Below are 288358 nucleotides of genomic sequence, written 5' to 3' on the forward strand. Positions count from 1 at the left end.
GAACATTATTAAAATCTCCACCTAATAAAACATGTCCTTGCAAGCTTCCCAGCATCTTATTAAAGGGGGGGTGAAACACTCAGTTTCAGTCAATCTCATGTCAATCTTGAGTACCTATAGAGTAGTATTGCATCCTTCATATCTCCGAAAAGTCTTTAGTTTTATCATATTTAAAAAGAAATATAGGCTGTTCCGAGTCTCTCCGGAAAAAAACGAGCGCCTGGAGGCGTATCGTGTGGGCGGAGCTAAAGAATGATGAAGATGAGACTATTGTATGTGACTAAGTTAGACCTTAGAAGTAGCAAGCAAAACGGTTTTGCACGTCAGAGTCAGACTAGTGTAAAGTTATACAGAACAATAATGGAGTAACCGTTAGCGCATTTGAATGACGAAGCACGCTATCGTGTCGTTTACTGATGTTTACTCATGCGACGGTAGCCAATAGCAGAGACATTTTTAACAGATTTACTCACCGGCTGCTTCCAAAGCAGGACCGAACCTTTATCGCTGGGACCGCTCTGTCAAAAACACACTTCTTTGGTATGATTTGGTAAAGTCCTGACAGCAGTGGCGTGGAAATCCACTTTGAGACGCGACTGAAGCGATGCCTTGAATCTTCCCGTCATTTCTGCGTTCAAATCGGTTCAAATGCAGCGCTGCCTTCCCGGAATGCTGTGCTGAAGCGTTGAAGTCGCTCGACGTCACCCATAGGAATAAAGTGGAGCGTGGCGCGGACTATAACGACAGAAGTGTTCACGGACGACTGGATCTGCAGCTGAGAGACTGTTTTCGGCGTGCATTTCCTCTCTCTCGATCTAGTCACGCGCGCGCGCACCCTACCGGGAGAAGAGCCCGTACGGCCCATACAAGGACCTTCCGTTCTATTAACGTCAAGTAGACCCATACTCGAAAAAAACTCTCTGAAACTTGTGAGAAACCGGAAGGAGTATTTTTGACACAAAAATACTCTATCAAACGTCCAACATTAGTTTTTGAAACTTTGACTATGTTTAGGATGGGAATCCAAGTCTTTAACAGTGTAAAAAGCTCAGTATGCATGATACAGCATTTCACCCCCCCTTTAACCTTATGTATAAAATTAGGTTCATCTCTATTTGGAGCATATATGTTGCATAAAACAACCTGAACGCCATTAATAAGTGCCTGTAGGCATAAATAACGTCCATTTTCGTTCTTGAATTCTTGTAATAAAACAAAATTAAGTCTTTTGTTAATAAGTATCGCAACACCGCAGCTTTTACTTGATACTGAATTATGAAATACTTTCCCAACCCAATCCCTTTTTATCTTCAAGGCCTCATTTCCATTTTCAAAGTGTGTTTCTTGAATATATGCAACATCAGTGTTATGAGACTTAAGATAACTGAGTATTTTTTTCCTTTTGATTGGTGTGCTGCACCCATTTATGTTCCATGATACAATATTAACATCTATATTGCCCATTATTACACCATGGCGAGTTATGTATCAGCCCTGCATCTTCCAGTCTACAACCATTAAACAAATATTGACAGCTTTGTGTGAACCAAATAATAAATAAGAATACCTCACTTTGGAAACCATTACTGGAACAAACAAAAAGCAAAACTAGCACTGTCCTGAAAACAAACATAACAGTGCAGATGCCTTCCAGGCAGAATGAAAGTTATTTCTGGTCCGTGTGGGTCCCACAGACAGCGATCTCCGCTCCTCTAGCTGTCAAGGCGGTACTCCAGCGATCCCTCCCCGTCTTCTGAAAGAACTTATCGACTCTCCCCCATATGCTTAGTCAAACCTGTTGACCGTTCACTCCATCTAATCTTGAATGTTATCGCGTATAAATTTCTCTGCCTCCTCGACGTCGTCAAAGCTCTTCCGCTCATCTTTCCATGTAAATCGTAGCGTTGCTGGATGTGCAAGTGTGTGCTTCACCTGGTGCTGCCATAGCATTTTCATTACCGGGGAGAATAACTTCCTTTGCGCAGCGCGTTCAGCAGTCATGTCCTCATAAAATGACATGCGACAGTTCTCCCATATTATGCCTTTCTTCTGTTTTGCAACTGCCAGCACTTTCTGTCGCGCAGAGTAGCGAAGAAATCTCACAAGTATAATCCGAGGAGGCTGTCCAGGGTCCGGGGCGAGGTCTCAAACTACGGTGGCATCTTTCAATTTCAAAGTCGTCTCCACGCAGCCCTAGGCCCTCAGCAAGTATTTTCTTCACAAAGTCACTCATATTGCCCCCTCCTTCCATGCCTTCTTTCACACCGATAAGCCGAATATTCTTCCTGCGACTTCTATTTTCCTGATCGTTGACACGGGCCCAGAGTTGCTTGAGTTTTTTAGCACATTTGCTGTTGTCTTCTGCCATACTCTTCACCTTGTCTTCCATGTCAAAGATGTGGCCCTCGGCCTCGCTCATCCGTGTTTGGGTCGCGGTCACAGCGTTTTTTAATTCCGTCATGTCTGACTTAATAAAGGATACATCTGCTGCAACACCATTCAGGGTAGCTCTCATTTTAGTCATTTCGGCAAACAGAACGCTTATGTCCATCTTTGACGTTTCTTCTTGGTTAGCATTTGCATTGCTAACTGTTGCAGAGCTAACAGCAGGCGTCACTCACCGTAACAGTAGGCAATCGAGTTTGTACACTCTTCTTCTTGGACCCCATGGACATGCTTCGCAATAATATCAAGTTTAGTGAATTAAGAAATTACCACCGACCAAAATCGTGTTGTTTGGGAGAGATTAAGTTGTTTAAAAGCAGTATTAGTTTGACGGGGTTCGGAGCTCTGCTAAAGCGCAGCCATTTCCTGGTACCTCACCACGTGACTCTTACTTCGGAATATTGATATTTATTGCACAATGTTAGATCTAACTAACTTAAGTCATAACTGACAAAAATAAACGTCAATGTTACCCTTCCGGTTAAATATTGTGCGGTAAACATCAAAATCAGTCATAAGCTGTTCATGTTATGTCAGTTGTCAAGAGAGCTGACCTCTTGTAACCAAGTAGCTCCCTTTTAGGTACTAAATCATCATCATTGGAGGCTGACATGCTGAGCTTCGTGCTCTTCTCTTTCAGACAGGTGTTGTTGTTGTGCGTGATAGGGAAAGTAAATGCGCCATACGTCATCGTGTCGCTATATCATTGATAAGGTTATAATGCGCAACACGATTATAACAGATGGCTTTTGAGAAGCCTATAATAAGTAGGTGACTATAGCAACAGTGACGTGAGTGACTGTGTTACACCACAGCCGAAATACACCAAACAAACCCTGATTATCAAGCCCTGATTAAAACCCTGATTAATCAAGCCCTGATTATTTTTCCTTAAATATCACACTAGTCGTCACGTTAAAAGCTTCACGTTATTATTTCCCAGACGTAGTTTTGGTATTGAGGTCCAAGTCCACTTGCCTTGCATTCACAAACCTACAAACCTTTACAGCGAGTTTTCAAAATCGTGATAATCACTGACAGTTTTAATGATAATTAGATTATAAACGATATTACTAACCGTCAGTACATTTTATCGTGGTTTATCGTGAAACCGGCGCTCCAATCTTAACTCTATGAAAGCTGCCACAGTTCACACAAATGCAACGAGAAGGTGCAAGTGCATCAGCTTGATAGCACAATGACTCTTTGTACTTCTGTTCAACTTCCGACTTTTTGGCTACTTTTAGTAGCTGCATATATATAATTTGCTGCTTCTAAATATGAATGAGGATACGGTTATTGATAAATCGAATGGTTTTTGTTGTTCTTATTATCATTTAGGGGGGCTTAGGAACATTTTGAGGTAGCTTCAGCTCCTCTAAAATAGGCCTAACGACGTCCCTGGCCATTTGTGAATCTGTAATCCAGAGAATCCTCGTGTATTTGCAATTTAAATATAATGATGCTTTAAAAAGTTGGCCAAACGTGTCATCACAAAAGTTCACAATGTTACTGCAGGTGAAATATAATGTGGACAACACTGAATAAATATATTTTTGTCGGGTTAAATACTTATCAATCAAACCCCTTTATATAAACCTCTACTTAAAGGGTTAGTTCCCCCAAAAATGAAATTGATGTCATTAATGACTCACCCTAATGTCGTTCCACACCCGTAAGACCTCCGTTGACACGTGATCCAAACTGCTGAAATCACGTGACAATGGCGATCCGAATCATTGATCGATTCACTGATTCATGGCCGTTTGAATCTTTATTTGAGGTTTGAAAACAAGCGCGGAAGAGAAGACTGATGCTGAATGAAGTCGTAGCTTTTGTTATTTTTGGACCAAAATGTATTTTCGATGCTTCAAGAGATTCTAATCAACCAACTGATGTCACATATGGACTACTTTGATGATGTTTTTTTTATTCCCTTTCTGGACATGGACAGTAAAGAGTGCATAGACTGCATATGCTCTGGGACTAAAATATAAAATATCTTAAGCCCCATTCGCACAGGACTAGTATTATCTAGGGACCTCTGGTGATTTGTAATAATTGCAGAGAATGTCTGTGATCTTAATCCCGTGCGAATTGGCCATGTCTGTAATTTGTAAAGTAAAAATTCCCCCGCAAATTACCTACTATATTTCGCTGGACACCGAGGTCCTGTGATAATAGTAGTCCTGTGCGAATCGACATCACTGTGATTTGGCCAGGATTAGGCGGATCGTATATAATTTTTGCAAGTTTTTTTTTCCTGTGAGCATTTCTATCTTTATCTTTCACGAAGAATGGAGTCTGCATTCATACTAAACTGATTGAATGGTGTTTTTAATATTAACATCAATACTATTCTTAATGAAAAACAGAACAGAACAGTACAATGACAAGCTCGTTTAAATGGCCGCTTTTACATTTAGCATGTGATAAATGAAATCTGACTCCTGCCGCTGGTCTGTGCTCAGTTCATGGTGTCTGTTCTCTAACGGAACGAAATTATGTTCATTTATTTTACTATAAAATAATCAAAACGATATCGATGCCTGTTTATGATTTCATACGGCTATATCTATAACGAAGTCTTGACATCATATCCGGGAGAAGTCAGTAAACTGGAGTAAATTCACAGGCTTTGCTTATCCCGTGCGAATGCGCCACGCAAAACTCAGATGTGGGGGATTTGCGAAGGTCCCTAGATAATACTAATCCTGTGCGAATAGTGCTTTAAACTTTGTTCTGAAGATGAAAGGAGGTCTTACGGGTGTGGAACAACATTAGGGTGATTCATTTATGACATAAATTTCATTTTTGGGTGATTTTTGGGTGAACTAACCCTTTAACCGTCGGACTGGCACATCCGTTATGTTTGTAGTTTTTTAACACTTTTTTTACCCATGTTTGTAGTTCTAATTGAAATCACAAAATCAGTCAAAAGAAAACCACTTGTCCCTGACAAGCGTTATTATGTCGAGCCCTGTTAAAGGTATAGTTCACCCTAAAATGAAAATTCTGTCATCATTTACTCACTCTCAAGTTGTTCTAAACCTTTGCGTTTCTGTGTTCTGCTGAACACAAACAATATTTTGACGAATGTTTGTGAGTACAAACTTGAGGGTGAGTAAATGATGACATGATTTTTGGGTGAAACTATACCTTTAAATAAATTTTGTGCATGTAAAGTTGCGTCGTGTGACTCGTGTCAGGATTGATGTCAACTCTAGGCTATCGCACCAAGCAATTTTTCGGTTAAAAGACATCTAATAGCGTCCAAACACAGCCCTGACGTGACGTCTAGCCTATAAACCAAGGCTAAATCCATTGTAACTTTAGCCCAAGAATAGACTGGCTAGTTAGTACATGAACATGTCAAAGAAATGAAACCAAAGACCTTGTAATCGCTGTTGACTTTACTAACATGATAGTATATCATAAATCTCAAGTTATTTAGGTAAAAACGACATGTAACCCATGGCTAGAAGTGGGTTACTCATAGCCAGACTATATCAGGTCTATAGTTAACCAAAACTGGGAAATGACAGGTATTGCTTGCTGGGTATATTTGTGAAATATCCATACAATTCTTATGGACTAATTTTTATGGTTATTTTTTTTTTCGTGTTATTTCATTACATGAGATCTGAGTCAATATCATTGCCCAAAATATTTGTAGGAACTAAAGCAGCCCCCGTCAGGTGTGGAGAACGAGTCAGGTGACACAGTTGCAAGAAGCTGGAAATGGTTCGAGCTGATGGATGCAGCAATTGGTTGGAGGCTATCTTTGCCTCCTCTCTTTCTGATTTCTTCAGCATCCCCTACTTATGGTTCCACAGAGCTAATTGAAACAGATGATAGCGACCCAGAGTTTAGCCCTTTACCACCAAAAAGACATCGCAAGGATCCACTTTTAGAGTTCCTAGAGAGAGAGGCAGAGAGGACTGAGGCCAGGGAGAGGAGAGCAGAGGAAAGAGAGGAAAAGTTACTAAACCTGCTTGAGAGAATTGTTGATAAGATGTAAATGTGTAAAAAAGGAAGAAAAAAAATACTTTGACAAGGTTGTTTTCATTCTTATTATTGCAAGTAATAGAACTTACTTAATTTTTGGTTAACATTTGACTAGTTCATATAAGTTATTTTACATTATATACTTTACATAATACATTGGTGATTCTGTCATTGCATGTGTAAAATATAGATGTTTTACTTTGATACACATCTTTTGCCAGCAGGTTGCTGTCTGTTTATTCTTTGCAAATAATTGTCTTTAGTAAATTGTTATAGAGGACTGGTTTATTAGTTGATTAACAATAAAGAGTTCCCTTGAAAGCAAAAATTCTGTCATTATTTACCCATGTTCATGTTGCTCCAAAATTGTCGACTTTTGTTCTCTTTGGTGCCAAAATAAAGATATTTGATCAACTTTTTTAAGCTTCAAAATTTACATGAAGACATTTTATATGTTATCATAAAACTGGTAAAACAAGCACAAACATGCACACACCATTGAGGTTTATTTTCACATGTTAATGGAAAAGTCCAGCCAAAAATAAAAATTCTGTCACTTACTCACCCTCAAGTTGTTGTTCCAAACCTATATGAATTTCTTCCTTCTGCTGAACACAGAAGACAATATTTTGAAAAATCAAACAGTCTGTAATCAAACAGTTGATGATGGACCCTATTGACTATTTTATTTTTCTCCATACTATGGAAGTCATTGTGGCTCACTAACGGTTTGGTAACATACATACTTCAAACTATCTTCTCGCCAGAAGATGGCCCATGAATCGCCCATCCATCCATTTTCTAAATCACTGGTCCAATGTGGGTAAACTGTAATACCATACAGGTATGAATTCCTTTTTAATTGATAATTAAATTGTTTAAGGATTAAATCAAATTTTGACATGCTTTCCATGTCAGATAAAATATACTGTTATTACTTTGAGAGTTGCCAGTTTGCAAGGTTTCAAATGATTATTAAACGGCAAGCACAAACTGCAAATGCTGATTTTTCATTCACTCCTTCAAGTGAACTATTATTGGAGTAATGTAGGGAATAGTGAATGAGGGTATAGGGGGCAATTTCGAACAGCCATGGAATGTGATTATTGGCCGAAATGATCCCTAAACATCCCTATGTTAAAAAAAAATTAAAAAAAATAAATCCAGCCGCAGCTGAAGTAACATTAGGGCCAGCCAGAGTTGACTACCCCTAGCCTACTTAATTGCGTCAAATATGTCATTTTGCCTACAGCTGATAGGTTCAGTTTTGATTTGCAATCTTTTACCCAGAATAAACCTGCTCTGGAGCAAAGTTAACCATGTAGTGTGTAATTTATCATGGTAATGAACAAATAAAATCTAATCCACATTCTTGAACTTCCAGAGTTTGCTCAAACTTAACTTAAACATAGGCTACATGTAGGCTATTTTACTTAGCTTACATTTGCACATTGCTGTTTATATCTACTTTATTTACAACAGCCATGATTTGTTATTAGTTGCATATGGTGTAAAAGTTATCTTTATTTGTAACATTTTAGATTTTATGTTTATTAAAATTGTTTCAAAACGTATTGCAGAAATACAGTGAATGACAAGACTACAAATATTAAAAATGATATAACAAGGCATATAATAAAAAAGTATTTGAACATGTAAATAAACAACATTGTGTACATTTGAATCTTGAATTATATTTACAGTTTTTTTTTTCTGTTCATACTGCAGTAGCGCAACAATGGACAGTAGTCCTACACTTCAATACACTAATATATAATACACTAATATATATAATAATCTTAATTTTTATTTATTTTATTTTTTAATGTTTTAATATCCTTAGTTTTGCCTCACAGCGTGATGTTACTTTGCCAGTGTGACCTTTGATAAATATGGGCATATTCCTCCACAGTCTTCAGGGTGAAAGTGGTAGAACCGACAAAGAATGCTGGATACCCCACACCTCTAGAGACTGGATCTTGAAGCATCCCCTGCAGAGAGGTGGACTCTCAAATGTATCACAGCGCTCAGAATAGCCAGCTTTCAGATCAGCCTGGAGGTAGAGCGCATGGCCACCGTCGCCACCTACAGGGTAGACCGTAAGTAAAGGTAAAAGTCTATACACATTACACAACATTTCATCTATGTTAAGGAAGAGACTGTTTTCCCAGTAATGTTGACACAAAGGCAATGTTCCAGCACGTTTGCAAGTGAAATATACACACGGGGTATGCAAATACGAAGCTTGAGAGACAGCCACATTGTTTATGATGATAATAGGGGACAGCTGAGCCTGAAATATGCATTCTGAAACCTTTCCTTCACACTTGCTTATGAGCTCACCAATAAAAAGTGTCTCATCATCTCCTGCCATGAATTTGACAGCTGACAATGTGCAGAATGAAGAAGATTTGTATCTCTGGTCCAGAGAGGCTGCAGTGAGAGTTTGATTTTGAGAGGAATCACTTTTGTCAGGCACTCCGGAGATCTGCAGCACCGTACGCTGGTACCGTTCCATTCCTGGTCTTAGCTGAAAAGTTGATTTGCATTTCAATTATTCTATTATCTACCTCAAATCATATTCTGTTAATGCACCATCAAGCAAAATTTAAAGCTCAACAAATCAATTGAATTGGATAGCAAATGGAGACTTACTCACAGTGAAAACAAAGCACTCTCCCGTGCCAAAGAACTTAAATTCCTTTTCATCACTCTTGTGAGCCCAATCAGAAGACAAGAAAGCTCCACAAATCTACAATGACATGAATAAAATAACGTAAATATAACAAAATATTCAGATTTTAACATTTCTGTAAAATTGTGTACAGCTAACACAGCACTCTAAAACAGGCACTTTAAAGGCCACAGTAACAGTTCAATTTAGAAGCATACTGTCCTGAAGAACCATTTTAGCATAGACAGTATAGCTTCAGAACAGTATGTTTTTGTGTTAAAGTTTAGTGCTCTCTATTTCGGCCCTTTTGTTTATTTTCCGTAACAGTTCAGTAATGGTCAAAATATCCTTTCAAAACCACCTTAAGCCCCTTTCACACTGCACGTTGGACCCGCAATATTCCCGGAACATTGCCGGGTCGCCTTCTGTGTGAAAGCAACCACGTCCCGGAATTGATTACCGAATTGAACCCGGGTCGGGGACCTAGTAAAATTGCGGGATTCGACCCGGGGCGAGCGCTGTGTGAACAAAAGCCAAAACTAAAGCCGCAACGTGTACGTAGTTATCGTGCGACTCCTAGAGCTTGTGTTTTCAATAATACAACCCTGCAGTGCCAGAAGAGCTAGTCGATGTTTTAAATGCAGAGAGTGTTTGTATACAAAAGAAACTAAAATTAAACAAGAAGAAACGTGCGCAAACTGGACACAAGTCGAGACCACGGAGCTCCTTACTATCCGGGCTGAAGCTGCGATCGCTCAACATTATACGTCACATCAGGATGTCACGTGTCAACTCATTCCGGGACCGTTACGGGTTGTGTGTGAAAGCGCACATATTACGGTATTTCGCTGGCAGTGTGAATGGACCAAATCTAGCGGCCCGGGAAAAATGCGGGGTTGCATTATCCGTGTATTTGCCGGAATCGCAGTGTGAAAGGGGCTTTATTGTCTACAGGAGGAAATATCGCCAGATCAGCCTCCACCGGGCGTGACAGTTAGATTCTGCCACATTCTGTGTCTGCATTCGGAGCCGCTCACGCTCTCGTCTGTCTTCCTGTTCCACGGCTGCCGCCACAGACCTTTCTGAGTTTTTTGCGGGTATGTCGCTCTCTCAGTCTGCTTCTTCTGTCTTTAGCCTATTACGGGCCTGCCCGGCCGCGTGTGGGTCTCTTGGGCCTCAAGCACGCAGAAGAGGCAATAGAAAACCTGGAGAACTGCAGTTACTGCCTGGTACTTCCTAAGAAACTCCTTCGACGGCGCCTTAAAGTTGCCGCTACTCAGTGTGGCGAGCTCGACTTGTCGCACTCGGATATGGAACACGGTAAAGACAGCGAGCTACCGGAGACCTCCCGGGGCGCGACGGCTCTTGTTTTGGCTGACCAACCCAATCCTGAGTTTCCCGAAGAGGACATCTTCACGGGTAACCTCCCGCTCGCCGATGATCCGGCCTGGTCCGGTGATTACGACGACGCAGGCCTCCTTGAAATTTCGGAGGACGAGGAGGCCATCCGCCCTCTGTTATTCCCCAGGCTAACGCCCCCGCCACCTTGCCTCAATCCATTCTCCTGGATGTGTGTGAGCGAGCGGTCGCTTGTCTCAACATTAAATGGCCGGCTCCACAGACGTCACAGACCGGGAGAGGGATATTTATGACGGTAAAGTGTTGGGAGCACTAACAGGATGGACCGTTTTTCTGCCTCGGTGCACCAGGCCGTTTATAAATCCTCGGCCTTGGCTGTTAGGACCCTGAAAGTCTCCTCCCTCCTTAGATAGATCCTGAACTATCTGGGCCAGCTGCTAGATAAGGGATCTTCTCCGTCTCCTGCACTGTGGAAGGAGATCATCACGGTTAACAACCTCGTTCTCCGTAATGCTCGTCAGGTTGTCCAAACCTGCGGGCGCTCTATGGCGCTTTCCGTGGTAGGAGAGTGTGAGCTCTGGCTCAACCTTTCTGTTTGGAAGACGGTCCCAGGAAGATGTCCCACGCCAGGCGCCCCCTGTGCATTTGCCTAACCCCCCGGTCCTGGGACGTAATTTTAATCAGGTCAAGGAAAAGCCTCGAAATAAGCTTTCTGGGCTCTCTTCCTGCCCCAGAACCCCTGTCCAAAGGACGGAAGGTTCCTGCTGTAGGATGCCCCCCTCCCGTGTCTGCCCAGCCCATGTGTTTAGTGGACGATGTGTGTTCCCCCCTGTTCAAGGGGATTGTCGTGAGGAAAAGTTCAAAAGCAGTGTTACCCACCCAAAAAATAAAGGCTTCGGCCCCAGTGTTTCCCAGAAAACAAAACACACACAGAAACACAAAAAACACAATAAATCTAAAGAATCAAATGAATTCGTCACAGCGAGATACCCTCTCAATGCAGGGAAATACCTTTTCTCTCATAATTGTGAACCTGCACGTGTCATCCCTAGTTTCTTCACTAGAGGGCGCCATTGCATCACAAATAAGCCAGCTAGGCATGCTCGAAGCCAGCACGGTCCGGATGGGTATGCACACGAGCTTTCAGTCAGCCTGGCTTACTGCAGCACCACCCGAATGGATATTGCGCATGATATTACAGGGCTATCGTCTGCAGATTGCTATGAAACCCCCACGTTTCAGCAGCGTTCTCTTTTCTCACACAGACGAAAGCACGGCCCACATCCTGAAGGAGGAAATCTCCTCTCTTCTAAAAAAAGGTGCGATTCAGGTGGTACCCCACAATCTGATAAACCAGGGTTTCTTTTCCCGTTTTTTCCTGGTCCCACAGAAGGACGGTTCCATCGGGGGTGTTGAACAAACATTTGAGAAAATACAGATTCATAATGTTAACCCATGGTTCGCTCGCCCGTGTCATGAAACGGAACAACTGGTTCACATCGGTCGATCTGAAAGATGCTTTTTTCCACATAAGCATTTATCCACCACACCGGAAGTTTCTTTGTTTCGCCTATCAAGGCATTTGTTACGAACTCACGGTGCTTCCGTTCGGGGAAAAATTAAGTCCCCAAACTTTCTGTTTGCGTGTGGAAGCGGGCTTCACTCCCCTGAGAATGTCTGGTCTACGGATCCTGACATACATTTGCGATTGGCTCATCATAGCCGATATGAGGGAAAAGGTGTTGCAGGACACCTCCCGTGTGCTCGCGCACATCCCATCTCTGGACTTCAGGGTGAATGTGAACGAGCAATTTTACACCCAGTCAGAGGGTGATCTTCCAGGGCATGGAGCTGAACTGTCTCCATGCGAGCGTGTCTCTATCAAGAGCGCGCTCTCTCTCTTATGAACTGTCTGTCACAGTTCAGAGAGGGGGCGAGGGTGCAATATCGCACATGTCTCAGGCTACAGGGTCTTATGGCTTTAGCTATCCAGTTTTTGCCACTAGGACCCCTGAGGATGAGGACGTTCATGAAATGGGTTTTGTCACTACATTTCAGCCTGTTACACGATCTTTGCCGCTCTGTAACAGTGACGCGCACCTGCGCTGCAGCTCTGCGCCACTGGAAGAGCGCGGACTTTTACGCACAGGGTACCCATCTAGGGACTGTCATGTTGTGGGAAGTCGTGATGACGGACACGTCCCTAACAGGCTGGGGTGCCACCCAGGAGAGCAGAACTGTGAACTGTTTGAGGCCGAGCAAACTACGTTCAGAGCACATCAATTATTTAGAGCTTCTAACCAATGCTGTTTGGGGTAATTTTGTGACGAACATGGGAGTACAAATCTTAATGAACTCTGTTGACTGTTCTGTTAATTGTGCTGCTGTTCTAAGCCTGTTTGATGGTTTGGAAAACTTGTAGCCTATTTGTTAGCGATGGTTGTCAATGTTACTCCACTACAGTGTACAATAGTCATTGTCTCAATGCTTTCCATACCTAGCCTCTGTGTTATTGTTTGTATTATTTAATGGACCTTAAAGGGTTAGTTCACCCCAAAATTATTTCATTAATTACTCACCCTCATGTCATTGGACACCCGTAAGACCTTCGTTCGTCTTCGGAACACAAATGAAGATATTTTGTTGAAAGATGATGCCTGAGAAAGGCTTCAGAAAGGCCTCCATTGGCATTCAGTACATTTTCACTGACCCACTCACAAGGCCCATAAAAGGCACTAAAGACTTCATTACAAAGTCCATCTCACTACAGTGGCTGTACAATAATTTTACAATGCGACGAAAATAGTTATTGTGTACACAAAAATCAAAATAACGACTTTATCCATCAAGTTATTGACGTGAACTCGATGCATGCGCGAGAATATGATGCAGCTCTGCCGTTCAATACATGACCCGGAAGAGGAGGAGCGGCGCTATCGCGTGATTTCACGTCCGAGAGCTACACTGAAGACAATAACTTTGCGGATAAAGGAATTTGTATCGATGTGTTTAGTGCCTTTATGGGTCTTGTGAGTGGGAATGTACTGAATGCCAATGGAGGCCTTTCTGAAGCCTTTCTGAGCCATCAGCTTTCAACAAAAATATCTTCCTTTGTGTTCCGAAGATGAACGAAGGTCTTAAGGGGTGCTCCAACGACATGAGGGTGAGTAATTAATGAAATAATTTTCATTTTTGGGTGAACTAACCCTTTAAGTCAAAGCTGAGCATGATGATTTTTTATGATATTGTATTGCATACATCTTAAACCAAGGCAATGCATAGGCTCAAATATGCTTACTTTAACTATTCAGTACTTGAGGGCCATGGCGAGTTTACAAAACAGGCTGGTCAGGATCCCTGAGGTGATGAGAGATGCGTTGGTCCTAACTTGTATCTTGCATGTTCAACAGAAACTATTTAATGAAACTAAATTATGTCCAAATTATTACCAAAGAAAAGTAAGTAAAAGCACATAAAGTCACAAACAAGTGGTACCAGCTAAGGCCGGAGACACACTGCAAGCGGGGCGTTTCTGTTGCGTGTCAGCCGCGAGGCGGCTAGCTGGCGTTTTCTTCTTCTTTGCACACCAGAAGCGTGTCTAACGCGGCACTGCTGCTGGTATTGATGTACAGGGAAGCCCTATACTTCATGTTAAATATAAATATATTGCCTATTGATACAGCAAAGACAACGTCGGCAGTAGCCTTTTGACCATACATATCTATGGTATTGATGGCAAAATAGGCTATTTCAAAATCGATAATTATGCCGTTTTTTATTATTGCAATTAGGCCTATATCTGCATTTATGTTAACCTACAGACTTTCAAACATGAAAATGTCATTTAGTAATATGTATTCGTGTCAAAATGGCATATAAACATCTTTTCCTATGCTATTTTGCCTAGAAACGCTTCGAACACGCTCGCGTGTCGCGTGAAAAATAGGCGTCTCTTCTATTTGAAGCATGCATGCGTTTTCGCCGTGGCTCGGACCGCGCGTGAGCCGCGCGTGTGACGCAGGTAGTATGCAAGCTCTAACCGGTTAACATGGGAGCCGAAATAAAAACGGACACGCCACGCAGCCCAGACGCTCACGACGCGCTTGCAGTGTGTCCCCGGCCTAATGCTGCTGATCAGCAGTGATCAGTGACCACTCCCACACACACATACCATATGCGAGACGAGAGACAGTGGATTCGTGAACCGTGACAATCACAAATGAATGAAGCCGCAGTCAGCCAAGAAGAAGAGACACCACAGTATGATTCAAATATGATAGATTTTATTTATTGTGAACCTAACATTGCATAAGTGCTAGTAATAGGGCTATTTTGGATTGACTTTGTTTACTTCTGTTGTACAGCCTGCAATGGACATGAGATATATAACTAGTCGGAGGAGAGCCCTTCTAGCCAATCATGTTTTGGAGGAGGCATGGCGATTTGCAGGGAGGGTGTGATCGTATGCTTTCAATGCTAGTAGGCTAAAGTTATGTAAGGCCGCCCAAATCGTCCCAATGGAGGCTAACGATCGGCGGGTGAAGTTCGCTGCGCGTTCGTCTTTTCAGCGGGGAAAAGGGGATTTTATTCCAATTCCTCGTTATCTGACTCCATTTAATGATAATTTAGAATTTGGGTTAGAATGCCAATTGGTTATTTGGTCATTCATTTTTAATAGTTTAAGTAGGCTACACATTTAATTATTCCGTTTAACCCTTTGTTGAAATTATACCCAACCTGAATAATTCCAGAGCAAGTCAGAATCCATCAAAGTGTAACAATTTATTTAACAGTCAGGTAAATGTATTAAGCCAATTACATAGTCAATTCAAAGGTAATCCATATAAAACATCAAATACTCTGAAGTAAAGAATGAAATGTATACCTGACTTCTGAAAACTACATAATGCTGGCTATTTTGAGACATCCAGCATTACGGGCTGACCGGTTTAAAGTGTCAAGCCTTGAGCTCTTTGCAACATTTCCTTAAATACCCAGAAACAAATGCACAAACTCTTTCAAATGTAAACACGAGTGCACAATGGGAATTTGCATTGATCAAGACTTGTATTGATGTAAAGGCCAAATGGCTGAAAGCCACACCCACCAAACTAAGACAAGATATCTTTAAACTCTTAAAACATTGATTATCTTTTGGTTAACTTCTGTGGAGTTGAGATATTTGTACCAGTCGCACTGAAACATTTCAAATGATATCAAACACATATAATACTGTATCGTGTGGATTGACATTGTAATATAGAGATTTTGTGTGTATTTTCAGGTGATCTCAGCATGAGACAGGGAAGGAATTGGGGGAGACGGGGTATATAGGGAAAGATGTAGATTAGCTGATACTGAGGTGAGACTTGCGTCTCCAGTGGTGTGTGAGGGACAGTTCAGATGTTAATTTCCTTTATTTTCTCAGAGAGTCCTTGTTCTTCATTCAGACATTTCGGCATATACTAGTTTTTTCAGTCTTACAGTTCCACCTCTTGATCCCAATGGGTCAAACTCTGGTGGTCCTATGGGATCACTGTTAGACGTTGGTTAGACGTTGGTTCAATCCTTGAGATGACGAAATTGTCTTAGCAGCTGCAGAGCCCTTTGGAAGGCTCTTTGTTCACCTGCAGGACACCGTCTCACCAGGTGTGTGTAGCTTGAGTTTAAGCTGGTGGGTGAATGTGTTCAGGTGTTCTACCTGTGGTTCAGCACAGCATGTTCATAGAGTCAGTCTCGGACCTTGGTGAATGTTCAGTTAACGTGTCACTTCTTCATGGGGAAGCTTCTGCTTCTGCACCTTCCCGATAATCTGACTCTCCTTGTGTAATCCTCACACCTCCAATGGTGTGGTTCACTGGGTAGATTTCAATGGGTGGAAGGCTTCTCCGTAGTTGACACCTGAAAAGAGTCTTAATGTCCACTTAACGACTGAACACTGATGAACTTAAAACCGTAGAGAAATGCATAAGAACATATAATGCAAGAAAACATAAAAGAAAAAACAATGTGGGTTCACGTCAGCAGTGCGATTGGTACACCTTCTCTCAAGTGTTTTTTTTTTTAAGGTCATAATTGGTGGGGTGGTATTTAATCACCTAATTCTTCACTATCACTGTGATAAAGTGACAGCGGAATTTAAGTATTCTTGGTCTGGATTACCTAAGGAAATGTAGCAAAAAGTCAGTGCAGTTTATATATTTAAATAGATGATATGCATATAATAATAACATCATCAATAATATTCAATATTCAATCACAATTATGAAGATATACATATATATATATATAATCACTGTGTTTGTTCAGGAATCTTCCAATGCAATTAAGGCAGATCTAAATAAGTTTAGTCATTCAATAATGGAGATTGTGTATTCCTTGTCACAGTGTGTGTGTGTGTGTGTGAGTGTGTGAGTGTGTGTGTGTGTGAGTGTGTGTGTGTGTGAGTGTGTGTGTGTGAGTGTGTGAGTGTGTGAGTGTGAGTGTGTGAGTGCAGCAGGCAGGCTACATCAAAATCGATTACAGGATCAAATTTTAATTTTTGTAAATTGATTGAAGTGCTCACACTTCAGCTTTATCTACTTTGATAATATTTCTGTTATTAGTGGTGTTGACAAATCAGGGGCCCTCTGACTTTCCAACCACATCAATAACAATCAGAAAGTTTAAAAATTTTGAATTTCCATAGCAGGTCTGTCTTTCTGCTTTAGAATTTGCCTCATCAATTTGTGATTAGCCTTGCACATGTGTAATACAGTGTTTTCCCATGAGGATGTTGTGAATAGCGTTTGCTATGTGTGTCTTTGTGATACTGTCATCATGTGACCAACTCTACTATCCTGTGTGTGTGAAGCTATTTGGTTCTGTTGTTGTGAAAAGATGGACAATAGATCTTTAGTGAGGTAACACTTTTGGACTCTATGCCATCTTTTATGTGTAGTGTACAACCTGGATAGATTTGATCTGTTTCAGGTGATATGAGGGTATAGTGAAGGAGGTGTGTGTTCTGTGTGGAGATGGGTGGAGTCTTATCAATAACAATCTGTGTTGCAAAATTTAGTTCCAGTGCTACACAGGGAGGTATACATTTTGTGAAGTGTGAATGACCCCATTAAGTGTTTTCGCACCCATCTCCATCATTCTAGGTTGTTCTAACAATTCCATTGTTCTGGCTCTGATGGGGGTGTTAGCCCCATCCTGGTGTCCATCCTCCAAGGAATTGCAGTTGTCAACCTGAGACAGAAATAATGCAAAGAGAATCACAGTTAATTCGGACATTATCAACAGCTTCAGTCAGATGTGGACTTATTTGAATGGCACTATTATGCCTGTTGCAATTTTCATCCTGGCTGTCACATGAAACAGAGTTTCATCGGCCAGGTCTGAATTGTTGCTGTTGTTTTAGTACAGTGTGTGACACCTTAAAACTGTTCTTACAGTCGAGCCTTCACAGTCTGCTGTGAGCATTAGAAACCCCAGTTCTGCTGGAGAATTTTTCTGGATTAATCAGAGCTTTTATCGCTCATACTGTCATGAATTCCGATGGGTTGGTTCCAATGGCTTTATTTCCAGTTGCTCTCTTTACAGTCAGATCTGTGGGCAGAAATTGATTCACCTGTTTTGGTGTTGTCTGTTTTGAATTTTGTTTTACGGTGTCGCGCACACATTTGATTATTTGAGGTCTCTGTGACCTGTAAAAAAATTGAGGTACTTCTGTGGTGAAGGGTGAATTGGTTTGCTATTATCAGTGCCACACATATAGCTGTGTTCTTGTAAAGGCAAAAGATAACAGCACAACCCCTCCCTTTTGGCACTGGGAATTAACCCAATGCAACACAAGATTAAAATCCAATACATTTCTATATGCATTACCTCAATATTTCATCTGACTCCATAAACTAAAAGGTTTCCAAAGATTTTTAATAATTTATACATTTGAGTACGTGTTTGATTAATCTATTTAACTCTTTTCTCTTATTGGACTTGTTTATTCGGTTCTCGCCGTCGCTTAGGGTCCTCGCACTGGCCATTTATTATGCGGGCCCACGATCACAAACTCGCCAGTCTTAGTCATGTAGACAGAGGTAATTGACTATACTATTTAGAGGGTTGCCCACATGCTCACTCATTCTAAAAGTATTTTGTTTCGTCCCCATAGACTGTGTACACTTAAATTAAAGCAATGTTATCTCTAGTCAGAGGTCACGACCACTACTATAGCTATAAGTCGACCGATACTTTCTCTAATAGTTTTGGTATGATCGTGTCATGGTTTCCCATGTACACTTAGCTAGAGTAACTTTACTTTAAACAGAGGTAAGGCTCACCCTATTTAGGTTGGTCGAGCAACATTGTTGTCCTAAACGGAAATTCCCTTTTTAGCCTTCACAATCTAAGTACACTTGAACTAATGCTAAGCGTTAGACGGAGCTCTAAAATCTCAATTGGCGTGCCCCAATGCTCCACTCAAAAGTAGTTTTAGTCCGTTTCTAACCTGACGCAGATTTGCGGTAACGAATGGATACAACGTAATCTACTAAAGTCCATAATTTCAGATTAAATTAGAATGAAATCAAATGTAACAATCCATATATAATTTGATCTTTCTCCTAATGCCCTGCTTGGCAATTATAATACAATGTATATTATGTTTTGATTTATAATACAATTATATTATATTAAAAACAATATAAATTAAATAATATTATTTCTGGTTCCTGAAGAGTCTGTGGAACAGCTCATTTGTGTTCTTTTCTTCAAAAGGCAATCATCTGCACCATCATGTTCACCAAGTGCACAACAATGGTCAGGCTTAAAGCCAAGGGGTGACTCTGTTGTTGTTAACACAGAACGGACATGCTGAGTGCATCACCAAATCTCTGTTTGAGTTCTGAAGAAGTTTTAGATTGCATCGCGTCAATACATTTGAATATAAAAAAGACTGTGGTTCAGGCTGATGCAAGCACATTCACTCATCTTTTGAGATTACAAATGCCTATTTGCTTGATTTAGTCTATTTAAAGACTAATCTGCATGGCGGCACAATGGTAATTTTAACTGTATTCACAAAATGTGATAGATTTAGTTTGTTACTTATTGGGCGAAATGCTCCCATTGAACAGGGAGAGAAAGTCTGTTCTCCGAGTGGGCGTGGTACGCCCCGTGGGCTCGCTGAGCCACTCAGAACATTAACATGCGGTTTCTTAACAAAAATACAGTAACAACATCACTATTATTCTGTATATCAGTCTCTTAGATTTAAATTCTTACCACCTCTTAATCATTTCTAGTCACGAGTAATTTGCTGGGTAGCAATAATATTTTTAAGCCAATTCTGATCAAACAAAAAGTTCTCTTCATTTTTACATGTTGCATATGCATCAGCCTGTTTTTCCCAACTTTGCCTTCCAATTGTTTACAAACTTAGATTTTTAATTCTATTGTTTGCTCGTTCTCATCGTGCGTTGTTAGTTTGTTGCAGCTAATAAAACAACGGAGAAAGCATTTAGCTGATTTTAAAAACGCTCTAATTTACAAATGTTTATCGAGTCTCAGGAAATAGTTTGGAAGATGTTTTTCCAATTTAGGTTTAGTTGTTGTAGGTCTACGCCGACAAAGAAATATTTTAAAATCCATAACACAAGTTTTAATTCCTCTACTGCGCTGTCGCTATCATGTCCCTGGTATGTGATGTATCTAAATTCTTAAACCCCACCGGATTGCGGTTCCGGTCTAACATTGGGTATTCCGACCCATTCTATTAATGTGTCTATATGGGATGCGTCTGTTTTTCTCTAAACATTTCTAAAAAGGCAAAAAGAATTTTACTCACCAGAACAGCTGAAGAAAGAGAAGTTCAAACCTCTTGTTGATTTTAAAATCGAATACTTGAACGCTGAAAAGACGTTGCTCGTAAGAGAGTCGCAACATCACGGAGGCTGGTCACCATTTTGTAAGGCCGCCCAAATCGTCCCAATGGAGGCTAACGATCGGCGGGTGAAGTTCGCTGCGCGTTCGTCTTTTCAGCGGGGAAAAGGGGATTTTATTCCAATTCCTCGTTATCTGACTCCATTTAATGATAATTTAGAATTTGGGTTAGAATGCCAATTGGTTATTTGGTCATTCATTTTTAATAGTTTAAGTAGGCTACACATTTAATTATTCCGTTTAACCCTTTGTTGAAATTATACCCAACCTGAATAATTCCAGAGCAAGTCAGAATCCATCAAAGTGTAACAATTTATTTAACAGTCAGGTAAATGTATTAAGCCAATTACATAGTCAATTCAAAGGTAATCCATATAAAACATCAAATACTCTGAAGTAAAGAATGAAATGTATACCTGACTTCTGAAAACTACATAATGCTGGCTATTTTGAGACATCCAGCATTACGGGCTGACCGGTTTAAAGTGTCAAGCCTTGAGCTCTTTGCAACATTTCCTTAAATACCCAGAAACAAATGCACAAACTCTTTCAAATGTAAACACGAGTGCACAATGGGAATTTGCATTGATCAAGACTTGTATTGATGTAAAGGCCAAATGGCTGAAAGCCACACCCACCAAACTAAGACAAGATATCTTTAAACTCTTAAAACATTGATTATCTTTTGGTTAACTTCTGTGGAGTTGAGATATTTGTACCAGTCGCACTGAAACATTTCAAATGATATCAAACACATATAATACTGTATCGTGTGGATTGACATTGTAATATAGAGATTTTGTGTGTATTTTCAGGTGATCTCAGCATGAGACAGGGAAGGAATTGGGGGAGACGGGGTATATAGGGAAAGATGTAGATTAGCTGATACTGAGGTGAGACTTGCGTCTCCAGTGGTGTGTGAGGGACAGTTCAGATGTTAATTTCCTTTATTTTCTCAGAGAGTCCTTGTTCTTCATTCAGACATTTCGGCATATACTAGTTTTTTCAGTCTTACAGTTAGCATTTCCCAGATCACCTATTGCACCTTTAATATAGCACTTTCAAAGCATGGTGCTTTATAGAAGCTTTTAAAAAGCGTTCTACTATTGGTACAAGCTGAAGAACTCTGTCTGACACTGTTTAGAACCATTTTACTTAAAAGTGTACGGATTAATAGACATACCTCTTCATCTGTAGTTTTCAAGAGTAGAACGGTTGGATCATGCCCCTCAACATTGGAATAAAACCTAGTTTAAAAAGACATTTTGAGATTTATGCATTTGAAAAACTATATTCAATATAATTTCTTATTTATCATTGATGTATGGGACAATGGATCATGGGTTGTTGTTTTTAATGCACTGGCTAAAAACAAAAAAAACTAAGAAACATTATAACATGTAATATATTAAATCTAATAATTAATATAAGTATTTATATTATCAATAATAACAGTAATAAATTGCAGTTTAATACATTTTAAATGTATTTTAAGCATGTGTAAAAACACGTTTTCAGGTGATTAAATCATATTCTCAAATTATAAGGTTATATTCATGGGATGATTCATGTGAGTGTGCAAGTCTGTGTATAAATAACATACAAGGAGAGACTTCTGCCATGAGTATTTGTACTGAACAGCTGCACAGGACTGAATAGAGCAAATCGCTCTGGAATCCAAGCCCAGACCACCCTCATCTCTGTTTCAGTCACTACAGAGGAGCTGAAGTTCCGAAAATCCATAGCTTGGTATGAACTAGGAGATAACAATGTTGTTGCAGTTTTATTGTTAATGCAAAAATAAAGTTTTATATATAACAGGAATTCTGAAATTCTTAAAATGTATATTTTTTAATTGACCTCACAAAGTCCTCACCTCTTATTGCGTATGTCCTTATGAATTAGTGCATGCTTGTTGGCATTGAAAAGATAAGTTAGTTCTTTGCGTGTAGGCAGCTGAATTTTAAAAGCCGTCTGGAGCAGTGCGTCAATAGTGCTGTGCCGTGCCACATTCTGAACAAAACTCTTGATGTCCTGTTTGAAGTCATCGACGTGGGCCACTCGTGAGGACACGGAGACTTTGTAAAGGCTGAGTAAAGCAAGAGCTACACGGTACAAAACCTTGTAGCCCTCCAGTAGATAGACATCCAGCACTCTGATAGCATATGTAAAGGGGAGATCGGCAAAGATCCACATGATCCAGTCAGAGTAGAACTCAAACAGGTTCTGGCGAGAACTGGCTATTAGCTTCCGGATGCCCCTGCAGTATTTATTGGCAAGGTCACCAAAGGTCATGCATGAAGCGCGTGAAGTGAGGAACGTCTGGTCAATGTAACGCTTTTTAGAGTCTGTGTAGGTCACCAAAGAACAAATACCGTGGAAGCACTGGGCTTCATCTTCACTGAAGTGCAAGAGAAGAGACACCAGAGCGGACAGGATGGGACAGAAGGTGACATCAGGAAAATGCTGATTTATACAAATGAGAATTCTTTTCACTGAGTTCAGACCTGCTTTATTTAAGCAGTATCTGGGAATTTCCCCATCCTCCATAAACTTTGGGAAAGGGTGAGTGCTTGTTTGAAATTCCCCAAAGAGCTTCCCAACTAGACCATGGTAGGCGTCCGCATCAGCATTGCTGGAGTTGCTCTCGATGTTGTGGATGATGTGCTGGTAAGCCTTGGCTCTGAGAGTATGAGGCGTGGACCAGAATCCTGTACGGCCCATTGCTTTGAGCTCATAACGGCCACTTGAGAGGATCTTCCGATAACGGGTGGCCGCGTCTGGGTCGATCTTTTCCCAGTCTACATACTGACCGTATTTCATTCCAGAAGAAGAGCTTATCTCCCAGTTATCTACCTCAGAAATGGTCATCATGGGTACACCCTTTAAACTGCCTTTATTTCCTGTTTAAAGGATGAAGCATCTTTTAGAATCAGCTGCGAAAGTACTGTGATATATTAAAGCTGCAATTGCTCAGAGTTTATGAAAGCTGCACCTCTACGAATTTAATAATGTTAATATTTCAAGTGATGTTCCCAACCATATCATATGTGGGTCAAGAATGACCTCATCTGACACCACATTTCTCAGTTGGAATATCTATGAGCATGTGTACTCAGCCAGCTTATCATTTGGTTGAATATTGGGTAACACTTTATTTTGATGGTCCCTTTTGAATATTCTGTTGACTATAAGCAACTTTGCAACTACATGTCAACTCTCAGTATGAGTATTAGTAGACTGTCTGCTTAATATCTGCTAACATGTGATGGTCCTCCAAAAGACATTCCAAGTACATGTCAACTTATCCTAACATTACCAGTCTACTAATACTTGAGTTAGCATATACATATAGGGGCAACTTTACTTATTGTCAACAGAATGTGTTAAAGGGACCATCAAAATAAAGTGAAACTGGATACTGCTTTAGGTTGGGACTTTGTATTATGGGATATATATTGGTAAAATATTGGTTATCAGATTATATTATTTTAAACATCATTGCATTAATATTACATTTTCCAATGTGCAAGCTCATTTGATTGCTCATTTACTTAAAAAAAAATATATAATAATAATATTTGGGTATGTTGTTTTCAGAAAATTATCCAAAATTGGGGCGCAAGTTAAGAGGTTAAAAACGTTAAAATGTAATAATTAATTTCACAAATCCCAAAATTAAAATATCCCTGCTTTATAGTAATATACATACAGTGCGATGCATAAATTAACTCTTTGAAAAATGATTCTGATTTAGTAATAATTAATAAAAGTATATTGTTACAATAAAAAAGTGTCTTTGCACCCAGATAATTAAACCATATATATATATATGGGAAATTAAATTAAATGTACACTGATGTATACATTTCCAAGTATTCATAATTTTATCATTGCTTGCCTAGTGCTTTAAATGTAACTTTTTTTAAAAGGCAAAAAGATCTTACTTACGCACCTGCAAGATCCTTACTGGCCCATTTGTTTGAGTTTCCTTTAGTTCTTTTGATTGGAGGCTTTGCAGTGATACGTGTCTCACCAGTGTTTCTTTTCCCATCCTCACGGTGTAGTGATCTTGCTCTTGGTCTGATAGCATTGCATCTGCTAAAATGACCTGGTTCCTCATCATCTGTGTCACAAGCATAAAAAGATCTTGAGCGAGGTCTGATGTGGCTTCTGTCCTTGTCAGTCTCTCCCGTTGAGCGTTTTGCCTCGTCAGAACTGTAAAGAGATCGCGAACGTAGTCTGCCACAATTTGTCCGATCTGCAAACTGTGCATTTCTGCCGCCCTCCACATTGAGGAGATTTACATTGGTGGAACCAAAATGGGCAACATTTGAAGTAACCTGGAGCATGGCCTCACCAGTTCACATAACAAAGACTTTGAAAGTTTAGTTTACAGTAGCTTTGTTGTTCTCTTTGTGATGCCCTGAGACACCTGGGTTTTGTTCAGATGATGTGATGTCAGGTGATCTGCTCAGGTGGTTGTAATACTACTGTATACACAGTCAAAAAGTCTTTAGCAGTCAACTGTGAATACTTGAAAATACATTTGTGTAATAAAAGCTATGACATAACATAAGTGGTCTTAAAATATAAATAAATATGTACACACTATTTAATAACTTTAAAAAATACACTTGTATAGGTCTAAATGGATACAACTTTTTATGTTGGATTCTCTCTTATAAAATTATTTAACATGTTCTTCCAGTCATAATCTTTTTGTAGCTGAAGCCATAACCTCACTGTTACAGGATCAAATTCATATGGATGTATGACATAAATATGGTTGAAAATATTACATAATATTCAAAACATCTGCTTATATAAAAAAGTATTGACAATCATCAAGAAAAGAAAGTTCTCAAAGGCTGTTGTAAAGCCTCTATGTGAAACTTATTTACTCTCTAACTATTAATATTCTTATTCAATATTCTATTGAAGTGTCACAGAATGTTGATACCAGACACATTTTACCCAGTGTTTTTCCAGGAAATTCAAAAACTCAGCCCTTCTTGTTTTCAACACTGTTATTAATTCAAACATATATGTTTGGATGTGAAACAAATTGGTGAGGCTCAAAATGGGGGCTAATATCATTAAATAAGATGTTAAACCTGTTCTTTTAGTTAGAATGTTACATGTTAACACACTTGGGTTAAAGTTTATCTAATAAACATTGTGCTGCTTCATATCAAGTGTGGTTGCACAGTCAGGGTACTCAAATTAAATCAAATAAATGAAATTATTAAATAAGAGTTTCAAAATGAGTTTTAACATCAGAATTACATTTTCATAAGCTTTTCTTGAGATGATTACCAATAATTTTGCAATAAAATGGAACACAGAATAGTAAATTCAGTAAGCTAACTGTCCCACAGTAAGATGATTGATTTATAATAATGGACACTTTAATGAGGTTGACACAATTTTTTTTTTTTTTTTTTTGTAAGATAAAAATGTTAGAATGCATAAATACCCAAATGCAGTTGTCAAGATTAATCATTTCATTTAACAACTGACCGATCAGATCTAAGGACAACAATTCTTCTCTCTTTTGTCTCTGTACTGATGTTGTAACAACAGCAAGTCAAATGCTCAACAAAGAAAAAAAGAAAATTAAAAAAAAAAAACACAGGAAAAGGTCGCACACAAAGGCTCAAAAAATGCAAAAACTGTAATAGTGGACTTACTCACAGGTAATGTTTTGAGCATGCAGAATGGGGTGAGAAAAATAATCTTATTTCTGTTTGGGACGGAAACAAGAAATAAGATTTCAATCAGAAACAAGATTGTTTTTCTCACCCCATTGGCAGATAATTTAGCTTGTTTTAGGCAAAAACTCACTTCATTTTGATTTTATTTTTAACGAAAACAAGGAAATATCTCATGTCATTTTACTTATTAAATGAATCTTGATTGAAGAATTTTTAGATATTTGGACTGGAGAAAAAAAAACGAAATAAGAAGAGCATTTTTTGCAGTGTAATTCGCACTGTTCTAACTTTGCATCGTGTTAGTCATTATGGAAATGATCTGGCTCCATCTGTGTTCTTTAATTTGCACGTTGTCAGAAGATCACACATACGCATAGAACTTTCCACTTGCATCTGTGCTTTTTTGGCACTTTTTGTGCTCTCACACTAATTTGCCCTGTTTTGTAAACAAACATTAATATCAGAGCTGCATCTGAAAACTTAGGGAGCTGACTTGTTGCCTCACTGCCTTATAGGCGAAGTCTCTGCAGACTTTGAGCATGGAATTACCTCACAACTGATTTCGGACAGACAGGCAGTATAACGGTTTGTGATCTAGCAAAATAGAGCAAGCTTTAGTGAGAACTAAACAAACATTTAATTACTGCAGTAGCAATTTCTTGCTAGAAATGACACATGCAGAAGTGGAAAACATAGGCCTACTTCCAAAAACATACATTTACACACAAATTGAAAAGCAACCAACTGCACCTTTCAGATTCCATCTTTTTTTAGCTCAACTGTCACTGAATGGAACGCACAGGATTGTGGGATATCAAAGGCAGTGAAGGATGCATCTATGCAAAGATGCATCTATGTATCTAAGGAGACAGGAAGTGAAGATAACATTGAATTCGGACGTGCCTTGATGTCTTCCTGCCTTGAAATGTGTCCTCTGAAGGCAGCATTTTTAAGTTTTCAGATGTAGTCGATCACAAGCTGATAAACATAGAGTAACCTCCCCCCCAGGACCACATGATCAAGCACATAAGCAAGGCGCACACACACACAAATCCTCGCATAGACCTAGGGCTGGGCGATATGGCCAAAATTTCATATCCCGATATAGCTCATTTGATATCCCGATAACGATATACATGACGATACAGCAATTTTTCTGTTAATTCAGTTTATGAATAGTCTATACAAAATTACAATGTGGAAATGCAGTTTGAAAAAATATACAAAACAAATAAAGGTAGTATGGACTACATTTTTATTTTATTTAGAACCTTTTTTTCAAGCAAGACTGTTGGTAAAGTTAACACCTGCCTAGGGATGTTAGGTCCCTACCAACGTTAACTGATCAAAGTTGTCGGTTTAAAAAAAAAAAAAAGTGATCTCTAAATTAGGCTATTATAGACAGTGAACTAAACGCTACTACAGTTAGCAATCTCATTCCAAAATATTTTTGTGTTAAGTGAACATATCCCTCACACTCAATTTTTCATAACTCGTCTGTTTGTACTTAATAAACCAATAAAAACATTTGACGCGAGGTCACAGCGTTTGGGTTTGCGTGCTCACAAGGTTAAAACACTGCAAAAAGTAAACAGGCTAAAACACTCGAGGTTAGAACCAGGGCAGACGACAGTTATGAAGCGTGCATTTCGCTTAAAATGGGCTTACTTTTGGAAATATAGTAGGCTACATCTACATTTCAGTGGTAACACATAAGGTGTTGATCGTCTTTCTTTATTATTGTTAGCACTAAAGCGGCGTCTCTTCGGAGCTGTCATTTTCTTAAATGAGCCGCGGCAATGTTTCAAATGAGCTTCTAAGGCTAGACAAATTTCTTTATTTTCAACGCGATCACCTTGTACCCAAACCATTTCGAAACTAAGGAGCCATTGTCCTCAGATTACAAACAAGCTCCTCGGCGGCGCGTTTGCGGGACTCGTGTTTCGCGCTGTGAGGGATTTTAAAAAAGTGATGTGAGTGGAAGGGAGGCGGACGCGCTAGGACAGTGTGTGTGTGTGTGTGTGTGTGAGAGAGAGAGAGAGGGAGCGCGGCTCGCGGCTGTTATTTCAAATAGCGCAGCATATTTTAAACTAATCGGTTAACCAGTTTCAACCGGCTAATGAGGCTCGGTGGTCTGTCAAGAAAATGTTTAGTTTTCGCCATCCCTACACCTGCCATTAAAATATTTCAATATATGGCTATATGGTGTGCCACACGTAAAAGCCCGTTGCAGCGTCTGTGTCTGAAGTTTGTTTTGAGCGCTTATGCCACCACTCTGGCATAATTACTCTGAGAATTACCCTGGTCTGAACCGCGTCTACTACCGTCCTCCATGTTTGTTTATGTTTTTTAGCGTGCATGGGCATGCCGTGGCGTGAGGTGCATCTTGACGTAAAATTCTGCCGTAAACGCCTTATCGCGGCGTAAGCGATAGAGCCTAATATAAAACGATAGACATTTTCTATCGTCCAGACGATATATTTCGTCATATCGCCCAGCCCTACATAGACCCATAATAAAAATACTTTCAGTCTCTTCCTACTTGTATAACAACTTAACAAGTAGGAAATATACATAAATTGTTATCAGTTTGCACTGCATAAGTTATGAATTATATATAGATTAATACTTAATCCTTATTAAAGGTACTGAAGTTATTTAGCCAAGAGTAGAACATATTTAGTGAGCAATTACTTTAGTTCTTTACATTGTCATTATAAGTGGTTACTGTCACATCTTCCGCTGTCGCACATGATGCGTATGATGCTGAAGTCGCAGTTACAAAACTTACAAAATGCGTGACTGTCCTCCACCTGCTCCTCTTCAGAAAAATTTAATTCGCTGTCCCATTGATCACGGTATTTACATGAGGGTTTTGGTCTTAATTGGCAGGAGTGCCTTCCGTCTAACGTCCATCATCCGTCTCTGTTTTAGTTTTTTCCCCACGCACTTGTCATCTGACCTCACACACTAACCTCGCGACAACAGCCACCTACAGTATACAGGCTACTGCAGATGGCAGTTATCACCTTATCACGAGGCCAGTTACAGGGCTCAGATTGGAAATGTTTTTGTTTTTTTCCTCCGGTATTATTATTTTTTTAATAACGCAGGTTAAAATACGGGATATTTACAGGAAACATACGGGAGGACAGCGGGAAAGTATGGTAAAATATGGGACTTTTCCGGCCAAAACGGGATACTTGACAGATATGACACACGCACACACACACACACACACACACGTCGTGTTTCCATGTTTTATGGGGACTTTCCATAGGCGTAATGGATTTCATACTGTACAAACTGTACATCCTATCCCCCTGCACCGCCCCTGCCCCTAAACCTACCCATCACAGGAAACATTCTGCATTTTTACTTTCTCAAAAAAACTCCTTCTGTGTGATTTATAAGATGTTTTCCTCATGGGGACCTAAAAATGTCCCCACAAGGACAAGGATTTCGGATATTGCCATCTTTTTGGGGACATTTTGTCCCCATAACGTAGGGATTACCAGGCCACACACCCACACACACACACACACACACACACACACACACACACACACACACACACACACACACACACACACACACACAAATAAACAAATAGGCCTAATGGAATCTCTAGTATCATCACACATTTTAAAATTCTTTATTAATTTGTGAATTGGTGTTAATACAGGCATACCATCACCTTTTATGACTCACATATCTGTATTTTTGAGAATGACCTCTTTCAAATTCATAATTCTAGATTATCAAGAGTTAAAACTTTTTTAAAATAATTTGCAATGTTTTAAATGTACAACGGCACATTGTTCTGTATGTTCTACTACAGTGCCCTTAGCAGTATCAAGTAACATGTTTACAGCATTTATAATTAGATCTCCTTTCTTTTCTTTTCTCTTCTCTTCTCTGTAAATGAGCTCAGATTTGATTTACCGAATGAAGTGTGTCTAAAGGAGGCCACCGTCTGACGTCATGCCCAAACAGGAACCAACACAACGCAGTTTGTTGATGTGATTTTTGCAGTGAGTTTCTACAAAAAAAAGGCTTGTTATAACTGAAAAAAATTGCCGCAGTATGTCACAGGATTTCTGGTAAGAGTTTTATATCGTTATCGTTTTTTGACTTATAAGGTCTACGGTTCAGTGCAGCAGAGTTCAGAAAACTCAATTTGCTATTTAGGTCAGAGGATCTGTAGCAGCCACATCAATTGAGAATGAAACTATCTGTGTTGATTTCCTTTATGGCTCATTATACCCTATACGTTAGTTAATAACTGTGTGTTTATGTCAACATATGTGGGATTTATACGCGGCGAAAAAACGCGTAAGTAAGAATACTCAATGTTGCCAGGCTGGTTAGATGAGATCTGTCACATGATTGTGACAGATGACAATCTTGTGATTTAAATGACTGGCAAGTTAACACACATCTTATGATCTGTTTACTATTAGCATCATTTCATAGATGAAAAACTGTTTGACAGAACTGCCATTTTTGTTTTGTTTCCCATTGTTTAGGTTACAGAATTATGATGCAGCTTGTCGGATGGCTCAAGAAATTGCAGAAAACATCCATGAAAGAAACCGACTTCAGAGAACTGGAGGAAATCCAGCCAAGGTAAAGAAAGGGTTCCATTGTTGTTCATACAGTAAAGTTGAGCCCTCTGTGTTAGGGGTCTTTATGCTGTAACGTCTCCTTTCTTGTGTGTCTGTCCCCGTAGCTGAACATGACCCTGAGAGCATCATTACAGAAGCTCAAACAGAATATAGCACAGCTCAGGGAGACGTTAATCCGAGCTGCTGCTCAGAGGCAGATGTATCCTTTCCAGAAGAATTAGTACAAATTTTATGCACTAATCCTGAGAGTGAAATCCAAAGAATTTGAGAGGTAAGTACAGTATGTTGTTGTAATATTTCTCTCCAGAGGACGATTGTGATATCTCTGCAATATACTCAAATACATTATACACACAACCAGTCGTCATGGGTATATTTGTAGCAATAGCCAACAATACATTGCATGGGTCAAAATTATCGATTTTTCTTTTATGCCAAAAATCATTAGGATATGAAGTAAGGTCATGTTTCATGAAGATATTTTGTAAATTTCCTTCTGTAAATATATATACAAATTATTATTAGTAGTAATATGCATTGCTAAGGATATGGACAACTTTAAAGGCAATTTTTCTCAATATTTTTTGTTTAGGGTTTTTTTGCACCCTCAGATTCCATATTTTCAAAAAGTTGTATCTCGGCCAAATCTTGTCCTATCCTAAAAGAAAAATCTTATTTATTTTGCTTTCAGATGATGCATAAATAAAAAATGTACCATTATTATTGGTTTTGTGGCCTAGGATCACATATTTGGAATAATCTGTTCATTATGGTTGGTTGTGCTGGTTTTGAAGATTCTTTAAATGATTGAGTTTCGAATCCATTTTCTTTGTGGAACACAAAATATATATAGTCACTTTAATTTACCCTTGAGGACAGAGAAATCAAATGTTTAAGTCCAAAATCATGATCTTTCAGAAAAAAAAGCTTCCCTTAATGACAAGAAATATAAATATACACTTGAGGGAACAATTATTAATTATGTCACCTGTTATAATTATTTGGGTCTGACATCCTCAGCTTCTGGAAATATTGACACTGCAATGAAAGACCTAATGGCAATAAGTAGGGCTTATTATAGTATAAGAAAATCTCTGTTCAAATTTAACCCACCCATTAAAGGGATACTCCACCGCTTTTTCATATTAAACTATGTTATTCTCTTAACTAAGACGAGTTGATGCATACCTCTCTCGTCACAGTGCATGCACTTAATCGCTCTGATGCACGTTGACATTCTGATAGCACTTAGTTTAGCCCACTAAGCCCAGTTCATCCACTATGGTACCAAATAGAGATCAAGTTAGGAGCGACCAAACACCTCCACATTTTCCCTATTTAAATACAGTTACACTAATAGCTGAACGACCAAGTATGCTGACACAAAATAAAACGTGGTGCTTTTTTAGCAGGTTAAAAAGGAGAACTATAAAGTATGGCGGAATAGCACTTTTGAGAGTGCTTCAACTCGGCGGAGTAAAAGTCACGGCTGAAAACTCCTCCCTCACACCTCCCCCTCACCCCTATTGATGGATACGTGGCTGTGAAATCTGGGGCCCCAAATGTAAATTAAATTATGAATCCTGGGACAAAAACCCAGTTGAAATTTCCCACCTTGAGTTCTGCAAAAACATCTTGGGAACTCCCAGAAATGCTCCAATTCTGGGTTGCAGGGCCGTATGGTTCCCTCTCCTATCTGAAATCTAGAAGAGAGCAGTGAAGTTCTGGTTCCATCTTTCAGATGCACAGTCTCTTAAATACAGGGCAGGAAACCCAGAGAGTGACCCCATGCAATACTTAGTGGGAAAACATCAACTCATTTTGTTGCAGACATTCAAAAGTTAAAGAAATAGGAAAAATAACCCAGGAAGAATATATCCGTGATTGGCAGATCAAAGTCACACAGTCTTCTATGAATGAAAGATTATATACCCAATCTATATTAGTGCTGATGACATGAGTGTCGCACGACCCAAGTCTCTGTGTGGAAAATGGGCCACTAACAGAGCTGGAGAGCCAGAGAGCTCAGACTGTGTTCACACTGCACTGATGGAGCCGTAGAGGACGAGCTGCATTTCCTCACAGACTTCAGCAAATATAAAAACATTAGAGACACTTATTTCACAAAAATTGCTTAAATTTTACCTGAATTCTAGCAAGCGAGCTTCAAAGAAGGGCTGTCATATATTTTGGATGGTTATACTTTTTTTTTTTTTTTTTTTGCTGCTGTTGTTTTTCTTTGTGCATTAATTGTGATATATTTATATATAATATGGACATGTATGTTTTTATATCCCTTTTATTTATGTCTATTGCTTTGAAAATATTGTGCTATTTTTACACATTCCTGCCAATAAAGCCCATTTGAATTTAATTGAATTAAATATTCCAAGGGCTCTAAAGTCATGTAATAGAAGAACAGACCAAACTGAAGTTATTTGCAGTTTATCCTGCACTCCATAAGCGAACAGTTGTTCTTTTGACCCTTATCTTTTCAATGAACCAGTTGATATGGCTCTTGAAACCAATTTTTGAGTTCATCGCTTTATGATCCAGTCATAAAGGCTCTCAATCTTTTTGTTATTGTTTTAGGAGCTCATAAGCTCTAAACACAAAATCTTCAAAATGTTCCTTATGTGTTCCACCATATTAAGGATGTATGTTAATATGACATAAAGCTGAGCAAAAAAAATAAAAAATAAAAAATCTTCATATTATGGTGAACTTCCTTTTAATAAAGTGAAAAACTGTAATTTACCATGAGCACCTCTAGGTGGCAGTGTTTTATAATAAACCAATTGCAGTGTGGTCAAAAGTGCAGCTTTATGGTTGGATTTGGATTTTGGAAGTTTTGGCCCTAAACTATGAGAAATAAATGTGTTCATACGCCAGATGTTTTAATGATTCAGTGTATCTTTCTTTGAGATTAGCATAATTATGCAGTCATAAATGTGTAAATTTAAAGCCTTAACGAATAATGCTAGAATGCAGGCTGAAGCAGACAGAAGACAAAGCCTTGTTGATGATCTTGCTACCAGAGAAACAAGACTGATCGCCTCTTTCAAAGGAGACATCACAGAAGCTGAGCCATCAAGGTAAATACACATAATGTGTGAAATTTGACCAATGGATTTTAATGGATAAAAATAAACGGCTATTATACATATTATATTTACAAAATGTTTTACTTATATTAAACAAATTAAGTAAATATTGCATTGTGTTTATTTAATTTCAGCAATATTGTATACAGTATAATTTGTTGAATTATATCGGCATTTTGAACATCAACCTTTTGAAGATATTTTAAAGTAATTTTCAATATTTTAATAATTTTGTAGAATGTCAGTTATCATACCAAGAGTCAACCATCCCCCCCAATATTTTAGATATTGAAATTATTTAAATGCCAAGCTTTCTTGTCAGCATTATTTTGTTCATTAAAAATATTGTTTTCCATAAATTCATAAACACGCTGATGCAAAACATTACTGATTGATTTGTTGTTGTACAATACCATTCAAACGTGAATTTTCAGCAGCCATTACTCCAGTGTCACATGATCCCTCAGAAATCATTCTAATACTGATTTGGTGCTTAATAAGCATGTCAAATGTTGAAAACTGCATAATATTTTTGTATATATAGGGGTGTAACAATATATTTTTTCACAATATATCGCAATACAAAAATGCAAAAAATAAAAAAATATGTAACGCTAGCTCACCTAAAATGAAAATTAATTTGACATTTTGAGTTTTAGTGTTACAGGTGCTACATTAAAGCGATAGTTAACCCAAAAATGAAAATTTGATGTTTATCTGCTTACCCCCAGGGCATCCAAGATGTAGGTGTGTTTGTTTCTTCAGTAGAACACAAATTAAGATTTTAACTCCACCTGTTGCTTGTATAATGCATGTCAATAGGGGCATTATACGAGCAACGGTTGGAGTTACAAATCTTAATTTGTGTTCTACTGAAGAAACAAACACACCTACATCTTGGATGCCCTGGGGTGAGCAGATAAACATCAAATTTTCATTTTTGGGTGAACGAATATGTATAATGTGTAATATTGAATATTTGTGGGTCCTGGTAATGCCAAATGTTTTATGTTACCAGTAAAAAAGTGTTATTTTAAATATAACTAGCCAGTGACTGAGTGCAAGCATATTCGTCTAAAATAATTCTGTCACCATTTACCTGTGCATTGGGTTACCAGCACCAAGTCCAAAAGCCTATTCACTCTCACCCCAAATCTCCAAATTAGCTTTTTAATCAACAGTTTTGTTAACCTTTATTCCATGTCTTAGTGTACTGTATTGCAATAATATTGTGAGTTCAGTATCGTAATATGTATCAGACCGTGACATGAGGGTATCGTTACACCTCTAGTGCATGTTCAGGATACTATAACTTAAAGAAAGTTCAAAAGAACAGCATTTATTTAAAATAGAATAATTTAGTACACATGTCTTTACGGTCACTTTTTATTCATTATCTTACTTGAATAAATTATTATTATTTACATGATTACATAGTTTTGTTGACAAATCAACAGAAGAATGTAGTATATATATATATATATATATATATATATATATATATATATATATATATATATATATATATATATACAGGGAGTGCAGAATTATTAGGCAAGTTGTATTTTTGAGGATTCATTTTATTATTGAACTACAACCATGTTCTCAATGAACACAAAAAAACTCATTAATATCAAAGCTGAATATTTTTGGAAGTTTTAGTTTTTAATTTTTAGCTTTAGCTATTTTAGGGGGATATCGGTGTGTGCAGGTGACTATTACTGTGCATAATTATTAGGCAACTTAACAAAAAACAGTCTTGAGATATTTCTTGGCCCAGTCTTGACGTTTCAGCTTGTGTGTCTTGTTCAGTGGTGGTCGACTTTCTGCCTTTCTTACCTTGGCCATGTCTCTGAGTATTGCACACCTTGTGCTTTTGGGCACTCCAGTGATGTTGCAGCTCTGAAATATGGCCAAACTGGTGGCAAGTGGCATCTTGGCAGCTGCACTCTTGACTTTTCTCAGTTCACGGGCAGTTATTTTGCGCCTTGGTTTTTCCACACGCTTCTTGCGACCCTGTTGACTATTTTGAATGAAACGCTTGATTGTTCGATGATCACGCTTCAGAAGCTTGGCTATTTTAAGACTGCTGCATCCCTCTGCAATATATCTCACTATTTTTGACTTTTCTGAGCCTGTCATGTCCTTCTTTTGACCCATTTTGCCAAAGGAAAGGAAGTTGCCTAATAATTATGCACACCTGATATAGGGTGTTGATTTCATTAGACCACACCCCTTCTCATTACAGAGATGCACATCACCTAATATGCTTGATTGGTAGTAGGCTTTCCAGCCTATACAGCTTGGAGTAAGACAAAATGCATAACGAGGATGATGTGGTCAAAATACTCATTTGCCTAATAATTCTGCACTCCCTGTATATATATATATATATATATATATATATATATATATATATATATATATATATATATATATATATCTATATATATATATATATATATATATATATATATATATATATATATATATATATATATATATATATAATATTTTAGAAAGCCTAATGTATGGTTGCAAAGCATCAAGGATGTCACTTAAAATGTTACATTGATTAATCTTGTACAACATGGCCATGGCATTAAAGAGGAGGTGACTGATCCTAGTGACTGCATTCACTGGCCAGGTCCAGCAGACCATACTTGCTTGTTGAGGACTGCATAGGTTAATATTCACTTTAATTTAAAGTTCATGCAGCACATCAGTAGAGAAACCATGAACTCTTAGTCTACCAGACCATAGAGGCCTTTGCTTCCTATATTTCCTGCTTGCCCTTGCAGTGAGTGGTGTCCCAATGTCGAGTAATTTTATGCCAGAAATGGTGTGACCTGTGCTGAATCGGAAGTCTGTGCACACTCTCTGAGGGCTCCAGTTCAGCTTCACTGCTCTGCTGATCAGAGTTGAGCCTTGAACCTCCTCCTTCAGGACTGTTTACACTTCCCTACTCTCCACTGCGCTCACATCCTCTCTCCAAAATACACCAATCAGAGACTTAACGTGTCACCGCCAATCTCCTGTGCGCTTATGACTCTTAATCGAAATGACAGTTCAAGAGCGGAACTCTTTTAGAGAATGAGATGGCCATTATTCAGATTTGACCTTTTAGATCCAGGTTACACGAACTTGGGCAGGAAGACGGGAAAACCTGCTAATATAAGATTCCGAATTCTTTTTTGTTATTAGGAACTTAATCTCAATGCTCAGTTTAATATGTGCTCGTTTTATTTGAAACTACAAATTAAACTTTTAGAAAATGCCTTTTAACTGAAATATAGCTGAAATATAGAAAATTACAAATAACTGCAATAGTTTATAGTTGTAGTGCTAAAATGGCCAAAACTAAAATTGAATAAATTAAATCTAAATGTATAGTAAAATGACAAAAGCACATAATAAAGTTACTTAAGAGATAGTAACTTAAAGAGAGAGTTCACCCAAAAATTAAATATGTCATCATTTACTCAACCCCATACCAATTTGAACCTATATGATTCCCCTTCTTTGGAACATGATAATAAAATAATTTGAGTAATGTTTTTAAACAGTGGAAGTCAGTGGTAACCAAAACAGCTTGGTTACCAATATTCTTCAAAATATATTATGTTCCACTAAAGAAAGAAAGTCATACAGGTTTGAAAGGGCACGAGGGTGAGTAAATAATTATTTTCATTATTATTAGAACTTACCGTTTAAACATAAAATCAAAATATGAATAAATGCTATAATTGTTATATTATGATGATTAATATAGTACTACTGACACAGAAAGGCTTTGTCTTTTACAGGAAACCTGATCGGTTCTAATAGATTGGCCCTTTTGATTCAGTGGGTGGTAGAGGCTAAGAAGGGGTATTAGTTACTATCTCTGATTAATAAAATTAGGGGAATTTGAGTAATCATTTATAGGCCTGATCCTTTTTTTTCTACCCATCTTTGTGGACTTAATCCTCTAATTCCTTAACATGGGAGGGCTGAATTTTTATCTTTATAGGTCCCGTTCACGTCGCACTGCTACACTGTGCACACATTTAGCTAAATAGCACTAATAAATTACAGTCATTTGATCAAGTTTTAAATACTAAAGAATTTTTTTATGAGGGTGTAAGCCTGGCAGGATTTTTAGGGGCCTGGATTCATCTTACTGTGTGGTCTTTGTCTGCCAGGGGGGGTGTTAGTTTTGCTTCAATAAGCTGAAATAGCATTTAACTTTTTTCCATAGGGATAAGACCAGGCTTATGGCATTCGCGAAACAATACCTTTGTGGAAGATTAACCTCTAATCAAGCACAAAATGACATACCGCTCATTTGAAGATTCAGAGTTCCCGACCCGGTGCCCCAACCCTCCTCCCCCAATTTCCTCTCTTTTATATTTGATCGTAATGCACAAAGTTGTAATTAGTTAAATAGGGCCTCTAAGAGACGAGGTCTGTCTCCAGGTCTCGCTCCAGTGTGATGCCTCGTCTGATTAAGTCTGCGGGCTCTGCGGGAGGTTAATTGGATAAGCGTTAATCCTCACACCGCTGAGATGGAGCGGAGGAAGTTGAGAGGGGCTAGCGCAAGCTACGAGTTGCCAAACATGTCAGAAAGATTAGCATCCACCGCTGACCACTTGTCTCGCCGGCCAGAGGATTAATATAGGGTTGGACTTGGACTGGACCGGCTCGGTACGTTTGTAGACCAGCAAGGTGGGTGAATGGGGAAGAAAGAGGTCTTGCTCAGCAAGCGTTTGAGATGTAAACTTCCTTGTTGTAAGGAAGGATGTGAATGAGAGGAACAGATCCAGCTGAAGACTCTTCAGAGGTTAGCGACCTCTCTAAACTCAAATGAAGCTCCACTGATGCTGAACTAACTGAAAGAGAAGGGCCATTGTCAAAAACTAGCGCTAGGAAGTCATTTGGGTTTTACTCAAATACCATTTTTTGACATGGAGTTTCACCTTAACCTGCTTGAGCAACCGCATATTCCTGAAAGGAAACATTAAAAAAAAAATCCACTGTATAAAAATGGTTATAAATCCTTTATTCGTGGGTCAATTACATAAAAGAGTGTCCATGATAAGAGGAAAAATCTTTAAAGAATGTAATTCAAAACGCATGTGCCAAGTTCTTAGAAAAGTACTCTTTGCATTCATGTTGGATTCTTCTTTTTGGCAAAAGTTTATAGCATTTTCAACTTGCTTTAAGGACTATAATAAAAATATAATGTGATGTAACCATCAAGTAAAAAGTATTTATTTTATTCATCTTAATCGTTATTTTCAAAAAGTAGTTTTTTTTTTTTAGTTAATTCCTAAATATTCATCTTTTTGTGTGTGGAGTTGCACCAAATGATGATTTACCACATAAACTAACCTTGCTTTGTTATATCAAAAATGTCAAATTATTTGATATTTGAAAAGAATTATTGACCTTGAGGCAGTCATTTCAAATAATAATTAAGCAAGCAGTGAATAATAAAATATTATCCCAAACTGCTCAATATGGTTTTCTATGTTAATATTTTAAGATTTTCATTATTGTAATGAATTTTTGTTCTTTATTATGAAATCAGGACAGTTGTACTATCCGGGCATCACGTTGATTTGTAATCAATGACATGGATTGATTTGCGACAGACATTTTTACTTAATGCTACTTTCGATATAGTCTCTGAACCCAGAGGAAGCAGAACACCCGTGCAAACTAGTGACCGGCTCATAACTCTGCCCGATGCGGAGCGGTGATAGCTTTTCCAGAAGAACCTTTAAACTTCACTTCTCTCTCTGCGAGCTGTCCAGGAGCCTCGGGGGGAACAGGGTTCGTACATTAATCAAAGAAAAGTGCAAAAGCACAACGCAGTGTCTCCACAGGATAACAGGCCACTTCTCGGTTTGGCACGGCGCTTTGAAAGCTTGTATAAAAGCCAGAGGCGGTTCATATGCTTTGTGTCCTTGTAACATAGGGCATGAAAACTCACTCTCCAGGCCCAACAAAGTGGAACCCATATGAACAAATAAACAGAGGTTCTCTGATCTTACAAGGTCCAAAGTAGGGGATGTTGTTTGCTATTTTAGAGGTAAAAAATAGAAAGGTTATTTATTCTGAAGGCACATGAGTGCTACAGATGTGAGTTTGGTAGAAAGAGCCTGTGGCTCTTGAACAACTCACGGACATGCTTCGAAGTTTATTTACGTTTGTAAAGTAGATGATGTGTGTCCATTTAATGTGTGCACATAACTGTTGATTGACAGTGCATGTGGAATAACTATAATATTACACTGTGGATGTAATCTAGTAACTGTGTGTGTATGTAATGAGAAAGTTGACTTTGTGTATTACAGGGATGACTGCTGTATGCATAAATGCACACATACATTTGTCATTTGTATGTTTTATTGAATTGATAAACTAAAAGAGGCTTTGTGTTGCATTCATTTTGACCACATACAAGGACCTGTTAACTCCTGGTCACTTTATGCGTTCTTACTGATCGAATCGCTATCTGATATGTTAAAACGATTCAAATTACACTTGGCCACATAAATGTGTCTCCGCAAATCCGATCCTTAGTTCCTGCTCGATATGCAAATTTAATGGCGTTTACATCAATGAATCATCATTTTATTTATCATCATTTTATTTCCTATTGCGGTTTTAAGAACCGCAATAGGAAAGAGAACGACATCAGAACTTGTAAGATCAGTTAGTCTCCCTATTCCTTATATAGATGATTGCCTATTGAGCATCTGCGACTTTGTTTCATTTACAGTTTGAGCATTGGCTTGCTGAAGAGATGCTCAGCTACACATCTGTGACAATGTGTGTTGCAGTAGCACTGTCATATCTGGCTGTAACATGTCATTTAGCCTATAACAGGCTCTCAAACATTTATTTATTTTTTACATTTTGGGAGGAGTAAAATTTAAATATGTGGTTTCAACACCCAGACATATTTACCCTTTTCCAGTTTCATCTGGAAAGTGTTTTTCGGCGGGCATTTACACCTGTGCTGCGTCCCAAATCGCCTACTTATACTACTACCTTAACGTATGTACTCTTTTTGTGAAGTAAACGTATATACTTTTGAGTATGTAGCAGAAAAGTATGCAAGCTTCAGGACATAGTAACTTCGTTATGAGCATAACCGTTTAACTGCTCTATCGATCATCGTCAGATTCATCACAGTTCAAATCCTCCAAATTCAGTTTAATCTCCTGCCGTATCGGAGAGAAATGTAGCTGCTAGTTGATCTGCCATTTGTTGGTCTTTAATGCAGAGACTCTCCTCCTGTGTTTGCAGTTTAAATATAATGATGCATTTAAAAGTTAACGGCCAAACGTGTCATTACAAATGTTCACAATGCTGCTGCAGGTGAAATATAATGTGGACAACACTTAATAAATATACTTTTGTCAGGTGAAATATTGATAGTTGGTCACTCAAACCGCTTTATCTAAACTTCTCTACTTAACCGTCAGACTCGCACATCCGTCATGTTTGTAGTTTTTTAATGCTTTTTATCCGCGTTTGTAGTTCTAATCGAATCCTCGTCTAACTCGCAATGGGTTGTGGCCAATATCAGCCGTTAGAGTGCCCATCGATCCATACTTCGAATTCGGACCGGAAATAGTCAACCATCCGGGTATCTTTGGAATACTCTTTTCAATGTACTATGATTTGGGACATACTAATTCTATTTTCGAATACTATTTAGTATGAATAGTATGCAAATTGGGACGAAGGGCTGGTCTTTTCATGATCGGATAGTTACCTTATCAGAGAAAATGAAGTGACCAGGTGTAAACATGCCCAAAGAGCTGGTGTTAGTAAATATTATATTCTTCTGCAAAGTAATATAGTGCACTGTGTCTAAATTTTTTTTTTTTTTTTTAAATGCTTACAAACTAAAATTTTCCTGTAGCTCAACCAGTAGAGCGTGGCACTAGCAATGCCAAGTTCATGGGTTCGATTCCCAGGGAAAGTAAGAACTGACAAAAAATTTGAAATGTGTTGCTTAAAAATGCAATCTAAGTCGCTTTGGATAAAAGCGTCTGCCAAATGCATAAATGTAAATGTAAATGTAAAAGTGGTACTTGAGGCCCACTTAGCAAAACCATTCACTCACATACCTAATCTTCAGTCCTGACATGGTTTAAGCTCAGTCTGCTATTGTAAAACAAACTTTTTGCAAAATGCTAAACACGGTTCTCTACATTAGACACATTATTCAAAACTAACAGCTTGTCTCGTGTTTCATTTAGAAAACTCTCACTGCCATTTAAATGCCACAATCATTTCCCAATTACCTACACCCAACGGCTGTGTGAAAACACTTGTACATAAATTGATCACTTAGAAGTTATAACTCATTGTTTTCAGAAATAAATTAATTTTACCCTCTTGCATTTCTGTTAATAATGTATATTTACCTAAATTGATCACAATGTTTTGAGAAACATACTTTTTTGACCCTTGCATTTCTGTTTATTTTGTAATTATAGAGATTTTCTAAATGAAATGTATTAAAATATAAAACGTTCACAATATTACGGTATTTACTATATTTTGATCAAATAAATGCAGCTATTTTGAGACTTTTTAAAAAAAAAAAAACATTATAATCTTACGGACCCAAAAATTGTTGCACTGAAGTGTATTTTGTCACGTGTTGTGGCTATACAAAGCACACGAAGACAAAGAACTAAAAAATGTTTTATTTATTGCAAGAATTCATATACAGTAATGCACAGGAGAATGTCACAGTGGTTAAATCAGTTTGGTTAAATCACTTTAACCAAACAATACCAGACAGGGAATTAACTCAAACTGACAGCTTAAAGGGATAGTTCACCGCAAAATGAAAATTACCCTCTAATTTACTCACCCTAAAGCCTAGGTATAGATGACATTGTTCTTTCAGACGAATACAATTGGAGTTATATTAACAAATGTCCTGACTTCTGGCTCTTCCAATTTTTATAATTGCACTAAATGGCTGCTCAAAATTTGAAGACCAACAGAGAGCATCCATTCATTATAAAAGTAATAGCTCCAGTGGTTAATAAATGCCTTCTGAAGCGAATCAATGTTTTTTTTTTTGTGTAAGAAAAATATTTAACACATTAAAAAGTCAAATGTCTAGCTTCTAGGGGACCGATTTCCATATTCATCTTCCGGAAAAACCATAACAGGTGCAACGATGACATTGGATGCAGCACAAGTGTTTTTGAATTAGGAGAGGATTTATACTTTCTTCTTAAAGGTGCCCTAGAATGATTTGAAACAATGTTAAATTGTTCTCTAATATCTAAATAGAGGGTATGTGGCTTGTTTAAGATCACATTTTTTTCAGACACAGTTTTACAGGTCTATTTACAACCCTAGAAATTGTCCCTTGGACGTAATGCTCTGTTTTTGCCTTATTTGGAAGGGTCATGAATATTAATGTTGAGCTCTGCTCTGATTGGCTGTTGATTGGCTCAATGACAGCTAACACATCTATACCATCCGTCATGGCAATGATTTTACAATGATAGCTTCTCAACTTTGAATCACGAACTGGGTAGCGCGTAAATATCTTGTTTGTACAGTAACGTTATAGTTTGACAGTAGAGTACTCGATTTATTTAGCCAAAAAAGTAATGTAAAAGCCACAATAGTCAGTGTCATGTTTACTATTCACCCGCTGCAAAATAATCATACTTCAGTTCTCAAAAATGTATATTTATTTAACAAATTAACTAGAATTAACTTACTAGAAATTAACTATTGTTTCAACTTAGATGTTGGAGAAAGTGAGCGATCTGTAAGCAAATAAACAGTAGTAGTAAACGTAGTTAGTTTCTGTGTTAATGATGAAATATAGGCTAATTTAGATTTCAATCCGTCAAAAGGGGTTGACAATGACATGCGTATCTACTGTTGTATTTTATGACAACACTGGCAGGAAATAATATTAGCCTTTGTCATTTAACAAACTGTTATGTGAGCTACTTGGAGTTTCCAATTGTTACTTTAGCATCTTGCGTTGAATCTAGACAACACAGGGGATATTATCATAATGTTGTCTTACTAAGAAACTTTCAATTTAATCAGAAATGGGTTCGACAGTCAAGAAGTGGATAAAATCACTGCTTAATGCTTGCAGGAATACGGTTGATATCGGACCTTTCTTCAGTATCAGACGCTGAGCTAATTCTGCTATATTGCCCCAGCTTAGAGAAACTCTCCGTGGTGAAATGGGCAGAGCAAACAAACAACTTTGAATTAAATTGTTCCAGTAGCCAATTTTAAATAAACATCAACCATGACTGTTGACATTGTTTATCTGTGGGAAGGCTACGAAAAATCCTGCACAGCCTGGAACATGACATCTGTGATGATCTGCCGTTTTCGCTATCGTCACGTGACGCTTGTTTATCTGCTGCACTCCCGATGGCTGCGCACTGCACAGTTCCGCCTGAAAATGAATATGGGCTGACATGCAAATGTTGGCGCGTACATATTAAGGATCTCCGCGATTGCGTCACAGTTGGCGTTATTTTGAAAATAGCCCGTTTTTCCGTGGTGTTTTTCACAAACAAGATTTACATATGAGGGAGGAGTCAATGGTGTTTGAGACTCACTGTATGTGATGTCCATGTACTGAACTCTTGTTATTTAACTATGGCAAGGTTAATTCAATTTTTTGAATTAATTCGTTAATTCAAACACGGAGTTTGAGCTCCCTCCAAAGATTCTCAATTGGGTTTAGGTCTGAAGATTGGCTAGGCCACACCAGAACTTTGATATGCTTCTTACAGAGCTACTCCTGGTTATCCTGACTGTGTGCTTCGGGTCATTGTCATGTTGGAAGACCCAGCCTTCACCCATCTTCAATGCTCTAACTGAGGGAAGGAGTTTGTTCCCCAAAATCACGTAATACATGGCCCCGGTCATCCTCTCCTTAATACAGTGCAGTCACCCTGTCCCATGTGCATAAAAACACCCCCAAAGCATGATGCTACCACCCTCATGCTTCACAGTAGGGATGGTGTTCTTGGGATGGTACTTTTCATTCTTCTTCCTCCAAACACGTTTAGTGGAATTATGACCAAAAAGTTCTATTTTGGTCTCATCTGACCACATGACTTTCTCCCATGACTCCTCTGAATCATCCAAATGGTCATTGGCAAACTTAAAGGGGGGTGAAACACTCAGTTTCAGTCAATCTCATGTCAATCTTGAGTACCTATAGAGTAGTATTGCATCCTTCATATCTCCGATTTTTTTTTTAGTTTTATTATATTTATAAAAGAAATATAGGCTGTACCGAGTCCTTCCGGAAAAAAACGAGCGCCTGGAGGCGTATCGTGTGGGCGGAGCTAAAGAATGACGATCGCGCACAAAGCGGTGACGTCCTCAAGCGTGGAGAAACCCATGGCTATCAAACAGATTTAGCTAATACAGATAATGATCCAGAATCAGATCCGGAGGCTGAAATAAATTCAACAGGAGAAACAGCGACAGCAGGACATCCGTCTCTGTGGTATGTACTGTATTTAGTGGCCTGTCAACATTTGTGTGTGTTTACTCGCAGTTTATGAGGACATGATTCGGTTTATGGACTTAATTTATCGCTGGCACCGCTCCGTCAAAAACACACTTCTTTGGTATGATTTGGGGAAGTCCTGTGACAGCAGTGACCGTGGAAATCCACTTTGCGACGCGACTGAAGCGATGTTGTGAAGCTTCCCGTCATTTCTGCGTTCAAATCGGTTCAAATGCAGTGCTGCATTCCCGGAATGCTGTGCTGAAGCGTTGAAGTCGCTTGATGTCACCCATAGGAATAAAGTTGAGCATGGTGCGGACTATAACGACATAAGTGTTCACTGACGACTGGATCTGCAGTTGAGCGAGTGTTTATGGGCGTGCATTTCCTCTCGCTCTAGTCACGCGCGCGCACCCTACCGGGAGAAGAGCCCGTACGGCCCATACAAGGACCTTCCGCTCTATCGACGTCAAGCCGACCCATACTCGAAAAAAACTCTACGAAACTTGTAAGAAACTGGAAGGAGTATTTTTGACACAGAAATACTCCATCAAACGTCCAACATTAGTTTTTAAAACTTTGTCTATGTTTAGGATGGGAATCCAAGTATTTTACAGTATAAAAAGCTCAGTATGCATGAAACAGCATTTCACCCCCCTTAGGATCATGGAGACCCCATGAGTAGAGATCTTGCATGGAGCCCCAGTCCAAGGGAGATTGACAGTCATGTTTAGCTTGTTCCATTTTCTAATGATTGCTCCAACAGTGGATCTTTTTTCACCAAGCTGCTTGGCAATTTCCCTGTAGCCCTTTTCCAGCCTTGTGGATGTGTACAATTTTGTCTCTAGTGTCTTTGGAATGTTCTTTTGTCTTGGCCATGATAGTAGTTGGATTCTTACTGTGCGTTCACACCGCCGGCGGCGAGAGCGGCAAGCTGGCCGGAAGTCATTCATTTTCAATGGGAGCCGGGCGGCGAGCTCCGGCGAGAGCGGCGCGGCGCGTCTTGGACGATTTGGGCGTCGAGGAGAGTTGAAATCAGCTCAACTTTATGGTAATGAGCTATGACGCGGTTCGGCGGCAACAGGCGGCAACCAGTCAGAATGTAGAAGTGCTCCGCTTGAGAGAAATCCAGATAACGCAGGCCTGTAAACTTTGGTTCCGACCACATTAGTTCCCAAGCAATTTGTAGGAGAGGTTGATCATTGTTGTGCGGGTTTCTCTATCATTTATGACAAGATCATTCATAGTGATGTGTAATTTGTTAAGAAGTCACGCAACACTATATTATAGGCACTAGAACGCTCGTTGTTCAGCGGGTGTGCAATTAATTCTTACTTTCACATTTAAACGATTTCATGAAGTTAATTTATACCCTACTTGTGGTTAGTATATCCATCAACATGCTTGTTTGATTTGCGGCCTCTTTAAATACAGTTTAAAAAAAGAAAAAACATTCGATCTACGTCAGAGCGGCAGCGCGTCCACGGAGCTTTCTACAGCGTCGTTGTCAGAGCGGCAAGAGCGAATTTTGACGCTCTCGCCGGCGGCGGTGTGAACGCACGGTTACTGATTGTATGGGGTGGACAATTTCAGACCCCCCCATGATTTTTAAGTGGGGGAACTTGCAAAATAGCAGGGTGTTATACTTATTTAATATTTATTTTCCTCACTGTATGTATATGTATATGTATATGTATATGTGTATGTGTGTATATATATATATTGCAATCTTCTGCAGGTCAAGTCTAATGACAGGTAGAAATGGGTCGGGACCTGCAGTGAACCCGTGGCTGGTTAATGAGCCCGAGGAGACCAGAGGACTCGGCTTCGGAGAAATCAAACACCAACAACAGCAGATTATTGAAGGTACGCTGCATATGAGATCATTTTGCAAGTCTTTCAGTCTTATAACTGATGTGGTGCTTGACATTGCTTCTAGCTGACAATTATATGGCCACCTCTCCCTGCTGTTCAGATAATCATCTATCTTTTGATGAGATGAGGCATTTTGAGAAGCCTTTTTTGAATTTACGCCCCATCATGAGATCTGCTACTCATTTGAGAATAGCAACTGGTAGGAGTTTTTGAGAAAAAGCAGGAGCCGTTTTGTCTACCCAATTTATACTTTTAGCTTCAAGGTTACAGCTAAAGTACATTCTGGCTCACTGTGGCAGCGACCTCTAAAGTGTAAACCCTATAAAGTCTTTTGAAGGGTTAGTTCACCCAAAAAGTTAACTTTATAACTAGCTTCTGGAAGGCGATTGTCCCAGAAGCTAGATAATTTACTTTATTAAGTTTTAAATATGGATATTTTTCTTACACAAACGCATCGATTCGCTTCAGAAGGCCTTTATTAACCTCCTGGAGCCATGTGGTGCAGTTTTATGATGGATATAGATATTTTATGGACTTCAAAAACAGAGCCACAATCACTGCCATTATAAAGTTTGGATTAGCCCGGACTTTTTTTTTATATAACTCTGATTGTATTTGTCTGAAAGAAGAATTTCATATACACCTAAGATGACTTGAGGGAGAGTAAATCATGGGATAATTTTCAGTTTGGGGTGAACTAACCCTTTAATTGTCACCGATGCCAACACCCTGCTGCTAATGGTTTTCTCTCTTTATTTTTTTTTAATTAATTTATGTAATTTTCTATTGTTTTTCCAGAATTTATATTTTGATTCAACTTATGATGATCTGTATGATGATTTTTAGATAAATGTCTTTTTGTCTTTCTTTTATACAGTTCTGACTGATTATGTCCCTGTTTTCTCATGTGCATTTAGCTCAAGATGCTGGCCTGGACGCTCTGGCTACAGTCATAATTAGGCAAAAACAGATGGGTCAGGACATCGGCAATGAACTAGATGAACAAAACGGTAAGTGAAAATCGCTTTAGCCAATATGTGACAGTTCTGGCTGAACATTCAAATGTTTTTCTGTGAATAACATCTAATTTGCAGTTAGGTTGGTTTCACTTTGTCAACCCGCTCTGTTGCTACACTAAATATGATGTCACGGGCTCTAAAATTAGCAGTTTTTTGTGACTGGTGTTAAGGTGGAAAATGTAGAAAACTCTTACCTAGTCCATCACAATTTTTCATCTCCTTCCTGCTGCAATGTGACGTATTTCCTAAATATAAGCCTGTGTCCTTTGCACAGAGACATCACTTAATTGTGTGAATTATTTCAGTTTGAGTGTGAGAACCTGAAGGAATTACATAGAGCATGATGTAGTCAAAGTCACATGGAGGAGACTGACCACAGATCAGTAGTCTGTGTCCTAATCTGAAGGTCGCAGCTGCTTTTAACTTTTCCCACACTGTTCTTCGATCAGTCTGGCCTTACTGGTAAAGTGAGACAGGCTAGAGTGGGGAAAACAGATGTATAATTATCTTTTTTTTTTTTTTAGGTGAGATTTTATCCACCAAGATCATTTTGCTGAAATACAATATTTTCTCAAAATGATCAGCCACACTGACATTCACTAAAGAGTGCTACTTTAGTATGAATTGCCAGGGTAACAGCAATTTAAAAAAAAAAACACATAAACCTGAGCTGGAGTTGTTTGTTACAATCACTGATGTAGTGTTAATTCCTAAGATTCCTCTCTGTCAGAAATAAAGTCCTTCATCACCTAACGAGGTTACTCTTTTAAAAGCAAAGAGGCAGAGGTAAAAGTCGGAGACTGTCAGTTATTGAAAAGGTTTTTTTTTTTTTTCTTCTATTTTACCGTTGTGAGCGCATGTTCTGATGCGAATGAGGCAGGTGCACTTGGGTTAGTTCACCCAAAAATGAAATTTCTTTCATTAATGACTCACCCCAATGTGGTTCCACACCCGTAAGACCTCCGTTCATCCTCGGAACACAGTTTAAGATATCTTAGATTTAGTCCGAGGCCTTTCTGTTCTTTGCACACTTGCTGTCCACGTCCAGAAGGTAATGAAAACATCATCAAAGTTGTCCATATGTGACATCAGTTGGTAAGTTAGACTCTTTTGAAGCGTCGACAATACATTTTGGTCCAAACATAACAAAAACTACGACTTTATTCAGCATTGTCTTCTCTTCCGTGTTCCTCAAATAAAGATTCAAACGGTCATGAATCATGATTAGGATCGTGTGTCAAACTGGGAAACTGCTGAAATCACGTGACATTGGCGATACGAATCATGAATCAGTCTGCTGATTCACGACCGTTTGAATCTTTATTTGATGAACTAGGATCTAAAATATCTTTTATCTAAATTGTGTTCCGAGGATGAACGGAGGCCTTACGGGTGTGGAACGACATTGGGGTGAGTCATTATTGGAAAAAAAAATCATTTTTTGGGTGAACTAACCCTTTTAAGGCATATCCAAATCCACTTTTGCTAGTTTTTTGATGGAAAAAATGGTCGGCGTGGCAGACGCATGGTCCAAAAGGGTTTTACCTAGTCTCTTAATGAGTCATGGGTGTGTTTTGTGCCTAATGTGCAATAAAACCAAACAGAGTCTCATCTCCCATTCCCTTTAAAGCCAGTTGCACTTGCACCATGGCGGATTCGCTATTTACATGGCGGAATTTGCGAGCAGAAAGACTGAACGCTAGCCTGGATGCCAGCCGAATTTAGCCCGACCCACAACATTTTTAGGTCGGGCGGTTCGTTGTGGCCTCGCTCCATATAGGAGTAATTATCCCCGAACAAAAACTTCGGACCAATGAAATCATCAGGGCGGGCTTTAGACGATGACGGGCAAATGATCAACAGTAACGTAATCATGCACGTCATCAAAGGCGCTTAGATTATATTTGTTTGAATCCTAAACGAAGAGCTTGTTTGTATATGCATTCACCATCACAATTTCTCTCAGAAATGATGATCATGTTGGGTTAGGGATGGGCATTTTTGTCAATTTTTCATTACGATCATCGATAGGTCTCAAAAACGAGTAATCGATTAACCATGGGCGGGGCTTGTGCGGGGGGCGGGGCGTCTCCATCATGGAGATATGAAACTATTTTAAGACTGTTATGAAAATGTATGCGACAAAAACATGAGATGTCTATGCATATATGAACATATGACTATAAAAAAATAACTGTTACATTATTGCCGGCTAAAATTCGCGCTCATTGGTCTAATAGTCGCTTCATCCCGCGGACATAGAAAACAACCCGCGGAAAAAAACGCGGACTTGGCAACAGAGTGCAATTGAACTCTGTTGACATTTGACAATGCGTCGCTTCGTTGCTCTGATTGGTTGTTGGTCTATACAGTTGATGTATTTCCTGGTTCGGTTAAAACACGCCCCATAATCACAGCCCAATGGAGCAGTTTCAGACTCATATTCTGACTAGAACTGATTATGACCACATCAGGCTAACTGAATGCTTTTCCAGAGAGGAATCCTTTTATTTTTATTATTTAAAAATGTTTGCATACTACTGCTACTGTGTGTGTAATAAGCAGTATATTACTAACGCGCCCTTTTAATAACACAATAAATGCTGCCTTTAGACTGAAGGTCGCACACCGGACGTGAAGCTCAGCGCCGCGCCTCAGTTGTCTCACACCAGACGCGCACATTATATACTTCGCGAGCTCAATTTTGAAACGACTTCTGACAGAGGAGCTGCACGATTGGTTTATCTTTTAGCACAGGGTGAAACCTGTATGGACATTGACGTTTTGAAGGAGATATAATATAAATGTAATATAAATCCTTGAAATGGCGCTCTGTGGCGCGGCAGGATTTTAAACAACTTCCTGAGTCTACATCGAATGCCATCGCCGGTTTGCGTACACTCATTGAAAACAATGTGTTCGAATTTTAAAGACGTGGCGCGCCGCTGAGCTTCGGTGTGCGACCCCCTTTAGACCAGGTTTTGTGACCAGGTTTTTGTTGGTCAATGGCTCAGTCTTTTCAGTTGCCTCAAAATAGCAACGTGCCTACAATGTGCCCAAATACACCTCGCTTTCAGATCAGCATGCCCATAAGTGAACAGATTACTGTCACATTGCGCCATGTGTATAATAGAACCCATATTGTGCAAAAAATAATACAATTTAAGATAACTTGATTATAAATGTAATTTTAATCAAACAATCATTTTATTAGCACACTTTTTATTAATTGTAAACATGCACTTCTTTGGCCATAAACTTTTAATACGTTTTAGCGATATTGTTCCTAAATGTTATATCCTGTCTAACTGCTTTGTAGCGAGATATCAAGCATCATGTGTGAATGCCTTTTTAGGTATTACTTGGATATAGACTAAGATGCCGTGTTATCTTATTGCTTTAACAATGAGAAAAGCAGCCATAATAAACTTGAGTGTCAGGTATGTGAACAACTGATATATAATCTTACATGCAAAAATCCACATTAATCTAATGAATACAAATCTCAGCTGAAGTCAATTCTGTAACCGGACAGCTTGTGTCTAAAAAAAGAAATCCTGATGCAAGTTCACCTCCTCCCCGTTGCTTTTGTTGGCACAGTGAATGTTGCCCACAATACTTTTTTCAGGGGGCAGCATAATTACTATGGAACCCTTCCAGTGTTACTACTCTTTCCTGTGTGCTTCAACAACTGGCTCCTTGAAAACATAAGACAGATGTTTTAAAAGGTCACAATTGGTATTTATATTGAATAGAGATGAGCACATAAATTAACTAAAAGAGTGATTGAAAAAGATAATGAAATTATTATAAGTTTGTCCATAGATTAGTTATTTTACATACTCTAAAAACATCTAAGGTTGATCACTATTGTGACCTTCTGGTGGAGGCTAATGCTGAGAATTGGAGACATTTGGCTGCTTGTCACCATCTCCCGTCGCAGTCTATGTAGGGCTCCGTGTGTTTGATTTAGTCTGCTTCTCGTCTTCCCCAACTAAATACAGGAGTGAGAATGAATTATTTGAACAGGACCTCAATTTTTCTCCCCTTTTTTGCTAAAGCATGCAGTGTCAGTGTTTCCTACAACAAGAGGTTTAAGAGCATTCACTGAAATAGCATTTGAGAGCTGATAGAGTTATGGTGCTGTTCTATTGTACGGTCCAACAAACCTCTCCTGCAGATTTCATCTGCAACAGTCTTTTTCTTGCAGATATAACGCCTCTCCCATGTGCGTATTAAAGTCCTGCTTTCCTCTGGAAATCAGCCATGAACAGCTGTCACAGAAGGTCTTGAGCAGATTTCTATATTTCAAGGCACAGAAAGAGACTTTGCAGAAAGGGCTTCTTCCAAAATACTGTAACTTTGTGCTCCTGATGCACTTTATATAAAATAGTTTTCACAGCAAATGTACAGTGTCTTCAGAAAGTATTTATGCTGTTAATTTGATTTTTCAAACATATTTTTGCCCTTCAGGAACACAATAAATGCAACACATTCATTATTAATTTCTGTGATTAATTCATCTGATTAATACAATTAAAGGGATAGTTTAAAATTTCTGTGAATTACTCATCCTTATGTCGATCCAAACCTGTATGACTCACCCCCAGTAGGTGTAACACAAAAAAAAGATATTTTGAAGAATGTTGGTTACCAAATTCCCAAACAAGTGCCAATTACTTCTGTGCTATTTTTCTGACCATACAATCAAATTCAATGGGAACTGTTTCTAACTGTTTTATATGGAGTTGTTCCCCCTAACTAAATAAAAGCAAATGGTAACAATTTATTTGAATGTGTCCTTGTTACACTTTACATGCATTTACTAATAACAATAAATTAGGCATAAATATATGTAACTAATTCTAATCCCAACCCTAATCCATTCCTACCCTAAGCCAATAGAAGGTACATTTAGTAGTCAATTACTATTACTCAGTAATTTAATTGAATATATTACACTGTAACAGGGACGCATTGAAATAAAGTGTAACCAAGCAAACCATAATATGATATAATTTTACCTTCAACAACAACAACAACAACAACAACAAACAAACAAACAAATTTGAGGGTTAAATTAATCTTCTTGATGACTACATTTGGAAATGATTAATCACAGAAAACTTTGCATGTTAAGTAGTTCATTTTCAAAATAATTCTAATTAGAAATAGTATAAATGAATAAACTCTGGGCAATGATTAAAGTCAAGACTTCATGTTTTTTCTGTGTTCAAGAACACGGTAAGTTTTCAGTGTTTCTATGAGTTTTGTCTATTGGATTTTAAACCTATACCAAATTAGCATTTGCACCATGTACTTTCCTGGTCATGCGGTAGTTTGGATTCAGCCGGGTCATTCCAGAACTACTACCTTGTTTTTTCCAAGCTATCCCTTTATAGTTTAGCTGCATGCTTTTGATTATAGTTGCACTGGAAAATGAATCTTTAACCTTAATGCAGATTTCTGACTGACACAAACAGCTTCTCTCCAAGTAGTCTTGATACCAACAAGGTTTCCAGTTGTTTCTGTTGAAAAGCAATCTCGGAGCATGATGCTGCCATTCTTGATGTTGGGTTGGTTTGTGCCAAACATTCTTCTATGCTTTAGGTGAATTGACCTTGGACTAATCAGACCACAAAATTCTTCCAGAAGGTTTGGAGTGGCTTTAAAGTTTTGTCACATGGCCTCTAGCAAACTTTAGCCATGATGTAATGCCAGTCTTTTTTCGAAATTGGCGTCCTTATAGCCATTCTCGTGAAGAGAGGCAGAATCGTTGAAGTGTTGAAGGAATTGTTGATGTCCACATAGTTTCCCCCATTTCATCCAAAGAACTCTGCAGCTCTTTCAGCATTGTAGCTGGCCTCTGATCATTTCTCTGGCAATTGACCTTCTGGCCTTGATTATTCGATCTGGTAGATGGCCTAAACTTAGTAATGTTTGGATTCTGCCATGCTTTTTCCATTTGGTTATAGAGAATGTCCCAGTGTTCCTTGGCAATCATGTGACCTTTCTAATATTTTTATAACTTTGCGAGGACATTTATACCTACAGATTTATTTTTATTTTTATCTAAGGTTCTACAGGTAGTTCCATGGTCTACATCAGACTTCAGGATTGATCTGATCTGTTTCATAATAAAACTAACTTGGTTTATATCTGAGGTTATTCAGAGTTGGTTTCAACTATACTTTTAATCTTGATACAGTGCCTTAAAGGGGTCCTATTATGTCCCTTTATGAAGTCTTGTTTATTTGGGGTATACTAGAATATGCTTTCATGCTTGATTGTTCAAAAAACTTTGCACATATTATATATTATTATTTACTCATATTTTACTTTATTACAGCACCTCTCTTCACATTCTGGCTTGAACATGCCATGTATTTCCTGTTTCGAGGACACCCCTCCTTTTGAAATACGAAATGTGCTGTAGTTGATTAGCTGGGCCAGTGTGTTGTGATTGGCAGCAGAGCTAAACAGCTTTGCATTTTGTTTACATCATAGAAACAACATTAAATGTATTATTTAAACGGTTAATAGAAAATGCATCTAAAAATATAAGACATGCTTACAAGTTTTAATCCACAAACAACAGATTGTCCTGACAAAGTGGGAACTACTCTATTTCAGGAGAAGCTTTTGTACATAGCCTGCATTTTACTCTCGTGGAAGCTGTTCTCAGTAAAATGTGCAGCACACAAATAAACCTTGGGGTTATAATGTTCAAGAACAGTGTTTAAAATAAATTTTAACCCCTCTATGTTCATTTTTCAAAGGAGTTTTGGAAACGGTGTTGAAATTGACATGGCAACAACAATGTCTTCTCTAATGCAGCTGAACCAGGCCTTGTCCCTTTTTTGAAATGTTTAAAAAGTGGAAAAGCATAATAGGACCCCTTTAAAACCACAGCGCTCATGTTGTGAGATGCAACAAGCAAAAACATCTGCACTCTAAAAATGGCTGGGTTAAAAACAACCCAATTGGCAACCCAGCGCTGGGTAAATATTGGACAGAACTCATGCTGGGTTAAATTAACCCAGTGGCATTTTAACCCAGCAGGCTGGGCTGTTGAGAACACCCAAAATGTTGTCAATTTTTTACCGTTAATGGACTTGCTATTCTGGGTTATTCTTGCTGGGTTGTTCTTAAGATTTCTCCTGTGCATTAGCTGTAAAACTAGACAATCATGAAAGAACAAATGAAGAATGCATGTTTACTGTTAAAACAATAATTTTTATTGCTTGACAAATGGTACAATACACAAATGTGTTAAAATGTGCAACAATGACAACTACAAAGCTAATATATTCTGTCAATTTATTAACATTTAAATCAAACTTTTATTTTGACGGGTTGCCGTGAACTTTGAGTCTCTGTGTTCATGATGTGACACGCGACCCCGTCATTCACACAGAGACACAAAACATGGAAGAGTAATATTTAAATAGCATTTTATATACACAGACACTCGCATATATTCGGCTACAGTCTGGAGCCCTGCGTGACGCGACTGAACGCAGCTGCGTGACCGAATATAGTCTACTTGTGAGTCGATGCTATACAGATACTATTGTCACATTTTTAACATTTCAGTATGTACTTGGTACTGAAGTACCGGTACTTGTGTCATCCCTACATAAAACCATGTTTAATTTTCGAAAGGGGATCATGGTTCTGTGTAATCACAAACTGTATTAATCTATCGTCTCACATGCCGACCTAAACTAACACGAGTCAGTACATTGCATCGGATTCTGAGGTAAAACTTTCGTCATGTAAGCTTAAGAATTGTTGCCGCGAAGCAGAAAAAAACTATAATTATGCTAATTAAAATGATTATCAATGAAAATATATGAACTTATCTTAAAACATCTGCAACCAGTGGCTTTGCCTTTTGCATTGTCCTTTCAAAATGACAGTTTAGGAGCGAATTTAAACGAATCAAGGCGGGAAGCACGTGAAACAACCAAGCGCTGGGTAGAATCAACCAAGCATTGCGACCCAGCAGGTTTAACAAAAACGACTGAAAATTTGAAACTACCCAATGGTGTTTAAAATGTGATCAAATAAACCAACAAAAATTACCCAACAGTCTTAACCCAGCATTTTGGGTTAAAAAATAACCCAGCATTATTTAGAGTGTGTCATGTGGGTGTAGACCAAAAATTAAAAAATTGTGTTGCTGCATGTTATGTGAACACTGTGAAGTCTGCCTTGATAGATTGACAAACGTGATTGAAAAACGTATTATGAAAGCACTAAATCATAGAAGTTGTGAACTAATAAATTGACTTTGTAACAGCACAGAATGTGAGATTTTAGGTTTTCAGACTGGGGTCTGGGGACTCCTATGCTTCTGCAAGAGGCTGCTCCATTGAACATTTGCAATGAATAAAATAAAGTATATGAAATTGTATAAAATATGAAATTCTATATTTATATTAATTTTAACTGACTAATATTACTATATTGTATGGGGAGGAATACTATGGGCCCATCAACTGTTTGGTTACCGAAGTTCTTCAAAATATCGTCTTTAGTGTTCAGCAGAAGAAAGAAATTCATACAGGATTGTAAACACTTGAGGGTGAGTAAATGAAGACAGAATTTTCATTTTTGGGCGAACTATCCCTTTAAGTTAATTGTGAAACTGTAAAGTGTCTTTATAGTAACCCACCATTTTCACACAATATAAATGGGGCGAATTCAATTCGCATTTATTTGTATAGCGCTTTTCACAATACATACCGTTTTTGCTAGAAATGTACAATTCTAAGATAATACAAATCATGGAGTTATCGAACATCATGTATTCATTTTAGGCACAAACAATGAGCTCATTAAAACATTGAAAAGACCAGATATTAGCATGCCAAAAAGATTTGAGAGAGTTTATTTTTAATTTTTTAATTTTATTTATTTTTTTAAAGAAATTTGGGGAGCAACAACCAATAAGAAGACTCCTCTCCTTTTCTTGTCCTTGCTGTCAGACATTTTATTTGACATGACTAAGAAAAATGTGTGGTTAAGAAGGAAAAAAAAACAGCAGTTGTGAGGATCATGGCATTTAAATAATTGAACAGCCTGTAAAATTAACTATTAAATATTTTGAAAATATGTTACTTGAATGAAAGCAAAGACATACACGCAAATCATTAGATGTAGTGAATACATACTTGAATAAAATATTAATTGTAAAGACATATGTATATGTATGCCAATCAACAGTAAATATGCCCTCTAGTGACTTCACTGTATAATGACAACATACCCTGCAGCCACTGTGTGTGGCTTTACGCCTCATTAAATATACACTACTGATGACATATTTTGGCTCTTACTTTTACACACACTTAAACATGCTGCCTTCATGTGACTTGCAGTCAAGACCTCAGATACCACAAACAATGACAAGTCAGGTGACTGTAGTGAAGAGGTCAGTGTTTGCCAGTTGGAACTTGGAAGCTCCAAATGAGTTCAAAAGGTGAGCTGATCACTAATGGTGCTGTCTAGCAATAGAGGAACAACCCAAGGTCTTCATCAGAGAATTTAATCGCATTGGCTTGGCTTGTGATTATTTCTCCAGTTTCCCCAGATCACAAATTCTGAAGCTTTTTCACTGCCGTTTTTTCCTATGTAAGTTGGCACCTATATAAAATCAAAATATCTAATAAAACTTAAAAATAATATTTTCTATAGAAAGATGATATGGTTTTTTGGTGTGCATTATTTGAAAGAGATCGTCTGATTATTAATAAACATCCAGAACAAGGCATCGCTGTTCCGACAGTGTTTTAGCTGCTCTATTACACTCTTGTATTATATGACATAATCGACAATGTAAAAAGTAATAAGATAGTTTAATGCCCTAAAAGAGACAGCAGTAAATGGATCGCTTTTACAAAAAAAGGACAAGAAAAAAAAGCCTTCTTCCTGTTGCCGTATGACCTTCTCCTCTCGCATGTTCTTTTTCTTTGAATGACACCTTTTATCCCTGCCAAAAACACTCCAGTTCCGTAATAGTGTTTTACTGTAAATAGATTAAACATTTAATGTAGGAAGTGAGAGGCAGATGATATCCTTTTAAGGCCATGGCTATGAAGAGTGGTCAGTAGTTAACATGACTCTGAAGCTTCCTGCTGTCTCTTGAGTACTGTCAACATACTAGCAAAACTGGCCTGGATCAGACATCCAGATATCCTCGTGCTGACCATTTAACCAGAGCCAGAAAAGAAAAAGGGAGTGTGTATGGCCTGTTCATATAAAGGATTACTTTGGTACTTAAAAAGGGTAAGTTCACAAACAAAGAAAAAATCTGTAGCACTTTATTTTACAGTGTCCTTATTACATATGTTACATGTAATTAACATATTAATAAAAGTAAATTATGCATAATTACATACAACTACCTCAACCTAACACTAATCCTACCCTAACCCTATAGTACTCAATATTACTCAATACTTAAATATTTATTGCTACACTGTGTGATATTTTCCCCCATCTAGCGGTGTAAAGGTATATGACAATCCAGTGAATATCAGTTTCTGTTCCTCTTAATTCCGAATTTCGTTTTAACTCCTATGGTGGCCGATTTAGTCCAAGATTAACATCGCTTCCAGTTCGACCTCGTCCATGAGTGCCATAACGCGAAAGGCGAAGCTTGAATTTACGGGTATGTCCCTCTTTGGCTAACGTACTTTCAAGATGGAGGGGCAACTTGGCGACCGGCATTCGAACCCCCCACCCGTATGTATTTTCAATGGCATATTATAAATTACGAGAATACTTTATTACTTGAAAGAAGTAAATATACATTAATGAGCACATGTATTTTTGAAAGAACAAAGTGTTTTTAGGTAAGAATAAACTAAAAAAGTTACACAGTGTAGCTTTAATTAAACTGAAGCAATGACACCTTAAAATAAGGTCTCATTAGTTAACATTAGTTAATATATTAACAAACATAAACTAACAATGAGTAATTAATTTGTTACAGTGTTTATTAATTAATTTGTTAAAGGGTTACTTCAGCGATTAGCATTAAGCTTTGTATCAGTAAATCTAATAGTATATTCGAACGATCGTTCATTCGAATGATTAAATAAATAAAATCGAAGAGATTTCTGTATGTCCATTGAAAGTCTATCAAAACTTTCACATCCAAAAGGTCACAAATGCTGCATAAAAGTCCATTAGTAATAAATATCTTCAGTTCTGCATAGCCCTCTGATCTGCTTTCAGGAGAAAATCGAGCCTGTTCAGCTGAGATTATTAAATATTTCTCAGTTTGTGCAAGGCATCCCTCTTCTCACTCTAAATAAAAGTTCTGTGAATTTTACTGTAAAAAATGTACCGTAAAGCAAATACTATAGGGTTTACAGATGTCTCTTAAAAAAACATGAAAAAATGAAAAATACATTTCATAAACTAATATAATATCTGTTTTGTACCTTTCTATTAAACTGACAACCACCAACAACAGGTGTTGATGAGAGAATCGCAGGATGAATCAAAGATCATCACAAGCAACTTTTCCAGGAGCTGAGAAGTAAATAATAGTAAATAGAATGTGCTCAGTGTTATTCACACAAATACAAATGCAATAAACATTCATTTAACAACATTAGATGTAACGTCTTACCCCAATGTGCATAACTGATTAGAAAAAACTAATAAGAAATACATCAAATGTAAAGTGCCACGCAGGAAATTCTGAGACTGCCAATTTATGTTTTTTCCACTGTAAATTTTATAATGACTTGTTCTTTTTCACTTCCAAGAAAGAACATTTGAAAGATTATCAAATCATGCTGGATAACACGAATTTCCACGTTTGGCTCAAACTTGTGTGGTTGCAGCTCAGTTAAGCAAAGGATGGATGTACTGTATCAAAAAAAAAAAAAAAAGATTATGCATCATTTTAAATGAAACAAATATTAAATATAAGCATTTAGTAGTCTCAGACTCGTTCAATTCACATGATATCACCAAAAATGAATAAACCAAAACCTCTATATATGTGTGCTACATAGTCTATCTGCAAAAAAAACAAAACAAATAAAAACTTAATTTGGCTTCCAAATATAACATGGCAGCAATTATCCCACTGTGTATTACAAAAAAAAAGTCCTATATCAACATAGTGTTATTTTTTTGTGTTGAAAGTCAACATCGTTTGAGTTTATTGGTGTGGATGTTTCTCAGATATTTGGGCTGGAATTATGACATCAGCGTGTGTCGTTGGCGGCTGAATTATTGTGGTTATTTGTGATGACTGTGCACTGCAAAAGAACGTTTTTTTTCTTTCTTAGAGGGCAAATGAAGTTGAAGTTAGCTGGGTCAGAACAAGGTGCCTCGTGTTACTGGCAATACAAGGGTCATGGTGGCACGCCAAAACGTTTCTGTTATTTGCTATTTAAACATTCATTGGCCTTTGGGGAAGCAGTTTGTTCTGCATATTTGCCTGGGATGGTTATTTTCAACCTTGACCGTGAAACGGCTAAGTTCATTTATATTCTACACTCCTTTTAGTGTTGTTTAATCAACATTATCTCTATATGGAGATTCCTTTCATAAAGGGGTCTCTATAATGTGTCTTTCTATAAGCCTCTAGGAAGAATTAGTCACTGTTTGGTTTGTTACCCACCTTAACCTTTCCTAATATAACCAGTCTGAAGAAAATGCAGTCATGTACTGAATATTTTTTTAAAAGTCCTCATGCTCTTTGCCTTTCTCTCATTTAGCTAATAACCCTCATCCCAGTGTTACATCTGAACGGACACTATTTTGCCAGTATTAGTACTAAAGTAAGGCAATTTTTGAAATTCTCAAAAACTGACATGTTGCAGTGATCCACTCTAAAGACTGCGATGAGTCCTTCAGTATGGAACCATCATGAACATTGTTTGTGTTGAGAAACTGATTTCTACATTATTTACAAGCTGAGGTTATGAAGGGCTTTTCCTGTGTATTTCACTTATAACAACTAGTCTTTGCGCTGATAAATATGTCACATTTATACCCTAGTCGTGAAGTCCTTAGAGGAAGCAGAGAGGCTCTGTACATGGCAGATCTACTGCGGAAAGAGAGGATGCCAAAAGTTATAAAACAGTCATATATATATAAAAAAAAACTGCACTGGAGGTCCCAGAGCAGAGTGAGTCTAGAACATCCCATTGGTTTGTTTAATATGTCATTTTGTATATATAAATATGAAATGGCTATCATTGTTTCAGCATTTAGAAAGCAATGGAAATGACTGCTTTGCTCAAGTGCACTTGCTGTTGATTTTAAATGAGTAGTTCACCCAAGAAGGAAAAATCTGTCATCGTTTACTCATTATGTTGTAACCCCATATGAGGTTTTTTCCCCCTTGGAATACAAAAGATGAATTTCCGAAGGACACAAAACGTTTTTTTTTTTTTTTTTTAAAGAGATGTCTCTTATGCTCAGCAAGCCTGCTTTTGCTTATGAAATATAATACAATTTAAAATACATTTTATGGCAAAGTTGAATTTTCAGCAACCATTACTCCCAGTGTCACATGATCCTTTAGAAATCATTTGAATATGCTGATTTGGTAGCCAATAAATTATCAATGTTGAAAAACTTCTTTATATTTTTGTTATAAAGGATTCTTTGATAGATAAAAAGTTCAACAGAATTTATTAGAATTTCTTTGTTTCTTTCTCACTTTTAATCAGTTGAATGCAATATTACAAATATCTTTTAATTGTATTAATATCATTTGAATATGCTGATTGAACAAGCCTGCTTTTATTTCGTGACACTCGTTGTCGTTTTACTATATGAGGACATGAACACATAACACTCTGAGTCACTTCATGAGCATTTACCGTTTTGAGAAAACGTACTCGGTTACTTTCGTAACCTCGGTTCCCTGAGAGAGAGGAACGAGTATTACGTATGGGGAAAACTCCTTTTCTCGAGAATATGAAGCAAAACTTTATTAATAAAGGTATCCATGTAAAGCGTAGTGCCGCTGTACGGCCATAGCCCAGCGCGAGGAGCGCTTTGATTGGCCGGGCCGCGGCAACTGCAGGAACCTATGGTGAGGCGGCTGAGAGGAACGAACCAATGGGGGGCGTTCCAGAAAGCCCGCCGTAAAAGGTGCTTATATTTGCATACAGGAGGCTATATAAGACCCTAATTCGCCATAGGTGTCAGGTTTTAAGATCGACTGAAGCGATACCTGAGAAGCATAAACACGGCACGGAACGTAATACTCGTTCCTCTCTCTCAGGGAACCGAGGTTACGAAAGTAACCGAGTACGTTCCCTTTCGAGAGAGGTTCCTCGTATTACGTATGGGGAACACAATGTAAAGCGCCGTGTGTGCTGACTGACCCAGTATACCCAAAGCACATGTCAATAAAACCCCCGAGAGACCGACAGAGGCGGCTTATAAGGGGAATGAAGAACCGGAAGAGTCGGTTCGTTTGAACAGCTGATCGGACATAGTCGGATCTTATGATGAATGAATGAGTGCTTATAAGGACTAATGTGTACAGGCCAAAACGTAAGGCAATCTGTTTGCCAGGGTCAAGATAGAGCCTAGATGGAGAGAAGCCCTGCTTGTAGAGCTGGAACCTCCAATTTGTAGAATCTGATAAAAGTGGACGGAGAGGCCCAGCCTGCCGCCGCACAGATATCTTCCAAAGAAATGCCACACGACCAAGCCCAAGATGAGGCCATGCCTCTAGTGGAGTGGGCTTTAACGCCTATAGGGCAAGTCAGGTTTTTAGACTCATATGCCAGCGAGATCGCGTCCACTATCCAGTGTGAGAGTCTTTGCTTCGTGACAGCACAACCTTTAGTGCGGCCGCCGAAGCAGACAAACAGCTGGTCCGACTGCCTGAAGGGGGAGGAGCGCTCCAGATACAGTCTCAAAGCTCTGACCGGGCAGAGTAGGTTCGCGTCCTGTTCACCCTGAGACGCGGGTAATGGAAGCAGAGTAATAACCTGTGCTCTAAAAGGGGTAGAAAGCACTTTGGGTATAAAACCATGTCTCGGTTTGAGAACAACTTTGGAGTTGTTGGGCCCGAACTCGAGACAGGACGGGCTCACTGAGAGTGCGTGTAAGTCACTCACACGTTTAACCGAGGCCAGAGCCAGCAGAAACGCGGTTTTGAGTGATTAAAGCTTTATGGTCGCAGTCTGGAGTGGCTCGAAGGGGGGACCCTTCATAGCGTCTAAAACCACCGCGAGGTCCCAAATAGGGACCGAGGGGGGTTCAATCTCCTAGCCACTTTAAGAAAACGTACAATGAGCTCACTTTTCCCTAGTGAATGTCCCGCGATCTGAGCGTGGTTAGCTGCTTATGGCGGCGACATAAACTTTGAGCGTGGAGGGGGAACGACCCGCGTCCAGTAGCTCTTGGAGAAAAGCGAGCACTTCTGCTGTTTCGCATGAGCGTGCGTCGATATTTCGGACGGCACACCAGTTAGAAAACACCGACCACTTCAGAGTATAGAGCCGCCTAGTCGCGGGGGCTCTAGCTTCCGCAATAGTGTTCATAACTCTGTCAGAGAGGTTTCCCGATACCAGTTGATGGGCCATATGTGGAGGGACCATAGTTCGCGACTGGGATGCCAGATCTTCCCCTTCGCCTGCGTGAGGAGGTCTTTCCTCAGCGGAATGGGCCATGGGGCTGTGTCTGACAGCTGGATCAGATCGGAGAACCACGTTCGGTTCCTCCAGAGCGGGGCCATTAAAAGCACCGTGGATGCTGTCTCCCTGATTTTCTTGATGGTTTGCGGCAGCATCGCGATCGGGGGGAAAGCATATAGTGGGAGACTGGGCCAGACATGGGCCAGGGAGTCCCTACGTTTGGAGAAAAATATTAGGCAGTGAGTGTTGTCTTCTGAGGCGAAGAGATCCACCTTCGCTCTGCCGAAGGTGTTCCCAATTAAGAGAACCGTTTGCGGGTGAAGAGACCATTCCCCTGGGGGAATGGGTCCCCTGGATAACATATCCGGACCCAGATTCAGAATACCTGGCACGTGAGCCGCCCTCAGGGAGCTCAGGTTGTGCTCTGCCCATAAAAGGAGATGCTTCGCCATGTGGTGAAGAGAATGTGATCTCAGGCCGCCCTGGCGATTTATATACGCTACCACCGACATGTTGTCTGTACGAACCAAGACGTGGTGATTTTTTATATGTGGAAGGAAAGCTCTCAGCGATAAGCCGACCGCTTTCATCTCTAGACAGTTTATGTGCAGCCGTTTCTCTGTCTCTGTCCACAGGCCAGAGATCGGCTTGCCCTCGTGTAGGGCTCCCCACCCTCGAGTGGAGGCATCTGTCGAAACCACTTTCAACCTCGTAACCGTGCCCATAAACACGCCCCTCCGATACCACTCTGTCCCCGTCCAAGGAGCCAAAGCTTTGACAACGCTGTGGTTCACTTTGACGGGAAGACGGCCCCATTTCCATGCGTAAGGAGGGACACGGGCGTGTAGCCAACGCTGGAGGGGACGCATGTGTAACAGTCCCAGCCTGAGCACTGACGATGCCGAGGCCATAAGGCCGAGCATCCTCTGAAAATGTTTCAAGGGAACACGAGTCCCGGCTTTGAATGAAGCCGCCATGTTCTGGACGGATAGCGCGCGCTGTGTCGTTAGCCGCGCGTTCATGAGTCTCGAGTCTAGAATTATGCCCAGAAAAGATATCTTTTGAGTGGGGGACAGCGAGCTCTTGGCGATATTGATCCTGAGACCCAAACAGTCTAAATGGTTGAGGAGCCAGGATCTGTGTGTTAGTAGTTGTGCTCGAGACTGGGCTATCACTAGCCAGTCGTCGAGGTAGTTGAGCACCCGCATCCCTTTCAGCCTGAGCGGAGCTAATGCCGCGTCCATACATTTCGTAAACGTGCGGGGCGCCAGGGATAACCCAAATGGCAGGACCGTGTACTGATAAGCCTGCCCCTCGAAGGCGAATCTTAAGAATGGCCTGTGGTGGAGGGCTACCTGAACGTGAAAGTATGCATCTTTCAGATCTATCGTGAAAAACCAGTCTCCGGGGCGAATGTGCGCGAGGATCTGTTTCACCGTCAGCATTTTGAAAGAGCGAGACATTAGCTTTGTTCAAATGCCTTAGATCTAGGATTGGCCTGAGCCCTCCGTCCTTCTTCGGCACGAGAAAGTATCGGCTGTAGAAGCCCGACTCGCTTCGGAATGGGGGAACGGGCTCCACCGCTCCCTTCTCTAACAGTTTCGAAATCTCGGTGCGAAGCACGTGACTGACGCTGCTTTTCACCGAGTTTTCGACCACGGCGCGAAAACGCGGGGGCCTGCGAGCGAACTGTAGCGAGTAGCCCTTTTTTTACTATGTTCACAACCCAATTTGATACACCGGGCATGGCTTGCCAGGCCTGAACCCGACGCGATAGTGGCTGGAGCTGGCGCGGATAAGGGTCGCCTACTAGAGGGAACTCGGTAGCGCTGCCATTTTGTGCTTGTGACATAGAGGGGGTAATGCTTATGTTTGGCGGCGTGAACTGTGGGGTGGGTGCGCCGGGACATTTATAGCATGGGTGGGAGGGGTATATGAGTGTAGGAGTGCAGACTGATATGTGGGCACATTTACTACAGAGAAAAAGCTCTTTTTGAGATTTATTTGGGTCGCCGTGAAAACGGCGTTTGTGTGCAGGCGAGTGCGTTTGACAACGGGCTCGTTGGCTGCGAAACTGAGGTCGGCAGTCACCTGGGTGCAGGGAACTGGGAGACCGGGAGGGAGAGATGGGGGTCCGGCCGAGGCGAGACCTGACCATCTCCTCTTTCTCCTTGCGGCTAGGACGGCTTCGGAGGCTCGGGGTTGAACTCTAGCTTGGGTCGAGGTCCCCGGCGTTCAGGCTGCCTGCTGCGGTTCGTGGAGTGGGAGCGTTGGCACGTTCCAGAAGAGGAGCGAGGCCGAGAAGGTGGCGCAGCCGGCTTAGCGGGTTGAGGGTGGCGGTCTACCTTGAGGGCGTCCCCAGCCTGAAGAAGAGCTGGAGCGCTTGGGTAGGAAGTGCCTCATAGCCTGAGAAGCCTTTTGCGCTTCGGTGAAACGCTCCGCAAAGCCCACGACTGACGGACCGAAGAGACCAGTAGTAGAGATAGGGGCGTCCAAGAAGGAGGCTTTATCCGCGTCCTTCAACTCGGTCAAATTCAGCCAAAGGTGCCTCTCTAAGACCGTCAGGTTAGCCATATTCTTTCCAATGGCTTGCGCGGTGGCTTTAGTAGCACGAAGGGCCAAGTCCATCGCGCTGCGAAGGTCCTTCAAAACTTCGGAGTCGGGGACAGACTCGTCCAAGAGCGGAGAAGTCTGGCCTGGAACACCTGAAGGACAGCCATGGTGTGAAGGGCCGCGGAAGCCTGGCCAGCGGAGGCATACGCTCGGCCAGCGAGAGCAGAGGTGGTGCGGCAGGGCTTGGAAGGGTGCTGCGCCCTGGCCTGCCATCCTCTGGAGGAGGGCGGGCAGAGGAGGGCGGGCAGAGGTGCGCGGCGACAGCCTCTTCGAGGGGGGGGGGGGGGGGACTCGTAGCCTTTTTCCTTGGAGCCGTCCTTGGAGCGCTGAGGAAAAGGCGGATCTTGCGCGAGCAGAGTAGGCGACTCCCAGACTTAGTAAGCTCATCGTGTGCCTCAGGGAAGAAAGGCGCGGGCTTCTGAGGAGAAGAGAGGCGGCGGCTTTCTAGGTACCACTCGTCCAGTCTGCTGCGCGTTGGCTCTTCGGGCTGGGACCACTCGAGTCCGAGGTCTTCCACGGCCTTAAAGAGCGCGCGGATAAGCTCCGCGTCAGCATTGGTTTTGGACCTCTTTGCGGTCTGCGTCGAAGCGGGGGGCTCCGAGACAGAAAATGACCACTAGCTACCCGAAGCGGCAGTGGAGAGGCTGTCCTCATCTTCCTCTGGCGACGGGCCACCGAAGGAAACCGAACAGGCCGCTGCATGAGAGGGGCGCTGTTCCTCCTGTGCTGCGCGTGGTCCCGTCCGATGCATGTCACACAGATGATGTGACGGTCGTCGCCGAGGAGAGGGGCTCTGCACGAGCCGCAGGAAATGCGAGGCATTTGCAACAACGCCTCGTGCTCTAGAGAATAAAAGGATACTGGCGCCGGATGGCGTAGCTGGAACGGCAGAGAAGGCGGAGACCGGGGGAATCCGTCGTCCTCAGCTGCAGGTCCCGCTGGTGCTTGTTCGACGGCGGTGCTTCTTCCGGAGGTCAGCGAAGGTGTCGCTGAAGGAGATAAAATCTGACACCTATGGCGAATTAGGGTCTTATATAGCCTCCTGTATGCAAATATAAGCACCTTTTACGGCGGGCTTTCTGGAACGCCCCCCATTGGTTCGTTCCTCTCAGCCGCCTCACCAAAGGTTCCTGCAGTTGCCGCGGCCCGGCCAATCAGAGCGCTCCTCGCGCTGGGCTATGGCCGTACAGCGGCACTACGCTTTACATGGATACCTTTATTAATAAAGTTTTGCTTCATATTCTCGAGAAAAGGAGTTTTCCCCATACGTAATACGAGGAACCTCTCTCGAAAGGGAACTGTTATATCATGAACAGTGGCACTCAAAGGTCTCCATGGCAACACGTCAAAATAAAAGTTTGTTTTAAAGGGATAGTTCACCCAAAATTAAAATTCTGGGTATTGTTCCAAACCTGTATGAGTTTCTTTGTTCTGCTGAACAAAAAAAAAAAAAGATATTTAGAAGAATGTTTGTAACCATCTAGAGCAACCATTGCACAACAATTTTTTTCCCTACTATGGTAGTCAATGGTTGCTCAATTTGATTACAAACAAAAAGCAGGTGATGCGTAATATAATTGCACTGCTCCACCATTGGTACAGCAGCAAAGTTCCGTGATTATTGCGCAGGAATGAGAGAATAGTTCCTAGCCATATCTGTGTAGAAAATTGCAACTTTTCATTTTCTGTAGGTCTTAGTACACAGTGTAACTATATTTATCGCAACATGTAAATAGGATAATGTCGGTGTTATTTGGTCACTTATTGAGCAGTAGGCTAGATGGAGCATTTACCTCCAGACAGAGTTATGGGATGCACGGAGATGAGAATGGTATGTATGAATTTATCTAACTCTGGGGGATACGTTGAATAAGCTAAAGTCCCAAAAATTGGTGTGTTCATTTAAATTAATAATTTGATACAGTGCTCTTGTGTACATATATGTTTTTACAATGTACTTACATTTAAAAAAAATACCTTTATTACATCTGTAATTCATTTCTATATTTAAATGTATAATTACACTATTGACACTTTCCTTACACATTACCCTACCATTGAACTTACTCATACCACCACACCTGTCCCTAACTCTACCCGTATCCCACCTCAATATCAGCAAAAAACACAATAAGTACATTGTACTTATATTTTGATGCAAGTACATAGTAATTAAGGCCACCTTATATAAAGTGGGACCAAACTTTTTTCATAATAATACCAAAATAATAAACAAAATCTTAATAAACATCATTTTTGGTTGCATAAAAAGTAATACATCTTTTTATACTTGGAATCCAACTACAGCATATCATCGACAGTAATGCTCTTCTCTTGACATTAAGACTTGACAAAAGCCAAACAAATACAAGCATGACAAATATGCATCAAAATGGGAAGATATCCATATATCTATGGGTGTTTCATTTAAATGGATGCAACATCTCACACAGCTGTGATGCGCGTGCACATGGGAAACGGCCTCAGCTACATTCCTGGCATCAGGAGACATTTAGTAGTTTGATATCCTTAATACATCACAGATACTGTCTTCAGTTTTGCGAAAGACTGTAACGTTTATATAAAGGCAGGATGCAGTAACTAACCAGTCTTGAATTTTGTAACTTGGTAACAGTAAAACTGCATGATTTTGCAGCTGTATTTTATTTATTTTAGGCTTTTGAATTCCTGATTTTATATTTAAATGTTTAAATGCTTCACATCATTTCCATGTTCTGTTTTACTACCCCTCTATTTTTCCCTATCCCTATTAAAGACATATCACTTTTTCCAGCTCTGACAGATCCAACATCTGCACAAAGGGCAATGTATCAGACTGTGAGTTTCAGAGCCGAGGAACTGTAAAAAGTTAAAAGATGTTGTCCTTGCTTGCTTCTGTTACCATTCTGACTTGATGGAGTGATAAAGAAACCGAGACAAGACAGTGGGAAGGTTTCTCCATCTGCATCTGCGGGGCAGGCCTCTATCCATCATGTCTCATCTCATTCTCTCTTCATCTAGACTTTCTCACTCCTCTACTTGGCCTCAGTGTCGGCCTGTACAGAGTGGCTTACAATAAGATTAGGCCTCCCAGCAGAGACCCATGAATAGAGCATGTTTGGGACCTCTGACAACTTTTTAAAGGTAGCATCATCAATCACAGCCCTTTTTGCTCTCCATAGTTTGATTCATTCATCAAGTTCTCTTTTTTTCACAGCTATCCCACGTGAAACAATACTGCAAAAAGGGTTTTGTCGAGGAAACAACCTACAAGCGTAATCGCGTGTATTTAAGATGAACATGAGTTGTGGTTTGTCATTTTGTCATCCTGACAGAGATATGAGAAAAACAGAATAAGATAACGATGACTCAGTCATCCTGGAAGCACAAACTGGCCGCAAACCTGAATTTCACATGAAATAGAGCCCTAGATTTATTTTGATCGTCTATGCTTGTGGATCTGAAAATGTTTGTCAGGATTGTGTCTTCAAACCACAAGACATGTCATTTCATGAGATGCTGCGGGGTTAGGACTCGTGGATGCTGCCGGTTGTGGTTATATGGTGAAGCCGTATACCAAAATGACTTGTAAAACTTTTCCTTATGTGGATGAACTTGATTTTGGCCATTTGGCCTATGTAAGGTTTTTTAGTTTTTAGGCAGATTTTGGTGTTTGTTGCGCATTATCTCTTTTCCAAAACCTAGTGAGTTGCCTCCTTAAGGCCCTTTGACACTGGATGCTATTTTGACGCACAAATACTTTTTATGCTGTAAGATCAGCTGTTTGTGTAATGAGTGCTTCCACACCGAACGTGTTTTTTTTTTTTTCGTTTCAATGTCAATTTTTTTGTTTACTCTAGCGGCGACAGAAATGGCTTTAACCAATCACATACAAGGGAACAAAGATGACCAAATGTCTAGTTGATGTCACTAGCTATTCAATCAACATTAACCTTTGCCAGGTATGGCATTTCTCACAAGATTACAGCTGTAGTTCTAGTTAAAGCTGTACCGCTGCAGCTGTGTTTACAGACAGCAATAACTTAACCTTTTATACAATTTTTTTTTTTTTTTTTTTTTTTTTTAAGGTTCCCTAGAATGAAAATGTTGCCATAGTTAAATAACAAGAATTCAGTACATGGACATCACATACAGTGAGTCTCAAACACCATTGACTCCTCCTTCATATGTAAATCTTGTTTGTGAAAAACACCACGGAAAAACAGGCTATTTTGAACATAACGCCAACTGTGACGCAATCGCCGAGATCCTTAATATGTACGCCCCAACATTTGCATGTCAGCCCATATTCATTTTCAGGCGGAACTGTGCAGTGCGCAGCCGTCGGGAGTGCAGCAGAAAAACAAGCATCATGTGAAGATAGCGAAAACAGCAGCTCTCATGGACACAAATGCCATGTTCCAGGCTGTCCAGGGGATGTGAGGACTTTTCGTAGCCTTCCCACGGATAAACAGTGTCAACAGTCAATGTGGATGTTTATTTACAATTGGATATTGCAACAAAGTAATTCAAAGTTGTTTGTTTGCTCGGCCCATTTCACCACGGAGAGTTTCTCTAAGCTGGGGCAATATAGCAGAATTCGCTCAGCGTCGGATATTGAAGAAAAGGCCGATATCAACCGTATTTCTGCAAGCATTAAGCAGTGATTTTATCCACTTCTTGACTGTCGAACCCATTTCTGATTAAATTTTTCAAGTTTCTTAGTAAGACAACATTATGATAATATCCCCTGTGTTGTCTAGATTCAACGCAAGATGCTAAAGTAACAATTGGAAACTCCAAGTAGCTGACATAACAGTTTGTTAAATGACAAAGGTTAATATAATATGCTGCAAGTGTTGTCATAAAACAGTAGATATGTATATTGATCCCTTTTGACGGATTGAAATCTAAATTAGCCTATATTTCATCATTAACACAGAAACGAACTACGTTTACTACTACTGTTTAGTTGCTTACAGATCGCTCACTCAATCCTTGTAGCTAACGTCACCTTCTTCACCATCTAAGTTGAAATGATAGTCATTTGACAAGGCTTCTAGTCAATTTGTTAAATAAATATACATTCTTGAGAACTGAAGTATGATTATTTTGCAGTGGATGAGTAGTAAACATGACACTGACTGTTTTGAGTGGCTTTTACATTACTTTGTTTGGCTAAATAAATTGACTTTTAAATCAGTACTCTACTGTCAAACTGTAACGTTACTGTACAAACAAGATATTTACGCGCTACCCAGTTCGTGATTCAAAGTTGAGAAGTTATCATTGTAAAATCATTGCCATGACGGATGGTATAGATGTGTTAGCTGTCATTGAGCAGCAGTGCAGTGAAACAGCCAATCAGAGCAGAACTCTGCATTAATGTTCACAACCCTTCCAAATAAGGCAAAAACAGAGCATTGCATTAAATCTTAGGGACAATTTCTAGTGTTGTAAATGGACATGTAAAACTGTATCTGGACAATGTTTGACCTTAAATAAGCCACATACCCTCTATTTAGATATCAAAGAACAATTTAACATATTGTTTCAAATCATTCTAGGGCACCTTTTATGTAATAATCCGCGATTATGGAAAGTGAACATGTTGCCATTAGTATGTTTACATTGTGACTGAACTGGAAACATCTGCTCCGGATCGATTGATTCCCTGAAGTGTGTGGTTTGTCTCGTCATATGCGCTGCTGTCTCTGGATGAGCTCCTCAAATTGTCCCACAGACTTTCGAAAGTAAGTGCAGAACCAGCCATGATAAAGTTTTAGCTCCTGTACAATATTAGCATACTCCCCTTCAGTGCTGCTGGGGTAGACTTGACCAATGAGATTGTTGGGATTTCCAAGCGGGAAATTCCTCTGGAGCTTTTATGGCTCTTTGTTTCAAGCTTCAATCAATGGGTCTCTGCCCATTCAGACTCTAATTAATGCAACAAACACACTGCATTCTCTGAATAAGTGACATACATGGAAGTGTAAGTCGTGAAGTGAGCATTAATTTGATAGGAGACATGACATATATGAGGTTACCTGAACTAGTAAGTTGTTAAGACAAAGACAAAAAGATGCAAAATACCATACAGAAGAAACATTTTACAAGACAGTTATGTGTTTACATACAATGTCCTGGGGTGCATGTTCATTTATAGATGGTTTGTCTATAATTTGAGCCAAAAGCGTGTGTTTTACAAGCTTTGTGTCTTTAACTGGACATTTCATGTGGCCAAATTCTTTTGGGCCGTAAAACGTCTTATCAGATGGTTTCCAGGGTAACGGAGAATCTTTCTCTGTTGTGTTGGGGGAAGGTCTGTTACTGAGTACAAAGCATTCAAAACATATTTGTTAAATGTAACTGCCGATTGTGTGTTTGATTCGCCTGAGTGAGGCGACATTAAAGTAGTTAAATAGTTTTTATTTGTAGAAAAATCTAAATGACAGTGGAGGCGTAATGTAAACGAGTCACACCCCTATTAAATATAGATTAATCCTTATTAAATCTACAATTTTCTCTGTTACCTTTGTTCTTTGATCAATTCATCAATGACAGAATCGCAGCAACTGGTTTATTAGGCTGCTGTCACTTTAAGATCTGCCGCTGCCAAACATGACACGTGCATCTAATTTTCTCACAACTCTAATGTTATTTAACTCATTTAATACTTGTCTTATGAGAATACTGACAAACAGGCATTTCGGCATAACTGTGTGTTATTGTTTGTTCAAGTGTGAAAGAGAATTCGATTCTGTGCACATGGTACATGTCTTTTTTCACATTGTGTGTGTGTGTCAGGACATTTGCAGACAGCACGTTTTCTTTTGTCTGGTCGCGCTTGGTTTAAAAACATTTGCATGAATAAGAAAGTGATCATATAATGTAACACTAGCCAAAGGATGATAGAGAAACGGATGCAGCCCTAATTGCGTTAAATATTTTATAGCATGTGTTAACAGGCTCATTTTAACAGCACTATACTGTATATGGAAATACACAGTAGTATATAGCTGTCTTTTATATTTTCTAAAGATTGCCCCTTCCAAGGGGATCATAACATTTTAGTGGTTCTTTGACATCAAAAAGCTAGAAAAACCCCTGACTTAAAAGATTCCATTTCAGGTAGGATGCTGGCGGGGCGGAAGAGAAACTGTGAGCCCAGGTCAGTCAACCCAACTGAATCTTACTCCTCCACAACTTCACAAATTCTTAGTTCTTTATCACTCAACACATTATGCATGTGTTCCCCCACTGTAAAACCTCCATCTTGGACAGCATGCAGAGAGCTGATCTCACTTTCATGGACCAGGCATAGCAAATATTTTCTTTGAGCAGAGGAACCCTCAGAGTTACCTTCGAAAATGAAGCCACAAGATCGCAGTGGAAGCCGAAAGACCTTTTTAAGAAGGCTGAGAGTGCTGTTTTCAGATTTCAGATTTCTTTCTTTTGTTTTTTTATAGATGCCATAAAGCATCTAATCTCTATTCCCGCCGCCCAGGCCGCAGCACTGCTTAGTGGATCTTGGCTTTGATATGGCGTGGTACATCTGGAATGAATGTGTGCTTGTGACAGTCGTTAGCTTCATGGCCCCACATTAAACATCGGTGGCAGGAATTCCCAGACGACAGGAAGAAGTGATCTAGGGCTCTGCATACTGTGTGACCAAGATGAGCGGTGAACGCTTTACACCTCTCGTTGCTTTCTAGATACTTTTCGCATGTCAAGACACAAGACAGATTTGTTTTGAGAGAAATATGCTTTGGGTCTGAACAAATGTCTTTGTTTTGAAAAGGAAGGAAGTTGCATTTACAGACGTGAATTGATGTCAGTGCACTCATGTGTTATGAATGATGGCAAGATGCAGAACTCAATAATTTTCCACAGAGTATCAAAGGAGACGACAGATTGAGCACATGGTGTTTTCACAACACGGAGGAATTTAGCGCATTAAAAATGAGATGCGATGTAATGAAACTTTAATGGTGGTCCAGAGCGCTCAAAAAACACATTATCTATCAGTAAGGTCTCATTAGCTGGAAGAGAACGTACAATCATCCTACAAGTGAAACTGTAATTGATTTGTTTGGCTTTTTTTGTGAAGAGTTTAAACTTTGTAACTTTATACTTGGAACAATTTGAATCCCCTTCTTGTGCTCTTTTCTTTGTTTAATTTCAGCCACTGTATATAGATCCAAGGTCAGATTTCTTCCTCGTGTTTCTCTGTCACTTGATTTTGTGACAGTAAACTGAGAGATGCTTATAATAGGCACAGTAAAACAAATAGGACATGTTTGTTGACTGCAGATACTCACACGTCCTTACCCTGGGTAATTGTCTTTTAAGCCCACCTTTAGCTCTGCATTAAGCAAAACTTCCTTGCTTGGGCACTTTCCTATTGATAATGGGCAAATAATTTCTATCTGGATACTTTAGATCGGTCATGGGCCCTGTCTCACCTGGTTTCTCGTTGACGACAGCATTTTTAAAAAAAGGTTTTTAACCCATGGTTATAAATCCAGTTGCAGCGCTATGAGAATGTCACAGCAAATTGTTTAACAACTGACAACCAATCATAAAATAAACAGTTCATACCTCATTAAATATTCATGTTTTTTGTACAGTCCCTGAAACTTTCACATGCAATGTTTAGTTTTAACATCTGTGCAAAAATAAAAATGTCAAACAGTGATGGCGAATGCAAAACTTGAGTGAAGAAGAGACGGCACTATTTGTTTTTTTGCTTGCATGCTGACATTTTCACAGATGGAAAAGCTGTTATTGAAACAAGTATTTGTTCAATCAAAGTTGTTTACCTCTTAAATATGCAAATAGGAACTTAACAGATGTCCGGTGTGAAATCCTGAAACTTGAAAAGCATGGTCACATTTACTGTCCAGTCATTTAATAGGAAAACATGCAATCTTCATGAAGGCAATTTCATGTGAGGGTGAAACATTTCTCTCTGGCCATGTAAATCAACAGAAAGCTGCTCGGTTTGAAAGTGACTTCTGTGTGAGGATTTACGTCAATGGTCCTAATTTTGGGAATACACCTTACTCCTTAGTAAAGGTAGCCTGGTTAAAACCAGACCATTCTCAGTAGTAACTGAGTTATGGTCTGGTTAAGCTTCATAGACAAATCATTTCCAAAGGGGCGTCACCAACGGACGATGACGTATGCAGAGCGATGGAGAAACATCTGAGAGCGCAATTTTGTTTTTGATTTCGAGGAAGATGTTGCAATGGCTTCTGACAACTTTTGCCGTTGTTGTAAAAGAAATATGATAATAGCTGGTGTCCACTGCCACTGGTTAAGCTGGCTAAAACCTAATAGTCTATCAGACCGACTGAAACATCTCGGATTGACGGATGAACAGAACACATTAAGCTCGGATTGCATTTGCCCCCGTTGTAAGGCATTTGTAATGCGATTAGAACGCGATTTGATAATAAAATAATATTGATGAGTCTTTGGAAAATTGTATCTCACAAACTTAATTCAAATTCAGTCATTTCAGATGTGTTAGAACGTTTTCAGACTTGAACATAGTTACGCTTGTTATCTATTTACAATTATTTCCATGATTACCAGATCTAGTGTGAGAAAATGAGTGCAGAAAGGCCAGATACAGAGCTGCTGTGTGGTGTTAGCACATGATCACACTCCTCATCAAGTAGCCGGTGTAATACACATCTGGTAGTGTTGTTCTTTGCTTGGTTTTTAATGAAAAGGAAAAGTTTAAATCGCTTAAAACAGACATAGCTGATTCGAACGAGTGATGTTCCACGAACGGCATCCATCTTTGTTATGTACAAAATCTGCTTCACCGTCGCTGCGCTGTCGTCATCGTGTAAAGCCCGCCCCAACGTTTCTGATTGGTGTCACGATTTCGACGGATTAGAAATGGGCTTGAATGGGCTCTTTGCCAGACTACTTGCAGAGCAAATTTTAATTTGCCGGATGTTGTCTGGGTTTTCCCAGGCTATAGTAAAGGTATAAACAGTGTGAAATGTGACATTTGCTCAGGGTTATAATGGCTCTTGGTTAACAATAGTGTGAAAATCACAATAGTGGAAATGAAAGTAGTGAAATGTAATCATCTGCCTTACTGCCTTACCTTTCCTGTGGATTAGATGCTATCAGGTTATGGGAGTCCCCCCTCGTAACTTCAGATCGTATCCAGATGTTCACACTGATTCCATTCTGATGGAGAGCCTGTGCTCAAACAATGACATCCAGATTGTCTGGCATTGCCAGGTTCAGTTGCTTACTCTCAGTTGTAGATTTTGGCAAGGGAAAAATGCAAACTAAAAACGCAAACTAATGAGATATTTCATTAAATAATGGAATATGTAAGATGAAAGAAATAGCAGATTGAGTTTTTTATTAGTAATATCGGTGTACGAAACAAATCAAACCATATGGAATGTGCAGATGTGGACCATTTTGCTAGTATCAGGCTTGTCCTTGAATCTATGGAGCGATTAAACTCCTTACAGTCAATAGGGTCTATATGGAGAATCTAATTTAGAGTGACCCTTTTAGGTGATTATTCAATGGTGGAGCTTACTCTCACTTGCCAGGGATGTGTTGACCCACCTGCCATGTTTTTATGGCTTTTAATGCTAGAGCTCTTAAAAGGGTGAAAATATAATTCCTTCACACACACATTCTCAACCCCTTAGTATTACTTTTAAAGCGGTGTTGCCTAAGCCTGCAGGAATGTGTATGGTCTGCCTGTAAACTTCTCTTAACGTCTTCATGCAGGCAGTAATATTTCCCTGGAGCTCTCTCCACATTATGGGGAAACTGAGTTTGCCATGTGGTGAGGAGGCTGCAATTTCAGCTGGCAGTTCCCTTTGTAACTCCCCACCCTAACCTGTTTTTTAAGGGTGAAAGGATTCCCTCCTATCGTATTTTACCTCCGCAAACACCGTTCTGGCATGACTGTCATTGTGAGTGACAGCAAGAGCAAATCGGAGCTCTGTTAGTGCTGGGCTAATTGCTAACTTATTAACCACATGGGTTTGGAATATGTAGCTGGACTGAGGGAGGGAAGGTTAACTTATGCCTCAGGGCAGTCCAGTGAGTGAGTAGGTAACAACCGTACTGTGCTGCAGCATGTGGTTCCCATTCTGAGCCAGAGGAAGCTTAGAGATTTAGAAGATCTTTAGTCCATCCACACTTTAAACGCACACACTGATTTCAGGCTCTTGATATAGTAGTGCTTAGCCATGTCTAGGGAATCTTTTGGTAAAGGTTTTATGAGATGTTACACCTCAGGTTAAAGCAAAACAGGGCTTTCCTTCCTTTCTTGTTAAAAATATCGATGTACTCTAGGGTCTGTATTTGGGGTCAGATAACTTAACTATGTAAAGATCAAGATGGAGCAAAAGTTGTATACAGTTTTGCAGAAGAGAAATAGTAAGGGGGTCAATGACAATGAAAAATAAGCAAATAAATGAATAAAAATAGTAGAAAATGTTATCTCATGGCCTTGAAAAACTAACCTGAACTAACCTTGCCCTGTCATAAAAAAGACAAAATAATCTGATATTTTAATATACTTGACCTTGACGCACAGTTAGTGTCTGCAGTGTCTCTTTATGATATAATTAGCTTTTTTTCCTACTTATTAGTTATACCACATTACTTTTAATTTCCCTTGTTTATATAAATAATAATACAATAATAAAAACGGTTTTAAATGTTTGTATTCTGTGTTTATTTCTTGATTAGGATATGAGGATTTTAATATTCTTTGAGTGGATTTAATAGAACCAGACCCAAATAAAAGACCATCATCTCATTGATCCATTCTTATAATGGAGTAGTAATAAGTTATAGTGTAAGAGTAATGGAGTTATTTTAAATATATGTAGACCTCCATAAAACTCTAAAGCAAAGAACAGTTTTTAATTGCTAGTTCTTGCAAACACTGAAACGCTCTGCAGTCTAGTCTCACTGCAGTCTGCACTCTTCAACAGAAATTGAATCTTTTGGTAATGATTGAGTAGGTGACTTGCTGGCAGATTGTTAGACACGCTCTGTTGAGGTTTTGGTGGTCTGTCTGAAGATGATCTTTTTTCCACTGTTTCCATGCAGAAAGCCGATTGAAAGAATTATGTATGAAACCAATAGGAGAGAGGGTTTGTGGTAGGGCTAGACATAGATAGATTTGTAGCTTGTAGAAGTAGCAGGTAGTCATTACTGAACCTTTATTAATTCTGTTTTAACAGTCTTTGAAATGGAAAGTTGGTATGGTGTAGGCTGTATCTGAAATTAAGCTCCAACCATTCCCCACTTTGGGGATTCACAATTCACCATTCCCTACAAAACATTTAGCTAACTCGGACAACAAGTGCGCCAGAAGTGCATCTCATGTATAACTTGTACATTGGTTGTACACTACTTATTGAGACGCATTATGGGATTAAACGAGTGCACTCGGTTATATGGTTTTGGACACCTCTAAAAATCGCTGTCAAATAGTGCACTATAGGATATAGGGGCCAATTTTGCATACAGCCATAGTGTCTGCAGCCCAGATCTAGTAACCAGAAGGTTGCTAATTTGAGCCCAGTAAGGTACTGCAAATGTACTCTTAGGCAGGGCGCTTATCTTCAGATTACTTTTGGGAGATTGTCCTATGGGGGGTGTGGAGTGATTTGAGGAGGTCAGATAGAAAGTAACTAGAAGAGTCGCCAAAATGCGTCGTTTTATTAAAATAAAACAAATTATTTTAAACTTCATGCCATTTAACCCCACAAGAACATGGGAGAACCATTTTTGGTTTAAGTCTGGCTGCGTTTATGCTATAAGATCTAATCTTGGCTACATTTCAAATATTTTGACCATATATGTTTTTTTGTTTTGGTAGGTAATATTATAATAATATCCCCTTCCTAACATAACATTAAAGGGGGGGATATTATAATAATATCCCCTTCCTAACATAACATTAAAGGGGGGGGTGAAACACTCAGTTTCAGTCAGTGTCATGTCAATCTTGAGTACCTATAGAGTAGCATTGCATCCTGCATATCTCCGAAAAGTCTTTTTTTTAAAATAATTATATAAGAAAGATGCGCTGTTCCGAGTCTTTCCGAAAAAAGCCGAGCGGGTGGGGGCGTGTCGTGTGAGCGGAGCTAAATAATGACGTGTGCAGCAGCGCGCTGTGTGTTGAGTCGAGTGCGTCATCCCTAACAGCGGGAAAAAAACTTTATTCAAAATAAAAATATGGCTTTTAATCAGATACAGCCATACATCTATGATCCGGAATCAGACCCAGAGGCTGCAGTTGAACAGGAGCAGCAGCAAAAAGACTAGAGCAGGACGTCTGTATGTGGTACAAGTTATACACTAACTATATAATATGCTTAGCGGCTTGTGTTATTTACATATTTATACTTGAATTATATCGTCGTATTTTTGTCTTTGAAGGTGTACATGTGGGAAGTGCAGTTGTGCACGTGTGTTTGTGTGTTTACGCGTGGTTTGTGTAGACAGTAAGCAGACTAAAAAAAACACAGACATTTGAAGCAGTCTCACTCACCCTTCTAACGTTGGGACTGCTCCATCCTTCAGCATTAGGCGATTGGGAAAATCCGGCGTCGAGCTGGGCCTTGTTTATGAAACAGTCGGCACCGAAATGCAGCAAAAGATATAAACATTCGCGCAACTCAGTTGCTGATCCGGAAAAGCAAATTACATCCACTGTTGCCTTAACGCGGGGTTTTGGAGAATCTGTGCAGGACTGTCTTGGTCTGGCAACCAAAAACGCACTTTTTTGGTGACATTGTTATGTGCTATGTGTAATTGTCACCTGTCCAGCATCCTACAAGCCAGCGCTTTGATGGGCGTAGGCTGTTGCTTTCGCTCTCTCCCTCTCTCTCTCACGCGCTTCCGGTAGAATTGTCCGTAAGGCCCATACAAGGAAATTCCGCCCCCATTAACGTCAAAGGGGACGCATGATCTCAAAAAACTTGCCGAAACTTATGACTAACCGGAAGTAGTATTTTTGACAAAGAAATACTCCCATCAAACGTCCACCTTAACTTTTGAAACTTTGTCTATGTTTAGTATGGGATTCCAAGTCTTTAACAGTGTAAAAAGATCAGTATGCATGAAACAGCATTTCACCCCCCCTTTAAGAAAAGTTATCTTTGTTGGTGAATGTGTTCCTTCGCCTTGGTGACTTGGAATTCCAACAGGAATGTGATGTATGTGTTTAGATGTACAGGTCCTTCTCAAATAATTAGCATATTGTGATAAAGTTCATTATTTTCCATAATGTAATGATAAAAATTAAACTTTCATATATTTTAGATTCATTGCACACCAACTGAAGTATTTCAGGTCTTTTATTGTTTTAATACTGATGATTTTGGCATACAGCTCAGGAAAACCCAAAATTCCCCAAAATTTGATTTTCATCTCAAAAGATTTGCATATTTCATCCGACAAATAAAAGAAAAGTGTTTTTAATACAAAAAAAGTAGACCTAATTAATTTCAGTTATGCACTCAATACTTGGTCAGGTCCTTTTTGCAGAAATGACTGCTTCAATGTGGCGTGGCATGGAGGCAATCAGCCTGTGGCACTGCTGAGGTGTTATGGAGGCCCAGGATGCTTCGATAGCGGCCTTAAGCTCATCCAGAGTGTTGGGCCTTGCGTCTCTCAACTTTCTCTTCACAATATCCCACAGATTCTCTATGGGGTTCAGGTCAGGAGAGTTGGCAGGCCAATTGAGCACAGTAATACCATGGTCAGTAAACCATTTACCAGTGGTTTTGGCAGTGTGAGCAGGTGCCAGGTCGTGCTGAAAAACCAAATCTTCATCTCCATAAAGCTTTTCAGCAGATGGAAGCATGAAGTGCTCCAAAATCTCCTGATAGCTATCTGCATTGACCCTGCCCTTGATAAAACACAGTGGACCAACACCAGCAGCTGACATGGCACCCCAGACCATCACTGACTGTGGGTACTTGACACTGGACTTCAGGCATTTTGGCATTTCCTTCTCCCCAGTCTTCCTCCAGACTCTGGCACCTTGATTTCCGAATGACATGCAAAATTTGCTTTCATCTGAAAAAAGTACTTTGGACCACTGAGCAACAGTCCAGTGCTGCTTCTCTGTAGCCAAAAGTGGCTTGACCTGGGGAATGCGGCACCTGTAGCCCATTTCCTGCACACGCCTGTGCACGGTGGCTCTGGATGTTTCTACTCCAGACTCAGTCCACTGCTTTCGCAGGTCCTCCAAGTTCTGGAATCGGTCCTTCTCCACAAACTTCCTCAGGGTCCGGTCACCTCTTCTCGTTGTGCAGTGTTTTTTGCCACACTTTTTTCTTCCCACAGACTTCCCACTGAGGTGCCTTGATACAGCACTCTGGGAACAGCCTATTCGTTCAGAAATTTCTTTCTGTCTCTTACTCTCTCGCTTGAGGGTGTCAATTATGGCCTTCTGGACAGCAGTCAGGTCGGCAGTTAGATCTTGTGCAAAAAAAATTAGATCTTGTGCAAATTTTTGTTAACGTGTGCAACAATATCTGTCAGATGTAAATTAAAAATAAAGATTTGTGCCTGTGTAATTTAGTCTTCCACACCATATTTGACACAAATGAAATTTAAAAGATGTAGTGGAGGATAATTTTCAGAAAGTAAAGACATGATATCAGTCTATTCCTGATACCAATATGGCTTCAAAGCACTTGGAATGTAGTGCACCAGTCATAAGTACTGCTTTTATGATACTGCTTTTATGATACCTTTACTTTCATTGCATGTTAAAGAGCATCATGACCATTCTTCTAAGCTTCTCCTTTTGTGTTCCACAGAAGAAAGTACAGTTTGAATTGGGTAAATGACAAATTCTTTTTACTAGGTGAACTAATCCTGGGGCCTATACCATGAGCCTGGTTAAGCTGGCTAACTAGATATGTGTACGCTTAGTTTGCACCAATCCTGGGTTTTAGGTACCATTAAAGTGCACTGTCAAAAAAACAAAACAAAAAACATGCATTGCTGTCACTGCTGATATTCTACATGAGTGATAAACTACATGAGTTTAAATGTTCAATTCTCTCTATATACCAACTAAACTAACTTCATAACTGCTGTTTCTCTCGTAATAAATGAATCACATTTTTACTGTTCCACAGCATCATGGGACCAACAAAGCCTGAATTGATTAGTTTGGTTTTGTCAACTCGAAATTAATCCTGCAACCCTGAGTTTGTTAAACTACCATCATGGTACAGGCCCCTGCAGTCATTGAGACAGTTGCTGCTAGCATCGGATAAGAGGCATACAACCAGTCTGTTTTACCACAAACCGTTTTGTATCACATCGTTTTTAATCTTGACACATGCTTACATTTGTCAACGGTTTTACTGTTTTTGTGCCGAGGCGGAGAATGGTGAAACATGGGTATTTTGATCTGTGCTGAAAGTCTGAGAGTAGTATAATTAACAAATCTGCAACTCGCTCTGGTGGATTTGAATTAAGGGATACTTGAAGTGAGCTAGTAGCTGTGCAGCGTGTAATCAATCCTGTCTCCATGCCTGACTCTTACGTTCTTTCCCAAAACCAACCACAGTTTATGACTACCACTCTTATATTTTCACCATGTAACACACAAGCCCTGTCAATTTAGATGATGTCCAAGGTGCAGATGATACCGCCAATGTTACCTCAGAAATGGTCATATCTCTGTCTCTAGTTTCATTCCATGGTCCTTATCCCTACAAAGCATCTAGCTTGTGGACAGTTTGCAACAAATGCTACATTGGCTCTTTGTGGGATAGTCCCACCTCACTGATTATACAGGTGGAAGAATTGATTTTACACTTTATGATGTCAGCACAAAGAAGCCGATGTTGTCTTTCATCCTCCTTTTATAGTACCCCCATCTTCTGCTAACATTGCGTTCTGTTAGTACAGCTGTTCAAACTGGCCTCCCTTGCCAACAGCAACGCTGTAACCCACCTGATACTGTCATCGCCAAGGGTAGCCGCAGAGGGCCCTCATAACCGTAGCCCTCCTTTGAGAGTGCGTGGTTTGCTCGCTATCACATCTTGCGTGGTTTCCATAGGGCTGCTTCTGAAGTGATTCAGAAAGGAGAGCTTTTGTCTGTGAGATCTGTTTGATGTTTTATCTATGTGTCCATAGTTTCTGAAATCTGCAAGGCAAACAGATCAGGCTGATGAGATTCAGTGGCACCGATAACAAGTGAGAGCTTCATGTTTTACCTGTGCTTTACTAATGACGTCTTCGTCATTAGCATGTGAAACACAGGAACGCTGAAACAGAAAGGAGTACCCTCAGATTCAAATGCTCCGTTTGATCAGCATTCCAAACCACACAGAGGCTTAACATTATTGCCTTTGAGCTAGGGCTGGGCGATATGGCCAAAATTTCATATCCCGATATAGCTCATTTTATATCCCGATAACGATATACATAACGATATAGCAATTTTTCTGTTATTTCAGTTTATGAATAGTCTATACAAAATTGCAATGTGGAAATGCAGTTTGAAATGATATACAAAACAAATAAAGGTAGTATGGACTACATTTTTATTTTATTTAGAACCTTTTTTTCAAGCAAGGCAGTTGGTAAAGTTAACACCTGCCTAGGGATGTTAACCGATGACTGTTTGACCGATGGTTGACCCGATCAAAGTTGTCGGTTAAAAAAAAAAAAAAGTGATCTCTAAATTAGGCTATTATAGACAGTGGACTAAACGCTACTACAATTAGCCATCTCATTCCAAAATCTTTTTGTGTGATGTGAACATATCCCTCGCACTCAATTTTTCATAACTCGCTTGTTTGTACTTAATAAACCAATAAAAATATTTGACGCGAGGTCACAGCGTTTGGGTTTGCGCGTGCGTGCGTGCGTGCGTGCGTGCGTGCGTGTGTGTGTGTGAGAGAGAGAGAGAGAGAGAGAGAGAGAGAGCGTCTGTTTAACCGGTTTCAACCGGCTAATGAGGCTCGGTGGTCGGTCAAGAAAATGTTTAGTTTTCGCCATCCCTACACCTGCCATTAAAATATTTCAATATATGGCTATATGGTGTATTTTTACTCATAATTATATGCATAATTACTCTGAGAATTACCCTGGTCTGAACCACGTCTACTACCGTCTTCCTCCAGGTACATCTTGACGTAAAATTCTGCCGTAAACGCCTTATCGTGGAGTAAGCGATAGAGCCTAATATAAAACGATAGACATTTTCTATCGTCCAGACGATATATTTCGTCATATCGCCCAGCCCTACTTTGAGCCTTGTGTTGTGATTCTTTCCCAGTTAGCTTTGTGCCATTTTGTAATCTTACAGTTTTCTACTTTTGATACACAGCAGCTCTGTACAGTAGAGACGGCTAGTTTGAGCAGATACAATATATATATATACTGAGAGATGAAAATGGATGGTATTTAATCAAATCAAATATTATTTGTAAAAAAAGTAAGGCTATCGATCTTTTAAAAAATGAAAAGACATTACATAACTGTGGCAAATTAATAAATCATTGACATTTAGAAAAGGGCTTTAGAATTGGTTGTTTGTTTTTCTTACTTATCATTTAAGAGTGCATAACACACAGTTTCTGCCAATCTCATGTTAATCGTGTTTACCTATAGAGAAGTTTTGCATCCTTGCATCTCCGAAGAGTCTTTAGTTTTATAATATTTATGTAAAAAACAGATACTCTGTGCCGATTCTTTCCGAAAATAGCTGAAATTGTGGAGCCATGCAGTGGGTGGAGCTAAAGAATCCCGAGCGCGCGAGCACACTTACACACACACACACACACACACACACACACACACACACACACACACACACACACACACACAATACATCATGGCATTATCCCTGGATAACTTTCGATTCATTAGACGTCTGTGTTGTTTACATTTATATGTACTTACTTGATTGCCAACAAAGCTAAGAAATCTGATACAGGTTTGATATTTCCCGAAACTTGTTTGAATCCTGGAGTAGTGTATTTGGCACAGAAATGCTTCCAACTCATTTTTTGTATTTTTTTATTTGGCCATGTTTTTTAGAATGAGAATCCAACTCTTTAACAGTGTAAGTAAATCAGAATGCATGAAATTCATGCCTGAAATTCAGATGCGGTCACATGCAATTTATGAAAAGCTTCAAGGTTTATTGTCTGTTGTCAATAGTTACGTAATGTAAGAAACAGAGCTCACACAGAAGTCCCTTTCATGCTGTTTTCTGTTGGTCAATTCAACAAATCTGTGTGACCAACTTGAACCTGTTGCACAATCTGTGTGAGGAAAACTTTGGCCCTCAATCGCTATTGAAATTGGATTGGCACCTTTACTTTGTGTAAAGTTGATCAGTTGATCACATTTTCAGATACAATTTTACCACAAATAACTCTTTATCAGTGAGATTGGAGTTCACTTTCAGACTGAGCTCTACTGCTGAATGGGATCCTCTTTTCATCTGCCTTGCAGTGGAGTTTGGATCAATGCAGACTCTCATCATAGCTAATGAAAAAAACAAGCGCCGTGAAGAAACCCTTGGGCAAGATTCATCTGCCTTTTTGCATGACTCATTGCATTTGGAAAATTTGTATGGTATGGACCCCATAGGTTCTCTGTAAACTCCATGCTAGCCTGACTAGCATTTAAGAGAGTGGCATGCAGGGTCTACACAGAGAAAGTGTGAAGACCATAACCACCAGTGGGCAGTAGAGTGGACCACTAAAGAACTACCTCAGATGTTGGTGCTTGGGAGTGAAGCCAATTTGATTAGTCAGTGTTGCTCAAACGTGCAAAATGCTATTGTACTGCATACATTGAATGCAGTCATACAAGGGCATACGTGCTTGTGTTTCTTTGGTCACTTTGAATGAAGAGGCCTGCAGCTGCCCAAAAAAAAAAAAAATTGGATGTGCACCTGCAAAAGCAAAAAGGAAAGAAGGAATCTTTTACAGATATAAACTGTGTTTTCCCTATTGGAGCAGCATATAAAAGAAGTGTTCAATTGATGTAGTCTTGAAGTCAGCATTTCTGTTGGCGAGCCAGCTCTCAAAACTGTGGTTCACCTGGTCTCACATATACGCTAATTAAAATCCTGTGGTCATCTTTATAAAACGCTTTCACTTAGACCACAGGTGCGGGGGAAGCATTAAATAACACAGAGGTATGCCGAGGTGTCAGTCATTTAACCTGCAAATTGCTGGAGTTGACATGAAAATATGTCAGAACATAAGATCCTTTTTTGCATTAAGCCTGTTGGGATGTCAACACTCGTCATTGGTTGCCAGATCCTGTCATGGTGTGCTGAAATTCATCTATGTCCCTGTTTTGCACTGCTGGTACCCTCATTCTAATTATGCTGTCATTGTTTGGTGTTACCTAGCGTTGAGGCTTTGAGTTGAAACTGGCAACCACTACATCCTGCTGTGGTAAAAACGAGAGCTGTTTAGTATGATATGTCTGTGCATGTGGAGGAAACTCTGGCTTCTCCTGCCTTGGTACCTCAGGCTCTGGGGTCAGCAATCCCTCTCTCATTTTCCAGGAAACGTTTTGAAAAGATTTTTGAAAGAGAGATTGTTTTCTTCCTATGTTTTATGAGTTTGTGAGTCATGGATTTATTGCATCACAAAATACTGATCATGTCCAACTGCGTTGCCAGTACCTCCCTTCAATTGAGTTGAACAAAAATCTGGAACACATGCTTTTGAAGTTCAGACATCAAACCTCAGCACATTTGAGGAATGCCTTTGTGTATTTTATGACGTTTTGTTGAGCTTTAATTAGCATCAACCATCACCGTTTTCTTTGGCGAACCACTGATTGGTTGTTCAACTCTAACTGATGGATTTGTTTCCTTGAGTTCTGACCTTTGTTTCAGTAAATCTACACTAACCTATTCAGTTTTCTGCTCATTCGACAGCTAAAATGCCCTGTCTTCACACGACAGCACGGTTTCCTTTTGGGATCTGACTTTGAAGTCCCACCTTTAAAAGAGAGCTCTTCCTTTAAGAATCTCTAAATCACTGGCCAACCGACTGCTCTGGTGCCCATAGAACAATGAATCTTCAGGAGGAATGGTGAAGAGTGCAAACCTCGCCAGATTTAGAGGGCTCAAGTGAACCCCATCCAATGGCGAGACTAATTCCTGCACATGTGCCATGTGTCTGTGTCTCACTTTTTCTCTTTCTTTTCTCCTTTTCGTGCCAGTACACGGCAGCATTTAAGCGCACACACAAAAAACTGCTGAAGACCACTACCTCTTTGTCAAGCTCATTGACTAAAGGCTCTATCAATCCCCAGACAGTGCTTTGACCAGCTTTAAGGTTGTTTAGGTCACATATATTTTCCGCACAGATATTTTTTCTCTGACAGAAAATCCACAAAGCTCTCATCAAAAAGACCTCAGCAGGTTGGTCCAGATGCCGTGTTGAAAGACGGGCCCCTCCCAGGCTGTTTATCCAGATCTGGTCTCTTCCTTTAACACTTTAATTTCAGTTTTAACGTGAATGCTTCATTGTGTTCAATTCCTGCTCTTGAGGTGGCATTTCCCACACTTCTCCCCTGAATAGGATGCTGGACTAGTGTTTTTGTTGTGATTCACACATCCTTCACAACTTTGATCACATAATGTATGAAAATGGTCTTCTTGACACTTATTAATACCATCTGCAATGAGTAAAGCACATTTGGAACAACAGTGTCAGTGTTTCTGTATTGTCGCTAGACCTGGCTGAGCGCACTTGTACTTCACTACACATTGGCAAAAAGGGTTTCAATGTAAAATGAAAATTAAAACAGCATTTAAATTTAAAAGAAAAAAGAAACTAAGAAAAAAACATATCAAAAGGACCCCTGAAGACCCTCATTAATGTGTCAATGTCATTAAGTTTCTTAAAATATCGGGTCATTTGAGCTTTTTATGACATGGCAAGGTTAGTTCAGGTTGTAAAATGTCATGCGGTGGACTCAATGATATTTATAAATGATTAATTCATGATTGAATACAAATCCTTTCTATTAATGTTACTCATGTACAGTGCATTTTTATAGGTTTTTCCTCTGCAAACTCTTATTTGTCTTTGTACAAAGAGGTTAGATGTTGATGTTTTGGATTATGGCTATAAATTACCATATAGATTGTACATAGATAGACATAAAGCTTATTTGATTGTTTTATGACCCTTCAGAGGAGCTCTCAATGTGTTTGTTATCATTTCATTGCATGTGTCAAAATCACACAAACATCTTTTCTTAGTTCCTTCAAGCTAAACCCAAGTGTGTATTTTCTTACTGGCCGAAACTCAGCAAGCCTTTTTCGGCTTAGTGTCCGTTTATAAACTTGTAAACTCTCAACATGAAGTACAGTCCAACTAATCCTAACTCTGAAAGAGTGTTTACACCAAGGATAAAACAGTGAGGAAACGGGATGTGAGGCATTCCACGATGAAGCACAATTTCTTGTAAATATTGTAATTGCCTGCATTATATCATCAAATGGAGAGTGTGGTCCATGTGGGAAGAGTGAGATGCCAATATTGTATGTTGTTGTTGGCAAAGACGGGCCCCTAAACTCTGTTCTGCTTTAGGGCCAAGTGGTAACAGTTGTGAAGAATTGTGGCGGCGGCAAACGCTCACTGTCACACCCCAGGAGAAGAAATTACCCCAGTTAGTTGCAGAGAATTAACACTCTGCCCCAGTAGTGATTGAACCAGCAAGGAAAAACAAGCAGAACTTGAAACAGTGCCGTAGGAAGGACTCCTTCTCTAACACACATATGCAGGAATACACACACATGCAAACATATATTCTTCACAGTACAGCACACTTGAGTATATTCACAAAATAAGAGCACACACATTTCTTATTGAAGAGGTGCCTGTTCTAAAACCCTTAATCTTACCCTAGCCGCTGACACAGGTAACACCTTTTTAGTGGATGTCAATGGTAGAAAGAGACCACAAGTCCTCCTTACCGCATCAGCTTTTATGCATTTACACAAAGTATTTGAACACCCTGCTATTTTGCAAGTTCTCCCACTTAGAAATCATAGAGGGGTCTGAAATTGTCATCGTATGTGCATGTCCACTGTGAGAGACATAATCTTTTTTTTTTTTAAATCCAGAAATCACAATGTATGATTTTTTAAAACTATTTATTTGAATGATACAGCTGCAAATAAGTATTTGAACACCTGAGAAAATCATTGTTAATATTTGGTACAGTAGCCTTTGTTTGCATTTACAGAGGTCAAACGTTTCCTGTAGTTTTTCACCAGGTTTGCACACACTGCAGAAGGGATTTTGGCCCACTCCTCCACACAGATCTTCTCTAGATCAGTCAGGTTTCTGGCCTGTCGCTGAGAAACATGGAGTTTGAGCTCCCTCCAAAGATTCTCAATTGGGTTTAGGTCTGGAGACTGGCTAGGCCACGCCACGCCAAAATCTTGACATGCTTCTTACAGAGCCACTCCTAAGTTATCCTGACTGCATGCTTCGGGTCATTGTCATGTTGGAAGACCCAGCCTCGACCCATCTTCAATGCTCTAACTGAGGGAAGGTTTAACTGGGGGTTTTTGTTCCCCAAAATCTTGCAATACATGGCCCCGGTATTCCTCTCCTTAATACAGTGCAGTCGCCCTGTCCCATGTGCAGAAAAATACCCCCAAAGCATGACTCTACCACCACCATGCTTCACAGTAGGGATGGCATTCTTGGGATGGTACTCATTCTCACACATTAACACGTTAAGTGGAATTATGACCAAAAAGTTCTCTTTTGGTCTCATCTGACCACATGACTTTCTCCCATGACTCCTCTGGATCATCCAAATGGTCATTGGCAAACTTAAGATGGGCCTGGACATGTGCTGGTTTAAGCAGGGGAACCTTCCACGCCATGCATGATTTTAAACCATGACGTCTTATTGTATTACCAACAGTAACCTTGGAAACGGTGGTCCCAGCTCTTTTTAGGTCATTGACCAGCTCCTCCTGTGTAATTCTGGGCTGATTTCTCACCTTTCTTCGGATCATTGAGACCCCAGGAGGGAAGGTCTTGCATGGAGCCCCAGTCCGAGGGAGATTGACAGTCATGTTTAGCTTCTTCCATTTTCTAATGATTGCTCCAACAGTGGACCTTTTTTCACCAAGCTGCTTGGCAATTTCCCCATAGCCCTTTCCAGCCTTGTGGTGGTGTACGATTTTCTCTCTAGTGTCTTTGGACAGCTCTTTGGTCTTGGCCATGTTAGTAGTTGGATTCTTACTGATTGTATGGGGTGGACAGGTGTCTTTATGCAGTTAACGACCTCAAACAGGGGCATCTAATTTAGGATAATAAATGGAGTCGAGGTGGACATTTTAAAGGCAGTCTAACAGATCTTTGAGGGTCATAATTCTAGATGATAGACATGTGTTCAAATACTTATTTGCAGTTGTATAATACAAATAATTAGTTTAAAAAAAATTTTTTAGATTATGTGTCTCACAGTGGACATGCACCTACGATGACAATTTCAGACCCCTCCATGATTTCCAAGTGGGAGAACTCGCAAAATAGCAGGGTGTTCAAATACTTATGTATGTATGTATGTATGTATGTATGTATATACAAATACATATATATATATATATATATATATATATATATATATATATATATATATATATATAAGCAGCTCCCTTTAACAAGATACCATATTCACACCGTGAGCATAAGTACACTATAAAGATATTTTCATCACAATTGTTTGCATCTGAACTTTATGCAGAAATAAGGAGTGAACTACACTTAAAGATAGATAGATAGATAGATAGATAGATAGATAGATAGATAGATAGATAGATAGATAGATAGATAGATAGATAGATAGATAGATAGATAGATAGATAGATAGATAGATAGATAGATAGATAGATAGATAGATAGATAGATAGATAGATAGATAGATAGATAGATAGATAGATAGATAGATAGATAGATAGATAGAATTTATGTAATATACCCTTACTCAATTACACATTTATCATTTTAGTTAATCAATCATTAATAGGCACTTTGTTAAAATTAATATAAATAGCCTACATAAAGTCATACAAATATGATTAAAATCAATAAATAAAGCTATTTAAAAAAAAAGTTTACTGAGCTTATATGTTCAATTTTCTTTATCAACTAAACAAACTTCATAACTTTTACTTGCATTGACATAATATTGTTTCTTTAGTTGTCCTCTTTCATAGACAGCTCTTTTCTTCTTGCTTTGTAAATTTTTTTTTAATGTAAATTTTTGTGTTTAATGACCATTGAGATTAACAATTGATATTTGTGCGCCATCCTTCGCATTGGTACATATCAATTGGTTGTCTGGATCTCTTTACTGCTGACACCATGTGAGCCTCCACAGCCGTGCAACCCAGCGGACTCTTCTACTGCAGCAGCGGTTTTTCAAGCTAAGGGGGGTACGGGTTTCTCAGGGTGACATATTTTTCGTGACAGGCTCCCTGGCAGAGTTGCATGGCTGCAGGCCAAGTCAGACTTCCTGTGGGGCATATGGGGAAAGAGGGGTACATTTCTCCCAAAGAGCTGTGATAGATCCCAGCACCTTAGAAATGTAGTGTTCCCAGACACTGCTCACAGTAGTGGAGGGGATTCCTTTCAGTGATTTGAATCTTTTGAATCCATTCACGAATAGGATTCATTCCATCGATGTTTCTGCAGCTTGTTCTGCAGTTGTTGAATCATTCTTTGAACCAATTCTTGAGTCAAGAGTCAGTCAGTGCATGAATGATTCTGAAAGAATCACAGATCACTCATGAACATACTAGCTCACAGCCTCTCCCATGAATTTACCACTGTGAAGATGGACTTTTAAAGGTGTCATGAACTGGCTTTAAAAAAAAAAGTATAGTTGTCAGAGGTCAACTTATGACGTTTGTGTGGTTTTTACATTCAAAAACATCATAACTATTAAGTAATAGGCTATTTTCCTCACTGGTTTTGAGGCTCTCTCCTGAATGCTGGGTTTTGGTGGGCGTGCCGCACTGGAGACTTGGAAGTAAACGGCCACGATTTGCACAATTAAGGGGCTTCTGCTCCCCTGTCAGTTGACGTGTGATTGTTTTGAAAGCGGCAACCGCAATGATTCTCTCGCAGGACTCGCAAAACGTCTTTATCAAACAGACATAATAATTTATCTTTCAACCACCTGCGATTGATTGTTTTTTTTATTACTCCACCCGATCAGTGGTTATAAGTGCAAACCGCATGCACGCCCTTGAAATATCAAGTCAAGAGAGTAAACAATGTAGATCAAGAAAGGAATTATTTCACTATTTAAGATTCACCGGCCTGCTGACAGGCTTATGTTTTGGTAGCCTGTCTGGAAAACGTTGGGCTTTGCGGGCCCTAGCCCATAAATGTCCGAGTCTGATCCCGAATCGCAATGAACCAACAAATAAAGAATTCTCCATCCTGTGACAGCGTGCTATGGTATGTTCTGTTAGACACGTAAACATAATCAAAACGATCTGTAAGTATGCAATACTATCACATATTAAAAACATGTTTTACTCACATAAGTGGGCTGCACCATTCCTTTTGGATCCAATATAGAAGGCACAGAATTGTGTTTTAAACGTCCAACGCATGTGAGCTGGAACTTATTAAAAATAAAGTTCAACCACTTATTCCTAATTAAATCTGAAGGAAGCTTATGCAGGGACTGTGTTCTTCCGGAACCAGGCAAAGCCCAATATCTTGCTCTCTCTGACTTATTTATTATTTATTGCTTGGTAGTGTGATCCTTCCACAAGTTGGTGGGCAGGGCTATAGAATCAGGCTTACATATTTATATGTTGAGCCGGCGTTTTAGCATTTGATGACGTCAATGGTCGACATATTCTGGGATCTCTCGTTTGCTGGGCTTGGTGTCAATGAAAGCTTTTCTTTGACCAACAAGGACATTTTCAGCTCAAAAACTTACAGGATATTTTTATATCATGATTAACTTTTATATATCAAAGGCTCAAGGGAAAGTTGATTTCTCAATTCATCACCCCTTTAATAAAACTGTGCAGCCTGTAAACAAGAAAAACAATTTGTGACTAGATACATGACTTGAAGAAAACAGAGAAAATGGCTGTTGCATTCCCTTTTGCAAAACAAATTCAACACCAATTCAACTGATTTTGGCACCGCCCTTTTGTCAGTCAAACTCCCTATGGGCAGGAATAGAAAAATTCGTACTTTTAACAAAAGCTTTAGAGCTGTCAAAACTGCTGGATTATGCAAAATGGTGCATCATCCAGCAGACTTTTGCTGACAAATAAACAGGAATATCTGGGTGCAGGTAATATATAGAAAGCTAATAAATAGAAAGCAGAAACATTGTTAATTTATATATAATTTTGAAATTGTAGCAATAGAAAACTGGTTATAAGACTGCAGTTGTATTAAAGTGCATAAAGTCTAATGTAAATGATATGGTAATACAAGTGATAAACCAAACAAACAACATTTGCATGTTCTTAGGTAATAAATTATAGTAAAGTCATAGTAAAGTTCTTCTGCAACAGGCTGCCTTCACATTCTGTGCACAAAACAGACACTGATGCAGTGTCTAAACTGCAACTGTTAAAATTAGCTGCATTGGCCTGAACTGGTGTATTTTGTGTCTGCATTAAGTAATAGACATATACTTTTAGGAATTATTAAATGTAACAATTCACTTCACCTTCCTGGGATTTTTGAAGCAACATCTGTAAGATGATAGCAACCAAAAGCTGGCCTTTATAATAGGAAACTCATTAACGGCTCAAATACTTTCTCCCTGTAAGCGAGGCACAAGAGCAGCCCATAGCGTGAGACATATTCTGATAACAGAGGCTAATTTATAGGAAACAGATTTGTATGCTGAGGAATCTCTCCAATGAGTCACTGCTGGAAGACTCTGTTTTGGGAATAGAGCGGGAACTCTGGAATTGCTTGAGCTGAGAGAGACAGACAAGAGTGGGAGAGAGCTGGCAGAGAGGACAGGACAGGACACGGATTGTCAACATCCACCCTTCCTTTGCATACGCCTCTAGGAAGGATTTGCAGTGACTTTTTCAAACGATTGGCAGTTAGCGCCTGGAAAGGCGGCTCAGGTCCAAGAGCAAATCACTCCCCTCTATTATTCCTGGATTCGGAAGTGTCCCCTTCCACATTACAAACAGGTACGGAAATGGACCTGTTAACTGCTTTGGATTGTCCTTATGAAAAAGCATCTGGCGGTGAATGAAAGCTAATCACGACCGGTTGTTTAGAGAAAGACGGTTGCTCTAATGGGTCTGAAGGTGGGGCGGCCCAAAGTGTTTGAGATGACGGCAGGATGGTGAGAAAGAAAATGCATACATGAGCTCATATGAGAGAACATCTGTGTCTGATTGGTGTCTCTCTCTGAGGGCTCACGTTTTTACAGCATCACGTGCAGTTTGGACATTAGAATATCCTTAAATATTTATTGGTGTTTCTCTGCCAAATTTCACACTTCTGTCCCTTATGTATGCCTAAGAGTCATGAATGTACATATATTTGAGTAAATGTTGTTTTAGGTCTAGCATTGAACATACTCGCCTCTTTATATCAGACCATCCATCCATCTAAATTTTTTTGTAAATTTGGTGGTGTCATTTATTTATTTGTTTTAATTAATATTATTTTAATTAATTATTTATTGTTTGTTTTGCTGTTTGTTTTGTTTTTTGATTGTACTGGTAATTGTGTTTTTTTATGTTTTTGTAACTATGTTTTGATTGGTGTATGCTAGGACCCCCTCGAAAACGAGATGGTACATCTCAAGGGGTTATAAATTCAATAAAAAAATCAATCATCCATCCATCCATCACTCATGTGGTGCAACCTACATACAGAAACATGTAGAAATATAATAGGAAATAATATTATTGAAAAGAAGTCCACAGTTATTCATGAATGTGTGATAAGGTCAGTAAATCTCTTATAATATCAGCTAATTTTTTTTTACTTCAAAATAACGATTAAGATGTATACACTCACATCAATTCACGATATAAGAAAAATACGTTGGCAAAAAAGTATTAAGGTCAACCACCAATTGTGCAAGTTCTCCCACTTAAAAAGATGAGAAAGGCCTGTAATTTTCATCATAGGTACACTTCAATTATGAGAGACAGAAACAAATCACATTGTCTGAGAGAAAATCACATTCTGATTTTTAAAGAATTTATTTGCAAATTATGGTGAAAAAAAATATTTGGTCACCTATAAAAAAGCAAGACTTTTGGCTCTCACAGACCTGTAACTTCTTCTTTAAGAGGCTCCTCTGTCCACACCTGTCCACAACCTCAAACAGTCCAAACTCCACTATGGCCAAGACCAAAAAGCTGTCAAAGGACACCAGAAGCAAAATTGTAGACCTGCACCAGGCTGGGAAGACAGCTTGATTTGAAGAAATCAACGTTGGGAGCAATTATTAGAAAATGGAAGACATACAAGACCACTGATAATCTCCCTCGATCTGGGGCTTCATGCAAGATCTCACCTCGTGGGGTCAAAATGATCACAAGAACAGTGAGCAAAAATCCCAGAACCACACAGGGGTACCTGGTGAATGAGCTGAAGAGAGCTGGGACCAAATTCGCAAAGGCTACCATCAGTCACACACTACGCCGGCCAGGGCCCCCCCGCTTAAGCCAGTACCTGTCCGGGCCCATCTGAAGTTTGCTAGAGAGCATTTGGATTATCCAGAAGAGGATTGGGAGAATGGCATTTGGTAAGATGAAACCAAAGTATAACATTTTGGTAAAAAATTCAACTTGTTGTGTTTAGAGAAGAAAGAATGCTGAGTTTCATCCAAAGAACACCATAACACTACTGTTAAGCATGGAGGTGAAAACATCATGCTTTGGGGGTGTTTTTCTCCAAAGGGACTAGGAAAACTGATCCGTGTAAAGGAAAGAATTAATGGGGCCATGTATTGTGAGATTTTGAGTAAAAACCTCCTTCCATTAGCAGAGGCATTGAAGATGAAACGTGGCTGGGTCTTTCAGGATGACAGTGATCCCAAACACCCCACCAGGGCAACGAAGGAGTGGCTTCATAAGAAGCATTTTTAGGTCCTGGAGTGGCTTAGCCAGTCTCCAGATCTCAACTCCATAGAAAATCTTTGTTGCGCTGGGATCCATGTTGCCCAGCAACAGCCCCAAAACATCACTGCTCTAGAGGAGATCTGCATGGAGGAATGGGCTAAACTACCAGCAACAGTGTGTAAAAACCTTGTGGCAACTTGCAGAAAATGTGTGACCTCTGTCATTGTCCACAAAGGGTATATAACAAAGTATTGAGATTAACTTTTGTTATTGACCAAATACTTATTTTCCACAATAATTTGCTAATAAATTCTTTAAAAATCAGACATGATCAGATGTGATTTGCTGGATTTTTTTTCTCATTCTGTCTCTCATAGTTAAAGTATTCCTGTGATGAAAACTACAGGCCTCTCTCGTCTTTTTAAGTGGGAAAACTTTCACAATAGGTGGCTGACTAAATACTTTTTTGCCCCACTGTATGTAACTTGATGATTACATAATATGACTATAATTCAATTTCATTTTCTTGAAAATAGCATACATTTATTGTTACTTGAATTCATTGTTCATTTCTAAGAACTTGGCACTTTACATATTTTGCATACTCTGTGCGAGTATGTGTGTGTGTGTGTGAATACACATTGTCTGTGCTCCACAATATGGGTCTAGAGGTTTATTCAGTATAATAGCATTTTAAATAAACAGCCCTTTCTTGTAACAGGCTCCGCTTTGTTATGTGGCTGATAGTTGCAGCCCGAGCCAGAGAAGGCAGCTGTCATATCTGTGCAAACATCGAGTTCGGAAATGGAGAATTATGTCACTGGAATGGCAAGCTTGTGTGAGGGGAACCGGCAGGCAGGCAGGCAGGCCTGTTTTCCCATGAGTCCACTTCTGCCAGTAGAGAGTTACTGAGCTGTTATGAGAGACTGAAGCTAAATCTTACCTTATGTTTAGGGCACTTGCTTCTGTCTGTTATGTCTGTTTTTCTTTGACACTCTTGAATACTTTCTCTCATTATGTGTCTCATCTCCTCCATTAATCTTCTGTATGTCCTTTCCACATGATGCTTTTCAATATTGACATGATTTCCATGCCTTTGTCCACATTCATGGTCTCCAGACCCCCTGGTGGACACGCTAATTTTCTTCTACCACACGCACAGGCTCAAGTTAAGCCATATGTGACACAGTTCTTTACTTCTGGGGTTTTATGCCTGAAGGAACCTGAATTTGCAGCTTTTCACAGTCTCAGCTCAAGGAAATAATGTCCCTATCAACACCTGGTATTAAGTGTTTTGGTCTGATCGGATCATCAGAAGTAGACAAGGGACACGCATACCTGTTTACACCTGGTGTTTTAATCCATCTCTTTAGTCCATTTTCGATCAGTTCTGTACTGTTTCTTCGAGGGGTGGGTATAAGTATGGCTTTTTTCAGATCTTTCAATTTAATGGACAAAATAGGCTTGCACAGTTTACGTATGAACCCGGCCGAAGATGACGGAAAAACATACAGAGAGCAGCAGCTTTCGTTTTTACTCTGATAGCCGCAAAACCACGCTGAACTCTGTGTATGCATGTTAGAAATCTGGAATAGAGAGAGAACATTGTGCTTGGTACATTTTTCTTCTTCAAACCAAACTTGGGTCCTCGTCTGACAAAGTTTAAATCCCATATGGCTAGCGCACTTCCCATAATGTTTACTCATTAGGTCAATAAACAGAGAGAAGGCAGTGCTTTGTGGCTGTTCGAGTGCGTTTTCTCTGGAAGTGGACAAGCTCAAAAAGTGTTAGACCATGTTTACACCTTTATTTTGGACACCCAATGTTTTCAGCTGGCAAAAACACTAGGTGCTCTGCCGAACGCACCTTGCTTTAAGCGTTTTGGTACATCTTTTTTTTTTTTTTAAACCTGATTTCACGGCAATGAGGTGGCTTTACGAGGTGGCTAAGTCTCTCGTACGAATTCCTACAATTTTTGCTAAATCTTACGTATTTTACGAGTTGCCTAACTTGTATGAATTTGTATGAATGACCTAAAAATTAATTTTTAGTTGAGACTCTTGGACAGCTCCAACACTGATGCAACATACTGAAAGTGCAAAAAACTAGCCGTATCATAAGAAAGTCACATACATCTGGAGTGGCATGAACATGATGTAATGATGTGAGTGTTTTTTGTGTTTGATGTTTTTTTAGTTAGTTTGGATAGAAGTGTCTGGTAAATGCATAAATGTAAATGACTTCTGAATTAATATTTTGAGTCTGATCTTTTCAGGGTAAGTTGATCCGGTTCCATCACACTAGTTTCATTTTAGCAGCATATGCGTTTTATTTTTATTTTTTTTATTATGCTTCTGTTTAACGAACTATATTTTCTATACTTGTTATAGAAAGTATAGGGTGTCTTGCTCAAGGACACCTCAACACTTGGTCAGGTGGAACCGGGGATCGAATCACCAACCTTTCGGTTTGTAGACAGTCTACATGAACCACTGAGCCACTGCCGCCCTGCTATAGACCAAGAACAGGTTCATGAGTATTATTTGGCAGCTCTAGGAAGACATTTGAACACATTTCAGAAGGCCAAAAGCCAGTTTGGCAGAAGAGTTTTAGATTACGGTCAATCTGGCTGCTGATCAAATTTTTGTATTATTTCATTCTTAATCACATTCTTTATTCCAGTCGGCTCATGGTATTACGAAAATATTCGTGCATCAGGTAAGATGACGTAAAATTAGAACAGACTTCTGTCTGTGCAACTGTAACTACTTTACAGCCGGCCGACACTGATTCTACATGTTTAATCAACCCCAAAGAAACAGAACACACCGAAAAAACGAAGTCGGCTGACACTCAAAAATGGCACTGCGTTGCCCACATAGCTTATGTCCCTGGCATTAAAGCTGCTTTTGCCACATAGTAGCTGGTTTTCTGATTTTTTTTTTTTACAGACATCACAACCCCACAAAGATAAATTACTCCAAACTGATTTTTATACGCTTACTGTTGCAAATCAGTGTAAGGTACAGGGTGAATTTTGAACATTGATGTTTTTGTTTTCTTTTTTAACCATAAAAAATTATATACTGCAGCTTTAACTGAAATTGGAGCATTCTTTTAATAATACTGAAGTATGTGTTTGTAATGGGGATATTCTAAAGAAGAAAAATGAAAAAACATTCACTTTTTGACCTCCGACTGCATCTGTCATTTTTGACCGTAATCTAAAACTCTGCTGCCAAACTGGCTTTCAGCCTTCTGAAATGTGTTCAAATGTCTTCCTAGAGCTGCCAAATTAATACTCATGAACCTGTTCTTGGTCTATAGCGCAGCCAGGAAACCTGCACCTCCATCCAACCGCATGCCTCTGGCCAGACCTCCGCGGTCATGTGTTCTCCCTATCCTTGTGGAAATACTCCAAAGCTAGATTTAATTAACTTTGTTATATATATTTAACAAAAAAAAATATATTAAAATATATAAATTGAAAAGTAAATGTAATATACAATCATTGTATTTTTTAATCTATATTTTATTATATATATCTCCTTCCACACCAAATTCATATTTTGTGCATGGATACAAGCTATATGGTGTATTTTCACTATACAAATGTACAGGTCAGAGTTTATAAAATTACATTTGTTACAACGCAAAAGAGGTAAATTCTACACATATGCTTGTGTTTCCACTGTCCTTATTCGCATGGGTTTTCTGGAAATGAATAGAAGTCTGCTTTGACCGCACATTCACCCGTGGTAAAATCACCGTAATGCGTTTCAAAATATGCCTTGATCTGCGGTTCTTAGTGGTGTTGCGTTTCCATTGGTGTTTTTTGGCTTCATTTTGGTTCTTGATTTATATCTTTTTGTACCTATCAGCTGACACGACACATTATATACATAACCTTTGGTCCTTCCACTCTTTCCACCAATAACAGTAATGCTGTGAGTGACGGCTGTTTTGGCTTCTGTATCAGAGTCTGAAATGTGTTGGAGATTCTTCTTCATCAAGATTCATCAAAACAGCTTGTTGCACAGTGGAGCAGGGCTTATTTGAGTTGGCAGGCTGATGGCAGCAAGCAGAAGAAAAAACGTGCAACTTCCCGTTTCTTCTGAATTACATCCAGCTCGCTGCTTCTAGGTATTGAAATTCTATCAGTAAGCTGCTCGTTTTTACAGTCATGGTTTCTGTTCGAGTGTGTGTTCTGCTCTACCGCAAAGTCCATATACAGGTCAACCTGTGCACTCTTGCTCTTTTCCCCTTGTTCTTTCTTTTTGTTTGAGCTATTTTGTCATTAATCTCCCTTTTCTTTCTCTTTCATTATTTCCTTTTATTTCTCACTCTGTTTTATTTCTTTCACTCGTTCACTTTCTACTCTGGAAAGTGCCTTTCAGCAAGGTTAGTGTTTTTAAAGGGAAAGCCACACAGCTAGATCTACACCAAAGCCAAACGGACAATTAACTTTTTTAATTAATCATAAATAATACTCTGTTGGACATATTCGTCATGATCCGTGGTATTTTGTGCTTAAGTTCTTATTATTATTTGTTGGTCTTTCCATTTTGTCAGATGCTGCATTTTTATTTTTTGCTCTGAAGTTCACATTCTGCTCATTTCAGCTGCTTAAGAAAATGATAATGTACTGTTCAGATGGTGGTTCGACGGTATTTCTCAAGCGTGTGATACAAAGTTAATGTACCAATGCGCATAATAGATTTAGACTTAAAAATGGGGTTGGAAAGTCTCAATGGATTCTCAGAGAACTCAAAGCTCTAAACTCAGCACACTGCACCATGCACATGTATGTTTTTTAAAGGGAATTTTACAAGTTGTGCCTATCTTATGCGTGAACACTTTACATAAACAAAGAAGAGCTATGGCACATGCAAGGAAAGTTTTGTATTCCATCCATGTTGCATGTAATTGATAGTGAAATAACATTAAGGCTAAATCTCGTTTGATTGGTTGTGGATAAAATCTCCAGTTACATTTAGCTTTATGCAATGATAGAAGAAAAGTCTGGCAACAGCATTTCATCCACATATTAAGTGCAATATCATCTTGAGTGACAATGTCCATGTTCAGTAATATAATTGGTGTTGTACAGTGAGTTGCCCTTTTGGAAATTGGCTGATGGCTACACCACACTGTCCTGGGAAATTCTCAATGGCACACTGCCCAATGATGTTCAGTCCCTACTGTCTTATATTTTCTAGGATAAATCTGACCTCATAAAAATGAATTTATTGTGGATTAGTTCCAGGACTCCAGAACAAACAGACAAACACAACAAATCATAATACAGATGGTTAGTTATTTAAGTACAGTATAGTACATAGTGATGGGTAGTATTACTGTATGAAATGCAGAACATTTTATTTGTATATATTAATTTAGTTTATTACAGGTATTTTTCATTGCAGGTCCAAGAGCTAATATGTTAAATACAGTATGTCATATTTGTGACGCACTGTGTCCTGATCCCGCTCTCTCAACTCTCCTGTCTCTTTCTACCACCTTATGAATACAATTCTAAAAAGCACAGAACGGAATTGTGAAATTCATCAGAAGGAGTGATAAGGTGTCTGTATCCCTCCAGATTTCCCCAGTGGATTGTAAACTTTAGTACTTCAGCCTACTCTTTCCAGGAAATCTAAAACGGTTTCATTATTTTTTATTAATTTAATTTAAGTACTAGTTAGGGGTCCAAGAACCAAAGCTACTGGAATCATCTGTGTCTGTTCTGATGTTCTTCTTCTTCCTCCTCTTTATGTATTTATTTATTTTTATTTGGATGTCAGTCCATAAATCCCAAATATCCAAAACTCACTATCTCACTAATATCCTCTGGACAATATAAGCAGCAAATGTAACACTTTTGCAATAACTCCAATAGCACTTGGACAAAACCCCTCCTTTCAATAAATTATATATCTATTTTAAAAATATCCACCTATAAAAATGCAAAAATCTTTTTTCTGTTTTCTAAGACATTTGATGTGTATCATCAGGGGTTTTCAAACTGTATAATGCCAAGGACCCCCAAATATGACACCTTTCATAAGGGGTCCCCTTCCTAAAATCAATCTATATAGTTTTATGTATGAAAAAAAAAAACATTTAAACTGTTAGATAAATAGTAAGTGTGACATTATAAATACAAAATGTTGTTTCCAAACTTAAATTGGCTATAATTTATGTTGGATGTATAAACCTGAAGAACAACATTTTTCAATGAAAATAATTTATCTAAGCAACTTTCACATTAAATGTAAGCAGCTCAAGTACTGCGTTAAGAATAAAGCCTTACAAACCTCAGTGAGCGAGATAAGGTGGACTATAGTGAAAGAAACTCGCTAGATACAAAGCAAACAAATTGCAAAGTATGTATACAGCAAGAAAGGAGAGAAACATTTAGAAATGAAATGTTTGGTAGACTTTATCCATTTTAGTCTTGTCTTTCTGTTCCCTGAAAATTTCTGGGGACTCCTTAGAACCTTCTGGAGGACCCCAGACCCCAGTTTGGAAACCCCTGATCTAGAGATGGTGATAAAATTTGAAATTAGAAAATGTATTTTAAAAAAAGTTTGACAATTTGATTTATAAAGTTGTTTAATAGAAACAAGCCCTTTTTTATTTTATGTGACTGTTAATAACTCAGTGGACCTGTATCCTGAAATTATATGAAACTTCTTACATTTAGACATCAGAGGATGCAAGAGTTTGATCAGGAAAGTTTGAAACGGATCTTGTGAGTGCTATCTTAAAAGCATACATGGCACATTTCTCCAACTTTATGGAACTAGGGGGCGCTATAACTTAAGGAAATCCTCAAAACTGTGCAACTGTGATCAAAGAACTTAATCCACAACGATTGCATACACACGTTTTTTTTTTTCTCCAATTTTGTAATTGTAGTTTGGACACAAGTTGTTGCCACTTGTGGCTATATATCTGTGGTAATCATACAGAAGATGGCAAACATTGTTCTACTAATACAATCGTTAAGGCCTCAGATGGTGTGCGGTTTAAGCCCCAGCTACCAGCACACACACAAACCACACATTTCTGGCCACTATAAATCCCACATGCATACCACTAAACGACGGCAGGAGATTACTTTCACATATCGCCTGCTGCTCTTTTTCTGTGTATCAATCTTTCTCTCTCTAGGATCATGCACTAAGACTGTTGTTTTCTTGCATTTGAAAGTCTTGGAAGTAATTACAAATAAAGCTCTTTTGTACTGACTTGGCTTGTTGTGTATTTCAGAGATCATCGATGACCTTGCTCAACTCGTGGACAAGACGGACGGCCGCATCAAAAACGAGACGCACAGAGTCAAGCTGTTGGATGCCAAGTCCACTACTTGTGGTGAGTTTCTGCCACCGTAGCCCTGGTTTTATGTACTCGGCATCAAAAGCCCAGCAACAATAAGCCTGTCCATCGTTCAGATTTACGGCCATCTCTCTCTCCGTCCCTTTTCTCCTACCTGCTGCATCTAGAGCAGTCTTCAGAACTCACAGGATTAAAGCCCGCTGCCTGTAAATGGCAAAGTCAGATCTGCACATTGTGGTCTGTCTCAGTGCTGTGAGCTCTTACTGGGCCATCTGCATGTGATCTGTGAGTTTGTTATTGGAGCGGCAGTAGAGGTGAGATCAGGCTGAGACATTTAGAGAGGTCATTTACACAGATTTCTGGAAAGTTCTGCAAGACATTATTTTACATCTGTATACTTCAGAGTGCTTTGGTCTAATTTGGTCTGTTTGTGTGTTAGAGACTATTCCAAAGATTACAATTTCTATCATTGTTTACTCTCCCTCTTGTTGTTTCAAACTTCTATGACTAATAAGTGCTCTTTTCAGTATAATGGAAGTGTATGAGGACTAGGGCTGTCCAACTCCAAAATGACATTAAAGCGCCATCACTTAATTTCCATATGATAGCTGTAAAGTCAGCATGAAATGTAAATTTACCCTCCCTTTTTTTCTAAATGCATGTTATTGCTAGCCTGGATGCCAGCCGAACTTAGCTCCACCCAAAATGTGTGTTATTTTAAATGTGTGTTATTTTACCCCAAAAAATGGTGTTTGGGGGTAAATTGTGTGTTATTTTGGCAAGATTGCCTGCTAAAATTCGCACTCATGGGTCTATATATCACATAAAAGTCGCTTCAACCCTTGGACATATAAAACAACCGCGGAAAAAAACGCGGACTTGGCAACACAGTAGTTGAGCTCTGTCTGTTGACATTTGATAATGCGTCGCTTCGTTGCTCTGATTGGTTGTAGGTCTATCCAATTGATGTCTTTCCTGGTTCGGTTGAAACACGCCTCATAATCACAGCCCAATGGAGCAGTTTCAGACTCATATTCTGACTAGAATTGAGTATGACCACGTCAGGCTATGTTATTGCTCTTACTGTGAACAATTCATCCTTGCACATTTCATTGGTATCAAAATGTCATAACTTGATCTTCCAGTGAAAAACTTTTCCAATCATTTTGCCTGCAAAATCAACCAAAGAATAGAACCAAGACTCCACCCCCACATTTTCTTCTTTTCAATAATCCATTTAAATGTTTTAATTTAGCAGAAGCTTTTAATCCAAAGCGACTTATAAATGAGGAATACAAGCGATTTATCATAAAGAAGCAATAAACACAAGAAGTGTTTTAGACATTGGTTAGAGTTAGCCTGACAAGGCAGACCCACATCAAGATGTTTGGTCTGGAAACTCACCATAGACAGGGCTCAATCCGAGGGGCGGGATAAACGGTTGTCTTTCAAACTCCCTCTGCACGCGATAGGATAGCGCTACAACCAACCAGAGCAACGAAGGTGAAGCGAACTTATTGATAGATTAAACTTTCGCTGTATCCGGTCGGCAAAACTCCGAACACATCTTCCCTTCTTAAGAATGACTTCAGTGCCGTTCTTTGTTCTTTTCGCAGAGAAAAGCTTAACTCCAAGTCTTCAGAGTCGCGGTCAAAGCTGATTCAAAAGACCGCCGTTTACCAGTTTCTGTGTTTACAAGTAGCACGCAAGCGCAACTCTGCCGTCATTATGTTAAGCTCCACCCACCGACTCTATACCTTTTCACACTTGACAAAAAACATTTTTGGGTGAGCTGTTGCTTAAAGAGAGCTGACTTGCCAGTAGAGCTACTATTTATGAGGCTTTTCGCTGTCTCAAGTTACATCAGTACATTAATTATTAAATAAGCTCCTCGTAGACATGGAATTGATCGTGAATTCCTTTTCATTATAACCATGATCATGTGCAGCGTGTGAATAGTAAAACTGATCATTTTTCTTTAGTGAGAGCCAGTTTGACTACATCACTTCTGCTTGCCCTATAAAGATCCGTCTTGAATTTCTCTGGGAAATAAATGCATCGCTGCGCTTTGTCCTGCTTCTCTAATGTGACACATAATTCCATTTGTTTGTCCAGAGGACTCTACGGACTAAAGTTTGTTTGCAGATCCCAGAGCTGGAGGCCAGAGTCGCAGACTTTTGCATTGATTCTCTTTCTCGCTCCTTTATTTCTCCATCCCTCTTCTTCTTGTCCCGCGTCTGCTTTTAACACCTAACCATATTCATGTATTCCGTGAAGGGGGGTGAAGAGGGGTTGATGAATGGAAAAATTCCTCACTGCCTTGTCGCCCGTACCCCACTTCTGTTTTTGTCTTTTCTTTCAACTTCTGTTCCCTGACTCACTTCACTCCTCACGTTTCCCAACTTTGTTTGACACTTGTCTTTGTCCCGTAGAAAGAAATTGCTGAAAATATAACATGCCACAACACTTTCAAGGTCTCTCTATCTGTCTAATCTCTCACTCCTGTGGACACACAAGGTTTATTCAGTATGTATCTCCTGTGTCATTCTTATTTTTGTATGGGTGTTCACAATATAGTGTAGAAGAGGATATTTTTGCATACAATATATGTTGTGAGTCAATAAATTATTAAATATAAACATTTTCTGTCCTTTTGACACTCACAGTATTATAATAGTTTATTTTGTGTTTTATTATTATTTTTTATTTATTATTTATGTACAATTAATCATCCAGCTAGTTGAAACTCCCTTTAGTTCTGGTTGTGTCGTCAACCTGAAAGCCTAAGGGAAAAACACATAGCATTGTTTCACATGGCAACAAAATCTCTTGTTCTCGCCAAGGCTGCATTTATTTTTTCAAAAATACAGTAAAAACAGTAATGTTGTAAAATAATTCATACAATTTAATATAGCTGTTTATATTTTAAAATGTATTTTATTCATGTGATTGGAGAGCTGAATTTTCTGCATTACTCCAGTCACACGATCCTTCAGGAATCATTGTAATATGTGTCATATATATAATTGTATATCATGTATCATAAATAATTATTAAATATCCTAACTTAATTTTTTTGTTAACACCGTAATATGTTGTTTTTCAGGATTCCTTGGTGAATAGAAATTTAAAAAGGCATTTATGCGAAATAGAAATCTTTTGTAACATAGATGTATTTGCTGTCCCTTTTGATCGATTAAATGCATCCTTGATGAACAAAAGTATTTATTTCTTTAAAAAAAAATGTAATTCTAAACTTTTGACTGATAGTGAATAGATAGAAATAGACCATGATTTGATTGCAGTTTAGAATACAACCATCTTTACGTCAAAAATGCAAACTTTAGTGCGGCTAAATTTAAAGCCAAATATGTCATCATTTTGGAATGTATGAAGTCTGATGTTATTCCATTCGTGTAATTCGTTTTTAATTTGTTTACATTCTACAACCAAATACTTTACATCCATCCTCTTTGAAAAGATGAAAGAGGAAAAAGGGACTATTAGAAAACAACATTGACAGGCAGATCAAAATCATCTGTTCAGAAAATGATACATTTCAGGTCCATCTTTTTTTTCCGTTTTGTTCGGAATCTTTTAGCCCCTGACTATGACAAGTTGAAGTTTAGAGTTTTGCAGGTCTCTTTCTCCCTCGACTTTGATTTTAAATAAATAAAGGACACTTGGGAAGAATGCGTGTCCTTTGTTCTGCCCCTGGGTGGCCTCACAGGTCTTCTGCCCTCTGTGCACACTAATCTATTTGTCTAGCAAATATTATTGTTGTCTTTGGGGCAGCGTGATTGGGTTACAGAGCTTATTTGATTGCTTATAGGACTGTGACAGTTTCTCAGAGGTGAAAAAGAGGAGCAAACAGATGAGCCTGGGTGTGAAGCTCACTTTAAGGCATAGAAATCTCACAGTGTGAATGAGGGTTTGTTTTACACGCTTCTCTTTACACTGATTTAAATGTGAATGACATCTCGGTATTTGCCGTTTTATAAAGAAAAGATAATGTTCACTTGGAGATGTTTTTTTTTTGTTCATCATGTTAAATGATTTTCTACCGGTTTGCCAGTTCATTGGAGGCTATATTTTCACTTAGCTTTGTTTTCTGTTAAATAAATCTCTCATTTTTCAGTGGGATAGGGAACAAAATATTGTTGGTTTAACTTAAAAAAGTAAGTGACCTGGTTGCCTTAATTTTGAGTTTATTGATATAAAAAAACTTGAGTTGATACAATGAAGGAAATTGGTTTAATAAATAGAAACTCAAAATAGTATTGTATATGACCCACATAAAACGTGATAAATCATGAAGATAGCACAATTTGGCATGTTTCACTGCGTCATCACAAATAAAACACACAACTACCCAATATGCTTACAAAAATCTTATATTTGATATATAAAATAATATTTGAATAAGGGTTGTTTATTCTCAAAAATGTTCATTGTATTAACTCACATTTTTAATTTCAATGAAATTTTAAGGCAACCAGGTAACTTATTTTTTTTTTATTTTATGTTTTTACAGTGTAGTCACAGTAAAAAAAAATAAAAAAACTGCCGGCTTTGTGACGTTATTTCCTAACTCATGCCCTGCCCGCAGCCGGCTTTGGTATTTCATAATACCAGCGTTAGTTAGTTCAGCACAGCTTCCTTTTACCCTGTGCTTCAGTGCCGGCCAGCTGGCGCTCTGATCTCCAGTGGGAACGCACAGCCACCGAGCCAAACTATGAGAGAAATGTAAACTAAAGGACTGAATCAGGCTGCAAATACAGTACCAGCCAGTGTCCACGACGAACAGCGCATTTGTCAAAAATCCTGTCTGATTAGCCGAGATAAGCATGTTTTGAAATTACGTGACAGATGATGGCATGTCCACTATGTTATATAGAGTTTGCACAAACAAAGGAAGCTCTGAAGTTAGACACGCTTGAGACACACAGTCGGATGTGTATGTTAAAAAAGCAATCTGGGACATGTTTCTATGATGATTGTAGAGAGAGAGAAAAAAAGGATAGTTTTAGTTTTAAAGTATATAAAGGATATATTTTATTAACTGCAATTGTTTTATTGTATATCTTCTTTTTTTAATCTAAGATATTAAAATTAAACAATTAAAAACATATATAGGAAAGGATCATTTTATTTTATTTAATACATTGCATTAATTCTTATACAATTTTAAGTGTTAAAAGACTTGCTGTCCCTAATAATTGTCATTTCTGTCACTACCATCATGCCAAATATTTTTATTATATTAATTGGAAGTTTGAAGATCAGAAATGTAATGGAAGAAATGAATTAATTTCAAGATTTTTCATTAGAATCTTGGACGTAACTTATGTGTTTTAGGAGTAAATATTTGTACATTTTAATTCAGAAATAATGTCATTTTATTTTTGTAAATTCAAACATAAATAACCGACTGGGCAGATTTGGATCTAATTCTAATAGGACCTAGTTTGTGTAATCCAATAGGATATTAAATATCCAATATCCAACAAAAAAGTGAGAAATCTTTACCATCACAGACAATATCTAATTCCACAACAATGTATACAAAATCCACTTGAAGGAAAGATTTTAAGACACAATAAATATTTTAACATAGATAGAAAAATAGTTTTTTAAAGATTTTAAAAAGTTCTGCCTTAGATCGAAGAATCGCCCTTAAAGGGTTAGTTCACCCAAAAATGAAATTGATGTCATTAATGACTCACCCTAATGTCGTTCCACACCGTAAGACCTCTGATCATCCTCGGAACACAGTTTAAGATATTTTATATTTAGTCTGAAAGGGTATGCAAGTGTATGCACACTATACTGTCCATGTCCAGAAAGGGAATAAAAACATCATCAAAGTAGTTCATATGTGACATCAGTTAGTTAATTAGAATCTCTTGAAGCATCGAAAATACATTTTGGTCCAAAAATAACACAAACTGCAGACTTTATTCAGCATTGTCTTCTCGTCATGCTTGTTTTCAATCCTCAAATAAAGATTCAAACGGTTATGAATCAGCGTATTGATTCATGATTCGGAACGCCAATGTCACGTGATTTCAGCAGTTTGACACGCGATCCGAATCATGAATCAATCCTCTGATTCACAACCATTTGAATCTTTATTTGAGGATTGAAAACTAAACCAGAAAAGACAATGGTGAATAAAGTCTGCAGTTTGTGTTATTTTTGGACCAAAATGTATTTTCGATGCTTCAAGAGATTCTAATCAACCAACTGATGTCACATTTGGACTACTTTGATGATGTTTTTATTACCTATCTGGACATGGACAGTATAGTGTGCATACACTACCATATGTTCTCAGACTAAATATAAAATATCTTAAACTGTGTTCTGAAGATGAACGGAGGTCCTACGGGTGTGGAACAACATTAGGGTGAGTCATTAATAACATAAATTTCATTTTTGGGTGAACTAACCCTTTAAATATAATGACAGTTAACCAGTTAACCGTTAAGCCTTTAATAAGTTAACCTCTGTATAGAAAGGCCTGGTAATAAAAATTTATTAAATCAAAGCGCTAGTAGAACATACATTCAATATATAATTGAATACATTAAAATTAATCATTGTAAAACTTCAAAACTTTGATTAATCCACTAAGTAGTTCAAGCCTAACTTGATGTCACAGTCACAGTTGAGGATTCCACAACTTCAAACATGGCTCATTTAATCAGAAAGAGTCCGAACTATCCGTTTTGTAATAGCTGATTTACAACACATGTAAGAATGTTCTGGTTGATGTAAGTGAGTCACAGGAGATGAGACATCCTCTCCAACACCTTCCTGGAATTCCTCTAGTGACACAAAGTATATGAGAAATTTGACTATCAGAAGGATTAATGAAAGGCAGATGCGTCGCTGAAAGTTGCACCACACTTTGTTTGTCATTCTCGCCCTCAGTTAGTGTTGATCGTGGGTTTGATTTATACACAGGGATAAGATCCCCATCTAGGAGTCATCACTGTGTTTATTTTAAATGAGTAATACATGGAAAAAAAATGAATACACCATTAAAATTTTCAGGACATTAAAAACAAATACATGTAGTCGTAGAGGATCATAACAGATTTATTTTTGCCGTGCTGCTGGTACAGACGCACGTGCTAAAGATCAGTCATGTTTTTGCGCTTGGCAAATGATGAATTTAAATGTGCATTACTCAAAAAGTGTTGGTTCATTCTGATGTTTTTGTGTGTTTTTGAATCAGGGATGTGGGCGGTGATTGTTTTTCTCCTCATCGCCATCATTGTCGTGGCCACTTGGCAATAATAATGAAGAGGACGTTTCTGAAGACAAGACAACGCAGATATGGAACACAGAGACTGTAAAAAAAAAAAAAAAAGTGTTTGTGGGTTAACGAGGGATACGCGCAGCTTCCGGGCAGGCTGTATATGTAAACGCATCCCTCCAGACCCCTCTCCTGTCCCCTTCTGCTTTTATGAAAGTAATGGAACCCATGACTGGGTTAAAGCCAAGGAACGGACCACTATGAAGAACTGAAATTCTTAGCTCCTCAGATAGTGATCAAAGTAGGATTCGGAATGGAAAGAAAAATAGAAAAGAGCTTTGAAAGGTTTTGAATATTATTATGAATATAACCATGAGCTTGAGATGCTCCAAGGGGGGAAAACCTATTTAAATTCTTTGTTTGGCAGTGAAGAAAATGATCCGTATCCTTCATGTAAACAAGGTCTGCGAGTCGCAATGCAATACAGAATCTTGGGTTTAGATATACAAGCTCTGAACTTCTCTCTTATTATCCATTCAAATACAGTACAGTACAGATTCTATTTTGTAAGTAAAAAATAAAATAGATTTTGCTCAACACTTTTTGTTTTTAGTTTTTCCTGGAAAATGTGATTGTTAGAAATTCTAATAAATATTGTTAACGCAACCTGGTCTCAACTGTTTCATTGGTAAAATTGTAATTGTTGCAAATATGTATACCACCAGTCAAAAGTTTTTGGATGGTTATATATATATATATATATATATATATATATATATATATATATATATATATATATATATATATATATATATATATATATATACACACACACACACACACAGACAGAAAAATAGGGTGTCAAAATTGTACCTTAAGCTTGTCGCTTAAAAGGACATCTTTGTATCTTTTTTACTCCTAAAAGGTGCATATTAGTACCTTTGAGTACAAATGCGTACCTTAAGGTACTACTATCAACCTTTTTGTGGTAAAAATGGTACAACGTTGTTTCTTTTAAGGGTACTGCCCCAGCGCCAAGCTGTTGTACCCCTAAAGGTACAATTTTGACACCCTATTTTTCTGTGTGTATATAGTGAAATATTAATCAAATATAAAATGTTTTCTATTTGAATATATTTTAAAATGTACTTTATCTCTGTAATGCAAAGGTGAGTTTTCAGCATCATTACTCTAGTCTTCAGTGTGACATGATCCTTTGATGATGATTTGCTGCTCAAGAAACATTTATGATTATTATCAATGTTGAAAAAAATATATAAAAATGATAAATAGAAAGTTCAAAAGAACAGTATTTATCTGAAATAGAAAGCTTTTGCAACATTGGTCAGTAAGGGTTTTTTTGGTAAATAACTTAAAGCAATGAATACATTTATTCAGCAAGGATGCATTAAATTGATGAAGTGACAGTACAGACATTTATAATGTTGCAAAATCTTTATATTCCAGATAAATGCTGTTCTTTTGAACTTTCTATTCATCAAAGAATCCTGAAAAAAAATGCACAGCAGTTTTCAACATTGATAATAATGCAATTCTAGAGCAGCAAATTGACATATTAGAATGATTTCTGAACAGTCTTTTGATTAGTTATAGAAATTTGTAAAAAAAAAAAAAAATAAATAAAATAAAAAATAAACAACATTACTGTTTTTGCTGTATTTTGGCTCAAAGAAATGAAGTTTTAGTGAGCAGAAGAAACTACTTTCAAAAACATTTAAAAATCTTACCGTCCAAAAACATTTGAGCGGTAGTGTATATATTTATTAATGTTATTTAATATGTATCATGTTCAGTTCTTATTTCCTTAATTCTTTACTGTGATATATAAATGAATAAATAAATAAATGCTAATGTATTTCTTTTTTCAATCAAATGTATAAGCAGGTAAAAAATGAGAATGCAGACTAGTAATGTTTTGATATTTTATTCCAAATGAATGCTGAATGTAGTTCTACCAGTTGGTGTTCAGTAGTTATTTTTTTCCTCTGGGTTTAAATCACAACCATCTAAACGACCACAAACTGTAAAAACAAAACAAAAAAACAAACAAACAAACAAAAAAAAGGTACAAATATGTCAAAAAAAATCCACAATGTCTTGTGTCATTAAATATTTTCTTATATAAACCATAATATATTAGTATGCATTGTAAAACAATATTGCAGACGTCTTGTATTTGTCACAGCTAAATTTACAATTCATAATATGAACAAGAAGCAATGTATGTAAGGTCTGCCGGTAATGTCAAATACATGAGCCGTCTTTCCACTGCTGCCAAAAATAAAAACTGAACATAAATTTACATCGTTGTAATACTTAAAATAAAAATGAGTGTGCACTAAGATACTGAGTGCCAAACAAAATACATTTACATGTGGTATTACGAATATTGTTTGTAACCGGTAAATACATCATATGTATAAATATCTGTATGTCATACATTGTGTACATTTACAAGAAGTAATCATTGAGTTAAGAGGATAATTACTGCACACGTAAACCGTTCGTCAAATCCGTCTTTTTCTTTTTGGTATTTGATACTGAAATGATCAGTTCTTGCGGTTTATTTTCTTAATGATCTGTGAAGGACTGACCATACCATCAAACGTTAAGTGACCCCTCAAAGATCAGTGAAAAAGCTGTACTTTAGAGAGCTCCATCTCGTCGGTAACAGAATAAGCGCACGTGTGTGTGTGTGTGTGTGTGTGTGTATGAGCAGCGTTTCTCACAGTGAAGAGAATTCTCTGTTGTAGTGAAACATTACTGTACATGCATTCCTACATTCACAGACCCTAAATGGACATGGAAATGTTAAAGGAGAGATGCTGTCGCTTTACAAAACTAAATACTAGTTCATGAATACTAGTTAAAGGTAATCCGTACACTTCTAAATACTGTTTTACGCACAAGGTAAAATACTAACTATACACACCATCCTACCAACACTTAGGACGTACGAAAAGGCCTGTTTATACAGCGGACTCATCGCACTGAAGTTCTGTTTTAATAAACGAACGTCATCGTCCATGTCTGGACTATAAACAATTGAATCAGAGCAAGAAATGATTTCATCTACCTCAATCATCATGTCTCATACAAAAATATACATGGTGGTTTTATTCCAAGTTCAAAAATAATTGTAAATGCATGCTGATCATTTTAGGGTTTTTACAAGCATGCCATTACATTTTTATAGATCATAAATCAGTTTTCAACAATTATGAGTACAATTTTTTTTCTTGTGAAGAAGTGTGGCAAGTTCTACGCTCACCGACATGGCTTAAAGAAATCCTCAATTCTACCGAATGTAGCCTATATTAGATTAGATTCATTTATTTGTAAGGGGACAATGCAATTTCATAAAAACACACGAACAAACATGAGTAAAAAAGCCAGAGTTAGCCAAGAGGCTATTTTTCATCTGTATTAGTAGAGACTGTTGAAGAAAATAGGTGCTGCTTTAATTATTATTATTTTTTTACAGAGCTTCTTGTCAGCAATTGTTAAGATGATTCTTTAACCTTGAAATCGTAAACTGCAGGCCACCTACAATGAAAAGGCAATCAGAAACATACTTTGAACAGAAACCGTTGATTTGCGTTTGTCGTGCATTTGCTGGGACAGTTTCAGAGTCTGGGCAAACCCAGCAGCACCAGTCTTCAAAAATTAGTAGTGTTATGTTACACTGCACATGAGCTTTCCTGTATAGCCTTTTTTTTTTTTTTTTGCAACTGAATTCAATGATGTTAAACCATGCAACTTCATGAAAAGTGCAACAACTAATAATGCTGAGTTAATTATTAAAAATAAAAATTAAATATGCACAAATATAGGCATAACAGTTTTTCATGCAGTGTTGTTACAAAGTGATACTTTTCAGACCTTGAAAAAAAGAACCGTTTAAATTGGCTAAAGACGAACAAAGTTGTTTTGATGTCTGTCAGATAAAAAATTCCTACCGAAAAACTGATTTTTGAAATGTTTTCCAATTTCTCAAAAGTTGGCATCTCAGATGCCATTATGCATTATGCATAAGTAAGAGCATATGAATTTTTAAACGCTAAAGCTCTCTCATGAAAATGTTTTATTTATTTATATTTTGTATTGAAGAGGACTATTCCATTAAGTATTGTTTATTTATTTTTTTTTACCTTAAAAATTGTTTTAGAATATGAAATACAGCTTAATCTGATTCTCAAAACCATCCCAAATGGATCTGAAAAATGAAGCTATTTAACATCAAATACCTTTTTTTATATATATATAATGGACACAGGTGCAAAATTGGCAAACAGCAAACAAATCTTGAAGGAAACAAATAAGAAATGAAAACTGCATCGTGAACTCCTTCACACATGTTCCTATTTTAAAAACAAAATGTTAATATTGTCTTCATGCCTTTATTCAAAGCAGCGATGTTCAGTTCCTCTTTTTTTCTCTTCCTTTCCCTTATTATCTTTTCATCCACCACACGTTTGTTGTTTCTCTGTCCAGCTCTCTTTCCTTTCCCCCTCACTATGCTTTCTTGCATTTTCCTTTCTTCTCCCGCTGCTGAAACTTCCGGAGTCTTCGAGCCCAAGTGTCCCTCCACTGAATGACCAGACTGCCCTTGTCTGCCACCACTCCGCTTTGTCCAGGGGAATCCTCGTCGTTGCCCAGAAGCAGGTACTTCTTGCCGGGCTTGATCTTCGGGCACTTGCAGGCCACGTCCTTTGCCCTGACCCACAAAAACTGGTCTCCCCTGCGGATTCGGCTTTCACCCTGTTTGTAGACAGAGATGATGTTGACGGTGAACTTCCACCACTCACTAGCTTTTTCTGCCTTTAGGATGTGGACCTGAACAGCTGTAGAATGACACAAAATAAAACGGAATTATGTTTCCACTATTAAAACATTTTTCCTTCATCTCCTGTGTTGTTTAAATTCTTTATTTATTTCATTTCAATTTAAGCAGTTTATTTAAAACCATTTTAAATGACATTAAAAGAAAACATGCATTTGTTTTGTACTTTTTAAATTCATGTTATTCACAAAATATACCTGTGAATGAAAAATATGTTCTCTTACACACAATGAGGTCCACAAAAAAAGGAGACCACTATTGAAAATGTTTCTATTTACTAATTTAATACAAATAGTTTATTGCAAAAAAATATATACATATATAATAATAATGCAGCCCTCTATGCACAACTTGGCAATATAATCGCCAATTAGAATGATATCAAATCCGATTAACTGCATTCAAAATAAACGTGTGTTTACATTATATATATATGTATATATATATATTTTTTTTATATATATATATATATATATATATATATATATAATGTCAGAAATGTAAGATACAAAGATGCAATTACCTTTTTTTTTATTTTTATGTAGTGTTTACAAGCTTCCATTGTATGTCTTCATTAGTGAATAAGTGAATAATTCATGAATCAAATTCAATTTCTAATCATTTTCCCGGTTTAATTCAGATTTTAAATAGCATATTTTGAGTGTGGACTGTTGGTCTCCACTGCATATGTAAATTTGATATACATAAATATATACACACTGAGCCAATATTATTTACACCCGTAAGTGCAATGATTCTGCCGCAGATTCAGCGGGTTATTGGCTCTGATTCTGATTAAGTTGTTTGTATCGTCTCAGTTTCTGAAGCAATGCGGGTCAACCTTCAGTTTAAAGTGCTTCAAATAAAGCTTGTAACTCAAACCTCAGCGCAGTTTGAGAATCCTTGCAAGTGTGAATCCTCAAAATCTGCTTAAACTGCCTGTAGACTCATGCTGTTCCCCTTTCATTATTAATAGCCTTCAAGGTGCTTTGTAAGGTGACTTTGACAAAAAAGGACCAGCAAAACAGGCATATTTAATTTCGTCTGCGTAATGCTTTGCAGGTTGAGACAGTATCATGCAGGCTAATGGTTGGTAAGTATCTGTCCATTTAGAGTCTTTACACATTTACTCACTGTCTGCATGTTATTTTAAGGCTAGATGGAAAAGCGGCTTATATGTTCTGTATCATTCTGCATCTTGTTAGGAAACTCAAAGGCTCATACATTTATGAACTGAAAACGAGCACTGTTTTATTAATTCCAAAAACAGCGCAAAACTATGTTGGGTAAATTTGTTTACATTTGTTAAACATTTCTGTTAGATATAGCCTACACACTTTAATGCTGTTCATACTGGGTATGATGACGTATGATGACTTGTAATGGTGTAGTAGTGGTGTACCATTTCTTAGGGGGATATTTTATTCCCCTATGCCTTGCCACTTTTAAGGGACAAAGGGAACAGGTAGGGGAAGGCGAAGGGGTATAAAAAAAGAATTGGAATCGGGCCTTAATAAATTGAATTAGAAGAAACCAAATGCTTAAGATTTGTTTTGATAAGTTTAATAAGTTAAACTGCAATATACAGTAATATACAGCATGGTTCTACGAAGAACCTTTAATATGCAAATAACCTTTCCATTGCATAAAAGATTTCTTCTATGGCATCACTGTGAAAACCCCTTTTTGGTTCTTCCTGGCACCATTATTTTATTTACGCACTAAACGGTCTATGAGTAGCTGTCAAATGATCATACAGCAGGGGTCTCAAACTCCCGGCCCGCGGGCCACTTGCGGCCCGCAGGATGATATTTTGTGGCCCTCTACTTGACATCAAAGTTTAATGTTAGTGTGGCCCGCGCGTTGCTCTGAAAACCATTTTTGGCGTAGTCGTTGCGTGTGCCGCGCTTTATGCCTCACTTTGTGTGTGTGTGTGTGTTTGAGAGAGTTAGCTCGGCCCTCTCTCATGCAGTACAATTGGTGGACACCGCGTGATTGACATGTTCAGACAGTCGAAATGAATGTGGTTTAACGGCGCTCAAATGGCCAATCAAATCAAAGTAGAGATTTACATTCTCTTTTCGCTCGCGCACATGCTCCCGCAGTCTTCACACACAGAGTCTACCTCTAGCGGCCCCCAGGTAATTTGAGTTTGAGACCCCTGCCATACAGTAAGATGGATTCAATACAGGTATGATAAATCTGCAGCATGACACTCTGAGCAACTTAATGCTTGTTTAATGAAATTCGGTTTCAGTTGTAAATACATTGAAATCAATTGTAATTATGTTTAAAGAAAAATTAACATTCTTTTATTTACTCACCTTCATATTGTTCCAAACCTGTATGACTTTGTTTCTTCTGTGGAACACAGAAAGTGAATTTTTGAAGAATATCCTGGCTGTTCTTTTCCATATAATCAAAAGGAATCAGTGAATTAAAGTATTTCATATGATTTGTTAATAATATTCCAGATCTTCTGATGCAATTTGATAGATTTGTGTGAGTAACACTGAAAGGCTCTTGCTAAAATACTGTTGCTATTCACAAAAAAATATTGATGTCTAGCTCACAGCTTGTTCATGAGAGGTGTAGATATTTACTATTCATAAACAACTCTTTCTTTTCAATGAAATGCTTAATGCAGTTCACATAACTGGTCTGAATGTTTTGTTCTGGAATTGCACTGATCTGACTCTCAACTCACTTCCTCGCTGATTCAGTCGTAGGACCAGTTAACAGCAGTCGAGGGGAAGTTTTAAGGAATAATCACTAATTTTGGCCTACACAAAACCATTGTACGACTTCAGAAGATTTACAATATTAACACGTTTAGTTATTTTTGCTGCTTAACTGATGTTAACTGCCTTAGTTCTTATCAGGATATTCTTCAATATTTTGTGTTCAACAGAAAAGCTCACACACACACACAAAACAAACATTTTGGAACAACATATGGGTGAAAAAAAAATCGGAGTATTTTTTATTATAGGTAAGTACACTGGAATATCTTCACAGGTGAAATCCAAAAAACCTCTAACTTAATGGAAAACTCTCACTGTCACCATTTGGAAAGGTGGAAGTCATTTATGCAATGCTAACAACATGTCTGCGGAAGCCCAGCTGTGGTCAGGATTCCTGTGGTGTTTTATGGGTAATGTGCCAGTGAGGCATGAGGCTGTAAATATCATGCCACAGAAGGCCTGATTCCCCTCATAAGTCTTTAGATGACTCCATCTTCAAGTTCAATATCATTTCCAGCCATTTCCCCCTGTGCTGCTGTATAAAGCCCCCCTGATGCTTGAGAAGGCAGAAGGAAAGTGGATTAGGTTTAATGCTCAGAATGTGGGAGTTTATCCTAGATTGTTCACTTTGGAGTAAAGGGGGAGCTGGCCAGCCCTCCATAACTGAGGGCAACTGTAAATTGAAGTCAGCGGGGGACCATATTATCTGGATAAATTCTTAAACGAGTAATGGCAGTGTAGAAAGGAGAACATGCAAAGCCGGTCTGCGGGAGGTGATTGCATTGAGGATTCATCATGTAAGATACAACTACCAATGTGTGCCGAACCTCCTCTCTACACTGCAGGGATTCCCTGTATACACCCCCCCCCCCCCCCCCCCCCCAAAGATCTGTTTCCCTGGTTTTACTATTTATAGGTATGTGTTTGGGTAAGCTTAATATTTTAGTTTCATTCTATAAACTACTGACAACATTTTTCCCAAATTCCAAATAAAAATATTGTAATTTAGAGCATTTATTTGCCGAAAGCAACAACTGGTCAAAATAACAAAAAAGATGTATATATGCAGTGATGGTCAAAATGGTTTGGTACCCCTGGTAAATATGATCAAATATGGCTGTAAAAAATAAATCTGCATTGATTATACTTTTGATTTTTTATTTAAAAATTCACAAAAATCTATCCTTTCATTAAAGTAAAAAAAAAACTGAAAATGAGGGGTAAATCACATTATAAAATAAATGCTTTTCTCCAAAACACGTTGGCCACAATTGTTGGTACCCTTTTATTAAATACTTTTTGAAACTTCCTTTTCCCAAGATAGCAGCTCTGAGTCTTCTTCTATAATGCCTGATGAGTTTGAAGAACACCTGAATAGAGATCAGAGACCATTCCTCCATACTGAACCTTTCCAGATCCTTCAGATTCACAGATCCATGCTGGTGCTTCTTCTCTTCAGTTCAGCCACACATCTTCTATAGGGTTCAGGTCAGGAAACTGGGATGGTTATGGCAGAAGCTTCATTTTGTCCTCAGTGACACATTTGTGTTGATTTTGATGTTTGTTTTGGATCGTTGTCCTGATTAGAGATACAACCACGGCCCACGGATTTTTTATCTTTTGGTATTTGCTAGAATTGCTAGAAAGAAGATGTCCAGGACCTCCAGCATGTGGTACTTTTTATCCTTGTTTGCACTAAACCCATCTGGTAGATGTGCTGCCAAAAACTATTTTATAGTTTCCTCTGACCACAGAACCAGGTCCCTTTTTACTTTCCAGTCGTGTCTGACAACTGAATATGCTCAAGTTTGTTTCTAGATGAGCAAGGAGGATTTTTCTTGAAACCCTCCTATACAACATGTGGTGATGTAGGGGTTGTTTGAGTTTTTATTTTTAGCTTTCTGACCCCAAGACTCAACTAATCTCTGCGATTCTCCATCTGTGAACCTGGGAGAGTCTTTATGCACTCAAACGTTTCTCCTCGCTGTGCATTAGGACAATATACTCACACGTCCTCTTTCAAGCAGATTTGTAACATCTTTAGTTAAATGGAGCTTCTTAATTATTGCCCTGATGGTGGAAATGATATTTTCAATACTTTAGATATTTTCCTACAGCCTCTTTCTATGTTGTGAAGATCAACAGTCTTTTGCTGCACATCAGAACTACAGTCTTGTTCAAAATAATAGCAGTACAATGTGACTAACCAGAATAATCAAGGTTTTTAGTATATTTTTTATTGCTACGTGGCAAACAAGTTACCAGTAGGTTCAGTAGATTGTCAGAAAACAAACAAGACCCAGCATTCATGATATGCACGCTCTTAAGGCTGTGCAATTGGGCAATTAGTTGAAAGAGGTGTGTTCAAAAAAATAGCAGTGTCTACCTTTGACTGTACAAACTCAAAACTATTTTGTACAAACATTTTTAGCAATCCTGTGAATCACTAAACTAATATTTAGTTGTATGACCACAGTTTTTTAAAACTGCTTGACATCTGTGTGGCATGGAGTCAACCAACTTGTGGCACCTCTCAGCTGTTATTCCACTCCATGATTCTTTAACAACATTCCACAATTCATTCACATTTCTTGGTTTTGCTTCAGAAACAGCATTTTTGATATCACCCCACAAGTTCTCAATTGGATTAAGGTCTGGAGATTGGGCTGGCCACTCCATAACATTAATTTTGTTGGTTTGGAACCAAGACTTTGCCCGTTTACTAGTGTGTTTTGGGTCATTGTCTTGTTGAAACAACCATTTCAAGGGCATGTCCTCTTCAGCATAGGGCAACATGACCTCTTCAAGTATTTTAACATATGCAAACTGATCCATGATCCCTGGTATGCGATAAATAGGCCCAACACCATAGTAGGAGAAACATTCCCATATCATGATGCTTGCACCTCCATGCTTCACTGTCTTCACTGTGTACTGTGGCTTGAATTCAGAGTTTGGGGGTCGTCTCACAAACTGCCTGTGGCCCTTGGACCCAAAAAGAACAATTTTACTCTCATCAGTCCACAAAATGTTCCTCCATTTCTCTTTAGGCCAGTTGATGTGTTCTTTGGCAAATTGTAACCTCTTCTGCACATGCCTTTTTTTTTAACAGAGGGACTTTGCGGGGGATTCTTGAAAATAGATTAGCTTCACACAGACGTCTTCTAACTGTCACAGTACTTACAGGTAACTCCAGACTGTCTTTGATCATCCTGGAGGTGATCATTGGCTGAGCCTTTGCCATTCTGGTTATTCTTCTATCCATTTTGATGGTTGTCTTCCGTTTTCTTCCACGTCTCTCTGGTTTTGCTCTCCATTTTAAGGCATTGGAGATCATTTTAGCTGAACAGCCTATCATTTTTTGCACCTCTTTATAGGTTTTCCCCTCTCTAATCAACTTTTTAATCAAAGTACGCTGTTCTTCTGAACAATGTCTTGAACGACCCATTTTCCTCAGCTTTCAAATGCATGTTCAACAAGTGTTGGCTTCATCCTTAAATAGGGGCCACCTGATTCACACCTGTTTCTTCACAAAATTGATGACCTCAGTGATTGAATGCCACACTGCTATTTTTTTGAACACACCCCTTTCAACTAATTCAAATAACTGCCCAATTGCACAGCCTTAAGAGCGTGCATATCATGAATGCTGGGTCTCATTTGTTTTCTGAGAATCTACTGAACCTACTGGTAACTTGTTTGCCACGTAGCAATAAAAAATATACTAAAAACCTTGATTATTCTGGTTAGTCACATTGTACTGCTATTATTTTGAACAAGACTGTATATTCTTTAGTTTCACTCATTGTGATGAATGATTAAGGGGATTATGCTTTTATGCCTCCTTATATTTTTACTCCTGTGAAACAAGACATCATAGCTGGCCATTTTCATGTTCCTTGTCACCCTGGTGTGCTAAAAAATGTAAATATTAGTGTAAATATACTTCAGAGATATTTTACTCTACAATTGTGGCCAACGCATTTTAGAGAAAATAATTTATATCATAATGTGATCTACCCCACATTTTCAATTATTTTACTTAAATGAAAGGTTGGATTTTTGTGATTTAAAAAAAAAAGAAGATAAAAAGGATAAACAATGCAGAATATTTTTTTACAGCCATATTTGATCATATTTACCAAGGGTACCAACAATTTTGACCACAACTGTATATATATATACATACACCTTCAATATTTTCTCACATTATCACCGTTTATTCACTATAGTAATAAAATATGACAAGAACTCAATGTCAAATCAAATCAAATTCATCTCGATAATGCCAGGTAACGTTGATAGAAGGGAATGTAATGGATGAACCAATCAGCTGCCAAATTTAAGTACATAATTAGATAATACCAATTATGGCAACCATTTGCCAAGTAATGCTTCATTTTGTTTAGTCTGTAGTGCAAAAGGTTGCATTAGCCATTGAAAAAAAAAAAAAACACTTAAGCAAAATGTGGTCAGGTCAAAGTGTCTGAATCAATTTGGTCCCAACTTTTTGTTTTACTGGTAGCTCAGTGTATGAAAAACGTTTAGGTATAATATGTCACATTTACTTTATTTTGCTATCCTCACTTACATAAATTAATTATAACTAAAATATATATCTGGTGTCTGAATAGTTTTCGGCTTTACTGTAACAAATTAAGTTGCAAGCGTTTTTTTCCGATCGTTATTATATTTATCACATACCATCTTTCAAGTACACAGCATGGCCATCATAAAAATAAAACTATAAAAAATACTTTATGTAGCGTAAATTTAATGGCTGTCTGGCTAAATTATATGGCATATTTAATTTAGGGCTGTGCAATATATCGATGCTATCGAAATATCCTAAATGTACATATCGCAATATGTATATCGCAACGGCACGCAATATCTGAATATTTTTAATTGGCTACTATAACATTGTGAAAAGTGTATGTTTTAGGTCGGCATTATAGCAGAGAAAAGACTGGGCACATGACTTTTACTTATGTGACTTGCTTGATGTTAAAAAGAGTAAAAACAACTCCCTTCAGTCTCGTGCTGTCTGACACACAGTCACACCGAAACATGCGCACAAGTCGCCGCTCTGAAAGCATGTGATCCCTTCAGTTCTGTTTTGTTTCTTGTTACACACTTAAAACTGTCAACACAGTTAAGCCAAATTTATTTTAAAATGTCTGTCTTATTGAGTATTCATGCTAACTCAGTTGGTTATGCTTTAAGTGAACGATATCAGTCGGGGAAATAAGCTGAATGCATATTAATTGGATCTGTGCATTAGCTCTTAAAGTGACAGGCTGCTAATACAGAAAACCTGCTGCTGTCTGTCAAACAACTGAAGAACAAGAGAAAATCACTCAGTGCTCTTGCCTGAATAACCTTTGTGGCTTTAGCATGTATCAATGTATATTTTATTCATGCGAGGACTACTGTTTTTAGTTCATATTTTTAATAACAAAGATAAATTAAAATAATAAAAATAAATGTTCACCCCTAGTTCAAGTCTCTTTGTTTACCTGAATGTTCTTGATGTTCAGTTTTAGATTGATAAAACTATATATTACCAAGTCAAGCAAAGCGCTTTTGGTATTTAAATATTTGCATTATAATTTTGTTTGTTTACATTGATGTTAAAATTACATTATCAGATTTATGACATACATTTCTGCTAAAACAATGCTGGTCACTTTTAGAAGTTGCAGCGATGCTTTCTTGTCCCAGAAAGAATGTGAAACATAAATAATATCATTCTCAGTTTTTAAGTACTTTAAAAAAATATATAATTTAAATAGATTTTACACTCTAATAGCAATATTGCATCGCATATTGCATTATTAAACAAGATATCTTATTCTTCAATATCGCACAGCCCTAATTTAATCGACATATGGGTCAATGACCACTATTTTTTATGTTCTTTTTTACATATTCAAACATTCATTCAAAATTATGAATACATACAGTGAATATAATAAACATTTTATATGATGAGCATTTTCTAAAATAAAATTTATTTTGACATTTTGGGGGCATAGAGTAAAAGGTAGCATAGTGATACAACTTTCCTGATATTATGATGAAGATAAATGTAAAAATGTATTAACAGATTTTTTTTTTTTTTAAGAAAATGAGAAAACCTTATTAAGGTATACATTTTTATTATTATTTAAAATAAATATATAAATTACTATAATGCTTATTACTATTATTATTTGAAAAATAAAGGCATGCGGTGCCACCAACAAGCAGAACAATACAGGAGGTCAAAATGAAATAACCATCATAGAGAGAACCCCTGCAGACCCTCATGACTGTGTCAAAGTCAAGTAAGTCTCTTAAAATATCGCAGACAATAGTAAGGCAAGTTTAGTTCAGTTCGTAAAAGTGTTATGTGGTGCGATTTAACAACGTAATGTTATTTATAAATTCATTATTCACAAAAAACAACACATATTTCCTACACTGAAAAAGGTATTTAAAAAAGCTTCAATGATTAATGTGTGTCCACGGTGTGTGAGGAAAATACGTAAATGCTTTATGTATTGCATTGAATACTTCTTTGTGACGAGTAATTATTTACATTTTCAAAACCACATGAATCCAACATTCCTTGTCACAATTAAATATTTATAAATAATTAATGGACAAACTAGTTTGTCATTGACCCATAAAATAATATAATAAAATTCCCATATAGCAATTTTTAAAAAAAATATTACATTTATACTTATACCAAATAATCTTTACTGTGTTTTATTCAAAATCAATGTTTTAAATAAGTGAAATCAATACATTTCACAAAAGAAATAAATCTACACTCATTTATTTGGAGTGTATGCTGAAGAGCTGTTAAAATGCTCTGGCTGTTATTAAATCTGCTAAGCTCTTTAAGGTCCACGGGGTCTCGCTTGACTGATGAAACAACCCCACCTCTGTAGGGCTGCACATCTGCTCCTTTTCATGGACAAGAGAAGGCCTGCTGCCCCCAGGAATGCAGGACAGGGACATGCGCTTCCCTTAATGAGGATATCTGTGAGCACTCCGGTCCCTTCTGCCCGTCACACTGCCATGGTTTGATCCGCTTTGGGCTGAAATACCTGCTGGGCTGTCCATCAACGCAGCCTCCCCTAAACCCCTAACTGATGGCCTTTCCTCCTGTTTGATCCTTTGACTTTCTTCTTGAAAGCCCTAAGTAAGCCATCACTACAATATACCAACACAGAGGGGGCTCGAGGGAATTCGGCTTTGGATGAAGAATAAAGATGTTGTAGAGGGCAAGGATTTGAGCCACCTGCATAAATGAGTGTTGGGTGCACGTTTCTCACTCACCGTAGTCTTTCTTGCAGTACTTCTTCATATTGATCTTCAGCTTGCCTTTGGATGCCTTGCAGTAGGATTCACAGTCTAAGTTTGGAGGTTAAAAGAAGAAAGGAAGGGGGAGATGACCAAAAAAAGAAGAAGAACACAATTAAAGAATGTAAAAGAGCACTGAACATTGTCAAAAAGAGAGCCACTTCTGCAAACTACACATCTATCCTAAAGCCTTGGCCTGTTGTGACACCCATCTGCCCAGTTTAATTGTGAGGCTGTAATAGGGCTTGTGAGGCATTCAGCAAAGTGTCCTTTGCTCCTTAGAAAAGCGGGAGACAAAAGGTCCCTCTCGTTCTGCTCTCTGGATGTCTGGACCCTCCCCTGCTCTGATGGGAGCCCTCTGAGGCCAAGCGTATTGTGCCACCCAGCGATTTTTTTTTTCCAGTTCCATGCTAATTTCTCACCCTTGTCTCCTCTGTCAGTGCCATGATGGGGCTGATTAGGGCTTTTTAAATCACGACACCTCCCTCCCGGTGCTGTCAACTCAGCCTGTACGTCTGTCCTAATGCCCCCTCCCCCACCGCAACCCCTAAAGACCGTTTCAACCTTTGGCATTTATTGGTTCGGCACTCAGGGAGGTTGCGGTGAAGGGGGAGCGAGGGTTGTCCAAGCACAAAGGGAGGTCAGGGGGAAAATTAGCAGCACATAAAGTGTTTAAAAAGCTTGTTGTGTGTAAAAATAAAGAAGAAACATGGTGTTTTGGCAAAAAAAAAAAAAAAAAAAAAGCGCAAGGGATTCAATTCCAATTGGGCCTCTCCTACAGTTCTTCGCAGATAAAACGAGTTACGCCTTCCACTCAGATGCTGTGCGAGGACACGGACACGATTAATTCATTAAAAACACTTCTTTCGAGCATGCAGATGTTTAAATGGAGAAGTTTTCTTTCGCCGTTCCCCTTACATTGTCATGGCCTTCTTTTAGTGGATGGATGGAATGAGGAGACGGAGGAGGGGGAGCAAAAAACCTTTCAGCTCGCCTGCATATGAACAAACTTCATTGTTTCGGCCGACCCTCGCTCCATGCCTGCCTTTTACTTTCTTTTGGACTCTCTATTCTCTCCTTGTGAATGAGGTTGCCTGGGAAACCCAGGAAACAGAAAAAAATGCCCGTGAATGCAGTCGCGCCGAAGTGGTTGCGCGAGGGAGTCCAAGGTGGGGTTGGGCGAGTCAAACCGTGCACACTGTAGATTGGAAATGGCAGAGAAACTGTAATTAAATGAAATTGAGAGTCCATACTGTGGCAGCTTCATTTCCATTTAAATGAAGACTGCAGAGCAACTGCTTTGTTTTCCTATAACCCTATTTAATGCCATCACGATACTTCCCTTTGATAGCCATCATTTCTCATTAGCTCCCTTTTAAAGAGGTGATGAGCACCCTGAGATTCCTTTTCGAACATCTAGTCCCCCGCAGGAAAGAAAAATGTACTCATTGTGCCCCCTCTTGAGTTAGGGGAAGTAGGGTTAGCTTGCCGTCCCGTCATGATGCTCCCACAGAGCCCGGTGTCACCTTAATGGATGTTTTTCCTGCTGTCTTTTCAAGCGAAAGCTGTGTACGAGAGATTTTGGCACCGCGTCCAGCGGCGCTGCTAGCGGTGCCAGTGAGTTAAAGAAAGCTGCGTGTAAGTTTGAATGTGAGGCTTGTTTGACACTGAAGAATGAGTGGAGGGCACCGGTTACACGCTGACTGTGGGGACCCCTGTGGGGAAACATTTGTGGATGAATTCTCTCCGTCGCTAGACATTGAGGGAAGTTGTTGGTCTGGAGATTCGGCGAAGGACAGCTAATGAGTCTGCGCTATTCAGCCTCACTCAGCACTTTTGAAAAGCCTTGACATCTAACACTGACAATCTAACCTGCTGGGTCTCTTAATGCTTGAAGACGGCAGACACTGTACTCTGTTGTTAGCAAAAAAAGAGCCTGAAGCTGACCTGGGGTCTGTTTCCAGTTGGACCTCAGATGGAACAGACAATGCTATTCATGCGCACGTCGCAGATCTCGGAACTGTAACAATGAGGTGTGAATGAGTGCACAGGGGGAAGGCTTTCTCTGCACGGAATGAGACTGATTGAGAAACAAATTGCTGCAAATAAAGCATGTAATTAGATTATAGCCAGAGCCCCAAGCTCCCACTGGGGCAGGGACTCAATGGGCAAGCTGGTTCGATTCCAAAGGGAACAGCTTTTTTTTTTTGTTCCTACTCTCAACCTCTCAAAATATCCTTCTCGTTTTCTGTCATTCTTTCATTCCGCTCTAGAGTTTAAAAAAGAGCTGTCTCCTGAATTCTGACATCGGTTTAACGAAAACAGACCAGAAAAGCGTGTGCAGTTTTGGTCACGGTGGCATCAGTCTAACGGGCTGAGAAGTTGAAATGAACTTCATTACTGTAAATGAAGCCCAGAGGGAACATCGCCAACCCTCGAAATCTGTCAATGTGAAATAGGAGAGAGGAGAGGCCAGTTTTAAATTAGACGAGAGCTTTGCATTCATGATGAGACACTAATTCAACACTATTCACTCTCTTTCTGTTTCTCACTCTCTAATTCTCACTTTCCCTCCCTCTGTCCCTCTGTTTTATTTGTTCCTCTTATAATCACTAGGAGACTTGCAGAGTTCTATGGGATCATTTGGTCTTACAAGGGCGACAGTGGTAAAGGGAAAGTTCACCCAAATTTAAATTCTGTCATTATTTACTCATCACGTTGTCCCAAACCGGCATGACTTTCTTTCTTGTCAGAAAAAAAGGTATGGTTGGCGTCTGTCATCACGAGTACAACAACCGTCTCATTGTTACATTTTAAGGCATACCCTTTAGATGTGTATAAGGTACAAAACCAAGTACTTAAAGGTACTGGCAAACTGTTGTACCCCAATAGCTACTTTTTTGTTGCATATTTTACTTTTTCTGACAATGTTCGGTGGAATACAAAAAGGTACATTTTTGAAGAATATATTTCTTACCTACTTTATTATGTCTTTTCAAGTCATGCAGTAGTTGCATAAGGAACATATGGAAATTAAAGTCATAATTCATTGATATCTTAAATAAATTTTAGTCAATAAAATTCAGTTTCAGTGAAACAATTCAGTTGGTTTCTCACACAAATCTAATTACAAACACACGTATTACATTACACATAGTCAAATGGATGACTTTTGATATCTGTATGATAGTTTTATGATAGTGCTTTTCGTCATGTTGGAGCTTGACAGCTCCAGTCCCTATTCACTTTCACTATATGGAAAAGAGCAGCAACAATATTCTTAAAAAATACTTTACTGATACAATCATACAGGTTTGAAATAACATGAGGGTGAGTAAATACTAAACTATCCCTTGAATTATGTAAGTATATTTTATTTGAGCATTCCCATCCAAACATACAGCCTGCATAAAACACAGAAAAAGGTGTCGGAATTATACCTTTAGGGGTACAACAGCTTGTCACTATGGCAGTACCCTTAAAACGACATTGTACCTTTTTAATTCCTAAAAGGTGCATATTATTACCCTAAAGTCTAAATACGTACCTTAAGGTAGAACTATGAACATTTTTGTGGTAAAAAGGTACTGCTCCAGGGAAGGGTTCTGTCCTTTTAAGGTTACTGCTCCAGTGACAAGTTGTTGTACCCCTAAAGGTATACAATTCTGACACGCTTTTTCTCTGTGTGAACAACAGGACATCTCTACAAAATCCATGCCAACAATAACCACCATGTCAGGTTTGGTGACTGTAAAAACAACAGGCCCTGATCTCCTAGTGCAGGTTTGTAGAGACATCTCTGTCAGTCATAGATGAGTGTGCGTCTGAGGGATTAAACAGGGGTCTTGGGAGTGGTGACTCACACCATGCATGACCTCGCCACACAATACGTGTTTTGTCTGAGCCGAGCAATCAGAGGTTTTCGCAATGGCCTCCTCCCCATGTGGCAGAGCTGAAGACATATTAATATCCTCCTTTCTCCTCTCCTCCCTCGACTTCCCTCTGTCCTCCTGCCGTTGCCCTGTTTCATTCTCATAGACACCTGCTACACAGCTGCCTGCCCCACCCTTCTGTACAAGAACGTACAGGTTCTCTCTCAATCTCGGTCTTTCTGTGTCTAAGAGGGCAACTGCTAAAGAGCAAGGGTGGAGGTGCCCTGATAAGAGCATCTGTTTGCAATCATCTATTGGATGAGGTCATATTTTTCTGCCGTATTGCGCTATCCTGAGGTGAGCTTTGGGCCCGGAGTTAAGGCATAATGTATGCAGTCCCGTAGCAGGATTTGTGGGTGGTCCGTAGCGTACATTTTGATGGGGGCACTCAAATATGTCTGTCCTGTGCTCCACCTCTCCATCAGCTTGATTTGGAATGCTGCAGTTTCCATGGAGGGCTGCTCTCAAAACCAGATGGGTCAAACATTTAAAGGGCTCAAAATCAGCGGTGCCCCCATTGCCTGGATTAAAGGTCACACGATCTTTGCAAATAAATTATGATTTTTAAAATAGAGCTTGCCAAACAGATTCCATTAAGTGTTTAGAAAGGTTCTATTTTAGACATTTTCTGACCTTAGAATTAAAATAATTTCACTTTTTGTTTTGTTTGAAATAAGCTTTTTCTAATTTAGTATTTCTATATTGTGCCTGTCTTAGTATTAGCGAAAAAACAACAACAAGAAAAAAAAAACAGTGGTGACAAATAAAATAATTATTTTTATATTACTATAATGTATAGACAAATGATATACAGAGAATTTGTATTTATTACAATTTGTGCAGCACTGTTTTTAACTAAAAAAAAAAATTAAAATGCTGGCACAATGCAGATATCTTGCATTGTAGTCATTTAAAAAAGCATACTAGCGGCATTGCTCTTTGTTTCTGTAGAAAATAAACCACTAAAACAGTGGTGACAATAAACAAACAAACAAATAAATATAATGAATAAATTAATAATTATACATAGAGAAAATGTATTCATTTATATTTGTTTAGCACTGTTTTAACTCTTTTCTACAAAAATACTAAGACAAGCACAATTCAGCTATCCTGCATTTCTACATTTTACACATGTGCTGCCATATGCTTTAGGGTCAGGCCATGACAAATGGAAACACATTGTGGTAAATGGGTTAACCTTTTCCCTCCGCTTTGCCTATTTGTTTATTTTGCATGGGTCATAACACCCTCTATCTCAAATCATTGATAGTCCATTAAGGAAAGACAGTTTTCACAATGAAGTTCTGACATTTGGCAATAGCCAAACTACCAGTCATGAAACAGAGAATTGGTTTCAGATGGGCTAGAGAGGGAGTGAGTGGGTATTTTAGGACAAAAGAGGGAGAAATGCAGAGAATAAAAGAGACGGTAAAAGAAAAATGTGGGGGCAGAGAAAAATATCCCAGAGAAGAATGAAATGAGGTCCACGAGAGAGAGAGAGAATACCAGCAGCTCTGCTGTCAATCTTATCTGTCAGTAAAGCATTAGAGGTCTGCGACGATCAACCAACAGCTGCAAAGATTTTTTTGCACGCTAGAATTCCTCTGTCCGTGAGAATGACGAATATTTCTTCAACAAATACTTTTTCCATACGGGCAACCTAAAGCATGTTCACTCACTATGTTGAAAATACAGAGAGAAAGAGAGAGAGAGAAAAAGAGAGCTGACGGCTCTAGGAAGAAAAGCTGACGGCTCTAGGAAGAAAACTTGGGAAATTAAACATCTGATCAGGAGACACTTAGTCTATAATTGCAAGAAATTTAAGGGAAGTGTTTGTATATTTGCAGACAGTGTTTTACTGTCTGACGCTGAATGAAATCATTTGGCAGACGTTGCAGTTCAGTCTGGCGTTCTGCTTACTTTAGACATATTTATAAAACATCTGTGGCAAGAGCGAACGTGTCAAGGGATGCAATTGTAAAACTAGATCCCCCTAATAATTTCAGCAGTTCCATAATGGGTTGGGGTAAATCAAATCCCACTTTACGCTCAAAATCAGCAAATCGGTAAGAATGAGCCCCCAAACAGCGCTCCATCAGCTCCTCTTTCCTTAGTACGAGACACTTACATCTGGCCTTACTTTTTAATAGATAAGATCTCATATGGTTAATGGCATTAAACTCACTAAAACAATACTCTACAATTCTCATTTAAGGCTTAAGTCAGCAGAACTAACCTGAAGGTTCCTCTGTGCTGCTTGCAGTGGTGGTTGGTGGAGCAATGGGAATTTCTGTTCCGAAAAAAGAAAGCACAATTAGCAAAATACATTTAATTAATTAAATAAATAAATATTCTCAATCAATGTAACAAATGATAAATATTACATTCAAATTAAATAAGGATTATCATTTAAGATCAGTATAATAATAACATATTAGCTTCAATTCAGACAATTTCTTGCTGCTTATTAGAAACTCCATAAGATGTTGTTACAGGTTTCACATAATGAATTCATCCGAAGAGTAAACTGAACAGATTTACAAAACATTGATTCACAGAATGGCACACAATTTGCTGAACTGCTCCATCTGTATCCCTCTTTTGTTGTCAGGAAAAACAGCAAAAAGCTTGTCCAAGACTTGATTCTTTCATTCCTCCTTCCATTGGCCTTTGATAAACGGAGGGAAGTTTACACTCAGTAAAGGCATGCGTGAGGAAAGACCTTTTCATCGAAGTGATTGCATTCATAAAAGTGGTAAAAAAGAAAAAAAGAAAAGAAAAGAAAAAAGAACAGTCTTGCTTTATCGGAACATAAATATACAAGAAGAAAAGGCAGTTAATGCCATGAGGACAAAACAAGAGGATGACTGAACAGCTCAAGCGTACTAAGAGAAATATGAAGAAGAGTGCTCATGTGCTCTGTGGAGCTGGCGCACAAGCATGCAAAAAAGAGTTTTTTTAAGAAAGAAAGAATCAAGTCTTCTGATTAAAAAAAAAATCATCATGAACGATTTTCATCATCTGCTGAGGTCCAAAAAAAATTTTTATGCTCATGCTGAAGTATGTTTCTGTTGCGAATATGCTTGGTGCTTTTGGGCAGTAAACAAGGGTTAATAATAATATGTGACCTTGGACCACAAAACCAGTCATATGAGTACATTTTTTTAAGTTGAAATGTATACACCACCTGAAAGCGGAATAAATAAGCTTTCCACTGATGTATGGTTTGATAGGACAATATTTGGCTGAGATACAACTATACGAATAATCTGGAATCTGAGGGTGCAAAAAAGTATTGAGAAAATCACCTTTAAAGTTGTCAAAATAAACTCCTTATCAATACATATTACTGCTAATAATATATATATATATACATATATATATATATATATATATATATATATATATATATATATATATATATATATATATATATATATATATATATATATATATATATATATATATATATATATTAGGGATTATAGGTAAAGATAGAGCCCCATGATGATATTTTGTCAATTTCCTTTACAGAAGGAAATTGACAAAATATCATTATGGGGCTCCATCTTTACTTGTAATCCTAATGTTTTTTGAATAAAGAAAAATCGATAATTTTGACCCATACAATCTTTGTTAACTATTCCCACAAATATACTTGTGCAACTTATGACTGGTTTTGAGGTCCAGGATCACATTCAGGATGACATGGCAAATTGTAAAGTCATCCAAAACAGTATTTTAATCAATAACGCTTTAGACTGAGCCTGGTTTCTCCCAAGTGTATTTCCTCCTTTCTGGCCCTGAAGGAGTTTTGGTTTCTTGCCACTGTTGCCTTTGGCTTTTGGCTTGCTCAGTTGGGGACACTTAAATTTCAACTATATTAGCGATCTGCTCGCATTGATAATTGAAATAAGCTGATAACATCACTGTTCTCTCCAGATCGGCTGACAAGATGAATCAAATTCTGGTGCATTATTTTCCTGTTAACACTGTGAAGCATTGTAAAAAATTGTAAAATGCGCTATATAAATAAAGTTGAATAAAAAACATACCATATTGAGTGATTTTAAGTAATAAATCTCAATAAAGAACTAGTACCAAGGAAAGTCAATTTTGCTGTTGGCATTTTGGCAAGACTAATTTGTTACTTCCTACATCAGCTCTTACTTCCTATATCAGCTCTAAACATCTTTGGAAACATGTGAATGAGTTTAATACCAGATTAAATTACAGTACAAGCCTGTTACAAATATTTAAATCCTATTGATTTTTGGTTTTTAAAATGGAAGGACAGAATGGTATGTGTAGCCAAGACTTCCATGTGTTAAACTGAGCTTGGCATGGATTGAGATACTTCTTAAATTTATATGGGCTATTAAATATATAAATAATAAAAAAAAAAAACATTATTTCACAATTATGAAAGGAACTAGATATTTTCAATTCAATTACCGGAGTGTCTATCTTTCACAAAATCATGCTTGCGACTTTCCGAAGATATATGATTCCAAAAATGTAAAGGTTGAATTCATTCCTCTAAGCTCCCTGCCAAAAATGTATCCTGAGCGTTTCTTGCCTTGCTTAATATCCAAGCATTGTTTCATTGATAAAAGCACCTATTTAATTATTTCAAATGCATACACCAGTGATGAATAATATGTTATTGATTTTTTATTCCTTCCCATGCGGTGAGGACATTTGTCATCTTTAAACAACGATTTTAAGAAATATAAAAAATGTCAGTCTCGCTGACTTGGGCCATTAAGTAAAGAAAACTGAATTTAAAGAACGGCAGGTGGTAATCCTGTGGAATGACAGGAGTTAACAAGACATGGTTCCACATTTTTTCCACTGTGAAATGCAGATTTTCTTGTTCCTCCAAAAGAAATGGATCCTACAGTCGTTTCTTCTAATTTTTCAATGCATATTATCGCTCATTGGGGATTGAAGTTGAAAAAAAAAAAATCTTGACATTGAGTGATCCACATACTTATGCAGGGGGCAATGGGTGATCGGCTCTGCTGGTAGCCTTTAGCACAACGGTTGCATGTGATACCCGTCACACCGTCTTTACAGGGGCATTGGCCTGTGGTTTGGTTACAGGTTTTGCCAGCGGCCCCCACAGGATGGCAATCACAGGCTGCGAGGAACAGAAGAAAAGAGATAAAAGAACACACGTGTGGGGAAACGCACATACAAACAGTACATACATACAAAAAGCACAGATAAACAATAAAAGTTGCTTTAAGTGCCCAAGTTTGGGGAAACAGATGGTGAAGATTGGTGAAGCATTTGAAAAAAGACTGTGTGTGAAAGTGGTGACCGGTCTCTGGTGACAAGAGCATGCACACACACAAATTCAACACAAAACATCTGTATGATAGTCAGTAACTTTACATGAGGAGTGGCTTGAGAAAGTCTTTTTTTGCTCAGTATGCATTAAACAATAAACACATTGAGGCATAACACTTCTATCTATCTATCTATCTATCTATCTATCTATCTATCTATCTATCTATCTATCTATCTATCTATCTATCTATCTATCTATCTATCTATCTATCTATCTATCTATCTATCTATCTATCTATCTATCTATCTATCTATCTATCTATCTATCTATCTATCTATCTATCTATCTATCTATCTATCTATCTATCTATCTCTGTCTGTCTGTCTGTCTATCTTCTGCCTTCTAAAGAAAATAGCCAATCGGTGATTGGTAAAGTCATTACATCACTACAGCTGCTGTTAGATGCTTCGGTTCCTATAGAAACAGTTAGTGTTCTTAGACGCACGCTTAAAACTGCGCAAGCTCATTAAATTGGTCCAGCCTGAAAAAAAATGCATTTTTTTGGTCAAGATTCGAACATTTAGAAACAATTATTTCATGTAGATATATGAGACAGTTTTCATTGGTGATTTCAAATATGAAATTTAATCGCAAGCTTGGCAAACAGTTTTGGAGAATCGGATGTTTCCCCATTCAAAGAGATAGGAGCTGCACAGAAATGCCCAAGAGCCATTTCAAAGATGGCTGCAGAGTGAAATGGCTTAAAGGGACTTTGATTAAACACAGTACACGTGATTCATCATGAAAAATACCCTTCACTGAAACAGTTTGGCCAAAGAACAGCAGGCCGGTTTCCCAGAAGCGACACTTGTCTTTATTGAGCTGCAAGCCAACAGCTTCTAATCATTGTGAGACCACTTGAGTTCTTTGTCATGCATAGACATGTCATGTATATGGATGATAATGTCATCCAGGTCATTTTCAACCCCTGACAAGCTTGTTAGGATGATGGTCATCATCTTCTGAAATGCTGCAGGCGCTGAAGCCAATCCATAAGGAACATGGCAACAGTCCGTTGTGAGTTATAAAGGCTGTGAGGCCACGACGCATGCAGTGCCACTTGCTAGAAAGCATTAGTCAAAGCAATGGCAGAGAAAACAGTAGAAACTTTTAGAGCATAGATAGAGGATAAATAAAGAAGACCTTCTGAAGTGAATCGATGGGTTTGTGTAAGAAAATGATCCATATTAAAAACTTTCTAAAGTAAAATATCTAGCTCCCGCCAGACCATCTTCCATATTCACAAGTCTAACGCCTTTCGCAGTTCAATAAAAAAAGTCTTCACTATAAATGGCACTTTGTTATATAATACAAAATATATAGGCCGGTATTTTTACATGTACAATATTTCCAAACACATTTTTGGGACCACGCAATAAATATTAAAATTGGCTAAATATCTTATAATAAAAGCATTTTCTTCAAATATGTTTCTACAACATGTGGTTTCTTTTTTTCATCAGAACATGAAAAATGAAACACATGCTTATGCCAATAATGTCTGTCAGATTCCCCTCCTCTTGGGAGGTCTCTCTCTAACATATGGCTCAGCGTCTCTCTCCACTTCTTAAACCATGTGAACTGATTGTATTGCCTTTGTGTCAAAACTCTTTCAAGTCCATTTTCTTAAATTCCCACCATGGGTAGTTACATTAAAGTTATTCTGAAACAAATCCCATTTACTCAGTATTCCCCCCACCAGCACTGTAGAAGTGATACTCTGTCAAATGTTTTGCACATTAAAATGAGTAAATTGGCTCATATATTTTATGAGAAATGAAGCACAGAGAGTTGAGCTTAAAATGTATTTCTTTTAAGCCTGTGCTAAGAGCAGTGAAGTCCAAGGCTGGAACTGCACACTGAGGCAACCACTCCCTGCATGACTGTCTCTTGTCACTTGTCACTCTCTCATCATCAAAGCCAAGTTTATGTCTCGTCCTTTGGAGTTGTCATTATGTGGAAAGTAGCCATGCTTAGTCTCTCGTGACAAATGTACAATAAAACACCTTAAAGACTCAATAAACAGCTCAGCTGACTAATCCTTGCTAAATGAAACAGCTCCACAGCCTCAAACGTGAAGTCATTTTCAAAATGTAATTTCTTTCTTTGGGGAAATTAATGACTTAAAATGGGAGCTCTTAATTATCAATTCAAGAGGGGAATTTGGTTTCTGCTGCAGTATTTGAGGCATTGTGAACGGATCAATTGAGGGGATTTACTCATAGCTCATTGATCGTGATGCACCAATTCTCAAGCAATATTCTTAGTTCAGTAAAAGTTCAGTTTTTATTGAAAGTGGGGTTTTATTGATTACTATAAAGATTTGCTCAATTTCTTAAAGAAAAAAAAGTTACACTGAGGCATTTACAGTATAATGAATGAGTACAATCTTTAAACATTAGTAGTATAAGCACAAGATGCAATCAATATGTAAAAAGGAGTTTAATTTTAATACGACAAAAAATGCTTATTAACCCTTTTTGTATGCCATGATAATGCAATGCCATAAAACCTAAAACCCTAAAGAGACTGTAAAAATATAATACACAAATATAAAAAAATAATATACAAATATTAACAAAAATAATAACTTTTATAAAAATGATGTGCTTCACATTTCTGCTTTAAATCCTTAAAAAATTGGCAGCGTTCACTTCCATCACAATTACCTCAACATACCTCAAGAAAACGAGGGATGACGAGTGATCTATTTTATCTATAAGGATGTAATTTTTTAGTGCTGTCAAATCGATTCATCGCAATTAATCGTATTCAACATAAAAGTTTGTTTACATAGTATAGGTGTTTACTGTGTATAATTATTATGTATATATAAATGCACATGCACATGCATGTATATATTTAGGAAACATGTATATTTATATATATATAATATAAATTATATATATATCCAGTATATACATGCAAAATGTCTTAAATATATACATTAATGAATGTGTATTTATATATAATAATTATACACAATATATATATAGATATTTTATACACACAAACTCAAAAATCATGATTAATCGATTTGACAGCACTAAATGTTATGTGATAATCAACATTATACCATGAATGTTGTCGAGTGAACTTTACTCAGAATATTGCTTTAACAGCTCAGTGAATGGGGAAATTATCAGTGAGTGTTAAATAATGCCATGTATTCTCATTGCGTGGAAAAGACCTGCATGACGATTCTTCAAAATATAATTGTTTTCCATCCACAGAACAAAGAAGGTCATACAGGTTTGGATTTACGTGAGAGTGAGTAAATGTCTGAGCATATGAATTTATGTATATCTTCGTCAGTTTAAACTTTAAACCAATGGTACTTCAGAAAGAAAAATTCAGTCAGAGAACATCTGTCTAAATCAGATAACCAGTAAATCAACGTAAAACACATGGGGTGCAGGTGTATTTCTCTTTTTAACATTTTAGCTTCTGCTGCCTGATAACAACCTGTCTGGAGAGTGTTCAAGTGGTTGTCCACTTAGAGTGAAGTGGTGGTGTTACACCAGATTCCTGAAGTAGATATGGGTCTACTTGTTCCTCTCCTCATCCACTCACTCTCACTACTGCCATGTCCCTGGTTCAGAAGTACCAAGCTGAGAGTTTATTGATATACAATTTTCCTTTACAAAAACCACCCTCACGTCATTCCAAACATGTATGACTTGCTTTCTTCTGTGGAAAACAAAAGGAGATTTTTTTTACTTTCACCTTTCCACTTTTCCGAACCTATTACATGGCTTCAGAAGACAAAGAATATCATAGTTCTTATCAAATATCAAATATAATTTCTGTATTCCACTGATGAAAACAACTCAAGAGTAAAGGCCAAAAAATGAGTGCTTGATAAGAGCATTTAATCCATTTGAAAGAGATTCGCACGCGGCAGCTTTACTAGAGCAGATTGCACAATGTGAGAAGTTTAGATCCCTGCCAATAGTTAATAAAGCTGCTGTTTGAAGTCTGAGCTCCTCTCCTCCATTAAAAACATCATGTTGAGAGTCGGTGGGGTAATTTGTGTGTTTTTGGAGGTGGGCCAGCTCAGCCCAGGCTCAGTATTGTAGTGATTATAGTTTCTGCTGGCCCACATTAAAAAAAAAAATGTCTGAAGCTAATAAAAGGAAGAGAAAATGAGAGCCATTTCACTCTAAGCACCATTGTTGATATCTTTTGAGTGTCTGTTGCTGCTTTAGTTTGTTTAGAGTGTTTTTGCATTAGGATAATTTGATTAAATTATGGATGTCACTCCAAGCACTACAAATGCATTTTGTCAACAAAGTTTTTGCCAGACTTGACAATCTTATGCACAACATTCTCTTCTAACTGAATCCAGCCACAAAATAAGTATTTTCTTTTTAATCTAATACGAAAAGTGAGGTCATGTGAAACAATATTTTCAAATCCCCGACAGAAGAGGTTATTTGTGGTTAATGAATGCAGTTTTGTGACACTACACGACACATGTCGAAATGGAAGGCGTAATAGTGTGACCACAAGTACCACACAGCTCTCGCTGCAAACATAATCTCTACTAGCGTGCTCTATACTAACCTTTCTTAGCTTTTCCCAGAACCCTGATGGAGGATGGTGGGGAAATTAGTCTTTTATTTAGTCTATTTGTATAAAACCCATGGCAACCACACATTGAAGGCACAATTAGATTGACTGGCCAACGTCTTTCTGCTTGGGATCCCATCAGACGCTGATGTCATCTGTAGCTTGCTTGTTCTAAGAGTTAGCAATCCTTATAAACTCAAACATTTCATATAATACTGAACCGAGATTCCAAGCTAACCAAAAATGGATGAAATATTTAACAGCCCACCCATTGGGGTTACAATAGTCCAGCGTGGATGACAGTTCGCAGAGCAGCACGCACTTATATGATCTAAGTGTGGTTTACTGTATTAAAACAAAATGGCTCATTTAACAAATCAAATCTAGTTCAAAAGAGTCACTCACTCCTGTGGGCAGGAGAAACGATGAAGCAAATGTTTCCTAAGCGGAGCAAGGGAAATTATGGCGCAAACAACTCGAAGAGAAGAACAAGATGCACCTTGCAAAGCAAAGCTGCCTTCACTTTGTGTGTTTACAGTGTGGTTTATGAAGGATGAAGCCACAAATCAGAGGGCTGAAGCCTCATTAGAAGTTTAACCTAATACAGACTCTCTGCGTCTTTCATTATGAATTTTAAAGGGTATGGTTCCAGTTGCCCAGTGTATTTCGATGAATCGCGTAACAGAAAGTATAAAATAAATGTGATGCTTTCATTGAGTTTAGTTTACCTAGGGTGATGTTTCTGGGTTTAAAACACACAATGCGACTTTAACAATATTGTTATGATCATGTTTTTATCATTTTATGTTATGTCTTTTTTTATTACAATTGAAGTCAGTGGTCACCAATATTCTTAAAAATATCTTACTTTGTGTTCCACTGAAGAAATAAAGACATAAAGAGTGAATAAATAATGAGAGAATTTACATTTGGGAGTATCCCTTTAATGCATATTATTTATAACCATCACAAAATGTATGAATTCTGAATACTCATTTCAAGTATTCAAGTATTATTTAAATGTATAATTATATATTACACATAAATACCTATTCTTATAAGTGACCTTGAACCACAAAACCAGCCATAAGGGTAATTTTTGCTGAATAAATAAGCTTTCCATTAATGTATGGTTTGTACCCAAAAAAAAGAGACTAAAAAACGAGATAAAATAATAAATAAAACTATAAATCTAAAAAAAAAAAAAAAAAAATCTATTTAAAGCTATTTTTTTTAAAAATCGAGATATTGAAAAATTGCCTTTAAAGTTGCCCAGATAAAGTCCTTAGCAAGTCATATTACTGCTAATAATATATTTTTTATATATTTACGGTAGGAAATATATCTTCATGAAACATGATATTCACTTAATATCCTAATGATTTTTGGCATAAAAGAAAAACTATAATTTTGACCCATGCAATGCATTTTTGGCTATTGCCACAAATATACTCATGTGATTAATGACTGGTTTTGTGGTCTAGGGTCACATATTTTACCTTTGGACTATATATACTGTATGTTTGTTTATATTTATTTATAGAAACATACCCAATATCTCCGTGACTCAAATGTCTATATTTAAAGATGCTGCAAGGGTAACCTTATGCTAACCCTAACCCAAAATTACAAATGAAGATTTCTTTGATTTTTTTTTAAAGTTAGAAATGTGTTGGGTATGAGCCATTGAACACTAAGCCAGGAATTGAATTGAATTGAATTGAATTAGAGCACAGTAAAAGAGCAGCACATACCGTAAGTGTTTTTCTTGAAGTAGATTGTTATAGTATCGTTGCCACTATTTCACTGCTCTGATTAAGAATGTGGTGACTTGTCAAAAGAAAAGAGAAAATATGTGGTGAACACATTAAATTAATGAGTGTGAGGGGACTGAGACGCTTCATATTACAACATACTTACACCTATTTTCATTAACTTGCAATACATCGTTTATTTAGCTTGTGAAAATGTTTTCTTTGGCGGGAATGAAATATTATGCATCATATCATTTGTCACCTTTCTGTAATTACCACTCATGCTTTTTTTTGTACATCTGTTTTGATGTAACTTAATACAGCTGTATAACTTGGACAGTGTTTGATTGTAATTATATTAGGAGCTCTAACTCTGGCGAATTTCAGGATTAAAACGAACAAACTGCCTTGTTTAAGTTACAGATTTTGTAAATCATGATGAAATGCGTTTTCAAGACTATTTAAAATGAAGCAACATTCGATTTGAGGTAGTCAGCTCAGATTAACAGGAGGTCTCTTTCTCAGATGAAAAGTGCCAGTGTTTTCCTGTGTTTAAGACCTCAAGAGTGCGTAATGTAGGAGACCTGGAGGGAACTGACATAAGTATCCAAACAAGTAAAACAACTGAAATATACAATGTGAGGGGGAAAAAAGAAATGTATTGAGCGTGTGCCTATAGAGTGGTGTAGGTATGATGTCAAAACCCAGAAGACTAATTCGCATATGGTTCCCTAGAGATTTTCCTATGGGGTTTTATAATGTGGTTTTTCAATATATGAGTGAAATAAGGTCTGTGGTAAACTTGACGATACTTATATATGTTTTGTCCTATAACGTAAAACTGCACATACAACAAACCGTTCTAATCTAATTACTTATTAGGAGCATACATTAGGAACATAAATTTTTTAACTCTTCCCTTAAATAATCATTTTTGAACAAAAGTAGACTGTTTTATTCTAGCTTCATGCATTCTTTTATTTTATCAACACTTTAATGTGGGTAAGTTTCATACAAACAAACTAAATAAAAAAAAAAAAACGTTTTGAGCAAAAAACTATTTATAACGCTTTTGTCAAAGGCTACATACAGATCAGATTCAGAACGATAATCAAAACATAGATCGAGTCCATCAGCACCCCAAAAAATTCACAGTCCTATACCTTATCCTGGATCGACATTTCGTTTGGTAATGTTCGGCAGTTTTGATTTATATGCTATTTAATGTTGACAATCGTGTTATTTTACATATGCTATCACTTGTTTCTGCTTCTTATTAACCTGTATTTTGATCAGGAGATTCAGTACCAGTGGCGTAGGCAGAATTTTAATTCTGGTCGGGCCTAGGCAAAAGTGAGCGGGCACTTTTATTTGTATAATAAACTGAGGGGGCCTAGTCATCATAGTGAGCGGGCCTGTGCCCGTCAGGCCCGTCTGCAGGCTAGGCCCCTGTTCAGTACTCTTTCAGAAGATGTGTAATAGCACCCCTACCATGACATTTTTTTGTCAATGGCAGCGAAAGCAACCACTTCAAAATTAGCGTTTTCGATATGGCTGTGTGTAATTTACAGTGTAGAGCAAAAAGTTCAAGTATTGTCAAGGTGTGTTTACCACAGACCTTGTACTGGAAAAAACAAACAGTTGAGAGAACCCGTCTATGTTACGAATTGGTCTTCTGGGTTTTACGTCATCCCTGCAGCACATATGGTAGTGGGGCTGATAAATGTCCCTAACACAAAATATCTCTAAAGTCTGAGGCAGTTGAACCTGAAGATTAATGACTTTAAACAGAACAAATGTGGATGAGAGTTGCGAAAGAACAAAAGCGAACGCATGCAAGCAGACAGCAAACATTCAGGTGAATAAAGCACTGGGAACTTTCCCTTTTCAATAAAATCAAAAAGTGCAGAAGATTCGCCATCTTCATCAAATCATCCCTTACAATGAAGTATCTGCATTAGGAAAACTTCTATGGCTGTGGGTCACAATGATGCATTTTTTAATCCAGAATTGATTTCCCCCAATTTTTCCATCCAGCAATACATCTTTCATAGTAGTACATGAATATTTGAAACTATTATTAATAATTCTGTAACAATCTAAAGTGTATCGCAGCTATTTTTAGCACGTTATTTTTTTAATAGTTTTCCTTGAACCATTAGTGAATTCCATTTGGTTTGTTGACCCTAATTCCAAGTGCCTGGGAAATCCTCCATGGCCTCTGTCTCAAATCTCAGGGAAACAGAAGAGTTCATTAAACTTTCCAAGCAAAGCAGATCATTTTAATAAAACTTTAGAAAAAAGGGACCAGGGTCATCAGAGACCTGCAGGATTTTTCACCCTTGATTTTAATTACGGAAGCCTTGCGAAAGTGGAAAAAATGAAATGGCAGAAACGAAATGATCTAACGGCAGCTTGACTGAATCACTTCCTGTGATGGAGTTTCTATCACAAAACTTTAAAACAACATTGCAAACCTTTGGCCTTTTTCAGACTCATCTTTTCCATTCGCACACTATTAGGGAAGTGTGTATAAAATTCTGCAATTAAATGCATCATTTGACCAGCCAACATATCCCAACAAAGCAAACATCACCAATGAGAGTAATGGGATGCTGAAAGAATCAAGTCTTGTCCACAAGAGAAAGGAAGTGAAAACAAAAAGAAGTTCTCTTCCCTCAATAAGACACATAGCATGGGGGTTAGCGAAACACACAGTCGGATGATGAATGTCTGTTTGCATTCCAAGTCGACAGGAGAATCAAACGAGAGCCCAGAGAGGGGTAAATGTCAGTCTGGAGTATGGTAGAATGGATATGTTGGTTAGGTTATGCATTTTTGTAATGCCTTTCCATGCAGAGAATATTATTATATGCTCATTAATCTTTTTCATATTCATCAGGTGTAATGTGAGTCTGAGAACTAAAAACAACAAGCATTCACTTTTACATTAATTCACTTTGTCTTTTCTTTTTTTCATGAAAACTGTGCCTTAATCATTCAGGTTTAATTTTATAATCAGAATTGTTTTTAAATATTTTTAAATATTGTTTTTAAATACTATAAAGATATAAAATACACCACAAAAACAATTGGTTAAATTATTTAATTGCAAAATTAAAAATAATTGTAAATATAACATGCCATTGAAATGTCACTTCTATGTTTAATATTAATAATAACTTCTTTACATCCTCAACTGCCTGCATATGAACAAATATGCCGCAAAAAAATTATTTAGTTATATTTACAAGATTCAAATCAAACTATGCCATAAAAATATATAAAAATATCATGTATAAAATTCAAATGTAAAAAATATGACAAAATAAATTCTATTCAAAGTTAAAAATTCAAATATACAAAATAAAAATTAATTTTAGTTTAATGCTACATAAAACAATTGCATTTGCCTATGACAGCAGGATTCAGGCTAATTGCTTTGTTGTGTGGATGTTGTAAATGAGGACTCATGCCGATGGTATTGCGGGAAAACAAACACCTTCTGTTCAGCTCTCAAGTATAACATTCTCGCATGATGCAAAAACATTCCCCACCGTCTTGATTGTCAGATTGATGGATGCTTTTATTTATTTACCTATTTATCTGTTTGGGAAAACAGAGTCTTTAACTTTCAGCACATTTTACCTAGAGCTAAAGCTTGAAGTAAATGATCCTAAGCCGTCACGGACAGCAGCAGAATGGACCTTGTTATGAGGAGATGCTAAGGGGTGACGGGAGGCTTGTTTGCACAAAGCTTTTGCTCCTGTCATCTTGCCCCGCGGCAAAAGCTTAGGCAAAATACCCTGCCTTTTTGTCTCTTTTCTTCTGGACAGCTCCCAGGTAAGCGTGCTGTCGCCATCCAGATGCACACCTGTGGAAAGTTGCGTTTCGTTCTCTTCTTGTCCATCCTCCCCTAACCTCAGTTCCTCTCACTCATCTGACCTATAACAAGGATCAGTTCACACCTCTGCTCTGTTTGTTTGGCTTGTCCTGTCAAACCATCCCCCAAATGAATCCCAATAACTCTATGTCAGAAAGATGTAACCTTCCTCCTCCACCCCTCCCCCACCCACATCCCTGTCCTTGGGCTGCATGCTGACAGAGTCTCATGGGGGTGGAGGAGCACAGGAATGTGCAAATTCTTCCTTTGGACCTGCTGACTCCCTCATTTGAGGGGTAACACATTAAGAATAGTCACCAGCTCATCTAATTGGTTTCTTTGTGGTACTACATGATTTTTTTGTGTGTGGAAAATAGCCAGCTAATCACTTAGCGTCAGCGCTTTCTGCCTTCCAAGCATCAAGTGATAAGTTGCAGACTTTGGGCCCTTAAGACCAAACCCAGTCGCCCTTTGCACCCATGGAGAGTAGATTCAGTACCCTTCATACCTTTGCAGGCCTTTCTGTGAGAGATGGGCTTAGACATGTCTCTGTAGTAGCCCTCTTTGCAGTAGTGGCAGTGGCGACCTGCCGTATTGTGCCGGCAGTTCAGGCAGACTCCTCCGCTTTTCCTCCCAGAGAGTTTGTAAAGCTCCATGTTAAAACGACAGCGCCTTGCATGGAGGTTACAATTGCAGGCTGTGGAGAAAGAAGAAGTTTTTAAAGTTAAAACAGCACATCCTCTATTACAGCCAAGTGCAATCAAATCAGAAAATGCAAATACAGACACAAAATCTTTCTGTTGGGTATGAGTGCAAATTTAAGGACTTTTAGGACTTTTTTTAATTTAAGCAAAACACCATAATGCTTAAAAAAAGAAAAAAAGAAGAAAAGAAAAAACATGGTGCTACATGACGACCATCGTCCCTTCACTGGCTCTTTTGGAAATATTTCTAAAAAGGCTAATATAACAGAATATATAAAAGATTAATACAATATGTTTTTTTTTTATTTTTTTTAATTTTTTTTAAGAAATCTCTTAAGCTTAGCAAGGCCTTAGCAAAAATACAATAAAAACTCTAATGTTGTGAAATGATTCAAGTTTAAAATACATGTTTTCTATTTAAATATTGTTTAAAATATAATCTATTCATTTGTTGGCAAAGCTGCATTTTCAGCATCATTACTGTAGTTCAATGTAAAAAATTAATCCGTAAAATAACAGAAAACATACTGCAAAGCGAACATTACCCAGTAATTTTACAAACATTCCTGTGAACCCTAAAACGGAAGAGTTTTCTGTTTCAAAATACATGTAAAACATCATACATCAAACATCATTATTAAAAAATAATTACGGAAAATTCTGTCAAATTAATGCAGTACATTGTGCCCTGTTTTTTTTCCCAGAAATCATGCTGATTTGGGGCTCAAGTTGCATTTCTTATTGTTAATAACGTTAAAAACACATGTGCTACTTAATATTTGCAGTAGCTCCCTATTAAACATCATATAAATGTTAAAATCTTGCTTATTACTTACAAAGCACTAAATGGTTTAGCTCCCCAGTACTTAAGCGAGCTCTTAACATATAATACTCCATCACGTCTTGTGTGGTCTCAAAACTCTGGCCAGTTGATAATCCAAAATATAAAAATCAACTGCAGGCGGTCGATCCTTTTCCTATTTAAAACCTAAACTCTGGAACAGACTTCCTAACGTTTGGGAAGCAGACTCTGCCAGTTTAAATCTAGACTAAAAACGCATCTCTTTACTATGGCATACACATAGAACATTATCAATTTCTGTAATTCAAATCAATTAAATGATTGTTAGGCTGAATTCACTAGATCAGCCGGAACCGGGAAAACTTCCCATAACACCTGATGTACTCGTTACATCATTAGAAGAATGGCATCTATGCTAATATTAGTCTCTCTATTTACCCCGAGGTTTACTGCATTCAGCCGAATCCGGGCCGTATTCAGATCAGATGGTGGACCTGCGCCTGGATATTACCAACGAATCCCTGAAATGTCTAAAGAGAGCGTGTCATTTCAACTCCCCCTGTAAATGCCGCATCGACATGACATCCTCGATAAACCAGTCTCCAGCATGCCGACTTCAATCTTTCGAATAATCTTACGATTATCTATTTACCTAATATGACTTAAGACCTGCAATGTTGCCAGAATTATAATCATAATCTGTTTGCTCTGCGGCCGGAGGAGAACCGGCACCCTGACTGAGCCTGGTTCCTCCCAAGGTTTTTTTTCTCCATTCTGACCCTAAAGGAGTTTTGGATTCTTGCCACCGTCACCTTTGGCTTTTGGCTTGCTCATTTGGGGACACCTAAATTTAAACGATATTACTCATCTGCCTGCATTGACACTATATGATAATTGAAATTAGCTGGATAACATCACCGTTTTCTCCAGAGTACAGCCAAATCAATTTCTGTTGCATTATTTTCCTGTTAACACTGTAAAGCTGCTTTAAAACAATGGGACTTGTAAAAAACGCTATAAATAAAGTTCATTTGATTATTTGAAGAATAGAAGTTTCAAAAGAACAGTTTATTTGAAATTGAAATCTTTTGTAACATTCTTAATGTCTTTATTGCCAAATTTAATGCATACATTTATTTCATATTTATTTAATTTTACAGCATCAACTGAAACACATCTTCAGGTTGATATTATTTCCAACGTAAACTATAAAGATTTAAGCACACAAAGCTATATTAACCTTGAGACATACACATTAAAAATGAACTGATTTTATTTTAAATCTTTTAGTTATTTTTCAGAGTTCTGTTGAGTAGCACCTGTAGGCACTCTACATGCTTAAAAGTCATTAGATAGTCAAAATCAGGAATGAACTAACGTTTTCTAATCATCATATAGTAGAGATACAGGCCTCAGTTGGACAGCTGTGTCTTTACCCACTGCAGCTAATGAAGTGCCAGGGAATTAACTTCTGGTAATGAGGTCAGTTTCTGAGCTTTTTCTCTGACCAGGACTGCTCTTTCCCAATGATGCCAAACGATATCAGACAGGGCCTCCAATTACCATTCCATTCCCAATTCTCACCATGCACAGGAAGCTGTGCTCCTGCTTGTTTACTAATGAATAAAGTTGCTGCCACCAAGTTTAATTACTGTCTGATGTTTATTCATGACTGATTTGTGTGCAGACATGTTCTCTTTCATTAAGTCTGGGTGAGACATTGGTGTGGCTCCTCCTCATGTATTATTCAACAATAAATCCCAGCCCTCCTACCAAAATGCTATTGGGCTGTTCAAGCGCAGGCAACTGTTGGCAAGTCATAGCTGATGCACATTCTCCGAGCAACTTCAACAGAGTGTTTATTTGGTCTGATGCTAGGAGACTTCAAGACAAAATAAGCATTTTGATGAGAGGGCATAACAGCTTACAAAACCAAATTCAGTATACAACAACACTGGAAAAATGGCTTTAAAGTTTTATTTTATAATTATCCGCTTGTTATGTCGTGATATAAGGAACGCCGTTTCTGGGTCCAAGCCTCAACTCGTTTCACTTGAAAATGCCATCGACACCCGTTTATGAGCGCCCGCTATTTATTCATATTAAACATCAAACTTTTAAAAAGTTTAACATTTTAAATACTTACAGTCTACACAACAGTCTCTGTGCTCACAGCGTCACATACATTAATAATTTAACGATTTAAAAAAGATGAATCACTGTCTGGCCATTGGGAATTTTGGTATGGAGAAAAAGGTTATGATTATAGCTTTTTTTGTAGTATCACACCACATTGTGTGTGTATATTAGCACCGTTTGTAGATTTTCTTGTGTAAGATAGAGCATTTGGACCCGGAAGCGCTGCCGTGTGACGTCAGCCTTAACAATTGGATAGTTGAATACTTTTTGATGCCAAGAACCCCAAATATGGACCCCTTTCTAAAATAAAGGCAGCTTCATATTTACCATGCATAAAAGCCAACATTTTAATTATGAAATTATTATTTGAGAATTATTTACTTTATATTGGTAGCAAAAACTTTATTCCCACTATTGAGTTATGTATATTAGAGGAGCATTGGTAGCATATTATTTTACATTGCTGTTTTGCATCTAGGAACTATATATAACTATATAAATGCACATACTGAAAAAAAATAGGGTGCAAATTGAACATGTTTTAATAAAACTTTTGGGTTACACTTTATTTTATTTTATAGGTGTTATTGTTACAGTGCAATATTACCAGAATATTTAAGAGCTGAGTAATATTAATTAACATGTACTTACAAAAGGGTTATGGTAGGATTAGGGTTTGGCTGAGGGTTAGTTGCATGTAATTATGCATAAATTACTGTTATTACTATGGTAGTTAACATATAACATATGTAACAAGGATACTGTAAAATGGTGTTACCAAATGTTGTACTGTATTAGTCTTTTTCATAACAGGTCTTTTGTTCCAAATAGAGAGACACACACACTATTCACTGAAGCTATTGGATTATAACAAACTACATGCACGTTTGTTTTTATTACAAGAAATTCAAGCTATGAACAGAATAAAATAATCACAATATAGGGCCAGATTTACTAAACAGGGCGAATAAGCGTGAGAGCCTAGTTCCCAAAATACACAAAAAAGGGAAATGCTCTCAGCGTGATCTGATGATGCACAAATGAAAGAACACAGATGCAGTCGATTAATTTCCATAATGACCAACACAATCTACCAAGAGCAGTGCAAATTAGCGTCTGGTTTAAGACATGTTTTTTTGGGGGCAAGAGCAAATGCCAGGAAATAGCACAAACCTTAGTAAATCACCTTGTATGATTCATTTAAGTACTCTCTTCCCAGATTTTCGGTATAAAAGGAAACCTCGTAAAATTGCATAAGCTATCCGATCAGCCGCAAAAATAAATACCTTTTCATCACTAATTTTTTACTGTCTTTAGTAAATCATGACAATAGCAACAACATATGGTTTGTGCAAGCTGTTTTTTAATTTGGCCCTAAATCTCATAATTTCGGTATTTAGACAAAGGGGAAATGTTGAGTTCTTAATTTTAACTATATGTGCAGTTACTACATTTTGCCTTTCAGGGTATTATATTTCCTTGCAGTTTTGGTTTTAGTCAGCATGAAATGGAGGTTGCGATTGTCCTATTTTCCCTTTTGTGATGTACATCTCTGAAAAAAATTAAGAGATCACTTAAAATGGATTCCTCAATGTTAAGTGGTCTCTTCATTTTTTCCAGAGTTGTATATCCGAGTGAAACGCCTTCTGAAATGAGACAAAATGTTGGGCAGGGCTTGATTTCATCCTTCGGGAATTTAATGGATTGTTGGAAGTTGGGCGTTGCAAACAAAATAGAGACAGAAACGAGACAGAGTGCGATAGCCCCGCCCTCGCGCCAGAGCACATGACAGGAAGAGAATGTTTCAACGGGGGAGTAAAGGTTAACGTTTTTGATTAAAGATTATGAGGGAACATGAGTAAAAAAAGAAAAGAATGAAGTGCATGAGGTGCAATAAATCCTTCATAATAAACACTGCAATATTACATAAAAAATAAGAACGGTCATGACGACTTTAAGGAACAATCAGATTTTCATTCTGATTTTGACACTTAGTCTTTTGCCTGTTTAACGGAGTACAATTATATGTATTTAGTAGAGCGACTTAACTTTCTTTTAGAAAAACTCCACTCAATGTCTCCTAAAAAAATACTCTTGGCTCATCGCCACAGATATTCTACTTGCTGCCAAAAAATATTAATTCTTGGAATAGGTTTTGAGATGCCTGCAGGACATAAAGAATGATAATTTGACCTGTCCTAGAAGTGTCTCCTCTTCAAACTTACTCCATGCACGGCTTGTTTGCTTTCAAATAGGCATACTGTTGGTATTAATTCTGCCTGCTTGTTTGGATCCCAGTGGAAACTGATCCTTCCTACCCTCCAGCTATGGATTATTCACTTTTGCTAACAAGGCAAATGCAATCCACTAATGCGGCCTCTGGCTTTTTAAAATTTCGACAGACTTTCTGAACATATTGATAAACAGAAAATCCAAGTAGTTTTCTCCGAAAATCTAAATTGTACCACGTTTTATTACTTTTTGAAGGCACACAAATTCCTTATATTGCTATTGGAGAGACATAAAACTGAGAAAACTAATCACAAAAGCATGTTTTACCAAAGTAATGAGAAAAATATGTTATTACAATGACATCACCACAAAACCTTTTAGTTGTATTCTTTCTTTCTTTCTTCATAACATGATTTAAAACAATCTGTGGTAAAAGAAGTGATGTTTTATTTGGATTGGACAGCGTGCGCTGTCTTAGATCGTAATTTGTTGCAGTTGCTACAGTCAACATGCATGCTGCAAAAGGAATAAGCAAAAATGTGGTTTAATTTCTTATTAATAATTTTTTTTATGAGCATAGCAGTGCACATAGAAGAGCATAACACGTTGTAGCATCACCATGAACCATGCACCTACAGAATTTATTTTATGAAAGGAAATTGCCCTGTCAACATGTGAGGCTATTGGTAGTATTTGGCTCATGCTGTTTCCTCTTGCCCTCAGTGATGAAAAAACAACTTCAACACACATAGGACAGCTGGGGAAAGCTGTTTTGGTGCTCTACCACATCTGGTTTCCTCATTATAAAGATTGTGATTGTTGTGATACGACCCTGTCTTTATGAAAACATGAAGCATACTCTCTGCTCGCACCTGCTCTTTTACAGGCATGCAGGATTCAGGGTGGCTGCCTCTCAATGGGAGCGAATACAAAGCGGCTGTACATTATGTCGTCCACCCACAATCAACTCACTGTCAGATGCATTTTGTTTCCCTTCACTCTCAAAAAAAAAAAAAAAAATAGAGTACAAAATTGTACCTTTTAAAAGTGCAAGTGGCCATCACCGGGGTGATACTTTTAAGGGAACATTTTTGGACCTCTAAGTCAGGGGTAGGCAAGTTCTGCTCCAAAGCCACCACTGTATAAAACTCATGGCTTCCATCATGCATTGCAGCATTAAGTATGTCACCATTGTTGAGATTCTTATGCTGATTCTTGATATCTGTGTGCGTCTAAGCTTTTTTCCCCCCTAGAATTTATTTAAAAATCTAAATTCAGAATGTCTAATCTACGGTTGGTGTATTGTTGGTGATTATTATTTATTAACAATTTTAGTCAGTGATGAGTTTAGTCAAACACATTTCTTCATGAAATTTTTTTGTTTATGGCTTTTTTGATTTGAACAGATTATGTTTTGTTAACACTGTAACAAAAACCACAAACTTACATTATAAAAGGCAAGAGTCAAACTGGCCAAATAAAGGAAACGCTGATCACCATAATGGTGATCAAACCTTTTCAATAAAACATCAACATCTAAACCTGTTAATTCCCAATAAGAGATGTCTTTCAGGGTTAGAGCCAAACTCTGCAGGACACCGACTCACTAGAACCGAACTTGCTGCTCTAAGTAGAGGAATAATTGTACCCTAAGGACCAATTGTGTACCTTTAACTCTTTCTCTGCCAAACACTGAATTTTCCGTTATTTGTGAGAAAACATCCAGGCCAAAAACAGAATTTTCCGTGTTTCCTTGTTTTTACTGTCGGACGCTAGGGGGCGCTATTATGCATCTCCTGAATGAGTACTGAATCTCCTGATCATAACACATGCGTATGTAATCATATGCATATGAAAAATAACGTGATCATCAACATTAAGCATCATACAAATCAAAAGTGTCTAATATTAGTGAATGAAATGTGGACCCCAGGTTGAGCTACAGGGCTGTGCAAGTATTAGGGGTGTTGATGGACTCGATCTCCTCCATCTGTGTTTGATCATCATCGTTCTGAATCTGATCTGGAAACAGTATTTCACAAAAACTTGATTTTCTCAGCTTTTTGTTCAAAATGTTGCTTTTTTTATGAAACTTACTCATATTTAAGTGTTGATAAAAAAGGAATGCCAGAAGCTAGAATAAAATGTTTTGTTGTTGTTGTTGTTGTTGTTGTTGTTGTTGTTGTTGTTGTTGAAAAGAAGAGGGTCAGCTCTTTCTTTTGATATATTGCATACTCAGATATTCATAAAACAAAATATTCTATGGGATGTTAAATATTTGGTGAAAATGGTCAAAAACCCTGGCAGTGAAAAAAAATGTTTTAAACGCTGGCAGGGAAAGAGTTAAAGGTACAGTTATACACTTTGTTCCCCAAGAAACAAAATATTACCTCCACTGTACCTTTTTTTCTGAGAGTTTACTTTTGCTTCAGGTTTGCTCATTTTGCCCTTCTTTCATTTACATTTTGCATCTCTGACCCCCACTCTCACACCTTGTTCGGCCTGCATGCGTTCCCGTACCTTTGAAGTGCTTTCAGACTCAGTAATCTAGTCCTGTCATCTGCCTTGAAAGCATGATCATAATTTAAATGTTGCCCTGTGTGACGGAAGAAGATTATGGAAGCTTTTGGAAGTGGGAGGAAAAGCTCAACCCTATGGTGGTACTTCTTAACCACAGAATGGAACAGCATCTGTCTTAAAAGAATGAAATATTACTTAGACAGCCAACCAGGCTGGTGAAGCGGAATACTTGCAATGGATGAAAACCCTCATCAGTGAAGCCGACAAAACAAGCTATTCTCACTTGTCGCTACACATCCACTTAGCCGATAAACCCCAGGCAGAGATAAGGGCTTGAGATGACTCTTCTGATTGACTGGGTTGAGGAGAAAGCCCAACCAGATGCGTTTCGTCTCTTTCCCCTCTTTAGTTTGGCTTAGCTCTCAGAGAGGTTGATAAACATGTACAGCCGTGAGGAAAGAGTGTAAGGCGATAGCTTTCGAGCGGAGCTAATTGGTTTTGTTACTGCGTTAAGAATGTTCTTCGATTTTTCTTTGCTTGATGTTATTTGTTAGCGTCTTTTTTCCACTTTTTTTTGTATTTTGTTAGACATTCTCACAATTGTCAAAATCAGAATGATAATGATGATTAATTCACTAACCTAAATTTTGTGTGTAATAAAACACATTAATGAATATACAGTATATACAGTACCGGTCAAAAGTTTGGAACATTACCATTTTTTATGTTTTTGAAAGAAGCCTCCATTTATTTGGTTAAAAAAAATACAGAATATTATAACAATTTTAAATACATTTTCTGTTTTAATATACTTTAAAATATAATTTATTTCTGTGATGCAAAGAAAAATTTTCATCAGCCATTACTCCACTTACTTCAGTGTCACATGATCCTTCAGAAATCATTCTGATATGATATTCAGTTATTATCATTTTATCAACTGGAAACAGTTGTTCTGCTTAATATTTACATAAGCAGTACAGCTGTTTCCTACACTGATAATAAATATTCATATCAGAAGGATTTGGAAGACTGGAGTAATGGCTGAAGGAAATTCAGGTTTGCATCACAGAAATAAATTATATTTTAAAGTCTATGAAAACAGAAAACCATTATTTAAAATTGTAATAATATTTTAGATTATTGTTGTTTTTTATGTATGTCCGATCAAATAAATCCAGGTTTGATGAACATAACATTTCAAATTAAAGCATAACACTAAAATTATGATCTAAGTTATTCAACTAAATATACAAATAATATTTATTAATTAGTTCTGTCTTAATTCTATAAAACTATTATACTGATCTGCCAACATTGTCGTTCTATGATAAATTAAAATAATAATAATAATAATAATAATAATAATAATAATAATAATAATAATAATAATAATAATAATAATAATAATAATAATAATAATAATTCATTACATTTATATAGCGCTTTTCTAGACACCCAAAGCGCTTTACATATAGAAGGGGGAATCTCCTCAGCCACCACCAATGTGCAGCATCCACCTGGATGATGCGACGGCAGCCATTTTGCGCCAGAACGCTCACCACACACACCAGCTGATTGGTGGAGAGGAGACCGAGTGATTAAGCCAATCAGGATATGGGGATTATTAGGAGGCCATGATGGACAGAGGCCAATGGGCAAATTTGGCCAGGATGCCGGGGTTACACCCCTACTCTTTATCGAAGGACATCCTGGGATTTTTAACGACCACCTCGGTTTAACGTCTCATCCGAAGGACGGTGCTCTTTGACAGTATAGTGTCCCCATCAGTATACTGGGGCATTAGGACCCACACAGAGCAGGGTGAGCAAAATAAGCTGATAACATCACTGTTTTCTCCAGAACGACTGTACAGCCAAATCAAATTTTGTTGCAATATTTGTTGCAATTTTATTGCAACAGTGTCCGGTTTAACACTGTGAAGCTGCTTTTAAACAATCGTCACTGTAAAAGAGCTATATAAATCAGGTTGATTGATTGATTGATTGATTAAAAATACTAATGTTTCCAAACTTTTGACCAATACTGTATATGTTCTGTATGTTTCCTCTATTTTGCTAGCTCCATGTCACTAATAGTCTTTTCTTCTCACATAATCACATTATTTCAACTCCAATCAATACTTAATGTCCATTCATATATTTGTTTTGTAATGTAGGACTCTTTGACAGTGTTTATTTGGTAACAATGACTGCCTCTCTGTACAAATTACAATTTAAAGATCCAGCAGAGTCATCTCCGCTAGCAACCACTCACTTCCTTCCTTTGCAAAAAATGGGGGAGTGAGGATTTCCTCAAACACTCTTGAATTAGTTGGCATAGATTAATATATATATATATTTTTCATGCAGCTGCATTTGGTTGAAGTTTGCATATCACCCCGTTTATTAGGTATGAGTGTATTTAGGATAAGATTTTTGTTAACCTGACCTTCAACAAACGTTTATGTGTTAAACTCACACACTTTATCAGAAGTAGTTTGGGCAATCTTCTCTGGTCTTCCTGAATAGGCCGAACCAATAAGCAAGGGGAGATTAATGCTCGCTCTTTTACACTCTTTGTAAAAGTGCGCTGTATAAACAATGTCAAACTAGAGGCAATTGGTAATTCTCCTCAGTTATCAGGGATATTAGTCCAGCACTCAACACTTTTGGCTTTTTTTTCACTGAGCCTGTCAGACAGAGGGAAGATAAAAAACTACGTCACCCCTTACACATAATTTGGAGATTACAGCTGTTGATTCAACAAATTGAATGAGGGGTGTAGAAAGTATCAGATTGCGATGATTTTTACCTCATATTGTGATAAATATGATTTTAAAACTGATGTAATTTTAAACCTAGGCATAAAAAATAGGGATTAAAAAGCCAGCAGAACACGAGGTGATTACACTATTCTTTCTTTTTCATCAATGAAACAACACGCTTGGTGAAGCGTTACCAAAATGGTGGTGCACTACATCAAATGGGGGTAAAAACAAACCCGCATTCCGTGACTTAGAGCTAAAGAATTTACTCACATCCTTCAGAAACAGAAACATTTCAGGCATGTGATGTCTGTCTGTTCTGACACCATCTCAGGTGTGAGGCTTGACCTTCAGTGTCAGAAATCACCAGTCATATGTCATGAACTCCAGGGCGTGAGATATTTTCTGTACCGGGGGTCAGTACCAGCAGCCCGAACTAGACTCCATACCAACACCTAACACCGGCCCATCAGAGAAGGAGTTATGCCGAGGGGTGCTATCCTTGCTGGACTTTTAAACAAACATTGAAGAGGACCCATCCATAGCTAGTTTAGTTTTAATCTGTGTGTGCCCTTTTAAGTAATGTGATTAGCCCCTGAGCCGCGTAAGACTTAATGAAAAAATATTGGATATCACCACATCAGCCTTGTTTTGGTTTGGTCTTCTTTCAGCGAAGTTAGCATGGAGAGTGTGCTTGGGTGGTTGAGTGTGTGTGTATGTGTGTGTGTGTGTGTGTGTGTGTGTGTGTGTGTGTGTGTGTGTGTGTGTGTGTGTGTGTGTGTGTGTGTGTGTGTGTGTGTGTGTGTGTGTGTGTGTGTGTGTGTGTGTGCGTGCGTGCGTGTGTGTGTGTGTGTGTGTGTGTGTCCCAAATGTCCCCACAGTGTAATATAAACCTGAGATCAAATTGTGGGTACCAGTCAGCGGTCCACACAATGTAAATGATTCATAAACATACTAAAAGATGTTTTTTTTTTATTTTTATTTTTTTATGTAGAAATGCAGAAGCTTTCATGTGATAGGTTTAGGGGCAGGGGCAGTGAAGGGGAATAGAATGTACAGTTTGGACAGTATAAAAACCATTACGCCTATGGAGAGTCCCTGTAAACCACATAGACCAACATGTGTGTGTGTGTGTGTGTGTGTGTGTGTGTGTGTGTGTGTGTGTGTGTGTGTGTGTGTGTGTGTGTGTGTGTGTGTGTGTGTGTGTGGAATGTAAGAGTACATGTGTGTGCCTGCACATGCGTTTTTGCGGATGTTGCGTCAGTTCAAGGCTTTTGCTCTGGGCATTAAATCAATACTGGCTAAAAAGTTTCCCCACAGAATATATGCAATTTCTTCATCACTGAGACAATGATGAATGTTAGCATGGTGGTTCAGTGGTCAGCCAAAGATATTCAGTGGTTTGGTTGCAGAGACTGAGAGTAATAAATTCAATAAAATCGAAGCTTGTTAACTTCATGCAATATATTTTTTCTGACAGTGTCAAACTTTTTTCCTTTTTTTTTTATCCGTCATTATTTACTCACCCTTATGTTGTTCCGAACCTGTACGACTTTCTTTTTGAAAATGAAACAAAAAAGGATGCATTTTTGAAAACTCTACTGATCACTTCTTTTCATGCCATTAAAATTAATTAAAAAAATGTTTTTGTCTTTTTTGTAGTGTTTTAGATGTTTTAATTATGCAAAAATATTAAGATTAAGATTTTTTAGCTATATATATATATATGTATACACTCACCTAAAGGATTATTAGGAACACCGGTTCAATTTCTCATTAATGTAATTATCTAATCAAACAATGGCAGTTGCTTCAATGCATTTAGGGGTGTGGTCCTGGTCAAGACAATCTCCTGAACTCCAAACTGAATGTCAAAATGGGAAAGAAAGGGGATTTAAACTATTTTTAGAGTGGCATGGTTGTTGGTGCCAGACGGGCCATTCTGATTATTTCACAATCTGCTCAGTTACTGGGATTTTCACACACAACCATTTCTAGGGTTTACAAAGAATGGTGTGAAAAGGGAAAAACATGCAGCATGCGGCAGTCCTGTGGGCGAAAATGCCTTGTTGATGCTAGAGGTCAGAGGAGAATGGGCCGATTATTCAAGCTGATAGAAGAGCAACTTTGACTGAAATAACCACTCGTTATAACCGAGGTATGCAGCAAAGCATTTGTGAAGCCACAACACACACAATCTTGAGGCGGATGGGCTACAGCAGCAGAAGACCCACCGGTTACCACTCATCTCCACTACAAATAGAAAAAAAAAGGCTACAATTTGCACAAGCTCTGATGGTAGAGTCAGAATTTTGCGTAATCAGAATGAGAACATGGATCCATCATGCCTTGTTACCACTGTGCAGGCTGCTGGTGGTGGTGTAATGGTGTGGGGGATGTTTTCTTGGCACACTTTAGGCCCCTTAGTGCCAATTGGGCATTGTTTAAATGCCACAGCCTACCTGAGCAGTGTTTCTGACCATGTCCATCCCTTTATGACCACCATGTACCCATCCTCTGATGGCTACTTCCAGCAGGATAATGCACCATGTCACAAAGCTCGAATAATTTCAAATTGGTTTCTTGAACATGACAATAAATTCACTGTACTAAAATGGCCCCCACAGTCACCAGATCTCAACCCAATGGAGCATCTTTGGGATGTGGTGGAACAGGAGCTTCGTGCCCTGGATGTGCATCCCACAAATCTCCATCAACTGCAAGATGCTATCCTATCAATATGGGCCAACATTTCTAAAGAATACTTTCAGCACCTTGTTGAATAAACACCACATAGAATTAAGGCAGTTCTAAAGGAGAAAGGGGGTCAAACAGTATTAGTATGGTGTTCCTAATAATCCTTTAGGTGAGTGTGTGTGTATATATATATATATATATATATATATATATATATATATATATATATATATATATATATATATATATTGCGAAAGCACCATAAAACTGTTGTATATTTACCTTGTGGGCTATATTCCATTTATAAAAATTATAATAAAGTGGGTTTGCTTGAGAAACAGAGTGAAATTGTATTAATTCCTCAGTGAAAGTCTTGACGATAGTCTCACCAAAAGCAATAATATGATTTAATTTGATATTATATGATGAGACTTGGGATATAGTTGTTATAGCCCTACAAGTTGCATCAAAGACTTAGAAATGTTCTCCTTTTGAGTAATATGATTTGGGAACAACATGATGGTGAGTAAATGGTGACAGAATTTACATTTTTTGAAGAGTGCATAAAAATGCTGATGAACATTTGATGACTTTGCAATATAATTTTATCTATAATTGTTCAGAACAGACTATTGCTGTGGGTATTACTAATACCTAGCACATGGATCAATAATGTTTCAGATGTCTCTCCTTTTCTGTACTACTTGTTCCTGTCTTTGGAGGCTCTCTGGCTGACTGCCATATGAATGTGATGTTGACAGACCGCTTGGTGATGGTTAAGCGCTTGGTTTGTGTCGGTTTCATTTGCTGCTCTCGTTTTGAAAATATAAGGACCACACTGGATCCAATAATCTTATTCACACTCTCTGGAATTCTCGTTTATATGGAAATTATCACTTCACTCACATTGCTGTTTTTCTCAAACAAATGAATGTTTTACTTTTATGGTTTTTAATAATGGAAAACATTTGTTCATTATTATTGGAGAACACAACAATGAAAGATACACTGTGCTTGTTGTGCTCTCCTGTCAAATTTGATTTACTATTCCAGATTTCATATCACAGATTGTAACTGCATGCTACTCTTGCTGTTTGCTTCAGTTAAAGCGGCTTTTGGAGCTCAGCTTATCTGCTCAAAATAGAAAAAAAGTATGAAGAAGTCATAAAACACTGCTCGAATATGCTTCAGATATGTAGTGGCCTACACATAAAATTGTTTATTTAATTTATCCAATATCTAAATTAAATTATATTGAGTCATATGAGTCATACATTATTATATACAATTTTGGTGCAGTCAAAATTAGCGTTAACGCATGATATTCATTTTTTCAGTTTAGCAGGTTACTAATATTTATTGGAATTAAGGCAGCATCCATTTTTTTCTATTCAAGCTATTGAAACTATTCAAGCAACAATACAAAAGAGAACGAAACTGTCTGTGATTGTCCTGTCTATGTGACACACACACGACGCACATACAGAATGATGTCTTCTGTGCACAGAAAGCCAGCCGGTATCGAGTTCTCTTTCACGCTTGAACAAACAATAACACACATAATTATGCTAAAATGTCCGTTTTGTAGAGTATTCTCATAAGAGCAATCTTAAATTAGTTAAATGTCTTAAATTAACTTAAAGGGGTACTTCAGCACTGGGAAGATGAATCTGTATTTAAACAGGGTCATTAAAGCGTTACTTCAGCGATTAGCATATAGCATATGCCCCCCCTCTCATCATGAGAGCTCATCAGCTCATTTATGACGTTAAATGTAATCTGACTCCTAATCTGAGTTAGTGCTGTGAGACTCAGCCGGCAACTCGATCGTTATATTGAACAGACACGTTCAGTATTTAATGTCTGTTCTCTAACTCAAACTCAGTCACTGTAATCTAGTAGTGGTGGCTTTGGGAACGGCCTCACAGGGCAGCAAAGAATTCTGGGAATTGTAGTCTTTCATCCCCATGAGACAAAAATACATTTTCTGTCTTTTCTCACTCTAGAAGGCACCAAATTCAAAAATAATTTCACATTTCTACTACATTAATGACCCAGTTTAAATACAGATTCATCTTTCCAGCGCTGAAGTACCCCTTTAATCTAGTAGAAATGTGAAATATTTTTGAATTTGGTGCTTTCTAGACTGAGAAAAGACAGAACATTTATTTTTGTCTAATGGGGATGAAAGACAACAATTCCCAGAATGCTTCGCTGCCCTACGAGGGCACTCCCAAAGCCACCGCTACCAGATTACTGAATCACTTTCACTTTCCCACCGCGACCGCGCTCATTTTCATAAAATCAGAACAGTTAGAGAACAGACACTACAATTAAAAACTGAACGCATCTGTTCAATATAATGTGATTTAGCCGCCGAGCGAGTGTCACAGCACAAACGCTGCAGGAGTCAGATTACATTCTTCGTAATGCATGAGCTGAATAGCTCTCGTGATGAGAGCTGAGGTCCATGGTCACGACATATATATTCACAGCGCGTGTTCAGTCGGGCCCGTTTTCAGTTCATACCTTTGGAAGCTTAACTTTTAATAGGAATTAATTTGAGAAGTTGAAACACTTACTTTGCTCCGCTGGCCGCTCCGTTTACATGAATGCCTGCAGCTGTGAGCTGAGCTGTGTGTGATCTCCCACCCCCAATGTGCGGGTTAAAAACATGTGGAAATAGCTCCCTCAGCTGGCTGTAGTCTTTACCCTCTGGCCAAAAATAGTAGTAGTAGTACTTTATTGTTCAGCCTAAGCTGAAAATTGATCTTTGGTCTCGCCACACAATCACAGAACAATTTACGGTACACAACATACAATAAATACATCTAACAATACAATACATCTACAATGACAAAATTAAAATATTCACATTTTGCTCCGATTGCTCCGATAACGCAAATTGACGGTATTTGCGACATCTGAGTAATTTTTCCCAGAAATAAAATGCATAAATCTCTCGTCTCAGGGGGATATGAGGGAGTACTGATAGAAAACCTTATGCTAATCGCTGAAGTAACCCTTTAAAGAGTTGTGAGAAAATGAGATGCGCGTGACAGTGCAGCAGATTCGGCTGTGGCATATATTAAGGTGACAGCAACCTAAAAAAACAGTTTCTGTGATGTCTGTTATTAATGTTAATCAAAGAACAAAGGTTACAGAGAAATCAGGGAACAGATAAATTTTAGCTTTAATCAGGATTAATCTATTAAATGTATTATGCATGTAAAGTATTGGATAACATTTTGTTTCTGTATATTGATTATATATGAAGGCCACAGGTAATATGATATTATGATGGGTTTATGTGAAACTTCTTAAATTGAAAGTTGAAACTGACAGCTTTCAATTATACTGTAATGTTGAATGCCTATGATTAATGTTTTAAAAAATATAATTCATAGAGACATCAGTACCAGTATTAGTAGTTATTAGTGCTACTGGCCTTCATTCATAAAGCAAATATTTACATTACATTACAACAAATACAAACCCGATTCCAAAAAAGTTGGAACACTGTACAAATTGTGAATAATAACAATGCAATTATGTGGAATTTTCAGCTTTCAATATTTTATGCAGAATACAACATAGCGGACATATTAAATGTTTAAACTGAAAAGAAAATGTATAATTGTAAGGGGAAAATAAGTTGATTTTAAATTATATGGCATCAACACATCTCAAAGTTGGGACAAGGCCATGTTTACCACTGCATGGCATCCCCTCTTTTTTTTTATAACAGTCTGCAAACGTCTGGGTACTGAGGAGACAAGTTGCTCAAGTTTAGGGATAGGAATGTTGGCCCATTCTTGTCTAATACAGGCTTCTAGTTGCTCAACTGTCGTAGGTCTTCTTTGTCACATCTTCCTCTTTATGATGCGCCAAATGTTTTCTATGGTTGAACGATCTGGAATGCAGGCTGGCCATTTCAGTACCGGGATCCTTCTTCTATGCAGCCATGATGTTGTAATTTATGCAGTATATGGTCTAGCATTGTCATGTTGGAAAATGCAAGGTCTTCCCTGAAAGAGACGACTCCTGGATGGGAGCATATGTTGTTCTAGAACTAGGATATACCTTTCAGCATTGATGGTGCCTTTTCAGATGTGTAAGCTGCCCATGCCACAACCCCAGACCCAGAGATGCAGGCTTCTGAACGGAGCGCTGATAACAACTTGGGTTGTCCTTGTCCTCTTTAGTCCGGATGACATGACGTCCCAGTTTTCCAAAAAGAACTTCAAATTTTGATTCGTCTGACCACAGAAAAGTTTTCCACTTTAAATGAGCCTTGGCCCAGAGAAAATGCCTGTGCTTCTGGATCATGTTTAGATATGGCTTCTTTTTTGACCTATAGAGTTTTAGCTGGCACAGTAGATTATGTTCACCGACAGTGTTTTCTGGACGTATTCCTGAGCTCATGTAGTGATTTCCATTACAGCAGCATTTCCATTGTGATGCAGTGTCGTCTAAGGGTCTGAAGATCACTGGCATCCAGTATGGTTTTCCTGCCTTGACCCTTACACACAGAGATTGTTCCAGATTCCCTGGATCTTTGGATGATATTATGCACTGTAAATGATGATAACTACAAACTCCTTGCAACTTTTCTTTGAGAAACTCCTTTCTGATATCGCTCCACTATTTTTTGCCACAGCATTGGGGGAATTGGTGATATTCTGCCCATCATGATTTCTGAGAGACACTGCAACTCTGAGAGGCTCTTTTTATACCCAATCATGTTGTCAATTGACCTAATAAGTTGCAAATTCCAGCTGTTCCTTATATGTACATTTAACTTTTCCGGCCTCTTATTGCTACCTGTCCCAACTTTTTTGTAATGTGTAGCTCTCATGAAATTCAAAATGAGCAAATATTTGGCATGACAATTCAAAAAATGTCTCACTTTCAACAATTGATATGTTATCTATATTCTATTGTGAATAAAATATAAGTTTATGAGGTTTGTGAAATATTGCATTCCTTTTTTTATTCACAATTTGTTCAGTGTCCCAAATTTTTTGGAATCAGGTTTGTATTTAAAATATACTGTCCTTAAATAAGTTTCTTCATTAATTTGGAATAGGATGAATGGAATTATATATACACACAATATAAAAAACTTGTGATTAATTACAAAAAAGTGTAATTAATTAGTTATTTATCCGCACTATAAATATAAAAAAGTGCAAAAAAATATGTTTTCAAAATACTTTAACTTTTTTTAAAAAGCAATATTGGATTTTCCCCAAGACCCTGCCATTTTTTGTCAGTCACGCTATCATTTTTTCGACTAGAAACATACCTGTCCAAGATTATTTATTCTTTATGTAGACAGCTGTCTGCACCTTTGTGAAGGAAAATGTAAACATTAAAAATTCCTCTTAAAAATATAAACAGCTATTAGCCAAATCATGACTCAAAAATGGAATGCTTTTAATGAGTCCTGAAAAAAAAAAAAAAAAAAAAAAAAAGATTTACAAATCACATGTTTAGAGAGTGAGGTACCACCTCTCCTCTCCTCCAATCCCGGAGTGAACGAGTGTTAGATTTCCAAACTATCACCTTGGCATGAAATAAACAAATAAAAGATTAGAGGAGTTGAGGCAGCCAGGAAAAGAACATATTACCATCTGAGTCTTTGATCAGACGAACTGGTGTGGACACACTGGAGAATAACAGCGGGGGGGATCACGTCCCACACGTCAACAGTATACTTCTAACAGGACACACATTTCAGGCAGTGCCTCTCTTCTCCACCCAGCATGCTGAGAGAACTGAAGAGCGTTGAAGCTTTTGTTTCCACCTGTATGTGAACCCCAGAGTCAAACGGATCTCACTCAAGCCTTTTAAATCCTAATTCAACACAAATGCGAGCGCTGTCAAACAGGGAATCACTCCACAAGACAAAAACTCAAAACCACGCATGACAACCCAGCTTGGCTTTGTAAGAACACCCTTCATTTTGAGGGGAAAAAAATATTTCGGTGTTTGCTGTGTGTTAAATTATGGCATGAACTTTAAAAGCTCTAATTGGGTTCAGCCTACATGCTTATCAACATAAACTCCCAGATGAGTAACACACTGACATTTAAATGAATGAACTGCAAATGTGTACGTTTTTTAATGACAACCTAACAGCATAACCTTTTAATTTGATTCCAACTCCTGGGATGATATCTGCTGCATTATTCATCACTGGCTGCAGAATGCCGGGATTATGACTTATGTACCTCCGGTTCTTCATAATTATAAATTCATTCACATGGGAGCCCAAGAGCACTGCTGAGCCTGACTGCTGTTAGTTAGTAATAAAACATGCTCAGTTTTGGCAATGAATTTAAGAATATGTGAATTTTGGAGGTTTTGGAGTGGCTCCCTCTTTCAAACCACGGTGCATACAAAAACATATGCTTTAATACACTTCCAGCCGCTGGCTTAACATATCATATCAACACACACATTTCATCCTAAAATATTTCCTTCTCAAAATCTTCCAACCTCCAAAAGATGAGGTGAGCTGAAATGAGAGAGTCCCCTGTCTAGGTTTGTAAAAATATTTTATCTTATACTTATCAATAGTACAATAAGTAAGAAATCATTTATATTATTTTGTTAACATAATACTGAATAATGTTAACCTAAAACATGCTTCATGTGGCAATGTCTAAATTTTCTTATGGTATTCAAGTTAAAAGTACTATTAAACCTCACTGTCACAGTAAAATCAATGGCAAGGAGAAGAGGATCTATAGTTGCAGCAGTAGAACTTTAATAAAAAAAAGCAAAATACTCAGGATAACAGGAAAATGATGCAAAACAGAAACCATCCATTAACGCAATCAGAACAGACAAAACAGAACAACTGAAACTGAGGACTATATACACACAGGTCTATATATATACAGGGAGTGCAGAATTATTAGGCAAATTAGTATTTTGACCACATCATCCTCTTTATGCATGTTGTCTTACTCCAAGCTGTATAGGCTGGAAAGCCTACTACCAATTAAGCATATTAGGTGATGTGCATCTCTGTAATGAGAAGGGGTGTGGTCTAATGACATCAACACCCTATATCAGGTGTGCATAATTATTAGGCAACTTCCTTTCCTTTGGCAAAATGGGTCAAAAGAAGGACTTGACAGGCTCAGAAAAGTCAAAAATAGTGAGATATATTGCAGAGGGATGCAGCAGTCTTAAAATAGCCAAGCTTCTGAAGCGTGATCATCAAACGATCAAGCGTTTCATTCAAAATAGTCAACAGGGTCGCAAGAAGCGTGTGGAAAAACCAAGGCGCAAAATAACTGCCCGTGAACTGAGAAAAGTCAAGCGTGCAGCTGCCAAGATGCCACTTGCCACCAGTTTGGCCATATTTCAGAGCTGCAACATCACTGGAGTGCCCAAAAGCACAAGGTGTGCAATACTCAGAGACATGGCCAAGGTAAGAAAGGCAGAAAGTCGACCACCACTGAACAAGACACACAAGCTGAAACGTCAAGACTGGTTTTTCTAAGGTTTTATGGACTGATGAAATGAGAGTGAGTCTTGATGGGCCAGATGGATGGGCCCGTGGCTGGATTGGTAAAGGGCAGAGAGCTCCAGTCCGACTCAGACGCCAGCAAGGTGGAGGTGGAGTACTGGTTTGGGCTGGTATCATCAAAGATGAGCTTGTGGGGCCTTTTCGGGTTGAGGATGGAGTCAAGCTCAACTCCCAGTCCTTTTTATAATAAAAGTTATAAAATGTAAAGACCTCTTCACACCAAAATTGAAATAATAAGGCCAGGCCAAAGGTAAAAATGCAAATTCACGCATGTTCAGTAGAGGAGGGCGCAGCTCAAATAAATCTCAAACAAATGGCACTGCCATTATGGATAATGGATAATGGATAATGGACTTCACCAAAAAAAAAAAAACATTTTTAAAGTCTAACTTAAATTCTAAGATGTTGGTCAATGAAGGTAGATTAAATGCAACCATATATTTAATATTTATTTATTGGAGGTTTGCATAGTAGGCTATTGGGATTTTGCATTTGACGGATTTTATTCATTTTGAAGAGAACTGAATCTTTATTGTGCAAGTGAGAAGAATAAATGCTCACATTTAGTCTAAAACTACAATAACATGTTGACACAATGTCTTTGCACTCTTTATTTTTCTCCACATCGGGCCTGGAGAGCTGTCAGTCAAATAAATGTGAAAAAGTTTTCACATTTTAACTTTTTTTTTTTTTTAATTTTTTTTTAAAAATTTAAGTAATGTGTTACTTTACTAGTTACTTGAAAATGTAATCTGATTATGTAACTCAAGTTACTTGTAACGTGTTACCCCAACACTACAAATTTAACAGAGTTCACGCCAAAGAAAGCAAAAGATATGAGCTGCATTATACATATCATCAGCTTATTTGAAGAAAGAGTGGCATCTGCTCTGGTAAGATCATGAATTATTTGCACATAGGCGTGGTCAAGAGGTCACGGTAGCACTGTCATATCTGGCTATAGCATGTCATATAACACACTCTCACGTTTCTTTTTAGAATTTTGGAAGGAGTAAAATTTACTGCAAATTTAGTTATATACTTTGTAATTAGTCTTTACAATTCTACCAGTGTGGCACATTCATGTTCATTTGCGGCACAGCTGTGAAAGGATAAACAATTGCAGTGATGTTGAGGCACTCCTTCTCTCATGCAAGCCTTTGCCTGTATTTTGGTGATTATTTTTTTTTTCACATTCATGCTGTGGAGCAAAAAGACAGCTTTTTTCTGAAATTTGCTGATGTCACAGTGTTGAGTCCCATTTATATTAGATGTGTTTAACTACTAATATAATAAGTTTAACTACTAATAAACTAGTTTAAGACACCTAATACACAGTGTGACCCATTGTTGCTTTTGGAAACTGAGTGGTTTGCAGATTTTACTTAGTAATTTCATTTTCAGTTCCTGTGTAGGACACCATTTGTCGGTTTCTGCTGTACTGTAAGTGTCAGAGGTCCTTTGTTCTTTATGCATAATGGTCTCTCTATCTTTATCTTACTTTTTTCTCTTTTTTTGGGTCTGTTCTTTTGTTATGAAGATGTTAAGTAGGGCCAGTGTGATAAGAAGGATGGCTCTGAATGCTTGGAAACTAGTAAGGGTTTCAGGTCAAGAGGCTCCTAAGGGTTTTATAACCACAACAAAAAAGACTTAATGGCCTCCACTTTCCAGTATTAGCACCCATTTAATGGCCTGCTTGCCCCCTCGTTAGGGGTGATCAGCTGTTCCAAGAAATGCTCCACCCCTTGCATCAGAAGAGATACTCTAACTGCATGCTGTGATGTAGGAATCAATAGTGTGTCAAAAGGTTGTGTGTCAAAGTCCTGATTTCCTGGCTAAGAGAGCCATTTTGTGTGACTTTTGCATCCATAAGTGTGTGTGTGTGTGTGTGGGGGGGGGGGGGGGGGGCATGTTTTTGTTACATATGAGGACACAATGTGTATAATGACATGGACATTACAAGGAGAGAATGAAATATGAGGACATTGGCCATGTCCCCACTTTTCAAAACGCTTATAAATCATACAGGATGAGTTTTTTTAGAAAGTAAAAATGCAGAAGGTTTCCTGTGATGGGTAGGTTTAGGGGTAGGGGCAGTGTAAGGGGATAGAAAATATGTTTTTTACAGTATAAAAACCATTACGCCTATGGAATGTCCCTATATGTCACAAAAACAAACGTGTGTGTGTGTGTGTGTGTGTGTGTGTGTGTGTGTGTGTGTGTGTGTGTGTGTGTGTGTGTGTGTGTGTGTGTGTGTGTGTGTGTGTGTGTGTGTGTGTGTGTGTGTGTGTGTGTGTGTGTGTGTGTGTGTGTGTGTGTGTGTGTGTGTGTGTGTGTGTGTGTGTGTGTGTGTGTGTGGAGGAATAGCAAGAAAGAAGACAATGTCAAGGAGAGATATAATTATGCAAGGGCATAAACAAAAGAGATAAATACAAGAGAATGTTTCATTTTGTTTCTTTGCCTTGAATGAACTTTTGAGGATGTCTGTTTTGGGTGATTCACATTGTGAGAATTATACAGAAGCAGACTAAAGCGGCTACCTCTATTCATCCCAGCTTGGTGAAAGCCTTCTGGGATTTATGTAGATTCCCCAGACTGAGCAAATCCAGACACATAAAGATGAGAAAAGAGCCAGATTTCGGGCTATGACAGAATAGAACGCAGAGTTTATACAACACAATACTGCCATTTCACTGCACATGCGCCCCACATTTGGCAACCAAGCTATTTCCTGGGATGTTCCTCTAAAAATCTATGTGCTAAATAGAATTGGAGTATATGAATCATTATTTGCCATGAAAGCAGTTAGCAAATTATGGAAACAATTTCGATATATTTCATTAGATAGTTTGGATACTAATTGATGATGTGTGCCACTGAAAATGATTCCACCGTCCAAGGCAGATGTTAAAAGGAAATTGACTTTATTACCTTGTCTGTCTTGGTTCATTGCTTTAAACATTGTAAAATTCTTCTTGAGCTACGTTCATGAGCAACAAGACTGAAGGCCATTCACCACAAGATCTGAGGCATTAAACAAATCAACTTAGCAGCAGTCCTGTTATATTGCCAACAACAATAATATATTTATGTTTCTCTCTGAAATGGTTCTTGTTTAACCTTAATGGTACCATAGTTTATTGAGTAAAACCTGCCGACTGAGGACCTGGAAACACTGTGAGCCAAAATGGAGTGGCGTCAAAAGGCACCCGCCGTTAAGCCTCAGTGTCTTTTTGAGCTTAGTTCTGTGAAACTAAGTGATTGCTCAACTCCTTGTCACAGATATCACATTCATTTGGAATGTTGGAAATCCGAGCCATAGCATTTAGCCATACGTTGCTACCTTGGCACTCAGAGAAAAGAAAAACTCTTTTTTAAAGACATTATCTTGTCAAATTAGTCACTGAAGTCATTGATAATGTTGCAGAGCTTTTGCTGTGGCAGTTTTATGAGAAAATTACCATGTTAGAAAATTACAGTGTTAATTCGTCCCTTCAGGCCAGGGAAAGTCGTATTATCAGTTCCTTATTAATACTGTACGCCAAATCAGCAGTCTAAATGTGATTCCATTTATTTGGAATTGTTTTGGTATGTCTCATAAAATAAAGTAAAAAAATAAATAAATGTGCATAAAATATATAAAACACATACGTATGTGCATATGTATTGTTAAATATACATAGCTCTTATCGCTTCTTCTTACCCCCTCTTATGGCTTTCCTGTAGCTCAACCAGTAGAGCGTGGTGGCGCTAGCAACGCCAAGGTCATGGGTTCGATTCCCAGGGAAAGCAAGAACTGACAATATTGTAAAATGTGTACCTTGAATGCAATGTAAGTTGCTTTGGATAAAAGTGTCTGCCAAATGCATAAATGTAAGCTCTTTTATGTATAACTGCAGGAAATCTCTTTCAGTATATATATATATATATATATATATATATATATATATATATATATATATATATATATATATATATATATATGTAGTTAAAAAGACATCCACATTAATTATGATGGAACCTCGTTTACATATGTAACCTTGAGACGTTCGCTTCGAGGGAATATAGCTGCTGCATAATTGCATTGATGCTATGGGAACATAATACCCACGCCACCATACTGAGAGGATGCCTCCACCAAAGTTTGTGAAAAGGATACACAAACACAAAACTGTAGTTACAGGAAGAATCAACCTGGATTAGATCATGGTGTTGCATTCATATCCGCACTATAAAATAAGCACAAACATCTTACAAAGGCCTAAGGAGCAGTACACTAGTGTCTTTTGCTTGATGCCTTGATGTGCTGGTACCCTACAGGAGCTAGACTCAGAGCTTCCAAATCTCTAGTAGAGTGTGGAGAATGGACCGAAAGAGAGCCTTCTTATGTCCGAGAACTAGATTTGGGACGGCCAGAACAGACCCACAAATAACAGGTGAACTCTGTCCTGACTAACCCTCACTAGAAGTAGAAAGGGACTAGAAAGGCATACAGATGCAGCCTCGACCATTTCTGTACCATGGCATCCAGCCCAAATTAAGCTGGAGGTGTGAGGGCGAAGCAGAGGGTATAGTGGGTCAACTCTGCCGAGGCCCTGAGGAACTTCTGCCAAATTGACTCCACAGCATGTTCAAAATGTTGTGGAATATAGACTGAGCCCAAGAAAGAGCATTATGTTCCTGGTCCAGAGCAGGATTTTCACCAATCTAAACAGGAAGGCACGCACACAGACTGCCCTGGAGACTACTAATGTGTTGTCCAACCAGACCATCACATGGTAGTCCCTCAGATATGGGAGAAATCTAGAAATACAGGGCTTGTCTTCCAGACAATTAAATGCCAAATGAGATGAAAGCCCTCCCAGTGAAGATGAGCTGGATAACCATTCAAGACTGCTCCCCAGCCTGTGAAGGAGGCATCCGTCGTGACAATCCTGTGAGAACAACCTGCCCCAAAAGTGGGGTTTTCTTTTTTCCACAGAGCATCCATGTGTGAATCTGTGTGTAACCCTTGTGATTTGCAGAGCCTCTTGAATGATGCTCTTAAATCACCAACAAATGGCTGCATATATCATGGCCTAACCTGGTGCTACCATAAAAGCAAGGATTGATTCACACGTACAGAAACTAACATGACTGCGTTGTAATCGAATCCTCATAATACCCCCAGAAAAGTAATACTCTCAAACCTAAACACCATAGAGTGAGAACAGCAACTTGATTGAACAGAATTGCAAGCTGATTGAAGGTGCGAGGTGACAAGGTCAGGCTGAGATGGTGACTCCATACTGGTGTGCTTTCCCCCCAAAGCGATCCTGCTGAAGTGAGTCCTATCATCTCATTCCACAGAGATGCAACTGGTAGAAGTTACCATGCTTCCAAGCATTCTCCAGAGGAGGAAATGTCCATTAAGTGCCCCGAAACAGCCTGCTGGCAGGTAACAATTGAACATTTTGACTAGAGGGACTAGTTGCGAAGGGAGCGCCCACCACTGTATAAGAAGGCTGACTGCCCTAAACACCTAAAATGTTTAAATACCCTATGGGGTGGGGAAATGTGAAAACACCTGCTGGAGGCTGCTCCCTGAAATACCAAAGTGGCAGGGTTGGTGAAGCAATCTTCTGAAGGCATCCGAAGGGAATTGGCACATGACTTGTCGTGATGTTCCCACTCGAGGGGGTGCACCCTCAACACCCTGAGCCCACAGGTGTCAAGGCTCTTCCAAACAACGTTAAGAGGTTAACCACAGAAACCTCCCACAGTTAACATATCAACATAGAGGGGCTAATAACACAGGCCATCATGGTGGCACAGAGGGCAAGTTCTGTGGCCTGGCAGAATTATTCCTTTAAACCTCTCATAGTTAAATCTCCTCTTTCAAAAGATCAACTTGGTATGCCTGCAAAACAACCATGTGTGCAATAGGGCTGTCAACGAATATTCTAAATTCGAATATATATATTCGAATAGTTTAAAAAAATTAATTTTGAAGGTGAAAATTAATATTCAAATAATAATACATCTTTTTTTTTGGTGGAAAAACACGCCGGCGGTAGGCGGTAGGATGCGTGGCGGTCTGCTTTGCGAGTGGGGGTGCTAGTGCTGAGGGTTCAGGGACAGGTGAGGTCACAGTAGTCGCACTGTCAGGCACAACTGAAAGTTTTCTTGCATGGATGGCAGAAAGTTCAGAGCCCAAATCGCCCACAGCAGAGAAAGCGATTTTAACCCCCCAAAATATAAAAAGCAGTGTCTGGAAGTACTTTGGATTTTGGTCGGTAGGAGGTAAAATTGTTGAGCCGCGAGAGTTGTATGCAAACTGCAGTTAGCATACCATTCGACCACTAGCAACATGAGGTAATTCTTTGGAATTGTGTGCCTCGTTTTATTTAACATTTAACAGAAACATTATTAAAGTGTAGGCTACTGTACTGACTGAATGGATATTGCGTGAATAAAGGATAAATGCACTTCTTCCACTGGTCTGATTATTTAATTTTGAATGTCAAGGAAAAGTTCCATGTTTACCACAGCTCGCTCGGAGTTTAATATGCTGTAAAACAATAATATTTGTTTCCATGATTAAGCTTGCTATATTTGGGACACGAGTCGTAACCTTAAATTGCTTGCACAATACTCTTGATCAGCACTCAAAATGTGTTTGTTCATTTAAACCGTTATGCGCAGAAAGTGTGAAGAGGGTAACACACCGGAGGCGAAGCTCTGTGCCACGTCTCAGGTATCTCAAAAGCTCAATTTTAAATCGACTTCTGGCAGAAGAGCTGCATGATGGGTGTATCATGTAGCACAGGGTGAAATCAGTATGTACATTGACGATTTGAGGGAAGATACACCCATCGTGCAACTTTTCTGTCAGAAATCATTTTAAAATTGAGCTTGTGCGTATATAATGTTGCGCCCGGTGTGAGCGACCCTCTTGAGGGGGAGGGCGAGAGAGAATGAGGTCTTTGGTCTTGGCCATTAGTTGATTTACTTGTTACCGAGACAGAATAAAAATAACTATCGTTCTAAAATGTTTAATAACTTTTAAACCGCTAATCCAATCTGTATACTGTAAACTGCACCGTAAAGAAGAGAATCTCCGTTTTCGTTCTCATTGATCATTCAGAGGCTCCGTAGTCAGCGTGGATGCGTCATAAAAATATGCAGCATTGATTTGACATTGAAACACACGTGGGTTGATCCCCTGAGCCAAACAAAAATGATTTTTTTTATCATTAGTCCCACCCCCCGTGCCCAGATTCGTTGAAACTGTCATCAACTCAACCAATAAACAGTGTTTGGTCTTTTGAACGACCAATCATGTTTCTCTGAAAACTGAACGTGAAAGTGGGTGTGAATTTGCATGCATGAAATAAAACAGAAATGAACGCGTGAAGAGCGCTCTCTCACATAGCACAGCACACAAAAGTCAGTATATTTCTCTATTTGTATGTAGTTTGTGTTTTACACTGTTTTCACTCAGTATATTTTCCTCAATTCGTGTTTGAGAAGATTATGTGTGGAGAGGTAGAAATGTCAATTTATGAAAATAGCCACCCACATGTTTGTTTCAGTGTTGTTATTATATAACAATCTTTCTATATACTTTACTACTTGAACTTTTTAGGATGCATTGTCAGTAAATAAAATAATTATATATTATATAACCTGTTCTCACTCAAAAACCTAGAAACGCCTAGAATAATATTATAATAAATGGCTATAACTTGCTGAGGGATTGTTACATGTAGACAAAATTTCATCTGGAAGTGTAAAACAACCCAGTCTAACTTTCTAAAGGAAAAAATCCAAACTTCATGAAGTTCTGTTTGAGTTCACAGTAAAAAATATCACATTTTTGCTGCCATTTTTCTTGAAGTTATATTAATTTAATCCATTCTCAGAATAAATAAATGTAAACTTGGGACATCAATTGAGCTAGATGGAAACTTAAGGTTCTCCTGTTTAAAATGATAAATAGCACTTGATGCTAACTGTTAGAATGGGTGAGAAAAACAAATAAAAGTAGAGGCAGGTCAGGCTCCCCAAAAATGTTCTAGTTCTTTAAGGGTTAAACTTAAATAGACTACATATACAAGTAGTTATGTCTCTTTGTATTAATTTGTCCTGTTATTGACTTAATGCGCGTCATTGACTAAAGATGTTCAAATAGTTTGAATATTCATGTTTTTTTAGAATATTCAAACGTCATTTTTGAGCAATTTTGACAGCCCTAGTGTGCAAGAACGTGCCAGATATATCTAAAGCCCCTTTCACACTGCACGTCGGACCCGCAATATTCCCGGAACATTGCCAGGTCGCCTTCTGTGTGAAAGCAACCACGTCCCGGAATTGATTACCGAATTGAACCCGGGTCGGGGACCTAGTAACATTGCAGTATTCAACCCGGGGCGAGCGCTGTGTGAACAAAAGCCAAAACTAATGCCGCAACGTGTACGTAGTTATCGTGCGACTCCTAGAGCTAGTTTTTTCAATAATACAACCCTGCAGTGCCAGAAGAGCTAGTCGGTGTTTTAAACGCAGAGAGTGTTCGTATACAAAAGAAACTAAAAATTAAACAAGCAGAAACGTGCGCAAACCGGACACAAGTTCGAGACCACGGAGACCACGAGACCACTATCGTGCGACTCCTAGAGCTTGTTTTCAATAATACAACCCTGCAGTGCCAGAAGAGCTAGTCGGTGTTTTAAACGCAGAGAGTGCTCGTATACAAAAGAAACTAAAATTAAACAAGCAGAAACGTGCACAAACTGGACACAAGTCGAGACCACGGAGCTCCTTACTATCCGCGCTGAACCTGAGATCGCTCACCATTATACGTCACATCCGGATGTCATGTGTCAACTCGATCCGGGACCGTTACGGGTTGTGTGTGAAAGCGCACATATTACGGTATTTCGCTGGCAGTGTGAATGGACCAAATCTAGCGGCCCGGGAACAAATGCCGGGTCGCATTATCCGTGTATTTGCCGGAATAACAGTGTGAAAGGAGCTTTAGAGAGTGAGCATTTTATCACAAAGGATGGAACCAACTGTATTTTACATACTGAACTTTTCAGGTGCTTATTAAAACATTAACTCCTCAGAGCTAATGTAGACATTAAATCAACAAGACAGGTATAACAAGGTCTGGATGATAGACTGAACATGCTACATTAACATAATGGATCTAACTCCTCAAAACCAGATACCTATTCACCATTTCAAATTCAACTTCGGGGCATGGCATCACACACTTTAGACCTGACATTACAGACTAACTCCTGGCCTGGTATACATTAGGGCTGTCAACAAATATTCTAAATTCGAATATATTTTCGAATAGTTTTAAAAAAACGCATTTCGAAGGTGAAAATTATTATTCAAATTAAAAAAAAATAGTTAAAAAAAGCGGAAAAAACCCTGATGAGGTAGTAGCTGTCTACTTTGCGAGTGAGCGCGCATGGGAGTAGGTCATAGGAGTCGGACTGTCACTGCTGGAAGTTGACACTTCTTAAGATGGCAGAAAGTGCAGAGCACAACTCGACCGCAGCAGAGAAAGCGATTTTAACTCCAAAATCTAAAAAGTCATGTCTGGAAGTATGTTGGATTTTGGTCGGTTGGAGGTAAAATTCTTGAGCCGTGAGATAAAGTTATATGCAAGCTATGTAAGATACAGTTAACATGCCATGCCTAATTTTATTTAACATTAAACAGAAACACTAAAGTGTAAGCTACTGTTCTGACTTAAGAAATATTGCATGTATAAAGGATAAATGCACTGCTTTCACTGGTGTGATTAGCACAGCACTGTCAAGGAGAAGTTTCATGTTTAGCAGAGCAGAGCTTGCTCAGAGCGTTCAATATGCTGTAAAACTTCAATTAATATTAATAGTATTTGTTTCAATCACTGAATGAAGCCTGCTATATTTGAGGGTGAGGGCGAGGGCGAGGGCGAGGGCGAGAGTGGCCTGTCCTCTGCGGTCTTGGCCATTAGTTAATTTACTTGTTTTGTGTAAGTAATACGTTGTCAAATATGTATAAACTTAAATAGACAACCTATACAAGTAGTTATGACTCTTTGTATTAATTTGTCCTGTTATTGACATAATGCGTGTCATTGACAAAATGCGCACCCAGATGTTCAAATAGTTCGAATATTCGTGTTTGTTTTAGAGGGAATATTCGAATGTCATTTTTGAGCAACTTTGACAGCCTTAGTATAAATATTTATTACACACACACAATGCATTTTTCTTTGTTTTATTTTTTACAAAGACACACTCAACCGTCATGTGGCTTCTGAAGACAAAGAAGCTGGGGATTCTGTGATGTAGGTGCCCTTTTATGGTCTTAATTGACTACGCTTTGTCACCTGACCTCTGTTGTCCAATAAGATTGTAATTTCATGCTGAAGACGTTCCCATAGCATCAAGGCAATGACGCAGCGTCAATGTTCCATCGAAAAGGAAAGTGACTTAAATAATAAAATATCATTAGACATCCAAATGATGCCTGATGCTCTGGACATTCTGAAATGACAGTACCAAAATCTATCATTAAAATATCACCAACAGACATGTGGCATCTGCCACCAATAACTTGCAAATATGAAGTTTGTCAGAGTGTTTGTGTTTGTATGTTAAACCAAAATTTCTTACATTTGATAAAAGCAGTACCCCAGTGAATACAATTTCCATTTAGATTTTTTTCTGTTTTCCCTGGAAGTGCCTAATCTGCTTTCTTTGACGCATGGTATTCAGACTTTTTCACATACATACATTTGCAACTTGAATGGAACAGAGCTACTGACACATAATGTATGCTTTATTCACACACGAAACAAACTTCCTTTTCCCCCCAAACTGTTATGCCACAGTGGCACTTTGAGACAGAAGCTCTTACACTACAGTAAGGAAAGTCCATCCCTAAAAACAGTGACTCAATCCAAAGGCTGTGGAGGAGGAATCGGATCGGTTGTGTTTCCACACCCTCCGGATTCAAGGATGATTCGCAAAGTTTTTAAGACAGATGACGCCCAAGAAATGAAAGCCCACGTATAAGAAGTCGGCTGTTGTCTTGGGCAGCAACTCTACTCCACAGTCTACATCCAGTTTACCACCTGCTGTGGTATTTGCATAGCAGTGCTAGTTCCCTAAAACTCAAATAACCGTTTTCTGTAAATGGCTTTCGGGAAATGGCTTCTGGGATACCACGTTTGTTATTGGCTTTTTAGGTGTCTTTACGGCCAGGAAATCACACATGAATGTGTTTAGCACAAAAAGTGATGGTTTTTATTGATAATGCCTGGATCAAAATCCGATCATTAAAATGGTTTTAGAAATGTAAAAACCTCAAAGTCATTGTGAAACCACAATTGACAATTTCTATTGTATATCAAACATTGCAGGATTATTCATCCATGCACATTATTTTGGATTTTTTTTTTTTTTCTGGTTTGAGAAGCCATATATATATAATAAAGAATGTTAGGCTGGAAATATTGCTTATGGCTCTATGGACTCTTTTCACAGACAGTGATAATGTGTTCCCGCAGTTATCTTAAATTGGGTGTTCATTTTTTTTAAATAAAAAAAAAGTAAATATATTATACTATACTTTGTGTTTTATAACCTTGGCATTACAGAATTACAAAAACTTGTAAACATTGCTGCGTGAGTGTTTCTAATGCATCTATCAATATTTTACACCCCTTTTGAAAGTCATAAACCCTATTCGGACGGGATTAGATTAGCATCGGGAGGCGACGGTAAAGTAATTTTAACTCAGGACGTCTGTAATTTTAATATATATATTACACATTTATGCATTTTACCAGATATATATATATATATATATATATATATATATATATATATATATATATATATATATATATGTGTGTGTGTGTGTGTGTGTGTGTGTGTGTGTGTGTGTGTGTGTGTGTGTGTGTGTGTGTGTGTGTGTGTGTGTGTGTGTGTGTGTGTGTGTGTGTGTGTGTGTGTGTGTGTGTGTGTGTGTGTGTGTTTTCTAAAACAGTAAGATCCAGTCTAACGATTCTGATTGGATTGTGTTGGTAATAGACACTTTTTTTCCTAGAGCTAAAATAAGTGTCTTTTAAAATTTTGCCTCTAATAAGTGCTTTTGGTCTTCTATTTGCTTTAAATATTATGCTGAAAATACTGCTAATATACTAAATAGGTTTACCACAGAGTTGTCTCACCATCTACAACACAACAGAATGCTTCAAGCGCCTCCATGCTCGCAAAACACTTTTTTAAAAACTTTTAAACAGGAAATGTCGGAATTTTACCATACATTTTTACAGCGGGTCTATTCGAACGGGATTAGTATTACCCAAGGTCATTTTTCCGGACCTTTTTACAGAAGGTAAAAGTCCCAGTAATCTTTACTGACATTGTCCGTAATGATAACCAAGATGGCACATTTTAACGGGACTAAAATCAAAGAGAAACTCTTGTAATAATTACTTTACCCCCACGTCCCCATGTTAAACCAATCCCGTCCGAATAGGGCTAGAAACACAATCACGGAGGAAAAAAAATATAATCTTGTAATTTATGTTCTCTACTATAGAAGTTTACCCATCTATGACAACTCCCACTTCAGACCCCCGGACCCCTGGAAATGTGAAAATGTTCTATTCTGTGTGATTAGCTTTCACATGACTGACTATCTGTCCTTTTCTCTTTCTATTAGCCTCATTAGCAGCAGTTTGGCCATCACATCAGGTGTGAGGACTTTAAGCCCCTCTTTTTCATTTACCCCCCACACACATGCATTCTCAAAGTTCATTCACACCAATGTGGTGGGAAGGTCTCGGGGAGATCAGACCTTCTGGAGCAGATGTCATTAGCGCGTGTCACCTCTCCGATTTACCGTCCTCGCTCAACGTTAACAAGCGTTCACGCTGTTTTATTGGAACACAACTCCACTGCGCCAGATTTTTCAATAAAATTTATAGAGCATGAAAATGACTTCAGTTGGGCAATGAGGGACTGCAGTGGAACAGTGGAAAGGAAGGGTATGAGGGGCTGGAAAGACCATGGGAAGTCTGTTGGCCGATCGGAACAGATTGCCTGGAAATGACCCCGGCGTCCATCAGCCAGTGAGAGGGGGAGCACTTCAAACATTTTTCAAGGCTCAGTCCTCTCAGTGCATTGACCTGTGTGAGTGTTTTAACAGGCTGCTAATTAGTAGTAGGAGTCTCATGGGAGATTTTACCCCAAACCGACAGGCAAAATACAAATATTGCTATGTAAACTCTGCACTGTAGCCAGCCTTGTTAAGGAGTGTAGCCGTATGTATGAAAATCTGATTTTTTTCTAAACATGCTTATAAAGTTTTCATTCATCAGTGTTAATTGGGAAATATTTGATTTGTATGGTCCGCCTCAATCTGATTTATGAAAATTAAGGTAAAATTTCCATCTAAAGATGACAAATGAACACATAGACCACACATACACACACCCGCTGAGGTATCAGTGCAATGCCCAGGACAGTAGACACATATCACAGCCAGAATACGAATATAATGAGACTAACTTGTCTTCCATCCATTTCCATTGTTCTCAGACGTGCTACTAAACCTGCGAGTGGGCAGTTGTCCAAACCTTCATCAACAGCGGGTTGTGTTTTTTCTCCTCCCTGCCACATGTTCAGCACACTGTCTCTCCCAGTGTGAGCAGGGAGCAGACAGGAAGCCCCTAAAACTGTAAATCTAAAGCCCAGGTTGCCGATTCATCCTGCTATGACATGTTTATTGTTCTTTTTCTAACCGTTGTCCTCACTCCTCCGCCATTTTTGGATGACGCCATTCTCTCCCTACGACTCCAGAATCACTTAGCGGCCTTCTTGAAAAGCTCATTGTGGTGTAATCAGCGTTTTTCACCATGTTAAAGTCATCAGACGCTCAGCATGAGCCTTCAGAGCGGCTAATTGCGTGTGAAGAAAGCACCTCTGTGGCCACCGGCCACGCGTTCCCTCAAGAGATCTTCCACAAGACAGATGGTCAAACCAAATCACATAGCTATTAAATCATTTTTATCACATATTTTCTAAGCCTAACAAGGGTAATTTTCAATGGTAATTTTCAGTAAATGATAAACAATGTGCCCCATATCCTGCTTTAACCCTTATCGGCGCTGCATCACAGTGACATACCACAATTAAACATCATTATCTGAAGGTTCCAAGTGTATTTAACTGGGGAGAATTGGGAGCCAGGCAAATGCCACTGTGATCGTAATTACTTTCTTTTGGGGAAATTAATTTATCCAACAATAACAATCGCGAAAGTCAGAAATTGAAGCATATTTCATCAGCTGGTTTGTTCCACTTAAATGACTTCAGACAATGATTGAATTTAGTTATTGTTTCTGTAAAGGTTCCATAACCATAATTGCCACAATAAAATGCTCATTATACTGTCCCAGTTCCAACTGGCATTGCAGAATATATGCTGGAAAACCACTTGCTGTTACCTTGAGATACTTATAAAGAGCAAAGAAGGGGGGGAAAAACTTTCCACCTGTTGTCAAACTTAGAAATACAAGACACATTCTGTCCAGATATCCACCTGCTGAGAGCCATTAGCAAAGCCAAACTGTGAACTGCAGAGGCAGGTGCAGGTTTTTATTGTCTGGCAAAGGATTGGGTAAATGCAGAGGCCTCTCGCTGATAATGGCAGAAGGTGCAGGCAGTGACACTGTAACTGTCATTAAATAATAATTACTGCGCCACAAGGCTTAATGAGATTTTAATGTCTCTTGAACAGACACCACTGGGGGAAAAGGTAGCCTTAAGCAATTTGAGCTACCTAAAATAAAGCCATGTTCAGGACCACAGAATCTGTTGACTTCACAAAAACATAAATGGTTTCAGTTGTGTTTCTTGATTCGGTTTCGAGCATCTATTACTTCATTAGCCCAGACACAAATGAGGTCAAAGGTAAGCTCTGCTATCTCTGTAGGTAAGCTCTGTTAGTCTCCTGTGCCGTAGATAAGCGCGAGAGAGAGATGAGATAACGTCACTTCAGATATACAGCACGATTTGTACGATTGCACGATTTGTACGATTGCACGATTTGATGCTCACAGTTAATGCCACACGTGTTTTACATCAGAGGTCTAATTTAGAGATTTTGTTTCACTTCAGTGTAGTTCATCATGCAAAAATCATATATTCAGCATTAACACACAAGAACTTCAAGAAGTTAAACTGACTAAATTCCCTTACCACTCTCTTGTGCATCATAGCTCCACTTGTAAAAAAAAAAGTATGCTTAATTGTATACATCGTGCACTTGTAGTGTACTTCTATGAACTTGATAATATATTAATGAAATGAAAAGGCCACTTACATGTGTACTTAATGAGAGCACACTTTTTGGCTATGTTTTTTCACACACTTAAAGGGATAGTTCACCCAAAAAAATATAAGGGTTTGGAACAACCTGAGGGTGAGTAAGAGTAAATAAAGTTTTAGTTTAAGGTTAAATAATTATGTGTATATACACACGCACACGCACACACACACACACACACACACACACACACACACACACACACACACACACACACACACACACACACACACACACACACACACACACACACACACACACACTAATATATTAGGGATGCATCAAAATCAATATTCTTTGGCCGAACCCGAAAACCGAAAAAGAGGAAACCAAGGCTGAAAACCGAAACACTGAAAGAAATGATGCCCATTATTAGTAATTGTAATCGTTGTAACCAATAGCAACCATTGCATTTATGGCAATGATTGTTTAACTTTACTAAAAATCAATGCATTACAATTGCATAAATCAAATAAAGTTTCAAATAATAAATCAATTACAAAATTATGCAAATAATTATTTAGCACATTGCAACAACGCAGAGTTATAAAATAAAATTCAAACTAAATGTTTAACTTGACCTCACTCGTGTGTACATTAAAGGGTTACTTCAGCGATTAGCATAAGGCTTTGTATCAGTAGAAACCCTGGAGTATATTCAAATGATTGTGCTTTCTCCCCTCATATCCCCCTGAGACAAGAGATTTATGCATTTTATTTCTGGAAAAATTCCTCCTATGACGCAAATTGACGATATTTGCATCATCGGAGGAATGTTTGGCCAAAGGCTAAAGACTACCGCCAGCAGAGGGAGCCATTTCCGCATGTTTTGAACCCGCGCATGGGGGATGGGAGATCACACTCAGAGCTCAGCTCGCAGCTACAGGCACGCATTTAAACTGAGCTATGGTAAGCAATGTAAGTCTTTTAACTTCTCAAATTAATTTCTATGAAAGTTAAGCTTGCAAAGGCATGAACTGAAAACGTGCCAGACTGAACTCGCGTTGTGAATGTATGCCGCGAGTGTAGTCACGATTACCTCAGCTCTCATCAGGAGAGCTCATTTATCTCACTCCTGCAGTTAGTGCTCAGTGCTGTGATACTCGCGCGGTGACTCATTATATTGAACAGACACGTTCAGTTTTTGTACATTATAAATGGCTTTGTACATTATCAGCTTGCTGAGTATTAATAAATGCACTATTGTTGAAATATTTCTTTCCGGAGTCTTTCCGGTAGAACTCAATATGTTTGTGCTGTGAGACGTGTGCGTCTCTTCTCACAGCGCGGGCGAGTTCTTTGGAAACACGATTTTTTTTTTTTTTTTTTTTTTTACAGTGTATATATATACACTCACCTAAAGGATTATTAGGAACACCTGTTTAATTTCTCATTAATGTAATTATCTAATCAACCAATCACATGGCAGTTGCTTTAATGCATTTAGGGGTGTAGTCCTGGTCAAGACAATCTCCTGAACTCCAAACTGAATGTCAGAATGGGAAAGAAAGGGGATTTAAGCAAGTTTGAGAGTGGCATGGTTGTTGGTGCCAGACGGACCGCTCTGATTATTTCACAATCTGCTCAGTTACTGGGATTTTCACACACAACCATTTCTAGGGTTTACAAAGAAAGGTGTGAAAAGGGAAAAACATCCAGTATGCAGCAGTCCTGTGGGCGAAAATGCCTTGTTGATACTAGAGGTCAGAGGAGAATGGGCCGACTGATTCAAGCTGATAGAAGAGCAACTTTGACTGAAATAACAGTTTCAGTATGCAGCAAAGCATTTGTGAAGCCACAACATGCATAACCTTGAGGCGGATGGGCTACAACAGCAGAAGACCCCACCGGGTACCACTCATCTCCACTTCAAATTTATTCTTATCAAGTAAAGTTGTGGAACTGCAATGTCATTTACATTTGGTAAATCTTAAAGGACAACTCCGGTGAGAAATGAACCTAGGGGTAATTAACAGATGGTTACCGATTAGATCATTCTCTGGGATGCGTTTTAATGAAAATCGAATGTAAAGAGTTTTATCTTTAAAAACAGATTAGCTTATAGCGCTTGTCTATGGGGCACAGGGTCGACACAGGGTGGTAAAATTAAATCGCTAGTTAATGCCACTAACAAGGCTCAAAATAGCCTCACACTAACACGGTAGCACAATGAGGGTCCCTACATGCAAACCGAAGCATTGAGAACTTTGTAAGTGTACAAACAGATTAATACGAAGATAATTTATAAACATAGTGCCTTACGCGTTCACGGACAGGCACCATCTTGGAAAACAGTCTCGACTAATCGATCCTCGAGCGCTGTTCTAAGTGAGCTGGTCGATAGGAATTAAGTTTGTGAAATGTAATAACATGGACATTTTTATTTTTATTTATTTATTTTCTCTGTTGTGTTCAGTGTTTTCTTCCGGAAACAACGGACCATATGAGATTCCAAGTCACAGTTCATCACTTAGCAGAGCGCTCGTGGCTCGATGAGTCGAGACTGTTTTCCAAGATGGCGCCTGTCCGTGAACGCGTAATGTACTATGTTTATAAAGTGTCTTCTTATTAAACTGTTTGTACTCTTACAAAGTTCTCAATGCTTCGGTTTGCATGTAGGGACCCTCATTATGCTACTGTGTTAGTGTGGGGCTATTTTGAGCCTTGTTAGTGGTATTAACTAGCGATTTAATTTCACTACTGTGTGCCCCATAGACTAGTGTTATAAGCTAATCTGTTTTTAAAGATAAAACTCTTTACATTCGATTTTCATGAAAACGCATCCCAGAGAACGATCTACTCGGTAACCATCTGTTAATTACCCCTAGGTTCATTTCTCACCGGAGTTGTCCTTTAACAGAATTGTGTCCTTTTTCTTTTATTTTTTTGTCAGATCAAACATTTGATTTTGTTTTGTTTTTAACTTTAGTTTTATTTACTGAAACAGAAAGGGTCACCTCAAGTGTACATTTCATACTCTTATAATACTAAAACATACATAACAGAAACAAACAAAAAAGATGTCAATGAAAGGAATCCGGTCCAATGAGCAGAACAGATGTAAGCATTGATGATGCACTAGTATGATAAGAATCTCTGTAGGCATAATACAACTTCGTAAGTGTGACATATCAATATGTGTGTCTAGTTAGGGTGACAAAGAAAAATAAAGTTGAAGTGCAATTTCCGACCAGCTCTCTACAGCAGGCCCATCAAAACCTGCAAACACGGTTGCTGTTACCATCCTCCTTAAAAAACTCCACTCTTCTTTTTAGTCCCCGCTCTGTTTGTTTTGAGGCTCAGCGATCTCTCTGTTTCCCACCCATCACTATAGAAACCAGATACTGTATCTCAGCCAGGGCTATCCTGTGGAAACAGAGCTCACTTTCTCAGATAAATAAACGGTTACCGTGAGGCCGCGGGAGGAGTGCGAGGAAAGGGAGATCAGGGAGAAGGCTGCGCGTCAGGGCCAGGGAGCTGTGAAAAGCGTCAGATGCCATGATCCTTATCACACTCTCAAAATGCATCTGTGCCCTGGGAAGTTAACATATCTACTGATCTTGACCACAATGAAAAGAGATTAACTGGGACCACCAGCTACTTTAGAGGTCATTTCCTAAAGAGTTGCTGTTTTTTTATCTAATTGGTTTATTTGATTGATTGAACTTGGTACATTTGCATCATGGACAAGGTACACTTGGATTATCACCTGAGAACTAGTTGATTGACGCAGTAGCTAGCTATAATGACTATACAAGATTATGTCAGCACTGTGTTAAAGGTATATTCCGTGTTCAAAACAGGTTAATGGTCCCAACATAACCTAATTTTAATTACTACAATCTTTTTTAAAATATCCCTTTAAAATGTTACAGTGCTATTAAGCAGTTTTATTTCATTTTATTATTATTATTCATATTTTGAATGAGCTTTTACTTTAATATTTTCAATTTTCTTTTTTCTTTTAAATATTTTATATTATAAATTATATTTTAGTATAATATAATAAATTATATTTTACATGATATATTTTAACAACTTAAACTTATTTTACTTCGCTTATTTTTCAGGGCAACATTTTTTTGCTCAAATATTTATATTTAATTTCAGCTTTCTTTCAATTAATAAAAAACAATTGATAGTTTTAGTTAACAATAACAAGAAAAGGGCTTAAAATTATATAAGCAGTTACAACAAGTTATCTGTTAACAGTTGTGTAGGCTTTTATTTAAACTAAAATGTCTTGCGTTTTTAGTCATTTTAGGATTCTAATTAAAGGGATAGTTCACCCAAAAATGAACATTTGATGTTTATCTGCTTAACCCCAGGACATCTAAGATGTAGGCATGTTTGTTTTTTTCAGTAGAACACTAATGAAGATTTTTCACTATAACCGTTGCTCATATAATGTAAATGGGGTGTTTTTTGGGACAGTCACTATGAGAGTAAAAAACACATAGACATACAAATCCATATTAAACCCTACGGCTCATGGTGACAAATTGATGTCTTAAGAAACAAAAAGATCAAATTCTGTGAGAAACCAAACAGTATTTATGGTAATTTTTTTACCTCATATCAGACGAATCTCATCCAGTATTCCCAATGCCATTAAGGAGGTCAAACTAATGGCATGATCATAGATATGTGCACATAGATTCCTCCTTCCAGGGGCATAGCTAGCAATTTTGGGCCCTATGAAAGAATATGAGCTTGGGCCCCCTATCGTACCAAACATACAGGTCAACCTATAGCGATCCAAAATTGTTTTCATCCATATATACACTACTCAAACAAAAGTTTGACAACGGTTTGATTTTTAAAAATGTTTTTAAAGAAGTCTCTTCTGCTTACCAATGTTGCATTTATGTGATTAAAATACAAAAAAAAGCTGTAATATTGTGAAATATTATTCAAATGTAAAATAACTTCTCTATGTGAATATATAGTAAAGTGTAATTTATTCCTGTGATCAAAGCTGAATTTATCATCATTACTCGTCTTCAGTTTCACATGAACCTTCACTAATCACTCTCATATGAGAATCACTGCTCAAGAAGCATTAATGATTATTATCAATTGTGAAAGCAGTTGTGTAAAACATTTTTTTTAGGATTATTTGATGAATAGAAAGTTGCTGTTTTTTAAATCTTGTTGAGAAAGAACTTAAAGTAATACATAATTTATTCAGCAAGGATACAGTGTGTATAATGTTCCAGAAGCTTTATATTTCAGATAAATGCTGTTCTTTTGAACTTTCTATTCATTAAATTATCCTGAGAAAACTCTTTTCAACACTGATAATAATCATAAATGTTTGTTGATCATCAAATCCTCATATTAGAATGATTTCTGAAGGATTATGTGACTCTTGAGACTGGAGTAATGAGGATAAAGTCAGCTATGATTACAGGAATAATATACTGTATATTTTAAATGTATTTAATAATAATAATTGTAAAAAATAATAATAATTAAAAAATTATATATTTATTATGTGTGTGTGTGTGTGTGTGTGTGTGTGTGTGTGTGTGTGTGTGTGTGTGTGTGTGTGTGTGTGTGTGTGTGTGTGTGTGTGTGTGTGTGTGTGTGTGTGTGTGTGTGTGTGTGTGTGTATTACATTGTAATACACATATATATTTATATATGTGTGAAAATATTACACAATAATACTGTTTTGCTTTATTTTGGATCAAATAAATGTAGCCTTGGTAAGCAGAAGATACTTCTTACAAAAACATTTTAAAAATCTTAAACCGTTCTCAAACTTTCATATGGGTAATTCACAAACGCTTTTACTTGATCTTAACTTCTCCTGAACCTTAAATATTTATTTAAGTACTGCTCTCTCTTTGGATTTACCACTCAAATTTACGTGCAAAACAAACAAACCAAACTCATTTAAGCAGACTCAGGTCAAAGTCACCGTAAGACATATCCACATCCCCGTCTATAGAGGTTAAAAATCATTATGTTGCAGTGTGTTGTAGTAACCTACCCGTTACACACATCAAACTATCGTATAAAAATTTGGAGGAATGCTTGAAGCAGTCTCGCAGAGCTTACGGGTAGACACTCTCTCATGCTGCTGGACTCCCTCCAGCCCTAACACACAGGAGGAAATAAATAAAGAGGGCCATCGGATTGATCATCCAAAACATGTCTTTTATCCCAAGCCAGAGCCCTGTCCACTGGACAGCATAACATATGGAGCCAGTGAAAAGATCTGGAAAAGAAGCACCGACACATCCTAAGATGAACTGAACTGGGTGCCCAGAGGTATCTGCTGTGATTGGCAGCTGCCTATGTCAGGAGGAGCCCCACAGTCTAGTAGGAAAAGCACAACTGCTCTGGCCTTTTCTAACCACTGTCCTATTTTTTTACTGAGAGCAATACATGGTGGTCTTTAAAAACAAAACAATAATCAGCAGTTGAGAATGACCTCTTTGCAACTTCATTTCCAGCCAGAAATAGTACCTTGGAGTATCATGTCATAACACAAACAGATTAAAGTGATTTAAACCTCAATTTCCTTATCAGCAAAAAATGACTGGTTTGCTTTTCCACATTTTAATGAAGAACAATAATATACCTAACCTAAGTAAAAATGAGTTTATCATCCCACAGCAGATTCCTTCTCACGTTTCTTCATTTCGTCAAACAGTATGTTGTATATTTAGAATGGTGTTGGGAAAGTTGGGAAAGGAACTATGGCTCAAGCTAGAAGCTACTCATAATTTAATTTAAGCTGAAATAGCTGTTATTTTCATTTCATTTTACTAACTAAAGCTATTTGATATATATATATATATATATATATATATATATATATATATATATATATATATATATATATATATATATATATATATATATATATATATATATATATATATATATATATATATATAATTTAGAAAAATATCATATATAGTAATGTTATATTTTGCTGAAATATTTAAAAGTGTTTCGGTAAACTGTGTAATTAACCTTGAACTAACCCAGTATTAATAAATGTTTATGACACAAAAATAAAATTCGTATGAGTCATAACATGTTTGTATTTTGATATGCGGCAAAGGCACCTTATAAAAACTCTGTGCATATCTGCACGAGATAACAGCCAGTTGCAATGCCAAGCACAGATTTTTTGAGCAAGGAGAAAAGAGAATTCTTCACAATCCTTTATTCTTTTATAAATCAAGAGATGCCAATAGTAATAGTCCATAAGAGTAGTCCATCATGGAAATTACTAAAATATAGAAAAATATGCAGAGTAAGCACAATAGCTGAATGATTTTTTTTTCTGTTATCAGAATATCATTAGAAATATTCCAATCATTTCCATTCCAATCGTAACTGCTATAGGTCAGGGCATGAAAACCTCTTTCAGGAATTAAAATTGAAATAGAATCTTAATCAATGAAGTAAATGTGCTTAGCAAAATGAATCTATTATTGATTATGAAAATACATCTTGGCTTAATGAGTTTATGAGCATACGGTTGGAAACCTGGAAATATTAAGGTGCCTATGGCTGCACTGCACTTACTTTTTATAGGACCTTGCCAACCTATCAATGGCATGGACATTCATTATGAATGAACTTGAGCATTTGATTTAACTGCATTTTGTCTCCACTTTTAATTATGTTTTTGTACATTATTTTGAGTAGGTCCATCCAAGTCCACGGCACGCACTCATTTATTTGCAATTTATTGAATTATAGCATTTTTCCAGGAAAATATTCTTATTTTAGGATCATTATGCACACGTCTTTAAAAGCAAAGCCCCATATCTGCACCATCACCATGTTTCTGCATGTACTGTACATGGCAAACTCATTACCACATCCCTGGATTCCCCCCATCACTTTCTCACAGCCTGGTGTTCAGGAGGTCAGGGGGCAGGTGCACTTTCTGACCACAGCTCGGCCTTTTTCACAGACTTTAAGAATCCTGGATTAAGTAGGATCAAGTCTGGTTAATTTAGATGACCTGGCGAACCTTCCCTTTTTATCTGGCAATTTGGATATATCATTATTAAATTGTGCTCATTAACATTCCAAAAAAAAAAAACATGAGCTGGCATTCATAAAAATGCATAATACTGAACACCTACATTTTTATTTGCTTAATTATATTGTTTAAAGTTTCCAGCTAAAACCACTGCTAGTCGCATAAAACAACAACACATTATGATTATAGAAGGCAGATTATTGATTCATAAATAATTATTTTCAAAAATGTGTTCAAAACTTTTTTCCCATACCTTTTCCTATTTGTATCACATAAGCTCCATATGTATGTATTTTCTGGTGTAGTAAACTTGCTCAATAGTTCATCTGGTAAAGCATTGTTCAATTCAAGCTAAAATAGCAGTTTTTTAATCTCACATTTGTTTTTGTCACTGTTATAAAGTATCTAACCGTTATACTCAAATAAAAGCATAAACAGAGTTTCACTTTATTTGCAATAAAATAATTAAAGGATTGAAGGGAATAAATAAGTTCTAGGTCTAATTGAAATTATAAAGTAATCAATTGAAACTATTTGCAAATAATATTTTATTTTAAAATGTGCAAACATTCACCCTTATTTGTATACCTAACATGTCGAAAATGCAATTGTTTCTTGTCTTATCATAGCCTGACAAGCTAGCCTGACAAGCCAGACCCACATCAAGATGTTTGGTCTGGAAACTCACCATAGACAGGGCTCAATCCGAGGGGCGGGATAAACGGTTGTCTTTCAAACTCTATCTCCACGCGATAGGATAGCGCTACACCAACCGGAGCAACGACGGTGAAGGGGGAGCTCGCTGACTGATTAAACATTCGCCGTATCCGTTCGGCTAAACTCCGAACACATCTTCCCTTTTTAAGAATGACTTCAGTGCCGCTCTTTGTTCTTTTCTCAGAGGAAAGCTTAACTCCAAGTCTTCCGGAGGCGCAGGCAGAGCTGATTCGAAAGACCGCCGCCGTTCGCCAGTTTCTGTGTTTACTAGAAAACTGTGTAACTAGAAGCACGCAAACGCAACTCGGCCGTCGTCATTATGGCCCCGCCCGCCGACTCTATAACCTACACGATGTGATTGGGCCGTCCAGATTTTGAGGAATACAGCTCAGATAGGAATTGAGAGTTGCTAGACCACACTTGCGGGCAAATTAAATTTGCTGCCGCTAGGGTGCGTCTAGATTTCTAGGCTACTGACAAGCCAGACCCACATCAAGATGTTTGGTCTGGAAACTCACCATTGACAGGGCTCAATCCGAGGGGCGGGATAAACGGTTGTCTTTCAAACTCCCTCTGCACGCGATAGGATAGCGCTACAACCAACGACAGCAACGAAGGTGAAGCGGAGCTCATTGACAGATTAAACATTCGCCGTATCCGGTCAGCAAAAACTCTGAAAACATCTTCCCTTTTTAAGAATGACTTCAGTGCCGTTCTTTGTTCTTTTCTCAGAGGAAAGCTTAACTCCAAGTCTTCCAGAGTCGCAGTCAAAGCTGATTCGAAAGACCTCCGTTTGCCAGTTTCTGTGTTTACTAGAAGCATGCAAAGATTGGCCCGACAAGAGTTTGGCATTTACAGCTCAGAAGGGTATTGAGAGTTGCTAGACGACACTCGCAGGCAGATTAGATTTGCTGCCACTAGGGTGCGTCTAGATTTCTAGGCTAGTCTTATCACATTCATTTATGAATTACATCATGATCACATATTTTCAATTCAAAACGGTGAAATTTCATTAAAAGTTGAGTAGTTTGCTTTACTAGATATTATATTACTGTTGTTCGCTAAACAATTCTATCGAAAATAATTGTCCAAAACTTACATCCACTTACATATTTCCACAAACTCCCATTGCATCGTGACAGTAAGACAGTAAGCCCCGCCTTTTTAATTTGATTGGCCATCTCAATCATTTTGACGAGCGCTGCTAGACTGCTGAAGCAGAAACTTTTAAAAGTTTGTCATCCTAATAACAAACAGTTTTACTCTACACTAAAATTATCAAATAAAACAAATAAAATGAGAAAATATGAATTATATTATTTATTCTTTTTTTTAATTATTATTCATAGCTCAGACAAAATCATTGGCACTGGCCCCTCCAAACTCCGCCTAGTAAAGTACAAATACCATCATGAAAATTGACCTGAGTAAAAGTTGCTTATAAGAAAAAGTATTTAAGGGAAGTTGTTGCCTAATTGTTAGAGAGTCAGGCTTTTAACGGAAGTTGTGGGTTCGAGTTTTGGAGTGAATTAAAAGCAAACTCTTCAACCTTCATTACCCAACTGAGGTGCTCTTAAGCAAAGCACCCCCATCAACTGCCCCCCCCAAAAATTGGCTGCCGACTGCTCCGTGTGTGTTCACTTGGATGCAGAGCACAAATACTTGGCTAAACATCACGTCACTTTTATAATAAGTAACTGATCAAAATTACTTAAGTATTAAAAGTACAGGTAAATTCTATAAATAATGGGACAGGTGAGGTAAAGATAGTAACATAACTGAGATTCTGTGTTAGGGTATGTAAGAGTTAATAAAGGGATTGTCCACACACACACATGAAATTCTATCATCATTTACAGACCCTCATGCTGTTCCAAACCTGTATGAATTTCTTCTTCTGCAGAACACTAAAGAAAATATTTTGGAAAAAACACATTCTTTCTATTAGGCATGCACCGATCCGATACTGTTTTTGTAAAAATAGGCTAACGATTGCGTCATAACCAACGCGACTCTGTCGCACAGTAGAGAAATTACCGTATAGACAGGAGGAGATGCTCGCATGCAATATTTTACTGTCTATGAGACAGTCGGGGAGACGTGGAGACAAAGTCCGATAAAGTCAAGGAAAAAAATTGGGGAGAAGCCCAGAGTGAGCCAAAAGCAACGGGGCAAAACATTTAAACAGTGTGATTCAGATTTCACTTTCCACAACTACTAGAAGACCTACAACTGTCAGACAGGAGGCTCACGTCACATCTACATCGTCAAGCTCAGTCTGAGCCTGCGCAGTACGCTCAACCATCAGGAAGTGAGTGCTTCTAATTGACTTCACTTTTCGCCATTTAAGTCTATGGGGTCGCTGTGTTCATTTCTTTTACTGTCTATGTTTATTGCTGCTGGCTAGTGATCAGATGAGTTGGTGGGCAGGCCTACTGAATTACGCGTGCTTATTATTCTGTATTCATTAGATGACGTCAGGATGAAGCACACAATCGTTCCCTTTCGAAAGGGAACTCGCGCTGCGTCAGCTGACGCTACGGGGAACGCCTTCAGCGTGACAGGTGTCTGAAATCGCTATCAAATCACAATCCTACTGACCGTCGGCAGCTGGTGATGTCATCACCGTGCGACCAGGAAGTATAAAAAGGCACCGTGCCAACATGACAACATCCTTTCGTCTTCAGGGACTGTTTTGTCTGGTTCGCTGGAAAGTCAGAATGAAGTGCACACGCAAAGTGAAGGGAGCGTACAGGAAATGCGCTGATCCGTGTCCCAGGTTAATTACGCCTGAGGACACACACACCCTTTGTGTGCTCTGCCTGGGGGAAGAGCACGCGCGGGAGGTTCTCGAGGGGGCCTCCTGCGCGAACTGCGAGCGTTTTCCGTTGATGACGCTCCGCTCTCGCCTGGCCTTCTTCTCGAGGGAAGAAGAGCCAGCATCTGGGAGCGGTCCCGCTCAAGCTGAGGCTGAGCGGCACCGTCTGTCCTGGGGCTCCCAGATGGACCTGGCTCATCGTCTGGAGAGTACAGTTCTCGCGGATGATCAGCCAGGTCGCGAGAGCAGGCTGACGGAGGAGGAGTCGGATGGAGACTCCTCCTCGTCGTCAGCCCACGCTCTTCCGGTCGATCAGAGGATGGCTGTGGAGGGGGAAAATGAAGCTGAGGCTGAATCCTCCCAGCCATCCTGCCCCGTGTATGGGGAGCTGTACGATGTGATGGGGCGCGCGGCGCTGAGACTTCAGCTGCCGTGGCAGAGAGCCAGGGGAGAGGCCGCCCGCCCTGACAGATTGGGCGATCGGTTTCTCCCCGACCATAGCCGCCCAGCTCCCGGGAGCCTTCCATTCCTCCCCGACCTTCACGAGCAGGTCGTGGGGGCATGGAAGAAACCCTACTCGGCGCGAATCCATCGGCATCAGCGGTTTAACTTCGCTGATGTCGAGGGATTGGCCGAGGCAGGGTATGTGTCGATGCCGCCCATCGATGAGACGTTCGCGAACTATCTCGCGTCCGGGCGGCCATCGACACTAAGAGCTCCAGCCCTGCCGTCTAAACCATTAAAGACGACCTCGCGTCTTAACGGCAGGGCATACACGTCGGCGGGTCAGGCGGCAGCGGCCTTGCACACAATGGCAGTGTTGCAGGCCTATCAGGCCGATCTGCTGAGGGACCTCGATCAGGGGGAGGGCCTACCCCCTGATGCGATGGCTGAGTTGCGCCGCACCACGGATCTCTCTCTCCGGGCGGCCAAACACACAGCAGTCGCCATCGGACGGTCGATGGCGGCTATGGTCGCCACGGAGAGGCATCTGTGGCTGAACCTGGCGGACATCGGGGGGAAAGAAAAGGCTTTTCTCCTTGATGCCCCGGTCTCGCCCTCTGAGCTTTTCGGCACCTCCGTCGAGGCGGTGGTGGGAAAGTTCAGAGAGGCGAGGGCGCGCTCAGCGGCATATAGAACGTGTATTCCGCTGAGGTCCGGGGCGGCGCCCAGGCAGGAGGGTGTCCCTGGCCCTTCGAGGTCCGAGGATCATCGATTGGGCCAACGCAGCAGCGTAGCCTCTCGGGCGCCCCCTCCGTGGAGGAGTAGGACGCAGAAGAGGCGGGACACCCGCAACAGGAGGAGGGACATCGGGGAGAAGAGCCGCTTCCAGCGCCGGAAGCGGGATGGTGAGTCTCCGCCCCCGAGGGCGCGGAAGTGATGTAAATGTGTCCCCTCCTTTGTTTTTCTGTTATGTTCTTTTCTCTCACCGGGCGCGCTTCACACCAGGCCGCGCGGGCCGATGATGAGCGGATGTGAGACTCTGACGGCCTGCCAGGCCGGTGTGTGCTCTGCCCGCACACAGTGCATTGTCTCTGGGAATAGCGGGATTTCGCGGCCGCCTCCAAAATCGGCCTTGTTTGAGAATGAAGCGCCCCACCCTCAGGTTAGTGCGCCGAAGCATGCATGTTACATGAAGCGATGAGGCACTGAAGACAGCGGGTGAGTCCCCTTTTAGGGCAAACATTCTTCTTTTTAATGCCGTATGTTTGGACTCTATGCTTCCCTGAGGGATATTTTGTCTACAAAAGATGAAGAAAAGTGTAACAGTGGGCCTGTAGTTCCCCGGTAAAGGTGGCTAGAACGATGTTTGGTATAAACACAGTGTGTTTATGTAGGCTGTATGTTTGCTAGTGTAGCAACAGTAGTTTATAAGGCTGTTTCTCTTCTGGATATGTGTAATATGAGCAGTTGAGGCCACCGCACAGGCCGCGGGCATGTAGCGGCGATATAAACTGACGTATGTTCTCCTGGCGAACGTTTTTAGCTGTAGCCACCTCTGGGTAGCGTTGGCACCTCTGCTAGTGAAATATCTAGATGAATTTGTGAGGTTAGGCTAGAGCATGAACTACAGTAAGGTCTGTCCCAGCCCTGTTTAGGGCCGTTGTGTGTGGGATTATCAGACCGATGCTAGTGCATCAAGTTGGCCTAGGCTGTTGATGGGATGACGGTGGCGTCTCGCGGTGGCATATCGCCCTGGCAGTTGCCCCGGGCTCCTGTCGGTAGTCCCGCAGGAGCTTTATATCCCTACCCGGCCTCCCCGCAGTAGGGTCGTCCGGCCAATGCCCACCCCCCTTCTGCATTTGGGGGTTATTATTAATGCATAAAGGTGTGTAGCAGAATGAATCGCGACTCAGCCAGTGGTCGTGGGGACGGGGTAGGCGTCTCTTCGCGGTGCGCAGTTAGACTGGTTTTGCTAGCCCCGCCCCCCAGAGCTAGTGCGGCCGCCACTTCTGGGCGGCCCCCCGGCTTGGTTCAGGAAATGGCCGGTTATGTGTGTGTGTTCAATATCTTTCACTTTTTGCTCTGTGTCTTCTGCTTCACCTTTTAGGCTCGGGTCGAGCTGTACTTCGCAACCATCTGAAAGCATCGGTTGGTAGGATGCTCCCCTGGAGTCGAAACACTGTCACGGCTGATGCCCTTGCGCGGACGGCGGACCGCTGGCCGACCAGACGGCCGCCCTGGAGGCAGGTGGCGTAAGTTGTACTCCCCTCGCTTTAGAGGGTTCAAGGCGCTTTATGCTGAGTGCACTGCTGTGGGCATTGTGTTTTAGGTCCACGCTGGTAGGCGCTGCCTGAGAGACTGCGCCGTCGCAGAAGGCTGCTATGGGCCGCTGGGGCGGACCGACTATAGAAGGCTGGCTGGCGGGGGACGCCAGCCGAGGCAGTCCGGGCAGTTAACTCTGGGTCAGGTGGTAGGCCTCAGTAGGCCTCCCTGCGGGTGAGTTCCGACGTCGTGGCCCATGTGAGCGGGGAGGGTTCTCCCCAACGATGTCGGTTGCAGTAGAAACCTCGTCATAAGTAGGCCCCTAACGGCCTCCCTGGGGATGAGTCCCCAGGTAGTGACTGGATACCCAGTCCTCATCAGCCAGCAGACAGCCACTGTCAGCCCGACTTTAAGGGCTCGCTGAGTTTCAGCACGCCTCACATGGCGTCCCCTGAGGGGGTGACCTAGGGTTCCGACCATTGGTTGACAGGATCTAGGCCGCTTGAGGCCGCCTGTAGGGTGAGCCCCGGTTCCCAGGTCTTGCAACATTGTGCGCGGGTGCTAGCCAGGTGGCTAGCATAGTCTGCTATCAGGGACGGGCCGCTTCAGGCCGTCCTATGGTCGTTTCCCGGCCCTGCGGGGTTTCCGGTGGGATTTGCCATCGGATAAGCACCGTATGTCACCAATCTAATAGGGAACTGCCATTCGGCAATAGGCCTCTCCGGGCCGCCCTAAAAAGACCGGACTGTACGTAGGCATCAAACAGGCCTCCCTGGAGGCGAGCCCCGGGAACACAACAGCTCCCAACAGTTTGCACGTTGGCTGACAGGAAGTAGGCCGCTCTAGGCCGCCTGAGGGTGAGCCCCCGAGCTGGGACGCTCGGTAGGCCAGTGTATTATGCGGTCAGGCCTCTTTTGGCCTTTTTGGGAGGGATTCCCGGGCCAGGTCTCGGTGACAAGCTAGCTATTAGCATGGGTGGCTTCTGGCGCTATAGCCTCATGAGCCCCCTGAGGAACCAGTAAAGCCACCTGCCTGCAGGCCGCCTGAGGGTGAGCCCCGAGCTGGGACGCTCGTTAAGCCAGTGTATTATGCTGTCAGGCCTCTTTGGGCCTTTTTGGGAGAGGATTCCTGGACCAAGGTCTCGGTGACACGCTAGCCATTAGCGTGGGTGGCTTCTGGCGTTATAGCCTCATGAGCCCCCTGAGGAACCAGTAAAGCCACCTTCCTGCGGCTTTTAACAGCAAACAGCTAACACTAACGGTGCTGGGTGGAGGCGCCTCATGGCCTCCCTGGAGGGGAAACGGTTCCTTGGAACAGGAACGTATAACTGGCTTTGGGCTGACAGCTAGCGGCTGCCCGCCGGTGGGTCCCGGCCTGCGCCGGTATAACTCAAGGGCGGGCTTATGCCCTAGCACAACGAGACTCCGTTTCTGCTGCGCAGTCCCTTCAGGACAGGGACTGGCTAGCCTACAGCATGGGTTACCTACCAAGCTGGCTTAAGAGCTCCCCTCATTGAGGGTCGTCTGCGAGCTTACGGCCGCTTGAGTCTGATCAGACGGGCAGGCCCCCCTCGGGGCCTCCCGGGTAGATCAGTCCATAGGCCTTTTTTAGGCCTCCTGAGCACCCCTGTAATAAATGTGCTCAGTAGATCCTAGGATCGAGCAGAAGAGATTCCCCTCGATGGCAAGGGTAAGAAGCGCTAAGCTGAGTACTGCTCTCCAGGATTCCCGTCTCCGAGTTCCGGTCTGAGGAGGACACTGCCACTTTGCAGTCCCTCAGTCTGGATGCTCATAAGTAGAGCGATGTCCGGAGGCTCTGTTTTGACAGACAGGGTTGGCCAAGCTGGGGTGTCCCACAGAAGTGATGCCAGGTGAGGCCTCCCTGGTGGCATTCGGTGAAGGGTTTCCCGAATTAGTGACGGCTGGTGGCGCCCTCGGGTCCCCTAGCCACATTCCCTTAAGGGACTCCTTCCTTCGAAAGTAGTAGGTCCCAGGCCCTCGAGCAAGCCGAGAGTAGGAAACCTCAGTTAAAACTTGTTTAGGTTCTCTCTTAGGCATATAGCTTGGGCTATGACCGTAGGGAATGATGTCACTGGCAGCCTGTGTGGCTAGAGGGGGAGTGGTTCAGACTTTCCGCGAACACTCGTCCAGGCAGTTCTCACTGCCAGTAAGGGGCGTGCACTCCCCTCAGCATGGCGGCGTGGGTATATCGTTCCCCGTAGCGTCAGCTGACGCAGCGCGAGTTCCCTTTCGAAAGGGAACGTCCCCGGTTACGTATGTAACCTTAGTTCCCTGAGAACAGGGAACGAGACGCTGCGTCACATGGCCATGCTTCAAGGTGTGCCTGCCCACAGTCCCTTCAGACGAAGCGGATGTTGTCATGTTGGCACGGTGCCTTTTTATACTTCCTGGTCGCACGGTGATGACATCACCAGCTGCCGACGGTCAGTAGGATTGTGATTTGATAGCGATTTCAGACACCTGTCACGCTGAAGGCGTTCCCCGTAGCGTCAGCTGACGCAGCGTCTCGTTCCCTGTTCTCAGGGAACTAAGGTTACATACGTAACCGGGGACGTTTTCTGGACCTGGTGTCTATAAAAGTTTTTCTTTGACTAAAAAGGAAGTTTTCAGCTCTGAAACTTACAGGATAATATAATATTACCATGACCTTAAAAGCTCAAGGGAAAGTTGGATTTCTTAATTCATCACCCCTTTAACTCAAGAACTGGACGATTTCGAACAAATGAGTGTCCTACTAAGAATGTGAACCACAACACAACAAAATAGAGCAATCTAGAGATGAAAGTAAGATGAATTTGTCCAGACAACACATTTTTGGTGTTTTCAAAATACGAAATGCAGAACAGTAAAAATAAGGAGGCGTAATTTATTTCAGCCTCCGGATCTGATTCTGGATCATGTATTAGCTGAGATCCATAGCCATGGGTTTCTCCACGCTTGAGGATGTCACCGTTTTGTGCGCTCATCCTTTGATATCCATAATAAAGGCTAGATGTCTCGTGCGCGCTGTTGGCCAATGGAGGTCGCCGTCCGCAACTTGCGGCCATCTTGTCACAGGCAGCTCGCTCACTCGTAACAGTGTGTTTTAATGGTGCATGTACTTTTAAATAGCCATAACTTGCTCAATTTTCAACCGATTTCCAAACTGTTTAGTTTGTTATAAACGTCAGAGATGTAGTTATGACACTACATATTTATGAATTATTATAACCATGGACTTCAATATGAAAGTAACATTGAACAGAACAGACAGATGCAATAAAATAGGTATTTATGTTAAATCAATATATAGGCTACTAAAACTGTGTACCGAATTGCACATGATAAATTAATTATTATATATATATATATATATATATATATATATATATATATATATATATATATATATATATATATATATATATATATATATATATACTTTTATAATAAAAATATCACTATTATAATAAAATAATTCATATTTTAAAAAAAATTAACAAAAAAAAAACCATGCAAACTAAGTTTCATTATTGAAACTTATATTATTATTCATAAAATCATTATTGGTGTCAATAAAACCTATATAATTGAACAGCTCGATTGTGGTCTCAGCCTTGATAACGTGCACGTAAGTTATAGCCGTGATACACAAGCTGCACGATTAAGTCGTTTATCTAAACGAAAAGCTGCAATTTCAACGTGTTAAAGCACCCAGATTTGTAGCCATGTTAATAACGTTTGTAAGAAACCAAACCATTTGTAAATCCATCAAGATTTCAGCAAGAGACAAGTATTTATGTTCGTACAGATCACTCATCTTACATCAGGTTCCACAGAGCCCGACAGAAAGCTTGCCTGTGACAAGATGGCCGCCGGTGATGACGATGCTGACTCCGCCGTAAGACATCTAGCCTTTCATCTCGCACCAGGTGTGTTCGACATCGGCTGCGGCTGGATGGATGCGATCGGCGAGAGTAGCCGAGTGCAGGCGGGGAGGAGCTGCAAACAGAGACGTGAAGCCGGACACTTTCTGCTTCCCGTGGTGACGCTTGCACTGCATTTGCAAACTTTATCACAGCTGAAGTTAAATAAATACAATATTTCTCAAATACACAGATGTTTCAAATGACATTTTCATTCAATACTTTATGTACTGTTTAATAAAGCGTCTATTTGGACAAGATTAATGTTCAACATATAAACATACACTATCAATGAAGTGTTGTCAACGGTTTTTATCAGTTTTAGTTTGATAAACATGATGATATAACATCACAGCTACGTGAAAAGAGGTTTTACTGTTATAAATAAATGATTTTTGAGCATTAGCATAACGTAAGGTTTTAGAATAAACACGAAACGCACGTGTTCGCTGTCATGCGGTGAATCGGCCAATCATGGATCAGCTGTGTCGTCATCAGAGCTCTTGCATCCACCTGCAGTCCTCCTTGAGAATCTGCAGCGGCTGCATCAGCCGGCTGCTCTCGAATCGCTCTCGCGGTACTTTGTTGACATACGTCACAGTCACGTGATGTCGGCGCTGTCTCAAGTCGGACAACATTTCTAACCGGCATGCACTGCTTCAAGTCAGCCGCCGGTCGGTCTGCGCATCGCTAGGTGAAGTCGAACAAGCCTTTTATTATGGATATCTATGCGCTCGTCATTCTTTAGCTCCGCCCACACGATAAAGCCTCCAGGCGCTCGGTTTTTTCCAGAAAGACTCGGTACAGCCTATATTTCTTTTATGAATATAATAAAACTAAAGACTTTTCGGAGATATGAAGGATGCAATACTACTCTATAGGTACTCAAGATTGACATGAGATTGACTGAAACTGAGTGTCCCCCCCCCCCCCCCCCCAACAAAAAAAAAATTACTCCGCACCAGTGGTGGGCGCAAGTGGGAATGTCTATACTTATAATTACTTTTGTTTTATACAAACTATTCAATCAACTATCACAAACTATGCATCACTTGAAAGCTAAAGCACTAAAGATTTATGTTCTGAACTCGTTTTTGCAATAAATACACCAGAGAGGAAAGGGTTAAAGGGAATTCTGAAGCAGGAGCTATTTAAACATTAGCATAATAAACAAGGTAACGTTAACTTACTCATCTTTCATCTCCTATTGTGCAGATCAGATCGGATGAATCCACGAAACAACAGCATACATGTCTGTGTAAGTTAAGAGTCCACTCTTTAAAATGCATCCCACTTTTTAAAACAACGAAAAAATAAGGATGAAAACAAAAAAAAATCCTCCGTTGTTTGCTTGAGCGGTTTGAGTTAGAGTAATCAATTGTGTCCATTTTCAATGAAATATCGATTCAAATCATTATTCTGACGATCTTCCCTGTAGCCTACGTTGGACTGTTCCTGTCATATTTAACCCTCCCGGGTCACTCTCCTTCAATCACAGGCTCTCTGATGACACATGATATGAAGGGAGCGTGTTACTGGCTGTTAAAGCTGTCAGTCAACAGCATGGTTTTCGTTGAATAAAGCAAGTCAATAGGCTTGTTTGAGATGCGCCTTGCCTCGCCTGAAAAAAAGGCGAGACTAGGCGGCTGCAGTGAGGGGAGGAGTGAAAAAAGTGCAGGCAAGCCGGACAGTTCTCTCTTCTCGTAGTGGATCAGACACCTGCGAGATCAGTTGCGGATATTGCGGGATTCACACTCGTGCGCTCTGTTGCTGATAAACTGGATGTAATTTAAGTTCTGTTGCTTTTATATGAAAATAAATATTATGAACAAGACACCCAAAGTTTTTGTTATTTATTTCCATTCGAAAGGCCTGTTTATCAAGCATTTTTACTTTAATTACACACGTTTTATATTTTTATTAATATGACAACAATCACATAACCAACAGAGAGATCGCACTCTCCGAGAGTTTGAGAATATTCACACATAATTTATACACATAAAAACATGATATCAGAGTTTTAAAATCAAATATTTTAAAAAAAAGAACCATACATCACGGTTGTTTAAACCAATCCGGTTGTTAAGGCTGACGTCACGCGGCAGCGCTTCCGGGTCCAAACGCTCTATCTTATACCACAAGAAAAACTACAAACGGTGCTAATATTCACACACAATGTGGTGTGATACTACAAAAAAAGCTATAATCATAACCTTTTTCTCCATACCAAAATTCTAGATGGCCAGACAGTGATTCATCTTTTTTAAATCGTTAAAATATTAATGTATGTGACGCTGTGAGCACAGAGACTGTTGTGTAGACTGTAAGTATTTAAAATGTTAAACTTTTTTAAACGTTTGATGTTTAATATGAATAAATCGCACTCATAAACGGGCGTCAATGGCATTCTCAAGTGAAACGAGTTGAGGCTTGGACCCAGAAATGGCGTTCCTTACGTCACGACTTAACAAGCGGATAAGCATTAAGCTGTGTCGTCAGCAAGTCGTTTCCCATCATGCTTTTGCTCAGCGCAGTCGGTGGCGAGCAAGGGGGTAATCTAGCGCTCGGAAAGTGTTCCACCCCTAGGGGCTGCCATTGCTAACCAAGCCATCACCTGCTGTTAGCATCCCATTGACTCCCATTCATTTTTGAGTCACTTTGACAGTTAATAACTTTACATCTGAGATGTTTAAAGACTCCATTTGTCCATTGTTTATTTCTAAAGAAACACGACAATGCATAAAAGGCTCCGTTACCTTATATCTTACACTATCGCCCCGCAGAAGCTGTTTTTGTAAAAATAGGCTAACGATTGCGTCATTACCAACGCGACTCTGTCGCACAGTTGAGAAATTACCGTATAGACCTGAGGAGACGCTCGCAGGCAATCTTTTACTGTCTATGAGACAGTCGGGGGCACGTGGAGACATAAAGTCTGATAAAGTCAAGGGGGAAGAATGGGGAGAAGCCCATAGTGAGCCAAAAGCAACGGGAGAAAATATTTAAACAACGTGATTCAGCTTTCACTTTCCACAACTACTAGAAGACCTACAGCTGTCAGACAGGAGGCTCACGTCACATCTACGTCCTCAAGCTCAGTCTGAACCTGCGCAGTTCGCTCAGCCATCAGGAAGTGAGTGCCCCTAGGTTGACTTCATTATTTCGCCGTAGACGTCAATGGGGTCGCTGTGTCCATTTCTTTTACTGTCTATGGTGGCGAGCAACTGCTCTCGACTGCAGAATCCGACACGTCCGCCTCGCCATCGCGAGAGATTTTTGACATACGTCAGCATGACATTAGAGCAAGGCGGACCGCCCTCCGACACATTTCTAACCGGCATGCATCTCGCGCTGATCACCGGTGATCGATTCTGCGCAGATTTTGCTCATCTCAAACAAGCCGAATATAGGCCTACTTCATGCTTACCGTCTCCATGGCACCAGCTCTGCCAGTTTTAGTGCACACGACCAGACTCTATGACAGACTGTTTTTATTAATTCAATTTTTTTTTTTTACACTTTTAAATTCTGTAAATAGTTGCTTTAGTTCTTCAGAGACTGTAAAGGCATTATAATTTGCAGTTTATTGCAGATTTACTTGAATAAAAAAATACTTACAGAAGCTACATTTTTTGAGAGAATCATCCTCAAATTTGAGTCAAAACATGATCAGACATTCAGCTTTATATTTAGATTATTTTCAGGATCTCAACATTAAAATCTCATAGACCTACATTTTTCCCTAAGAAAAAAAAAGAGTCACTTACATGCATATTTCCTCTTGTTTTACTCTGTTCCTATACTATTTTTTAGTTATTATTACTCTTAGGTAACAATATATAACTGCCATGTACCACAACCAACATAATAAAATATGTTCACGGATAAAACTGAACAAGCTTTTAGTCCCACTCATTATACATTTACTTTGAAAGTGTCACAGAACATGCAAAAAGCAATGTAATAATATCATTTTTCAAAAATGTGGCCGCCGGCAGGTTTTTCCAATGAGCCTGTGTTGGTATTTTGTGTAGTATTGGACTGAATACTAAGCTTTGTCCAAAAAAAAAGATTCTTTCTGTTTGCTGGGATTTTCTTAAGTCTTATCTAAACTTACCCATCAGCCTTGTTTTAGCATTCTTATGCCAGTACATACATTCATAGTGTCGAGTATTAATCTAAGTCAATAGCCTAAAGCCATGGCTCTGTGTATAGTTGAATCTTGAACAAGCCTCTGCAGTTCCAAACCACGAACAGTTACAAATCAAAACATGGTCATGTTCAAGTACCACAGTTAGGGTAAATAAAGACAAATTCGCTTTAGATGAGGCAAGAAGAGCTCGGTTTACCTCAAACCAAGACTCACCATCTCACAAAACAGAGTCAGCAGGCTTTTGGCTCCTTCCTTCCGTATGAATGCAAATAGAGTTATCTAATTTATCAAACATGTATAGCGCCGACATCTTCCAGTCTCCCCTGCGCTATCTCAATATTTGCCAGAGCACCTTATAAAACCTGTCATTAGTTAGTGTTCACCTTAAATCCTGTAGTATATTTACACTACTCCATCCTTCAGAACATGCTTCATAACTGTCCTCTGAGGTAGGGCAAACGCTCTGTCGGGGTGGGTGAGGGGGTCCGGGACAAAGCTTATAGTTAAACACACGTAATTTCATACAGCCATTAATCACAGAAAGGCGGTTGCCGGGGGAACTGCTGCCTCAGGGACGATGCGCTCATGCTCACCGCTGGTGGTCCTGTCGACAGACCTACCGGACACATCAAACCTCAAGTGCCAGGGGTCGCACCTCAGGTGGTAACCCAGAAACAAGGAGCGAGAGAGATGCAGATCTGTTTTTCATTGATGTTGTTTCTGGACTGAGAGAAAGAAGTCTGCGGGCATGCTGTATGCTGCCAGCTCTTTGCGGTTCTATTACTACAACTACTACTAAATTGAATTTAATCTATACATATGAATATCAAATGCAGTCAGTCTTAGTTTGATTGGATATGCAAAGTTCAAAAAGTGCTGAAATTTCAGTTTTTGGAGCTAGCCATATTTCATGCTCAATATTCACTTACAAGAAGTATGGTAAGTATATATATATATATGGTAACACTTTAGTATGGGGGACACATAAACACATATTTATTAACTATGATTTTGCCTCAGTAAACTCCTAATTACTGCTTATTAATAGTTAGTATGGTAGTTGTGGCTAGGTAAGGGATGTAGAATATGATCATGCACAATAAGGCATTCATGTTCTTTATAAGTGTTAATAAACAGCTATAAACCCTATATGAAAATACATAAATACATATAAAAATACATAAACACTAACGCTTATGTAAAAATACATAAACACTATATATGTACACCTTTTCGGTTGTTTACGGTTTGTTTTATTTCATTTTTTTTTTAAATTTGCATGATTTTTCAAGATTGCCCTTAAAAGCAACATCAAAGAATAACAATAACTTTTCTAAAACAGAACATCTGCTTAAAGCTTCAGTACATAAAGTGGCAATAAAAATCTGCGTACTGTTGACTTGATCAAAGAAAAATATTATAAGAATTTGCAAAGAAAACATTAAGCCAAAAGTACTATTATTTTTAATAATGTTTTTACTAAATAATAGCACTGTATCGGGGACTCGAGACCTCAGACATTAAACATATAATAATTAAATAAGTAAACTGAATTTCAACTAAGCTTAATTGTATCATGGTTGGATTGTAAACTGTGCCAGCATATGATTTTTTTTTTTACATCACACTAGAACTACACCACATTTGAACAATCCTTTCTCTCTCTATCTTTCTCTGCTCATTTCCTTTTTGTCTTCACTGTATGTTTGGTTTGGCTAAGAACCCAGCCCAAACACTTGCCCTCCACACAGGAACCACCCTAAGCTGAGGTCATCAATTCAGAACCTATACCCTGGCAACAGTGTTTAAGTCAGGAAAGAGAATACATGTCAAGAGAAACGGTCGTGCCGAGCAGTGCACATGGAATGTGTCAGTGTTTCTACACTGTTTACAGCTCTGTTTATGATCTGTGTTAACAGTGTACTGACACTTTAACTGGCTTCAAAACAGCCGCCAGCACGAGGGCCATGAATCTAGAGCGGCAGCAGACCTGCGTTTCACCTCATAAGGAAAGAGTAGGAAATACCTCCTTCCAGACGCTGTCATCTATGCAGTTGTTTGTGTTTACAAAAATATTTGTATTTCTGATTTCTATTATGTGCTCTCATGCCTGTTCTGTTTTGTTTTTATGGTTGATGTTGGCTAAGAGATCTCACTTGTAAAAGAGTAAAATAATAATAGCACTAGTGACCCTGGAGCACATAATCAGTCGCACGGGTATATTTGTGGCAATATATAGTATGTTAAGATCATGTTCCATGAAGATAATAAGATAATAAGTAAATTTCCTACCGTAAATGTGTAAAAATATATTATTAGTAGTAAAATGTATTGACAAGGATTTAATTTGGACAACTTTAATGGAACTGTATGTAAGAAATGTATTTCAATTAATCATAAAATGGCCCTGATATATTACTAGACATTAAGAAATTATGTTAATTTCAAATACTTATATCACTGACAACAGTAGTCCAGGCAGGATATTATCATTTAAAAGTTGTTGTTGCAGCCCTCAACTGATGTTGATGTTGACATGTTGTGTTTTGGCCTGAAGCTCCGCCCTCCACCTATCTACCAATCACAAAGTCAGTAGTGTTTCGGCATCCGGGTTGCCAGATCTGCACTAGTTACCACAGCTGCAGATCTACAAACGTTCCTGCTGATCCTGCAGCATATCTGGCAACCTCGAGTCAGGGGGGAGGGGGAGAGGGGAACACATGCAGTACCAGTTTTGGCCACAATCTTACATACACTTCTTTTAAAGACTTCTTGTGACTTAGACCCTTATGACTGGATTTGTGTTCCAGGATCATGTTACCAAATTGTGTTATTTTCTCATCTTTATTCTTAAGTGCATCAAACCTAAACCTAGAAAAGTTCATAGAGGACAGTTAAAATGTGTTTGAGGATTTTCTCTCTCCTTCTCTCTCTCTCAAGAAATTAAAATTCAGCAAGGACTGATGTAATTGATTAGTGACTATTAGTAATTACATAATCACAGTTGTCCACAAAACACTTAGACAGCACAACAGGTTTCAATATTGATAATAATAAAAACGTTACTTAAGCAAAATATTAGAAATATTTCTGAAAGATCATGTAACTTTGAAGACTGGAGTAATAATAATGAAAATTCAGCTTTTCCTGACACAGCAAATAAATTACATTTGAATTTTTATTCAAATTACATTTATTCAAATTACATCTGAATAAATGACTATACGTTTACATTATACTAAATTATAATATTATTTTACAATATTACTGTATTACTAATACTACTACAATATTTCTGCTGTATATTTTTTTTTTTTATCAGTAAAGCACATTGCCTTTGCTAGATTTACAGTACACAAGAATTTGGTTTTAGACAGAAGTACAGATGTTTGTCATAAGCTTTTCACTCTTACTCTATTCAACTGTTTCATCCCCAACTGTAATCTTAGCAGTACATTCTCTTGGCAGACTAATCGGAAAATATCCGGCTGATGTTTATTTTGGCAGAGTGTGGTGATAGAGCTGAGAAACTCTTTCTTGTGCGTACATGTAACCTGTTAGGATCTGTCATTGATTTTGTTCTACAGTGTGACAGGTCTATAGTGACAGAGTGTGAAGTACATATATGAAATAAATGACATAATAAAACCTAAATAAGTATATATATATATATATATATATATATATATATATATATATATATATATATATATATATATATTCCCAATAACCATAAAAGACAAAATTTTACAGTCTCCATCTGTAAAAAAGTAAAACAAGTATTGCTTCGTGCCAAAAAGAAAAATTGCTAAATTGCTCACAATCATCTGTCTCACTGAATCTTCATAACATCCCTCATTTATTCCTGTGTTTTGCCAAACCACAGCTGAGAGAGGTTGACACAAGCTTTCACCATGGAATAAAAGGCTCAATTAATTCATTTAGTCGTTTCTTCGCCTCGAGGCCCAGACATCAATAGGCGAGCAGACAATCCTCTTCTGTGCCTACTATAAACAATGCCGGCTGGCGCTGACTGAGGAAACAGGTATCAACAAGGGTGAGTCTAAACAGCACTGCAGCACTGTGATTTAAGAGAGGTGTTAATGCCATCAAGAGTGAAGTCAACTGTGTCTTACCCTAAAGGCTCACGCAGAAACAGCCAATAAATTACACAATTGTATGATATATGAGAGAGCTATTCTTATAGTGCTGAAATTCACAGCCAATGAGTGAGTCTGTGAACTTGTAACAATAAGCTAGAAATTAATAAGACACTCCTAAGACAAAACAAAATGCCATGGTTGCAATTATCTTATTAAATCAATACTGTAAAAAGGTGGTTATGTTGAGGTGTAATCTAGCGGTTAGTACATCTGTTCCCACATGTGATGCTTAAGCAGGCACTGCAAGGTATATTCTCCATCCTATTCCTCCCTCTTCTCCTCACCCAAAAATATAGATTTGGCAAAAGTAATATAAAAATAATTGTTGAGGTCATCAATGCTCAAATTTGACCTGAACCCATGAAACGTGTCACCATAAAATGACTTAAAAATTCTCATTTTTTAATGGAATATTTCTGCATTTATTATAAATGACTGATGCACATCAATATTTTTCAAAATTTTATTGATTGTTCATTTAAATTTATTGATTGTGCCCTCATAATCGTTAAAGGGGACCTTAGTATATCCATAAACAGTCCTGTATTGGGGACCATCTAGAATATTTGTTGGTTAACTTCTTCAAGCTAGATTCAGAAATGTCACAGCCCTTACCATGACAGCAAGTTTCAACACACTACTAACACAACTCAACCAGACCTCACGGCCTTTTTTGCGAATGTTTTATGTGGAAATTATTTAAATGCATCACTGTGAACGTAGCGTGTTGCCAGATTCTAATTGTCTGATGATGACGCTCAGCCATGGCTGGGGTGTGACAGCCTGATGCTGCGTCTTGTTCCCCTTTCAGGGAACTGGGTTATATGACGCTATGGGAATTTATGCTGCCTTCATGTTATTGGAATTATTGTAAATACTAGTTTCCTAGTTAAAAAGTTGGACATGAATGCCTTTTCAAGTCAAAATTTGAATGCGATGAGCTCGTAATCCAGACTTCAGATGAGGGAATTAGGAAATTTACAATAGCACGTGAAGGCCGCACTAATATCAACGTCACCACTGGACAATGCCTGCCCCATGAGGGTATGTTTTTGCATAGACAGTTGATGAGCGGATCAGCCCTGAAGTGCAGACTATAAAACCTGATGAATGTGTGTGGAGAGGACCATCCTGCCACAGCACAAACATCTTTCAAGGGTGCACCCCTAGCGAATAGATGATGCAACACTCCTAGTCAAGTGAGCCCCAACCCCTAAAGGTGAACCCTCTCCGGCCTTCTCATAGGAGAGGGAGATTGTGTCAGTGATCCAATGTGAGAAACTGAGGTGCTCTCTATGCAGAACAACACATGATAGCCCCTTCAGGTGTGGGAGGAAATGTTTCAGAGCTAAAAACACTGCTCTCATTTCTAGGCAATTTATGTGCCAATGAAGATGGACGTTCGCCCAAAGGCAAATGGCTCTCGATGGCAACATGCCCCAAGAGCCTGGCCTTTGTTTAGGAACCGTTGGCCCCTCCAAAGTCGTATAGAGCATGTAGCTCACAGCACGCGACTCTTACGACCCTGGAAGGATGGCTCAGAGGATGGAATCCCCCAGATCTTGAGCCAAAACTGGCATGGTCTCATGTGCAGTAGGCCTAGCGGAAAGATGTTGGCAGCTGCCACTAAGAGACCTAACTACCTATGAACTTATAAGACTGAGAGCTCTTGACCTAGCTTGATATCTTTAATATCACTTCAATTCTACACATGCAGGAGATGGATGTCCCTACACTGAATCGACTCGAATTGAGTCGAATCCCAAAAAGGTTCTCTGAGCTGGAGAAAGTGCACTCTTTTTGGAGTTCAATCTCAACACCTCCTTCTTCATGTAGGCTGGGGTTTTTAATTGATTTGTTGCATCTTGTAGTCGCGTCGCGTATGGTGTGGACAGACAAGTTGCTTTTCGCTGGAATCTTATCGCGTCGCGTGTAGTTAGGACACGGTGTTATGGAGATAGAACTTGTCGCAATGTGTTCTGTCAGCCCCCTCGAGGACTGACCCCGCATATTTCACACCCGTGCAGATTACACACACGTCGTGTGAGTCATCATGGTAAATGGACTGCATTTATATAGCGCTTTTATCCAAAGCGCTTTACAAATTCTCCTCACATTCACCCATTCACAGACGGCGATGTCAGCCATGTAAGGCGCCATCCAGCTCGTCGGGAGCAGCTGGGGTTAGGTGTCTTGCTCATGGACACTTCGACACTTGGTCAGGTGGAACCGGGGATTGAACCACCAACCTTCTGGTTTGTAGACAACCTACATGAACCACTGAGCACTGCCACCCATCATCATCCGAGATGTATTGTGGGCACGGCATCACACATCTGTACTTTTTTCCTGACATGGTGGAATCTAACTCCTATCTTTGCCAAGCACACACACAAAGCAGCAAACACATGCTCACATATGCGGCTTATGAAGACAAACATGATGGCGACATGCTGATATGACATCTATTTTTGTTTTCAGTGATACTACACTACAACTACATTGTTGTGTTGTGCTTCAGACACTGGCTTACCGTAATGTGCCCATAGCAACAAGCCATCACGCAGCGTTGAGTTCCACTCGAAAGGAAAAGTGCTTACTATAGGAAATTACTCCATTTGAAATGGAGTGGACTTAGTGCTGTAAATTTGAAAACCTTTTTTATGTTCAAACAGCGACATGTAAAAATCATAATAGGACCTTTAAATAAACCTCAAAATGACTACCCCAATCTCCTAAGCAAACTGTTACTCACATGAGATCAAAGCCATTGCAAATCACAATAGTCCAATGATCCAATATTTTCTTGATAGACAAAATCCTATTCCAAACTATATATTTTTTCTAATTTGAGAAGCCGTTTCATTTGACACAATAGGAAAGAAAAGACTATCGCAGATTCTGCTTTTTTTCTTTCTTCTTTTTTATAATTTTAATTAATAAAATGTATAAATATTTTAATAATATTATTATAACTTTTTTTTTTTTTAAACTGACTTAGTATAATTTACCCATATGTGAACGCTATCAGACTTCTAGGCAGGAGTCACTATGTTTGTGTTGTGAGAGTCAGCCAATTTATCCTCAGCTGGTTCCCGTCAGTGATGTGGAGACTGCTTTATTTCTGTATCACACTAACAATGCAGACAATGAGGGATGACATTCCCCATGTTCCTAAGAAACAGCTTTGAATCTGTGAAGTGATAACATGAACCTGCCTGAAATTATAAAATGTAGTCATAATAAGTCATGATAAGTTGTGGAGTGTGTAGGAGAAGCAGTTTGGAGCAGAAGCAACTCAGCTTTCACCAAAAAGAACAAGAGCTCGAAAGAACTCGTCTCCATCTTGAAACTTTCACATTCTCCTTCTTTCAGAAACGAGCTCAAGGTTTCCTCTTCATGGGCTTGTAAAGGGAATCTGTGTTCCATTATGTATCAGACAAGTAATATCAACCAAAAGCCTCAAAAATGAACACTTTGCCTTAGGGAGGCAAAGAAAATCCACTGAGATGCCAATATAAAGTCTTAACCATGCCATTTTGTCTTGTATATAAGTGTGTTCTATATGCAGTGATAATTTTGAAAATGTCCATATGTTTGTGAGATGGCAATATCGTTCCACAAACAAAAGAGAAAAAAGTTGTTTGGTTATTTTTGCGTGACTCTGAATCTCTGAATGACCTTGATTTTATCTACTTCCAACATTTAGCAAAATACAAAAGTCACATTTTGGTATTTACAAATTTAAGGCTTATTTATAATTTCCCAATCTTTGATTCTCAGAAATACAAACCCAGCTGTATTCAACATACTTTAGATAAAATTGGATAGTGGGAAGTGAAATAAAATCAAAAAATAAAACGTTTAAATTCAGTAAGACATCAACGTAGCCATGGATATAATCAGCAAGTTCAAGCATTCTAAATCTTGTGTTAATATTTTTTTTGTCCATGCAGGGATATTTTGCTTCAGATATTTAATCATGTTATGACTAAAATGAGATGCATATCCCCTCAGATTTTCTCATTTTAATGTCCTTTCTAATGTGTTTATCCAATTTTTATTAGGGAAAGTAAAACAAAACTTCTTAAGTGTGTCGGATCGGTGCTCATGACCTTATACACTATCTGTCAGTATTATCAGGTGTTCATAATTAACCAATCAATAAAGTCCAACTCAACTCCATCATAAAATAAAAACAACAGAAAAAATAACACATTGCTCGTCAGAGTTGGAATTGAGTCATGAAAAAAAAATCCTTTAAATGCCAGTCCCAGCAGGCTTCAGCTATTGAAACATGCATGGCTTAATATTCTCTATTCATGAGCCATCGTTCTGCCTGAGATACTTCTATCCTGTCGATATGCACTTTTCATTGGCCTGCAGCTGTCAATGTGTCCTTGCATAACGAGCCAGAACATTGTATTAAACATTTTTGTTCAAGTGCTCTGACCACAGATGTACTTGTGGTAAGATGGGAAGACAGACATTTGGACATTGTTAAACATTGTCAAACTGATGAATAAATAGTTTTGACTCCCATATATAATCAGATGGTGTCCAGTTCCCTCAAAACTTGACAATTACCAGCAATCTAAAGTTAAATCCTACAAAATGACATCAGATATACTTAATAGTATTCTCTCACAAACCGGGCACATGCATTCAATTCAAATGGCGTCACCCTTGAGTTCACTCTAATTTAAAATTAAAACTATCCATGAGTACAAAGAGCAGTAGCATTATCATATTCTTACACATACCATCCCGTGTGCGCGCAATATGTGTGCTAACCCTCATGTTTCCGAGCCTGTGTGTGTGTGTGTGTGTGTGTGTATGGTGGCGTCTAGTTAAACGAGATGCAGATGGCTGGTTTGGGCCTTGTGCGCTGCTGCCTGGCAGGCATCAGGGTGAGTTTGCTGCAGAGTATTCGGCTCTAGAGCCAGGCTCTCCTCTGGAAACATACTTACCCCCCTACAGCAGAGCCTCAGCGTGGGCTTTCCGCCAGCACTGATCTCGCCAGGAGGTCTGGGCCTTCTCAAAAACACACAGCCTGCCCCACAGCCAGCTCAATGCACCCTTATATCTCTGGTTCTCCTGAAGAGGCTGGGCTTGTGCATCATAGTCTTGAGTCCAAATTCTCAAGCATTGTTTTTGATCACCGTTCCTGTCAAAAAAGCTGGCAGCCGCTATGGAGTAACATGAAAGAGCTAATGAGCTCGCTCACTTGCTAGTGGAAAACATTCATGTTGTACAATCACAAACAGGTGGTTGAGAACTTCTAGGTGTTTGTGTCTACAGCATTTGCTATAATTGTTTGATGCATCCGCAAAGGATGAAGACACATTTCAGAGTTCCTCCACAAGAATCACGTGCGTATGAGAAGGTTTGGTTCGCCTGCGCTGTACTAAATAAGCTGAACACCAGTAAACATTGATAAGCGTTCTGGGAAATGCAGTCACCGGTTGGAAAAATGAACTGCTGCATGTCTATTATGGTAATTCATCCCCTTTGAACAGTAGTGAGGTACAATAGTGATGCAGCAGAGCAAAGTGCAAAAGCTCTGTCAGGTTTCTCATCTCACGTCTCACCTTATTTTGCTTGATAGGTGAGACTATTTGATCCATCGGCAGCTTTGAAGATTAGAGAGACGTTGATTTATAAAAGCCATGTGGCAGCTAAAACATTAACTAGAGCCTTTTACTTTTACTGGCATGGACAAATACACAAACACAGAGATTACTGATGGCTGACTGTCTAAGAAATCTGACAAAACATATTTAACACTCTGCTGTATTACTGAATTAAAGGAATTATATATTTTTAAAAAATGTTTAAGCTGTTTATTGAATACAAGAGCTTTAATTTTAATGTTAAGCTTTTCATTGAAAAGGAAAATTCTGGAATCATTTACATTACATTTCTCATTACAAACTTTCAGTTGTTTGTCCATACAATGAAAGTCAATGGGGTCCAAAACTTTCAAGCGACAACGCTCCAGCGATTTAATTCAAGTCTGAGCCCAAACCAAATATGGTAAAGTGTCAATATCAATAAACATCACTTGCATGTCACCTGACTTATTGTAATCATACAAGCACCAATGAGGTTTGTTGCCATATTTGATCTGGTCATGAGTATACATTAGTTGATCAATGATTTAATTTGATTTGAGTTAAGAGTACATCACTACTTAAAGTGATAGTTCACCCAGAAATTCTCATCATTTACTCAACCTCATGTCATTCCAAACCAATAAGATTTTATTCATTTTCAAAACACACGTTTGACCTTACATTTACAATATTTAATTTGCTCTGTGTGTGTCAGTCAATTTTTATATGTTAAATTCAAAGTTAAATTAAATCTTTTCATCATATAAAGTGACCATGTCTCGTCAGAGGACTTGGATTAAACTGCTAACTACATATGGATTTGGTTTATAATCTCTTTATGAACTTTTTGAAACATCAAAGTTTTGGTGGAACTGACATAAGTGAAGGGACAGAAATCTCTTATGTTCATTAAATAGGTTTCATTTGTGAAGATGAAGAAAAGCCTGATGGGTTTTGAATGACATGAGGGTTAGTATAAATGATGTTAGTATAAACAATTTTCATTTTTTGTTTCTGTCTTTTCAACATACAATGTATATAACCACTGGGGTTGTATGGATTACTTTTATGCTACCTTTACGTCCCTTTTGGAACTAAAAACTTTGAACACCCTAATTGTATGGACAAAAACAACCAGAACCATTCTTCAAATATCTTCTTTAGTGTTCCGCAGAAGAAAGCAAATCATACGAGTTTGAAACAACATGTGGACGAGTAAATGATGACAGAAATTAAATTTCTGAGTGAACTATTCCTTTCAATTTAAGACCAAATTGCCAGTACTTTATTTCCTCTAAAACGTGAATAAAATGTCCTTGGAGATTAGCCTGATGGGTCCACTTATTCATGCCTTCAGCATATCAACCTGCACTGTCAGTCAAGAATTTCAGAATCAGGCCCAAGAGAGCTTTAAAACACTTCCAAGTGTGTAGTTAATGTTCAAGGAGATCCTGCGGTAACTATGTGAGACAATCTGTTCGAACTGGCAGAGTCATGTTGTGGTTTGGCATGTGGGAGAGATGTTAGGGACTTAAACTTAACTTTGTGACAGAGAAACAAGCGCATGCGGGAAAGACAAGAGAAACGATTTGGATTCTGACAGCGATATGCTTAACTTCCAACAATAGAGGACAGAGAAACATCCCTGACTCATCCGAAACCACAGTCTGAGATTAAACACGAGCCCTTCTGTCATCAAGATTACATTCCTCTTAAACATTTCCTTCTCTTTACTAAAACATGCACTTTTTTGCTGGTCCGCTCTACGGAGCGAAGCTTAAAAGAAAATCCTCTTCTAAATCTATGCTTTGTCTGACTAAAAAGTCCATAAAACCCAGGAATCCAGCAAGCGCTTTATAGCTTGAATTGAATTCATTTCAATGTGATCAAAACTTTAAATTTTCATAATAGATCAATTTTACAACATGAACACTGTTATTTTCATGTTTACTGTGAAGGTGCTTCAAAACAGTCTGTATAACCTGTATACATAAGATGACTTGATTTAAAAAATATTTGTATTTGTATAATATAACACTAATTTGAATGTTTCCCCCAAGTATGCATGCAGTGACATTCCTTTTTCATATAGTGTGGCCTTTTTCTCCTTATTGTGTATTCCTGACAGGCTTCAGACTTCGGCTCAATGCATTAGAGAATTATACTTCTCAATGGCATTAGCTGATCAATACCCTAAGGCCACATTAACGGGGCACTCAGGGGTTTATACGGTTCCTTTTTCACTGGAGGATCCAATCAGTTAAGTGCAGTTTAAGTGAAACCGAGGTCTCTTTGCAGTCCTAGCTATTGATCGCTATCTATTAAACACTCTCTCTCAACACTATTCAGTGTTTCACTCACTTTAAAACCTCCCTCATTACCTCAAATCGTTCTATACAATATCTATATTCTTAAGATATTTCATAAATGGAATTTCATGGCATCCTTTTGTGAATTTTTCTTTCAGTAAGAGTTCAAGCTAGTACATGATATTAGTTACAAAGACAGTTAGACTGAAATACTTTGCAGAATGCTGGAATTTACAGTAGTGATGAAAGAGGACCAAACCCTCAGTCAGATCATTTACAACATACATTTCAATATTGAAGCTTGGGTAATGAACGGGAGGTGTTTTTTTTATAGGTGTTTGATTGCATTTTGCCCTCACACGCAAAAAGGTTTCCCCTTGGGCTCTGCCCTCGCTCAGAGGTGTCACACGGCTCTTTCTTCTTCCTGTTTAAGCTCTGTTTGCTTTATGGTCGCCCACCCCTTCACTCCTCTCTTTTCACTTCTTCACTCCTTTTCATTCTCTTGCACTCTCTTTTCATTTCGGCACTGGATCTGATGGCACTGCGCTTAGGAAAAACACAGCCGAGGAATGTTCTGCAAAAGCGTCAGCTTGCTGACAGCAAGATGGATGCTGTGAGTGACGATCTTTTGTGCCCCACGCAAGACACACACATGCAGGCCCGGTAAAAATAAAGTGTCAAGGATACAGGGGAGCAATTGTGCGACTAAACGGGTTTGTTTACATTTCTAAAGCGTGGATACATATAGGGCTAACATAGAGAAAGATGAGTCAAAACAGTCATTGAAAACTGGGCAGGTGCACATTTTGCTTCAGAAATGCATGATGGATAATAGATTCCATTATAGGGATGATTCAGATTTGTTTATGCAGGACCATACATTATTTGCATGCATTAAAGTACATCCTTGATCCATACAGACTGCTTAAGTCATTCAGCTATTGAACTGAATTTTTAAGTTTTCACACTGACAGAAAATCAGCACCATATGAAAATGAAGGCTACTAAAGATATAGATTCATTAAACATGTTTACGTAATTTATTAAAATACTATAAATCTTCATGCTTTAAGATGCAGACCGTTTTAACCTAACAGCTTTTTTTCCCCTTTCTGATATATTATTTAACAGTGCAAGCAAAGTGAAATCACAGAAATACAAAAAGGGCATTGTCAATATAAATTGAATTATAAAGGGTGTTTTAAGCTACAGGTGTTATATGCATCTGCTATACCTATAAGTACTTTTTTAATAACCCAGAGAGTAATCTTATCTTTCAGGCTGCTGATAAAGAGACTGCTTTAACAGTGCTTCAGCTTGGTGTAGGCTTAAGAGACAAATCAGTGCAAGTTATGACTGAATTTTGTTCGAAAATTGAAATTGAAATCGAAAATATAAACAAATGTGTTTATAAATTAGTTTCTACATTCATTAAATTAAGCATTATGGTTTTAAGTCTAATTTTTGGCATAAGTAGGCAAAATATTCATGTTCCTTCAGCTAGTTTATCATACACTGATAACCTGTATTACAAATATATATGCATACAAAACATATTTTTACAAATGCTTTGTAAAATATTAATAACAACACTCAGAAATAAATGGTACCCTGTCTACTGTCCCTGTAGTTATTAATATATATGTACACACATTTATTAATATGTGCACCTTTTGCACCAATAATGTTGGTACAAACAAATGTACCTTTGAGGTAGATATGCACTTTTTAGGTACAAAGGTATAACTGTTGAAAGGGTACCGACTCAGTGACAGCTTTTGTACCTTTTAATCTGAGAGTGAATAATTATATGTAAATAAATATTTGGGAATCTAACCAGCACTGCTGATATTTAGGTTATAACTGATAGTTTACACTAACTATATTCGATAGTGTATAGTAATCTGTAAATTAGCCTAGTAAATTAACTAATGTAAATATGTAAATACATCTGTATTTTGTTTGTGATATAACTCGGAATAATTTAAACCTAGTAAAGAAGGTAATATTCCTTAGGCTACTGAAAATGTATTTTAATGACAGTGATAAAAGTGAGTGCACGGGCCAAAACACGAGGCGGGATCATTGGCAGACTTTTATTGCTCTTTAGACAACAAAATGCTGTGTTTGTTTTCTCGCCTTAGTCTCTAAAGACACCTGTTCACTCTTTTATTTTATTTTTATTTTTTATCATTTAATAATATGCGTGCTGATGCGGGTATGCAGATTTCAGATTTTTCTCCTAAGCTAATAGCCTAATAATCACTATAATTATTTAAACATGATTATTATTAGTTTTTATTATATTATTTTCAAAATATATTTATATATTTATTTTTATATACATTTTCGATCGATCCGTATAAGAAACATGAGCCGAACTTATGTTTCTAAAATTCGCTTTAGTGTAAACTTTTATTCAACAGTGCATAAATAAAAAACTATTAAATACAAAAGTTTTGTATAAATCAACTGCAAAAGCCGACCTTAAATTCATTAAACATTCAATAATTATTTTCCTACATTTATTCAAACCTCAAGACATTCGATGCCGAGATTGATAAACATTGGCCATATAAGATCATAATAGACTGCAATCATTTCTATTCGTTTCTATTTATTCCTACAAACCATTAATATTTCAAGTCTTAAAAAATAGAGATTGTTTTTATCTTCATCTGAATCATTGCGCTTTCTCCATAAATCTGTCTCCTATATTGTTATACTGTAATGGTCCCGAAAGTTCCTTTTACTATGCGAAATGTTAGAATTTAAAAAGAAAGCACCCGCATTTTTCACTTGGCAGTCTGGTTTCGAACTCATCTCAAACTAATTGTCGGTGCGTGCGACGAGAGATCAATGTACGATACGCTTTTGGAGAAATAAAAGTTGGACCTACCGACACATTCGTTGGCTTCTCTCGCGGTTGCGCGCTGCCAGGGTCGGTCATAGTGAAACGGTTTGCATCTGTCACACTCCGGTCCGGCTGTATTATGCTTGCACTCGCACACTAGGTTTCCATCCCGGTCTTTGACGCACCGTGACGCGTGTCCATTACACTTACATCTGCCTCCGACCTGCAGGTCTGACACGGCGTAAAAATAGGAATCTCTAGCCAGCTCCGAATCATCCTCATTTTCATCTCCAAAAGTGTGCAGTCGACTGAAAGTCACCTTAATGTCAGTGGCAGTCACCCAGTCCTGAAGTACTGGTGAATTGTCAAAGTCGTGCGCGGAGGGTCGCCCGTCCAGGGTGCTGAACGCGATCAACCCGCCAGAGAGTGGGTGCATGTCGGTGTGAGAATCTGTACAGATGGCCTCTTGCTCGTTTTGCTTAGTGATCGTTGCCTTGCTGGGCTTGTTGTACATCTTTCTACACTGGGTCGAGTAATACTGGAAAGGTACCCAGGACTTGCCGTAGTCCATTGATTTAAAGATAGCCATAGACTCTGGTCGGGGTGAGTAGAACTGCAAACTCACGTAGGTCACTTCGAATTTCTTGCTCAGGGATAATGTTAAAGTGACGTTTTGAGGATACTGGATGTAATTGTCCGACTGCCAGAAGGTGAGATTATGAGGATTGTTCAGGTCGGTTAGGTAAGCAGGTGGGTGATATTTCTTTGGGTCCGACGCGTCGCACGTGTGGCAGTTTCTGTGCTTTTCGTCCCCTTTCTCAGTTACCACACAGTACCGGCTCGGTGTTTTGCCGCAGGTGCTAGACGCGCGCACTTCCTTCCCGAACGCCGCGTTCACGAAATCGGGGATGCATCTTCTGGGGTGACCGTTCTCGTCGTAACACGGATCCGGTGGGGAGGTCTGAGCGGCGAACATGCTCATGCCGTATCCTCCGACAGTCCCGTTGACCACACAGTAAAGAGTCACCAAAGTGACCAAAGCATCTGAGACCCTCAACATCATCACGCGCCTTCCTCAGTCTCTCCTGAGCTGAAACACAGCCGTGTCCTAATGAGAAGATGCGCTCACTGCTTACAGGTATAACAGCCGAAAATCAGTTGACAGTCTGAGCGAGATCAATCCACAGCCGCAAACTAACGTGGATCTGAATCTGACTCCAACACATGGGCAAACTCCTGGATACCTGATCTAAATCACTGCGGAATTTCTCACAGTATTTAGGCAACACTTTCGCAATGAAAGAAAATCGCTGAAGTAATCTCCACACGTTCTCTGTACTGTTCAGCAAAAGCAGAAAAGTCACAAAGCAAACTCAGTTCATGCTGGCTCTCTCTTTTTTCCTTGAGTAATGGACACGCGCTTTCACTTGTCTGGTTCTTGAATCTGTTCTCATGTAGAGGATATAAGAAGATCCCGTTAGTTCTCTCTCTCTCTCTCTCTCTCTCTCTCTCTCTCTCTCTCTCTCTCTCTCTCTCTCTCTCTCTCTCTCTCTCTCTCTCTCTCTGCTCTATGGAGAAAGAGCAGGACGCGTCTTTTACGCAGAGCTTCGAGCTCATTCATCTCCAGCGGTGATCACTCGAGAGAACAACGACATCCACTGGTAGATTATCAATAAAACCAGAACGGACGTTTAATTTGTAATTTAGTTAATACAAATGTTGTAGACATGCACAAAATATACATTTATAAAACATAATTGCACTTTTATTTTTGACATTTTATTGTATATATTATAGAAGTTTGTCTTGTTCGTTTGAATGCTGTTCTGATTGTCCAGCTTAAAATGAGGACTTCGCATTTTTAATAATTTTTATATCAGGTTTGAGATTGATGAAATCCTCTATCACACACACACACACACACACACACACACACACACACACACACACACACACACACACACACACACACACACACACACACACACACACACACACACACACACACACACACACACACACACACACACACAAAAAAAAAAACAATTATTATCTTTATATCTATATTACATAATAATAATATAATAATAATAATAATAATAATAATAATAATAATAATTATGATGCAACAAAGGTACGTTTAGCCTAACTCTGGTTTTACAAGGATATTATTTTTTGACAGGCTACATTTATATATATATATATATATATATATATATATATATATATATATATATATATATATATATATATATATATATATATATATATATATATATTACATTTATAAGATAATTTTTTTTGACAGGCTACAGCCTATAGGCTACTCATCCCGAAAGGATAGGCTCATCCGCAAAGCGGTCTACCGTTGCTATAGTAACCTCAAAAGGAGAAAGATATTCTATCACGAACGTCTATGGCGTCATAGAGGAAACTCCGCGCTCTGGCATAATTGAAATCCACCTCGCATGGTTTTATTTTTATTTTATATATATTAAATAAGCTGGGAATTATTATTATTATTATTTTTTTATGGGACTAGGCCTGTATTGACTGAAACGTAGGTTTTGGAATAGCTCTACTGAGTAATAAACTTGCACTAGTCTTTTTTATATGGTGGGTTCAATAGATCCCTCCGAGCCACTTTCTAATTTTCACCCATAATAAAATTGTATTATTTATTTTCAATAAAGGTTGCCGCAACTTGGCTTAGAAAGGACACAAGTATGATCCAATAGCAGAATAACAATGTTCAGCTCTCTATTATAAAAGAAATCAAACGGTCATTCAAATTCACTGGTTATCTTGTATTAGCGACGTCAGTCAAGCTTCGCCTGAATTTGAATGATTCGAGTTAGAGCGAGATGGGAACAGAACAGGGCAGCAATGTTTCTACTATAGGCTTACGATGCTTTTGGGAAACGCGTGCTAAGATGTTGGAGGACGCGTCAGGATGCGTTTTAATTTAAGTCTGAAAATTCATATCGAGTATTCAAATCCAGAGATCATATTAGGAAGTTAAAAGTTTAAAGGGTTTTCTATTATTAAACAGCTGACTTGAACATTAATTTCTACAAATAGGCCTTTGTTGATTTAATAGCCTACAAATGAATACATAATATCTGGTTTTGATGATTTACCAAGTTGTACCAAACTAATTTATTTTCTTTAGTTAACGTAATTCATAGGCAACAACATCCACTGGAATCTACAAACGCCTTTAAAGGGATAGTTCACCCAAAAATTAATATTCTAATTTTAATTAGACCTCATTGACATGTATTAGGCTGTACGAGCCTACAATTAAAAATCTTAATTTATGTTCTACTGAAGAATCAAACAAACCTATATAATGGATACCCCGGGATAAGCAGATAAACATCAAATTTTCATTTTTGGGTGAACTATCCCTTTATGACTATTTTCTCTGTTTATTGATCTGCTAAGCGGTTGGACCACTAGATGGCAGTATTTAATTTCCACCAAGTCAAACTCATCCAAACCAATTAGGCGGCTGCATAGGCTTTATGGAAGAAAAAAAACCTAACCCTAACCAAATTCTAACAGGTTTCTCGGCTGTTTTTGTGGTATTAGGTGTCCTTAATAACATACTAAAAATTGTGAATAAACAACTTCCTGTTCCCATTCCTGCTTACTGTTATGATTCTTCTGACTGGAATGGTTATCAGATAAGTTCCTTCTTTAGAATAGCCACACATTTTTTCAATGAGCTCCACTCATTTGCAATTCATCTGATTAATGTGTGTGATTTTTGAGAAGGGAAGAGACATAGAGTGAGATCGACAGACGCAAATGGACATTTTGCCCCCAGGAGAAGTAGGATTTGATCTTAGGCTACTCTGAGTTCAGAGGCTGATTTGGTAGTTAGACTTTAGAGAAAAGTCTGATAAAATGTTAATTTGTTCAAATTATGTTATTCGGACAAATTAAAATGAGTAAAAAATATACATTTTTGATGATGTCGGTAGGCCTTATCTTTTGTTTAAGAACATTTAAAATATATATACACACACCAGTTTGAAATTATTGTTCAGTATTTGTCATTTCTAAGACCAGCTTACTATTTATTGCAAATTGCCAGCCATGGCATTAATAGAACTAAGGCAAAGAACAAAGCCATGTGTGTGTAAGTTAAACACCTCCCATTCGTGAACACATGTAGCCCATGTCTTCCTCTTTTGAGTTCTTGCACCTTCTCTCTCTGAGTTCCTGTTTAGTGGCAGTACAGCGCCACAGACGTAGGCTTCCGAAGACTTCTCCTGTTGTCTCTGCTGTTGTTTTAGCGTCTACATAGGCTGATGCTGAAGGATGTGGTTACATTTCCATCTCTTTACATCTTAATTGCTGGATTACTCTTCGAGGACACCGGTTCCATCTCACCCTGCACACTGATAAGAGGCAAAAAAATCATGTGACGAGGCTACCAACTCCAGGTAAGATTCCTGTGCTGCATTCCCGCATCATGATTGTTATAGCCTAGGAATATAATAAAACTCAGGACAAGTTCAAGTCAGTGGCTATGATGTTCAGGTGAATTCAAGCTCGCTCATGAATTATTTAAACCAGCATCAGAAGAGAAACACTTTGTATGTGTTCCAGCTCAGGTGTTCACAAGTGAAGACCCCCAATGATCCAAGACCCTTCAAATGGAGTTTTAAGACAGAGGATTATCATAGCTAAGGATGTCAGATGGAAACTTTACTATTCACTGATTATGTGCAGTGAGGCATGCAGGACAGCTTTTCTGAACCGTATTCAGTTGAATGATGTTCATCTGCCTGCAATAATCTATAATATAGGTAAATTAAAGTGTTGCTGTCCTGTTGTGTTATTTTACATGATTCTATTACTCAAACAAGACAGAAAGTGCTTAAAGAAACCTTTTAAAAGATGACTGAGAGACATGCTAATGGCAAGACATGGGGAAAGAACTAGCTTCTTTTTGACTTCCACTGTGGTGAATGGTCAGATGTAAAAACAGCAGCAAAGTCTGAGATCTTATCACATTCAAGCAGCAGACTAACAGCAGTCGTTCTAGTTCTCAAAGAAGATTGATTACGATGGGGGAGATGTATATGACATTGAAAGACAGAACACTTGAAAATGTCCTGAACCAGTATATACATATATATTAAACATAATGAAGTCTGCAGATTTTAAGTGATAGGGTTTGGTTGCAAGATGTAGTCAAACCCACAAGTACAGCTGAAGTTTCAGCTCTGTAAATTCATGTGATTTGGATTTTGTTTGAGACCGAAGCACTGATGACATCATTTGATTTATTAATGTGATGCAACACACATTTTTCCAAATAATTCTGTAGTAGAAGCCTCAAAGTTCAAGGATCTTATATTTATACATGCAACTGAAAAAGGGACATTTTCTCATGAGATCATTTTATTTGCAAATTAGTTTTCTGTTTAATACTGTCTATAATATTCAAATTATATATTTATTTTCATTACCATAGCACCCTGAACGAAAGAAAAGAGAGTTGGCCTTAAGTGTTTTGCTTGACTACAGCTTTAAAAAGCAGTGAGGTACTTCTCCTTTTCATGCATACACAGTATCTGACAGAAACTCTAATAATAATACATAGGCCTACATAAGGAAGTTTTTTTTTGTTCATCAGCAACTTAAGAGACTTGAATGTCAAAATATGTTACTGTTTAGTTTAAACTAAGAGAAGGTGGGTTTGGATAATTTCAGCTAAAAGATTTAGCATATTTTGTTAACGTTTTAGTACAGTGCAATATAATGTACTAAAGTAAAACAAATAAATAAGCAATGTCACACATGCAATCGATGCAACTGTAAGTTGTAATTGCTTGGTTCCTCACTTAATAACAGATCGTTGACCAATCTTAAGGGATTCCAGTTAAAGGGTTTGTTCTTCCAATAATGATAATTTTGTCATCATTTACTCACCATCAAGTTGATCAGAACATTTATGAATTTCTGGCTTCTGCTGAACACAAGAGAAGATATTTTGAAGAATTATGGGTAACCAAACAGTTAATGAGCCCCATGGACAAAATACTATGGAAGTCAATGGAACCCATCAACTGTTTGTTTACATTCTTTAAAATATCTTCTTTTTTGTTCTGCAGCACCAGACAGAAATTCATAAAGGTTTGGTACAACTTGAGGGCAAGTAAATTATGACAGAATTTTCATCTTTGGGTGAACTATCCCTTTAATTTAAAGTCTGCTGGGCCAAAGATTGGGCAACTGGACTGTGGAAATGAAACTGGAGGAAGGTTTCGGTGGTGACGATCATCAGTGTGTTGTGTGTATCATTGCTTTTGAACATTGTGATCAGCTACAATTTGCACAAGCTCACCAAAATTGGACAGTTGAAGACTGGAAAAATGTTGCCCGATCTGATGAGTCTCGATGTCTGTTGAGACATTCAGATGGTAGAGTCAGAATTTGGCGTAAACAGAATGAGAACATGGATCCATCATCCCTTGTTACCACTGTGCAGGCTGGTGGTGGTGGTGTAATGTTCTGGGGATGTTTTCTTGGCACACTTTAGGCCCCTTAGTGCCAATTGGGCATCGTTTAAATGCCACGGCCTACCTGAGCAGTGTTTCTGACCAAGTCCATCCCTTTATGACCACCATGTACCAATCCTCTGATGGCTACTTCCAGCAGGATAATGCACCATGTCACAAAGCTTGAATCATTTCAAATCATTTTTTTGAACATGACAATGAGTTCACTGTACTAAAATGGCCCCCACAGTCATCAGGTGTCAACCCAATAGAGCATCTTTGGGATGTGGTGGAGCGGGAGCTACGTGCCTGGATGTGCATCCCACAAATCTCCATCAACTGCAAGATGCTATCCTATCAAATTTTGGCCAACATTTCAAAAGAATGCTTTCAGCACCTTGTTGAATCAATGCCACGTAGACTTAAAGCAGTTCTGAAGGCGAAAAGTAGTCAAACACATTATTAGTATGGTGTCCCTAATAATTCTTTAGGATGTATGTATGTATACGTGCATTTTTTACTTCACACGTGTGTCTGTTTAAATGGTTGTCATAATACATTTTTCTGTCAGCCGGCTCATCTATGTTCAGAATTCGTTAGGTTGAGTCATAATTTGAAGTGAAAGTAGCTCCTTTGTAATCAGACAAAGGCGTTGGTTATGTCTGACATGAAAGACACACTAAAGTTGTTTTGTGTTAAACCTCTTCCTGTTTGTATGACAGCAAGGTTCATATATTTTCTATCAATTTTATATTCCTCACTGTTTTTAACCTGCAAACTTATACAAATGTGACCAAATGTGATCCTTTCCAAAAATAGAATGTGTTTCATTTATTCTACAAATTTATATTCCACTGACAAACTTATATATCACTCAAATACTCAATATGCTAATAACTGAATCATAGATATTCATGATAAAGGGAACTCAGGACATATACATTCTGTTCAAATAGACTGGATTCAGATGTGCGTGCATTCGAAATATGTACACTACAGTATTACATCTGTACACGGACTCTTGTAAATTTCACAATATAGGGATATCCATACTTTTACTTGATCATCCAAATAGAACAAATAGAACAACGTCCTTAGGAATGGATCTTACTAATGTTGTTTTTCACCATCTTCCTGTATTAAAGGGGTGAGGAATTGAGAAATAAATTTTCCCTTGAGCTTTTGATATATAAAAGGTCATCGTGATATAAGAATATCCTCTAAGTTTCAGAGCTGTAGACTTCCTTGTTAGTCAAAGAAAAGCTTTTATAGACACCAGGCCCAGTCTTGTGCTTTATACTTACGTCATTGCCCAACAAAACACACACCTTTACAGCACATGTAATCCAGTAGCCTCGCCCACCGATTCATGGAGGGCTCGTGCTAGATAACCAACAACAATAAGCATGCAGCGGAAGATAGCAAGATATTGCGCTGTTCCTGGTTGTGGAAGAACACAGTCGCTGCATAAGCTTCCTTCGGATCCTAATATTAGGAATGAGTGGTTGAACTTTATTTTTAATGAAGTTCCAGCTCATGTGGGGAAGACATGTCACTTCATTTCACAACGGAATCATTTGTAAACAAATCTCCGGTCGATGCTGGATTTGGATCCGACAGGAATGGTGCAACACACTTATGTGAGCAAAACTTATATACTTGCATTGCTATAGATCGCTTTGCTTATGTGTACGTGTCTACAGAAACATACCTTTAGCACACTGGACTCAGACACGTATGGGCCATGCTCGCAAAGCCCGGCAGGCCGATGAATATCATAATAATTCTAATAATTTTCCCTCATCTCTCCTCTCCCTCGTGGACTGACAGGGGAGCTGAAGCTCATTTAATGTGCAGATCTTATCCAATCCTAGCTGTGGGCGTTTACTTCAAAGTCTCAAGTTCAGCACGCTCAAGTTCAAATCCAGCGTTTTGGAGAGAGCCTCAAAACCAGTGTAGAAAATAGACTATTACTTATTAGTTATGATGTTTTTGAATGTAAAAACCACACGAACATCATTAGTTGACCTCAGACAACAGAATAAAAACATAAAAAAGCCAGTTCATGACACCTTTAAATATATAATATAAAATATTATTATTATTATTATTTTATATATATTATAAAAAAAAAAATATATATATATATATATATATATATATATATATATATATATATATATATATATATTATATATATATATATGTATATATATATATATATATATATATATATATATATATATATATATATATATATATATATATATATATATATATATATATATATATATATATATATATATTTTTTATAATATATATAAAATAATAATAATAATAATATTTTATATTATATATTTAAAGGTGTCATGAACTGGCTTTTTTCATGTTTTTATACTGTTGTCTGAGGTCAACTAATGATGTTCGTAAACATACAGTAGTGACCAAAATTGATGTCTGGCCTAGGAAAATGTCTTGGTTATGTATGTAATCCTTGTTCCCTGAAGGAGGCAACAGAGACATTACGTCAACATCACCAAAGTATTGAGATTCCACGTGACCGACTGAACAGGAACTGATATCTTTAACCTTTATTTAAATTATTTTAAAGATTTTGTTAAAGATTTTGTATTGCGTCGTTTTGCTTGGAGTCATTTTTCATTTTACATGTGATAAAGCAATAAAACACGCCTAATTATGCAGACATATTTTTTTGCTAGGCTGTCATACAAAGAAATTATGAGCACATGCAAAAACAAGAGAACCGACAAAATATTAATAATATTAATATATTATATAATAATATTAATAACTGATTTGGTTTTATTCAAGGTATTTTTTTTCTTTTTTTCTCTCTGCATTTTTAGAAAAATAAACTGAAGCTGTAAATTAGACCCCCCCCCCCTTTTCTTTTCTTTTTGCAAAATATTTTTTCAGATAAATACTTTAACCAAGTGTATTGTTTTATTCTTCCCTTATATTTAAAATAGTTTCTCATATTTTGATGGTTTCATCCAATTTTTAGGATCATTTAAAACAGATCCCCAAACCAATCCCCTCTTTATAACCTTTGGCCACTATACAAAATGTGTAAAAATATTCAAAAGGTTGCATATGCAAAGCAGCAAAACCTAAACAATGTACAGATATTCAACCACTTCAGCTCTGCGCCCCACATTTTGGTCCAAATTTGCATACGTCATAATTTTTCAAAATATGTTTATATTATTATGTTAATATAGAAATAAATGATTAATATAAGTGGTTAATGCTGAACAAATTTATACTTACAAATGTAGACTACCAATTAACAAATCATTCAAAATAAATTATTCTGGATTTATTTATTTATATATTTAGTTAGTTAGCACACCCTTCAGTTCACTGTCCAATACAGCATGCTCTCAAACTGTTGAGTGTAAAAGTTCCCACAGGTACCAATAGAGGCTAAAAAGGAAAGAATAGTGTTCCTCATTTCCGCCTAGACAGGAGAAAATCAGCATCCTGGTTCTGGTAAATATTGCTCTGCGATAGATCCCTTGCATCCTACTGTACCTGCTTAACTGGGCCACTGTGTCTGTAGCAGCATATAAAAAGGAAGCACTTACCGTTGAATTTTGTCACCATTGTTCGACTGCTGTTATTTCCTAAAACGATCACGGCAGGGGGAGTTTGGCCTTATTGTTGTGGGAGGGAGGGATGTGGATGAGAAGACTGGGCTCAGAGGAGAAGGCGCATGGGGGATATTGGTCCCCATCAATCAGAGACTCCACACAATGAGCGTCGACCCCCTCGCGGTGTGGGAGTCTATCACAGCGGCCGATCGCACCACAACAATGGAGCAACACCTGTTTCCTCGGCAAAGCTCGGGAGCAACCTTCCTGTACAGGACTGTTGGAAATATGATCAGGAGAAGGAGCCGAGATGAACCTTAATGCTGGGTCACAGTGGGAACGTGGACCAGCTGAGATAAAGAGAGCATCTCATCAGACATGCGGTTTGAAATGTGAGGTTATCTTATATATGGAATTTAGTGTCCAGCTGTCCCAGTTTCATAATGCTCATCTTTCTAAAAGTCTTGAAAAGTTGACATGGCATTGTGTTGTTTTGTTCGTTCAAATAATGCTGGGTAAAATGGCTAAAATGGAATTTTGATGCTTGGTTTTAGGATAAAAAGTGGCATCCAAGTTTTGAATGCACCATTTGCTGTACTTCAAGCGAAAGCCCTGGTTGCATTTCACTCATTCTGTTCATAGCCGGTGCACCTCAAATGCCTCTTTGCTTCACATAGGAAGTTTGCTGGGATTGTGTTTATGTTGCCCAGATGAAATCATTCTCTCACATAAGAGGATGTGAACACATCCTTTTACGTGTCAACAAGGTCACTTCCACATTTTCAGAGGTTGCAAAATGAACAAAGGGCTACAGGCATCTGACTGACTGACGGCCGCTGGTCACTTGTTTGTATCAGTTTGATCCTTTATTATGCCACGTTCAGACCAATGACGTGAAAATGATCTAGAACAGGGCTTCTCAACCAGAAGCCCCCAGGAAAAGGGGCTGCATGATGACCTAATATACATTCATAATATATTATTAATATATTAAATAATATAACAAATCATAAATAATAACTAATATAATCTGAATTAAAATGCTAAAAACTGATCAAATCAAGATGTAAACTGAAATCATGTTTTTTTCTTTCTACGTAATCATTTATTTTTAGCGAAAACAGTTCTTGAAACTTTTCTTTTGTGTTTCAATAGAACAATTACTCATACAAGTTTGGAAAAGCTTGAGGGTCAATAAATGAGGACATCATTTTTATTTTTGGGTGAACTATCCCTTGCCAAGTCAGTCTAAAAGGCAATGGAGACCGTCTGCTTGAGTGCAACTTTGTTGAGTCTTAGTCGAGTAAAATGTAACAATCAAGAGCTCTTTTTTAAAAAAAAAAATTAAACTTGAGACCAGACTTGAATCAAAGACTGAATTTCAGCAGGTGTGACCAGGAATGTTTCAACGGGTGAGTTAATTGTCTTAGAAATTAGAAATTAGATACAGAAATTAGTATCATACATGACAAACACTATATGTCTCTGAGCACATATAAAAAATAAAGGTACAACTTTTTGTTAAATTAGTCAATGAAATATCAATGAAAGTTTTGTTGCAACTCAACCAGTGTTTTGTTCACCGTTATAATGGAAAAGGCAATCATAAGTTCAGTGATGAATTAGTTCCTTCCAGGCAATCTGGTAAGGCTATAATAGAGCTCCATAAGGTCATTAAAGCTATATCAAACGGTCTGCTTGCAGACCTTTTGTGCTTGAGAACAAGTTATTTTACAAGTGACTTGTAACATTACGCATTAAACAACCTTAAATCTGTGAACAGGTACCAGTTAACTGCTTTGTGTTTCATTTTTCATCCTGGTAACTTGCTGTGCTTGAGTTTGAGTTCTCTAAGGTTTTCTCAAGTTGCTTGATGACTGACAAGCAACATGTGGGTTTTGTATAAACTCTTGATTTCTCCTGAACTATCCCCAGCAAATTCCCCTAGTGACCACAATTAAATCAAAATATAATAGCTTATATATATTTAGAATGTTGTGTAATGGATTAATTTTTATCAGCTATGTGGACAAACATAACTTCCTGTGTTTTATTAGATCAGAAAAAGCCCCTGACATCAGGAAATCAGCTTAATCTTTTTTTTTTTTTTTTTTTTTAGCTTAATCTATTTTCAACATTGTTCTGCTTTTCTTAAATTGACATAATGTCCATATGTGATTGTTTGACCTGCAGAAGTTGTAACAAGGTGCATATGGAGTTGCCTAAATTAAAATGTAGCCCGATTAGCTATTGTATTTGAAAAAAATAATGATTATATATATATATATATATATATATATATATATATATATATATATATATATATATATATATATATATATATACCTTTTAAATATTTTAAATGTAGAATTTTACCATTTCGAAAAACTTTTAAATCACCAATACATAAAACATAGGCCTATTATCCATCGTTCATTCATCGTTCAACTTGATTTAAATCCATAATTTTGGTATCATGACGCCTTATCTAAATTATTTGTTGTATCTGTAATCTTATTTGTTTCATAATGTAATTTATTTTACACTTATAGATTCCCTTATAAAATAGTTTCTATCACAAGCAACTTTTGCACACAGTTCGTATAATGTGCGGTGAGTTTCTCAGTTTATGCAAATTCACTTTATGACGCATGACGCTCAATGGGCCGCGCGCTCAGCGTGTTAATGCAACGTGAATGATGTTTGGTGAGTGATGAGTTTAGTGGATGCGTTAGACAAGTGTTTACAAGCAGCTAAGTCAAGCAAAAAGCTTTACTCTAGTTTATAATCTATAATATTGGTGGTTTGAACTTTGAGTTTAATGACTCAGTGTTAATATCTCTTTGAATGTTTGCTCATGGTTTTGGGTTTTTTTGTTTTGACATTGGGAAAGTACTCTGAAGTAAAAACACAGCAGGTGTCTTAAATGAGCCACAATTACATTAGCCTACATTTAGGTTGATGTACTAATATAATGACCCAAAACTCTTAATTTGTATATAAAAAACATCCTCAGAACCGTAGGCCGTTATGTTAACATATAAATAAAATGGAAAAGCAGCACAGTGGATGGAACGCCGACATGCGTTCTCTGTATGAACAGCCCCTAAAAGTGGCTTAAATTTGTACTGATTCTATCTAAATCTCTGTCACAGACAGCTGCTCTTTAAAATTGCCAATGTCAGCCAAAGTTTAAACATTTAGCTGAACTCGTCAATTTTTTGCGTATTTCAAACTGACTCACTGGGAGAGGGGGGAAAAACACCATATGCTGTTATTTGCATTTAGGGAAATTAGTCAGGTGAAAGACGGATATTTTGTCATGTTTTAATGTGAGTATTAAGCACTATTGGATAATTATAGCCTATATCTACACATTTATGACCCATGTATGTATATCCTGTGACCGGTTGCAAATACTGCACATTTTTGGTCATCATTTTTATGGCATTACGTAAAAAGTTATCTTGGTCTCTTTTGAATCTGAAAAGAGCCCTAACTATTGCCAGTTGGTCAACAAGAGAACTATCATAGTTAGGAATTATTACAGGGATTGCCTACTGTTTTTTTTTTCCGTCTGATAACATTTAAAGTTCCTGACATTTGCTTTTAGAAGCATGGAACCTGCCATCTAGCAATAAACAACATTACGTAGCCAGACAGCATGCTACATAATGTTGTTTATTGCTAGATGGCAGGTGCCATATTCTAACAGCTAATGTTAGGAACTTTAAATGTTATCAGGAAGAAAAACAAACAGTAGGCAATCCCCTTAATAATCCCTAAATATGATAGTTCTCTTGAAATTCTCCGACACTGGGTAGAACATTTTCCTAAACCTCAATACCATTTACAGACATGCAAAGGATGCTGTGTGTTTACTTCCCTGAAAAAAGGCACAAGCAGGTGTGCGTGTGTTTGTCTATGTAGATATCATTATCTGGAATGAAAGACATTTTATTACACATGCTGCTATTTCTTTTAGGTTACACAAGCTGTGTTATTGGATATAGAGGCTGACTGAAACCTCTAACATGAAAGCATAACATTTTTATTTGACCGATCTCCCATTTAAATATAAGGAAGCTGTTCAACTCTATTATGTAATACTTTCTTGGTATTATATTTACAGATCAGATGAAGGAGGCAATGCGTACGGTGTCCTTTTGTTTCTCTATTTCAAAAACAGGTAGAGTTTACAGCTTCCTTTATATGACTTTAGTTCTTATGTTTTTTTATAGTAAAGAGAGTCAAGATGCAGCACACCTCGTGCACAGAGGACCGGATCCAGCACGCGCTGGAGAGATGCCTGGATGGACTCCGGTCATCAGAAAGCCTGGCACAATCTTGGAATGGTAAGGCCACCCCACTTACCCTCTGCTGCTGGATTGCTTCTGTTTTTTCATTTCTTTGTTTTGTAGTTTATTTGTGTTCTTTCTTTCTAATTTTACTTTTTGGGTTTCAATTGAGTTTATGTCGCTGACAGGGATATAGGCAGGATTTGGGTTGGCCTGTTAGCTGATTGCAAATTGGGTTCTCGGTGTTAATTCATGCAAATATTTCAGTGACAACATTTTTTGGATTAATCATTTACTAAAAAGTACATATATGCAATACATGCGCATTGTGATTTAAAATACACCTCTTCTATCATGGGCATGTTTTTTAATGAAATTGTTTTAATTCTTTTTTCAGTGAGAATAGGGTATAAAAAATTGACTTTTTAACACTTATCCTGTTATTATAATGAAAGATAAAAGTCTCATAAAAAAGAATAGAATTCTTGAAAATAAAACCTTACTAAGCAGGTGGGAAAAGTATATATATATATATATATATATATATATATATATATATATATATTAAAGAAAACATTAAATATAGAAAATAATAACTGCTTCATTGCTTGTTCATATTTTTGGTGATGCAATCAACAAGTCATGCGATGCTGCCAACATTAGAGAAAGATAACTAAACAGGAAATGTTTTTAAAAACATCACATAAATTGACCTTTTTATGATAAGGCAAAGAACATATGATATTACGTTTTACTTGATGGTTAAAACATGTCATTTTTTGATTCGTTCAAATAAAAATTTTCTTCAAAAAATAAATATAAGTTGTTCAAAACCATATGAAACCAGTATAAATACAAGTACATAGGAATTTGGCACGTTTTAAAAGATTTTCTTTAATCGTGAAGACTCTTATTTGTCATTGACCCATATAATCCTGTGACTGGGTGGGTGTAAATGCCACCTGAGTGGGCATGTGTCTACATCCGCCCACCTGCACCTGACTGTAGCAATGATTTGTGTGAACATGACAAAATACTACTGTTTCACTATAAAAGCAGTTTTTAACCCTATCGCCTCAAAGTTGGCATGATTAGCTGTTATAGGCTATCACAATGGGACATTTCAATTAGGCCTGATTTCTTTTTCTTTTTCTTTTTTGCAAAGGCCATGAATAGAATATTTATTATTTGTACATTTGCGTTGGTTGGTGTTTTTATGAACCAGGAAACAGTTTTTTTGTGTTAAGTCGAACAAAAGCTCACACCCGTCATATTTACTGATAAACAGTTATGGCACTGGTAATAGATTCAGAGAAAAGATGTTTTTTCACAGAGACAGTTATAAAGGAAATTTATTATTTGACACCTTCAGTTGTGCAGGAAGCTCAAATGTATTTTGTCTTACGAAGAAAGTAGAATTGGTATTGGTATTGGCATCTGCCAATGCAGGAAAGCTTTAAGTAGGCAGCTCATGTTCTAAATTGTTCTGTGGTTGCGCAAGTTTTGTCACTAAACCAGGATCATTTGTTATAGCACTGCTGCTCTCAATTTGTACACCACAGTGCGTATGTTCTTCTCAGAATTCTAACCAAAACTGCACATCACCGTTTAGAGCAGGGAACCCATGACCCTAAACAGATTAGATGTCTGATGCGTGTGTTCTGATTGATCTGCTTCAATGTGTGCTTGACTCAATTGATGTTATTCAGGTTGTGCAGTGGCTACATGCTTACTTTGAGGGACTTGTTTATTAATATCATCTTCATCTCATCTGAGGCATAAGTCACACACATTTGTGCCAGTTTCACAACTAGGTTTTTATGTGTGTCTATCTATGCATGTTTGTGCAGCTGGTTGGTGTATGAACCGCTGGAGTCTAGAAGAGCTGGTAAAGAGAGACCCGGACAATTTTCTCATTCTGCTGCATCAAATTCTCAGAAAAGCCAGAGAGGTGAGTACGCATGTAAACACACTGCTAACTAAAAAGAGTACTACATCCGCATAGAGGTGATACTTTCTGTCACTTTTGTGTACTGTCTATGCCCTCTGGGTTGAGATCTCTATGCCCCCTTGTGGGCTCTGCAGGCTGTGACAGATAAGATCTAATCTATGCAAAGAAATTGGTGTTGTTCATAATAAGTTAAAGGTACAGAATATTTTGTTCAAACTTAACACAATTTAAATAACAAGTCAGTACATCATCAGTCCTTATTCCAAAATGTATTTCGTCTTACCCTGATCCACTGTGCTATGGTTATAAGTGTGTATATTTTAGACCTGTCGATTTTGTTACAGGAAATTGCGTACATATGTCACTCACCTGCACATATCTCGACATATCTATTAAAGCACCCCTAGTGAATTATTTTATCCCTTAAAGTTCATCTTTGATAACCATATTGACATTTAAACATTGTTTCCTGTAAAAAAAAAAGCCTTCATACCTTAAAAAATTAGCTTTAATGTAACTACACTCTAGTATACGCATGCATATGCAAATTAGCCACGTCTCCTCTCTCTCACCACCTCAGAGATCCACCCGGTCAACTTTTACTGAAGTTACTGTAGTAAACGCTGCACAAAATTATCGCTCTCTACAAACGTCGAACACAGTAATAAATATGATTAGCCTTTTGCTTGTCTACATTATCAAACAGCTAATAATGTGTTGCTAATGTTAAACAAACCATGTTCCCATTCGCCTTCTCAGAATCAGTCTTCGAAATATCAGCATTCTTAGAAACACTTTGATCAACTTAGAACGTCAGTGGAGAAAGGGATGTAGTTTGTCATAACATCATATAATACATCATATACTTAATTCACCGAAATTTCAATTTCATTGAAACTTATTTCAACTGTATTATAACTTAATTCATTTAAAAGTTGTAAAAACTCGGAGATGGCCTTTTTATTACCCAACATAACCAAGGTATTTATTTCGAACAGATGAAACGCCATATGTTGCTATCTAATGGAGTTCATTGTAAAGCATTATCTACAGTAAATTGTGAAGGGTCATATTCAACCACACAGTTATGCAGAGCAGAAGCACAACCTGAACAATGTTCTTCCGCAAAACTTTTTTTATTTACCAGAGGGCCAAAAGTTGCATAGTGTACCTTTTTCGGTTTATCAAAAATGTATTTATTTACATTTATTTTGGATGAGATGAAGAATTCAATGTAAGTTTGTCTGTAGGTGGTATGTAAAGGTGATGCTGTATATCTTTCCCTGCTGTTTTAGGTTCAACAGGAGTGTCATTACGAGCTTGTGGCCCCCTTGGCTCTCATGTTTGAGTCCACACTCCTGCAGGTAAAGCGGCCTGGACACTGGCTTTATAATTCTAGAACAAATTTACCAATTCCATGTAATCAGAAACCAGGAATTACTAATGGAATTTTTACTTCTGTTTTGTAGAATTAGTCTTTGTTCTTTGTAATTTTCTCACTGGGTCTCAGTTGCGCTTATGTCCCTGACAGGGATATAGACGGGATTTGCTTTTTGGCTGGGCCTAGACTTCTCAGTGTTAATTTACAGAAACTCAACATTCATCTTTTTTCTGCAAAAATAAAAAATGTAAAAAGATAAAAAGCAATTCATACATTCAGTGATTTGTGATATGTAATTAAATGGCTTGAACATTTATAAAAAAAAAAAAAAATCTAATTTGTAAAAAAAAGTCTTATTAAAATAATATTAAGTAATTTGCCATAAGCTGTTATTATTATATTTTATGCATCTCTGCTCTTCAGTCAGTCAACTAAAATGTGTCTAATTAAAAAAATAAATAGTGATATTAAATGATGTGAAATTAACTTGATTTTATGTATTAACCTTGTAAAACCTAGTTTGAAACATATAAAATAAAGAAACCTCAATGCATCGCTAATCAAATAATATGAAATTCATATATGAATTTCATTTTTCTGCTAATAATGGGGTCTGTAGTGCAACGTTTACTATTAAATTAGACAAATGAAAAGCAGCAGCATTATTCTTCTCAGGTTGAAGCTGATGCCAGTGAAGTCACATATGTCTGTTTTTTTTTCTTTGCAGATGCCTCTTTGTCCACCTAATGGAGAGATTCTAACAGAAGCTTGTGAAGTGTTTCATGGCTTCCTTGCATGGCCTGAACCCTACTGCAGTGTGTGTCGTAACCTGCTCTCCACCTTACATCAAGAGCTTAGAGCTCCAGGTAGCACATTGACATCAATACACGCAAGATAAACTTTTATCAGTTATCATCCAGATTGGGACAAGGTTAACTAGCTGGTCCTTAATAAGGCACCTTGTCCCAATTTGCTAATTCCAGAAAAGTGCAGTGACATACTGCCCCTCAGTGGTTTCAAGAAGCATTGCAATTATTTTCAAAATATCTTGTTTATCTGTTTTAAGAGCACTAGTAGTACCTTGGAGATTACTTAACACACACTCTAACGTCAGTACTTTCACTAAGATTTTGTTTGTTACATAATGTTCAAATCTGATGAAATAATGTGTTCTTGTGTGCCTTTGCTTGTATCAGGAATTTCGTACCACAGGCTGGTGAGAGAGGAACAAGGCCTTGCCGTCTCAAGTCATCGTTCTAAGATCATGTGAGTGTGTTTCCACAGAAGCAGGAGGAAATCCTGTTGTGTCAGTTATTGCTCAGCCCTTTGTGGTTGCAGTCTTCACCTCTCGCTTCCTGTGTCAGTTCTTGGATATCCAAAATTGATTTGTCTTATTCCAACACAATACTTAATACAAGTAATACAATGATAAGAAGATAAGATGAGAAATTTGTGCATTCATTTGAGTCCTTAAACATGACCATTTGAGAAACGCTATAATATACCACTAATTCAAAAGTTGTTTTTTTCTTCTTCGCAAACACGTTGTCACCATTGATAAATTAAGAAATGTTTTTAAGCACCAAATTTCTTTTACTCTTTTTGTATACAGACGAAAATGTTATCAAAAGGATCCCTGTTCACATGGGTATGCGAAAACTGCTAAAAATGCTGTACTATGCATGCCAGACCAGTAGTTGAAACACTATGCGCCCATAGAATGAACACATAACACGCATGACGTCACTGTTTTTTGTAGTTTACAGAGACAATAACGGTATGATCTTCAAAAACTTGCAAAAGTTGGTGTTTTCAGGCCCCCAAAATGCTATTGTTGTATAAATGAATGGCCAAAATGCTTAAAAATCCCCATAGAAAATAATATTCATCAGAACTTTTGAACGGTATTTGTAGCTAGGGCAAGTGTCTAGCTAAGTTTAGCTCAAACCCTTACGCAACATGACGACCAAGCTAGTTAAGGTGATCATAATTACAGGTTGGGCTTGGATTAAAGTCTGCCTGACAGTTGCATTATTGTCCTGCTAACACTGTGAAGCTCCTTTGAAACAATCTGCATTGTAAAAATCGCTATATAAATAAAGGTGACTTGACTGACCCTCAAGGATTGGACTTGAAGATCCCTGGTATAAAAAATACCATGGAATCACCATGGTAGTTTTTTTTAATATAAAGGCTGGCCTGGGATCTTTTCTGGATAAACAACTGTCCTATAATAAGATTATGCCACAATGTCTTTATGTCATACAAAATGGCATTTCTATGAGTTATTTAAACATGGTTGTTGTTATTTCCAAATAAAATATGTTAGAAAATAACACACATAAAGCCTTTCCTGTGGACACGGCAGATGTGTTTTCTCAGTGTTTCTGCTTCACTACAGTGATGTTTTCTGATGTTTTCTCCGTTGCAGTACGGTGTTGTTGATGAACCCGGCTGAGGTGCCTGCTGAGTTCCTGTCTGTGGCGGAGCAGCTCAGTGGAGCGGAGGTCTCACAGAGAGAGAGTAGCGTTACACTCATTAAACACAGCTTCCAGGCAGTGCTTGGAACTAAATACCCACTACAGACCATCAACGGTGCTCTACAGGTACACCTCACATGACAAGATGTTTTAATGGTCTCCAAAAGACTGGAGTTGATACAAAATGAATATGTGCATCAGATTATGATTGAGGGGTTGTGAAGTGTGGGCTTGTCACTTAGTGGGAGTCAGGAAGTGTGTGTGTGAAGGGGGGAGTTGATAACTGGATGTGTTAACAAATGACTCATGTCGGTTCGTGGGTGGCTAATGTAGATGAAATAGATGGATTGAGTGGGAGTAATGGGTAAAGATTGTTATAATAGTATTGCTTACAAAAGGTGAAATTCACTTTTTGAGATTAGCTTGAGGTTTGAATCAGGAGTAACTTAATTTGAAACACAGTTAAACAATCATCAGATTCTGACTCAGGGGTAACTTAATTTGAAACACAGTTAAACATGCATCAAATTATGACTTAGAATGACTTAACAACATAAGCGGATATATGACTAAGTTGGTTCCTTTTCAGTGCCTTGGTGACGATGAGTTGGCACAGGCCCTGTCCTCAGTGAGTGACCTTCTGGAGTCTGCAGCGGCCATGACGGATATAGCTAAAGCTCGAGAACATGTGGAGGTTGGCCTGGAGGCGCTGCGAGAAAAACTTGACATTCCATCCTCCAATGGCATGATGTCAGATGGTACAGTCTCACTTTTTACTTCCAGCCCACCTCACAAACCCTAAAGAGACAGAGGAGTGTGCTTTGGATTGTCACCAGACTTGAGTCTAAACTAATATGAAGAGTATTATGAAATCTTGATATTTTTTTACAATTCCATTTCTCTTTCTAAATCAGCGGTTCTCAACCGGGGAACAGGACCCACTAGGGTACCTTAGCAAACTTCCATGGGACCCCAATATGCTGCATCATAGACTGTCTGGCCAAAGTGTGTGGACACCTTCTATTTAAAGCATGTGGCTATTTCAGCCAACATCTCAACAAACCTTTTAGCATAATAGGGCCTTTTTTGTTGCAGAAAGACAGTGTGCTTGTTCACAGAGCAAGGTCCATAATGAAACAATTTAACAGAGTATGATAGGGCAGAACTTGACAGGCTTTCACTAAGACCAAACCCACTGACCACCTGTGAGATGAATTGGAATCTCAGCTGCAAACCAGGCTCCATTACCCATAACCTTACATTTTGTGTGAATGGGATCAAATCACTGTAGCCATGTTTCCCAGAAGAATGGAAACTGTTATAGTAAACTCCCTATTAAAGCCAATGACTTTGAAATATTTGGGTGTCCACATACTTTTGGCAGTTTGAATTTGCCATAGAATGGTCTACATCCTATAGAGTTTCCTGGTTGTTGCTTGGTGACATACTACACTATTTGTCTAGGCAGCAGTAGCACATTTTACCTGGCACCGACTCTTAGAAACTTAACCAAGATGGATGGCTAACATGAAGCAATAAAGCTGATGGCATGGTTTTTTGGCTTGGGAAACAGTGGTGTGTTGGGTTTGGAGTGGGCTGGTGATTAATGAGAGGCTTTGTTGTGTTTGTGTCACTAGGGGTTCTTCAGACGCTCAGCCTTCCAGCAGCCAAGTGCTACACCTTCCATTGGGACAAGGATAATTTTGGTAGGACACTGAATTCAAGCCATTTTTTTATTCAAACATTGTTTGGCTGTTTTGGAATTATAAACATTAGAAGATTGATTTGCAGTCGTTTTGATTTAGTTTAAAATATCATTAAGGGGTTTCATGAGTTGGAAGTTAATCTTCCAGCTAATAATGACCCTCTGAGTCATGATTTTCCATCTTGTTTTTTGCTAGATGTTCTAAACGACCTTCTAGAGATAGAGTCTGAATTGACCTTATCTCAAACATCTGAGGGCATGGAGGAGGATGATGTAGACAATGTCGATGTGGAAGATGATGAATATGATGACTTGGAGGAAGGGTTTGTATCAAACGGCTGCATTGACAATCGGGCATCAACCTTTTCCACTGTCTCCTCCCTTTCCACTGCTTCCAAAGACTCCATGTTCTCCACACTGTCGGTCACTTCCTCCGAATACTCTCCACGCTCCACGCTTTCATACTCATCTCAAGCTTCGGGCACAGACAGTGACTTCTGTGAGGACGTTGAGGAGGACAGTCTAAGCACAGCATCTGTGGCCAAGACCAAAACCACCGCACGACTTTCCAAGCGCATCTCACGACTCTTCAAACCTCGCAGCAGCAACTCTCTCTGTCGAGCCAAGAGCCTGGGCAGCCCTGAGGCTAAAGAATTAGTGGTGGTCGTCCGCTCTAAGAGATCCAATTCTCTGCCACAGCATGTACGGCTGCGGGGCTCTGATTTAGGGTTCCCAGTTCCCCCCCTCTCACAGTTGCAGTACGTTTGCTACAGGAGAAGACCCATTCTGAGTAGCGATGATGAGGAAGGGCCAGCAGGGACCACTATGATCAGAGTGGTGGTGTTTGGGGCAGATCATGTGGCAGGGAGGGTTGCCCGTGCCTATAGCAGTCTAAGGAAAAGAGAAAGAGACTGTCCGCACCTCACCAAAGCTTTCAAAATGAAGTTTTTCTTCGTGCCTGTAAGGAGGGATACAACCCCAGCCAACTCTTCTTTGAGAAACCCTGGTTCTTCTCCGCAGCTCTCAGCAAGTCCACTGAAACTATCCGTCTCGAGCATTGTAAGTGAAATTACAACACTGATGCTCAAAGTATACTTTGTTTTTAGGTATGCCGGTGTAAAATAATGTTGTCATTAGCATAATACGTGTAGCCTGATATTTCATATTTTCATATTTCAATTCACTGAGAGAGAAGTACGTGTCTTGACTCTTTTATACATTTTGTCACAAAGTGTTGATCATCAACGTAGCTCTCACCAGCCCTGCAGTAAATGCAACTATTAAATTCCCTATGATCAAAAGCAGCAAACATCAAACTTTTTTAACTGTTGGCATTCGTGTTTCTTGCTTAGAAGCCGCAACCCATTGCTATAATTGCCACTGCGTCAGTCATTACAGTTTCAGATGTGGTTCCTCTATTCCATACACACTTGAATTAGCTACACTTGAATCACAAATTTAGGAGATTTACTCCCGCATTTAAATGTGGTTATCACCCTCAGAACTTTCGGTGTGTATCGGCCACATTGCTTAATTGGATATCAAACCACATCTCTGATGGTGTTAATCTGCTCTAGCTGATTCCCAGTGTGGCTAATATATTATGGTCTATCTTGATAGTTTTAGTGGGAATTATTTTTTTGGTCACGCTAGGACCAGCTTAGCCAGGTTTGGAGACAGCTAGACAACAACAACAACAACAACAACAACACAAACAGCTTAAACTACCCTAAAGTTTCAGCAGGAATATGGATGTAGAAAATCCTACATTACTTACACTTATATCAGTATACACTTTGAAGTCAAAACAAAGATAATTTTGTTTTCATTCATTGTTAGTCCAGACATTCATATGTAATATTTTGATACAGAAACATTGGTATTAATTTATCGACAGGATCTCAGTGCGAATGGGACGGAGGACAGCACTAATGACATAGCTAATCTGCTGGGAATGCTGGATCCCTGGTATGAGCGTAACACTCTGAGCCTGATGGACATGCCCGTTAATGTGATGTGCCAGGTGATACTCCCACGTCTACACAAACCCATTCACATGAACAGAGAATGCATTCATTAAATAGCAAACAGTTTTTTGCAGGGTCACACGCACACAAAAAAACCCACATCCCTTTAAACCATTCACATGAGGAACTTGTGTGTGTGTGAAAGTGTTTTGAATTGTTTTGATTATCACCATGGCCAAAATGCTGATCAATGACTGATGAATAATATATTCACATCAAATGTTCTTGCCTTCGCAGCAAACATCAAAGATTGAGTCAGACTTGTCCGAGGGCGTTGCTGAGGAGCATTTACCGATATTTGCTGACCTGGTGCTCTATTACTGCCGCCATGCCGCTCGCCCGGCCCTCATTCAGCTCTATCAAGCAGAGGTGAATAAAAGCATGCAATTTCCTCATTCTGTGGCAGTTTCAGTCATAGACTTTTAAAGTTGTACCATAAAAGTAGCATGGGCTTTTTAGTTATAAATCTATTATAGCCTGTCAGTCAATATGGGGAGCATCTTTCTCCAATGGGTTCTGTGTTAAAAATATTTTTTAGTATACATTCATTCAAATTTGTTAGTTTCACTGCAGAAATTAAGACACGCTCTGACATCCTCATACATTTTTATATGTTTCTTGGTTTTAACTATTGACAGCTACAGTATTTAATCTCTTCTGGACTATTTTGTAACTTGTCTTGCATTTTATACAACCATGATGCAATCCAATGGTTTCACAAAAGTTGAATTCTTATTCTTGACTATAGTTGACACTAGCTGGAGGAGAGAGACGGACTGAAGTGTTTATTCATTCTTTGGAGCTGGGCCACACAGCTGGTACAAGAGCCATCAAAGCTATGGGTGAGTGTGAACACACATCAAGATATCAGTTCAGATCTTTGTAGATCTCTGAATGGCCAATTTCACATCATTTGATAATGTTTGCGTGTTGGTTTACTTATCGGTAAGATTGGATTGAACGTGGATTGAGCTTGTTGGTCCAGCACATCCCTCAGATACTCATTTGGATTGAGATTTGGGAAATTTGGAGGCCATAGCAGCACATTGAACACACTTTGAAGGGGTGTACCTGGTCTGCAACAATGTTTAGATAGGTGGAATGTGTCCCTCCACCGGCTTGTCCTCATCCCACTGTGCATCCTGGTGCCAACACTTCCCCAGGTAAACGGTGCACATTTACACGTCTGTCCATGTGATGTAAAAAAACAAAAACAGAACTCATTGGACCAGACAACCTTCTTCCACTGCTCCAAGGTCCAGTTCTGCAGCTGATTGGCCTCATACGCAGAAGAGCACTTTGTGTTGTGACACATTCCTCCCATAACCGTCAATAACATTTTGTGTGACTTGTGCCACAATAGACGTATCCCACCAGATGGGATAGCCTGTGTTGCCCTCGTTTCTTCGATGAGCATTGTGTGGGCGCCCAACTCTCTGTCGCCTGTTCGTGGTTTGTCCCTCCTCGGACCACTGTTGGAAAATTCTCACCACTATTGACCAGGAGCAAGACACAAACCTGATTCAGTCGCTTCACTCCCCTTATCAGGGTCGCTCAGATCTTTATTCCTGCCCATTTTCCCTACATCAAACAGACTGATAACGAGAATTAATGTATTTTCTTACCATCTGATCCACCCAGTCCTTAATATGTGATCTTGCTAGGAGATATTTGCATCACCTGTGTTTTTGCTCATCATTGTACATGCTCCACTGTTTACACTGTTTACTCCTGTTTGTTTGCCTATCTAGCAACCTTGTAAAATCACCCTTCTATAATTCTGTCTGCATATGGAGCTCAAAGCGGCTCATGACTGTGTTGAATCGCTGACAAAAGTCCTGCAAAAGGGCTTTGAGTGTGTGCATTGCTCTTCACACGTTATCATTGTGCATCTTGCTGTTGTCTGCATAATTAACTGAAGTAATTTTGGTAGTAGCAGATCTTCACTTCTCTGAAGATATTTTAGAGCAACAGAAGCAGCTTTAAATTAGACTCATCCAAAATGTTTATATGTCATAAAGAAAAAAGGAAGAAGAACTTTTCAGATCCTGTTATAATAGCAGGATTTTTTTTTTTTTTTTTTTTTTTTTGTTGCTGTAGTTACTGTGACTAACTTGACTTCTTTTCTAAAGAATCGAATTGTTTTATTATTTTTCAGGTGCTGCCAGTAAGAGATTTGGCATTGATGGAGACCGTGAGGCTGTTCCCTTGTCATTGGAAGTTACCTACAACAGAGTAAGATTGAGCATTCCAGAGATTTTAATGACGATCAATTTGAATTTTAATGCAAGTAATCAAATTTTCATTCAACCTCCCTTTTTTAATCTTTACTTTCAGATACATGTCAGTGGCAGAAGTCAGAAGACGATGTCAGAGAAGTCCTGCACCTCCATAAACCTGCTAAAAGCCTGCAGGAATCCTGAAGAACTAGGTAGAATATAACATTGATCTCATTATAGACAGAACTTTTTAAAACATATTTTAATTTGTGTAACAATGTTAATTGTTTCATTTTAAATGTAACGAAATGATGAATGAAATGAATCGATATGCTTCTGAACTGTAAACTGCAATATTGTGTATATAGAGGAAAAATCCATTTCATTTTCTGCCTAGGGGAATACATTTTTAATGATTACTTATAAACCTTTAAAGACAGACTTACTGTGAGCGACGAGGTTGTTAATCAATCAATCAGCCATCAGTTATTTTAACTTATTTTTTTAATAATCGCTAAACAGCACACACGTGTTGACAATAGTTTTAGATGTATTGTTAATTTTTTATTGCGATTTGCAGTGCTTCATGGGATTGTTGTTCTTCTTCACAAATTATCTCATATATACATATTTGCTTGTACTGCACTCAAATGCAGCCAAGATGTTTTTTGTGCAATTTTGATTGTTGGTGCTTGTAAATCCGAATCAACCAAGTCACAACTGCTTCATTTATTTATTTTTCTTTAGATTCTAAAATGGAGTGCCTTCATTTGACAATGACAGAAGTGCTAAAGAGACAAAACTCTAAATCAAAGAAAGGCTACAATCAGGTGAGCAGGAAGGAAGTATGGGAGAAAACTGAGCTGTGGTTTAAACAGCCAGAAACAAACTTAGCGCAAACACCTACAGTTACTCTCATGTGGTTTCTGCAGCAATGTGTAGCAGTCGACAAACAACAACATTTTTTCACCAAGAGCAAACAATTTGGTTTTTTATTAACCTGTGTCTGTACTAGTTTGCACGATATGGCTCTTGTTTTTACATGTTGTGTTTTTGGTGTCAGTCGTACTTTCATTTTTACAGTGCCAGTGGTTACTCTTTGGTTCACTTACACCACACACTGACTGTACTTCACCTTGTTTATTTATCATTTGATTTTTTTTTTTTACTGTTTGTTACAAATGTTTAAAATAAATCTCGTATTTTCTTTTGCAAGACCAATTTAACACCAGTAACAATGCTCTTTTATACTCGCATAAACTAAGCTCAAATGTTTTTGAATGTGAAAGTTATTTGGGAGATTCAAGCTACAATATTTTAAAGTTTTATTCAGATAACATTGTTTGTATTCCAGCAACTGACCACCACACAAGTAAAAGTGGACAAGGTTCAGGTTAGCGGAATTTGCAACACCACCTTTGCAGTTTGTCTGGACCAAGATGAGAAGAAAATTTTACAGAGTGTGACCAGGTACAGCTTGTTTCTGTTGTTTTTTTATGCTAAAGTTTGGCTAAAAAGAAAAAAAAATGTTTTAGGGCTGTCAAATAAATGAATAAATCAATAAATCACGATAAATCAAATCTAACATAAAAGTTTATGTCAACAAGACTATTTTTACACCTGTTCTATGTGAATTAAATTCATGACTTTGAGAAAAAACTTTTCAGAAAAAAAACTGTAATATTGTGAAATATTACTACATTTTAAAATAATGGTTTTCTATTTTAACATACCGGTACTTTAAAATATTCAGCCATTACTCTAGTCTTTAGTGTTAAATGATCCTTTAGAAATTACATATATATATATATATATATATATATATATATATATATATATATATATATATATATATATATATATATATATATATATATATATATATATAACATTTTATTTAAAGTGTTTTCGAACAATATAAATCTTGACTATCACTTTTGATCAATTCAACACACCCTTGCTGAATAGAAGTGTTAATTTCTTTCCCAAAAATATTATATTATATTTATAATATATATATATATATATATATATATATATATATATATATATATATACACACGTTGGGATCAGTGTATGTATATATGATATATTGTTACAAACAATATATATATTGTTTTTGTTTTTTTACTCATTTTTCCCCCCCAAATAAATGCTTGTCCTTTGAAAATAATCAAATCAATGAATCATGCTAAATGTATCACAGTTTACACAAAAAAATATTAAGCAGCACAACCATCTTCAATATTTATAATAAGAAATGTTTCTTGAGCATTAAATGTTAGAATCATTTTTGTAGGGTCATGTGATATTGAAAAATTTAGTAAAAGCTGCTGAATATTCAGCTTTGCCATCTTAAATTGTTTAAAAATATATTAATATAGTGAACTATTTTTTTTTGTTTTTAATTGTAATAATATTTTGCAATATACATATTTCATTCTTAATTTTGTTTCGATATTATTTGCATTATTTGTATTTAAAAATAATAATAATTTAATTTGAGGAACAAAATTACGAAATGTTGTCACGTTTTACTGAGCCTAGACAGAAACTAGCATACGTCAATGAAAGTGAGTAGGTGACCATCACTTTGTCACAAAGAAAGAAAAAAACAGTTTAATAATTACATTGCCATAGAGACACTAAAAATATTTGTAGTAAAAATAGTTTTGTGGCCAACAACCGGTAAACTTTTTCAATATACCCGCCATCGGCAGTAAGTTTATATTAGTATTTAAATGTAAACTCAATTGTGCACTTATAAATGATTTCTTTCTTTGCAGGTGTGATGTGTCCGTTTGTTATAAGCCAGATAGTTCGACTGATTGGACGAAAGGAAGGGTTTTCACATCTCAGACCCAGCCTCTGCAGCCAACCTTTTGCTCTCTTCTTTGCCTGCCTATAGCCACTTTCAGTGGACCTCAGCCTTAAACCCAGAGATCAGACTTTAGCCCAAAACTCCAGCCTTACAAGACTTAAATCTGGTTAAAACATTCATTCCAGTTATCCACTTTCAACTACAGCCTTTGCATATCAACTCTCAAGACAAAAGCTAAGATACACATTTGGGTAAAAGTGTTCTTTTATTACATTATAGGAGGGTCATGTACATGTGGGGTTGTTTGTTTCAAACTTCTGATTTAGAACTGGGCCTGTCATGCTTTTATACAACCAGAATGGATTTCTAACTACAAGAATAGTCTTGTTAATGTACATATTAACCCGCATCAAAATAAGCACTGTGGACAATTTAATGTTGTTGTATATATGCCAAAATTATTTTTATGTAGCTATAATACAAAATTCTCAGGAAATGGATATATAAAAAGGAAATATTGTAATGGAATATATATATATTATTTTACAATGTTTCCTATTTTAATTGTGTGTATGAACCCCTTTTGGTCGGGACAGAGAATTGAGACATTGGTGCCTCAGATTTTAGTCCTTTAAAATCCTTATGTATTCAGTGATTGTTTCTGTATATATTTGTATATCTGCTGTTTTATTTTTGGTGTTAAAACGATTTGAAACCTGTCTGGTTTAAACACCCCTTCTTGCAGTTTGATCAGTTGGCCAACAGAGGTCCTTATAAACCAATCGTTGACTTCTACCCTGTGGCCGTACTGGTGAATAAAAACCAAGACTGTTCAGTCAAGTATGCTGTGTTATACGGCACAGTTTAAAAATGAAACAAACTGAAATTTCTTTCTTTCTTTCTTTCAGAGCATGTGCATATTTGTAATCTAAAATAATCAGTATAACTGTCAAAACAATCGTTTTCTCTGATTATTTTATAAACACTTAAAACTTGTATATATTTTAACAATATAATCAAGCAGGGATATATAATGTACATATGTATGTGTTTTTTGTGCAAATTGAGGGATTTTACTCACTCTCAGGTCAGACCATTTTTAAATAATATCCATCTGTCATTATTTTTATTAAAATTTGCAGATGCATTCCATTTGTATCATACTACATTTCATCTTGCAGTGACAATATGTTGGAAAAAGTGTGGGTACAGACTAATAGCCAGTGCTACTGAAATGTACACAGTTATGCAAAATGTCTTTTTTTAAATTATTTTGTGATCCTAGCATCCCCAGAGAAATAAAGCGGTACTTTCCATGGATGTATATTCATAAGGTGCATTCAATGTTTTTATATTTGTCCACTGTAACATGTCAAAATAAAATGTTGAATAAAACACCTTTAAAATTAAATTACTACTCACAAGTGTGTATACATAATGACTAACAATGATATTATTGGCTATTAACAGTATCACATAGACTTTAAATGCTTGCTTTTGCCCTGCAGGTTGTAGAGGCATTTGTATGATCAAATGACACCCCTGTCTGCTAAAACAACAATCAAAGTCTTTATGTTCTTTGAGAAGGCCAGCTTTGTTCAGGGTGCTTATGAACTATTAGCCTGTTCAAGATGTTATTAAAGATTCTAAAAAATGTCACAAGATGGCCAGCCATTGAGCAAAAACTTAAATGTGCACATACAATTGGATTAGTTTTGCAGTTTTGTCTTTTATTTTGAAATTCTCATGGTCCTATAGTTCCTGTTTATCATGTGATACCTTGCCCTCATGTGATCATCCCAATGTGCATCATATACTATCCACCCTAAATAGTATTGAATATTACTAATGTTACATACTATTTAGGGTGGATAGTGTGCACATTAAGATGCAGGCAATGTCTTGTGCTTCCCCTCTTACTCTCAGGTTTGTCTAGTCATTAGTGTAAATAGCCCAAATGTTCAATTAGTCTCTTGTCTAGTTTTGTTTGTATAACTGCTGTTGTTGGTATGCTCATGCTCACGCTCAAGCCAGGTCTTTGTTTATTTTTTAAAATAAACGGCACATGGGTTCAACTTGCCTTCAGTGGACTTTAGTTGCAGAAAGTTAGACCCGAATATGAACCCAGCAGTTTGCCTGATTTCGCCTTAATCAGGGTAACCAGACAATTGGGTTCTGTGTTGATGAGAGGCTGTTCTCGGATTTGTCATGGCCAGGAAGACTTCCCATGTCTTTGTTCCACAATGTTACCTTTTCATGACAATTAAAGGGTTAATTCAACCAAAAATTAAATTGATGTCATGACTTAATCTAATGTCGTTCCACACCCGTAACACCTCCATCTTCAGAACACAGTTTAAGATATTTTATATTTAGTCCAAGAGCTTTTCTGTTCCTTCATGAAAGTGAATGCACACTATACTGTCCATGTCCAGAAAGGTAATTAAAACATCATCAAAATAGTCCATATGTGACATCAGTTGGTTAAAGGACAACTCCGGTGAGAAATGAACCTAGGGGTAATTAACAGATGGTTACCGAGTAGATCGTTCTCTGGGATGCGTTTTCATGAAAATCGAATGTAAAGCATTTTATCTCTAAAAACAGATTAGCTTATAGCGCTTGTCTATGGGGCACAGGGTAGACACAGGGTAGTAAAATTAAATCGCTAGTTAATACCACTAACAAGGCTCAAAATAGCCTCACACTAACACTGTAGCATAATGAGGGTCCCTACATGCAAACCGAAGCATTGAGAACGTTGTAAGCCACAAGCACTGTTCTAAGTGAGCTGGTCGATAGGAATTAAGTTTGTGTAAGAGTCGAGACTGTTTTCCAAGATGGCGCCTGTCCGTGAACGCGTAATGCGCTGTGTTTATGAAGTATCTTCTTATTAAACTGTTTGTACTCTTACAAAGTTCTCAATGCTTTGGTTTGCATGTAGGGACCCTCATTATGCTACAGTGTTAGTGTGAGGCTATTTTTAGCCTTTTAAGTGGTATTAACTAGCGATTTAATTTCACTACCCGGTGCCCCATAGACTAGTGTTATAAACTAATCTGTTTTTAGAGATAAAACTCTTTACATTCGATTTCCATGAAAACGCATCGCATTGAACGATCTAGTCTGTAACCATCTGTTAATTACCCCTAGGTTAATTTCTCAATGGAGTTTCCTTTTATTTAGAATCTCTTGAAGCATTGAAAATACATTTTTGTCCAAAAATCACAAAAACTACGACTTCATTCAGCATTGTCTTCTCTTTCTGGTTTGTTTTCAATCCTCAAATAAAGATTTGAACGGTTATGAATCAGTGGATTGATTCAGGATTCGGATCGCCAATGTCTCGTGATTTCAGTAGTTTGGCAGTTTGACACACGATCCGAATCATGAATCAATCCGCTGATTCATAACCGCTTAAATCTTTATTTGAGGATTAAAAACAAACACTGAAGAGAAGACAATGCTGAATAAAGTCATAGTTTTTGTGATTTTTGAACCAAAATGTATTTCTGATGCTTCAAGAGATTCTAATTAACCAACTGATGTCACATATGGACTACTTCGATGATGTTTTTATTCCCTTTCTGGACATGGACAGTATAGTGTGCATACACTTGCATACGCTCTGGGACTAAATATAAAATATTTTAAACTGTTCTGAAGCTGAACAGAGGTCTTACGGTGTGGAACGACATTAGAGTGAGTCATTAATGACATCAATTTCATTTTTGGGGGAACTAACCCTTAGACAATGTCCCCTCAAGTTCTCAATACCTTAATGTAAAAAAGTGACATTTTCAATAAATGCATTGTGTGGTAGCCTAGTGAGTGACGAACAGCTTCTGAAATGTGACTAAGATGGTCTGGAAATTTTCATTGCGTTTTCTATGTGTAGATATCTATGGCATGGACTATGGATTACAAAAAAAATCTGACGTGATTAGTTTGACACACAAGTCTCCTGGTCCAAATTGGTTGTTCTTTTGTCATGTGACTGTTCTTTTGCCATAGGCTTTACACAGAATCTAAAAAAAAATAGCTTTTAGAGCTTCTACAAAAGATAATTTTATCAGTGAATGCTTATTGTTACATCACTGGCAATATGTTACTATAGTCATTTCAAGGCATATAGAATTGCAAAACCTTAAAGAGGATCTATTATGCCCCTTTACAAAATCTTTATTTTGTGTTTGGGGTCTAGTAGGTTTTTAATAGGTTGTCAAGTGGTTTCAAGTTTTCAACCTCTCTTCCCAGTAACATTCTGTTTAACTCCTGTTTCTATGAAGACCCTCCTTCTGAAAAGAGCAATGTGCTCTGATTGGTCAAATGTCACACCTCTTACTATAACCATGTCATATCCAGGGTGAAAAAAAAAACGTGGGCCTTTCCCAGTCAACCACATTTTTAGCCTTTGCACTTGACTGCTTGTCAACTTACATTACGTATTTCCTGTATCTGGCCCAAGTGGGTGCAAAGACCACAAGTGAGTCTAACATTTGATTACCCGATGCTGACACTTAATGTTTTATTATTATTAAATGTACATTTTGATTTGATTTACAATATAAAATAAATGTTAAAATGTCTGTTCATTCCCTATCTTACAAACAGAGTTTAATCTTAGTTTTACTAATTACACTGTAAAAGAAATTTGTTGGTTTACCTTAAAATGACCAAATATGCTTACAAAATCTTTTAATAATATTTGAATAAAGGTTGCCGAGTCTCAAAAATGTACATTAACTGACATTTTTAATTTCAATGAACACAAAATTAAGGCAACCAGGTAACTTATTTTTATATTTAAAATATATACTTTTGTAACAAGGACTCAGGCAGATTGGGATCCATGTGCAGTTTATTAAAATAATACAAACTCACAGTACAAGCAGGCGTGGGTCGGTAAACCAGGGCAAACAGGAATATCAGAGACAGGGCATCAATCGTGGTCATAACAGGCAAGTGGTCAGGGCAGGCAGCAAACAGGCAAGAATCAGAGTCCAGGCAAACAAAGATCAAGGGCAGGCAGAACAGGGTCGTAAACAGTAATCCAAAGCAGAGTCAAACACAGGCAGGAATAAACACAGGGAATAACGCTCAGAAATGTAGCCGGGGCAAACAAGACTTCGCAATGAATGTGTGTGTGAGCAGAGTTTATGTAGGCATGATAATTAAGAACAGGTGTGCAGTAATCAGTCCAGAGAGAGGGTGTATGGGAGATGAAGTCCGATATGAGGTTAGTACTCTGGGGAGTTCGACCTCTGGTGGCCGACGGTGGAATCTTCACCGGCGTTTGTGACAGAGCCCCCCCCTGCGAGCGGCTCCTGACGCGAGAGCACATCCGACGCCGGGGCCTTCCACGCGGTCGCGGGGCCGGTTTTTCCGGGTGAGTCCTATGGAATTCATTGATCAAGATGGGGTCCAGAATGTCCTCTGAGTTGACCCAGGACCTCTCCTCCGGACCGTACCCCTCCCAGTCGACCAGGTATTGGAGTTGGCGCCCCCGGCGTCTGGAATCTAGCAAATCCCGCACAGCAAATGCCTCCTCGCCTTCCACGATCATGGGTGGGGGGCCTGCCTCGCCGGGCTCCTGCTCCACCCTCGGACCACCGGCCGGTTTCAACAGTGACACATGGAAAGTGGGGGAGATGCGGTAAGTGGCAGGTAATTCCAGACGGTATGCAACTGGGTTAATCTGTTTGATAATTTTGAATGGTCCCACATACCTGGGGCTGAGCTTTTTGCATGGGAGTCGTAGACGTAGGTCCCGGGTGGATAGCCATACCCATTGTCCTTGTGTGTAGTTTGGATGGGGACGACGATGTCGATCAGCCTGTTGCTTGACCCTGTTTATGGCTCGTTGAAGGTGTACGCGAGTCTGGTTCCAGATAGTTTCGCTGCGCTGGAACCAATCGTTTACAGCGGGAACTTCAGATGGTTCTCCTGACCAGGGAAACAGTGGCGGCTGGAATCCTAGGATGCACTGGAAAGGCGTGAGTTTAGTGGAAGGTTTAAGGATTGAGTTTTGTGCATATTCTGCCCAGGGAAGGAAGCGAATCCAATCTGTCTGATTTTGCTGGCAGTACATGCAAAGGAACTTGGAGACTTCTTGATTTAGTCGCTCGGTTTGTCCGTTGGACTGTGGGTGATAGCCAGAGGTGAGACTTATATTCACATTTAGTAATCGAAAGAAAGCGGACCATACCCTTGACGTGAATTGGGATCCTCGATCTGACACAATGTCCTCCGGAAGTCCATAGTAACGGAACACGTAGTGGAGCAGGTGTTCAGCGGTTTCAAAGGCTGTGGGAAGCTTCGGCAGGGGAATCAGTCGGCATCCTTTAGAAAAACGGTCAACAACAGTTAATATGGTGGTGTTACCTTGTGATATTGGTAGGTCTGTGACGAAGTCGATGGCAATGTGTGACCAAGGGCGTTGGGGAATGGGTAATGGTTGCAGTAGTCCAGCTGGAAGTTGTCTCGGGGTCTTGGCTGTGGCACATGTGTGGCAAGAGTTGATGAATCCAGTGACGTCATTCTGTAGTGTTTCCCACCAGAATCGATTTCTTATCAGTCGTGTTGTTGTTGTAATCCCTGGGTGACCGGAGCTTGTGGCCGAGTGAACCCAGCGCATGACCTTTTCCCTGAGTTCTGGTGGAACGAATGTTCGATCGTTAGGGCATTCTGCAGGAGGTGGATTCTGTGCATGTGCTTGCGTGATCTCAGACATAATATCCCACTGAACAGGGCCTAGGACTAAGGTGGGAGAGATGATGGTCTCTTGTTGAGTGTTTTGAGGGGAGTGATCAAATTGTCGGGATAGGGCGTCTGCCTTGGTGTTCTTTGAACCTGGGATATATGTAATAGTAAAATTGAAACGAGTGAAGAAAAGTGCCCATCTGGCTTGCCTGGGATTCAATCGTTTAGCTGAACGTAGATACTCCAGATTCCGGTGATCGGTTAGTACTAGGAACGGATGTCTTGCTCCTTCCAGCCAATGTCGCCACTCCTCAAACGCAGCCTTCATAGCCAGTAGCTCACGGTTTCCCACGTCATAATTCTGTTCAGCGGTTGAGAGTTTTCTGGAGAAGTAAGCACATGGAAACATCTTAGGTGGGTTACCTTGTCGTTGGGAGAGAATGGCACCGATTCCGGTGTTGGAGGCATCTACTTCTACCACAAACGGCAAGTGTGGGTCAGGATGGTGTAGAATGGGAGCGGTAGTGAAACGACTCTTTAATGTGTTGAATGCCTGGAGAGCATCTGTTGACCACCGTAATTTGGTGTTTCCCCCTCTGGTCATGGCTGTGAGCGGTGCAGCGACTGAACTGAAATTCCTGATGAATCTCCTGTAGAAGTTGGCGAACCCCAGGAACCTTTGAAGCTCCTTCAGTGTAGCAGGTTGAGGCCAACCCAGGACTGCCTGAACCTTCTTCTCGTCCATCGCCACTCCTTCCGGACTGATGATGTACCCAAGAAACGACACCGATGACTGATGGAACTCACATTTCTCGGCCTTGGCATAGAGCTGATGCTTAATCAGACGCTGCAGAAGCGTGCGGACCTGTTGAACATGTTCCTCCATGGTGTCTGAGTAGATCAGTATGTCATCGATGTACACCACCAAGCACTGATTGAGCATGTCTCTGAAGATGTCGTTGATGAAGGATTGGAACACTGAAGGACTATTGGACAGCCCGAAGGGCATGACGAGGTACTCATAGTGCCCGTTGCTTGTGGAGAAGGCTGTCTTCCACTCGTCCCCCTCCCGGATACGAATGAGATTGTAGGTGGAGCGGAGATCAAGCTTGGTGAAGAATCGGGCAGTTCTCAACTGTTCTAGAGCCGCTGGGACCAGAGGTAGCGGGTATCTGAATTTAACTGTAATATCATTAAGGCCACGATAGTCAATGCAAGGTCTCAGACCTCCATCTTTCTTTCCCACGAAGAAGAAGCCGGCTGCAGCCGGTGACGTGGATGGTCGAATGAAACCCTTTGCTAGCTCTTCCTTGATGTAGTCTTTCATGGCTTGATCCTCAGGCTCAGAAAGAGGAAATATGCGTCCTCTAGGTGGCATGGTTCCTGGTAGGAGATCTATGGCACAGTCATTGTTGCGATGCGGTGGGAGTTGTGATGCTTTGGACTTACTGAAAGCCTCGATGAGATCGGCATACTCCAGTGGGACTCCTGGAATGGTGTTTACGGTGTTAATCAGGGCCGTGGCTTTGCTGGGTTGTGGCTGCGTTGAGCGTAGACATTTGGCATGGCAGGTGACGCTCCAACGGGTGATCTGTTTTTCTTGCCAGGATATCTGCGGGTCGTGTTCTTGAAGCCATGGGAAGCCCAGAATGACCGGGTTGTGTGGAGAATGAATGACGTAGAGACGGATGAGTTCGGAGTGAAGAACGCCCACTTGGAGCTTGAGTTTGACAGTGGTGTATTGCACATGACCAGACCCCAGAGGGCGCCCATCTAGCGCTGCCACTGCCAAGGGAGAGTTACAGGGGGTTAGAGGAATGCCATATTGCCGTGCCAGCTCTTCATCAATGAAATTGCCTGCGGCCCCAGAATCGACTAACGCTTTGGTGTGTATCATCTTAGTCTCATATGTCAAGGTAATGGGTAGATCAAAACAGTTGTTCTGAGAGATGGCAGAAATAAGTAAACTCACCCTTCGGGCTTGTGTCTGTGGAGGTCGGCTCGGGCAGTCAGCTTTAAAGTGTCCAGCGAGACCACAATACAGACAGGGGTGATTATTGACGCGGTGATCCCGCTCCTCCGTGGATAGGTGAGAGTTTCTGACCTGCATGGGTTCCTCGTTATTGGTTGATGGACCATTAAATCGGGAGTTTCCTGGACATCGCCATGAACGAATGAGATTGTCGATGCGGATAGCCAGCTCGATGAACTGATCTAGGGTTTTATCTTCGTCTCTACAAGCGAGTTCTGACTGTAGTTCATAGTTAAGACCCTGGCGAAACAAAGTTTTCAATGTGTCATCCACCCATATGGTTTGCGCTGCCAGTGTGCGGAAGTTGAGAGCGAATTCCACAGCTGTACTGTTCCCTTGATGTAATGCAAGCAATTGCTCCCCCGCGCTCCATCCTCCTTCAGAATGCTCGAACACAGTGCGTAAGCGTTGAATGAAGTGAGAGTACGTGACTTGTTCTAAGGCTTGATTATCCCAGACCGCCGTTGCCCACTCGAGTGCTTTGCCCGTGAGAAGTGAACACATCAAGGAAATCTTGCCTGCATCAGTAGAGTAAAGAGAGGGCTGTTGGGCTAAAAACATTGAACATTGCATGTGAAAGCCCTTACATTTAGATGGAGTGCCATCAAACTTCTCAGGAAACGCCAGGTGAGGGTTGCTTATTATCGTGTTCACAGGTGTTGGTGGTACTACCTGATTTGGCTGCAGCATTGAGGTGTTGGAGACCGCTGGGGTTTGATGAAGTTTCTGGACTGCCTTTACCAGTTCCTCCACAGTGTTGGTCAAACAACGAAGTTGCTGTTGGTGGATCATGAGTTGATTCGCTTGTACTGTTGGTTCATGGGAAAAGTGCATAAGAACTGCTGGATCTTTAGGAGGCGAAGTCTTCTGTAACAAGGACTCAGGCAGATTGTGATCCATGTGCAGTTTATTAAAATAATACAAACTCACAGTACAAGCAGGCGTGGGTCGGTAAACCAGGGAAAACAGGAATATCAGAGACAGGGCATCAATCGTGGTCATAACAGGCAAGTGGTCAGGGCAGGCAGCAAACAGGCAAGAATCAGAGTCCAGGCAAACAAAGATCAAGGGCAGGCAGAACAGGGTCGTAAACAGTAATCCAAAGCAGAGTCAAACACAGGCAGGAATAAACACAGGGAATAACGCTCAGAAATGTAGCCGGGGCAAACAAGACTTCGCAATGAATGTGTGTGTGAGCAGAGTTTATGTAGGCATGATAATTAAGAACAGGTGTGCAGTAATCAGTCCAGAGAGAGGGTGTATGGGAGATGAAGTCCGATATGAGGTTAGTACTCTGGGGAGTTCGACCCCTGGTGGCCGACGGTGGAATCTTCACTGGCGTTTGTGACAACTTTATACTTTAAATATTTTTTCCTACAGTGTAGGTGATAAAAAAAAGCTGTTGTAAGCATTTGACATATACACACTCATCTTTGCATAAATATATTTTATTGATGCAAAGATGAGTGTGTAGGCTATTATGTCAACCAATGACAATAGTTGTTTTACTACCAAGTTCACCCTTTTCACATTTATTTGTATAGTACATTTCACAAAATATAGTTTAAAAGAAATAGTTTCAACTTTACTGAAAATGCATGTCTACATTACAATAATAATTTGTTAGGTGACTGTATCCAAGTAATGAAAATATGTCAGAAATGTACAGTTGTAAGATGATACAAATATTGCAGTTTGCTAACATTATTAATTCATTTCGGAAGTAACAATGATCTCATCATAGGGGACCTTATATGCAAAAATCACTTTCTTTTTAACACAGATGTGTGTTGGCGGTGTGTACACAACCATCATATAATGGTAAAAATCAACTAAATCCCTTTTTTGCATCCCTATAAATCATAGTGTCTCAGAATAAGTTGTTTGCAGTTTCTATGCAATGTGATGTGACATTACACAGGCCCGCCCACTACTGCTAACAGACACTGCCCTATTAGCATAGACCCGCCCTCTTAGTGAGCTGTACAAAGTCTGCCATGTTTATCTTCTCCAGAACATTTAACAGCAGCATTTAAGTAAGAAATGGATTGTTATTAAAACTACTAAAGTTATTCAATCAAGAGCAGTGAGTGATTTTCTGTTTTGCTTTTGTTCTTTAATTTATATTAACAGCATAGCAGTAGCTATATTACTCTGCTTCTACTTTAATACACATATCTAATATGTGCATGCACTTTCTTTACTTGCGATCACAGACATAACTGACATACTATACATTTTGTTGATATTGTACAATCAGCCAACCACAAATAGGCCACAGTTAAGCCATTTTGAGAACTTTGCAAGCATTGAGGCAGGGGGGGAGAGAGAGAGAGAGAGAGAGAGAGAGAGAGAGAGAGAGAGAGAGAGAGAGAGAGAGAGAGAGAGAGAGAGAGAGAGAAGAGCTAGCCTAGAAATCTAGACGCACCCTAGCGGCAGCAAATTTAATCTGCCCGCAAGTGAACAAACATCTTGATGTGGGTCTGGCTTGTCAGGCTATCAAAGAGCTATACACAGAACAATATTCAGAAAAATATTTCAGATGATATTAGAGCAACTTTGGTTGTTGATGTGGTAAGTCATGGCCTGACAGTGAGGAAAGCTGGGCAGAGAGTCCACCCACATCTAAGCCAGTTCACAGTTGCATCCATCATAAGGACATTCAGATTGGAAAACAGCAACTCTCCATTCCAGACTGTATCTATCTACATACTGTACCGTATCACATTACTGTATTGCAAGTTGGCTAGTGCTTTTTAGTTTTGTGTAACATACAGTACAGTACATAGCACTGTACCATCGAGATTGTACTGTAGTGTGAAGTATAGTATTATGTCATTTGTAACATTTCAGTATACTTTCATTTTTGGTTGTTGTAAAAACCTTTGTTGAAAAAAAAAAAAAACTAAAAGTGTTGCATTGCTTCACATAAAGCTGTGGAGTACTGCAGTACGAAGTACTGACAATATAATGTAAAAATGTGTACATTGAATGCAATGTAAGTCGCTTTGGATAAAAGCGTCTGCCAAATGCATAAATGTAAATGTAAATTCTAACTGATGAACTGAATAAAAACAGGGAAAATTAAAGACTAAATTGTTTTATATAAAGTAGAATAGTGTGTTCCCCCTGATCTGAAAGTGTATTCATATGATGCAAGTGTGTATCATTTTGTCATCAGAGTTACATTTTGACAAAGGAATGCTAGGTTTTGGTAGCAAAGTTTAGGCTTTGATAGTAGAGTTTCAATTTGACACAGATGTGAATTGTATATTTCCCAGTGTTGTGTCATGTTTATTTGTGTGTAGAGTTTTGGCAAAGTGAGCGAAGTTTTGCAAAATGTGTTCAAGCAATGGGCAAAAACTGTAAGACACATCTTTTCTAACTGCACCTGACCAATAAAGACTAGCACTTAACTATCCAATTAAATGTTCTGTTTGTTTGTCAAAGAAAAGAAAAAAATGTTTACTGTGCTCAATTAACTGAGATTTCTTACAGCCCTTGCAGGTTGTTGCCCTTGTTTGTTTTCGCTGCTTCTATTGCTTTCCTCTTTCGTAAGTCGCTTTGGATAAAAGTGTCTGCTAAATGATTAAATGTAAATGTATTTTTTCTTGACCTGGTAAAAACTCTAGAAGCTGCATTTCAGACTAACTGTAGCGTATTGGTAATGCAGTACAACCTAGTAATATTTTACAGTAATTAGTATAGTCTAGAGGTCATGAACAGGGCCGGTGCTAGCCATTTGGGTGCCCTAAGCACAAATGCTTGGCGGTTTTTTCACTACCATCAGTTGTCAGAGGCCCTACAGAGGCACACGTCTACATTTCCTAGCTGCAAAATCAGCTATCAGGTCATCATATGACAGTTTCTGAGCCACGTCCCCATTGATAACCACAAGACAAAATATTCAGGGATTCTACTGAAAACCAGAGGGAGTCTGGCACAGAGATTCACCTTTTTCTCGGCTAATTTGGTCTAGGCCTATGTTTTGAAGTACTTAAATTGTCTGGTTGTAATTGGTTGCAATCACTATGGCACATCCAGTTAGAATGCAATAAGGACTCTGATGTTTCTTCTGTAACATTTATTCTCCACCATAAGTCGGGGCAAGTTTGTGGTTCTGAAAATATACATACAAATTGGTAAATAACAATATACAAAAGGATGCCAATAGCAGTACACATAAATTATGTGTAATTATGATAACAATGGACAAATAACAGTACAAAGTACTAAACTGTTACACAAGAAATGAAATCCGCACTTACTAGCCTAAAAATTGTCATGTAGGCTTATTTTATCATCATGTAAGAATCCTGTTCTGAGCGGGGCTCGAACCCCCGGCCGTAACGTCATTAGCGCCATTCCGGCTGCCTTTATGTAAACAACACAACGGTGCATTTACGGCATACACATTTAGCTCGCGAATGTACAACAAAGAATATAGCACTCATGGTAAATAAATGTAAACATGTCTTATAATAATTATAGTACAGAGGAATACTCGTTCTCCATCAGAATTGTCTATGCACGATTGCGATAGATAAGGATCTATGCTACTAATACTTTCAGTTCGCGGTAAACTATGATTTTAAACAATCATAGTACATTATTATGTACACATGACAGTCCTTCATAACAGCCTATATTACTTTTGTATTGCATTTGTATATTAACATGCTTTTAGAAATATTTTATGTGTTATTTATACTAGTAGGCTAGCCTATTGTGATGATTTTTTCACGACCCAGATTTTTTGGTGCCCCCCCCAAGCACTTGGTGCCCTACGCGCAGTGCGTGATGTGCGTGTGCGGAGCGCCGGCCCTGGTCATGAATGCATGAACTTTTCTGCATCAGAAACAGATAACATGTTCCATAGCGTATATCTTCTGTGGCAATGTTTCTGAAGTGGAAGAAGGCTGTTTTTGTAACATATAAAATATAATTTACCTGGGGAACACATGGCACCAGGATGCACTGTGGGAAGAAGGCAAGCCGGCAGAGATATTGTGATGCTGGAAAACCTTGGATCCTGCCATCCATGTGGATGTTACTTTGACATGTACCACTTCATGGAAACAGTATTCCCTGGTGGCTGTGGCCTCTTACAGCAGGATAATGTGTCCTGCCACAAAGCAAAAATGGCACGGTTTAGGAATGGTTTGAGGAATACAACAATGAATTTGGGGTGTTGAATTGGCCTCCAAATTCCCCAGATCTCAATCCAATTGAGCATCTGTGGGATGTGATGAACAGACAAGTGCAATCCATTGAGGCTACACTTCACAACGTACAGAACTTAAAGGATCTGCTGCTAAAATATTGGTGCCAAATAACACAGCACAACTGCAGGGCCCAGGGCTGTTTTGACAGCAAAAGAGGTGACCAGCACAATATTTGGAATACAATATTGGTCATAATGTTATGCCTGATCTGTGAATATTGAAAAGAGTATAGGGCCTAACATAGCCCTTGCGGCACTTCATAATGTACTGACATTAATTTGGATAATTAAATAAACAAAATTAAAGTTATATGTAATATCTAATAAATGTAACTTATACATTTATGCTTATACTTGAAAGTTTTCCAAGACATTTCGCAAAATCAGGGAAAGTACTTTTCTGAATGTGATGAATGATGGGATACGCTTAGCCTCAAATACCGCTCTGATTCTGTACTAGAAATAGTGTGGATTTAGTGTGCATTAAGTTTACTGTGCTGGGACAGTATTGAGAACTTACTTCCAGTCGTGTGAACGCTCTCTCAAGTGGCCAAGAACTCCAAGTGTTGGTATTGGGACAGGTCCAACGTCTCATGCTGACAGTACACTACCAGGCCTTGCAACCTTAATTTTTGTGTATACTGTACCCTGGGGATATTGTTAAATGTACATTCCTGAAAGAAAACTTAACTTCAGTGACTTCAAAACAGTGCTACTAATATGGAGAATAAATCCCAATGGAGTGGAATTAGTGGTTTGCAACTGTGCAGACCTTTTTCATGCCCAAACAGCAATATAAACACAAAAGTATGTTGAAACTGTAAAAAAGCATAATAGGTCCTCATTAAAAATGTATCCTAAGACAAAGATTGTTTGAATGCATTCATTTTTGTCTGTTAAAACAGTGTTGTTTTAATATTAATGTAGAGCAATTAGGCTCTTTCATGAATGCATTTGACTGGAATGTGGAAATTTTCTTGCTGGGTGACACACATCCCTCTTCAGGAAGAAACAATATTTACGTGCATTTTTTTCTGTGAGGTCAAATAATAACAATAACATTGATGCTAAAATAAGATCCTGTAGTCTCCTCCCATGTTTTCAGACAGTGTTTCAGGCCTCTATTACTGTGGACTGTGGAAGGTGGTAAAGCCTGCATTTTGTAAGATGACTCCTTGTATCACTGGGGCCCAGGCCAGGAAGCAGACAAACTGGCTAAACCAACCATCTGTTAGCTGTCTCATGTCACCAGAGTCAGCTAAATCCCAGCACATAGAGACTCTTTCACCTAGATATTATCACATAGAGACTGTGTCTGTTCCCTGAATTAGTAAATACAAAAAGACATCAAAACCATTCAACAGTAAAAATGTAATTGATGTCCAACAAATAAACAACAGACATAATACAGATGAAAAATGTATAAGCTGGGGTTGCTGAATATACGATCCCTTTCACCAAAAGCGCTTTATTGTAAATTATATGATTATAGATCATAACCTAGATGTGCTGTGTTTGACAGAAACCTGGCTAAAACCTGACGACTACATTAAACACGAGCGACGTCTGAAAGGTAAAGGGGGAGGTGTTGCTGTAATAAAAATATCTTCAGCATTACTCAGAAATCTAGCTTAAAGTCCTTTGAAGTTTTGGTGCTTTATGTAATGTTGTGTAGTGTAAATAATAAATCGCATTTGACATTTGTGTTAGCTGCATGCTGTATACAGACCACCAGGGCACAATAGAGACTTTATCAAAGAATTTGCTGGTTTTCTATCAGAGTTAGTATTGGCTGCAGATAAAGTACAAATTGTTGGTGATTTTAATATCCATGAAAAAGTAGACAATGAAAAAGACGCATTGGGATTGGCATTTAGAGACATTCCTAACTATTGGAGTTAGACAACACGTATCAGGAACCACTCATCGCCATAATCATACTTTAGATCTAATAATGTCACATGGAATAAATGTTGATACCTTTGAAATTCTGCAGCAGAGCGATGACATCTCAGATCATTACCTAATATCATGAATACTTAATTTAGCTAAGGCAGCAAAGCCATCCCCTCACTTCAAATACGGCAGGACTATAACCACTGCAACAAAAGATTGCTTTGTACATAATCTTCCTCATCAGTTCCATCTCATCAGCATTTCAGATAGCCAAGAGGAACTTGATGTTGCAACCGAAACTATTGACTCTCTCTTTACTAGCACTTTAGACCTAGTTGCACCCCGGCGCTTAAATAAGATTAAAGAAAATGATCCAACGCCGTGGTACAACGAGCACACTCGGGCCCTTAAAACAGCAGCCAGAAAAATGGAGCGCAGCTGGAAGAAAACAAAACTGGAGGTTTTTCCCAATATGTGGAAAGAGAGCATGATGTCATATAGAAAGACTATAAAAACTGCTAGATCTGCTTATTTCTCATCTCTTTTAGAAGAAAACAAACAACCCTATTTACAGGTCCTTCTCACAAAATTAGCATATTGTGATAAAGTTTATTATTTTCCATAATGTAATGATTTAACTTTCATATATTTTAGATTCATTGCACACCAACTGAAATATTTCAGGTCTTTTATTGTTTTAATACTGATGATTTTGGCATACAGCTCATGAAAACACAAAATTCCTGTCTCAAAAAATTAGCATATTATGAAAAGATTCTCGCTTTAAAATGATCAAAATTATCAAAATTATTAGACCGTATCATAGTACTGAGACTGCTCTCATCAGAGTTACAAATGATTAACTCTTATCGTCTGATCGTGGTTTCTCTATTAGTATTACTCGATCTTAGCGCTGCATTTATTGATCCCAATATTCTTTTGAATAGACTCGAAAATTATGTTGGCATTAGTGGAATTGCATTGGCATGGTTTAAATCGTACTTATCTGACCGTTATCAGTTTGTAGCAGTAAATGAAGAGATGTCACACCAATCACAAGTTCAGTATGGAGTACCGCAAGGCTCATTGTTAGGACCGTTGCTTTTCACCCTGTATACGCTACCACTGGGAGATATCATTAGGAAACATGGCGTTAGTTTTCATTGTTATGCTGACGATACTCAGCTCTATATTTCTTCACACCCTGATGAAACTTACCAATTCACAAGATTAATGGAATTCATAGCTGATATAAAAAATTGGATGAGTAGTAATTTCCTGCAACTTAATTCAGATAAAACTGAATTTTTAATTATTGGACAGAAAAGCTCCACAAGTAGTAACCGAGAATACTGTCTAACACTCGATGACTGCTCTGTCAAGCCCTCATCGTCAGTGAGAAACCTGGGTGTGCTCTTTGAGATCAATCTTTCATTTGAAAGCCATGTTTCTAGCATCTGTAAAACTGCATTCTACCATCTTAAAAATATATCTAAACTACGGCACATGCTTTCGATGCAAAATGCTGAACAGTTAGTACATGCGTTCATGAGCTCAAGGCTAGATTATTATGCTCTACTGGGTGGTTGCCCTGCTCGTTTATTAAGCAAACACCAACTGGTCCAAAATGCAGCAGCTCGAGTTCTTACTAGAACCAGGAAGTATGATAATTTTAGCCCAGTTCTGTCAACACTGCACTGGCTCCCTATCAAACAGTGCATACATTTTAAAATCTTGCTTATTACTTACAAAGCACTAAATGGTTTAGCTCCCCAGTACTTAAGTGAGCTCTTAACACATACGCCATCACGTCTAATTGCGGTCTCAAAAATCTGGCCAATTGATAATACCTGGAATATCTAAATCATATCTTATCTTAAATGTAATATCTTAAATCAACTGCAGGTGGTTGATCCTTTTTTAGCACCGAAACTCTGGAACAGTCTTCCTAGCATTGTTTGGGAGGCAGACGCACTCTGTCAGTTTAAATCTAGACTAAAAACGCATCTCTTTACTATGGCATAGAACATTTTGTGTTTATTAACATTGTTAGGCTGCATTGTAGGTCAGCCGGAACCGGGAACACTTCCCATAAAACCTGATGTACTCGATGTACCTGATGTACTAAAAAGAGTGGCATCCACACTAATGGTAGTCTCTCTGTTTATTCCGAGGTTTTCTGCAGTCGGCCGGATCTGGGCCGTGTCTGGATTGGATGGTGGACCTGTGTCTGTACATGACCAACACGTCCTGGAGTGTCTGCTGAGACCATGTCAATTGGTGTCTCTTCTGAATTTTCCTCACCGGCACGTCATCCTCAATAAACCGTCTCCAACGCAATAACTCCGATCTTTCAAGTATTCATACTCTAGTGTAATCAACGTGCCATCCTAAATAAACCCGTCTCTTGCGTGATACCCAGAAATTTTGAATTTTCCGATCTATTATGATTTCTGACCTGTAAGGTTGCCAGAATAATAATCATATGCAGTTTGATAATAGGCCAGAGGAGAACTGGCACCCTGACTGAGTCTGGATTCTCCCAAGGTTTATTTTTCTTCATCACACCCTGATGGAGTTTTAGTTCCTCGCCACTGTCGCCTTTGGCTTGGCTTGCTCAGTTGGGGACACAAAAATGATGATCCAAATTATTCACCTAAATATACAAATAAAATTATGAATTAGGTCTTATTTAATTCTATAAACTATAATACTGATCTGCCAACATCGTCACTCTATGATAAATTAAAATAAGCTGATAACATCACTGTTTTCTCCAGAACGACTGTACAGCCAAATCAAATTTTGTTGCAATATTGTCCTGTTTAACACTGTGAAGCTGCTTTGACACAATCGTCATTGTAAAATCGCTATATAAAAAAAGTTGATTGAATGATTGATTGATTGATAACCTAAGCAGGTTCGGTGCAGGGCAAGTGCGTTAAATGCATTAAAAAATGTAATGCGTTATTTTTCCCCAGTAACTAATTAAGCTAATTAACGCGTTAACTCGACAGCTAGTTTTTTTTTAAATGCATATGTTAATTAATTTATTTTTTTGTTGTAAACTGCAAATGCAAATGGACTTCTTGGTGCTATCACAGGATATAGACTATGTGAGTGAACATGTATAACCACATATATTTGTTAATTTTGTTTCAAATAATTGTTTTAATTGCTTTAAAGAAAAGTCCATTCCACTGTATTCATATTCATCCATAAAAATGAATAAAATAATTAACCTTTCCACAGATTCTGCAAGCGGTTCACATACTTTTTCTCGCAACTGTATAAATCTATTTATATAGTCCTTCTCTCTGCTGATTGAATAAATTATTGTTCCTCCCTAACTTTGTTAATAAAACATCATGTTGAGACGTGTCTTTTTGTAGGCTACTTATTGATGCGTGAAAGTTTGGGTTGTGTGAACTGTCAATGAAATTAAGGTTAGTGAATAATGAAAGAAATTTAGAGTAAATTGTTAACTGCATCAGGCTTTAAGCATCCAGAAGTATTACTAACAGTATTACTGACATGGTGATACACATTTTTGCCAAACATGATTTATTCTATAACTGTTGCCGCAACAATTTGCGTCCTCTCCTATATGATCTCAGACAATAGGTGACTTTAATATTGGGCGACTGACCCACTTCACACTTCCTTCAGCAGATTTGCCTGTAGCCTTTTGGCAGGTTGACTAAATGTTCATATCAGTACATAAATCTGCGTTTGGCTCCATTGCATTTGGCCAAGATTGCCCTCCCTTTCCTTACACAAACATATTTCCCAAGCCCAGAGAAGTAGACCGCTGATGTTTGGCAGTAGGCACTAATGATTACTGTCCACCGCTTCCTTATATTGTCTAGCTGTGAATACAGGATATCGAAGTAATTAAAAGCTCCATAAACGTAAAACAACTTTGTGAGGGCCTGTTTATTTTAATATAAAATGTTGCTTTGTTTGGCATTAGATACTAATAAATATTTATTTTTAAAATATATACTTCAGATTGTCTCAATTATATTCTGTTTAGCCGTTTCTGTCATGTCCGTATGAGTTCTCGTTAGTTGATTTCTGATTCTGTCCAGCTGTTCCTGTTCAGTCCCCTCATTTACTCCCTGTTATGTTCAGTCCTTTGTCGGTTATTGTTTCGTGTTTGTGGAGTTCTTCTTGTGAGTCCCCAGTAAAGTCTGATTTTAGGTGTTATGTCTTTATCTTCTTCATTCCTCAACTAAACCTTATAGTTCACCTAAAAATGTTCACCCTCATGTCATTCCAAACTTATAGCCTATAGCATTAAGGTTCCATATGTTAACAGTGAACTAACTGCATTAGATAACATGAACTAACAATGAAAATACTTCTAAAGCATAATCTTAGTTAATGTAAAAGGGTTAGTTCACCCAAAAATGAAAATTCTGTCATTAATTACAAACCCTCATGTTTTTTGACACCCGCAAGACATTTGTTCATCTTCGGAACACAAATGAAGATATCTTTGTTGAAATCCAATGAGTCAGAAATGCCTTCATTGACACCAATGTCATTTCCTCTCTCAAGATATTGCAAAGTCCATCTCTCTACAGTGGCTCTACAATAATTTTATGAAGCGATGAGAATAGTTTTTGTGCGCAAAAAGAACTAAATAACAACTTATATAGTGAGCACTGATTTGAAAACAAAGCTTTGAACCGTTATGAATCAGTGTATCGATTAATGTTTCGGCGATCCGAACCGCTGATTCGATAAACTGCTTCATAACTGTTCAAAGCTTTGTTTTGAAATCGGACATCACTATATGTCGTTATTTAGTTTTTTTTTGCGCATAAAATCTATTCTCGTTGCTTCGTAAAATTATTGTACATAGTAGACATTGGTGTCAATCAAGGCCTTTCTGAACCATCGGATTTCAACAAAAATATCTTCATTTGTGTTCTTGGACCAAACTTGTAAGGTCCAAGAGACATTGCGAACCTGCTCCATCTCAGATAGGGGTACCCGAATTTAGAATCAGGCAGATAGGGATCTATTTATCACCATTTTATCTTTATTTTTATTTTTTTATTCTTTTTACAACTGTTTCTATTTTTATTTTTACACATGGTATTTTTTTCTTATGCATGTTATCACTATTTTAATTAATTTCTATGTAAAGCACTTTGAATTGCTATTGTATGAAATGTGCTATATAAATAAACTTGCCTTACCTTGCCTTCAGAAGATGAACGGATGTCACGTCACAAACAAGGGAAAAGGGTGCGAGGACTCAAGTGCAGAAAATGATAATTTATTATAAAATAAAACAAACTCAAAACAAAACCCACGAGGGGGAAAAAACACATAATAGAATAATATAAATACAAACTTAAACAAACCAACAGAATCACGGGGAGGACGGAAGACGCAGACATTACACAAGGATCCAACCCAGACTGACAAACACAAGGAGCTTATAAAGGGAAGAAATCAAGAGGGAACAGGTGGGAGAAATCAACACTAATCAGATAACAAGGGGGAGGGATCAGACAATGACAGGAGCACATGCAAGACATGACAAAACCCACATGTGCACACAAGACAGGACAGGCATGTGACAACGGAGGTCTTATGGGTGTCAAACGACATAAGAGTGAGTAATTTATGACAGAATTTTCATTTTTGGGTGAACTAACACTTTAATTTCAACATTTACTAATACATTATCAAAACAAACGTATGTTATGGGATCTTATTGTAAAGTGTTAGCCCTTTAATTGTTGTTTTATAGAGAACGAAAGAAGATATTTTGTATAAGGTAAAGGGTCCAAACTACATTTTTAATAATAATTAAAAAAAAGATTTTATTGACATATAGATATAAAAACCATAATAGTGCAGTAATTGACAATCGAGTAATTACATAATCCTAGAAGTTAAATAAATGTATAGGTGTGTGTGGGTGAGTGTAGGTGTGAGTGTGTCTGTGTGTGTGTGTGTGTGTGTGTGTGTGTGTGTGTGTGTGTGTGTGTGTGTGTGTGTGTGTGTGTGTGTGTAATTATGAGCAAAATTACCCATTTACTATTTATTATATTATCACTACCATCACTTCTTCTCACCATCATACCACCATCTTTCACCAGTTCTTGCTGTCCTGCAAGAAAGATCATTGTCCACTTAGGCACGTACAGACTGGAAGGGATCTTCATCTATGTGAGAGTAAAGTGTATATGGGGAGTTACTGCTGCTGTCTTTTTGTGGGGATTTCCTCAGCTCTGCAAGCTGTCTTCCCATCTGAAGGTGTTTTTCAGAGAGATATCCTGTTTTGTGAGACGTTTGTAGTGGATACACGGAACAGAAGTCCCTGTTTGTTTTTGTTTTTTAAGTACATCCAGGCCTACAGTAAAATGTTCTATTCATGTCTTCTGTTTAGACTTTATTTGTACTTTACTGTAAAATATGATATTATCCTTTTACACTTACACTAAGAGACATTACATTTTTGGTTTTAACATATAATTTAAACTTGGAAATAAACTGGAAGCTTTAGTATTTAAAAAAAGATACTGCGCTGTATAGGTCACAGATAAAAAACAAAACAAAAACACACAAAAAACACATTTGTGATGATGATCATATTCTTTTGTTAAAAGGCACATCGGATTTCCTTGTTTTCATTGAAATGTGGAAGTCTTTGGAAAAATGTCAAATCATGATGGATAACATGATTATCAGGTTTTACACAAATGGTGTTCATGTTAGTTCAAGTGCTTCTGTGATTAAAGAGGACATGACAATTACTAAAACATTCTGATATTAATGGTAAAACTCCTTTCAGTCATATTATTTTGCTGACTATATGAAGCAATTGTATTAAATTAGAAAAATGCAGAATCAAAGCATTTTCACTGGTCGTCTGCAGCAGTTATCTGAGGTAGAACAGTTCAAATGTGTCTCAGAGGAAATGCAAACTCATGCACCAGATCATCTACTGGTCTTTAAGTTCTTTAGTTTTAGCTTTTTACCTGCTATTGACAGAATAGTTTTATTATTTGGCCAGATTCTGAACATGACACAAAATAAAAATAATAGAGACTTTTAAAATGTGTTGTAGGGAAATGTAAACCAATATATATATATTTTTTTACTTTGCTCAACGTTACACTACTTAGTCTAGGACTACACAGCTGGGCACATCAGCTAAAAATAGCACGCAGCGGAAGTGGTTGTTGTTCCTGTTACAGAACTTAGAACTCAGTGTGTCTAGCCCAGATTAGCTCACTCTTTGAACAGGACGGTCTACATTTCCTAGCTTCTAAATTTGAGTGTTACAGACACTTGCTAAAATATGCTATTCTGCAGGGCTGTGAGTTCTGTCAGATTTCCTCCCATGAGACACTGGAAATTCTGCAGCGCCGAAGTTTGAATGGCAGTAATATAGGTAGGTAATCATGCACACACAACATATATTCGAACAGTCTTGCATAAGCCTGTTATCCATTCTTTCGCTATCTCACAAATATTGCATACACGACACGCACACAAATTAAGCCACTGTTTCCTCCCACATTTTTTGCTTATCTTAATTTTTCGTATTGTAGTCAATAGTCATCTTGTTATTTACTAGTTTTTTTTTCTTTTCAAATGCGTTTACATGCTGTTTATTACTGTTTACAAGTATTTGTTTGCATGAATTTGTGCTTTTTCTTTGCTGTATTTTAAGAATGTTGGCTAGTTTTTATATGGATAACGTGGGTCATTGATATAACATTCATTTTTGTCGACATTTAGCCACAAATAAATTAACAATGAAAATCGTATGGACTTGAATACAGCTTTTGAAAATGTTTTTAATGTCTGAATTGATATACACTTTAATATTTGGAATATTCAGTCAAAAATGTTAAACTGTTCTGATATCACAATGAAGAAAAAGCCTGATTAAAATGTAATTCTTGAAAAGAAAACCTTAATTTATGTAAATTACTGTGCAAGTCTTAGGCACGTCATATTTTCACACACACAAAATGGTTTTAAGACAGGTTTTTATATCGTTGTTGTGTCAGTAGAAAATATCAGTTTACATTTCCAAAGATTTCTTTTGCCATAATTGAAATAATCCAGTGAGATTTTAGACAACAGTGGGTATGCTCCACACTGAAATCTGATCTCACCATCGAGTTGGTCTGTGATTACATAAAGAAATAACAAAAACTAAACAAACTAAACCTAACAACCAAACAAAAACTAAAAAACTGAGACAGACTTAATCCAGAAGAACTGCGACAACAAAGACAATTTAAGAAACCTACCTGCAAAACTGCCTGAAAGGTTTAAATGCAAAAGGTGGTCACACCAAATATTGGTTTGATTTACTTACTTGATTGGATAGTTCACCCAAAAATGAAAATGTTATGTTTATCTGCTTACGTCCAGGGCATCCAAGATGTAAGGGTGTTTGTTTCTTCAGTAGAACACAAAATAAGATTTTTAACTCCAACCTTTGCTCTTATAATGCATGTCAGTGGGGTCTAATAAGAATCAATGTTCATTTTTTGGGTGAACTATCCCTTTAATGCTAGTTAAATGATAAATAAAATCTATGTATGAAAATATTTTTGAAAGCATCCTCATTTTACAGCATTTTTAGTGCCTAAAACTTTTCACAGTACTGTAGCCTTTTCTGGATTGAAGTCTCAGTTTTTTCTGTTTTCATGTAATCCTAGATGGGCTCGATGATGGTGAGATCAGATCTTCATGCGGAGTACACTGGCTGTTGTCAGACTCCTTGTGCATACAAAAATTTCACTGGATTATTACAGTTAATGCAAAATGAATTTTTGGAAATGTAAACTCATATTTTCTACTGACAAACCACATCCAAATATAATAATATAACTTACTTAAAACCAAATTGTTTTTTTGTTTTTTTTTTACTGACGTGCCTAAGACTTAATCTAGATTTAAACTAGGAGAGTGTGTCTGTGCCCTAAACATTATCAGGATAGCTATTCCAGAGTTTAGGAGCCAATGTGAAAATGCTCTCTCTCCTTTAGTGGACTTATATGTACCACCAAAAGTTCAGAGTTTTGTGATCTTAAAGAAAGTGCATGTAAGATTGTGGCCAAAACTGGTACTGCAATGACTTTCAAATTACTCTGGAGCGGTGTATCCCTTCTCTCTCTCCCCCCTGACTGGAGTTTGCCAGATCGACTGCAGGATCAGCAGGAACGTTTGTAGCTGCAACTGTGGTGACTAGAGCAGAGACTACTGTTGTCAGTGATATAAGTATTAAGTATTTGAAATTAACATGATTTATTAATGTCTAGTGACATATCAGGGCCATTTTATAATTAATTGAAATACATTTCTTACATACAGTTCCTTTAAAGAGCATGACTGATTGCAGCATGATCAATTCACAGATAGGGCCTTATAAGTAAGTAGCAATATGTTGTTATTGATACAGGGTGTAATAGTATGTAGTGTAAGCAGTGTAGAGATAATAACATTGGGGTGATGTTATCATATTTTCTTGAACTGGTAAGAACTCTAGCAGCTGGAGCTAGTTTACTTAGGATGCAGGACAACAACCTAGTAATTCTGTACATAATAAAACTTTTTGTGGCAGAAAACATGGAAATAATAGGTTGTTTTTATCCTATTGTTTAGTATTATTTGCTTGGATTAGTAGTATGTCCAGGGAATTTTTGACCATTTTTATAGAAGCGCATTTGTGAGGTCAGGCACTGATTTTGGATGAGAAGGCCTGGCTCGCAGTCTCTGCGCTAATTTTTCCCAGAAGGTGTTCTATCGGGCTGAGGTCAGGACTCTGCTTGCTAGTCAAGTTCCTCCGCACCAAACCCGCTCATCCATGTCTTTATGGACCTTGCTTTTTTTCCCAAGTGTTTATTTTATTGTGCAAACAGCAGAACATACAGAACAGCTCAACAACAGAACCTAAATTCACACTAGAGCCCTGCATGTATGCCCGAGCCCGGCGGGACCCGACTTTTTTACTCCCCAAGGGCCGGGCTTTGGGCCAATTTTCAAGTCATACCTAAACCCGGGCCGGGCTTCGAACCTTTTTTAGGATTCTCCTTTGTTTTATATTTATTTTATTAATTAAAGGAAAGAATGAGATGTGCTGCGCTGGTGGAAACAACATGAGACCATAATAGCTTATACGACTGTCACAAGACATGACTCACAGGGTTAAAGAGTCAAGCAGCAGCGTGCGTTTCTTCAGCGCAGCTGCTAGAATTATGGCCTTTTTACAACTTGTTCCTTCATTCGTTTTCTGTAAATGCATCTGGTTGTTTAAACCACGTGTACATTTTACTCCTGGCAAATGGTTAAAAAATAAACATGTGTGAGAGCGTGTTATGGCCTATATGTGGTGCTGCAATACGCATCCAGGCAAATGAGTAAAGCAAGCCAACACAAATGGCCATAAATTAAACTTAAATTAAGTCTTAGATGCTCAAGAACACAATCATCTTCAATAAAAATTAATAAATGATCTTACCAGTTCTTAGGTCGCTCTCTTATACTGCGGTCTTTGAATTTGAAATGAGCTGCTGAAAATCTTGAATCTTTTGCTTCCGTTGCTGTTAACTCCGTTAAATATAGGCTATACTGCGGGAATTGAAGATCTGATTCATAGGTTATTCATTTTGTGGAGGTGTAAGGTATTAGACAAATTAGACTGTATGTTCTTTTTTTATTTTATTTGTTTAAATCGTTTAGCTCGTTTCGTTTGAGCCCTGTTGCGAGCAGCATCAGCCTGCCTCAGCTCGTCAAAAATGCCTTATTACTGTGGAGATAATATTACAGCAGGCTAAATTAACTAACATTGTGATGCTTGAAGTGTTATATATGGATTTTATTATAGGCTTATTTTGCACGTAACTTCGTCACCCTTTCTGTCTAAATGGTCCCACACAGTATGCTTCTTTTCCATTGCTTCATTTTGCAAAATATGTCGGTGTCGGCACGTGTGGTTCGTTGCATGTTTCGACGCTCCCTGTGAGTAAAAAAACAAACAAAAAAACTTTAAACCATTTAACTGATAGTGTTAATTGGTCCAAATTCTTACTATCGGTTAAAGGTTAAACGTTCAATATGAGCATCCCTACATGTGGTGTGATGTGATGGAAACCCATTCCATGAAGCTCTCTACACACTGTTCTTGAGCTAATCTGAAAGCCACACAAAGTTTGGAGGTCTGTAACTATTGACTCTGGAGAAAGTTGGAGGGTCTGAGCACAGTGTGCCTCAGCATACACAGAATCCCACTCTGTGATTTTACGTGGCCCACCACTTTGTGGCTGAGTTGCTGTTTTTTCCAATTTTTTCCACTTTGTTATAACAAAACTAACAGTTGACCGTGGAATATTTAGTATACAAAGTATATATTGTATGATTTGGAGGGGTGTCCAAATACTTTTGGCAATACAGTGGAAAAGTATAAAAGTATATATTGGTATAACTTAGTAGTATAGTATAACTTGACACTATAGTACTATAGTATAACTAGATCCCTTTTCCTTATTGTGTACAACTTTTATTTGTCATTGACCATCATCTCCACACCTTATCGTTGTTCTTATCTGTGTATTTAAGTAAGACTGAAACTAAAGCGAGAAAGTAAAAGTTACTAAGTGTAAAATTTTCTTTTTCTTGGCTAGTACTAAAAATATCTTAGTCGTGTGTGTCATCCGCCCCCACATTTATGGGGGCAGGATGTGTGTCAGGTCCTGTCATCTACTCTCTCTCAGAGAATGAGGGCCAAGTGAGCGACAGGAAGTCTGTGGTTCAGCGAGCTGCTTTCTGTGCTGATACAGCGATCTTGACCCTGTTTCTCTTCACTTGTTCAATGCCTTTTTTGTGCAGGATCAGGGGCTTAATCTTTGCACGCTGGTTTTTATCGTTCTGCAGCACTAGCCTTATGCAGAACGCACATGCATATGCATCACGTTGTTTGGCTGGATATAAGAAAGTTCCGTCTGAACTTGTCCAAAATCAGGTTCAGGGTGTTGTTTGTAATATGAATAAGTTAAGCAAATATTCAAAGGACTTTCCCTTCAGTGTGTCCACACACCCACTCTACACCCTTCTTTCACACATTTCTCTCCTAATCTACCTTCATAACTTTCCTCTGCCTTGCCTGTTAACACACACTCTCTCTCTCTTTTTCTCTTTCTCGTCCCGCCCTCGTGTTCTCTCAGTTTTGAGTCAGAGTTGCATTTGTCCTCAGTGAAAGCCGCAGCAGTTAGAGGAAGTGTTACATAGAGTGCTGCTCTCACTCTGACTGTCTGTCCAGCACAAGTTTTAATACATGTGCCATATGATGTAGTCCATTAATATTCTCACAAGCATGAAAGGTAAGTCAATGGACTTATTTTCTTGTAATTTAACATTTTATTGCTATAACAGAGAGTTGCGGCTTAGCCTGTGAAATTTGATTCTGAGTTCAGCGCTGAGAAAGCAAGCTATCGGAAGGTTGCATAATTACAAGCTGTGTCGGTCACTGAAAAAGGCCCCTTTGTTTAGTTCCAGTTATTTGGTTTACGTGCTTTTTTCTGTTCTATTTCTGTTCAGCTCTGACTTTCTGGACATCGTAGTACTGTTTTTGTTCACTGCTTTTCTATTTCCTCACACTTTTTTTTTGGAAGTAGATTCTGCTGTGACTTAAAAGTGTTTCAGCTGTGAAGTAGTTGCATTCCGTTGCTGGTCAGTTATAAAAAAAACATGTCTGAGAGGGTGAAATGAAGGGGAACTTTTCTTGTGTAATCAGTAGTGGGTAAAAACGCACCTGAGGCTGCTAGCCATGGCTGTGTGTATGTGTGTGTGTGTGTGTGTGTGTGTGTGTGTGTGTGTGTGTGTGTGTGTGTGTGTGTGTGTGTGTGTGTGTGTGTGTGTGTGTGTGTGTGTGTGTGTGTGTGTGTGTGTGTGTGTGTGTGTGTGTGTGTGTGTTTTGGAAAACAGCGTTAACTATCAACTAACAGTTCACTGTTAACACAGAATGCAAATAATCATGCTCAGGATCACTTGATATTACCTACTGTGTTTTATAAGCTCAAAAATATGCAATTAAAGTGAGAGAACTCTTCAGCATCATAAAGTGGAAAATAGAAGAATGAGTCACATTGATGTGACCAGCACATTCAGTCATGTTATTCCAAACCAGCATATATTCCTTTTGTCTGTGGAACACAAAAAAATATCTATTTTGGAAAATGTCATACAATGAAAGTTTGTCGGGACCAATGTTTTTTGTTCAAAATGTGTTCTGTGTTCCACAGAAGAAAGAAATATAACAACGTGAGAGTGAGTAAATTATTATTTTTAAATGCTTGCATGTCTTTAGGACAGTGTAAATGTTAATTGTTCTCATTTTGTTTTGATTTTATGCAGTAATGTTCTGTATAATTTGTGCTTGTCTTTGTGTCAGCAGTGGTGATTATCACAGTGGTGATTATTTCCTTTTACCTCATTATGTAAGGACCAAGCTGCATTATGGCATCCTGGAGAAATTCTAGCAGTATTAATATTATGGACTCGGCAGGTGAGACTTACGCCTTTTGGAGAAACGCATATTTTATTATAAATCAGAACAGATGATTTTTGGCAAATAACTATGTTAATGTTAAATTATCCATTTGTAAATCTTCAAATGTATACACTACCATTCAAAAGTTCAGGGTCATTAAGATTTTTTATATTGGCTTCTCTTTAAACAGCTGAATATGCTGCAATTGAATCCGAAGTCTACCGTAGCCTGCTAACCATTATGAGAGAAATGGACACTGTGCAACCAGTTGTCAACAAAGGTAGGATTTAACATATCACACTCACTAAAAGGAAACACATACACCTCAAGACCAAAACTGACCCACTAGATTTCCAGTAGCTTTTGTGATTGGTTTAGAAGCATGAAAAAACACAAATTATCTTCAGCCAGAAAAGGTTACAGCCGTCTCAACAGTATATTTTTATTTGCTTGTTTATTTCTATGCACTTTTTTAAAGTCACTTGTAATGTTTTACACTCTTCTGTGAAACCACAGTTGTCTTTTATATAATTGTATGTGTGTGGCTATAGGCTAGTTAGTTGTTGGCCACACCTGCCATATAAAAAAAAAAGAAAAAAGCCAAAAACAATCTATGCTAATGATTAGCACATGGCTACTGTGTGAGATTTAAATCCACACTAGGCCCCACTTTATCTTAGGTGGCCTTAAGTACTATGTACTCACATCAAAAAATAAGTACAATGTACTTACTGTGTTCAAATTGTATTGTAAAACACCTTTGCTGATATTGAGGTGGAAACAGGTAAAGCTAGGGACAGGGGTGGTGATATGGGTCAGTTTAAGGGTAGGGTTAGGTGTAAGGGAAGTGCCAACTGTGTAATTATAAATGTAACTACAGAAATTAATTACAGATGTAATTACATTTTTTAAATGTAAGTACAATGTAAAAACATGATAAGTGCATTGTATCAACTGATTAATTACAATGTTAGTGCATAGTAGTTAAGGCCACCTAATATAAAGTGGGTCCAAACACTACATATGGGCTTATAATGAAATGGTTTCTTTAAGGTTCATAATCTACGATATATTCATAGTGTTATCTGTTCATGTGTAAATTCCATGTCAACAAGTCACTAAGCTTTTTAGATAGCTACCATTGAGCAACTCGGTTTCGAGTGACAGTATCAAAACACAAAATCTGACAGATGCACGAAAAAGTATGTGAACCGCTTGCAGAATCTGTGATAATGTGAATAATTTTAACAAAATGAAAGAGATCATACAAAATGTGTTTTTTTTTTATTAGTGCTGTCCTGAATAAGATATTTAACCTTTTATTTTTATTTTTACATATAGTACACAAGACAAAAAAAGTTTCAAAAGTTTATGAACCATTGATTCTCAATGCTAAGTGCCGTTACCTGGACGATCCACGGCTATATTAGGAATTGTTCATTTTGCAGGAATGCTGAGATGGACATTACATAAGAAAGTGCAGACCAGTCCTCTCAGGAGTCTGGCACTGGTGAGGGTGGCCATTAAGGAACTAGAAAGAGTGAGTCACCAGTTTCTATGACATAATGCTTGTTAAAATGCTGCAGTACAATTATAATTTTAGTTATTGACACAACAGTTTAAGCATGTCCAGTGAGTATTAATTAAATGCTATTTCTTAAAAGAAGTGACCATAGTGTTTGTTATAAGAACATTGGTTACTTGTAAATACCTGCCTGGGTCGCCCAACATGATTATCTGTTGCTGCTGAAAAAAAGATTTGATTCATTATAATAACAGTTAACGATTATTATTAGTAATTAAGTTAACTACCACATAATTAATGATGATTTCAACCGGCAAAGGAGGATTTATAGAAGTTTGTGAACGATCAGATGAAAAGATGGTAAACATGATTTTCTGAAAACTTTTTGTATGTAGGCTGAAAGAATTGACTGCAAGAAACATCTCATTCCTCTGCTTAATACACTCATCTATGCTGTGATGCAGGTAAGAAAAAAGTTTAATTTGTATTATTACTATGTTATAGCACTAAAACTTTTGAGGCATGGTTTTTGGTGCCTACAACAATAGACACAGATCAGACATAACATTATGACACTGAATAACACTGATTATCTCTTCATTAAGGCACCTTTTAGTAGGTGGGATATATTAGGCAGCAAGTGAACATTTTGTCCTTAAATTTGATGTGTTAGAAGCAGGACAAATCTGTAAGCATAAAGGATTTGAGTGAGTTTGAAAAGGGCCAAATTGTGATGGCTAGACGTCTTGGTCAGAGCATCTCCAAAACTGCAGTTATTGTGGGGCGTTCCTGGTCTGCAGTTGTCAGTATTTATAAAAAGTGGTCCAGGGAAGGAATAGGGTTGAACCGGCAAAAGGGTCATGATGCACGTGGGGAGCGTAGGCTGGCCCATGTGGCCAAATCAAATAGACGAGCTACTGTAGCTCAAATTTCTCATGAAGCTATTGCTGGTTCTGATAGAAAGGTCTCAGAATACATAGTGCATCACAGTTTGTTGTGGCCAGTATAATATCAACAGTGGGCGTGGGAGCATCAGAACTGGACCACAGAGCAATGGAAGAAGGTGGCCTGGTCTGATGAATCACATTTTCTTTTACATCTCTCAATCCAGTCGAGCATCTGTGGGCTGATGTGCTGAATAAACTAATCCCATGGCCAATCTGCTGCTAACATCTTGGTGCCAAACCACACCACACTTTCAGGGGTCTAGTTGAGTCCATGCCTTGATGGGTCAGGGCTGTTTTGGCAGCTAAGGGTGGATCAAAACAATATTTGGTCATAATGTTATGCCTGATCAGTGGTCTGTATGTGTTCTCTATCAAATGCAAGCCATTGTAAACTATGGATTATATGGTTAATTCTATTTAACTAACTAATTTTCTATATTGCATTTAGCAAACATCAGAACAGGCTAACCAGTCTAACTAAATCACCCATTCAGTTCAAGTCAAGTCACCTTCATTTATATAGTGCTTTTTACAATATAGATTGTTTCAAAACAGCTTTACAATAATAAAAGGAAATTCACGAGTTCACACTTACATCAGTAAAATAGAGTAAAAATTATGCATATTTGCCGTGCTGTTCGGGGAGGGCTCCGGGCTCGGAAATTTTTGATCATTAGTTATTTACTTTGGGGTCACATCATAATTTTTAACCTAAAGAGAAAAGTCTGTTTTTGTCTACATTTGGTCAGTTCGTGAAGCTGCTAGAAGACTAACACCCTGCATGGCTGCCCTGTGTTTCTTTGCAGACAGTATACATTCCTGACGACCTCTATCAAAGAGTTTATGACTTCTGCAAGAGGTTGTTGACTCTGCCTCAGCCGTACTGCACTGTGGGCCTCAGTTATGCAGGGCAGATGAAAGCAGAACAACTTGCTCCAGGTAAGTCACCTCTTTAATTCTTCCAACAAAATATGACAAGCATTCTCATCTCTCTTGATTTTGGTTTTCCTCTTGGCTTGCAGCCCAAAAAACAAAAAAGACAAATTCAAGTTTACAAAAAAAAAGTTGCAAACAATAAAACATGATCCCAATAAGTCTGAAGTACAGTCTTCTTGCTTTTTCTCATAGGCCTTTTGTATCAGAAAAGGATAATTGCCGAACAAAATCTTAAAAATGAACACTATCCTCAGCAGGAGAGGTGAGTCTCTTTCATAGTACCTTAGCAAATATTTCATCTGTGAACAGTTGCTATGCGTATTCATTGCCTTTCCTTATCTGCAACCTTTTCCATGAGGGCTTTATCATCATCATTATCACACAACTACTAATATAGTTCATTAACCTATAGTGACCTCAAAAAGTATTAAACACTTAAAGGGTTAGTTCACTCAAAAAAGAAAATTATGTAATTAATGACTCACCCTCATGCCGTTCCAGACCCGTAAGACCTCCGTTCATCTTTGGAACACAAATAAAGATATTTTTGTTGAAATCTGATGGCTCAAAAAGGCCTCCATTGAAAACAATGACATTTCCTCTCTCAAGACCCATACAAAGGTCCTAAAGACGTCGTTACCAAGTCCATCTCACTACAGTGATTCTAAAAAAAAATTGCGCAAAAAAACTTTTCTCGTTGCTTCATAAAATTCTTGTAGAGCCACTGTAGTGAGGTGGACTTTTAACAACGTCTTTAGTGCCTTTTATGGGTCTTGAGAGAGGAAATGACCTTGTTGCCAATGGAGGCCTTTCTGAGGCTCGGATTTTAATAAAAATATCTTAAATTGTGTTCCGAAGATGAACAAAGGTCTTACGGGTGTCGAACGACATGAGGGTGAGTAATTAATGACAGAATTTTCATTTTTGGGGGAACTAATGTTTAAGGCTGTTACATACTCCGCAAAAACAGAGTAAATGTTCTTGCAGTCCTGGTTTGGGAGTTCTCGCTGCTTGTTCTTGACACAACTTCTGAGCAGAACTTTTTTCTTGTGGGTGTCTTAGAACTATTATATTATTTGTCAGAAATGTTAAGTGGGCGGGGTTAATTACATAGAAACTGACACTTTCGGCACCTGCTTTTCTCGTGAAGTATGGAATGTCTTGATCAAAACGAACTTTGTTCTTGTTCTTGCCATCTACAGAAAAAAGATTTGTTCTTGCGGAGTATGTACCAAACTTTATTTAAACCATATATTTTTTTAAAAATGTGTTTTATCTTTTTATAATAAAAACAAACAAATGGCAACTATTGCACAGACATACACAAGAAGTTTGTCCAATGTGAAAAAATGTAGGGCGGGACTTGATTTTGTCCATCAGAGTTGGTTGAGTCATTGTTGCCTACTAATTGCTGCAATCTTTTATGTTAGTGACAGATTGCTGGATCCGTTATTATTATTATTATTTTTTTATAGCAACATTCTATTGTTAACTCAAGAATTGTTAACTTTGATTTCATGTTTTCTATAGCATTAATGCAACATGAGCAATAGTATGAGCTAATGCGAAATAATATTTTTATAGCATTTGTTAATCTTGTGTAATGTTAATCACTATATTTATATATTATCAATCAATGAATGAAGGAATGCATGAATCAATCAATGAATGATTAAAATACCTAATGTATTTACTAATGTTATTGAAAGTGATCTTATTGTAAAGTGTTATCCAAAAAGTTTTAGGGGCCTATTCTTGTTGAAATATATCCTTTTTTTTTTTTACTGTAATATCTGTTGAAGACCTATCCCTTTTCAGTGGTTACTAATTGTTAAGACTTGTCCTACCAGTTTTTGGATGGCTTTCCAAATGTCTAAAGCTATAATTGTTTCTAGAAAGGAACAAGAAAAACCACAATAGAAGGGGAAGAGAAGAAGATTGATTATTTGTAAAGTCAGCAGTTTGCATCCATATATTTATTCAAGGCCTGTTATCATTACAGTTTTAAGTTGCTTATTTAAATAGCTTCCAGTCGTTTATTTTAAGGTGGATGTGGTTGCTCAAGTAAACCTCATGCCAGCCCAGTCAGAATGATTTTTTTTATCACTGTGTGAGTAATTGTGTTTGTGAGGTTTTGATGACTATATTCTGTGTTCAGGGTGTTTGTGTTTGCGGATCCTGCAGTTTTTTCTGAGTCTCTCAGCACTGTTCTGAAGGCTGACATTGAGGCTCAAGGAATGGTCCGGAACCCTTTGACCATGATGCGCTGTGTAGTTCAGCACAGCATTCAGGCGATACTAGGAGAGAATTGTCACGGACCCTCTCTCAATGATGCACTGCAGGTTGGAAATGTTATTTAGAAAAGCTAAAGTTTTAAACTAAGCAACTCTATCTCACAACCAATTTGCACATGTTTTATGAGGTGGCTAATTTGAACGAATTCGTACAATTTGTCTAAACCCAGTGACGGTAGGTTTAGGGGCAGGGTAAATGGTAGGTCATTTGTATGAATTCATATGAATGGGGCAACTAAGTGACCTCGTAAAACACTTACGAATTGCTGTGAGATAGGGTTGAAGTAGCATAGTCATGATTTTTGCAAATCTCTGATTGGTTTTGCTTGTTTCGTGTCATTTCAATCCCATGTGACTTTCAAGAAGATATTTTTGAAGAATGCAATGAAAGTCAGTAGTATCCAAAAGAACACTGGGCTCCCTAAATTCATTACAGGGAAGTAAAAAAAAATAATCTTCTTTTCTGTTTCATAGAAAGAAGAAGTACAGAGGGGGTTGAATGTCATGAGTGTGCATAAAGGATTTTTGGGATAACTCCCCCTTTCTCTCTTTTGAAGATGAGCCTGATGATTGCAATTTTTCATTGTTTTATAAATATCTCTGGTGGAACAAACATTAATATAAGTCACATAGGTGCAATTTAATGTTCTTTAGTAAAAGCAAAGATGTTGAATGTCAAAATATTTCCCAAATTTTTTTATTTCATGACCAAAAAAAATAAATAATTGGATGGTTAGCACGCAGTAAAAGATGTGGTTTTAATGGCGCAACAACAAACAGACAAATGTACACATTCCAAAACAAACTAACACCACTCAATACAACTTTTAACTGTTGTTTATTTTATGTTATGTTATTTATCATGTTATACATACACTGTCATTCAAAAAGGGGTCGGGGAACAATTTTATTTTAGGAAGGATATGTTCAATTCAAAAAAAGTAACAGTAAAGTAAAAAGTGAAACAAGTACAATGCTGTGCTCACATTGTATTGCAAAACACTTTTGCTGATATTGAGGTGGGAAAGGAGTAGCGATAGGGACAGGTGTGGTTTGTGGGTCAGTTTAAGGGTAGGATTATAAGGGAAGTGTCAAACATGTAATTACAAATTTTACAAATGTTAAAACTACAGAAATTAATTACATATGTTATTAATTAAAATGTTAGTGCATAGTAGTTAAGGCCACCTATAAGTAATATAAAGTGGGTCCAACATTTCAAATAAATGCTGTTTACTTACTGTAATAATAAATATTTCTTGAGCAACAAATCAGCATATTAGAATTATTTATGAAGGATTATGTGAAGCTGAAGACTAAAAAATTCATTTTTAGCATCACAGGAATAAAATTACATAAATTACATTTTAAAATATGTTAAAATAGAAAACGGTAGGTAGGCAGTGGCTCAGTGGTTCATGTAGGTTGGCTACAAACCTGGAGGTTGGTGGTTCCCGGTTCCACCTGACCAAGTGTTGAGGTGTCCATGAGCAAGACACCTAACCCCAGCTGCTCCTGATGAGCTGGATGGCGCCTTAGGCCGGGGACACACTGCAAGCGTGTCGTGAGCGTCTCGGCTGCGTGGCGTGTCCGTTTTTATTTCGGCTCCCATGTTAACCGGTTAGCGCTTGCATACTGCCTGCGTCAGCCGCGTGGCTCACGCACGGTCCGAGCCGCGCGGAAAACGCGTGCATGCTTCAAATAGAAGAGACGCCTATTTTTCACGCGACACGCGAGCGTGTTGGAAGCGTTTCTAGGCAAAACAGCATAGGAAAAGATGTTTATATGCCATTTTGACACGAATACATATTAATAAATGACATTTTCATGTTTAAAAGTCTTAAGGTTAACATAAATGCAGATGGCCTACTTGTTATAATAAAAAACAACATTTTTATCGATTTTGAAATATTAAACCTGTCAATACAGAACGAAATATTCTGTAGCCTATTTTGCCGTCAATACCATATATATGTATGGTCAATAGGCTACTGCCGACGTTGTCTTTGCTGTATCAATAGGCAATATATTTATATTTAACATGAAGTATAGGGCTTCCCAGCAGCAGAGGCGCCGCGTCAGACACGCTTCTGGTGTGCAAAGGCAGAGAAAACGCCAGGCAGCCGCCCCGCGGCTGACACGCAGCAGAAACGCCACGCTTGCAGTGTGTCTCCGGCCTTAGGCCGGTGACACACTGCAAGCGTGTCGTGAGCGTCTCGGCTGCGTGGCGTGTCCGTTTTTATTTCGGCTCCCATGTTAACCGGTTAGCGCTTGCATACTGCCTGCGTCAGTGAGCCGCACGGAAGACGCGTGCATGCTTCAAATAGAAGAGACGCCTATTTTTTACGCGACACGCGAGCGTGTTGGAAGCGTTTCTAGGCAAAACAGCATAGGAAAAGATGTTTATATGCCATTTTGACACGAATACATATTAATAAATGACATTTTCATGTTTGAAAGTCTTTAGGTTAACATAAATGCAGATATAGGCCTACTTGTAATAATAAAAAACAACATAATTATTGATTTTGAAATATTAAACCTGTCAATACAGAACGAAATATTCTGTAGCCTATTTTGCCGTCAATACCATATATGTATGGTCAGGCTACTGCCGACGTTGTCTTTGCTGTATCAATAGGCAATATATTTATATTTAACATGAAGTATAGGGCTTCCCAGCAGCAGCAGCGCCGCGTCAGACACGCTTCTAGTGTGCAAAGACAGAGAAAACGCCAGGCAGCCGCCCCGCGGCTGACACGCAGCAGAAACGCCACGCTTGCAGTGTGTCTCCGGCCTTACATGGCTGACATCGCCGTCGGTGTATGAATGGGTTAATGTGAGGCAATATGTAAAGTGCTTCAGTGGCCATGGGTCTGTTGAAAGCGCTATATAAATGCAGTCAGAAACAGTTATGTTCAGTTGTAAAAAAAAAAAAAAAAAAGACTTTTTTTTCTGTAATTTTGATCATATTAATGTAGCCTTGCTGAGCATAAGAGACAATAAAGCATTAAAAAATCATACCGACCACAAACTTTTGACGAGTAGTGTACTGTTAAATATTGGATATACATCTGTATGTGTGTACATAAAGTGCCTGTATGTGTGTAAATCTGCTATGATTTATTCATTATAACTCCATGTGCCAACCATCCCCAGTCCCACTCAAATTATGCTATCCAGGTGGAATAATTTATCACAGGCTTCCAGACTTTATGTAAAAATATAAATTTTTCCTCATCTCTATTATCTAACATTTATGTTTAATATCTCTCAGTAAATTTCTTAATATTGTATTAATGTAGAAATAGATATGGCTGAAGAGTGCACATTCAGATGTAAAAGTTCTGTAACCAACCCAGTTGTGAACGAGAAACAAACCCTGGGATATGGTGTAACGTGTAATTCCACTCTTACCTAGTCAAAGGATGTTGGTGCACAAACACTGACCCTCTACTGAAAGGTTTCTTTTAAGAGAAAGGATGAATTCTTTCCAAATGAATGGAACGTTTTCTGTACCTACATTTAACTTCTGTTTAACAGTTAAAAACTCTATTATTGTGGTTGTGGTGGAGACAAAAGGGCGAGCATTTATTGCAGGTCAGCATCTCTCTGTCCCAGTCCACACATTAGCTGTCTGCTGTTTGTTTTCAGAAAACTCAAAGCCACAGGACATCCACAGGACATCCCATATGTGTCTGTCTGAAATACGGCTGTATGGGATTTCATGCTGTGTGGCTCTCTGTCTATGTGTAGGTGTTTATGTGTCTGATTATCTATCTGTATGTGCACATGACAGGACTTGGACCAGGACGTGGAGTCATACTTCAATGAAGTGCTTGCAACAGTAGAACAGAGCACAGATGTAAACAAACGTGAACAGGGTCAGATCAGAAAAAAACTACAAGAGTTATACTCACAGATCCTCTGTGACACCAAGAAAGGTGATCTACAAGTCCATTCTATTCTATTCTATTCTATTCTATTCTATTCTATTCTATTCTATTCTATTCTATTCTATTCTATTCTATTCTATTCTATTCTATTCATTATACACTCTTTCTATATTATTATCCATACTTTGTCTCACAAACACAATACTGACTTCATCTGTACCAAAATAACTTTTTTTTTTCTCTAAAAAATAGATCTAGCACTAGATATGTTGTTATTTTTTCCTCCTTTTTTGATATCAGATGTGTTGCCGGATCAGGAAGCAGGATTTGTTTGTGGTGTCAGTGTGACTGTTTTGGGTTTCAGGTCTATTGTCCAGAGGCTCCTTGTGCGATGTTCCACTTCCCAATCCGGAGATGAGTTTCCATCTGTGGTGGGAGGAGGAGGAGCTCTGTGAGTTAGAATCATTACAAAAACCTTTATAGACCCTATTTGCACTTTTACTGTTACAAGACAATATTGCATGTGAACTTTTCTTTGCATA

The 288358-nt window shown here is 38.4% G+C and overlaps 5 protein-coding genes across 14 annotated transcripts in view; 3 read left to right on the plus strand and 2 right to left on the minus strand.

The window, feature by feature from the left end:
* Positions 1-8189: 8189 nt before the first annotated feature.
* Positions 8190-24811, minus strand: LOC137094187 (TBC1 domain family member 24-like). 2 transcript variants are annotated; one of them, XM_067459519.1, is made up of 7 exons: positions 24369-24811; positions 22290-23316; positions 22017-22169; positions 21597-21660; positions 9113-9205; positions 8797-8983; positions 8190-8538 (listed from the first exon to the last, which is right to left on the minus strand). In XM_067459519.1, exons 1-7 carry the CDS (start codon positions 24763-24765, stop codon positions 8369-8371), a joined length of 2091 nt encoding a protein of 696 aa, XP_067315620.1. In that variant the 5' UTR covers positions 24766-24811; the 3' UTR covers positions 8190-8368. The 2 variants fall into 2 exon arrangements, with proteins under 2 accessions (XP_067315620.1, XP_067315622.1); XM_067459521.1 differs by lacking the exon at positions 8190-8538 and having other exon boundaries at positions 8800-8983; positions 9109-9205.
* Positions 8434-111944, plus strand: stx8 (syntaxin 8). 2 transcript variants are annotated; one of them, XM_067459523.1, is made up of 8 exons: positions 8434-8562; positions 30660-30759; positions 30863-30957; positions 33743-33853; positions 47131-47258; positions 48185-48277; positions 103949-104050; positions 111258-111944. In XM_067459523.1, the coding sequence occupies exons 2-8, from the start codon at positions 30688-30690 to the stop codon at positions 111317-111319; spliced, it is 663 nt and encodes a 220-aa protein (XP_067315624.1). In that variant the 5' UTR covers positions 8434-8562; positions 30660-30687; the 3' UTR covers positions 111320-111944. The 2 variants fall into 2 exon arrangements, with proteins under 2 accessions (XP_067315624.1, XP_067315623.1); XM_067459522.1 differs by lacking the exon at positions 8434-8562 and adding an exon at positions 30082-30233.
* Positions 111945-113207: 1263 nt separating this feature from the next.
* Positions 113208-221256, minus strand: ntn1a (netrin 1a). 2 transcript variants are annotated; one of them, XM_067459524.1, is made up of 6 exons: positions 219862-221256; positions 146251-146439; positions 135171-135320; positions 132414-132467; positions 126219-126293; positions 113208-116143 (listed from the first exon to the last, which is right to left on the minus strand). In XM_067459524.1, exons 1-6 carry the CDS (start codon positions 220877-220879, stop codon positions 115815-115817), a joined length of 1815 nt encoding a protein of 604 aa, XP_067315625.1. In that variant the 5' UTR covers positions 220880-221256; the 3' UTR covers positions 113208-115814. The 2 variants fall into 2 exon arrangements, with proteins under 2 accessions (XP_067315625.1, XP_067315626.1); XM_067459525.1 differs by lacking the exon at positions 135171-135320.
* Positions 221257-234200: 12944 nt separating this feature from the next.
* Positions 234201-250241, plus strand: pik3r5 (phosphoinositide-3-kinase, regulatory subunit 5). Its single transcript, XM_067458381.1, has 17 exons — positions 234201-234303; positions 236097-236197; positions 237493-237561; positions 238306-238444; positions 238775-238844; positions 240010-240184; positions 240648-240816; positions 241696-241764; positions 241960-242822; positions 243661-243786; positions 244028-244159; positions 244539-244632; positions 245949-246025; positions 246128-246221; positions 246757-246839; positions 247364-247479; positions 248796-250241. Exons 1-17 carry the CDS (start codon positions 234204-234206, stop codon positions 248941-248943), a joined length of 2625 nt encoding a protein of 874 aa, XP_067314482.1. The 5' UTR covers positions 234201-234203; the 3' UTR covers positions 248944-250241.
* Positions 250242-271929: 21688 nt separating this feature from the next.
* The window catches only part of LOC137094190 (phosphoinositide 3-kinase regulatory subunit 6), a 34979-nt gene continuing 18550 nt past the window's right edge, over positions 271930-288358 (plus strand). Inside the window, exons 1-11 of one of the 7 annotated variants that reach the window (XM_067459533.1) lie at positions 271930-272104; positions 277971-277995; positions 278171-278233; positions 278409-278498; positions 279667-279758; positions 280139-280207; positions 281497-281629; positions 281819-281888; positions 283785-283968; positions 287720-287864; positions 288181-288267. In XM_067459533.1, coding sequence (XP_067315634.1) covers positions 278185-278233; positions 278409-278498; positions 279667-279758; positions 280139-280207; positions 281497-281629; positions 281819-281888; positions 283785-283968; positions 287720-287864; positions 288181-288267 — 919 coding nt within the window. In that variant the 5' untranslated portion in view covers positions 271930-272104; positions 277971-277995; positions 278171-278184. Of the gene's footprint in view, positions 272105-276361; positions 277050-277970; positions 277996-278130; positions 278234-278408; positions 278499-279666; positions 279759-280138; positions 280208-281496; positions 281630-281818; positions 281889-283784; positions 283969-287719; positions 287865-288180; positions 288268-288358 lie in introns of those variants that run through there. The other 6 variants (XM_067459529.1, XM_067459532.1, XM_067459527.1 and 3 more) reach the window with 6 other exon arrangements.

This window comes from Pseudorasbora parva, chromosome 12, assembly GCF_024679245.1.
Source record: "Pseudorasbora parva isolate DD20220531a chromosome 12, ASM2467924v1, whole genome shotgun sequence".
NCBI lineage: Eukaryota > Metazoa > Chordata > Actinopteri > Cypriniformes > Gobionidae > Pseudorasbora > Pseudorasbora parva.

Coding starts and splice junctions, on each gene's coding strand:
- LOC137094187 (XM_067459519.1), bottom strand. CDS start 24,765: ATGCTCCAGGTTACTTCAAATGTTGCCCATTTTGGTTCCACCAATGTA. Junction 23,317..24,368: donor GGCCAGTAAGGATCTTGCAG/GTGCGTAAGTAA, acceptor TCCTTTAAACAG/GAAATAAAGGCAGTTTAAAG. Junction 9,206..21,596: donor TGAAAACTACAGATGAAGAG/GTATGTCTATTA, acceptor ATGTCATTGTAG/ATTTGTGGAGCTTTCTTGTC.
- stx8 (XM_067459522.1), top strand. Junction 30,958..33,742: donor GCTGCTGCTCAGAGGCAGAT/GTATCCTTTCCA, acceptor GAATAATGCTAG/AATGCAGGCTGAAGCAGACA. Junction 33,854..47,130: donor ACAGAAGCTGAGCCATCAAG/GTAAATACACAT, acceptor AATCTTCTGCAG/GTCAAGTCTAATGACAGGTA.
- ntn1a (XM_067459524.1), bottom strand. CDS start 220,879: ATGATGTTGAGGGTCTCAGATGCTTTGGTCACTTTGGTGACTCTTTAC. Junction 135,321..146,250: donor TCACAGAAAGGCCTGCAAAG/GTATGAAGGGTA, acceptor TGTTCCTCGCAG/CCTGTGATTGCCATCCTGTG. Junction 132,468..135,170: donor ACCCATTGCCCCCTGCATAA/GTATGTGGATCA, acceptor TTTTCGGAACAG/AAATTCCCATTGCTCCACCA.
- pik3r5 (XM_067458381.1), top strand. CDS start 234,204: ATGCAGCACACCTCGTGCACAGAGGACCGGATCCAGCACGCGCTGGAG. Junction 236,198..237,492: donor TTCTCAGAAAAGCCAGAGAG/GTGAGTACGCAT, acceptor CTGCTGTTTTAG/GTTCAACAGGAGTGTCATTA. Junction 243,787..244,027: donor CCGTTAATGTGATGTGCCAG/GTGATACTCCCA, acceptor TTGCCTTCGCAG/CAAACATCAAAGATTGAGTC.